Source organism: Dromiciops gliroides, chromosome 6 (genome assembly GCF_019393635.1).
Source record: "Dromiciops gliroides isolate mDroGli1 chromosome 6, mDroGli1.pri, whole genome shotgun sequence".
NCBI lineage: Eukaryota > Metazoa > Chordata > Mammalia > Microbiotheria > Microbiotheriidae > Dromiciops > Dromiciops gliroides.
In genome coordinates, this window is record NC_057866.1 from 766,177 (window position 1) to 991,193 (window position 225,017).

Genomic DNA, 225,017 nt, shown 5'->3' on the forward strand with positions numbered 1-225,017 from the left:
GGCTTTCCCCTCCCCTGCTGCACTCCTTCCTTAGCTCCAGCCCCCAAGAGAGGGGGCCAGATTTTCAACCCTTCTGATGGGTCAGAAGCCACCAGGGCCCAGACCTGCTTGGCAGGGCCTGGACCTCTGCGAACCAAGGGCTTCCGCTCCTTCCTCCTGCTCCTCTGTTGCACATCAGATCGCTGGGGCACTAAGGGGGCCAGGTCCCTCAGTCCTCCGGGAGAGCCCCCCCTCCCCCCCAGGGTTTTGGGGTTTGGGGGAATAGGATCATAAGGGGGGGGTCAGGCCTGGGGGGCAGTTTGGGGCTGGCTCTCAGTATGGGGGCTCCTGGTCATTGAATGGGTAAGCTGGGGGTCTCTCCACTTGGAGGGCCCTGGGTCGGGGAGGAGAATGGGTTTGGGGATGAGCGAGGTCGCATCTCCTCCTTAGACTGTGAGTCCCCGGAGGGCGGGCAATGTCAGTTACAAACCCGACTAAGGAGCTGCTAAGTGCTGGGCCCCGCGCCCATCGAGGAGGACATCCAGAGGCCAGAGCACAAGCGGCCCCCAGGAGCTCAGTCTGCCCCCAACGGCGGGTCCCCGCGGATGATGTCGCGGGGAGGGGGGAAGACCCTGCCCTGGAGGGACCAGGAAAGAGCCCCCCTCCGAGCTCGGATTTTAGCTGGTCTTCAAGGGAGCAGAGGGGAGGCGGGAAAGCCGGCTGCAGGACGTGCCCGGAGGCTGGAGATGGCCGCGCCGGGGGCCGGGGGCGGGAGTGTCGGCGGGGGGGGGGCCTTGGGGCCCGGGGACGGCCTGAGACCGGAGAGGGGGCGGGACTGGCCGGCCGAGCCTCAGGCCCGATTGGGCGGTCGCGCGGGGGGCGTGGCCTCCTCGGCCCGCCCTTCCAGCGCCCGCCCGGCCTGCCTGCCGGGTTCGCGGTGCATTGTGGGCTCGGCTCTAGCGCCGCTCGCACCCGAGCCGCTCTCCGCGTCGCCTGCTCCGCGCTATGTCCTCGAACTCTCCCGTGAAGCGGCCCCGGATGGAGTCGGCGCTCGAGCAGCTGCGTCGCTTCACCACCGTGGTGGCAGACACGGGCGACTTCCGCGGTGAGTGGGGCGGCACTGAGTAGGCGCCTACTGTAGGCCGCCCTCTCCCGGCCCAAGGGCCGGACTTCGGAGCCCCGGGAGGGCGCCCCTGGGCGGGCGGGCAGGCTGGGAGCCTGAGGCCGGCAGCGGGAGCGGCCGGGGCCCAGGGCCGGTCCTGTACACAGGAAGCGCCTAATTCGTGCACTGCTGGAGGAGAGCGGGGGTCCTGGCCGGGACCACGTGCTCCATCCAGTTTGGAGCTTCGACTCTTCCCAGCATGGAGATGGGGACGGGAAAGGGGAGCGCCCAGTGCCCGGAGCCCCTGCCGATGCCCCTGCAGAGCCCGGGGCTGCCCCAGCCGCTCAGGAGCAGCCAGGCAGGGTAGCCCTGGGGCTGCCTGCTGACTCCCAGTGGTGCCATGGGAGGCTGTTGTCCTTCATGCTGCCACTTGCTGAGTGCCATCAAAAAGGCCCCTGGTTGGGGGGGGGTATCAGTCAGCCCCCCACCCTTCCTCATGATCAGCCCTTGGCGCCCCCTTTTCTCTCTCCTGCAGAGGGAGTTAGAGCTTCCCGGGACCTCCCTCTGGTCACAAAATCTCCCCTTCCTCCCACCTCCATTGGACAGAGAAGGACAAGGCTCCTAGAGATGACCTGACTTGCTCAGGCTCAGACGGGTTGTCAGTTGAACCCTGGCAGCTAGGTGGGTCACAGGGCTGGACTTGCAGCCCAGACCCGAGGGAGTCTTCTGTGCTTCTGCTCTGGGCCAGCCTCACTTGCCTCAGTCTTGAAGTAGGAAGGAGATACTATCAGTAAAGCACTTAGCGTAGTGTACATAGTGGGCGCTTAATAAGTGCTCAGTCCTTCTCTTTCTTCCTACTCCCTCACCCCCCACCTTCCTCCTGAGGCCACATCTAGTACCTTAATTCGGTACCTTAATGGGTCCGGGCTCTAACCCAAGAAGTCAATTCATACAGAAATTTGAGGCCTCCAAGCTCATCCCTCCAGCTAGTGAGCAGTACAGGTCCCGTGGTGGTTGGAGCCACCTCCCTCCTGATCCACTCACCACGCCCCCCATGGCCGCCTTCCTTCCTCCTTCCTGTAGGTGGTTGAGTAACTGAAGGTGAGATAGGGTCAAAGGTTGGCTTAGGGAGCCTGCTGTAACACCACCTCCTCCCAGAAGGCATGTGAGAGCCCAGAGAAGTAGCATCTTAATGGCTGGGTTTTGACTGCTCTTTCCCCAGCCATCGATGAATATAAGCCTCAGGATGCCACCACCAATCCCTCCCTGATCCTGGCTGCTGCCCAGATGCCAGCCTACCAGGACCTGGTAGAAGATGCCATTGCATATGGAAAAAAGCTCGGGGGGTGAGTAACCCAGAGGGCGTGGGGCAGTCTGCCCAGCAAGGTGCACCCCTTGCTCATGGTTCCCATGCCAGTCACCTTCTGCTCCTGCCAACGGAGCTTCTGGGCCTGAGAAACTGCAGCTCTCCCCAGAATGGAGATTAAAAAAAAAAAACCCGTTCAGCCAAACCCACCAATGTGTCTGGCCACATGGCTGCCCAGGTGTGCAGTGTGGGATGCCCTGCTGTCCCATCTCCACAGTGAAGAGAGGGCGATGTATGTTCTCACCTGTTTTCTGGGGGTCGAGCTGGGTCGTTATAGTTACATCAGAGGGTAGTACACTAGACTTGGGGTTAGGAGGACTTGAATTGGGCTCTGGGACCCTGGGCACATTGCTGTGCCTTGTCCATCTCCACTCCGCCTGCCTCTCGTGCTGGGCTGGTGTCAGGATCAGAGGAGTTAGCACGTGTGGTGCACTCTGCAAACCTCCCCTAAAGTGCTCTCTGAACAAAGCTCACTCTTAGGAGCCTCATCACCCAGGGCTCCCCTCGGGGGTTTCTTGGTGGTGGCTGACATGTTTGCCCTCACTGTGAATGCACTTTTGCCCATTCAACTCACTTCATTTTGTATCAGTTCATAGGGGTCTTTCCGTAATGGCTTCAACTTTAGTTCATGCAGTCAATCAGTCAGTCAGTCAACACATTTCTCAAGCAGCCTGTGCCCTGTATCCCGATCTCTGCAGAGTGCTAGGGATACAAAGATAGATGGGAGATGGTTCCTGCCATAAAGGGCCTTGCATTGACTCGGGACCCAGCACCCCGAGTGGGGGCTCTCCCCCAGGCACTCGCCCAGTGCGGTGGACAGCTCCTGAGCAGCAGCCACAGGAGAAGGGGCAGGAGGCCCCTTGGCTGGCAAGGTCCTATGGTCTCGTTTATGGCTGGACCATCATTTGTTTGGTTATTTCTTAGCCTTTGGGAGCCTGCTTTATTTCTAGTTCTTTTAACCTGGAAAGTGCTGTTCTGGGTATTTTCATGTCTTTGAGCTCCCTATAGTACCCTCCTAGCTGTGGAATGTGCATTAAAGGGGATGGGCATTGGACTCGCTTGCTGTGCAAAGTTCTCACTTGTTTTACAAAATTGTTGGACCAATTTGCAGCTGCATCAACAGTGTATCAGTGTGCTTGTCACACCAAAGCCTTGCTTTGCTTGTTCTCTTGGGGTGCCGGCGCCCCTTCACTAGCTCTGATTTGTATTTCTTTTACTATCAGTAATTTGGAGCAGTCCTTCAAAGCTCGATTTTTGGTTTTTTGAGAGAGGTAGAACACTGAGTAGATAGCCTGTCTTGAATCCAGGAAGACCTGGGTTCTAGTTCCACCTGTGATACCTCCAGAACTTGTGATGCAGGAGAATTCACTTCAAGTACCCCTGGTAATTCACCCAGACTCCGAGTTACAGAGAAGGTACCAACCTGCCTTGTTAGAGGGAGTCTCCACTCCCGGAGGCTTCCTAGAAGTCAGCAAGTATTTATTAAGCGCTTTTATGAGCCCAGGCACCGTGTGTGCTAAACACAAGAACATAACGGCAAAACCACAGTCCCTGCCCCCAAGGAGCTTATAATCGAATCAGGGAGACAACAAGCAAACAGATACAAAGGAAGGTGTATACAGAAGATAATGAACAAGGAAGGCCTTGGAAAAAGGAGGGGCTGGGGAAGGCTTCCTGTAGAAGGGGAGATTTGAGTTAGGGCTTAAAGGAAGGTCGGAGGTCAGTCATTGAAGAAAGGAGGATGGGTATTCCAGGCATGGGGGACAGCCAGAGAGAATGTCTGCACTGGGGAGGTGGCTGAGGTCTTTTCTTCCCTGTTGGGAGTTTACCTTCTTAGACTAGCTGCATTGGTTTTGTGAGGCAATTGGGGTTAAGTGACTTGCCCAGGGTCACACAGCTAGTAAGTGTTAAGTGTCTGAGGCCACATTTGAACTCAAGACCTCCTAATTCCAAGGCCGGTGCTCTAGCCACTGAGCCGCCCAGCTGCCGCCCCAGGTGTTATTGATTGCCCCTAATTTCCCTGAGGTTGGCTAATGTCCTTTCTTTGGCTTCCTGTTTCCCCTTCTTCCTGGCCTCCCTCTCCCTCTCCTTGAGAGGAAAGCACCCTCCTCTCTGTGTGGTCCAAACACCTGGCTGGGGAGGGGCAGCTGAGACCTAAGGGATCCTCCTAGTTCTAAGGACTTGGCTTATTCAGCCTTCTACCTCCAACTCCTTGTTCTCACGGGCTCTCACTTGGGGGGTGGCACAGTGCCACAGGGGAAGAAGGAGGGGCCCTGGGGCACTACCCTGTGTCTTGGGCAGAGTGGGAGCCTGGGCTCTGCACCTCTCCTGGCTGAAATGATGTGGGGTTTCAGGTCTCAGGAAAAGCAGATCCAGAATGCCAGCGACAAGCTGTTTGTGTTGTTTGGGGCCGAGATTCTGAAGAAGATTCCTGGCCGGGTGTCCACAGAAGTCGATGCCAGGTCAGTGGGTCTGTGCTGCTTGGAGCTCTCCTACTCCTGAGTCCCAAGTTAGAGGAGGCAGGCTTTGGCGGCTTTTTAAAAATTACATTTGTATTGAGTTCAGTTTTCTCTCTCTGAAAATTGGCCAGAAAAGGCAGCTCCTTTTGGGTGAGTCACTCCAGGAACATTATGAGGTCCCTACTGTGTGCTGGGTCTTGCAGAGGAACCTCATTCAGTAAGCTGGCAAGGATGCTGGCTTCGGGGAGGGGGGGGGGAGAGGGGGAGCCACTGCCTCTTGTGGAAGGGTCGAATCACAGTGGGAGGAGCTTCCTGAGCGTCTCCTGTCTCCTACCAGGCTGTCCTTTGACAAGGAAGAAATGGTCCAAAGGGCCCTTCGCCTCATTGACCTCTACAAAGAAGCCGGCATCAGCAAGGAGCGAGTTCTCATCAAGTTGTCCTCCACCTGGGAGGGGATTCAGGCCGGGAAGTAAGGCACCCCTCCCAGCATCTCTGGTCCCAGCACCCAGGGGGATCACAGCCCCTGGAGGCCCAGAGGGCTCTGGGGGCAGCTCCTCCCACCCCTTGTTAATAGAGGAGGAAACTGAGGCACAGATCAGACCTGCTCCTGGCAGAGCTAGTCAGTGCCCTCCCCCAGGTAGTCAGCGGGTGGTAGCCCTATGTGTGTGTGCACGCATGAGAAGAGACCCCTGACGCAGCCCTCGCACTCGGCCGCTGTGAGGCCTTGGCACCTGGGTGGGCCATGGACAGCTTCAGGAGCCCCGTTGTTAAGTCTGGCTCTGCCACTCCTCAGCTGACCGCCCCTGTGGTGACCACCCCTGGAATGGCTGGCACGACTGCAGCTGCTGAGCCACTAGCAGCCACACTTTCTGTTCCCCCCAGGATCCTGGAGGAGCAGCATGGCGTCCACTGCAACATGACCCTGCTGTTCTCCTTTGCTCAGGCCGTGGCCTGTGCCGAGGCTGGCGTGACCCTCATCTCCCCATTTGTCGGGCGCATCTTAGACTGGCACGTGGCAAACACAGACAAGAAGTCCTATGAGCCCCACGAGGACCCAGGTAGGGTCAGCTCCCCGGGGTGAGGTGGGCCCCCTCGATGCTTGCTTGGAGGCATGTGCCGGGGCCGAGCACAGGTCATTGTTCTGGGTGGTGGTCCTTGAAGGCCCTGGGCGCCCAGAGCTGGGGACACAGAGACCACGGCAGGCCTAGGGGACAGTGGGGACCAAGGTCCAGGCAGGGGATGGGCTGGCGGGGGCCTGGATTCCTGGTGCTAGAGGAAACCGTGTCTGCAGGCGTAAAGAGCGTCACCAAAATCTACAACTACTACAAGAAGTTTGGCTACAAAACCATTGTGATGGGAGCGTCCTTCCGCAACGTGGGGGAGATCAAGGCCCTTACCGGCTGTGACTATCTCACCATCTCCCCCAAGCTCCTGGGGGAGCTGCTCAAAGAGAACACCAAGCTCAGTCCAGTGCTCAGCGTCCAAGAAGGTAAGCGGCGCCCCGCGGCGGGGCCTGGGGCAGCCTGGGAGGAGCCATTGGAGCCCCCTGTCCGGGATGGCGGGCAGCCTCGGGGCCGCCCCCTTCTGCCGTGGCCGCCTGGTGGGCTCTGCCAAGGCTGTTGGCTGACCCCCTCCTGGCCAGGGCTCTCATTGCAGGGCAGTAGAGGCCCTGTCTCCAAGCCCAATCCCTCTACCCCCCAGCCCAGGCCAGCAGCCTAGAGAAGGTTCACCTGGACGAGAAGGCCTTCCGCTGGGAGCACAACCAGGACCAGATGGCGGTGGAGAAGCTGTCTGACGGGATCCGCAAGTTTGCTGCGGATGCCGTGAAGCTAGAGAGGATGCTGCAGGTATGTGGGGGGGGGGGGGGGAAGCGGCGGGTGTGGGGGGGGGACTGGCTGGCCCTAGGGGGCAGCAGACTTGTGACACCACCCTTCGGGGCTTCTTTGCAGGAACGGATGTTCGGCTCTGAAAATGGAAACTGAGGGCGAGGGCCTTGTGGCCGGGTGGGCCGGAGCGGGGGCGTCTGGGCTGAGCTGGCCAAGGGGCCGGCGTCCACACGGATGGGCGCAGCTGCCTGCAATGAGGCTTGACTAGAGTTTTCAGAGAGATTTTTATGTCAGACTTTGCCTAACGCATTAAAATGATCACTCACCTGGGTCTCTCAGTCGCTTTCATTGGCTGCCTTCAGGCTGTCTGGGACCCTTAGCCGGCTCTCGCACCTCTGCCTGGTCAGGATTGCCAAGGACTTCCATGTGCCATCTCATTCAGTCCATACTACAACCCCAGGAGCCAGGTGCTACTGTTATCCCCATATTACAGGTGAAGAAACCGAGGCAGGCACTGGCAAAGTGACTTGCCCAGAGACATACAGTTAGTATCTGAGGCAGGATTTGAACTCAGGTCTCCCTGACCCCAGGCTGAGGGGTCTGAGCACTGTGGCGCCCCCTAGCCATGTAGGTAGTCATGCACTTCTCCAAGGGGCACTCACTACAGCCCAGCGATTGCCTTCCTGCTCTTCCTTTCTCCCCAAAGAACACACAGCCTAAGGGAGAAGACCCTTGAAGAGCTTTTGAGTCTTTCACTAGGGGGCGCCACAGTGCACAGGCCCCAGGTCAGAGCAGACCTGAGTTCAAATTCACTAGTATTTGCTTATGGTCAGGAGGATCAAATGAGAGGATGTCTGTGACGGGCTTAACATAGTGCCTGGCACAAAGTAGGTGCCCAATAAATGTTCCCTTAGGGCAGTTAGGTGGCACCAGGGCTAAAGGAAGACCTGAGTTCAAATCCTACCTCAGATGCTTGCTTGCTGTGACCCTGGGCAAGTCTCAGTTCCCTTAGCTGTGAAATGAGCTAGAGAAGGACATGGCCAACCAGTCCCAGATCCCTGCCCTGTTGGGCCCTGGGGGACTGGCTTCTTCCCATGGAAGTTGGCCCTTGCCTACTTCAAGCGCTTGGGAAGGTCCTAAAGCCTCTGTTGCCAAAGCTGGGGGCTCGAGCCAGTAGGCGAGGCCTGAGCGTGGAGCCTGGCAGGAGGCTTGGCGGCCCATGGACTCAGCGCTCTTGCCTGCTAGCAGGAGGCTTGGGGAGTCCCCACTTTGGGCCCCACCGTATCCCTGGCTCTTGGGGGCCTGTGGGAGAAGCCTGGAGCCTCCGTGCTCAGCGAATGCTTATGAGATGGATACTGGCTCCAGACTCTTACAGGGGAGGGGGCACAGGGCTGGACTTGGGCCCGGCATCTCCCCTTGGTGCCAGGTACAGGCCCGGCATCTCCCCTTGGTGCCAGGTACAGGCCCGGCATCTCCCCCTTGGTGCCAGGTATGGGCCTGGCATCTCTTCAGGGGTCAGAATCACAGAGGGACTCTGTGACCACGTGCCCCCATCCCTGTGCATGGGCTCTGCTCTCTGGACTTGGAGGCACCTTGCTGGCTGGGCAGGAGGCTTCCGAGGAAACATTTGTGTGTTTTGACCATGGTGCACCCCTGCCAATCTCCAGGCAAGGCAGCCATGCCTGAGCTGAGTGGGCCTTGGCACTGAGGAAGTTGCCCCCAGCCCAACATCTCAGGGCAAAGGCTTGGGCCTCCCATCCATCCTTGGCTCCTGGCTTGCCCCTGCCCTCACCCTGAGAAGGGGGTCTCTGGGGAGACTGAGGCAGCACAAGTTGGGGGCAGGTGCTGGTACCCCAACTTCCTGGGGCCGAGCAACTGGCCCATCCCTTGCCTCTGTCAGATGGGCTACCTGGGAAGGGGGGACCTTTCCAAGACTCCTGCTCAGGGCTCCTGTAGGGCTGGACTTGGGGTGGGGCGAGGAAGAGCCATGCGCAGCAGCACAGCACCCCCTGGTGGCCACATGTGCTACTCGCTTGGGTTTCTCACAAAGGGAAGGGGCACTCCTTTAGGCTCTTACCCCAAATGCTGCCTTGGACAAAGAGATGCCCCTGGGCACAGCAACAGTGGCCTCCCAGGCTGCCCATACTTCTTTGTGGTGTACTGAAAAGGGGGCTGGCTCCAAGCACAGTGAAAATGAAGATAGTAGCATGCATTTATAGAGTGCTTAAGGTTTGCAATGCACTTTACCTATGGTGTCTTCTTTGGTCCACACCACAACCCTGGGAGGCAAGCAGCAGTGAAGTGACTTGCCCAGGGTCATATAGCTAGCAAATGGCAGAGGCTGTATTGGAACTTAAGTCTCACTGGCTGCCATGCAAGATCTTTAATTTTTTTTTTTCTTGGAAGCTATCAGGGTTAAGTGACTTTCCCAAGGTCACACAGTCTGAGGCCAGATTTGAATGTGACCCCTCCTGACTCCACTATCCACTGTGCCACTTGGCTTCTCTCAAGATCTTAATTAGACATAGATCTTAATTAGTTATTGGTTCTCAGTTGAATTCCAAGTCTCCAAGCCAAGCCAATAAGCATTAAGTACTTCCTGTGTTTCCAGCACTGGGCTAAGCACTAGGGATACAAAAAGGGTGAAAATCTCCTGGCTTCCCTTCTCCCCTTCTTCCTTGGTTGGGCTAAGTGTCTCTGTGCAGAGGACTCCTAGACAAACATCAATAGTGATTTAGAGCATTTTTCATATGGCCACAGATAGCTTTGATTTCTTCATCTGAAAGCTGCCTGTTCATAGTCTTTGACCATTTCTCAATTGGCGAATGCCTCCCCATCTTTCTCTCCCTTCCTCTCTCCCCTTCCCCTTTCCCCCACCCTCTCTGCCTCTTCCCCACTTCCTGTTTCTCCCTTTCCTCTCTCCTCTTCCTTCTTGCCTTCTCCAATTAGAAGGGATGGAGAGGTGCTCAAGAGGATGAGCACCATGAGGGTGAGGGCTGCTGAACCCTTCTCAGGGCTGCTCATTCACCTATGGATCCAGGAAGCTGTGGAGGCCACGCCAGGTCCCAAAGAGATCATAGAAGAGGGAAAAGGACCCACATGTACAAAAAAATATTTTTTTTTCTAGCTGTGTGACCCTGGGCAGGTCACTTAACCCCAATTGCCTTGTTAAAAAAAAATTATAGCAGCTCTCTTTGTGGTGGCAAAAATTGGAAATCAAGGAAATGAAAAAGTTGTATATAATTATAATGGAATACTATTGTGCTGTAAGAAATGGTGAGCAGGCAGCTTCCAGAAAAACCTGGAAAGACTTAAGTGGACAGATGCTGAGTGAAGTGAGCAGAACCAGGAGGACGTTGCTCTTCTCAGCAGTGTAATGATCCAAAACAGTTTCAAAGAACTCATGATAGAAAATGTTCTCCATGTCCAGAAAAAAGAACTCTGGCATCTGAATGCAGATTGAACCATCCTATTTCTACTTCTTGGCTGTTTTTTCTCTTTTATGAGGTTTTTCCCTTGTGTTCTGATTCTTTCACTATATGACTAATGCAGTAATATATTTAATGTGATTGTACATATATAACCTATATCAGATTGCTTTCTGTCTTGGAGGAGGGGGGAGGCAAGGGAGGGTGGGAGAAAAATCTGGAACCAAAAATCCTATGAAAACAAATTTTGAAAACTATCTTTACATGTCACTGGGAAATAATAAAATACTTTTATGATTTAAAAAAAATCTGGGTTGATGGGCTAAACCAGGCATAGAGAACTGAAGGGTCTCAAACCTGCCAGCAGGTCAGGGGCCTGTCTACCCCAAGCATGGCTGAACCCCCCCCCTCCCCCGCCAACAGGTCGATAAGAACAATTTGTTCCAGTGGCCTGGAGGTGGCTGAAGCAGGTACCATGGACCCATTAGAGTTTGGTCAGACACAGAAGATAACAAGGCCGTCCACTCCATCGCCAGTCATCCAGACGTGTCCTGCCGCTGGACTGGGATGACTGGGAGAGAGAGAGAGAGGCCGGGTGCTTTGCCCAATTCTGCCTCACTTCCATCCAATTTGCAAGTGAGTCAGGATGTCACTAGGACACTCATCCCATAATGAGCTGTGGGCAGCTTTGGGGACAGCTGGAGGATGAGCAGCCCCTCTGGGACAGCTCGGAGCTGGAAGGTTTTCCCTGACAATGTTGACCTGACACTGGTGGCCTCACTCCCAATTCCAGCCAGGCTGCCTGAAGCTCTGGGGGCTTCCCAGGGGGGTTCCCGTCTTGGTGGCCCTGGGCCCGGCAAAGGCCCAGAGGACTCCAAGCAGCCAGAGTCTGCTCAGGACCTTGGCCTCACTGGACCCCACAAAGATGCCCCATGGCCTAGTGGGCTGGATGAGAACTTCCTCAATAACCAAAGATGGCACTGACCTCCTTGGGAAGCCCAGCCCTTCTTATCCCGTGTCTCTCCTCCAGGACCCCTCAGACCCTCTGCCCATTTTCCCTGCTGGAAGCTCGTCATTCAAGTGGGCCTTGCAGAAGAATTAACCCCAAAGGGCCTCCAGCTGAGTGCCCTGTGGCATTTAGACCAGGACCACAGGGCCTGAACCTTGGCACAGTGCCTGGCCCCTGGCCTCTGCGGGGGAGGCCAGCTTGGCCTTGTCCTCTGCCGGCCAAAGGTGCTTCAAAGGCTGCCGGCCGCCAGGGAGCGGGGGAGACAGGGGCCCCGATCTCTGGTCTGGCCTGCCCTGACCTCCCCAGAGCCGCAGGGCCCCCCTCTCCCCCCGGCCACTTAGGGCCAAGAAAGGTGTTCTGAAAGGCCTGGGCATCTGGGCTTCACCCTCCCTGTGGGAAAACCAAAGGGGCCATGTACCCACGCTCTGCCCTTCCCAACCTGAGAGGATGGGAAGAAGGGAGAGGCTCTCGGTGGCCCCCTTCGAGACATCCCTGCTGTCTCCTGGGCCTTCCACCCAGACCCCGAGCAGGTGTGGGTGACAGGAGGGAGTAAGGGTTGCTCCCTCACCTGGCTGGGCCAAGGGAGCCTGTCACTGGGACTGGACCCTCACCCCTCCTCTCCTCCTCCTCCTCCCCTCCCCATCTGTCACCCAGACCCCGCAGCTGTTTCTTCATGGGTCTCCTTGGCTCTTGTCTCTTCCCTTTCCAGGGTTAGACTTCCTAAAGCCCAGGTCCGGCTGAGCCCCTCTCCCTCTTCAATCTTCAGTAGCTCCCTCTTGCCTCTAGGGTAGAAGACCAGAGTTTTTCACCCTGTCCCATTCTCCACCCATGGCGACTACTTCTCTTTCTAGTATTGTCCTCTTGGGGCAGTGCTCTCCCCCACAGCTCTCTCTTTATGACGCTCCATCTCCTACCTTTGTGACTTTGCACTCTACAATCCAGGCATGTTTGCTTAACTTGCTATGCCTGATTCCCTCCATCTCCAGACTCCACCTTTGCACTGGCTGAACCTCATGCCAGCCATGCCCTCACTTTGGTCCGGGCACTCCCCGTGAGTTAGAGCCCTCTCCATCCGAAAAGCCAGTATTGACTGGCTTATGGCCATCCCACCCCCAGCCCCTTGCCACTTGAGTGTAAGCTGAGGGCAGGGCTAGGATTCCCCCTTTTTTTGGCTTGGTGTGTAGGCTGGCCCAGTGCCTAGCAAGGTGCCAACTCATAGTAGACTGAGGCTGAGCCCCTCCTGGGAAGGAGTTGGTTCACCCACAGGTCTCGGCACAAGCCTAGTGGCCAGGGCCTCTCTGGGATCTTCCCTGGGCTTGGTCTGTCACATTGTCTTCCCAAAGTCCTGGAGAACCTCCCTCCAGCCCGTCCCCCTGGGCATGGAATTTAGGGTTAGGGTTAGTGGCACTTTCTTATCGTCTGCTCCAGATCCAGAGGAAAGAGCAAGGTCATTGGCACCCCCAGTGACTGCCATGAGGGGCCTGTGTGAATCCGGCTCCTTGGTCACTGCTGGGCCCTAGACTCTCACCAGACCCCCGTAACCCCCCCGGGCACCTTTGGAGCAGCTGCAGCCAGGCCAGGAGAAGGGGGCTGTCGGGGAGCTTTGCCTCGTTCCAAGGAGATCCGGGCTGTTTCCTTGCGGGATGAGTAAGCTGGGGTGCGACCTGCCCAGCTCAGCCCAGCCAGGCTGGGGTTAACGGCTGAGCATCGCTGCCCTCCTCCCCCCATTTCGGGTGTGAGAACAGAGTGGAGGTTCCAACTGGCCCCTGTCCAGGCCCTGGGAGGTTTTCCGCAGGGGCCCCGCTCTGGGAACAACAGGGCTCTGTTCAAAAGCAGATTTTAGTCCATTGAGTGGGGATGGAACAGGTTGTACTCTCTGCCAGGGAAGAAGTGGTGGTGGGAACACAGTGAGGGCTTTTGAAGGGCCCTGGCACCTGCCCACTTTCCGGAGGCCCCCCTGACAGCACAGGCCCTGATCCCTGTCCTGCCTGGCCCCAGTGGGCACTGTGGGTCTACCTACAGCCTGAGGACTCGGGCAGGCAGGGCAGCATGCCCCCTCCCACCCTTCTCTTGCCTCTGTGCAACCAATACCAGTGGACCAAGTACCATCTCCCCTCTCCCCTACTCAGCAAACTCTGGAGTCTCCTCGGGTAGCTGTTACTGCCCCCAGCTTGGCTCTATTCAGCACCCCCTGCTGCGCCAAGCACTGTTCTAAGCAAACCCTGGGGAAACAAGGGCAAAAGAGGGCCTCTGCTCTCCAGGGGCTTGAAGTCTGTGTGTGTGTTTGGGGTGGGGGTGGGGGGCTGCAAACAACCACCACAAATAAACCTCGGACAGGCTAAGCTTGAGGGGCAGGCTGGCTGGAGGGGCCAGCTGCTGAGCCAGAAGGGAGTGTCCCAGGCCTGAGGGACAGAGAGTGTCTGACCAGGAGCGCTGGAGGCTCTAGTTTGTGCGACAGAAGGCACTGGGAGGGGGCAGGGCATGAGGCTTCGAACGTCAAGCAGAGCACGTTGTCTTTGGTCCTGGAAGCGACGGGCGCTCACTGGAGGTCACAACCCTGGAAAAGCTGACACAGACTGATGCAAGGTGACACTAAGCAGTGACGTGCTGTGACTGGCTTGGCGATCCCCAAGGACTCATGAGGCCTCCCGAGAAGGAACTGATACGCTTTGGGTCCAGACCGAAGCAGCCTGTTTTTCACTCACATTCTTTCTTTTTATTTGAGGCGTCTTGTACAAAATGACTGGTGTGAAAATGTCTTCCATGATGGCCGAGGTATAACCTATATGACCGCTTCCATCTCAGGGAGCGGGGAGAGGCACGGGGCTAGGATTTGGAAATCAAGACTTTAAATAAAAATGTTTTAACACATAATTGGGGGAAAATAAAACTATTAAAATGAAGGCTATTTTAAAAACTGATGGGGGGCAGGTGGTGGTGACATGACCTGGAAGAGGAGAAACTGAGGCAGGCAGCAGCTATGGTCATGGTCCGGGGTGATGAGGTGAGACCAAGGGAGGGGGCAGGGGCAGAGAAGGGAGATTAGGAGGGTTCTGCAGAGGTCAATGGCCAGGCCTTGGCGCCATCTTGGATGGGGGGGAGGGAGGAGTCCAGAATGAGCAATGGCAGGATGACAATGACCTTCACAGTCAAAGGGAGCAGCGAGTTCCAATCTGGACAGCTGCTTATGGAATGTCCAGCAGGCAGCTGGATGTGGGGTGGGGGGGGTGTCCAATCTGGCTCTCCCAGGGTCTATCATCTGCCCCCAGCTGTTGAGGATCACACCTTCTGGGGGAAGGGCCTTGCCTCCTCCCCTCTGTGTTCAAATAACCAGGAAGGGAAGCATCCCTTCTGTCACGGCACCTAGCACCCCACTGGGTCTGAAAAGCCAAACCCTGAGCAGTGGGGATGGGCATTGGGCCCCTGCCTGATTCCTAGGTCCTTGGTCACTGGCCAAAGCCCCCTGTGATTTCCCAGAAAACTAACCCAGGGCTCTCTCTTCTAGGAGGGTTTAGATGCCCAGGGCACTCTGCAGGAACAGTGAGCGTACCAACAGCCCTCCACTCCCTGCCAGCCAGCCCAGCAGGCTGGAGCTCTGGAAGTCGGTGACCCCGCCCTCCAAAGGCCTGGGGAGGGCACTAAAAGGGAGGCAGCATTCAGCCAGACACACCTGAGTCCTTGTCCCCAGTGGTCCCTCTGCTGGATTCCTCCCATCCCTAGGGCCCAAGGCAGAGCAGAGTCCTGTGCCCCCTACCTCTTCACCAGCAGGACCTGGGGCCGGGTGTGTGCTCATGTTCCTTTTACTAGTGTGTGTCCGGGCAGCTAGGTGGTGCAGTGGATAAAGCACTGGCCCTGGATTCAGGAGAACCTGAGTTCAAATCTGACCTCAGACACTTGACGCTTACTAGCTGTGTGACCCTGGGCAAGTCACTTAACACTCATTGCCCCCCCCCAAGTGTGTGTGTGTGTGTGCATGGGCCTGGCCCAGCCAAGGCCCCAGGGTCAGCCAGGTCATTCTGAGAAGGCCCGCATGGCCAGGGCACAGAGCAAGGGGCAGGGCCATGTCCAGAGCCCCTGCTGGTTCTCCTGGACTCAAGGGAGGACATGTAGGCAAGGGGAGGTGGGGGTGGGGGTGGGCTCGTAGAGGAGGAAGCCACGTAGATGAAAAGGGAGGCACTGCAGGCCAGGAGGGGCTCAGGGCTTGTCTACAGCTGCTTCTACCAGGTAGGTCCATGGGACACAGGAGTCACTAGGCTCACATCCTGAAGCCACAGCCACAGTCTCTCCTCTCACTTCCTGCTGGAATGATGGAGGTGTGAGCCTCTTCTGTGTCCTCCTCTTCCCCCAGCTGGGCCCCAGGCCCAGGCCAGGACTGCTCAGCCTGGAGGGGGCCAAGTCACCTACCTCAGGCCTCCCTACTGTCCCAACCACCCAGCTAAAGGGACAGTGGCAAGAGAATCCAAACTGGGGAGAATCCTGGGGTGTCTCGGTTCAGGCCAAGCCCTTCCTGTGGCCCTTCCTGTGCTGGAGGCCCCCAGCACTGAGCAGCTTTAGGGAAGTCTAGCCCCCATCCTGGGGCATGATGGTTCAGCCACTAGGCCAGTGCCTGCCCCCCACCCTCCCTCAGCTCACCTGCTGCCGCACAGGAACACCAGGTTCTGCACCGCCAGGACTGTAGAGGAATCGTTCTGGCCCGTGACCAAGTGCCGATCCAGAACCACGTGCACTGCGTCTGGCTGGCTGGCTGCAGGAGAGGGGCCGGGCACGGTCAGGCGGAAAGCCTGCCACCCGGCTCTGATCCTCACCCCTACCAGCAGCCTGTGGCACACCCTCTCCCCTCTCCACTAGGAAAGCTGGGGGCGGGCCAGGCAGGCTTCATGCTCCCTGGCTGGGGGTGGTCACCAGGAGCCCTGGGCCCTCTCCCATGGGACAGTGAGCTGCCTAAAGGCACGCAGGTCCGGCAGGGGGCCCAGGGATACTGCCCTCCCATGCTAGGAGGCCTGGAGACCAAACGGCAGGCAGGCAAGGAGAGGCCAGGTTTCTGGGTGCCTGCTCCTTTCTCAGCGACCTCGGTTTGCTCTTCTGTAAAGTGGGGGCAACAATAGGACAGAGTCCCTCTCCCTGGGCTCCACTGAGCTCACTGTGGCCCTTTAGGGACTTTCTGGGTTTGCGGTCTCCCTCCAGGGTGGGACTACCCCCGCCTTGCTGGAGGGGGGCCAGGGAGGGGGCCCAGAGAGCTCCTGGTGCCCTTGTGGTCGAAGCCGGGCTCCAAGATGAGCGGCAGGCAGAGTCACGGGGGCCCATGGCTGGGAGGAAGCAGGAGCTGGCCAGGCTCTGCTACGCCTTTGCCAAGAATAAAAAGCATAGCTAATGCTTACCTGGCACTCCCGAAGCCCTTTACAAAGAGCGTGTCACTGGGTGCTCATGACAAGCCTATGCTGAGGTAGGTGCTTTCATCACCCCACTTTAGAGGTGAGGAAACTGAGGCAGACCAATGATAAGCAGCTAGTCGGTGCCCGAGGTCTGCTCTTTGCCCTGTGGTGGCCCCTGGACCTTCCCTCCAAAGCATCCCTGGCCAGCTTTGCTCACCACACTCATGACACCAGGGCCCCTTACCGCTGAAGCTGGCCCCTGCATCCTTCACGAAGTCTTCTGTGATGATGGGCAGCCTTCCAAAGCCAGGCTGCCGGATGAGCTCATACACCGAGGGCTGGGAAGACAGGGGGGCAGGGACCCTGTGAGCAGAATCGCGTGGAGTGGGGAGTGGGCTGCACCCGCACCAGGCCCTCTCCTCTCCACCCTCCCCCAACTTGGGCTTCTGGAGTCTGGAGTAAGAGCAGCACCCAGGCCTTAACCAAGGCTCTGAGCCAACCTGGCCCCCCGGCCAAAGTCCCCAACAAACATTGCGGATCTGGGACCTGAACGTGGCCAGGGTTAAAGTCTTAGCTCTAGGGGCAGCTAGGTGGCACAGTGGATAAAGCACTGGCCCTGGATTCAGGAGTACCTGAGTTCAAATCCAGCCTCAGACACTTGACACTTACTAGCTGTGTGACCCTGGGCAAGTCACTTAACCCCCATTGCCCCGCAAAAAAAAAAAAAAAAAAAAAAAAGTCTTAGCTCTAGTCACCTCACCATCCTTGTTGCCAATGAGGGGGAGGGTACCAGAGGGGGGGGGGGACCATCAGAGGGGCTCCTAGGCCCTGTTCCCTCAAAGCCTCTGCTCCCCAGGTCCTGCCCTCTCCCTGGATTCTGTTGGAACTTACCCCAGTCAGGCTGTAATCCTGAAACACCCATGACTTATCCTCCTTAGTGGCACAGCAGAGGGCAGCCACGCCATGCCCCACGGCGCAGATCGGCTCTGGAAAGAGAGATTCTGGCTTTGGAAATGAGGCAGCTTTAGACCAGGGAGCAAACCTTTTGGGACCAAGCCCTGGACATGGAAACTTCCCCCCCAGCGCCTCTTACTTCAGGGGTCAAAGGGCCACTGTTGAAGCCCCTGGTCTACATGCCGGGGCCACATGTCTCTGCCTCAGGCAGGACCCCTCCCCCCAGGGGAGCACCAGGTCACCTGGGAGAGGCACCAAGTGGGGGGGTGGAGCACCAGGTTGGGGGAGGCACCAAGTGGGGGGGGGAGCACCAGTTCACCTGGGGGAGGCACCAAGTAGGGGGGGAGCACCAGGTCACCTGGGGGAGGCACCAAGTGTGTGGGGGGGGGAGCACCAGGTTGGGGGAGGCACCAAGTGGGGGGGGAGCACCAGTTCACCTGGGAGAGGCACCAAGTGTGGGGGGGGAGCACCAGGTCACGGGGTGGGGCACCAAGTTGGGGGGAGGACCAGGTCACCTGGGGGAGGCACCAAGAGGTGGGGGAGCACCAGGTCACCTGGGGGAGGCACCAAGTAGGGGGGGAGCACCAGGTCACCTGGGGGAGGCACCAAGTGGGGGGGAGCACCAGGTCACCTGGGGGAGGCACCAAGTGTGGGGGGGAGCACCAGGTCACCTGGGGGAGGCACCAAGTTGGGGGGGAGCACCAGGTCACCTGGGGGAGGCACCAAGTGGGGGGGGGGGGCACCAGGTCACGGGGTGGGGCACAGCTCTTTGGATGAGCAGCCTTAGCTTCACCACCTGCCTCAAGTTCTTTACCCAGAGCTCTCCTTCTCCTTCCCCAGCAAGTTCAGACATGGGCCCAGCCCAGACTCCCCAGAACTAGGATGTGGTCTCTGCCCAGCACCTTTGGGGAGACCTAGCTTCCACAGCATCAGGGGTCGCTCACCCGCTTGCCAGCCAAGCTCCTCTGGCTTGGTCCTGTAGAGAGGTGCTGGGGAGGGGTGGAGACACAAAGACGAAACCCCAACCCCCCCAGACCCTGCTAGAGCAGGAAGGCACCTCACAGGTGGCCTTGTTTGCAGACGATACTGAGGCTAGCTGGAGATGGGAAGGAATGCTCTGCTCACAGGCCTGAAGGCACAGGAAGCTCATTGCTGGAGGCAGTGAGCCCTGGCACAGTAAGGCCCATTAAGAAGTTCTGACACACGACCTCGATCAGAATCTTGGGCCCGTTCCCCACGGCTCCCCGTCAGTGTGCAGGGGCCCGGCAGAACAAGGCGACACTCGTCATACAGGCTGGCCCCTTGGGCCCAGCTCAAGCATACCCCAGACCAGATGGGCCACCCCTAGTTCCTTCTTCTGGCCGTGACCCTGCGGCTCCCCTCCAGCTCCCCCACGGCTTTCCTAAAGGGAGTGCCCAGGGTTGAGCCCTCACTCCAGGTGGGCTTCGAGGGACTCTCCCCACCTGAGGCCTGCAGCTCGGCTTCTTCCAGGGCGGCCCCACAGAACCCCAGCTCTTCATCTCTCCACAGAGCCCCTGGTCCCCATTCTGGGCTTGGTGAACCAGGGCCAGTCACTTCATTTACCTCTGCTGAATCTGAGCCCAGATGCTCTGGTAAGGAAGAGACTGGGCCAAGGTCACCAGGCCAGCAGGTGCCCACAATGAGATCCTCCTACTCTGTGGCTGAGAATACTCCCCACCTCCATGGCTCCTCCCCCTAAAGCCCTTCCCCCACACCCCTCCCTTTACAGGAGAGGGCCTCCGCCTCCTTAATGCCAGCCTGGCCTCAGCACCCCCCACTTACTCTGCTCAGTGCTGAAGTGCTCCAAGATTCGGGCCAAGTACCCACTGTTGGCAAGGTCAGTCAGTGCCCCAGGGCAGCTGGGGATGAGCAGGGCATGGTACCTGGCACCTGGAGGGGGAGAGAGGTAGATGGCACTAGGTGCAGTGACCCCACCAGGACTTCCCTCCTCTCAGCAGAGGTGGGGGACCACAGGTGTGGAATGGGGCATGCAATGTCTGATGGTTACAGGGAAGTAATGGGCATAAAAACAGAAGACAGCAGGAAATAGTTGTTTAAATAAGTAAACAACCCCTCAGGAGAGCCCCAGAGGGCCCGTCTTCAGTCCAGTCACTCCTTCCAGGGCAACCCCCTGAGCCTTCGTTGCTGGTGATGGTTCCATGAAGCTCCTGGGACCACTATAAGGAAACCTTCCTCCACCCCGAGGGGATGCAAGGGAACTTGGATTGTGCCCCAGTGGGGTCTGGGTTCCAGAGCTGCTGGACATGATGATAGTTGCCCTGTGCTGGGGGATGTGGGGGCGGGGGGGTCACCCCATCAGTCCCTTCCCCTAAAATGCTGTCTGGGACCCTGAAAAGGGCCAGAGCCTCAGAGCAGGGCCAAGACCCTAGGAAAGTGTGGCTCGAGGAAGGGCGTCACTCCACTGCCTAGGCCCTTCTCTCTGAAACCTAAGCTTCCCTCAAAGACCCCGCAAACCTGAGGCAGTCCCTCACCATCAATGGACTCCAGCTTGGCCGGGCTGGCGTAGGCCTTCATGCGGAAGTCCTGGATCCAGCGCATGTTGCTTTCATTCACGCCCACAAAGTCAATGGCCTTCCCCTAACAGAGTGGAGATGTGTGTTGGGCACGGACACAAGTAACGAGTCACCCGTCTGTTCCGGTCCACAGCAGACGGGAGCCCGTGTGTGCCCTCCAGAGTCAGGGCTCCCTTCCCCCTGCTCGGTAGTTGTCAGGCCCCTTCTCAGAAGCCCTCCCTTGGTCCCAGCAGATTGGATCCTGAGGCAGGGACCCTGACACCAGCGGCCACCCCTGGAATGCTGGCCAGCCCTAGGTCCAGCTAGAGTGCTCTCCTCTTCCCGGAGTCCCTCCGTTCTGCTCCCCAGGCAGCACCTTATGCATGCTGGCCAGCCACACAAGATGCCAGCTGCCAGCGGCCTCCGGTCCAAGGGACCCCAGGCCTTTCTTCTGGGTGAGCTGCCAGAGCACAGGGCTGTTTCAATTACTGTCTGTATGACCCCCAGTCAGTGCCTAGCCCAAGGCCTAGCCCAGAACAGGCCCTCAGTCAATGGCAGCCAACCCTGGAGGAGTGAAACTGGTCCCCTTGCTCTGGCAGAGGACCTCCTAGACTGTGTGTGCCCCCAGCCATGAAGACCAGGGGTGCCCATGCCCCCTTTGCCAAATGCAACCTGGGAGATCTCCAAGGTGATTTTCCCACCTAGAAACACACTTCCATGCATACCCGCCAGCCACTGACACACCCATCTCCACACATGCGCGCACATGTGTGCACACGCGCACGCACACATACACACACACACATACCCCTTGGCCAACAGAACCGGTCCATATACCAGTCCACAGACCAAGGGGCTACTTGGACAAATTCCACATTGCAATGAGGCCTGTTCCCAAATCCTGCCAATTTGAACAGTATGTGGAAGTGCTAACCATGGGCTAGTCCCTGATGCCACAAGGACAGAGTCTTCTTGGGCTCCACCTGGAGGAAGTCTGTGTGTCCAGAAAACCCAGGGCCTGGCCTCACCCCAGGGCACAAGGCTGGTGCTTCCCCTCAGGCTGCATGGTCTACCCACAGACACCCCGCCCTGCCTCCGGAGCCACTGCTACTCACCCCTGGAGTAGCCACTTGGAGATTGAAGGCGGCACTACCCATGGTGAAGCAGTGAAGAAACGAGTGGGCTGACACACCTGTGAGACATAAGGGCAGGTCAGGAATCCTTGGGCACATGCCTGCCTTCAAGGCTGAGCCAGGCAGGAGGACCTACTGGGGGTGGGGGGTGGGGCAGGCAGGAGCATCCAAGGCATCTCTGGAGCCCAGGCTGGCCAAGTGGGAGACACCCTTTCCCCAGGCTTTCAGAGGGGTCTTCCTCAAAGCCTGAGAATTGTGGATGCTCTGTGGACACACCTCATAGTTTTCCCTAGAAAATGGAAAAATCAAACAGGAGAAAAGGAGGGGAAAAGTTCATGACCCAACAAGGGACATTGTTGCAGAAGGTGATGTGATTTTGATTACTTCAAGTTAAAAGGTTTTGCACAAATAAAATCAATGCAACAATTAGAAGAGAAACAGGCAAATGGAGGAAAATCTTTGCAGCAGGTTTCTTTCATAAAGGTCTCATTTCTAAGATATATAGGGCAATGATTCAAATTTTTAAGAATAAGAGCCAGTCTCCAAATGCCAAATGGTTAAAAGGACCAGCAGTTTTCAAAGGAAGAACTCCAACTGTAGCCACATTTTAAAAAGGGGCTCACATCCCTAATAATTGGAAAAAGGCAAATGAAAGCGACTCTAAAGTTCCAACTGACACCCACACATCAGAGTGGCAAAACTGACAAAAAAGGGAAGACAACAAATGCTAGAGGGGCTGTGGAAAAAACATGCACACTGATGCATTGTTGGTAGAGCTGTGAAGTGGCTTGGTCATTGTGGAAAACTATTTGGAACCATGACCCCAAAGCTATTAAACTGCCCTTCCTCTTTTACCCAGCGATACTGCTAAGAATAGCTGGTAATACTAGGTCTGCTGTTAAATAATAAAACAGAGCATCAATGTAAACAAGTGATTTATTTAGCAGCGCACGGGTGGCAAGAACCAGAACTTCAGTTTTTGCCCAGTTCATCCACAGTTTGGAAGGAAAGGATGAAGACAAGGGGTTTCTTTTTGGAGGAGGAGAGCTGGAAACAATGAGGTGAGGGAGAGGATTGGCTGGAGGAGATTAGGAGGCACTGAGAAGAGCAGGAAAAGGGATAGTTTTGTGACTGTCTGTAAGTCAGGGGACTGGGGGTGGACAGGTGGGAGTCATCTTGTGACTTCTCCAAACTCAAGTGACTTTGAGACTTTTCACAAAATGGTGGATAAAGGCAAAATGGAGTCACTAATACTACTTCAACATTCACTATACCCCAAAGAGATCAGAGAAAGGGGGAAAGAACCTCCAGGTACACAAACATTTACAGAAACAAACATGGTGACAAACAAATGGAAACTGAGAGGATACCCATGAATTGGGCTGGACAAGTTCTGGGCAGCTAGGGGGCACCATAGTGCACAGAGCACTGGAAGACTTCAGACATTTACTACCTCTGTGACCCGTGGCAAGTCACTTCACTCTGTTTGCTTCAGTTTCTCCATAAGTAAAATGAGCTGGAGAATGACATGGCAAACCACTCCAGTATCCTTGGCAAGAAAACCCCAAAATGGAGCCATGAAAAGCTGGACATGACTGGAAAACGACTAAACTGGATGAGTTCTGGTATATGAACGCGATGGAATATTATGGGGCTGTAAGAAATCATGAAGAGAGGGGGCGGCTAGATAGCACAGCGGATAAAGCACCAGCCCTGGATTCAGGAGTACCTGAGTTCAAATCTGGCCTCGGACACTTGACACTAGCTGTGTGACCCTGGGCAAGTCACTTAACCCCCATTGCCCCACAACCCCCCCCCCAAAAAAAAAAAGAAATCATGAAGAGGAGGGGCAGCTAGGTGGCGCAGTGGATAGAGCACTGGCCCTGGAATCAGGAGGACCTGAGTTCAAATCCAGCCTCAAACACTTAACACTTACTAGCTGTGTGACCCTGGGCAAGTCACTTAACCCTCACTGCCTCACCAAAAAAAAAAAAAGAAAAGAAAAAAGAAAAGAAAAGAAAAAAGAAATCATGAAGAGGATGGGAAGACTTATATGAACTGATGCAGAGGGAAGGGAGCAGAACCAGGAGGATAATTTACACCATAAGAGCAATCCTGTAGAGACAAGAGTGAAAGTCTTCAGAATCGATGCCTGACCATGAGCCCACAGGACCAAAGAAGGAGCAGGCTCCCCATCTCCCACCAGAGAGAGGTGATGGAATCAGAGCTGACCAAGGCATCAACTGGTTTTTTATAACTAAGCATACTCATTACAGGGATTTTTTTTCAACAAGAGAAAGAGATTTTGTGGTTGTTGTTAGCTGAAAAACCCAATACGGTCGAATGCCAGAAAGTCTCTTCACGGCTCCAACTGCCCTGGCAGATGGCTGTGCCCCACTCACGAGCTTGAGCACTCCTACTGTCCAGTCCCACTGGTTCATCAAAAGCTCTAAACTAAACCTCTACCTCTGTTTGGCTGGCAGAGAAGCACCAGCTTCACAAGGACAAAGGGGCTGAGGGAGAGGCCAGGACTAGTTGACAGAATGCAGGAGGATTAATGTATCACCTCCAATGAACCTGGAGCCAAGATTAGGGCTCAAAGACCAGGATGGACCGTTTGTTTCCACAGTGGCCCATATTCCAGTCCTCTGCCTGCAGCTGCCGCCCCACAAGTCCGACCCTGAGCTCCTTTCTTCCCCCAAAGCCTGTCCCTTTCCGAACGTCCCAATGACTTGGGAGGTTCCCAGCCTCCTCCGGGTCCCCAAGCTCCCCACTCAGAGTTGTCCTCCGCTCTTCACTCTCTCTCTGAGATTTGCCAAATATCCCTCTACAAACTCCCAGGGAGCCGCGCCTCACAGCCTTGAGGCTCCCTCCTTCCTCCAGGATCCAATGAAAACTTCCATTTCTAACGGAAACTCTGCCCAACCTGGCCCTTTCCCCCTCTGCAACCTTCCTGGTCTCCCTGAACTCCACGGCCTGCCTCCACGGCTCACTCACCAGTCAGTGCTCAAAGAAAACGATTCAGCCTCCATCTCGGCACCTCCCACGAGCTCTTGGGGGGGATGCTCTCACTCCTTCCCTCCACAAGCCTCGGCTGAACCCCACATTGCTAGGGAGCCCTTCCCTGCCTCCACACGCACTCCCTCTTTCTGAAGGGAATTCTTCCTATTTGTAGATGACTGATGTTTTACTTCCTTGCATGTTTGTCTCTGCCACTAGACAGTGATCTCCTTGAGGGCAGGACCCCTGTTTTTGCTTTTCTTTCCATCCCTATTGCCAATACAGGACCTGCTCGATAGTAATTATACAGTAAAAACAGTCATAACGGCTTGTTGAGCAATCCACTGATTGTTCAAAGTCATTCAAAGAGACCGATGCACACCCAGGATAAATAGGAAAGGAGGGTCCCGTCCTTCAAGGAGGTTCTCCAGGGGCAGGGTGAGCTGAGGGAAACAAAGAGGGTCTCTGGTTTTTGTGGTGGCAAAGAACTGAAAGCCAAGGTGCTGCCCATCTACTGGGGAAAGGCCCGTTGCTGTCTGGTCTAGGTGGGAGATGGGATCCCACACTGTCATGGGCAATGATGCAGGGGACGCTTTCAGAGAACCCTGAGAAGACTTGCCTGAGCTGATACAGAGTGAGGGGAGAACACCAGAGCAAGCCGTGGACCCAGTCACAGCAACATTGTAGCCACAGGCTTATTGACAACGATCAACACAACTTCAAAGGGCTGGGAATGAAACATATTATCTGCCTCCCAGGCTCAGGAGCTGATGGGCTCAGAGGGCAGAGGGAAGCCTGTCTCTCTCTCCCTTTGGGGAGGAGTGGGGGTGGGACACAATCATATCTTTTGGAAATGCGTTTCTTCTTAGTCTTCTCATTAAGCGGGAGATGGGCTGACTAAAGGAAGAGCATTTGGACCTGAAAATTAAATTGGAATAGAAAAATTAAAAATGGAAGACACAGTGGAGGAAAAGAAGGCTCCCCCTGCTCTGTAGTGACCGACCAGGGGACTCAGCCTAAAGGGAGAGTGACCTTTGAATTGGAAAAGAAAGAACAAACATGAGTAATAGGAACTTGATACCCAAGATAAGTAAGAGATAGGAGGGGGTGGGGACAAGGACTAGAGGTCATGTCCCCAGCCCAGGTGAACTTCATCCCCTGCACAGAAAGGCCTGGCAGAGGGGCCAGCTGTGCCATATACGCTGGGAGGAAGCTCAGAGATGGGGGAGGGGGGGGGAAGGACAACACAGGAGAAGGGCCAAGAGAACCAGGAGAGTGGGAAAAGGACAGTCAGGATTGAGGACAGGCCTCAATTCCCGAGGATCCTCAGCCCAGTGCTTAAAGGCATAGGGAAAGTGCATCTAGAGAAGGGATGGGGCGCTCGGGAAGCCTGCTGCAGCCCCATGCCTCTGGAGGTGAGGGAGTGATGGAGCAAGAAGAGCTTCCTGGATGTCACATCCACATGACCTAGCATTCTCAGGTTCAGACACAGTCCAGAAGGGCAAGGGCTATTGTGACCGGCCTGCTTTATAGATAAGGAAACCAGGGCTGGGAGAGCAAGGAGTCTGCCCAGGGTCACCCAGCACATCCCTGCTAGGGATGGGGCCTGGCAGCCCAACCTCCCAAAGCCCCAGGGAAGGGTTTAGTTTGTTTGTTTGTTTTATTTTTTTTTGGTGAGGCAATTGGGGTTAAGTGACTTGCCCAGGGTCACACAGCTAGTAAATGTTAAGTGTCTGAGGCCAGATTTGAATTCAGGTACTCCTGACTCCAGGGCCGGTGCTCTATCCACTGCACCACCCAGCTGCCCCTAGGAAGGGCTTCGGCACCTCAGATTACCAGGTGTGGCCTGGGCTGAGCTCCTGGGCCACTGATGCGCTGGAGTGTCCAGGGAGATGCCAACACTGTCAAGGCCTTGGAGAGCCTGCCGTACTTCAATGGCTTAAAGGCCGGCTGAGGAGAACCAGGGCCTGTTTCATTTAGATCTTTTGTTTGTTTGTTCTTCCAAAGGGAGCCTGAAGTCAGGAAATCTTGGGTTCGAGTTTGAGCCTCAGATACTTCCTAGCAAATCACTTCAACTCAGCCTGCCTCACTTCCCTTATCTGTAAAATGGAAATAATAAGGGTCCCTCCCTCCCAGGCTGACATGAAGATCAAATGAGATGTCGGTAAGTTGATCAGCACAGCACAGGCAGGCAGCAGGCACTTAACAATTGTTTGTTCTCTCCTCTCCTCTCCCTCACCATTCAGCACAGGGCTGATCAATGGACGCCTGGAGAATCCTCCCAGGGCTCTCCACTTTCTGCTGGTCCTAGATCGTCCAGAGACCAAGGAGGCTTGCCTTTCATGATCCATGAGAGGCTGGTGGGTGATCACTGGTGTGGGATGTTTTCAAAGGGCGTCCAGGTCAGAGAGAAAGGGGAAGAAAAGTGGCAAAGATCAGAGGGATGCAACTGGACAAGCCTCTGGGGTGGACTCTGCATGAGGAACATAGGACAGGCTGACCCTCAGGGCCATGAACAGAATAGCTCTGGGTAAGGATCGGAAGGCCAGGATGGACGAGGTGGCCAAAAAGCTGAGTCTGGGGGCAACGAGGAGGTACCAGGGGAGGAGGGGAGCTGAGCTTCGGGCGAGGGCTAAGGCGTGCATGTGTGCAGGTACTGCAGTCCCCTCGAGTCCCAAAGACCCCAGTTCTCTCTCAGAACAGTCCTGTAGCAGACAGGCCCAGGATAGCACCCCCATCTGAAGGAAGAGTTCACTGAGGCTCATTCAAGGGAAAGACCTGGTGGGCACAATGAGCGGCCCACCCCTGGGGCCCAGACCCCACCAGACTAGAAGGTACAAGTGGGGCTGGGGCTGGGGAGGATGGAGATGGGGGGGGGGCTGGGGAATGGGGAGGGAAAGGATGGGGGTGGGGAAAGATGGGGGAGGGGAAGATAGGGGAAGGGAAGTATAGGGGAGGGGATCCGGAGCTCCGGGCCGGGGGGGGGGCATCCCCAGGGGGCGCTTGGGGAGCCTGCGGACGCAAAGGCAGCCCCCGAAGCCCGGCCCCGGGCGGTGACTCACCGCGGGCGGCGGCGCTGGCCACGATGAGGCAGGCGGGCCGGCTGGGGAGCCGCTCGGACGCCATGGCTGGGGCCTGAGGCTCCGCCCCGCCCGCCCCTCCCACGGTACTCCGCCCCGCCCTCGCCGGCGGGGCGCATGCGCCACTCCTGGAGCGTCGGGGTCACATGGACCCCTTCAGCCCCGCCCCCCGCGCGGGGAGTCTCGGAGGCGGGGTTCGGAGCACCTTTCTCCCCGCCACACCCAATCTGCCCCACGTCCCAGGCCTGTAGGTCGTACAGCTCTTTTCACTGAAGGGGAAACTAAGGCAGCCCCAAGGTCACGGAGCGAGCTCCCTTCCCCCTGGCCCGCCCAATCCATGTGCCTTGTGGCCCGTGCCGGGAGAGATCAGGGGTTAAAGTTCACTCGCCCCCTTCCCCCGGCGCTTCCTATGGGAGCTAATTCTTGCCGAGCCAGCAATTCCCAGGGGTGGCCTCGACTGGGGGAGGGGAAGGCAAATGACCTGGGGCGGGGGCCGGTGAGGAAGAGGAGGGCGCGGGGACCAAGGGCGGGCCTGGAGCCGAAGCTGGGTCTTGGATGGGGGGGGGGGGCGGGTCCTGGCCTGGACTGCCCTGCACCCTGCTGGGGGGGGACCGGGGGGGAGGGGCCCGAAGGAGAGAGGGCCAGAGGCGGGCTGGCCTGACCCGGCGCCCCAGGGGTCCTACACACAAGGCTGGCCCTACCTTGAAGGAGCTCACCCTGGAGAGCAGGAAGGGGACAAGGGAGGCTGTGCGAGGTCAGCTGTGCCACCGCTGGGGGGGGGGGGCGGGGCAGCTGCTCGGACCCACCGGGGAGGCTTCCTCCGCTGTTGTGGGGCAGAGGCAGCCCCGGGCCAGGAAGGACCAAAGCTTGCAGCGGGGGATCCCGGTACTTCCCCTGGACATGGACTAAGGATGTCAAAGATGACCAGATAACTGGGCGGGCCTTTGGAGGAATCCAGGGACTATTAAAGTTTAGATTCAGGACAGACACTCCTACGAAATCTGGGAAGATAAAATCCTAGAGCTGGAAAGTCACTTAGGGGTGGCTACTACCTGACCGCCCAGAGCCACCAGAGGTCAGGACCGTCATCCCAGTCTAAAATCCCCATCACTCTCAGGAATATGACAAGCATCCCAACTTTCCATGGTCAGGTGGTCACTCCATCTCTCCTCCCTAAGAGCTTTAGCCTGCCTTCTGTCCCGGGAGGAGGGTATTTATTTTTTCTTTTTTTTTTCCATATAAGGTATTTTATTTTTTCCGTTACATGTAAAGATAGTTCTCAACTTTGGTTTATACAAGCTTTACAATTTCAGATTTTTCTCCCTCCCTCCCCTCGCTCCCCCCTCCCCTAAACAGCAGGTAATCTGATATAGGTTATATCTATATATCTATATACATATACATATATATATATACGCACATACATATATCCATAATAACATTAATCCTATTTCTGCATTAATCCTGTTATAAGAGAAAAAATCAGGGCAGTAATGCAAAACCTCAAAATAGAAAAAAAAACCAACAGCACCCCAAACAATAGAAATAGTATGGTTCAATCAGCATCTATACTCCACAGTTCTTTTTTTTTTTTTCTTGGATTTGGAGATCCTCTTCTATCATGAGTTCCCTGGAATTCTTCTGTACCATTGCATTGGTGAGAAGAATATAGTCCATCACAGTAGATCAACACTCAATGTTGATGATACTGTGTACAATGTTCTTCTGGTTCTGCTCATCTCACTCATCATCAGCTCACATAAGACCCTCCAGGTTTCTCTGAACTCCTCCTGCTCATCATTTCTTACAGCACAATAGTATTCCATTGTATTCATATACCACAACTTGTCCAGACATTCCCCAATTGATGGGCACCCCCTCAACTTCCAATTCCTTGCTACCACGTAAAGAGCAGCTATAAATATTTTTGTACATGTGGGTCCCTTTCCCCCGAGGAGGGTATTTCTAAGACATCTTTGACTTCCCACTCAGTCACTTTAATTCTAATCGCACGGTGTAACAAGAGTGTAATTCTTTATTGAGGAAAACCTAAGAACCCCCACTTTTCCCCTCTGACACACCCCTCCCCTGCAGCATCACCCCTCCCTTCTCTAGGCACAAAGCCCCCAGTTGTGTCAGCTGAGGCCCTCGACCATCCTCTCAGACCCTGATGTTGGGAACGTTTGAAGGCAAAAGGAAAGGGGAAGGCCGAGGATGAGATGAAGAGATGGTGTCAGGGAAGCACCGAGCACCGACTTGGAGAAATAGCGGAGAATGGAAGGGCCTGGCTCCCTCCTCTCTCTAGTTCTTCCCCCACAACAGCTGCCTGATACCCTTAAGGCCAGGTCTGACCAGGTCACTGCCCTCGTCCAAAGGCTCCCATGATGATTTGAAAAGTCGATTGAAGAAAAGGGTGAAGGAGGAAGATTTTCAGTTGACAAACCTATTATTTTGTTGTTTTTGGTTTTTTGGTGAGGCAATTGGGGTTAAGTGACTTGCCCAGGGTCACACAGCTAGTGAATGTCAAGTGTCTGAGGCTGGATTTGAAGTCAGGTCCTCCTGACTCCAGGGCCGGTGCTCTATCCACTGCAGCGGCCCCTAGCGGCCCCTGACAAACCTATTATTTGACCGGCCGATCCGAGGTCGCGGTGGTCCTGGGTGGACGTGGTGGTCGCGGCCGTGGAATGGGCAGAGGAGATGGTTTTTGATTCTCTTAGAGGGGCAGCTAGGTGGCGCAGTGGCTAGAGCACCGGCCCTGAATTCAGGAGGACCTGAGTTCAAATTCGACGTCAGACACTTGATACTTACTAGCTGTGTGACCCTGGGCAAGTCACTTAACCCCAATTTCCACTCTCGTGGAAAGAGAGGATTTTACAGGCAAAGTGGAAGCGATAGATCTGGTCGGAAGCACGAGGACAAGCGGAGGAAGCGGCTCACATAAACTGGGGAACTGTCAAAGATGAGGTGCCAGGGGCCCCCAGTACATTCAGAAACAAATGTCTTAGAATTGCAGTGACTTGGAGCAAACCCCTGTGACGGAGGAGACACCTGAAGGAGAAGAGCACCCAGTGGCTGATACAGAAAATAAAGAAAACGAAGTCAAGGAGGTGAAGGAGGATAGCACGAAAGAAATGGCCTTGGATGAGTGGAAGGACCAGGCAAAAGTAGGATTGAATATCCACAAACCCACTGAGGGTGCCCATGGGCAGTGGAAGAAGGGATACGTGTGGCACAAGTCCGAGAGCCAGGAGGCTCACACGGAAGAATCTGTGATGGATCATCACTTCCGTAAGCCCGCCAATGATATTACATCCCAGTGGGAGATAGTTTGAGAGACCTTGATCCCCCGGGACCTGGCGGCAGAGGAGGGAAAAGCGGACGAGGACGTGGTGGGCGGCCCAACCGAGGAAGCAGAACCGACAAGTCAAGTGGTAGATGACCTAGAGGCTCTCCCAGCTCTGGCCTGAACTTGATGTCTTTTGTGGACCCTCCTCCACCACTGAGGCTTGCATGCTTAACGATCCTAAACGACTAAGAAAAGTTTTTAAAAGACTGTCATTCATACCATTCATGCTAAAGACTGAATTTTATCTGTTTTGAAAATAAACTTCCCTCGCTACACAGAAGCAACAATATGGTAGACAGCATTGTATTTAGAAATGTAATGGCAGCAGGGACGTTTTCATAATTTTTAGAGATTATGCATTCTTCATGGATACTTTTTTGTATTGCTGCTTGAAAATATGCGTTTCCAATTGAGGGGCTGCCCATCCGTTGGGGAATGGCTGAACAAGTTGTGGTATATGAATGTAATGGAATTCTATTGTGCTGTAAGAAACGATGAGCAGGAGGAGTTCAGAGAAACCTGGAGGGACTTGCATGAACTGATGATGAGTGAGATGAGCAGAACCAGAAGAACATTGTACACAGTATCATTGACATTATGTGTTGATCAACTGTGATAGACTAGATTCTTCTCACCAATACAATGGTACAAGAAAGTTCCATGATGGAAAAGACTCTCCAAATCCAGAAAAAAAAAAAAGGAACTGTGGAGTAAGGATGCTGATTGAACCATACTATTTCTTTTGTTTTTGATACTGTTGTTTTTCTTTTTTGAGGTTTTTCCTTTTTGCTCTGATTCTTCTCTTATAACATGACTAATGCAGAAATATGTTTGATGTTATTATGTGTGTGTGTGTGTGTGTGTGTGTGTGTGTGTGTGTGTGTGTGTATAAAACCTGTATCAGATTACCTGCTGTCTAGGGGAGGGGGGAGGGAGGGGAGGGAGGGAGAAAAATTGGAAATTGGAAATCTTATAAAAACAAATGTTGGGGGCAGCTAGGTGGTGCAGTGAATAGAGTACCGGCCCTGAAGTCAGGAGTATCTGAGTTCAAATCCAGCCTCAGACACTTAACACTTACTAGCTGTGTGACCGTGGGCAAGTCACTTAACCCCAATTGCCCCACTAAAAAAAACAAAAACAAAAAACAAATGTTAAAAATTATCTCTGCATGTAACTGGAAAATAATAAAATACTTTTATTTAAAAAAAATTTAACTTTGAAAACTTGAAGAAAAAAAAAGAAAATATGCGTTTCCAGACTTGAAATATAGGTGTGAACAGTGTGTACCAGTTTAAAAAAAGGAAACAGACCTAGTAGCAGTATTTCTGGGTCAAAGGATATAGGTAGTTTAAAAATTCTTTGGGCATAATTGCTCTCCAAAATGGTTGGATCAGGTCACAATTACACCAACGATGAATTAATGTCCCAGTTTTTTTACATTCCCAACATTTATTACTTTCCCCTTCTATCATTTTAGCCCATCTGGTAGATGTAAAATGATATTTTAAGATTGTTTTAATTTGCATTTCACAACTAACAATATTTAGGGCATTTTTTTCATATGACTATAAATTGTTTTGATGTCTTCATTGGAAATCTGCCTGTTTATATCCTTTGACCATTTATTATTGGGGAATGACTCATGTTCCTACAGATTTGACAAAGTTCTTAATATATTTTAGATGGGACCTTTATCTGAGAAACTATAACCCCCTCCCCATTTTCTGTTTTCCTTCCAATTTTGGCTATATTTGTTTGATTTGTGCAAAAACTTTTAAATTTAATCTAATTAAAATTATCCATTTTATAAGTAACTTTGCTCTTTATCTCTTCTTTATTGATAAACTGCCTATCCATAAGTCTGATAAGTAATATGTTCCATGTTCTAATTTTCTTGTAAAATCTCTATCCATTTTGACCTTATCTTGGTAGATGGTGTAAGATATTGGTCTGTGCCCAGTTTCTGCCATACTGCTTTCGGGTTTTCCCAACAATTTTTACCCAATAGTGAATTCTTATCCCCAAATCTTGTCTTTACATTTGTCAAATATAAGGTTATTATGTTGACTTGCTACTGTGAATTGTATCTCTAATCCATTGATCTATCTTTCTGTTTCTTGGCCAGTATCAGTATCTTCATTTTGAAGAGGACCAGTGACATGGGCGATGTCTTGACTTGCATTGGATTGAAGTGAGGCAGAGCTGCACAAAGTATCTGCCTCACTCTCTCTCAGAACCATCAAAGTCCAGGGGCAGGACAACAGTCAGGAGGACTGGTGATGGCCCAGGATGCAGTGGACAAGCCTGGTGTCTTCAATTTCTGACCAAGCTCCAAGGGCTCTAGAGCACCTGCTGCAGCTGCTTTCAAGGCCTTTGGCACCAATTGTTCTTGTCCACCCATTCCCATGCTTGGGGTAGACATTCACCCTCCTGATCCACCTCGGTTACCATCCACCTGGTTTTAGTCCAGCTGCCAAGATGGAAGTGGCCACCCACCTGCCCCTCGCTGGTCTATCCCTCTGCCCGCACCACTGCAATAAGGGCAGGGAGTGCTTGTGTCCAAGAGGGCTAAAGAAACCAGTGGGGGCACCTCTGGGTTGCCTTCCTTTGGTCATAGCCAGGTCCCATCTCAAAGGCGGTGGTCAGAACTGAATATAGTATCCCAACTGTGTTGGGGCATGGCAGGCCAGGCAGCAGGGACCACTCCCTCCCCCTCCCATATTTGCTTGTTCCAGACCCCAGGGTTCAGAGGTGGGAAGGCCCACCTACTGCAGCACCATGTCTGTGGACCACCCCGTTAGCTCCTTAGCATAGGAACCTGGAAAGGACTTTGAAGGGCATTTCACAAGAGCCGCTAGGGGGCGCCACAGTGCAGGGAGCGCCGGGCCTGAAGTCAGGGAGACTCATCTCTGTGAGTTCAAATCCAGCCTCAGACACTTCGTAGCTGGGTGACCCTGGGTAAGTCACTTAATCACTCTCTGCCTCAGTTTCCTCATCTATAAAATGAGCTGGAGAAGGAAATGGTCACCACTTCACTATCTCTGCCAAGAAACCCCCAAATGAGGGCATGAAGAGTTGGACACAAGTGAATAACAACCACCTCATTTTGCAGATGGGATCCTAAGAGCTAGAAACTTCCCCAGGGTCACACAGGTAGTCAGGGATAGGACCTAGAAGAGGAATTGGGCCCTTGGACTCAAATCTGTGTTTTCACGTTGTCTCCTATTTCCTTTGGGCTGGTGGGCAGAGGGGAGCCTGGAAGTGCTGGTGAACCCCAGGCCCAAACTGCCCACCCGTCCCCAAGGTTCTGTCCAGTAGGAGTGGAGAGGGTAGGGCCTGGGCTGGCCAGGCACAATCTCTCTGCCCAGTTATAACAGCGGCCTCATCCTAGAGGCTGGGTGGGAGAAAGGTCTGGGGAATGCCCAGGAAAGGCCTGGCCTCCCAAGGCATGTGAGAGCCAGTTCCACCTTCCCCTCCCTGGGGGAGCCACAGAGACACATAGAGAATGTTCCCCAAGCTCTTTGACCTTCTTCATCTTCCCTTAGTCAGGGGCCCAGAGCAGCCAGGCTAACTGCCCATTCCTGTGTGGAGGGCCCCAGAGAGAGCTCAGGCTGCAGGCGCTGAGAAGCAATATCAGGCCCTTACTGGGCTGCCGGTGGCCAAAGGGCAGGGCCCAGTGTTGCAGCCCTTCAGACAGGGGAGCAGGGGCCTCGCTCCCAGCACACCAGCATATGAGCAGTCTGAGCTGCTTCCCACCCTAGAACTGCCCACTCTGGCCTGATGTGGCTCCCACATCCTTGTGCCTTCCCAACTTGGGGACACTCACCCACCCAACCATCCTTGACGGATTGGTTTTTATTTTGTCTTGAACTTGAGAAACACCAACCAACCTAATGAGTTTGCAGAAAGAAGTAGAGAGAGCAATGGATCTGAACCCAGGAAGGGGGCTGGGGGCTAAAGGACATAACTCATTCTCAGCTAGTACCATCCCTGTCCTGCTTCTCTGGGCCCCTCCTACTTTCTTCTGGGTGTGTTTTCAGTGTTTCTCGATGGTTTTCCTTTTTGGGGCGTATCCCCTGCCCAGGCTCGCTCTCCCAACCCCCACTCTGACTCACAAGTTTGGTTCTCAGAGCAGAAGGACCACTTCTCCTCTCTGGGTGCCATCATTGGGTAACTGAGGTTGGGCTCACCAAGTCTATCATTTGCCAGGTTGTAGCCAGTGTGCTGCTCCAGAAGAAGCAGCTGGGTGGTCCAGTGGATAGAGCAGTAGACCTGGAGTCAGGAGCACCTGACTCAACTATGGTCTTCGACTCTCCTAACTGTGTGGCCCTGGATGAGTCAATTAGTCTCTGTCTCAGTTTCCTCGGCTCTAAAATGGGAATGATTACAGCGCCTCTTTCCCAGGGTTATTGTGAAGGTTAAATGAGGTAATATTTATAAAGCACTTAGTGCGGAACTGGCACTTAATACATACTTATTTCCTTGCAATATAAATGAACAAGCTGATACCAACTAGCTTTTTCAAAAGATTATTTTGTTTAAAATATTTTTTTCCAATTACATGTAAAGATATTTTTTGAGTTCCACATTTTTCTCCCTCTCTTCCTTCCCTCCCCCCTCCCAAGGCCAGCAAGCAGTCTGATATAGGTTATACATTACCATTGTGCTAACCCTATTTCCACATTTCAACTAGCTTTTATGAAGTGATATTCACTGAGAAGGCACAGCAAAGAAAGAAGTACCAAAACAGCCCAAGCCAGTGGCACACTGTCCTATAGAGAGAAAGCCTCCATACTCATCTGCACCTGACCCAAGAGTATGCTCTTCATCCTGCACACATACAAGGTCCATGGAGAAGGTGGGCTCAACCTTGCGTGGAGAGAATGTGAGGGGCTGAAGGGTATCTCATAATGCCTGGCCCTGGAAATCTATTTCTCCCTTCAAGAAGTCCCTGCCAAGGGGGCAGCTAGATGGCACAGTGGATTAAAGCACTGGCCCTGGATTCAGGAGGACCGGAGTTCAAATCCGACCTCAGACACTTGGCACTTACTAGCTGTGTTACCCTGGGCAAGTCACTTAACCCCCATTGCCCTGCCAAAAAAAAAAAAAAGAAGTCCCTGCCAAGAGGGGTGGAGCCAATATGGCGGAAGAAAGGCTATAACTCTCCCAGCTCCAGAAAACTTGTCCACATACCTCCAAAAATAATGCCATAAGCCAACTCTTGGAGCAGCATAACCCACATAAGAACAGGGTGAGACTCTTTTCCAGCCAAAGATGGTTTAATTGGGTGACTGGGATCACCTGCTGTTTGGGCTGAGAGAGGAGCTCAGCACCGAGCAGGACCAGCCTCCAGCAGGTAGTGCCTCCAGAGCCCAGGAATCTTCAGCTGCTTCTTCTGAAGCTTGGATCAAGGACCTGTGAGGGGGTCCAGTGGTTGGGGGAAATAGCTGCGGTCTCTGCTGGAATTGGGGGGGGGTGCCCACATTCTGAACCAGCAAGTAAACTCTAAGGACAGCCACCTAGTGGAGGAGGGGCACAGGCATGCCAAGCTTCTGACCATAGATAATCAGATGTCAATCAGACTTCTGTTTCCAGGTCAAAGAGAAAGAGTTCATGGTTACTCACAGGCCAGGCAGGCTGAGAAGAAGCCCAGTCACCCCCTGGGCCATGCTGTAGCTCGGAACAGTGTGTCCTAGAAGCAATGCTACACTTTAAGAAGGAGTTAAAAGCCAAGAAATAAATAATCAAAATGAATAGGCAAAAAAACCAGCAGACCATCAAAAGCTTCTTTGGGGGAAAGTTAAACCAGAATACAGCCTCAGAAGAAGATAATAACAAAGTTCAAGCTCCTGTATCCAAAGCTTCCCCCAAAAATATGAATTGGTCTCAGGCCATGGAAGCACTCAAAAAGGATTTTGATGAGAAAGTAGGAGAGATAGAAGGAAAATTTAGAGAGATGGAAGAAAGAATGGAGAAAGGGAAGTGAGAGCGATGCAGGAGAGTCATGAGAAAAAAGCAACAGCTTAAAAAGCCAAATGGAAGAGGAGATACAAAAGCTCTCTGAAGAAAATAATTGCCTAAGAACAAATGGAAGCTAGTGACTTTATGAGAAACCAAAACACAGTAAAGCAAATCCAAATGAATAAAAAAATAGAGGGCAATGTGAAATATCTTCTTGGAAAAACTGCTGACCTGGAAAATAGAGCCAGGAGAAATAATTTGAAAATTATTGGTCTACCTGAAAACCATGATCAAGGAAAGAGCTTAGACATCATATTCCAAGAAATTATCAGAGAAAACTGCCCTGATATTCTAGAAGCAGAAGGTAAAATAGAAATTGAAAGACTCCACCAATCACATCCTGAAAGAGATCCCAAAAAGAAAACTTCCAGGAATATTATAGCCAAATTCCAGAGATCCCAGGTCAAGGGGAAAATATTGCAAGCAGCTAGAAAGAAGGAATTCAAATACTGTTGAGCCACAGTCAGGATAACACAAGATCTAGTAGCTTCTACACTAAAGGACTGGAGAGCATTGAATATGATATTCCAGAGGGCAAAGGAACTGGGACTACAAACTAAAATCACATACCCAGCAAAACTGAGTATAATCTTTCAGAGGAAAAAGTGGGACTTTTAAAAAAAGGACTTTCAAGCATTTGTGATGAAAAGACCTGAACTGCATAGAAAATTTGACTTTCAAATACAAGACCCTAGAGAAGCATAAAGAGGTAAACAGGAAAAAGAAATCATGAGGGATATTTAAAGGATAAACTGTTTACATTCTTACAAGAGAAGATAATACTTCCAACTCATGAGAACTTTCTCAGTATAGGGAAACTGAAAGGAATATACTTAGACAGAGGGTACAGGTGTGAAATGAATAGGAAGGGATGATATCTGTAAAGCATTTATCCTTGTTTTTTATAGGGCAGGCAGGGTGAGGTGGCTTATATCTGGGGCTGGATTTGGGCTTGGGGCCTCCTGGGTCCAGGGCTGGTGCTTTGTCTACTGTGTCACCTAGCTGATCCATGATGACATCTTTAAAATAAATTTAAGGGGTAAGAGGAATGCACTGGAAGAAGAGGAAAGGGAGAGGTGGAAGGGCGTAAATTAGCTCATATAAAAGAAACAAGAAAAAAACTTATGGAGTGGAGGGGAAGATAGGGAAGGAGCAGGGGAGTGAGTGAGCCTTACTTTCATTAGAGTTGGCTCAAAGAGGGAATAACAAGAACACTCAAGTGGGTGTAGTAATATATTTTGCCCTGAGGGAAAGTGGGAGGGGCAGGAGAAAAGGGGGGGAGAGGTAAAGGAAGGGAGGGCAAATTGGAGGAGGGGGCAGTAAATAGCAAAACACTTTTGAGGAGGGATAGCAATAGTAACTGTGAAAGAAATGATGAACAGGATGCTATCAGAAGGATGTATGAAAAATGCAAACCATCAACAGAGGAAGAACTAATGGTATTTGAATACAGATTGAAGTATAATTTTATTTGGAAGGAGGAGGAGGAGGAGGAGGAGGAGGAGAAGGAGAAGGAGAAGGAGAAGGAGAAGGAGAAGGAGAAGGAGAAGGAGAAGGAGAAGGAGAAGGAGAAGGAGAAGGAGGAGAAGGAGGAGGAGAAGAAGAAGAAGAAGAAGAAGAAGAAGAAGAAGAAGAAGAAGAAGAAGAAGAAGAAGAAGAAGAAGAAGAAGAAGAAGAAGAAGAAGAAGAAGAAGAAGAAGTCTCTGCCAAGTTTGGGTGCTGGCAATGGCCAAGGCACTCTTGCTCTTTGCAGGATGAGATAGCTCTGCTGATGGGTCAATCTGTTGGCCTGGGACCTCCTCAGCCTCAGCTCTTCCTGCTGCCTGCTCCAGTGGCTGAGGTTCTTTCAGTCTTTGAAGCTCTCAAGGGCAGAAGCTGATAAACTCCACCGCCTCATATCAAAAAAGCCACAGCAAACAGGACCCATGTGCTGGCTGAAGGGGAGATAGAGCAGGCTGCCCTTCTACCACCGGGCAGTCCACAGGATCCTCCCCATCTGAAACCATCACCATGGGGAGGAAACCCATCACCTGAGGGAACCTTTTGTAGCCACACGCAGCTATTGTTCCCCAAGACCTCACTCATTAGCCTGGGAGCAGGCAGAAAACAGCGTTTTTGTCCCTGCTCTCCATAACCCACCAGGAAGGGCCAATCCATGCAGTCAGGGAGGATTGGGCCCTGGCTGGAGTGTCCTTCCTCACATGGCCGCCCCCCTCATCCTGCACCCCCCCCCCATTAAAACTCTCCTTTGCAAGGAAACACGGCCAGATATTGACTGAGTGGGTGCGTGGATTCCTTGTGCTCCTGGAGTCTGTCCTCCCTCTGCGGACCTGGGGCATCCTGCCCGGTCATTGTGCTGAGGACAGTTCTTAATCTTTCAAAGTTGTTTGCCCTTATAATGTGGTTGTGATTGTGTCTGATGTTCTCCTGGCCCAGCTCACAGTTCTGCCAGCTTCTCAGAACCCATCCCTTTCGTTATTCCTTATGACACAATAATATCCCATCCTACTCAACTAAGTGGCAGGAAAAGTACCTACTTCTGTGAGTAAGTGGAGTTTCTTCACCTGGGACTCCCCTATGCCAACAAACTCAAGGTCTGGTCCCTAGCCCCACATTCGAACATCATGTTTATTTGCTTACCCATCCCCCAATTGAGGGTAACTCCTGCTTTTCTGCCTCCACATAATGTGGTGCTACAAATATTTTTGTAGATGGGGTCCCTTCACCCTTTTAATAAGATTTGCCTTGAAATCACTGGCATGGGGTCTACACAGCCTGGTAACATGTGAAGGGTACTTTCAGACTGCCTTCCAGAATGGTGGGACCACCTCACCAGCCCAGTGCGCTCCGTCTCCTCTCCAGAGCCCCTGCAAAAACCAATGTTTTGCTTTTGGGTCCCTACTGTTATGGGGGAAATTGGTGGGGGTTTAGGTAGGGGTAGTGGTTTTTAGGACTTCCTCTTTAAAGAATTACACCCTCTTGCACAAAAATCCAATTAGAATAAAATAATAGTTTATTTAGGTGCTAGAGAAAGGAAACCAAGAGAGGTCCTTGGACTTCTCATGGGGAGAAGGCATGGCACAAAAGCGTGGTTCTCTGAAATACAAGCAGGAGATTGGCAGATCCTTTTATAGAGGACCATGGTGGTCTGATGAGGTGATCATCTGACTGTGGAAAGTTCCCCTATTGGGTGGTGGGTTGGAAGCAGTCTGGCATGGGGCAGTTGTTCTGTCCCCTCAAGCCACTTTGGAAACAGCCAGGGTTATATCCTCAAAGGATGGGGGAAACTGGAATGAAGGGTGATGGTCCTGGAGTTATCTCAGTCCAGATCTGGTGCTGCTTATCTCTTTAGGTGTGTCTGTCCTTTGGTTTAGTTTCTCAAGGAGAAGTTTCCTTGATTTTCCCTAGAAAACTTCTGAGGTGCCCCAGGCCCATAATACTACTGCCCACCAGAAATCCTGGCAGTGCCACCTCCAAGTACTTTTCATTTGGCCAGACCATTTCTGGAGCCATGGGCTCCCAATGGGAGGCCACCTTCACCTGTTAGCCAGACTTCAACTCACTTTTTTTCCTTCCTTCTTCCTTCTTTCCTTCCTCCCTTCTTCCTCCTTCCTTTCCTCCTTCCCTCCCTTTCTTCCTTCCTTCTGTCACAGAGGAAAGAGGTGAGGGTCCTTAGGTATTCCTCTGTAAAGAATGATGCCAACCAATTAGAATTAAAATGGTCTTTTATTTGGAGCTAGAGAGAGTCAAAGACTTCATCCTCCTCCCAGAACACTAACTGACTTTCCTGCTGGAGAATTTTATCTCCCCTGACTTCTTAGGTGTGTCAGTCCTGATATCTAGTTGGTCAATCTAAAATTTAATAGTCCCTTGATTCCTTGAAATGTCGGTCCTGTTATCTGGTCATCTTTGGTTTTGCTTCTCACAGGTGAAACTTCTTTTGACTTATCCTAAGTCCATGTCCCTCCCTCTCTCCCTTCCTTCCTTCCTCCCTTCATTCCTTCCTTCCTCCCTTCCTCCCTTCTCATTCTCCCTCCCTTCCCTCCTTCCTACCTGCCTCCCTCCCTCCCTCTCTCCATCCCTCTGATATGGGTCTGGCCTAACTCAGGTTTTCTCCTTGAGAAGCTAAACTGAAGGATGGACACACCTGAGAAGTATGAGGAGATGATAGCTCCTGAAGTCAGGACCACCACCCCTCGTTCAAGCCTCTTCCACCTCACCTGGAGATAAGCCCATTGGGCATGATTGCTACCTGAGCTGTGGCAGGGGTCAGAGATTCCAACTTTCCCCATCCCCAAAGGGAACTTTGCATTGTCAGGTGGTCACCTCATCTACCTTCTATACAAGCTTTGACCTTTCTTCTGTTGGAGGACAAAGGTGACTTAGAGAATCATGTCTCTAAGCTGCCTCCTCTCTTCTTAAGGAGAAGTCTTTGATTTCCTCTTGGTCACTTTCTGTAAGTGCCCAAATAAAAGAACATTTTACTCCAATCGGATTTTGTGCAAAAGGGTGTAATTCTTTAAAGAGGAATACTGAGGACTCCTACCACCTTTTTCCCCCTTGACACCTCCCTTCCTACCTCCCTCCTTCCTTCCTTTCTCCCTCCTTCCTCCCTGCCTCCCTCCCTCCCTTCCTTCCTTCCTTCCTTCCTTCCTTCCTTCCTTCCTTCCTTCCTTCCTTCCTTCCTTCCTTCCTTCCTTCCTCCCTCCCTCCTCCCTTCCTGTCATATATACATTTTTTTGCCTAGAGAGCTGGTTGTTAAACATTGCTGATCTGGCTGTCAGTGAAGCCCAGAGAGAGAGACAAGGACCACATGTTCCTGCCGTGTTACCTAGTGGTAGAAACATTATCAAGGAATGATTCTTCCTGAGGTCTGCTTTTCAGAGCTCCTTGGGGCTAAGGGTCAGAACTGGGAATCACTGGAGTGTTGAGGACTGACAAGCAGGTGAAGGTGGCTCCAGCAATGGTTTGGCCGTAACTGGAAGTGGCCAAGCTCACCAGCTACCAGAAATAAGGAAGGGAGGGGACTTAGCCTGTTCCCCAAGAGTGACTAAGTAGCTGCTTTGATGTGGCCTTGCTGAGTGTGGCTCAGCTCTGGGCTGTGTCTGGGCCATGGCAGCAGGGTGTGGGATTCTCAGCGAGCTCAGCCCGCTGGCCTCACATCACTCTTGTGGTCCCAGGCATTTCTTCAAGCCTGGAGTCTGCACTCAGACTCCTCCTCCCATTGCTGCTCCAAGGCTCCAGTGAGCTCCTTGGTATACAGTGCTCTGCACACCTTAGCATGCTCTCTGCGAACAGCAGCTGTCCTTCTGTGCCGTGGCTGGGTGTCTGCCCATCTCAGCCTTTTAGAACCAAAAGTCTGAGCACTGGAAGGGAGCTTGGAATATAGGCCAACCCTCTCGTTGTGCAGCTGGGGAAACTGAGGCCTTGAGATGGGGACTAAGCTGCTCGAGGGCAGCCAGCATCAGGACTAGAGCTCTGATGGCCTATCCTAGGGTAGGATGGTCTAGGTTTGGGGCTGGGACTGGATGAGTCAAGGAAAGACCATTGGATTGGACATGCTAAGACCACGGTTCAGATCCCAGCTCTTTGACTTCTCTTGGGGGCCCTTCACAAGCTTCTTAGGGCCTGTGCCCTAAGGGGGAGGAAGTTGGGTTCTCCCAATGAGCTCCTTTAGGGGAGAGGAAGGCCAGATGAGGGAGAGAGGCTGGAGCCGGCTCTGAAGGGCTGACTGACTTGAGGAGGCAGAGGGAAAGGGGACTACAGTGTTAGGGGGAGGGGGAGGCAGGGGAAGCCCGGGGACAGAACTGACTCCGGCAGGCTGGGAGGGAAGCTCCCTAGGAGCAAGGGCTAGGTCACACTGTGGAGGGAAAGTCTGAGTGGGCAGTGGGTGGCAAACCATTATTGGATGCGAACAGTGAGATGGCTCAGTGGAACTGAGGTGTCAGGAAAAGGAATGTGTGCAATTGGGAGAAGAGGCTGGAGGGAGAGAACAGTGAAGAGGAGGCTGTTCACTGTCCAGCTGTGACCTGTGGGGGGCAGAGCCTATAAACGGGGTGGAAAATGGGAGACATCAGAGGCCAACAGTGCAGGACTCAGGGACACAGTGGGGACGGGCAACAGAGGGGAAGGAGGGAAAGACAGGCAGACGTCACAGCATTCAAGTGTCGGGGAGTCAGGAGCTCAGAATTCTGACCACTGTAGGACATGAAGCAGGTCCCTACCCTGCTGGCTGCCTCATTTTCCCTATCTGTAAAACAAGGGCATTGCACTCGGTCCCTGAGACCCCCAGCTTGGCCATTCATTCTGGCCATTCTCTCATTCCAAGGTGCCAAGACCCTAAGCTTTCAAACCTGGGAGTTAGAGACATTCCCAGAGGAAAAGAAAAAGATGGTGTTTGGAGCTTGGGCTTGGTACGTGCTGAGCTGGAGGTGGCAGCAGGAGAGAAGAGAGAGAGAAAAGACTGAGGGCTGAACCTGGGGAGACTCCCCAGGCTGGCCTGGGTTAGCTCCCACAACCCCAAGTGCACCCTCTCAGCCTCTCCTCTGCAGCCTCTGCACAGAGGGGATGGAGAACAGGGAACTTGTTTTCTGGGGAGGCCAAGGGCCTTCTGACTCCTCCTTCTGAGGAGCCAGGCTCCAGGGAGGGGTTAGTCGTTCCCATGGTGTCTCTATGTCCCCCCCAACCCAGTTCTAGCTTAGTGAGGCACCATCCAGTCACCTCCCTCTTACCCAGGGAGGGCCCCAGGGAAGCCTTCTGATTCATGCACAAAGGCCCCATCACACTGGGGGGGGGCGGCCCTCAGGGGCCTTGGGGCCAATGGCTTTGGTTTCTCCTTTCAGCCAGCAGCTGCCCTTGGGGACTTGTATCTTTGGAGTCCTTTTGTGGGATGTTATCTTCTCTAGGGGCTGCTATGGGCCTCAGTGAGGGCTCAGAATCAGGATGGAGACCCAAAAGGAAGGGGGAGGGACATGAGCAGGAGGTGGAGGGAGAGAGGGAGAGGGAGAAGGGGTGAGGGATGGAGGTGGGACAAAGGCACAAGGATGAAGCAGGTAGTAAACCCCTGGATGGGCGGGGCTCTAGGGGAGGGCCAGTGCTTCCGGCTTTTTCTCTTCTCTATAGCAGAAAAAAAAAAATGAGACCTTGAGAGAGCTGAAAACCCTTGTCGGGGCAGCTAGGTGGCGCAGTGGATAGAGCACCGGCCCTGGAGTCAGGAGTACCTGGGTTCAAATCCGGCCTCAGATGTTTAACACTTACTAGCTGTGTGACCCTGGGCAAGTCACTTAACCCCAATTGCCTCACTAAAAAAAAAAAAAATGAAAAAAAAAAATGAAAACCCTTGTCATCCAGCCCTAATAAAAGGTGACATTAATTTTGAGGCTATTGGAGTCAGGTAAAGGTAGTACAATGGGCAGAGCCACAGAGCCCCCCCACTCCATCTCAGCCATCTAGGGAAGAATCTGGTAGGAGGTTTCAGAAGTTAGTGGGGCATTGTGTGCCCTGCATTCCAAGGGAGAATAGCTTCAAGAAGAGATGAGTCAGGGGGCAGCTAGATGGCGCAGTGGATAGAGCACCGGCCCTGGAATCAGGAGGACCTGAGTTCAAATCCGACCTCAGACACTTGATACTAGCTGGGTGACCCTGGGCAAGTCACTTAACCCCCATTGCTCTGCAAAAAAGAAAAAAAAAAGAAAAAACAAGAAGAGTGAGTCAAGAGCTGCTGTGCTGGGAAGAAAGACGTGTCTGGCAATGATGGGGTTCACACCTCCCCTCTGTCTCTCCCCACTTCTGGCCTGAGTGATCCCAGACAAGAATCCCAGAGTCTCAGGGGCCCTGGTGACTCTCTCAGGCTCCAAGGGCCAGAACTTCTGTGCCACGAGAAGGCTGTCTTTGGCCCCGAGAGCCTTAGACATGAAATCATAGGCCCTTCCAAAAAAAGACCTTTCTTGAACTGGGGGTGATGAGTTTCCAGAAAAATCAGGGAGGGTAGAGACATCACAGCAGCTCGTAGGTGGTGGACTGGGGAGCAGGAGGGGGAGATCAGCCACCTTCTGGTGAGTGACCAGTTTCCTTTGAGTGGGAGGGCGGTGGTGAGGGAGCTTAGCAAATTACAGGAGGCTCAGGGCAGGCGCCAGTAAGGTGGAGGAGCTAGAGAGAAGCCTGTGGGCTTTAGAGAGGACTTCAAGTCCTTGCTGACCAATGAGTCATCAAGGATGATGTACCGGCCACAAGAGAGCAGCCTGAAAAGGCAGCTTCCAAGTAGAAGGTGATAGGTCCTCTGGAAAGTGCCTGGCCTGGCCAGCTTCACCTGGCTCTGGGGGCTATATTTCAGAAGAATGTTGGCTCAGTGCATAGTCAGGGAACCACTACCTTGGGCACTTACTGGGCTTAAAAGGCTTTCTGACCTACGAGCTGTGAATCATGTGACCTCTCTCCCAGCCTCAGTAGTCTTGTCTGTAAAATGGTGATAATAGCAAATCAAACGAGATCATCTAGGTAAAGCAGTTTAGAAAGCATCAGAGTAGTATTCCCTATTCTTCTTTTTTTTTTTGCAGGGCAGTGAGGGTTAAGTGACTTGCCCAGAGTCACACAGCTAGTAAGTGTCAAGTGTCTGAGGCTGGATTTGAACTCAGGTCCTCCTGAATCCAGGGCTGGAGCTTTATCCACTGCGCCACCTAGCTGCCCCTATTCCCTGTTATTCTTGTGAGAGTAAGCTGGGCGGCAGCAGAGGATGAGAGACCCTATCCCTGGCATGAGTGGAGGGTCCTTGAAGTGAGCCCTGGAGATCAGAAGGGAGGGGGCAGGGACAGGCAGGATCCCTGGCTTTGCACCCATTCTGTCGGTCTCGGGAGTGATGGAATGGGGGCAAATGGAACCACAAAGAGGCAGATGACTACTGCATTTTCTAAAAGTGGTCTGAGGATGCCCTGGGAGGTAGTGAGCTCCTGATCAATGGGAGGTCTTCAAACAGAAGCAGGAGCCTCACTTGTGGAAACCTTTCCAAATTACCTCTGCTGTTTTACATTCCCTGGTATTTATATTGTGCCAACCTGTTTATGCACCTGTTGTCTCACAGGTTTCCCCCCCACCCAGAGCAGGGCAGGCCAGCTTCTCTTTGTCTGGCACACAGTAGGCCTTAATCGGGGCTTTGGCACTGAGTGGTTGAGGGCTCCATCAGATGGGGGCTTTTCCAATCAGGTAAGACTTGGACTATCTAAGCCCCTAAGGTTCCCTCCTGGTCCAAGAGTCTATGGTTGCATGAAATTCCAGCAGGGTGTAGAGACCACTTCTTCGAGGAGACGGACACGCAGGAAAGGGAGAAGGGCACTCCGTCTCCGAGTCCCCCCCCCTTGGCAAGCCTGCCCTTCACAGCCCCTCTTTCCCCACTGTGTGGGTCCCAGACGCCAGGCAAAGGCCGCCCCCGCCCCGGGAGGGAAGGACAAACAGCTGGACAGATCTGGGGAGCCTCCCCAGTTAGACAATATAGAGTGTTTATTTCAGACAAACTCGCCACAGGCTGCCCGGAGCAGGCCAAATGGGCAGGACCTGGGGAGGTGGGAGAGCACCCGCCCTGAGTCCCCGGAGCCCACCCGCCCAGCATCACAAGGACAAACACACACACACACACACACACACACACCTCACATAAACGGTGGAGTTGAAGCTAATACTAGATTCCGCTGGGGAGGGGGGTGGGCAGCAGGAGGGGTGGGCGGGGCCTGGCCGGGAGGGGGAGGGGCAGGGGAGAAGCAGCTCTAGGCTACCTTAGATTTCAATCTAGTATTTCTAGTCTATCGGCATTATTGCATGTATACGCTTGTATAAAGTCAAAGTAAAGAGGAGACTCCGTGGGGAAGCGGGGCAGGGCCCCCGGGGAGCCGCGGGAGCTGGGGGGTGGGGCTGGGGGAGGTGGAGAGGGCGGAGGAGCCAGAGTTTGGAGGCCTCTCTCCTCCCTCCCGGGCGCTGTCCGAGGTACGCTAGGCCCCGCCCCCTCAGGACAGGGTGTCTCCAGGGCGGGCCTCGTGCTGACCGCCTCCTTGGGGCCAGACCGGCTTTGTACCGCCTGTTCGGTGTGGTGGGAAGGGGTGGGGTAGATCCCCGGCCAGCTGATTGGGGACGGGCTAGGGGTATGGGCTCGCCTCGCCTCCTGCCCCCGTCCCCATCCAGTCCGACCCCAACACCCAATCCCTGCTTTTCACCACGCGGGCCGCCCCGCCCCCCCCAACACAAGCATTTTGTTCCTGGGGGTGGCCGTGGGGGCTCTTTGCAGTCTCTGGGAGCAGGACACCGCAGGAATGGGAGGGAGCAGAGAGGAAGTGAAGCTATGGGACCCCTATGGGAGCTGGCTGGCCAGCCTCCTCCCCTCCCTCTCCCTCTCCTCAGCCCCCCTCTTGCTTCCTCTCCTCATCCTTCACTTCCAGGGTCTCCCTGTCTGTGCTTAGGGAGCTGAGGGCACCCTCTCTCCCTACTCTGCTTGCGCAGTCTCTGTTCTCTCCAGGCCGGCCATGTCCAGGCACCCTGCCCCCCAGTGGTGAATGCCCAGTCACCACCCCCGGCTGACCCTCTTCCCCCACCTTGCCCCTGGTCTCTCACTTAGGCTCCTCCTTGGTCTACTGACCACCCTCCTTTCCCCCAGCTCTGTCCAGCCTCTCTCGCCACTTCTATTGGCCCCTCTCCTTTGGCTCCCAGAATAAAGGTGGGACATGGGGATCTCTGGTAGGGGGCACCCTTTTGGGTGTCAGGAGTCTCTGGTCAGAGGTGTGAAGGGCAAGGGCTTCCAGAACTGGCAACAAATTAGCCCCTGACAGTTGCTTTGTCAGCCAAAGCCCTTTGGGGGGAAGGTCTTGAGAGGGTGGTAGGATGAGGTCAGGGTGGAACCAGGTTAGGGCTCCCCAAGCTCTGGACATTGGCCGAGGATTCCAGGAGCACAGACAAAGGGGCATCTCAAATGCCTGAAGACTCCAGGCCCCAGATATGGTTATTGTGGTGTCTACAGGGAAGGGCAGCGTGCCACGGACACACAGACACAGGGACGTGGACACATGCTCCCACAAACACAGGCACACAGACAGGCACATGGACCCAGAAGCTCGGCTGTACACACACAACACTGGGCAGGCCAGCTGTCACCTCCCTCCAGCCCCAACACCCTTCAGGGACAGAAAGCCTTCTAGCCCTTCCAAACCCCCATGGATGGGGAGTAGCAGAGCTATCTTCCCACCCATGGCACTTCCTGCTGTGGTCCGACTGGACTGTGACCTCTGCCACCACTAACAGGGCCAGCCCCTCTCCTTTCATTACCCCTGCAGGGGTGCAGACCACAGCATGGCTAGTCATGATCTGATGGGGTCCCTGGCAGAGAGGAGCAGCCCTGGGCCTTGTCCTGGAATCAATCAGAATTCCCTCCCTCCTTCCCACGAGGCTAAGGGGCTACCCCACATGGACTTTGAGCAGGGGGTCTGATTCAGTCTTTCTCTTCCCACTTCACAGGTGCTAGGACAAGTAGAGGACAGGTAGGAATTGGAGGCATGAGGAGGGAGAGGTAGGAGATAGCAGAGGAAATGAATATGTGGGGTGGAGAGCAGGCATGTGGGGCATGAAGCTGTGAGGAGGGACACACCCCAAAGAGGGGCTGCAAGGAGCAGTCATCTTCTTCTGCACCCCACCTCAGCAGGGCACCCCTTGAGCTGCCTCTTGGCCTACCTGCCTGCCTAGCCAGCCATTTATCCGTCTGTCTGTCTATAAGTATATATATAGATATATAGAGATATATATAATATGTATATATGTATAGTTACAGTAGAGAATCTCCCCATGCATGCACTGATTTCCAAAGGAGCTGTTCAAGGGGCTGCTCTGTCCCCCACATTCCCCCCTTCCCCGAGGGGCAGGACTATTTTTTCCGAGCCAAGAAAGCCACCCCCAAAATCACTGCCAGGGCACCCACAGCCACCCCGCCCGCCAGGAGCAGCGGTTTCAGGTTCTCAAAGGTGCCGCAGCCTCCAGCCGCTCCAGCCGCTCCCTCTTCCTCAGCACCGTCCGCAGGACCCTTTGGCTCAGAGCCAGCTGGGGCTCCTGGGTTGGGCTTCATGTTGCTATGGCTGTTGAGCAGGCCTGGGTCGGCAGCTGCTTGGGCCTTCCTGGGGGGCGCTGGAGGTGTGGAGGGCTGCTCCCTCTTCTCTGGAGCCTCCTTCTTCTCAGTCTTGGCTGAGGGGGCAGCAGGAGCTGTAGAGGGCTTGGACTCCGACTTGGGGCCACTGGCAGGCCTCCCTTTGGCCTCCATGTTGGGCTGGGCCTCACCGAGGACTGGGGATGGTCTGCAGGGGCAGGCCTGGAGGAGGACAGCTGTGGCTCAGTCAAGAGGGTCCCTGGTCATGGCACAGAACCTGGAGAAGAAGTAGGGAGTCAGTGCTAGACCCTCTGCACTCCCTCGCCATCTATGGATCCTGGCCTGGGGGCCCACAGTCTTCCCTGCCTCAGGGGAAGGTCTCCTCCCTCTAAGTGACTCGTCAGAGAGCAGGTCCCTTACCCTCTGGGCTTCCATTTCCCTGGAAGAAGGCCTTGTCCGAGAATCTGGCCGGCAGGAGAAGGGCAGCTGGGAACCTCCAAGGGAAGGAGCCCACTGGGGACGGCAGCCCCTCCTCATCGGCCTCCGCCCTCACTCTCCTTCTGTCCCAGGCAGATTGTTCCACTGCTCAGGGAGAATCTCGACGTTCTGGTTGGTCCCTCAGGCCCTAAGTACCAAGAGGCTCCCCACACTCCTATCCCTGAGTCAGCCATATTTATGGGAAGACTGAGGCTCTGCCCTCAGAAGCGAACACTCTTCAGTCATGGAACAGAGCAGCACAAGGGCTGCCATCCAGGCTGCAGGAGGGCAGAGGGCACTGTTGGCAAGGGATGGGGGCGGGGAGGAGGCCATGCAGAATGGGGCTGCTGTATGGCAGAAAGCTTCTTTGAGGTAGAAATGTCAGACATGATTGAGGGACTATGAGAAGAGCAGAGGCTGGAAGAGATGGTGTATGTGTGAGTGTACCTGTGCTCGTGTGCCTGTGTGCACATGTGTACCTGCACGTGTCTGTGTGTGTGCGTGCTCGTGTGCCTGTGTGCACGTGTGTGCACGTGTGCACCTGCATGTGTCTGTGTGTGTGCGTGCTCGTGTGCCTGTATGCACACGCGCACCTTCGTGTGTGCAGATGAGTGCATGGGTCGAGGACACAAGGCTTGAGGAGGGGGTGAGGCTTCTTACAACATGAAGGGCTCCTGGAGTTACAAGTTAAGAGGGGGTGTCCTGAGGGTAAGTGCTCCTCTTCAGGATAGCTGCTGAATCTCTGTCTCCCCTGCGTGCTCTCACACAGCACCACCCTATCCAGAGAGATTTACTGACTGAACACTCAGCAGAGCAGGCCCAACAGAGAGCACAATCCCATTTCACAGACGCAGTAGTAGTAGCCACTTTGGGAAGTGCCCTGCTCCGGCCTCAGGTGGCAGGGAGATGTGGACAAATGAGACTTTATAGCCCCACTTTGCACAAAGGGTGGGGGAGAAGTGAAGTTGCTCAATCGGTGCCTCTGCTCTAGTGCCTGTTCTGTGTGCATGGTGTGCTCAGAGTTGGGCACATCTCCTCTTAGGGCTGCCCCTCCTTCCTCCCCTGACCTAGCTTCACCTCTGAGGTCCTCCCTGTGCCTGCCCCCAGGAGAGCTATCACCACCAAGTGAGCAGCACCCCCTCCCCAGCTCCTCCCAGTCTGATGCCATGTAGATCAAGCCCCTGCAGGGAGGGACAGGGGCATGGGGGCAGCCTCAGGGACTGAGTGGTTTGTGAGGGTGGTTACAGGATCTGGAAGGGAATACCGGAGCAGTCATGGGCCCTGCCATCTGGGCCTGACCCGTGCAGCCAGAAAGACAAGAATAGAGGCACAGGGTTTGGGAGGAACCTGGAGCCCAGTACAGGGGCTGAGAGGAGCCAGAATCGAGTTGGCATCCTATGACAAAGCTACCTCAGAGGGTGACCTCAGCAGCCGGAGCTCTCCAATCTGCAGCTGGCTGAAGGGGTACACGCAGAAGCTGCCTGCCAGGCTGTGCCCTGAGCCCAGGCCCTCCCCAGCTCCCCTGCTTCTGTGCTGGGAGTCCCCCGGGGCCCAGTCTCTTCTCCTCAGCTCAGGGGACAGAGTGCACCTGCCTACATGCCATCTACCATAAGCCACGGCTGTGCCCTCCAGAGCCTTCTGAAGGTCACCTTGAAAGTCCAAGCGTAGGCTTAGACAGGGACATATCCCCTTTCCCTCCTCCCCCATTATTTAGAGTAGGGCGCCCTGAGCCTCTCCTCTTCCTCCTCCCCTAGAGGGCCCCTCCCTCTCTCCCCTGCACCCCATCAGCTCTGCATTGCACAGAGCCCAGGAGGGAAAAGCCTCACCAGAACTCCAGGTGAAGGGAAAGAGGAGGAGGAGGAAGGGGAGACCAAGAACCCCCCTCCCCGTCGTCCCCGGGCTATTTTTAACCTCAGAATGACGTCATTAAACACAGAGCACCACGCCCGCCCCTCCCCCAGAGGTCCTGCCCCTCCCCCCTAGCCTGAAGAGCCCTGCCGGGTTTGATTCTCCCGTCCTGTTCTCTCCCTCCACTACTGTGCTATGCAGATACAGCCAGCTTCGGCTGGGGTGGGGGGGTGGCTCATGAGGTCCAGTTGCCCTAGCCTGCTGCCTGAGGAGGAAGGAGGACCCCAGCCTCCAGCATCTCCCCTCTTCTTTTCTCATCCCAATGACCTTCAAGAAGGTGGTGCAGCCACTCAGCCCCCAAGAAGAGAAAACCCTTCTTTCTCTTGACCCATAAATCCTGTAGTTTCCTCCCTCCCCCCCACTCGCTGGATCCTAGGTCCCAGACACCAGTCCCCACTTCCTTCCATCCCCACCAAGCAGGATTGAAAAGTCAGCTAAGGAATAGGGTGCTTACCAGGAATTGTCCTGGGGTCAGACCCAGTCAGCCTGATCCTCTCCAACCTTCCTGGTTGCTACCAGTCTGCAAAGAGACAGGAGGGACGGGAGGAGGAGGAAGAGGATGGGGGCAGGGAAAAAGAATTTGGGAGTTTCCCACAATGCACCACTCCAGGGACCGGAGAGGGTGGATCTGGGCTGGGCCTTTGGTCCAATGGGAGGCTGGAGGTGGGCCTTCTACTTCCCCGCCCCTTAGACAAAGACAGCTCCACCCACCCCAAAAGCCCCTGTGAAGCTAGAACTTCAGGACTCCCTCAGCCCTGGTACCCCAAGCTCCAGCTCCGGCTCCAACACAGGCCCAAGACAAGCTCATTGGAGCCCTAGCCTCATCTGATGAGTTGTATATCTGTGTCTATCTCTATACACACATATATGGAGGAATATATGTGAAGATGTATGTCTGTGTGTCTATTCTAAGTATATGTAAAATGATATGTGTGTGCACAGAACAGACACACGTATGTGGTTACATGTATGGAACATACATGTGCATTGTGGAATGTGTATAAATGTGTTTGTGCACACATACATACAAATAAATCAATAAATGACTCCAGCTCGGGGCAGCTAGATGGCGCAGTGGTTAAAGCGCTGGCCCTGGAGTCAGGAAGACCTGAGTTCAAATCCAGCCTCAGACACTTAACACTTACTAGCTGTGTGACCCTGGGCAAGTCACTTAACCCCCATTGCCCCACAAAAACCAAACCAAAAAAAAAAAATGACTCCAGCTCCATTGTGAGCCAAACTCAATGCTAGGGGCCTCCTCGAAAAAGGTGCAGAGATGAACGAAGGGCAAGTTCTCATCTGAATCTGCTTCTCAGGCCAGAGAAGGAAGGAAGACTTGGGGCCGTGGTGGCAAATAATCAGAGCAGGAAGGGGGCATTGGGAGACACGTGGATATCTTAGAGCACTCAGTAAAGGAACAAAGTCCTGAACAGCCTGGCCCCCATTAGAAGACAGGGAACAGAGGGACCCCAGAGTTCAAAAGAAGGGTAGATTAGACTCCTTTGCCCCCCATGGACTTTGATTCTATGGGAAAATTTTGCCCAGGATTGAGGGATAATTTTTTATTGAAATTAGAAATTTTTTATTGAAAATAGATTTCACAAAGAGCCCCGATTCTAATAAGAAAAAAGGGGACTTGTCTGAAGAGAATAATGGGAGGACCAAGGACCCGACACCCAATGTGGATTTAGAAAGAACTATCAGGAAGATGGAGGAAAGGCCTGATATTGACCTAGGGGAGGAGAGCTGAGCAGAAGGGGTTGGAGCAATGGGCAGCCCATAGCCCCTGGCTCTTAGAGGGGGACTGTGGGAAAGAAGAGGCCCTAAGTGCATTTCAGAGGGACCTGGGGGCACTGATACAAGGTGCGGTGAGCAGAACCAGGGGAACATTGTACACAGTAACAGCAACATTGTGTGATGATCAGCTGTGATAGACTTAGCTCTTCTCAGCAATACAATGGGGGCAGCTAGGTGGCACAGTGGATAGGGCACCGACCCTGGATTCAGGAGGACCTGAGTTCAAACCCAGCCTCAGACACTTAACAATTACTAGCTGTGTGACCCTGGGCAAGTCACTTAACCCCAATAGCCTCACCCCCCCAAAAAAAAGAAAGAAAGAAAGAAAAGCAATGCAATGATCTGAGACAATTCCGAAGGACTCAAGATGGAAAATGTTCTCTGCACCCACAGAAAGAACTATAGAGTCTGAATGCAGATGGAAGGAGACGATTTTCACTGTTTTGTTTCATTTTTTGTTTTTTCTTTCTCATGATTGTCTCTCTGATTCTTCTTTTATAACATGACTAATGTGGAAAAATATTTAACATGATTGTAAAGGATACCTTCGATTGTTTGCTGTGTTGGGGAGGAGAGGGAAGGAGGGAGAAAATTTGGAACTCAAAAATCTTACAAAAATGAATGTTGTAGGGCAGCTAAGTGGCACAGTGGATAGAGCACTGGCCCTGGATTCAGGAGGACCTGAGTTCAAATCTGGTCTCAGACACTTGACACTTACTAGCTGTGTGACCCTGGGCAAGTCACTTAACCCCCATTGCCCCGCAAAAAAAGAAAGAAAGAAAGAAAACTATCATTACATGTAATTAAAAAAAATACTATTAAGTAAAAAAACAAATAGGCCCTAAGAAGATAGGGAGGCCCCTGCTCTGAAAGCAACCACAGAAAGAAAACCAAGTGGGCTAAGTATAAGAACAAAAATGTCCAACTGGGAGCTGACAGCCAAGATAAGTAAGGTGAGAGAAAGTGGGTCTCTGAGCTGCCCTGCATAAACTGGGAGTCATTGGCCCATCTGAACTATATTTTCAGGCCCTGAAAAAATGGACAGAGATGTGTTAGCTGAGCTTTGGTCAGGGATATTTGAAAGAGCATGGGAAATGGGAGATGAACCCCAAAACTAGAAAAGGGGAAATTATATACACATTTTGGAGAGGAAGAGACTGGAGTCTTCAAAATATAGGTCGGTGAGCTTGACTTTGAGTCCTGGGAACATTATTGAATAGATAAGTAAAGGGTTGGTTGGTGAATAACATGGAAGGAAGGGAGAGGGGGAGGGAGGGAGGGAGGAAGCAGACATATAAGTGCCTAGTATATGTCAGGTACTGTCCTAAGCACTTTATAAACCCTAGGAGGTAGGGGCCATTATTCTCACCATTTTACAGTTGAGGAAACTAAGGCAGAGAGAAGTTTAAGTGACCTATTCAGCACAATTTAGCTAGTGTCTGAGACTGAAATTGAACTCAGGTCTTTCTGAGTCCAGGCTCAGCGATTACAGCAATTCCCCAAACCAAGCAGGGTTTCCTGAAGCGCCAGGCATCCTGGACTGATCTCCTTTCCCTTTTTTTTTTTTTTTTTTTGCGGGGCAATGAGGTTAAGTGACTTGCCCAGGGTCACACAGCTAGTATGTGTCAAGTGTCTGAGGCCGGATTTGAACTCAGGTACTCCTGAATCCAGGGCCGGTGCTCTGTCCACTGCACCACCTAGCTGCCCCTCTCATTTCCTTTTTAATGGGGTTCTCAATTTCATAGATCAGGGGAGCTGTGCAGGTATACTCTGCCTTTACCTTAGCAAAGCATTAGATAAAATATCTCACACTATATTTTCATGTGCAAACATGGAGAGATGTGACCGACGACGCACTGATTGCATTAGATAGATTGGGAGCTGGCTGGATATTCAGACCCAAAGAACGGATGGGTCATCCGTGATTTATGCCAACTGCATTAATATAAATACATGAATTTATGGTTTATTTGACCCTAATAAGGGGCAGCTAGGTGGTACAGTGGACAAAGCACCAGCCCTGGATTCAGGAGGACCTGAGTTCAAATCTGGCCTCAGACACTTGACACTTACTAGCTGTGTAACCCTGGGCAAGTCACTTAACCCTCACTGCCCCGCTAAAAATAAAATAAAATAAAATAAAAAACAACCCTAATAAGACCTGCTGGTTATGGCTCCAGGGATCTGTGCTTGCATTTCACCTGCTTTTCCAATGGATTGGATAAAGATGTTGATGGTGCAGGGACACCAGCCTGGGAAGGCTGCTGCTAACACATGAGAATGGAGAGACAGTCTCCAAAGGGAGTTTCTTTTTTTTGTTTGTTTTTTTTTGTTGTTTTTTTAGTGAGGCAATTGGGGTTAAGTGACTTGCCCAGGGTCACACAGCTAGTAAGTGTGTGTTAAGTGTCTGAGGCCGGATTTGAACTCAGGTACTCCTGAATTCAGGGCCAGTGCTCTATCCACTGCGCCACCTAGCTGCCCCACCAAAGGGAGTTTCTTGAGCTGAATCATAGAATAACATGCAACTCCAAAGAAACGTGGCCCACCCCAGCTTTGGGCTCAAGAAATCAACTCCCCAGTGGAAGGGAGGCTCTCTGCTGTTCTGAAAAGCACCAACTCTGGCTCTTGGCGGGTTGAGAAGGTGGCTCTGCTTTCCACTGCCTGGGTCAGGGCAGACCACACTTGGTGTATGTGTTGGCTCCTGGGCACTCTCAGGAGGATGTTGATAAGCTGGAAGCCACACAGGGGAAGGCGGGATGGGAGAGGGGAACCTGGGGGGAGCACCAGTTGAAGGAATCGGAGGTGCTCAGCTTGGAGAAGACCCACAGATAACATGATGGTCAGTTGCTCAGATCTGAAGGGCTATCCTAGGAGGAGGGATCAGCCTGGCCCTGTTCATCCTCAGAGCGCAGAGGAGGGAGGGAGAGGGAGGCCGAGTTGCAGACAAAATGAGGCCAGAGGTTGGTGAAGGCTTCCAAACAATGCAAGGGGCCGCCAGGGGGTGGGGGTTCTCGAGAGCAGCCGGAGGACCCCTTGTCCCATGGGTGGCAGGCAGGATCTTTCACTAGAGGCTGCAGGGATGATTTCCAGCTTGGAGACCCAGGGATTCTCGACCCCTGACTTGCTACCTGACTCTAGGTGCCACATTTTCCTCTCTGGGTTTCAGGCTGTGGGACAGAAGACTCTGCTGACCCCAAGCCCTCCTGGATTTCTTTTTTTTGTTGTTTTTACAGTGCAATGAGGGTTAAGTGACTTCCCAGGAACACACAGCTATTAAGTGTCAAGTGTCTGAGGCCGGATTTTAACTCAGATCCTCCTGAATCCAGGGCCGGAGCTTTATCCACTGCACCACCTAGCTGCTGCCCCCCCCCCCCCACCTCCTGGACTTCTTAGGAGAAGGCAGGCTTCATTCCCTAAGAGTTCACCCTGGTTAGGGAGGTCACTGAATAATCAGGATGAATTATTCAGGGGCACTGACATAGCATCCTGTGACCTGCAAAGAGCTGTCTCCCCAGTGTCTTAGGGCCAGACACTACTAGTTATCAGGGGTGGACAGGGGAGAGGTGCAGGGACTCCTGCCTCCTTGTTCTACCTTCCCCAAAACACATCCTGGGATGTGTTCCACAACCAAAGAACAGGGACATCTGAAAAGGGTTGCGGAAGGAGGCCTCAGATTATTAATCCGTTTTACCGATGGGGGACGCTGAAGCCCAGAATAAACCAGGGGCTTTCCTGAGATCTCGTGACCAGTAAGTGGCAGAGGAAGTCCTGCATCCCCAGACAAGCCTTTACAGCATTGACCATGCCTAAACAGGAAGCTGGGTCCCTCTATCCATTGCCAGCCCCCCCCCTCCCCGAGTTCAATCCAGAGGAGTCGACTTAGAATATTTATTTCTTTATTCTCTTACATGACAAGACACAAAAATTACAACTTTTTAAAACTCTTGTTCAGAAGGAAAAAAAATATACTTCTGTAAGCAGCAGCTTTGGAAAGTACAGGTTTGTCCAGGATTTGATTCTACCACCAATGGGCAAAGAAGGGCAGAGATCTGTCCCAGGCCCAGCTGCTTTCTGGTGCCCTAATTAGCAACAGCTCCCACGGGCAGTCAGCCTCAGGAGTAGGCTCCTAGGCACTGGGGTGGGGGCCCAAATTAGTGTCACTGAGGTTCATCCCCCAAACCCCTCTAATCAGCCAGGGGACAGGCACAGCAGCCTCCTTTTAGGGGACCATCAAACCCCAGCACTTTCTGGTTTGGTGGAGGGGCAGGGCACAGGCTACTTAAGCTAGCTGGATTCATTGGAGTGGGAAGAGAGCTGCCCCAGACCTTCTGAAGCCTACCTACTCAGGGCCCCCAAATGGCCCCCCATTCCCGTGGCTGGGAGAACCAGGTGACCAGCCTCTCCTAGTGGGCACCAATTGGGAAGGGGAGATACGACAAGGTCTTCAGGTGGTCCCAGGCCCTGCTAGGAATCCAGAGGGAGGAAGGAATAAGGGGACAGGGCTCAGGACGGCCCTTCCTTAAGGTCCCCTCACTCAACTCCCTTGGGATACAGAGTCACTGGCCCAAGATTCAGCTCAAGACTGAGGGAGGGGAAGGGAAGCCCCTTCTCTGTGTTCTCAGGACTTGGGGATCCTGTGGCATTCTCCCATTTCCCAACATACACACACAACACGCACACACACACTATAGTCAGACACAAGAACATACCAACACTACACATAACTCCACACAGAAACAACACTTGGGGACACCCCCCCCCAACCATTTTGTGGCCCTGCCCCCTCAGGGCCTCTGGGAAGACAGGGAAGGACTCTGCCCATTCTGGGGCCAGTGAGTTCTAGAATCTCTCCTGTACAATGCCACCAGGGACCTCAGGGGCTGGGGGGTTGGAAGAGGCCACGTCCAGGCAAAATCTCCTCCAGTAGAGGAAGAAAGGAAGGAGGAACAAGATGCTTCAGCAAACAAATCCTGGCTCCTGGTTAGGGGTCCCTGGGGACTAGAAAGCCGGGACCCTCAGAGCAGCAAAATACCTTCGAGACCCTGATTGGTGGGGGAGGGAGAAGCTAAGACATCCCCCCATGCCCCTAGAAGAACAAACAGACCAGAGGCAAGGGGATGGACGGACATACAGACCTGTGGGAGCTGGTAGAGGCAGTGCCAGACCCACCCCTGACCCCACAGTTGATGCCACTCCCCCTCAGGGCTCTGGGCAATAAATAGGTTTGTGCCTGGCCCTCTCCACAGAGCTTGGACTGAGGAGGGGGTCCCATGCCCTGGGACCCTGCCAGGTAGGGCCTGGGGCAGTAACCAGTGATCTCCCCCCTGCCTGAGGCCAGCTCAGAGAGGGGGAGGGGAAGCAGACCCACAAGGTCTCTGGGGGTCAGGGGACTAAGGAATGTAATGGTCTCTATTTTCTTCATAAATAAAAAATTGATCCCAGTCACTGTGGGGGGGAGGGGCTTCCCTGGCTCCCTCCCACCCCTGCCACGCCAAGGCTGCCTGGGGGGGCCTTACTGCCCCCAGCACTGAGTCCTCTCCTTCCAGGCTTCCTCCTATTCCTAGGGTGGGGTCTCCCAGAGGGTGATGGGTGGGGGCTGGGGCCAGGCTGGAAGGGGCTCAGTCATGGCGGTGACCAGGGAGCAGCTCCAGCAGGGCCTCGCCAATGCCCACAAAGTAGACCACCTGGGCGATGCCAAAGAGCGGGGCGATGACCAGGGCCCGGCAGTAGGCGCCCTTGAGGAAGGCTGACGGCCCCTCGTGCCTCAGAATCTTCCTAGGAGAAGGGAGAAAGGAGAAGACTTTGAGTCCTCCTGGCTGGGCGGCTCGCCCCTTCCGCCCACCTCTGCCCCCACTCTGACCTGGCGCAGTCCAGGAAGCCTGAGTAGGTGTCCTCGTTCACTCCACGCTGCAGGGATTGGAGACGAGTCTTGACCACTGTTCAGGGAGAGAACGGAGGTGAGTGGCTGGGAAGCAAAGGGGAGCCGGTGCCCCCCCACCCCGGGACACTGACCATCACAGGGGTTGACGGCCACAGCGGCCGTGCTCCCCGCCACGCAGCCTGCCAGGAAGGACACGTAGAATGGCGACTTCTCCCCGGCCTCCGAATGGCCCAGCTGGTTGAGGTTGGCAAAGAGAGGAAAGTAGACGATGGAGAAAGGGACATCCCTGGGGGGTGGGGGAGAAGAAGGGTGAGCTGGGAGGAGCAAGGGGCTCCTGAGCCCCAGCCCCTCCCCCTCCCCCACCCCACTCCATACCTGAGCAGTGTGGCGCCCAGCCCCTTATAGAGCCCGGCAATGCCCTTGCTCCTCAGCAGCTCTCGGGTCAGCTGGGTGGCTGTAGGGCGGGCACGGGTGGCAGACCCCACCACAGACTGGGCCCCACCCTGGGCTGAGAGGTGGGCCTGGGTTTGCAGCATCTTCTTCTGAGCCTCTGAGGAAGCACAGGGGAGGGCAGTGTGAGGGGGTTCCTTATCTTACCCTCCCCCCACTCAGGCGAGGGTGGGGTTAAGAACAGGGTCTCAGGGCAGCTAGGTGGTGCAGTGGATAGAGCACCGGCCCTGGAGTCAGGAGGACCTGAGTTCAAACCCAGCCTCAGACACTTGACACTTACTAGCTGTGTGACCCTGGACAAGTCACTTAACCCCAACTGCCTCACTAAAAACAAACAAAAAGAACAGGGGCTCCTAGGAGCTTGGCAGAGTGCCAACCAACTAGCCAGCCAACCCCCCTCCCCAAGCCTGGCTCTCCTCAAGATAATTCCCATTCCTGGTCTCCTCTTCCCCACCTGAGCCTAGGTGCCAGTAGCCTGCCCACTGTTACCAAGGCGCCCCGCATCCTGGAGCTGAATCTTGAGCATCTCCATGGGAGTGGTGACGATCACTTGGCATGTGCCAGCCCCACAACCTGCCAGCATCTCCTTCAACAGGGTCAGCTTCTGCCTGGAGAATGGCAGGTCGGTGAGAGCCCCGCCCAGCCCAAGAGCAGGGGGGAGCCCAGGCTGGGCCCCAGGTTACAAGCTCCCTACTATGGGACTTTCTGGACAAGGAGGCTGGCCCATGGTAGCTACTTCTTCTCAGGCCACACATTTCCACCTTGGATGGCGCAGTCCAGAATGGGGGCACACCTGTCCCCCAGGAATCCCTCCCTGTAAGGACGCAGGGTTATGAGGACACTGGGGTCTAGGGACAGTGAGATGGAGAAGAAAAGCAGGATCAGAACGTAGACCCACTGAATCCAGTTCCCTGATGCTTTTCACTGTGCCTCCGAAGGAATGGCTAACCCTTTACCAGGCCCTCCTCCCCAAAGATGAGGCATGAGTGGGCACCGGGGAGAGGAGGCTAGGGGGATGAAGCAGTACCCCTTATCTGGCTGCTTTGTGCTCTTTGTGACAGCCCCCAGCTCCATGCACTTCTAGAGCAGACAAGCGTGGCACATGCCAGCCGCAAGCCTGTGGCGTCCATGAAGCGCTCCCCAGAAAGGGCTCCTGTCCCAGACCCCCAGTCTTGTCTTTCACTCTGGAGGGCTAAAATGCCAGGGCTCCAGCTGCCACAGAAGTGGCATTTCCAGAAGGCATGAAGAGCACGAAGAGATCTGTCTCAATGGTCCCAGAGGGTCCCGGCCCCACCCCCAGACTTGCCAAGCTAGCCCTCATCCCAGCCCCCACTCACCCATCCTTGGAAAGGTGGTGGCGGAAGAAGTCATTGGCTGCCAGCTTGATGGCTTTCTCTGGAGTGACCAGGGTCAGATTGACAGCAGCCCCTGGGGGGAGGGGGGAAGGCTTGCCTTTGGCCCTGCTACATTTCCCTTTCACCCACATTCGAGGGGAGGAGGTGTCAAGCTGCAGAGAGGGCAGGGGCAGGACAGGTGCCAGGCTATCCCTCAGGCCCCAGGCCTTGGCTGGCACAAGACTCATTCATCCCCTACTCCCCAGGGGATCCTGGCCCTTGAATCTTTACATTCCTGAGGGTTCCTTGGAGTGCAGCAGGAGGGGGAGTTAACAGGATTCCCAGGTTGGCACATCAGGAGCCCCATGTGGTCACTGTTCCCTCTAAAGCCCCCTGGGAATGGGCTCTGGGGATGCTATTTATGGAGCTGTCCAATGGTGGGGTCAGTGGAGGCAAAGGACAGTGAGCACACGAGTGCTCCTGGAGCCTTCATGCCTGACACGTGTCACGGGTCCCAGACATGACCCTGGGCATGCCAAGGTGGGCACATCTTTCTGTCTCCAGGAGAGGTGAGCACTCTGCCCCACTACCAGCCCATGCGCTCCTGAGCTGTTCCTGCCTTCCCACCATGGACTGAGGAGAGCCCCCTCACTTCTCCAGATGATGACAGGGCTTAGAACTGTGCCCCCTCCACACCCACGCATGTTCCACAATGCCCAGGATGGGGGCAGAGATGCTTCACATGGACACCAATCAATCCACAGCTCTCCAAGAGCTGGCAGATTGTCACCAATCCTCTTTGTAGCTCATAATCCCCATGAGCTGCCAGCAGCCCCCTCCCCCAGGGCCTGCCAGGCCTCTGCCCTGCCCTGCCCTGCCTATGTCTACAACATCCAAGGGCCCCATACCCGAGGGAGGCAGCTCAGGCCAGGAAGGGTGGGATGATGGGTGATGGGAGATGGAGCTTATCCCTCCTAGGGGGCCAGCTGTACCTACAAAGGCCCTAAATAGCAGATTCCATTTGCCACCCCAGGTGCCAGGAATAGGCTGGTGAGGACAGGTGAGAACAAAGTGTGAGAGTTCTAGGGGTGGGCAGAGAGTGACTTATTAGGAGGAAGGGAGGAGATGTTTCTCCAGTCGGGGCCTTGATAGCAGGGATCTCCGCAATTTGGGGCCGTGGGGGGGCCGTACAGAAGGGGGAGTCTGCTCTCTGCCCCTTCTCTGCCCCGTCCTTCCCCAGATACCCAGGGGCTGCCTAGTGCCAATTTTCAGCCCCTCCTGGGCTCTGAGGGGGGATTGGAAATGAGTTTCCCCCTAGGAGGCCAGCCGTTCATCAAGGAGGCAGGTTTCCATTCACCGCACGATGCCACCCGAGCCAGCCTCTCTGACTCACGGCCAGGGATTGCTCTGCAAGCCCTGCCCTTGATTCCTACACCGGGAGGAGAGACCCATGGCGAGAGGGAAGTTGGGACTATTCAGGCATCTCATCCCCCGCCTCCTTGTCCCTTGGCACCAAGACAGGACCCCAGGAGGGGGTGGGGCTGCCGGCAGGGACAGGCACAGGACTGTCCCCAGAACTCAGGCCTTACCTCTGTACATGCCGAAGTAGCCTTCCGAGCGGATAGTCTTAATGAGACAGTCTGACCTGAGGGAGGGAGGAGGAAGAAGGGTCAGCTCCAGTCAGGCCCATCCCCATCGGCCCGTGATCCTTCTTGTCAGCCAGAGCCTGAGGTTCAGAGGTCAGACCAGGCTGTGGCTAAGGCCTTCTCTCCCACCTGCCATCAGCACCCCATAGACTGGGACAGGGACCAGGAGGGTTTGCACCTCTTTCACCACAGATGGGGATGCCAGGGGCAAAGATACCTTCCACCCCCAATTAATGTAGTCAGACACCTTCCCCCACCGCACCCACTCCAGACTAGCCTCTGCTCCTGTTCCTGAATCACCAAATGGAGGTGGAGAAGGGAAGTCCCCAGCTAAGCCTGGAGCTGACCCTGCTATCCCACAAAGCCCCCCCCCCCCCACACACACACACACTCACATGCTGGTGTAGATGCGCTGGCCATTCTGCTGGTTCTGTAACCTTGTCTTAGCCAAGTCGATGGGGAATACACAGGTGACCCCAATGAGCCCCGCAACGCCTCCATTGATCAGTTTGGCTGGTAAACTGAGGGGGGTGGAAGGCAGGTGCAGGTCAGCAGTGTGGCTCACCATCCTGCTGTTTTTTTACTCCCGCAGTGGGATGGGGAGGAGAAAAGGGGCTGGGCCCCCAGCCCAAAGAAGCCAGCATCCTCAGTGCTGACAGAGGCAAGGAAGGAGATGGGGCAAGGGAAGGGAAAGAAGGAGCAGAAACCTCGAAGGGAGAAAGGGGAAGGTGGCGCAGGTCAGCGACCAGAGAAGGAAGAGGGGGAGGAAGGAGCAGGGAGGGAGGGGCTCCCCTACCTGATCTGTTTATCAGCCATTTAATGCAGCCTCAAGCAGAGATAGAAAGAGGCAGATGGTGTGAACTTTCTGGCAGCTGCTGCCACCTTGAATTCTGTCCTGGGAGAAGGGCACAAAGGAAATGAGCCGGACTTGCTCACAGAGCCAGTCTCAGTGTGTGTGCCCGCCGCCTCCCCTAGGGGACAGCACGCATGCAGGCTCTGGGCTAGCGGAGATGCCTGGCGGAGGCTTCAGGTCCTTGGAGGAGGGGCCCCCAGGTCCCCACCCAATCAGCCCCTCTCCTTCTACACCCACGGGGCTCCCAGCTGCTCTTAAAGGGCCAGGCCAGTATCTCCCGCCAGTGCATCCTCCGCTGCAGCATCTCAGTCTCTAGATTTAAAGGGCCAGTATCAACCTAAGAGGCAGAGCCTGCTTCTCTCCCTGGGACTCCTCTGCACCCCTCATCCCTTGGCCCTTGTGCCACCCTTGTCTACCGGTCCCTAGAGAAAAAGTACTCCAGAAGGACCTGGGAAGCAGGCCGGCTCAATCTCCCATCCAGCAGGAGCTGGGACATTCCCTCCCTGACATGGAGGGCGTTAGGACCAAGATGGCCACTGCAAGTCGGGAGGGTGGGGGAATGTGATGCTGTAGGGGAAAGAACTCTGCATTCGGAGTCTAAGGGCCTGGATTCAAATCCAAGCCGCGCTACTTACAAGCTGTGTGACCTTGGGCTAGTCACTTCACCACTCTGGGCTTCCAACTCCCCACCTGTAAAACGAAGAGGTTTGATCAGATGCTCCCCGGGACCCTCTCCGATTAGAATCCTGCCTACAATGGCTCCATCCCTCCCTCCAGGCTGACTTCAGCCCCTCCCTGGAGGGACTGGAGGCTGTCCAGAAATGAGAGGTGAGAGGCTGGCTAAGAGTCTTCGAGGAGTGGAGGATGTGGGGCGAGCGGACCGCCGATGCTTGGGCCAGAGGCTCTCTTTTCATCTCCAGGATCTTGAGCTGAGCCTCCCTGCCCAGGGCTCCCCTCACTACCTGTGGGCACTGGAGCCTAGGCTCTCCCCTACTGCCCCCTCTAGCCCTGTGACTGGCCCAGGGCCCGGGGTCAGATCAAGCCCCTCCCCCCCAACCCTCGCCCTCCCGGCCCTATGCCCAGATCCACAAATGCATCCTCACATTCCCATCTGCACGCAGCACCTTCTGGGAAATGTCCCAAAGCTCTTTGAAAGTCCCACAATCAGTGTGGGGCCAGTGGGAAAAAAGCCCTGGCCGGAGAGCCAAGACATTTGGCTCTACTCCAAGTTTGTCCACTGGCTTCCTGTGTCACCTTGGGGAAGTCACCTTTCCTCTCTGGTCTCAGTTTCCCCAATGGTAAAATGAGGGAAACTGGACTAAATGATGTGCCCGAGCCTTTGTGGCTCTAGCACTTGGAGGGAAGAAGAAACAGATCAAGCTGCAGATATGGGGAATTGCGAACCAGACCGTTCCCCATCCCGGGCCGGGTCTGCGGCCACCCTGCACTCTCTACTTATCTGCGCTGAGGAGGGATCTTATTCGATCGATCTGCTGAGCTGCCCCTTCCCTCCCAAAGGGAAGGCTCCAATGAGCCTGGCTTCCCCTGGCCACTCGCCGCCAAGCCTGCCTCCTGTCCCTGTGTCGGCGCCTCCCTCCCGCACAGCCCCCCTCTGCAGCCCGAGGGCAGACAGCTGTCCTTTACCTGGCTTTCCGGGGGCAGTTGGCAGCAGGGACTGGAGGTGCACAAAGGTCCCCCCGCCCCATGGATCCTCCCCTTCCCCCACCCCAGCTGTCTGCTCGCCCAGCCGCCCGGGGCCCCACAATATCCCGAGGCTGCTCTGCGCCCGCTCCGTCCAGGCTCGGGCCAGCCCTCCTACCTGCGATCCAGCCCTCTTACCTGCCCTCCGAGCCCTCCGGCTGCAGCTAAGCCTCCAGCTCAGCTAGACCAAGGAGATAAAGGCCGGCGGGCCCGGGGGAGGGGCGGCCCTGGCGGCGCCCATTGGTCACGGAGCCTGGGGGCGGGACGGCCCTGGGGAAAGGGCGGGGCAACACTTTCTCTTTCGTTTCTGCTGGGGGGGGGTAGTGAAGGGGGTCAGGGGCCAAGGATTCGGGTCTTTCACTCCAGCGCCGATCCAGTCCCCCTCCCGCCCCCAGGGGTTACTGCCCCCCCCCCCATCTCCGACTCCGGGCTTCTAAGTCACTGCGGAGCCGGACCCTGACCCCGGCGGGGGTGGTGGTGGGTGGTGGAGCACGACAGGGGCTCTGAAAGGCGGGCAATTGGGCCAAAGGGGAACCAGCAGGGCTGGGCCTTGGTGCGCTCCGCCTCGGGCCGAGACCTCGGTTCAAATCCCACCTAGGACACCAGCTGTGGGACCAAGTCCAAGTCCCCTCCCCTCTCCAGCCAGGAGGGCGAACTCCCAACGCGTTAGCTCTGGAAATACGGTGGAAATAGGGCTTTGGGAGCTCGCTGGCCAAAGGCGGAGAGTTGGGGCTGGGGGCACCTCAATTCCTTAGCTAACATTCGTCGTGCCCAGTGGGCAAGGCAGGGAAGGCTGATCCGGCGCCGCCCGGGGGACACATCTGGCTTTCTCCCATCAGCGGGCTCCTCGTTTTGCGGAAGGAAACCCAGGATGGGGACGGGGAAGGGGCTGGCCCGAGGACAGCCCTGAATCGGTGGGGAACTCCGACGAGCATCTTGGGACCTCGGGCCTTTTCCTCTGCGCTCGCTTCTATTGGTGGGAGCAGCTGCCCGGGCTCCCACCCTTTAATAATAATACTGAGAACAAAGCTACCATCGATAAAGGGGATCCGGGCTGTAAAGGGTGGACAAGATGTTTCAGGGTCTCTCTCCGGCCCAACTCCTAAGTTTAAGGAGGCCGCTGGTGCGCACGAAGAGGACCAGAGGGGGGTCTAGGTCACAGGAGGCTGGATGGAGGAACTAGGGGTGTTGGGCCTGAAGAAGAGAAGACCAGGCCTGAGCAAGTCACAAGGCGAGTCCCCATGTGGAAGGACTGATGGGGGGGGCAGGGTTCAAGGATGGGGGAAGATGCAGGCCCCAGGAGGGCTGTGGCCTAGTGCTTGAATGCCTGGCTGTTTAGGGGTGTGTGTGTGTGTGTACATATGTGTGTGGTATCTCTCTGTGTGCGTGTGTGTGTACATGCGTGTGTATGTGTGGTGTCTCTGTGTGTACATATGTGTGTGGTGTCTCTCTGTGTGCATGTGTGGTGTCTGTGTGTGTACATATGTGGGTGGGTATGGTATCTTGTGTGGTATGTGTATGTGTGGTATCTGTGTCTGTGTGTACATGTGTGGGGGTATGTGTGTCTGTGGTGTCTGTATGAGAGAGAGACAAATAAAGACAGAGAGGCGTATGGATGGGGGTGGCATGTAAGTGGATGGGGGAGGTGAAGGCATGGGCAGGTAATCAGGTGGTCAGCTGGCTGGGCAGATGTGGCCCTGGGGCCTCTGTCTCTACAGGGGTCCTGACCACAACAACACAGCTGCAATTGCTTCTTGGAGAGCCAGGGAGGTTCGAATGTCTGGCAAGGCTGCTGCTGGGAGAGAGGGCCTTTCAAAGGAGCAGTCATGGCTGCCAGGGGCCCAGAGCCGGGAACCAGGCCCACTGGCAGAAGCTACTGCCTGCCCGGGATGGCAATGGGCTTCCTGCTTTTGCTGGCAAGTTTCCCATGAGCTCAGGTACTTTCTGGGGGCAACCAGAGACCAGAGACCCCTGGAACCTTCCTGGGGGAGGGGACACTGGGCTCTCTGGCTGGAATTCTGGTGTCCCTGGTCTCTCTCAATAGTTCTCAGGCCAGCCAGGGATGAGGCTTGTCCAGGCTCTGTCTGGGCTGAAGCTCCATCCTCTATTGGCCTCTCCCTTCTCTCTAAGTCCCATCTGTCCTTTAGGTGTCATGACAATGACATTTCTGCTTGGTGTTTAGGCATAGAAAGTCATTTTTTTTTTGCAACAACCTGACCAAGTAGGGAACAAAAAAAATACCAAATTCTTACCATCTTATGAAAAAGGAAACTGAGGCTGAGAGAGGCCTTGTCTAACTTCACATTCAGGTACCGAGCTGTCTCTTCTCGACCTTGACCCTTGCACAGTGGCTACTCCCTCCCCAGGTTGGGCTGGACAACCATTCAAGGGTTGGAGGGTAGAGGACAGGGGTCACTCACAGTGCTCACTCCACAAGGACACTGGGTCTGCTCCCTGCTGTGGCTCTACCTTGTTTTGCATGGGTATATTTACAACTACCCCCAACCCCCACCGCTGCCCTCTCCCCCCCTGCATTAGACTGGAAACTCCTTCCTTCCCTGAGATTAAGGACTGTCCATTTTCATCCTTGGATACGACAGGGCCAAACACAGCAGGTACAATGTTTGTTGAATTGAATCAATGAGCAAACAGACCCAAAGACCCAAAGTGGCCTCAGATCTAGACAAGGCCAGGGAACTGCATTCCCCCCTTCTCCATACCAGAAAAAGTCCTGGCCCTGGGAGGAGGGTGATTTGAGTTTGGTCAGGTTCCATGAGATGGGGACAAGTATAGTGAGAATACTTTCTTGGCAAGGCAGCTACTGGAATAGGAGATAAGAAGCTGAGCCTAGGGTCAGGAAGACTTGAGTTCAGTTGTGGCCTCAGACACTTACTAGTTGTAGGACCCTGGGCAAGTCCCATAGTCTCTGCCTCAGTTTCCTCCTCTGTAAAATGGGGGTCATAATACTATCTACCTCTCAGGGCTGTTGTGAGCACCCAATGAGACCCTGTTTGGTTCAGTTTGCTTTTTTAGGTGCCTGGTACACAAATGCTCATCCCTTGTCCTGGGTGACCTGTGAGTAGGGGAGGGGAACAGGCTGAACAGCCTCTGAAGTGCCCTCCAGCCCTAGGAATCTCCCTGGCCCTGGCCAGGTAAGTTGAGCCAGTATGTGCCAGTTTTACCCAGAGGAAGCTGAGGCTCAGAAGGAGGGGAAGGGGGGCAGCTAGATGGTGCAGTGGATAGAGTACCAGCCCTGGAGTCAGGAGTACCTGAGTTCAAATCCGGCCTCAGACACTTAACACTTACTAGCTGTGTGACCCTGGGCAAGTCACTTAACCCCAATTGCCTCACCAAAAAAAAAAAGAAAGGAGGGGAAGGGTCTTGCACAGGCTGGCACAAGTTGTAGGTCTCAGGGTGGGATTTGAACCAGAGTTCACAGGTTCACAAACCTTAGACTTGCTGTGCCATCCAAGAAAGGGCTCCCCAGTGGAATAAGGGCAGCAAAGCAGCCTGGGCATACAGACCTCAGCGAGGAAAGGACTCTTTCCTCATCTTGCCAGGCCACTCCCATTAGGAGCAAGATTTTCTCTCCCCGCCCCCCCTTCCTCAAGTCTGAATTAGCCTTGATCCACTTTCCCCCATCACTCCTGGCTCTGCCCTTCGATGAGGAGGGGGCTCATCTCTCTTACATAGAACAGCTCTTTAGACACTTGATTCCGGGTACGGAGATCTGGACTTGGAGTCAAATTTGACCTCAGTCACTTAGAAGCGAGGTAGCACAATGGCTAGAGCACTGGGCTGGGAACCCTCCTAGGTTCCAATCTAGCCTCAGATACTTACTAGCTGTATGACCTTGGGCAAGTCACTTTTCTCTGTTGGCCTCAGTTTGCTCATCTGTAAAATGTAGAATACCATTCCAATATCATTGCCCAAGAAAGAGTTAGGCCTGGGGCAGCTAGGTGGCACAGTGGATAAAGCACTGGTCCTGGAGTCATGAGGACCTGAGTTCAAATCCAGCTTCAGACACTTGACGCTTACTAGCTGTGTGACTCTGGACAAGTCACTTAACCCTCATTGCCCAACAAAACAAAACAAAACAAAACAAAACAAAACAAAACAAAACAAAACAAAGACCAAGAAATTATCTGGGGGCAGCTAGGTGGCACAGTGGATAAAGCACCGGCCCTGGATTCAGGAGGACCTGAGTTCAAATCCAGCCTCAGACACTTGACACTTACTAGCTGTGTGACCCTGGGCAAGTCACTTAACCCTCATTGCCCAGCAAAAAAAAAAAAAAAAAAAGTCAGGCCTGACTGAAACAACTCAACCGCAGGGAAAAAAAAAGCCGTGTGACTCTGGCTGAGTCATCTGATCTCTCTAAGACTCTATTTCTACCTCCAGGGAATAATAGCACCTTCCGCCAGGACCAAGATAAGGATCATCACAGCTAGGCCATCGACTGTTAGGATTGTTACTGAATTTGAACACAGCTCTCTGGCTTGACATTCCCCTTCTCCAGAGCTCTCTCAGGGATGCCTCCTGAGGGCACCACTAGCCTTCCTCCAAGAAGGGACCCACATTCTCCAGCAGGCTGGAGCACTGTGGGACAGCTTCCCAAGTACTGTGAATGGAGCCCGGGCTCACACTTTCACCCAGGTGCACACCACCCCAGGCACAGGAGGTGGAGTGTGTGTGTGTGTGTGTGTGTGTGTGTGTGAGAGAGAGAGAGAGTGTGTGTGAGAGTGTGTGTGTGAGTGTGTGTGTATATTGTGTGCATGTATCTGTGTGTCCCTGTGTTTGTACGTTGAGCATGTGTACATATGCTTGTATATGGGGACTATGGAAGCGTATCTATCTATCTATCTATCTATCTATATATGCATATGTGTTTGGATGTGTATATGTGTGAGAGAAATCCTCAAACCCTGCTCAGGACCTCTAGATCCTCCTGACTGTTCCTTGGACGGGCTCAGAGAGCCTTGCTCTCATTCTCTGAGTTCTCCCTTCCTCCATCCTCATCTCCCGATTTCCCTCTCCCTGATCCAGACATTGGTTAATAGAGAGCTTTTGGTTTTTCCTTGACTGAGGTGGGGTGTATGTATCTGTGGAGAAGAGACAGAGCACACAGCATCAGTAGCCACCCCTGCCCTATCTCTTGCCCTACCTTGGACCCCAGGTGGACTTTGGGAGGGGAAGACATCAAAAGGTTGGGATGTTTGTCTCTTCAGAGTGGTCCAGGGCCTGCACTCTGTGTAATTAAAATGTCAAAATGACGCTGGGTGAGCAGAGGCGGGGCTCTTAGCAAACCTCAAGGGCTCTTTGCTTTTCTTGCCAGCCCTATCTTCCTTCAGAAATCACGATTCCTGAAACTGCTCCTCACCCCCCCCCCCTCCCAGCTCCATCTGCCACAACCAGGGCCTAACCACACACAAGCCCTGCACTGTTGTCATGGAAACCTGCTGTCTGCTCTCATCCCTAGTCTGGAAAATGGGAAAACTCTAAGCACTCTCCCCCAGCGCCTGCCCTGCTCTTTCCCGCATCCTCCTTTCACAAGCCAGTAAACTGAGGCACAGGAAAGGAACTGCCCATAGAGAAGCAGCTAACTGGGGCAGCAGCAGGCTAGTGGCAGAGTTCAGAGCTGTCATTCATTCTCCACCCTCAGCCTGTCCCTTCCCGCTACACAAACACGTTTCTCTCTCTGGAGACAGGATGGAGCAGTGGGGCAGGCGGCAGGAGCCTAGAGTCCCTTAGCTTCGGCCGCAACGACTGATTCACAGAGCAGGACGAGAAGGCGCCCCCTCTCCCTTCTAGCTTTCGGTCTGAAGTGTCTTTCGGGGCCAGGACTGGGCAGGAGGCCCGAGGGTGCGAGTGTGGAGGGGCGTCCCTCCAGTTCGAGCCCTCAGGTCGGGCCCGGTTGGTAGGAACCCAGACGCAGGCCCGTCTGCCTCGTTCTTTCCTCATCGCCTCCCCACTCCCGCCCACGTGTGCTAGCCCGGCGGCGGGCCTGAGGCAGGTCCCCCACGAATCTGCCGATTTAGTGCAGTCCCCCCCTCCCCAACCAGGCCGCCTGGGACACGTGTACGCGGGGCAGGCGCGCAGGGAACAACCCGGCCGGGCACGCGCACACGGCCCCGCGGATTACTGCGGGAGCATCAGGCGGGCGCGCCTCCCCCCTCCCCCCCACCCCCCCCACTCCTTCCTCTGGCCCGGCCCAGGTAGCGGGACTCACCGGGCCGGAGCTCTCTCAGCTCAGGGTGGCGAACGCTCCTGCCCCAGGCACCCCCGCTGCTCTGCCGCTGGGCCGCGTAGTGTCGGGCGGTGCGGTGTGGGGCCCGGCCCTCCCCTCCTGCTCCGCCCCCGGCCCCGCCCCGCTCCCCCGTGGGGACTGAGGGGCTACCCCTGACCACCTCGGAGTGGAGCTGCGGAGCCACCCAGGTTGTCCTACCTCGGGGCAGGTCGGACAAGCCTGGATGGATTTCTGGTGGGGAGTAGTGGGAGTGCGGGGTGTCCGTGGAAATCAACCCGGGGAACGCGTGTGTGTATGGGGGGGCGGAGAGTGGTTGGGCTCTAACCAGCTTTAAAGACCCCACCCCTCCCATCCCACTCCCTGCAGAGTCCCACCTCTGTGGGACTCGAGCTGCGCTAGGCAGGCCAGCGATGGGTCTGGGGACCACCTCAGGGCCAGCAGGGGCTCCAAGGTCCCCCTGGTGTCCACTTGAGCTTAGTGCAGACAGTGGGGAAGGGGCGAGGTTCTAGGCAGGAGCCCAGCCACAGCTAACCGGCGTCAGAGATGACTCTTCCCCACCCACCCACCCTGGAGCAGTACCTCCAAAACTTTTCGGGGTAAGCAGGAGGCATTGTGGCCTGTCATTTCCTGAGACAGCCCCTCAAGCCGGAGCAAGCGGTGGCGGGTGGGGGAGGGAGGGAGAGGTTGGGAAGAGGAATCTTTTGTGGTTCATTCTCTGGTGAACCAGATCCTGACTCAGCCTTCCATTCAAGGCCCTTCATCTCCCCATTAGCTCTCTTGTTCTTGGGGAGGGCCCTTCCCCAAAACCAGCATTTTACTTTCTTTGTGGGAGCCCCTTTGTTCCCACAGTTCTCTCTTGCAGGAGTGCCAGGCCCCCCATCTTTCCCACAACTCCAGTGCTCTGGTGGCATTATCTTTCCACACCCCTTCACCCTCAGCTCTCCATCTGCATCCCTGTTGCACTGAGTCCCTGGCCAAAGGGACTGGGAACTTGCTCAGGCCTAGGCCCATGAGTCTGTCCCGATACAGAGTAGCTGGCCACAGGGGTTGACAGGGATGTGGCTTCCTCTATGACAAGGAAAAGGATCAACTCTCCCCAGTCACCCCTGTCCACATTGGTAACCTTGTTGCTTCCAGTTTGTTACTCTGTTGCTCTGACCCATTCCTTGGTTACAATGTTTCCAGGAGGAAAGGCCGAGTTCCACTGAGGGTGGGGGCCTGGGGCATATTAGGAACTGGGTCTGGCACAGAAGGTCAGGGCCTAGACCCTTTTCCCCATATGGTAAAGGAGCTGGGGGTCCTACTCTGCAGGGAACACAAGCTGAGAGGGAAGAGTTTGCAGAGAACCAGATGGCAATAGACATTTGTTAAGTACTTACTAAGAGTTTGGCACAGGACTAAGCCCTGAGGATACAGAGATAAAGAGCAGTCCCTGCCGGGAGGAACTTCCAGTCTACAGGGGGAGACAAGTAAATAAGTAAGTATAAACAAGATCCAGACAGGATAGGGCAGGACTTCTTAAACTTTCTCTACTTGCGATCCATTTTTGCCCATTTTACATGATCCAAGGCACATAGGTATATAAAATAGGTATACGGAACTCTTTACTGTTGGCCAATTTTTCGTGATCCCCCATATTCAGTTACCTGATCCACAGTTTCAGTAGCTAGGAGATAGAGCACAGATAATTGCAGGAATGGGAAATGCTTCCTGAAAGAAGGTGGGATTTTAGCTGGCTCTTGGAGGAAGCCAGGAAAATCAGGAGGCAGAAATGAAGAGTGAGCAGCCTGGGGGAGAACCAGAGAGAATGCCAGGAGGTGAGAGAGGCCTAGTGTCTTGTTTGAAGAACAGCAAGAAAGCAGCCATGTGGCTGGATTAGAGTGTGGGTAGCACAGTGTAAAAGGACTGGAAAGGGAAGAGGGGGCCAGATTATGAAGGGCTTTGAACACTACAAGGTTTGATAGGGAGCCACTGGAGTTTATTGAATAGGGGTGGGGTGGGGTGCCACGGCTAGACCTGCAACTTAAGGAAGATCATTTTGACAACCGAGTGAAGGATGGATAGATTAGAGTGGAGGGAGACTTAAGGCAGGCAGACACACCAGCGGCTATTATAATAGTCCAGGTGTAAGGAGATGTGGGTCTACTCCAGGATAGGGTCAGTGTCAGAAAAGAGAAGGGGGTATATTGGGGAGATGCTGCAGAGATGAAATGGACAGAGATACTGCAGAGGTGAAATGGACAGAGATGCTACAGAGGTGAAATGGACAGAGATGCAGCAGAGGTGAAATGGACAGAGAGATGCAACAGAGGTGAAATGGACAGAGAGATGCTACAGAGGTGAATTGGACAGAGATGCTGCAGAGGTGAAATGGACAGAGAGATGCTACAGAGGTGAAATGGACAGAGATGCTGCAGAGGTGAAATGGATGAGAGATGCTACGGAAGTGAAATCAACAGGCCTTGGCACCATATTGGATATGGTGTGTGTGTGTGTGTGTGTGTGTGTGTGTGTGTGTGTGTGAGAGGGTAAGCCTAGGTAATTGGAAGGATGGTGACCCCCTCAACTGTAACAGGGAAGTTAAGGAGAGGGGATTTTCTGGAGGGAAGAGAATGAGTTCAGTTTTGGAAAACTCCTACCCCATACCTATTAGACAATCCAGTGACACCATCTCCTTGCTGTTTTTAAACCAAACACTTGTCTTTCAACTCTAGCCCTTTTCATTGGTCGTCCTGCAAGCCTAGAATGCCCTCCCTCCCCTTCTCCAGCTCCTGGTTTCCTTTAAGTCCCACCTTCTACAAAAAGCTTTTCCCTATCCCCCTTAATTCTAGTGTCTTCTTTCCCTTAATTATTTCCAACTTATCCTTCATATAACATGTTTGTACATAATTGTTTGCACATGGTCTTCCTCATTAAGACTGTGAGCTCCTTGAGAACAGGCTTTTGCTTACTTTTTTATTCCCAGAGTTTAGCATAGTGCCTGGCACTATAGTAGGTACTTAATGTTCATTGGCTGACTGAAGATGGTTAGAGGACATCTGGTCTGAGATGTCCAATAGACAGTTGAAATTGTAAGACTGGAAGTAATAGAGAAGTTAGGGCTAGATAAACAGATTTGAGAATGAGAATCATCATAGCAGAGGTGATAATTGAATCCAGAGGAACTGATGAAATCATTAAGTGAAGCAGTACAGACAGAGGTTGGCAAATCACTGCCCACTCAGGCCCACTGGTCACAGCTTGGACACAGTTCCCCTGAGTGAGAGAACAGAAGAGGATCAGGTGAGAACTCTGTGGGACACCCATAGTTAATGGGTGTGACCTGGATGAAAAGCAGGGAAGGGGACTGAAAATAAACTGTCAAATGGGAGGCTGTGGGAGATATGGCCATATTTGTAGACAGGAAGGAAGCAGCCAGTTGACAGAGAGAAGGTGGAATGACAAGACAGGGCATTCTGCTGGAGGAGGCTGGATGGAATGAGATTATTTGTACATGTGGAAGGGCTATCCCTGGGGTGAGGAGGGCAGAAGGTCCAGTCGAGATGATATATCATGAATTTTGCAAGAATTTACAGATGCAAGAAGCTAGCCGCCTTGGGGGTAATATCAGAGGAGCGCTCTCTCTGCAGCTCCCTGCCACCCAAGAACACGAATCAGGAGGACACTCGTTTACTGAGGAGCCATTCTTGGACAAGAACCAAGGAGTGACAGAAGCCACCAATAGGGTCCCTCTGTCCTGCTGTGTCCATTCAGAGATTGAGTCTGGCAGAAGGCAGCCTTGTCCTGGAACAGTAGAGGTATGCATGTGGGGGTAGTCTCTGCCGGAAGATGTCTGTGCAGTGATGGGGACCTCATTCCCTTCTGAAGCAGCTTCTGGGAGCCCTAGGCTGTGGCACTGACAGGATCTTCCTCAGAGGCCAGGCCCACTCGACGGATGGATTCTCGGTACTTACTCCGGCCCAGCTCCAGGATGGCTCGTACCTCTTCCGCCACATCCTGGCGATCACTCTGCTCCAGAGCCTCCAGCAGCTGTTGGATGCTGCCTGGCTGCCCAGCCTGGCGCTCAGCCCAGGAGAATAGCATGTGTCGAACCTGCCCGTCCAGGTCATCCCTGTGGGGGCAGAGACATGGTTCAGACAGTAGAGCTCAAGCCCCCATGGTGCTGGCTGTGTCCCTTCCTGTTTCCCCCTCCCTAGACCCCAAGAGGCAAGGCCAGGAAGCCATACCCAGCAGGGGCCACCTCTTCCTGGGGTGTGTAGGGGAAGAGGTGGTCCCTGCTCTGGGCTCCTGGAGGGGAGGAGGGAGTTTCGCTGCCCCCTGTTCCACCCCCTCACCTGTTTGAATACTGGATTCGTTGCACCTCCGGGTAGGAGAGGCCCAGGTGCAGGGCCACACTTTGCCAGTCTGGACCGAGTCTTCTGGCCACCGTCACAAGGTTGCTCTGGGTCAGGAAGCCGCTTTCCGCATCCCCCAGGTTCAGGGAGGCCAGGGTCAGCCCTTCGAAGGGACCCTGCCCTTCCCCCTGGGGGAGCCTCTGTACAACATACAGGAAAGGGCAGGTATGACTGACCCCCAGCATCCGACTCCCTCCCCCTCCCTCTGTCAGGCCCCTTGGCAGCTAAAGCACTGGACTTGGAGTCAGGATGGCCCAAATTCAAATCTAGCTTGAGACACTTAGTAGCTGTGTGACTCTGCCTCATTTCCCTCACAGTGCCTGCATGCACTAGGCACTTAATAAATGCTTGTTTCCTCCCCCCCCCCACCTCCCGCCATGCTCACAGGCAGCTTGATGGGCAGCGTGGCAAGCCATAGGGCATCTGGGCCCTTCCGCCTCCGGACAGCTTCCTCAGGGACGGTCTCGGGCACTGCCCCTCGGTAGAAGGATACCTGAGGGAGAGAAGGCCCAGCGCCCACGATCCTCATTCTAGCCCAACTGCTTTGGAAAGGCAGCTGAAGGTGGTCACGAGTGGAATGTTCAATGTCAGCCTCCTTTCCCCTCCTCCTGAGGGACCATGGGTGATACCCAAGCCCCTAGTTCTGATCTGTATGGGGGAGGGGGGCTACACAGCCTACCTGCCCCTTCACTGCCTGCATTTTCCTGTCCACAGAAGACGTCACATAGATCTCCTTCATGTTCTTCAGGTGAGAGTAGAAGACAAAGGTGATCCTTCCTGCCACACAGTCTGGCCGATCTAAGGGGATTGACCAGAAGGACCCAACAGTTCATTCCTTGGCTCTTGGGCAGGATAGGAAGACCTCGGCTCAAGCCTGGCTTCTGACCCTTAAACTGTGTGACCCTGGGCAAGGTGCTGGACTGAGGTGAGCCTGCTTTCCTCAGCTGCCAAATAGGGACAACACTACCTGTGATAAGGCCCAAACCAGACACTCTAGCAGGGTCTAGAGCCAGGAAGACCTGGGTTCAGATCCTGCTTCTGGCTGTGTGACCCTGGGTAAGTCACTGAACTACTCAGTGTCCCTGGGCAACTCTCAGTTCTGAGGAGGTGCCGATGTGCACCAGTGAATGAAGTTTCCACACCAGGGACATTCCATGGGCCAGACTGAAACCCACAATCCTGCACATATTGCCTGAGCCCAGCTTCCAGGAAATTCTTAGAAGTTTGTGGAGTGGCTTGGGCTCTTGCTTCTGCCTTGCCAAGATGACATCTGTCCCAGGAGCTGGTGAGCAAAAGAAAGCCAGCTGTGAGTGTGCTTCAAGATGTGAGCCAGGGCAAGGGGAAAGTCACTGTCTGTGGGTCTCAGAGCAGGTACTCCGTGCACTGGCCAGTACCAGCTAAGAGATGTCTGCCCACGACCAGGCTGGAGGGATGCACCCAGTGCTTCCAGAAGGGGACAGAGGAAAAAGAGGAAATGAATCTTGGGGGATGGCGATTCGAAGTGCAGCAACGATCAGGAGACAAGACCTAAAGAGGGGCCCGCAGCATCACCTTGATTCTATATACAAATGGCCCCAAGTCTGGAGACCAGCCAAGTCATTCCACCAGGGGATCCAAGTGACCTCTGGGGGATGGGACTCGTGGCTGGCATCTGGCTCTGGAAGCAGAGACCTTATTCAAAAGAAAGGAGGAGGAAGCAGGCTGGGGGTAGCACGGAGGGGCCATACCTACCAGCTCCGTGGAGTCAAACCAAGGTGCAGGGTGATGGATGAGGGGTCTGCTCCAGACCACTGAGTTAGCAACACTAATAGGTTGGGGCCCTGCCTCCAGGCTCCTTTGTCTTACAAAAGGTGGGGGTGCCAGTGACTCCCCAAAAGGGAAGCCCTGGGGCTGAAGCTTGAGGGGAAAGGACCTCCCCATTATGGACTCTGTGACCAAGGAGAGGGAGTTGGGAATAGTCTAATCTGCCCTAGAATCTTGGAAAGGGCTCATGGGACTGTGGGCTGGTGAAGCCTATAGGCCCTTCTCCTAAAGCAAGTTTCAAGTGTCCCAGAATTCACCTCTGGCTTTACAAGGAGGGACAGAAAGCTCCCAAGAGTTCAAGTCAGACCATGGAGGACAATAAGAACAAATCAACCAGGAGGGTGACAGTAATGACAACAGTGATAGCAACAGGACCCATTCCGAGGCCCTGAAGATGATTTCCAGAGCCCACATCTCATCAGAGCCTCAGGTGGCTCTGGGAAATGTGGCTGGCAGGTATGGCCTGAGAGCTGGGTGCAAGAGGAAAGCCAGGAATGACAAGAGGGAGGATGGGAGAAGGGACAGGCCCCGCAGAGGGATGGACGGAATGGTGACAGTTGCTGTTAGCGAGATGTCAGACGATGGCTCGCTCAGCCGTCCTCAGGTCCTGCTGCATGACCCTTGTGGTCACCGGGGATCTCTAAAGGCCCCAGAGAACAGAAGAGGAGCCACAGGCCCAGAGAAGGACACCCGTTGCCCTGGTTTTCCAAAAAAAGGGAAGAGGACGATCGATGTCTATGAATGACAGACCAGTGACCTTGGCCTCAAGCCCAAACATAATGTGGAGAGCAGTGGGAAGGGGCCATTGGGAAGAACTTAGCAAAGAGGAAGAGGCCCCAGAGAGCCAGCCCACAGCCAGGCTGACCTGCTGGGCAGGCCAGGGAGATGCTACCAAGATTTTCCAAAGATCTGAGCAAAGCACTTGATAAGGCTCTTGAGCTGTCCTGGGGGAGACGGTCTGGGGCCTGCCCTCAGCCCTGCGTTCGCCAACATATTTATCGGTGCTGTGGATGAAGGCAGAGGGCAGAAGACCCCCAGATGTAGGTCCTGTCTCCACCCTATCAGCAGATCCCATCAGAAACCCTGCTTACCCACACCTTGACAAGCTGGCCTGTGTGGGGAAGAGACTGGACATTGTCCTAGGGGACAGGCTGCCAGACTCAGGTGGGCGGGGGGGTGGTCCAGCCTCGCTGTGCTGCAGGAGCAGGGGCCAGGAGAGGCCGACTGTAGCTTGATGTGTCAGCAGCTGCTGAGGGGCTCCCCCTCATGGCAGGCCTCTGATCCAAGTTGAGACATAGGACTAATGGGTGGAGGAGTGAGCTTTTAGAAAAGGAAGCTGCGACTACCCAGAGGTGCCTGTGCAGTGTCACAAAACTGTAGGCCAGGGCGATATTGCAAAGAACAACAAAACATTTTCTAAGCTAATGCCTATTATTCTTTCTTTTCTTTTTTTTTTTTGGTGAGGCAATTGGTGTTAAGCGACTTGCCCAGGGTCACACAGCTAGTCAGTGTCAGGTGTCTGAGGCTGGATTTGAACTCAGGTCCTCCTGAATCCAGGGCCAGTGTTCCATCCACTGTGCCACCTAGCCGCCCCCTAATGCCTATTATTCTTTTGGAAAAGACTGAGGGTTGTGAGCTAGGCCAGAGGTGTCAAAGCCAGGGTCTCCATAAGTGTGGCCCACTTCTGTGTGATTGGGAAACACTGAAGGACATAAAGAAAAATATGAGGGAACGGATGATGTGAACATTGGGTTTTCTAAGTCAACAGACCCACAGGAGTCACTGGGGAAATGGTCTCCAGGAGGTGCCCCGGGTATTCGCGTCTAGCCCAGTGGTGAAATCTGGGCTAATCACCTTAGAGGCGGAGGGGACCTCCTTTTACAGATGGGGAGACTGAGGCCCGGAGAGAGGCAGGGCTTACCCAGGATCACACCAGAGAGAGGTGGTAGAAGTGGGTTTGAACCCATGTCCTTGGATGCCAAATCTCAGTATCACTGGAGTCTGGGACATTGTTGCTTATCTATCATAAGTGGGGTTGGCGGCGCAGAGGCAGAGACAACAGATGGGAGAGAGAGGCAGGGCCTAAGAGTGGGTCTGGCTGTGTGTATATGTGGGGTGTATACGCGTGTATCTGTATATGCATGTGGGTAAGTGCACGCGTCAGTGTGTATGCATGCAAGTACGTGTGTGAATATGTGTGAATATGGCTGTATGCATGTGTGTATGCATGTGCATTTATGTCTGAGTGTGCGATGCATGTTTGTATGTGTATATGTATGTGTATGAATGTGGATGCACATGTATACTACATATAAAAGTATACATGTATATGTGTGAATATGTGTGAATGTGGCTGTATGCATGTGTGTATGCATGTGCATTTGTGTCTGAGTGTGCGATGCATGTTTGTATGTGTATATGTGTGTGTATGAATGTGGATGCACGTGTATACAGCATATAAAAGTATACGTGTATATGTGTATTTATATGTATGTGGATGTGTATGCATGTACCTATATGTGTGTACATATGGATAGGTATGAGTATGCATACGTGTGCCTATGTAAGTGTATGTGTGACTATACACACGCGTTTGTGTTTATGTATGTGTGCATGTGTACATGTGTGTAGGGGCCAGATCCAATGAATACAAAGGGAGAAGCTGAGAGACCGAGGCTCCCTGCTAAGCCAGTGGGCTGACTGAGGTCTGGGCTCTCCTGCCTGGGGTGCTCAGGTAGGGGAGCATGGGTAGCGGGCCAGGGGAAGCTCTGGGAGCTCGTGGTGGGGACCTGGTTCCTGAGCTTCCTCAGTCAAGCACAACTGAGGCTCCGGGCCCTGCTCCCCTCCCCACCTTTTGCTCGTAGGCCCGGGTGCGGGGCTGGCACCCGCCTCGGGGCCCCCCTCCTCAGGGGCCCATACCAGCATCAACGTTGATTCCACGTTCAAAGGCAGCAAAGAAGTGCTCCCCCTCAAACAGCTCCACAGTGTCAGAGGGCTCGGGGCCGCGGTACCGCGGCTGCAGCCTCTTCAAGGTGGGCTCCACCTAGGGGGGACACCTGGGGTCAGGGAGCCCCTGCTGACAGCTGGGCCCCAGCCCCTTCCCCATCCCCCTCCTCACCTTCTTTCCGGGCAGGCACTGCAGCAGCACCTGCTCTGGATCCCGCCGCCTCTGCAGGGCGATGAAGTTCACCCGGTACAGACGCAGGCGATCGTAGACCTTGCGGGCCAGGCCTTCCACACAGCTCTTGGTGGTGTACCAGAGCCAGTACCTGAGGTCAAGGGGCTGGGGTCACAGCTGCTCTGGAGGGGCAGGAGCTGAAATAGCCTTTAAGGGAGGAGGCAAGGCAGAGGGTGGGGGGCGAGAGATGACAGACAGAAGCATGGGCAGAAGATGTAGAGGGTCTGGCACCCAGAGCCCTGGGCATGAGGGAGAAACACAGCAGACAGAGCTATCAGGGGCGGGGGGGGGGGCGGAGAGTGGTGAGGGATGGCACACAGAGGTTTTCCCTAGCAGGAGAGAAGGCTGGAAGACGAGGCCTGGGCTGAATAGGCTCCCCCACCCCCCATCCCAGGCACCACACACTAACCAGGAAAAGTGTGTGACCTGGAAGCGGGCATACAGGTGTGTGAGCTCCAGAGCCACCTGGGCTGTGATGTCATCCCAAGCTGGCAGCTGAGGATCCCCATGCAGAAGGTGCAGATGGGTACGGTCCAGGCTCGGGCCTGAGGGGAGGGCAAACAGGGCATCTGGGCTGACCTGGCCCATGCCCCACAGTTCCCTCCCTCCTCTAGAACCACACCTGGAACTTGGCTCTCGAAGCTGGAAAGTCTGAAGTGGAACGTGGTGGGTCAAGAGCAGAGCCCCCCCCCCCCCGCCAAGGGCCCACGCTCACCTGTGATGCCTCGGGGCAGGGGCAGCTGGACAGTGACGGGCCCCAGGAAGTTGTGGGCACTGTCCTGGGACAGGCAGAGCAGGGGGCTGACAGCAGCCTCAGTATCTCCCCCCAGAGCCCAGTCTGACACCATGACCACCTGCAGAAGAGAGGACCGGAGAGCTGGCGGTGGGGAGCACAGGCTCTCTGCCCTCGCCCGGGGGGCCCGGCCCCTCCTTTCGGTGTACCTGCATGCGGATGTGCCGAGGCTCAGCAGTGACCCCAGCTGGGAAGATGACCTTGACCCTGGGGTCACCTGAGGAGCAGAGAAGCGCCCCTTCCCGAGGCACACGGCAGCTATCCTCCACGGGACGCGAGACCACCAGGAACCAGGAGAAATGAGGCACTCTGCAGCTGGCCCAGAGCCGCTGCAGGGCAGGGAGAGCCGGGGTCAGCTGTCAGCCGCAGCCCGGTGCGCTCTCCCCACCTCCCCCACCGGTGCCCCCTGACCTTGGGCTCTTCTTCTTTCTCCAAGTGCGTGTCCAGGTCCTCCCAGGTTTGGCCACTCCGGGTCCTGACTACAACCTGGCAGCCACGGCGGGCACGAGGGGGCACAAAAGGCAGCCACAAGTGCACTTCCTGTCATAACACAGGGCCCTTCTAGGGTTTCTGCAGGTCTTTTACACACAGGGCCCCTCCTCCTCCCAGGAACACAGGTCTCCCGACCTTTGGCATCACCCCCAGCCCCAAACCTGTTGGAAGGGGGTCCCATGGGGCCGCAGCTCCAGGACAGCACTGAGCAGGGCATCATGGGGGCCCAGCCAGACGAGGCGAGGCTCCGGGGTCAGCTGCTGGTAGTGGACGGTGGTGGGGGTGGGGGTGGCACCCGGGGGAAAGAGCATGCGGACCCCACAGGCCAGGGCCACGGAGCACCCACGGGAGGTCACTGTGAAACTGTGGAGCCAGAGGCAAGAGATGCTGGCCTCAAGGGGAAGGCAGGGCCCCTTCCTCCACCCCACCCCAGCCCACCTCTCCCATCCCACCTGTCTGCGTCGGAGGCCAGCAGCACTCTGGGCACGTCACGGGCAGGGCTCTCCCCTGTGTCGAGTAATGGCACCTGTGAGTGGAGCAGGGCTCCTCCCCCTCCCCTCCTCCCCATTCCTCCTGTCCCCCTCTTGGGATCTGCCCCCACCTGGGGGTGCTGCAGGGGTGGGCTCAGGCACCCCCAAGGGGTTCCCCTGCAGCCGCACGAAGGGGGCCTCCTGGATCTCTCGGGGCACAGCTCGAAGCCTGTTGTCTCTCAGGTCAAGCTGGGTGAGGAGCGGGAGACTGGCGAGGCTGGGAGGGACGGAGTCCAAGAGGTTGCTGTGTAGGAAGAGCAGGCGCAGGGACTGGAGATTGGCTGTGGAGAGGTGGGGAGGCAATCCGTGGGAGGCCAGACTTCTTCGAGGCCCCCTACAATCCTGTCCCAGCCAGGGGCCTCTCTGAACCCCCACTACCCGGGCGGGTCTGGCACGGCCAGCCAGACATCATCACCTGTGTCCCCTCCCCTAATTCTCCTTTCCCATCTGGTGGGATCAGTGAGGGGGCAGCAGAAGAGGCTCACCAGAAGGTGAGGAGGCTGACTCAGGAAGCCCTCCTGGAGGAGGTGGGCTTTAAGCTGTGTCCCAAAGGAGGGGATGGAAGCTGGGGGCAAGGGACAGGATTGCCCCTAAAGGGTTGTTTTCCCTCCCTCTCTTGCCTCTGTCTGGGTGTCCAGGAGGCTGTGCACACAGGCAAGGATGTGGATGGGCTGGGGGCTCCTTTGCTCTCACCCATGGAGTCAGGGAGACTCTGGAGGCGGTTGGAGGCCAAGTTGAGCTCAGTGAGGCTGCTCAGAGCCCCGATCTCTTCCGGCACGGCATCCAGGCAGTTTTCAGACAGGTCCAGCCGCTGCAGGGCAGTCAGCTGGGCCATGCCCGTTGGCAAAGTCTGCAGGCAGTTGTTTGAGACGGAGAGGAAGGTGAGGGCATGAAGGGCCCCCAGGGACTCAGGGAGCCTCTGGAGCAGGTTGTGGCTGAGCAGGAGGGCATCCAGCCCAGTCATCTGGGGGATACAGGCTGGCAGCACCTTTAGGTTGTTGAAGCTGAGATCCAGGTGGACAAGGTGGGCCAGGTCACTCAGGCAGGGGGGCAGCGTGCTCAGGGAGCCGCGGAGGTAAGAGCCCCGATCGTCACGGCGGTGCCCACCTGAGTTGGGTGCAGAGCGTGGGGGGTGGGTCAGGGGGGAGCCCCAGGGGTCCTTTAGGAGTCGGGCCAAGAGCAATGGGGGACAGGACAGAGAGATGCCCACAGGGAGGTGACAGGGAGACAGCCACGGCCCGCCTGCTGGCCCTAGCCTGTGGTCCCGCCTCTGACAGCCTCCCCCATCCTCCTCTGGGGGCTCCCAGCTCACCTTTGAGGACCAGAGAGCAGAGGCTCCGCAGGCGGGGGATGACAGCCAGCGCAGCCCCGACCAGCTCCTCGTTGCAGTTCAGCCGGAGGAACCGAACCTGCTGCAGCTGTGAGCCCTGCTCTCGGAGCAGGCGCAGCAAGAGGCCGCAGCCCCCAGGGTATAGGTCCAGGCTTAGCCTGTCGCTGGCCAGAAGGGAGCTGGGGTCCAGGGCGGCGGCCACTGCGTCTTCAGCATCCTTCTCCACATCTTCTTTCTCCTCCTCCTCCTCCTTCTCCTGGGCCTCCACCTGATGCCTAGTGGTGTGGGCATGTTTCAGCGTGCCTGGAAGGCGGGCAGAGGCAGGGCTTGGGGTCTCCAGGGGGATGGCTGTTTGGAAGAAGGGAATAAGTGAGGACAGAGGGAGGAGACAGAGAAAGGAGAGAGAAGACAGAAAGAGAAGAGAGAAAGCCAACAGAGACTGAGAGAGGCGAGAGATGGAGACACAGAGGCCAGGAGACAGGCAGAGCGGATGTGGATGTTGAGAGAGAAGGCAAAGACAGAAAGAAATGGAGGCAGAGAGATGGTCTCTGTTTCTCTCCTTTCTCTGTCCCTCTTTCTACTTGAGAGACAGAGATGGAAAGAAAGGCAGAGAAAGGGAAAAGGGTCAGAAAGAAGCAGAGGAGAGAGAAGAAACAGAAAGAGGTAGAGAGAGAAAAAGGGGGAGGGAGATGGAGAGAGAGATGGGGGAAGGGAGAGGAGAGGGGGAGAAACGAGGGAAGGGAGAGGAGAAAAAGAACAGGAGAGAAAGGAGGGGAGGGAGAAGGGGGAGGCAGTAAAGGAGACAGAGATGGAGGGACAGAGGAAGTAACAGAGGAGACAGGAAGACAGTAGAAAATAGAGACAGAGAAAGGAGAGACAGAGGCAGACAGCTACAGAGAGACTCAGAAAGGAGACAGGAGAAAGAAGAGAGAGAGCAAGAGAAAAAGAAGTAGAAACAAAGAGAAAGAAGGAAGAGGGAAGATAAGTAGAAGACAGAGAATGGGTAGGTGACAGGCAAGAGACAGATAAGGCAGCAGAAGAGCACAAGCCCCCCCCCCCATCAGCGCCCCGCCCAAGAAGGGAAGGGGAGAATATTGAGGGGGACTGGGGGGGTTCTAGTGCTGGCCTGGAGGCTGGGAAATCCTCCAGAGGTCTAGCCTCCACCCTGGCCTCAGCATCAGCCCCAGAAGGGGGCTTCCTCGGCCTCATAGCACCCCAGCTTGGAGCAGTTTCCTACCTAAGGCTCTCTCTGGACCTCAGCCCCTCTTTGTGCTAGCTCTGAGGCCTCTCTGCAAACCAGGCTAGCCCTAGAAGCTTGGGGGTGGGGGAAGACTGTGTGAGACCGCTAGGTCAGACTGGCCATCCCCCTGCATCCAAGCAGCGGGGGTTCTCTGTCATTGGGAGGAAGGTGTGTGTTCATGCTTGGGAGGACTCCAGCAATGCCCTGAGGGAGGCACTGGAGGAGCTCTGGATAGAGTATTGTTCTAGGGTCAGGAAGACCTGAGTGCAAATCCTGCCTCAAATGCTTACTAGCTGTGTGACCCTGGGTGAGTCCTTTGTCCTGTCTCAGTCTTGGTTTCCTAAAATGGAGCTAATTAAAGGCCCAACCTCACAGGATTAAATGGGATCAGTTACCTATCTAAAGTGAGCTACGAATAGCAGCTCTCGTTATCTCTTGGGCCATGGGATCCTCAGTTTTCTTCTAAGATGAGAACAAGGGGGCTGGCACTTGGCCCCAGGGCCTGGCTTGAGGAGAGACAGGGCAGGCCATGAGTTAGGTCCTGGAGGAGTGGCGGGGCTGGCTGCACTCATCTAGGCAAGGGTGTGGGGAATGTCACTGACTTGCCCAGGGAGGGCAGATGGTGAGTGCTGGTCACTCAGGATGGGCCTCCTCCTTTGGATGGAGCTCAGAGAGGGCATGCTATCAGGGATGAGGGGGCAGGTGATCAGAACCCAGCTCTGTATGGGCATATGGAGGGGGGCCACAACTTGGGAAGGGGACAGGCCACCTATGGGGGGGCTTCTAGGGCAGGGGACTCATGGAGGGTGGGGCTGTGTCCAGGGCAGGGCACTCGGCCGGGCGGAGGGCGGGCAGCCCGAAGGAGGGCCTGCCCTGGCCCCAAGCCGCCAGAGTCCCCAGACCGATGGTGGGTACCTGGGGTCGGGCAGCGGCTCAGGATCTCGCAGGGGCCGGGGAAGGTCGCGCCAGATCAGCTCCCGCGCTTCCTGCCCGTGGCCCCGCCTCCAGGGTTTCCCCGCCCCAAGGGGGAGGAGCCCAGATGCCGCCCCCGCCCCGACCACCCGGAGCCCGCCATGCGGCGCCCATATTACCGCCGCTTTCCCCAGGCCCATTGTGCGCGTGCGCACGGGTATCTGCGTGCGCGGGGCGGGGGAGGGAGGGATTCCTTGGACTTCACGGAGCCTCTAGGGGGCGCTTCTGCCTACGCGGGCCCGCGCCCTTAGTGCGCTTGCGCCCGATGACCTTTCCGGCTGGGCCCGGAGGCACATGTGCGCCCAGAGTGGGCCGATTGGCCTCACGTGCTTCCGGGCCCGGCGCATGCTGGGACGGGAAGTTTACCGCGGCGCCGGGCACGCGCGGAGCGTAGCGCGCCGGGGTTGGTAGGCGCCGATGTGGGGGCGTCCTGGCGAACTGGCCAACCGGGGAGCGTCCGTTTTTTCCGCAGGGCGCCGCCAGGCGGCACGCGGCCTTACGGCCCTCCTGTAAGCCTGAAGCGTCTAAGGGGGCCGCTTCCCGCCCCAGCCGCCGAGCGCCGGCACCCCCCCAGTCCCGCGGACGATGGTCCGAACCCACCTCTCATTGGTCAATCCCCGGGGACGTCAGCGCGCCCGGGCGGAAGAGGCGGGAGCGGCGGGCTTCCTCCCGGAGGCTCATGGGTAGAGGTTTAATCCCCGCCCCTGCCGCCTTCTCTTCCTTTCCGGGCCTTGACGCCACCGTGGTTGGACTCTCCGTGGGCCCTGCCGCTCCCGCAGCTCCCGCAGCGCCAGGCCGCGATCTCCGGACCGGACCCGAGTAGAGCCTAGACCGCCGAGTGAGTAGCGGGGCGGGGACCGGGCCTAGGCCTGGAGAAGGAAGAGCTCGCGGCGCGGCCTGCCTCGTGTTGCGCCCGCGGGGCCTGGCGCCGAGCCCGGTGTCTGGCGCGGCGGGGCTGGGCCTTAGAGCCCGCCAGCGTTCCGCGTGGGGAAGGTGGCCGGGACCGGCCTAGCACCCGGAGCCGGTGGGAGGGATGGGCCGCGGCTCACGGGGCTCCTCTCCCCTCAGCATGCGCTACGTGGCCGCCTACCTCCTGGCCGTCCTCGGCGGCAACGACTCCCCTAACTCCAAGGACCTGAAGAAGATCCTGGACAGCGTGGGCATCGAGACGGACGAGGAGCGCATGAAGAAGGTGGGCGGCGGGGCCGGGGGCCGGGGCCCGGGGTCCGGGCCGCCTTCCCCGGGGCCGCCTTTGACTGCTCCCTTCGTCCCTAGGTCATCGGCGAGCTGAGCGGCAAGAACATCGAAGACGTGATCGCACAGGGTGAGGGGGCCGGCTCCTGGGGGGTCCCATCGGGCTCGGGAAAGCCATCTGGAGGCTCAGGCCCCGCCTCCTCCCGCTGTCCACCCTAATTCCTGCCGGTCCGGCCGTACCTGCCAGGTTTCGCTGGTGGACCAGAGCATCTCAGAAACCCGCTTTGGCAGCTGCGGGGCGCCTGCCGTGGGCTCGCAGCCAGCCGGGGTCTCGAAACACATCAGTGGGGAGAGGGGGCTCGGGGCGGCACCCACCCGGGGCTTCCCAGAAGAGCCTCCCCCGAAGTCGGGGCTGCAGCGGCTCAGCTCGTTATGTTACTTACAAGCAGCCATGTGGCAGCGGGTCACGTGGAGGCCTGTTGCTCCCTGGTGGGGGGGTGTGTGTGTGAGATGCTGAGGCTCCTGAGTGTCGGGGCAGAGCCTTTTACTGGGATTCCAGACCCTCTGAGTAGCGTGAGCCACTAGTCACCTCCTGCCGCTGCCAGCTGTCGTGCTTTCCTGGGCACAGCCTTGGAGAGGGGGTCAAGGTGCGATTTGTTTTGGAAGAGAAAGGCTTTCTGGTGGGCCTGAGCCTGCCATCTTCCAGCGACCAGTCTTGGATGAGATTTATCAAGGTCTAAACCCACTGATGCCTGCCCCCCATCCAAACAAGCACAAAATAAACCTGGGAATCGGGTTCAGAAGGGGGTGCAGGACTCATGTGCCTTGTGGAATCTTCGGGCCTGCAAAGAGAACTGGGGAGGGGGTCTCTGGCCAGGGAGGAGGGAGAGCCTCCCCTGAGCAACAAACAAATTCCTCCTTGAATGCACTGCTGCTGCCACCTTCCTGCAAAGGTCCTGCTCATGACGCCCTTTCCTCTCCTGCAGGGAGCAGTAAGCTGGCCTCCATGCCCTCCGGTGGTGCTGTTGCTGTGGCTGCCAGTGCTGGTTCTGCTGCCCCAGCTGCTGCTGGTGCTGCCCCTGCTGCTGGTGAGTGTGGCCAAAGAGATTGGGGGGGACGGGACGGGATGACTGCACGAGCTCATCCTTCATTGTTGGCTCCTTCTCTTGTTTCTGCAGCAGAGGAGAAGAAGGAAGAAAAGAAGGAGGAGTCAGAAGAGTCTGATGATGACATGGGTTTTGGCCTCTTTGACTGAGTAACCACCCTGATTCTGGAGTGAATAAACCTTTTTATTTAAGAAGGTCTGGCGTGGTTTGGTGTGGGTCCCTCTGGCTGGGGGGCCATGGGCCGCAGTTCTCCTCTCTTGGAGAACTCTGGCTGGGGCACAGGGACCAGGGTCCCAGTTAAATGCAGTTTCTCATGCCATTCTGGGCAGCAGAGACCACCCTGCCTTGCACCAAATCATGGAATGCTCCTCAGAGAGGGGGTTTCCTGCCCTGGCAGATATGGCCCTGAGCCAGCATTGCCACTGACCCCTCATTCTCCCTCACCTCCACTCAGACTGCCTCGTCTCTGACCCGGAGCTTGTGGTGGGGACACAACCGATAACCCCATGTGAGCCCAGGAATGTGAAAACAACAGCATTGGGCAACTGTTAAGACAGGAACAGGGCTTGGGGCTCTGCCCAGGCTGTCCCATTGCCAAGGCAGGGTGGGAGGGGCAGCCCCAGTTGTGTGCCGCCAGGGTGTCCTGTAGGAGAGAAGGCTGGTGGCCTGTTGGGTCTCTGGGATCTGGGGCCTTCCCCTTACCTCCCGCTTGGGCATTGGCTACCCTGGCTCACACTGACTTCTGCCCATATTTACTGATGGATCCTTTTTCAGTTTTTAACTAGATTTTCTCCAGTAAGGGGAAGTCCCAAGTGAGGAAATGCCCCTGCTAAGGCAGGTCTGGATTTTGGTGACTGGGTGGAGCTCAACAGTACTGTGGGGCTTATGGGGACTCTCACCCTTGTTTGAAAAGTTCCTTGTGGGCAGTTACTGGGGGTGCTGAGGTGGGTGGCTGGTAGGGGAAGGAAGCATTTCCAGGGCATCTGTGTGTGCCAGGCACTGGGCTTAAGTACTGTACAAATACTTATGAGGAAGGAAGGTACCTTCTGCCCTTAGGCAAATAGGGAAGACCACCTCAGCATCTCCCAGGGACTCCTGGGAAGTTTTGGGCAGCAGCTGGGCTGGACTGTTCCCAGCCCAAGGGCCCTCGAGGTCTGGACTTTTCCAAGAAGTGGAGCAAGGAGCAGATTGTACCATTTATTCCTGGATGTGGAGGGTGGGGCAGGGGGGAGACTGAACATGCCTTTGTACAAAGGCTGGCCACACTGTGGAAATGAGGCCACAGGCCCTGCATCCCATATTCTCAGGGTCAGCCCGGGACCTGGGGAGAGCAGGGGACCAGGTTTCCCCTTCCCCTAAGTGGGACACAGCCCAATAGCCCTCTTAAAGTGGGGGAGAGGAGCTGGCACCCATATCCCTGGCCAGGCCTGGGGACAGCCATGTCCGCACTTGATGCCTGCCGGGCCCAAGGCTCAATGACCTCTGCCCAGTTAGCCGCACAAAGCCATTACTGGCACCAGTTAGTTGGGTACTTCCCAGTTTGGGGGCAGAGGGTTGCACCTCCAAACTGCTTGCCTGACTGGTACTAGTGGTGGTGGTGATCCTGGACACAGAGTGAGGAACGAACAGCAGTCCGGCCTCAATGGGGAGAGGCTTCCCATGTCTCACCACCACCATCCCAGTTTTCCGTGGCTGCCTGAGAAGCCCACTCACCCCAGGAGAGGAGAGGGCACTGGGGCTGTCTACCCCTGTGTTGGATGGAAGCCATCTCTTGGGGAGGCCCTGGGCCCTTCGGAGGCCAGGTTGTCCACAGGTTGACAACACCCCCTCCTTCCTGAGAGCCCTCGCCCTGCCTGACTCATGGGGAGGGAATCAGTTGGGTGCAAGAAGAGTATGAATGGGCAGAGAAGCCGGCACGAAGCCTCAGGAGGCTACCAGGTGGGCGGCGGGCGAGCCCTCGCCCCCCTCCCCCCCCCTCCATCTCTAGAAGGCCCAGCCACCAGGCCTGCACTACGGGAGTTGGTGGGACTCGGGTCCAGGGGACTCTGAACTCAGACCGAGAAATGCGGAAGAAAAAGAAGGGTGATGTCAGCGGGGGTGCGGCAGAGGTCCAAGGGGAATTGGGGGGGGGGGTGGAGCTGGGGAGTCTGAAGACCTCTGATTGGCCAGAAGTCACTGCCAGGGCCTCTCGGGCCGGACCCAAACAGAACCTGGTGACCCAGGCAACAGACAAAGCGGGTTCAGGCCTAGACGCCGCCTGGCCCCGGGTGTGTTGAATGCTTGGGAGGAGAGGGGAGGCCTCCGGGTCTATCCCTGGTCTATGGTGGGACCTTCGTGTCTCTTGGCCGAGGCAGCCTCGGGGTTCCGTGCGCGTCCCGGGGGCAGGGCTCGGGTGCCCGGTGCCCGGGCCTCGGTAGAGGTCCGCGCACGTGCGGGTGTTTGTGTCCTGGGGCCGGGCGGGCTGCGGGGCTCCCCGGGGGGACTTGGAGGGCGGCGGCCGGTTCCCGGAGCCGCTCCTCCCGAGGGGGCGGTGGGGCCACCGGGTCGGCCATTGGGTCCCCCGGCACTCGGGACTCCGCCCCTGGGCCCGGGCTCGGGGCCGTCCGGGGAGGCGGGGCCGGCGCGGGCCCGCCCCTCGTCCCACTCTTATAACGCCGCCTCCTGGGCGCCGCCGGCACAGCTGTCTCCGCCTCCCCAGGTCCCGGACTTCGCCGCCGCCGAGACAAGACAAGGTCGCCCGCCCCGACGGAGCTGGCCAGGGGCTGATCCGAGCCCGCGCCTGACTTCCCAAGCCGACCTTCGGCAGCCGGCGGCACCCGTGCGCCCGGCCCCGCTGCCCCCCGGCCCCGCCGCGCCCCGGGCCCCCGGGCCCCCCGGCCCCGCCGCCCCCCGGTCCCGCCGCCCCCCGGCCCCCTCGGGCCGGGCGGCCCAGCGATGTTTCCCAAGGAGACGGCGTGGAACATCTCGTTCGCCGGCTGCGGCTTCCTGGGCGTCTACCACATTGGCGTGGCCAGCTGCCTTCGCGAGCACGCCCCCTTCCTGGTGGCCAATGCCCGCCGCATCTACGGCGCGTCCGCCGGGGCGCTGACCGCCACCGCGCTGGTCACCGGCGCCTGCCTGGGTGAGTGGGGCCGGCCTGGGACGGGGAGGGGGGGCACGCGGGCCCAGCGCCCCGACGGGCCGTCCCAAGGGACGGGATGCTCTGTCCCGGAGCTCGAGCGTCCACCAATGGCTAGGGGCCCCCAGGGGGGGCGGGGCCCCGGCTTGTTTTCCTCGGCGGTTGCGGGCGGAGCCTCGCAGGGGCCGGCCTGTTGGGGGTGGGGCTGGGGGCTACGGGAGAAGAGAAGGGCGGGGGTCAGAGGAGCGCTGGTGCCCCCCAGGGACGTGCCCCATTTCTCCCTCCGCCATCAGCCTTCTTGGGGCTCCCCCAATAAAGGCTCCCGAGCCCCACTTTAGAGGCCCTCTTTCTGGGCTATTCGGGGGCTCGCCTTCTGCCTTTCGATGCCCCAGTCTCTGGTAAATACCCCATGGACTCGACCTGGCCTTCAGTCCCTAGAGTCCTGTCCTCTGCCCCACCTTCCAGAGAGGGCTCCTAGAAGATCGTGGGTTTGGGCCCCTGCCTCAGTTTCCCCGTTAAAACAGGCTTCTTCCAAGGCAGGCAGGAGGTCTCTGATCCCAGGCCCCTCTGCTCTGCGATTCCTTCAGGGCTCTGCTGTTGTGGGCCTGGGCGGTCACTCTCTATCCCAGCACCCAGAAAGTCAGTCTCCCTGGTGCTGAGGAGCTGTGTGAGGGGCAGATATTTGGTCCTCAGGCCCACCTGAGAAGTCCTTCGTTTTAGGCAGAACCAGCCAGAGCTGGGTCACAATCACAGGAAGTCTAATGTTGTGGCAGTTCCTTCTAGAATTAGGGAAACTGAGGCAAATCCGGGATGATTCATTCTTGGATTCTCAGGCTGATACCAGGAGATGGAAAAACAGAAACTGCAGGCACCCCTCTCCCCTTTTCTATCCCCTTTCGTTGCCATGTAACCCCTGGGTGCACGTGGGAACTAGTGAGGGACTCAGTGGGCCCCTAGCCCCATTAGGCCCCTGGGGAGCAGGTTGCTGAGGGCTGGGGGCTGAAGAACCCTGGGATGTGCTACATGGGCTCCTTCTGCTGAGGCCTGCCCCTGCTCCTGCCCCTCCCCCCAGCCCAGAAGTGAGTTGAGGGCTCACCTGGTGAGCCTCGGTGGGTGCCTTTTCCCCCCACCCCCATACCTAGAGAGGGGTTCAGGACCTGCCTGACCCCAAGGGTGGGGCCACCTTCCCCACAGGCTCCTGCTGCTCTGGCCACCTCTGTTCTCATTCTGTTGACCTTTGGCTCCCACGACTCAGTTCCTGAGTCTTGGAGGTGGGGAACCTTGGTGAGGCCTGACTTTCTCATCTCCCACAAAGGGAAAGGGCTTCGCCCCAGGTCGGTCAGTTGGGTGGCAGGAGGCTGGCAGAGAGAGGAAGGAAGCCCAGGGTACTGAGGCCCCCTTCCTGGGCCTCAGCTGCCTGATGGGGGTGGGGCTGGTTGTTCAGCCCAATCTCAGCCCTCCGCCCTCAATGAGTGACCTCAGAAATCGGGCTGGGGGGGGGGGATACTCGGACTCCTTCCCCCCCAGTCTGTCTAGTTGGGAGGCCAAGATCAGCAGGCTGAATGGGGTTTGGGGTGAGCCGTGCCCTTCAGACAGTTTCCTCTCTGAGCCCCTTCTGGGTAAGAGGGAACTCACTTTACACAGCACAGGCGGTGCTGCGGGTTTACTTGTTTTGTTTTGTTTTGGAGGCAGTGCGGTAAGGTGACTTGCTCAGGGTCACACAGCTAGTAAGTGTCTGACTCCAGGGCCATGGTCTATCCACCAGGTGTTTCTGAAAACAGGCAGAAGTGATCCGGGCTTCTGTTGGCCAGCCCCCTTTGGTGGGAGGGGTGAGATTCCCAGTTGCCATGCCCCAATTCCTCCTCCCTATTGTTTGTTGGGGGGGGGTGTAAAGTGATGCCACCCCCAATTTCTCCAGTGCTTGGGTGTCTGAAAGCAGTAGACTAGGTCCTGGCTGGTTGCCAGGGCTCCTGTGGGGCATTCTGAGGCTGGTCCTGGATTGCACCCCCAGCCTGTGCTGGGAGGAGAATGTTGTCTGGGGCCCTCCCTTATGCCAGGGTTGGGGTCTACAGCCTCTCTGCTCCTTCCCCTCCTTCCCTTTGGGTCCTGCCCAGGAGAGCCCAGGCTGTGGGGACATGGACCCGGCTGAGGCTGAAAACTGAAACAGCATTTGGAGACATCCTGTGGAGGATCTGAGGGTCACAGTGGGGAAAGGACTGGTCCCAAGGGCTCTGGGGAGAAAAAGACCATTTGGCTGGCCGCTAATCAGAGATCTCACCCTCTCATGGAGGACACTCCCTGAGATTTCATTGATCTAGGGGACTTCCATAGGAGGAAACTTCCTTCACCAGTGCTGATGGGCACTCCCTCTGCCCCTCAGAACTGGCCAGAGCCCTGTAAGTTTTAGTGTTTTACTGGTGCCAACCACCCATGGTGAAGTTAGGGTAAGCCCCAACAGGATGGGTCAGAGGCAGGGTGAGAGCCCGGATCTCCCTGGCTCCAGGGTCAGGTCACTGTGTGAGCCAGGACAAACAAGGCTACTGCCTGCAGAGCCCTTCCTTGTCCTATTTGGGGTGAAGAGGAAGAAACAGAGGGAGGGACACAGAGGCAGAGACAGATAGAGAGGAGGGAGGGATAGGGAGGTAGGATAGAATAGAGGGGAGACAGACAGATGTAAAAAGAGATGGAGGAGAGGAGAGAGACAGACAGGAGAGAGAAGGGAGGAGGGAGCAAGAGAGAGACAGGGACAGAGACAGGAGAGAGAGGTGTGAGTGCCTGTTTTCCCCGCTGCTCCATTTTCAGGGAGAAGTGCCCAAGGTCACCCATCCAGGCTGGGAATAGCAGGGCCCTAGAGGGCATGTAATGCCCACAGCCTGGCTCTGGTCCAAGCATGTGATGGGTGGATGGGACCTTCTGGCCCCAGCTCCAGGGGAAAAGGCTACAAGGGTAGTCTGGCCCTCGGGGCCTGTGGGGCAGAACAGAAGTTAGTTAGGGCTCTTTGCCCCCTCCCCCTGCTGGCAGATATCTGGGATCCTGCAGCAACCAGGGCTGAGGCTTCCTGTCCCTTCTTCCCCCGGTGGTGCCCTCCTCCCCAACCCCCCCCCCCAGGACCTTTCTGTTGCCCTGAGCCCTCATGGGGATGTGCTTGGCAGGGGGCAGGCCTGGGCAGACAGGCTCTCATCCACACTGACCTAGGCGGTCGTGGGGGCCTCTTTTTGGGCCTCCCAGGCCCCCCCACCTGGGACTCTTGAGCCCTCACTAAGACTAGTATGAAGCCCACAAAGAGGAAGTAGTCACTGCTATTGTTACCCTTGAGTCGGAGGTAGTAAGCTGAGGCTGGAGAGGGCCAGGGTGTGTGGAAAGTCAGCCCGGGGTCAAGGCCGAGGGCATCACCCTCTGATCTCCTCATCTCTCCCCAGGCGAGGCTGGTGCCAACATCATCGAGGTGTCCAAGGAGGCAAGGAAGCGATTTCTGGGCCCTCTGCACCCCTCTTTCAACCTGGTGAAGATCATTCGTGGCTGCCTGCTGAAGACCCTGCCAGCTGATGCCCATGAGCATGCCAATGGGCGCCTGGGCATCTCCCTAACCCGTGTGTCAGATGGTGAGAACGTGCTCCTGTCCCATTTCAACTCTAAGGAGGAGCTTATCCAGGTGCGCCCACGAACAGTGGAGAGGGCACTGGGGGGGGAAGCATTCATGTCTGCTGGGGGCCTGCAAACGTGGGGGAAGGAAGGGAAGCATGTGTGTCTGCTGGGGGGGGTGCACATGTGTGGGGAGGTGGGGGGTGCTGGGGGAGGGGGGATGTACTCGGGAGGCCCCCCCACCGGCCGGTCCTCATTCCTGTTGGTCCCCCAGGCCAACGTCTGCAGTACCTTCATCCCGGTGTATTGTGGCCTCATCCCACCGACCCTGCAGGGCGTGGTGAGTGCTGGCCCACCCCGGCTTCTTCCCTGCTTGGCTGGGCAGTGGGAGGGCGTTGGTCAGGGTAGAGGTTGGAGAGGGCTCCCTGGTGTTACACAATGTTGAGGCTTCCTTTGGGCAAGGCGTGAGGCCAGGCCTGTCTGTACATCTGAGCCTGGGGAGGGCAGGCAAAGGGTCTGATCGGCCCAGTGGGTAAAAGGCCAGCTTGGAGCTGGCATCAGGCAGAAGTGGTTAATAATAGCCCAGAGAGCTGAAAGGGGGAGTGGTTACATGAAGTAGGGCCCACGCTGGCACATCCATGAGGCAGCCTCTCCTGGCCTTAGGGGAGGAAAGGGGAAAGGGAGGTGCTGGGGGGCTGGGCTGGGGGCTGGACTGAAGGGGTTGGGCAAGGGAAGGGGGAGGCCCAGTCTGACGCGCCTCTTGCTCACGGCCCACAGCGCTATGTGGATGGCGGCATTTCGGACAACCTGCCCCTCTATGAGCTAAAGAACACCATCACCGTATCCCCGTTCTCTGGGGAGAGTGACATCTGTCCCCAGGACAGCTCCAGCAACATCCATGAGCTGCGGGTCACCAACACCAGCATCCAGTTCAACCTTCGGAACCTGTACCGGCTCTCCAAGGCCCTCTTCCCCCCAGAGCCCCTGGTGAGGGGTCCTAGGGCTGGGCTGGGGGAGGACACCGGGAGGGCTAGATGGGGAAGAAGATGCGGGAGCGGTCCGAAGCATTTGTGAAGTGCCTGCTCTATGCCCGGCTCTGTGCCAAGCTCTTTCCAACGCCAATCTCATCTGACCCTTACAAGCAGCCCAGACGGCAGGTGCTGCCGTTGTTCCCTTTTCAGAGATGAGAGAAGTGATGGGCCGGGAAGTGTCTGCCAGGCCTAGTGGTGGCATTTGGCTTTCGTCGGGAGATTGTATCAGAGCTGACCCTAGCAGGAGGGCCAGGCTCAGGCCGGGAGCTTCAGGTCACCTTGTGGCAGAGCACTTCCACAGGAGCCGAGAGCCTGCAGAGGCGGCCTTGTGGCTCAAGCTGCTGCTGAAATGAGCCGGACACTTCTGTCTTCATGGGACAGGGGGAGATGTGAAGGAGGGGCTGAGCTCAGAGGGGAGGAAGGAAGGCTCTTGGGGGCCTGGCCAGCAGGCTCGGGGCTTTGGCTCAGGAGAGACAGGGATGGCCCTGGGGAGCCCCACTCCCCACTCCGAGAGTTGGGGCCAGCCATGGCTGGAGGGAGATCCAGCCGGAGCCTGGGAGGAGCCAGGGGTGCCAAGGAGGCTGGGGACACACCGCGGGCCGGGGTGCACCAGCAGGGAGCTCTGGAGTGAGATCCAGGCAGAGCTAGAGAGCACATGACAGAGAGCACCCCTGACACCCCAGAGATGGTTGGCCAGCGTAAGGAGCGATGGGAGCCCTGGTCTGCTGGTCCAGCTCAGACTCTCCATCCTAGAGTCCAGAGCCTTCCTCTGCATTCCTGGGGGTCTGAGGGAAACCTTGCAGGGAGGGGAGAGATCTGCTGGGGTGGGGGTGGGGCTAGGTTGCAGAGCCCCCCTCTGCCCCTCCCCAACTCTGTCTGTGCCCTGTCTCAGGTGCTGAGGGAGATGTGCAAACAGGGTTACAGGGACGGTCTTCGCTTTCTGCGGCGGAATGGTGAGTGGGCCTGTCCCAGACCTCTGGGAGGGGGGCTCTGAGCCTCAGGCCGACCCACTAGGATGGAAGTGGCAGCAGGGGCCCTCCAGCCCTTTCTTCTTTGGAAGGGAAAGCAGGGGGTGGGGGAAACTGGCCTGATGCTTGAGGCCTCTACTGCCCCCTGCTGGGCAAATGGAGAGGCACAGCCTCCCTCCCCACCCTAAGCTGATCTGGTCTCATCTGCCCAGGTCTCCTGAACCAACCGAATCCCCTGCTGGCACTGCCCCCTTCTGGGAAGGCCCCAGCCCCAGAGGAGGAAGAAGGCAAGCCAGGGGCGGCTCAGGTGGCAGAGGAGCGAGCCCAAGCCAGGCAGGACCAGCTGGCCCTGGGGAGTAGAGACCCCATGGAAGAACATATTCTGGAACACCTACCAGCAAGGCTCAATGAAGGTAGGCCCCACACCCCCTCTGCCCCCAGGACCGGTGGGAGGGGCAAGGATGCGGGGGCTCTGATACAGAGAGGAAGGCCACACAGCAGAAGCTTCAGGGCAGATGCCAGGCTCCCAAGGGATGACTTTACAGAGGGGCACACATAGGCCCCAGGTGATTCACCTCCAGATAAGGGTTCTAGGTCTCTCCTGACTCCAAGGTCGGCTCTCTGGCCACTGACTGCCGCTGAAGAGGAGTCACTGAAGGCCAGTTGGGCTGGAAACAGTTCCTCCCAGGGGTGATACTTTGGGGGCTTCAGGCAGTCAGAGCACAGTGGGATGTCCTTTGGCACAAGGTTGGGGGCTGAGGCCACAGAGGGGGCTTCCTGTTCTTCCAGTCTGTGGCTTGATGACGTGAGAATGATCTTCAAGCAGTTGTAAGGGTTACACATGAAAGAGGGGCTGGAGCCCACAAAAGGCCAGGGAGTAAGTGCCCCTGTGAGCTGAGATGAAGATAGTGGAACAGCCCGCATTGCGAATAGTAAGGAAAGATTTCTTATAAGCAGCTCACACATAGGTGGCAGAGGCCTGTCCGTGACAGCCGGCAACCGGATCACTCCTGATCCCTGTCTAACAAACTTCCGTGATGGTCAGTGGACACAACCGGATCACTCCTGATCCCTGTCTAACAAACTTCCGTGATGGTCAGTGGACACAACCGGATCACTCCTGATCCCCGTACCATCCAATCCTAAGGGGGCTCCTCCTGTAGGGAGGGACAAATAAGACATGCAGGAGAGAGGCCAGGCGGACACACAAACTTCCCTGGGAAGCTGTTGACAAGAGGAAAGGCTGAGGATGTGGTGGGGTGCCTGGAAGATGCGCATGCACACAAGACACTTCCCCTTATATAACCATGTGAATGGGAGGTCCGGCTTCCTTGTGTGACCTGGCCATACACCGGTTAGTACCCCACAGGAGGTAAAGAGGAATTAGCCTTGTTCTGATGGAGAATGAGGAGAGGAGAGGGGGGAGTAATGAACAAGCATTTATTGTATTTAAAAAACTTTTTTTTTCAATTACATGTAAAAACCAGTTTTTATCATCCATTTAAAGATTTTTTGAATTCCAAACTCTCTCCCTCCCTCGTTGAGAAGGCAAGCAATTTGATATAGATTATACATTTGTATTTTATCCATGTTGTAAAAGAAAATGCAGACCCAAAAAAAAACCCCAAACCCCAAAAAGCTTTTAAAAAGTAGGCTTCCACCTGCATCAGACATATCAGTTCTTTCTTTGGAGGTGAATAGCATTTTTCCTCATGAGTCTTTTGGAATTGTCTTGGATTATTTTTGCTCAGATCAGCTACGTCATCCAGTCGATCATGGATCATGATAAAATATTGCCGTGTTACTGTGTACGATGTTTTCCTGGTTCTGCTCCTTTCACTTTTCGTTTCTCTAAAATTGCCTGCTCACCACCTCTTACAGCACAATAGCACCCCACCACACTCTTAGGCCCAGTTGGAACAACCTTTCATTAAATTTGATCCTCCCTGCAAAGTAGGTGCTACCATTGTGCCCATTTTCTACTTTTTTTTTTTTTTTGGTGAGGCAATTGGGGTTAAGTGACTTGCCTAGGTCACATAGCTAGTAAATGTTAAGTGTCTGAGGCTGGATTTGAACTCAGGTCCTCCTGACTCCAGGGCTGGTGCTCTATCCACTGTGCTACCTAGCTGCCCCCCATTTTCTACTTTTCTAAGGCTGACAGAGGTCTTTTGCCCAGAGGCTCACGGCTGCTGTGTGCGTTTGAATGTGGTTCTTCCTGACCCCAGGCCCGGCCTCTATTCCACACACCATGGGCTTTCAGTGAAAAACCACCATTTTTTCTGTCAAACATGAGGCAAAGATCTCAACTGAAATGGTGGAGGGGAGAAGGTTTGGAAGAGCAGCTGGGACGGGCAGAGAGTGAACTGGTGAGGGAGGTCGAGCAGGACTGCTGGCAGCAGTGAGGACCCCTTGGGTGTTGTGACACCTAGATTTGAGGTGGTCTCCGTAGTTTTCTCCACCTCTGTTCAGCAGTGTGTGTGTGTGTGTGTGTGTGTGTGTGTGTGTGTGTAAGCAAAGTGCCACATGGCGGGAGAGATCCCTGACTGTGGCTTCTCCAGGCAAGATCAGCCATACGCTAAGGGGTCTTGGGACTCCAGAGAAGAAAATGGGGCAGAGTTGAATTGGTTCACTAGTGGGTCAAGATAGCGACAGGAGGGGAGAGTGGCTGGTGTGGGGGAGATGCCCTGGAAGTCATGGTGAGGTTGGAGAACAGGGCTTAGGGTTGTGAGGCCAATGGAGAGATTGTGAGGGGCTGAGATGTCATTTTTCCTGAATGTGGACGTGGTTGCGCTGTGGCTCATGGCGAGAGCAAGTTCTGATCTCTGCGTGTGTCTGGGGTGAGGAGGAGGAGGGGGACAGCCATCGGTCAGGAAGATGGGAACCTGGGGCCCTGGTCCCTCACTGCAGGCACTTGGCTACTGCCTTTGCCTGGCTTAGAGAGCATGCGTGTGCACGTATGTGCTCGGGTGCTCACATGTGCTGTCTTCTCATAGCCCTGCTGGAGGCCTGTGTGGAGCCCAAAGACTTCATGAGCACCCTCTCCAACATGCTCCCTGTCCGACTGGCCACAGCCATGATGGTGCCCTACACCCTGCCGCTGGAAAGCGCTGTGTCCTTTACCATCAGGTGAGGTGACCAGGCCAGCTGGCTGCTCCCCACTTTGGGTCAGCCAGTGCTTGGCTGGTGAGGACAGCCAGGGGAGGCGGGAGCTCCTGCCTGGAAGGCTCCTGCCAGCCCCATCTAGCCCAGGGAGACAACAGGCCCATGCCATCCCAGTCCACATTCCAAGTTACGGGGAGGGAGGACTGATGTTCTGGGAATCTCAGGCTTCTTGGAGGAAGTGGCCTGGAAGGGTCTGGAAGGATGGCACTGGGGAGCAGGGAAGGGAGATCTGTAAGCAAAACGTGTGTGTGTGTGTGTGTGTGTGTGTGTGTGTGTGTGTGTGTGTGTGTGTGTGAAGGAGAGAGAAGACTGGAGAACAGTCTCGAGGGAGGGGAGCGAAGGGGTCAGGGTTGTATTTGAAGGAATGTTAGCTTGGCCTCTGCCTTGGGGATGGCACCCCTAGGGGCAGGGTGGCCAATGACCCCATGGTCCAGGAGAGAGTCTTAGGGGCCCCATGGGATTGGGGACATTATGGAGAGATGTTAGAGGCCTAGAACTGATAGGAAATGACAGCTGACGGGGACAGGGGCCACATGGTGAGGAGTGGGGAAGCTGGGTGGCTGGTAAGACCTGGGATGGGGCAGTGGGGGAGGACTGGGGAGAAGGAAAGTGGAACTTCGTCTCAGGCCCTGGGACTTGGGCCTGAGCAGCAGGAAGGGGGTGGGGAGTCATCTGGGCAGAATATGGGAAAGATGGGAGCCACAGCAGGAGCTGTGATCATGACCAAGGAGGAGAATATCCAAAGAGGGTGGGCCTGAGGACCCTCCTGGCTATCACCCTGGAGCTGGAGGGGGCATCCAGGAGTAGCAGGTGCTCTGGAGCAGGGCTGGGTGGGGAGCCCCAGGGTGTGTGGGGAGAAGGCCTAGGGGGGGCCAGCCGGGGACCTTCCTTCCCACCATCCCCCTTCCCTGCCTCCAGGTTACTGGAGTGGCTCCCTGATGTTCCAGAGGACATTAGGTGGATGAAGGAGCAGACAGGAAGCATCTGTCAGTACCTGGTGATGAGAGCCAAGAGGAAGCTGGGCAGCCACCTTTCTACAAGGTAACTGTGAGAGGCAGAGTGGCAGGGAGTCTCTGGCTTCTGGCTCTGGGCTGACTCAGAGGAGCCAGGGGACAGCTCTTCCACCCTCTCCCCCAGAGCCAGGGGGGGCAGCTCCACACCCTCCCTCAGAGCTAGGGGGCAGCCTCCTTCCTCCTTCTCTTCTTCCAGGGGTGGGGTGGGGGTAGGGGGTGGGGGACGTGACACTTCCTTGACCTTGCCTTCCAGGTTCACTGACCCCCTGGAGCTGCGGCGGGCACAGTCTCTGCCCTCAGTACCCCAGTCTCTTTATGGAGATGCCTTGCCCCGATGGATGCGGAACAACTTGTCACTGGGGGATGCTGTGGCCAAATGGGAGGAGTACCAACGTCAACTTCTGCTGGGTCTCTTTTGTACCAATGTGGCCTTTCCCCCAGATGCCCTTCGGATGAAGACGCCTCCCTCTGGGCCCCCTGCCCTCCCGCCCCACTGAGAGCCCCTGGGGCTCCCCCTGCACCCCTCCCCCCCACTGAGAGCCCCTGGGGCTCCCCCGGCACCCCTCCCCCCCACTGAGAGCCCCTGGGGCTCCCCTGGCACCCCTCCCCCCCACTGAGAGCCCCTGGGGCTCCCCCTGCACCCCTCCCCCACTTGCACTCAGTACCAAGGTTCCCCTTTGCTGAGGGCCTGGGTCTCTCCTAGGGAGGGAGAAGAAATCTCCCTCAGGTAATGCTTGTGTGTTCTGGGCCTAGGCCCCAGGCTCGGTGCTTCTAGAAGGGGAGGGGCCAGCAGGCCCCTAGGGGTAGTAGGTTTGGCTGAAAGCCTGTGGGGATGGGCTGGGCCTATCTGAGGAGGGGAGGACCCTCCCCACCAGTCCTGGCCCTTCCCCCCAGGGCTTCAGCTCTAGCTGGGGAGTCTTCCCTGCCCAAAGTGGGCTGAGTCCAGGTGAGGGCTGCTAGGAGCAGGAATCACTGGGTGGGGGCCGTGCCTTATTTTCCCTGCCTTCACCCCTAGGCCCCCGACAGCTTTGGGGAGCTTTAGACCCTCTGAGTGCCTGGTGTCTGGCCCTGCCTGTGGAGTGGTGGCCGGACCTGGGAAGGAATGCTCAGACTGGTATTGGGGGTTGGGGTGAATATATGGCCACCCCCCCAGGAGCAGTATTACCCCTGCTTGTGCCTCCTCGCATTTTACTGAAGAATGTACGCAGAACTATTTATTTTGGTGAAAATAGATGTCGTAATAAAGGCTGGAGCTCAGATCTGCCGCCTCATTCGTGGGCCCAGGGCCAGCTGGACCTGGCTTCGGATCCTCCCTTGGCCCCTCCTAGTCTCAGGTTGGAAGGCAGGGGAGGCCCGGACCAGAGTTTGCACCTGCCTCAGAATCCCATCCTGGTCCGAATCTGCCCCTACCCACGCCCCCTTCCCCTTGTGCCTAGTTCTGGGGCCAGCGCACTACACAACGTGAAATGTCTCCTGGCTGCCAAAGACAAGTCCAAGGAGGCCTGCCCTGGAGGCCCCTCAGCTCAGGCTGGGGAACCCAACTCGTCCCAGGAAATAGAGCATTTTATAGAGGAAGGATGGGGTGGGGCGGACATTCGGGGTGCCATGTTTGAGTGCCAGTAGTGGCCTCAGGCCGTAGCACCCTGGGTCAGAATGTGTTGGGAAGACTGGCTTCCTAGCTAGGTGTGGCTGGCCAGGAAGAGAGTTAGCCACTGGGGAGCAGAGAAGCCTCGATTTTAGTGGGAGAAGGGAGTGGGGAGGGGGCCGTACACGTGGCCTATCAGCCCAGGGTGGGCAAGGGGGGAATAGGTCGGGAATGGTCTGAGTGGAGAAGAGACGTTGGGAAGGGATGGATGAAAGGGAGGAGGCCACAGGCAGGGAGAGTGTGAGGGCCTTATGGGAGAGAAGAGGATGGTGGCAGCCTGGAGGGTGAGGGAGAGGGAAGCCTCCGGCCCCTCCAAGTTCACCCACCCGCATGACTGGGGACACGTTGAGTTGGAGATGCCACCGGGAAATGCCCAGTGGAAAGCAGGCCATGCGCCTGGAGAGAGGTGAATGCTGGCACCATCTGGCTCAGATGAGGAGGGGCAAAGTGAAAGAGCCAAATGGAGGTGGGGAGCTGAATGGAGCGTCCGGGAGGAAGAGCCTGCTGGGGCCGGGGTGTCAGTGCCAAAGCACTGCCCGGTTTGATGCCCTGTGAAGGGTTTGGGCTCCGGGCTTTGCAGGGGGCTCAGTCCTCCCTGGGGAGGGGACCCCTCACCCTCCTTGAGCTCCATGACAACACCTGCCTCTACCTCTTCAGGTCTGAAGCCCCTTTGCCACCCAGAGGCATGCTGGGGCCCAGGCCCAGTCCTTCAAAGGGCTCCATGTTCCTTGCTGAGGGGTGTACTTCTCTGGGTCTCAGTTTGCTCAACTCTGAGGTGGAGCCAAACTCAGTTTATCCTGTGACTGGTCCTTTCTCCCATCAGAACCAGCTGGGGGAGTTGGGGGGCAGGAATCTCACCTCACACTCCCCAAAGTGGCTTCAATGAGGGCAGGGCTGCCTTATGGGAAGAGCAGAGGTGGGGGAGCTGGAGTTCAGCTCCAGAGCTCAGCCCCAGGGCCTCCCGCAGAGAAGAGGGAGGAGCCCAGGATCTGGGGGGAGAGATCTGAAGGAGCTAGAGCCCCCCCTCCCACTGCGACTCTGGCCCTGGGCCCTTGGAGGGTTTCCTACAATAACGGTGTCAGAGACAGTAGACTAGGAGAGCCTGCTGGGCCAGTTCAGGCCTCCTTGTGTGTGTCCCTGTGGGGCATCGGGCCAAGCCTGGCCACACGGGCCAGTTCTGGTTCAACCTGATTCATTTTGAACCCTCCCCTCCCCCCAGCCATACACGCTCTCCAGACCAGACCTGGGCCAGTCTGGGGAACAGCAGCTAGAGGACAGCTTCTCCACATCGGCCGTGATCCTGGCCTGCAGGTGGGGACACTGAAGCTGGGGGGGGGGCGGGGGCGGGGGGAGGCCTGGGGGGGGGACCTTATGCCTGGAGCACACTCCCTCCTGTGGTCCTGTGGGCTCAGCCTGGCCCAGCTCTCCCACTGTCCAGGAAGACTCACGGGCTGGGGGCAGCGGGGCCAAGGAGCAAAAGTGGGACCCTCAGGCTAGACCCCTTCTGGGCTTCTCTTCTCTCCCTCCAGAGACTTAACATCCTTAGGTGGGCGTCTGGGTTTGGGGTCCTCTAACAGGACTGTCCCCAACTGTCCCCAAACCTCCACTCAACTCCAGGGAGGACTGAACCCCCTGCAAAGCCTGGAGCCCAACCCCTTCACAGAAGCCTCCACCTCACATACAAGGCTCACGAGTATGTCCTCACATAAACATAGCCACCCACTGACAGCAGCCCCCACTCCATCGGATCTCCTTCAGGCTCACACACACATACAGGTCCATGTCGATGGTGCTGGACCTTCCCAGATCTAAGTCCTGATGGGTGGGCACCCAAATCGTTCTCACAGGCATGCCCTTCACTTTTACTACCAGCCTCGGCCCTGCCCTCCGGGGTGCAGGGAGCTGGGTTTGGAGTGCGCTAAGTTTTGGACAAGCACAACTACAATGGCAGGAGCCTTGGGTGGGGGAGGGCCACGGGTTAAGAGAATGCCCCTCTCATGGTGGGGGGGAGGGAGGGGGCAGCCAGAGGACCGGGGTTCAGAGGATGCCCCTCTGACGGTGGCGGGGAGGGGCAGCCAGAGGACCAGGGTTCAGAGGATGCCCCTCTCACTCCGGGAGCGGGGCTTGGCCGCACACTCCCGGAGTCCCTGAGTGTCCCCGGCATGCTGCCTGCCCACCAGTACCGCGCCCCCACCCATCCCAACAGGCGGCACACCTGGGGCCGGGGAGGACAGTGGCCGTGGCTCCCAGGGCCTGAGCGCCAGGCTTTCGATGACTCTGTCTGTCCTAGCCCCCTGTTCATTATATTCGCTCGGTTTCTCAGCGTCCGCCCCGGCTCCAGGCCGGTCCGTTCCCCCGTCCCAGGCCGGGGGCCTGGCGGGAAAGGGGTTATGGGGCTGGGTCCGGCCCCTTTCTGCCCCCTCCCCCTTTCCGGGAGGAGCCGCCGCTGCTGCCCGCCCTTCCCTCCCTTTCTTCCCCTCCCCTCCCGGCCTGGGGCCCCGGGCAGCCCGCCGCAGGTGCGGGCGCGGCTCCCAGGTAAGACCCGAGGCGGCAGCCGGGGCTCCACTGCCAGGGTGGCGGGGTGAGGGGGCACCCCTCAGCCCTTGGGAGCTCCGCCCCTGCCACGGCGCCGAACTTCCCCCCACCCCGCCCAATCTCTGCCGGCCGGTCCCTGGCCTCCGGGCCTGGGCTCCCGGTTCCTGCCGTGCCCCCTTTCCCGCCGGCACTTGAGCTTCAGCCCCGGGAGTGGAGACAGAGCTAAGAGAGGGACCCAGCGACAGGGACCCAGATGCAGGAGCAGGCGGGAGGGCACGGGCGGCAGGCCCGAGAGGGGCACAGTGAGGGCGGCGGGAAGCAAGGAAGAGAAGCGTAGCAGACACTGCCCTCCACCAGAACCTGCACCCTCCCCCACCCCGAGCTAGGGCAGCTCCTTATTCCAGGGAGACTGGCTGGCCCCTGGTGTTGGGTCCCTTTGCCACCCTCCCAGGCTCCCCAGGCCTGTTACTACCCGCCCTTGATAAGCCCGGCTTGGGCAGATGGCGGTGACTTCTGGTGACCCCCAGTCCTACGTCTTCTCTCCCCCATCCTCCTACCCTGCTCCATCTAAACAGGTGGGGAGAGGAGTCGAGCCTGGGCAGGAGCCCAGCAGACAACACCCGAAAACTCATCTCTACCTCAGTTTCCCCCTTTTGAGCTCCTGCCCTTCCCTGGGACCTGGCTGCCTGGCCAGGCCTCTGCCCCTCCCCCTTGTGGAATGCAAGTAAGGGGATCCTTCTCCCTTCCTGTCTTTTCTCCCCTCTTTCCCCTCCCATATGCAGTGACAGGTGCAGAGCGAGGGCTTAGGGTGCGGCAGAAAAGCACCTGTGCTGTCCTGCCTGTAGGGAGGCTCCAGGGAGCCCACACTTGCACTGGGAAAACTTGGAAGATAGAGGGAAATTGAGTCACCAGTTGTGGTTACACCATCAGCCTCGGCAGGCGTGGGGAGGGGAGTCCAACCATCCTGGGCCCCTGAGACCCCCTGGGCCCTTTTTCCAAAGAACAACATCCAGACGCAGCATTGGGGGCCTTGGTGTGGGGAGGCCGAGGCTGGCAGTGCCAGGGTTAGACCCTGAGCTCCCCTCCTGCCTCCTCCTCCCTCAGTGAAAGCTCCCAGGCTTTGGGCTGAGATTGGAGATGGCTGGAGGAGAGTCCCGGAGGCCCCTCCTCGGATACAGGCCTGGGGAGGCAGGAGGGAATGCCTGGATAGAATTCCTGCTCTCCCGCAGGGAGCTGGTCCATCTTTGCCTTGCAAATGGCTCTAGGACTACCAGAATGGGGGAGGGGGAATTGGGGGCTGCTAGAAGTGCTGGGTGGCTGAGCACAGATGCCCACTGGAGGTGGGGGTAGGGGCAAGCACGTGCTTTCCCCCAGGGCAGGGCCCAGTGTTCTCTGTCCTCTGGGAGGTCCTGGTACTAAAGCGATTAGATCACCATGTGAACAGCCCCTCCCTGTCGGCCCAAGGTGCCCTGGCCAGGCTTCTTAACTCTTTCCTCACATTGTTTGTTTAGGGGGAGATGGGGATTCTGCAGCCCTGACTGACGCCCTGTTCACAGCTTGCCAGGTCAGTGGGCCTGGGAGCTGGAACACCTGGGTTCCTCAGGAGACTTGTTGTGGCCTTGAGGGAGGGGCTGAGGGTAGTTTAAGACCCTCCCAGCCAATGGAATGGGAGGCGCTGCTCAAACCCTGCCATAGGGCCTATTGGTCATTCATTCATTCATTCAATCAGTTAGGATTCCTGGAGCACCTGTTGAGTGCCCAGGTCTTGGCTGTGGTGAGAGAGGCCCCAGGGAAGGGCCTCTTGAAAAAGCCAGCGCCCTGGTGGTCTCCTGGGTCTTCATGACGCTGGTCAGTGGAGGGCTCCAGCCTTCCCTCCCTCCCTCCCTCCTTCCCTCCCTCCCTCACTTCTTCCTTCCTCCCTCCCTCCCTTCTAACTCTCTCCCTTCCTCTTCCCTCCCTCCCTCCCTCACTTCTTTCTTCCTCCCTCCCTTCCTCCTCCCTCCTTCCCTCACTTCTTTCTCCCTTCCTTCCTCCCTCCTTCCTTCCCTTCTCCCTCTCTCTCTCCCTCCCTTCCTCCTCCCTCCCTCCTTCCTTCCTCCCTCCCTCCCTCCTTCCTCCTTCCCTTCCTCCACCTTCCCTCCCTTTCTTCCCCCCTCCCTTCCTTCCTCCTCCCTCCCTCCCCCCTCCTTTCCTTCCTTCCTCCTCTGTCCCTCCCTTCCTTCCTCCTTCCTCCCTCCCTCCCTTCCTTCCTCCTCCCTCCCTCCCTCTCTCCTTCCTCCTTCCCTTCCTCCACTTTCCCTCCCTTTCTTCCTCCCTCCTTTCCTTTCTCCTCCTTCCCTCCCTCCTCCCTCCCTCCCTTCCTTCCTCCTCCTTCCCTACCTTCCTTCCTTCCTGCCTGCCTGCCTCTCTCTCCCTCTCTACTTTCTTCTCTTCTCCTCTCCCCTCCTTCCTCCATCACACATTGGCCGATCCCTGCGTGTCCAGGGCCCTAAGCTCTTGCTGTGAGGGAACCACAGACAGAGCAAGCAGATGTTGCTTCCAGGCAGCTGCCACCCCCTGGCCTTCAGAGCTGCCTGTGCTCTGCCTCTGAGCCCCCAGACCTGGCCCTTAGCCTGCATCTCTCTCTTCTCTTGGCTCTCATTCTGGACCATGTCACCAGACTCCCTCTGCTTCCACATCTCCAGGTGGCAGTTTCCCCCGGCTGGCTGTTCTGGATGTCTCTCCTGATGCCTTGAGTCAGTCCCTCCTGCCTCCCTCCCCAGCTTAAATCACAGCCCAGAGCAGGGGTAGGGAGAGGCGGCAGGAGGGGACCTTCCCAGACCAGACAGGGCTCATCCTCCCCCCCCCCCCCGCCCCCGCCTCTGCCCAGGCAGTGGGGTCCTCGAAGCTATCGGGCTCAGATATCTCCCCTGGATGCCTCAGACTCTGCTCTCTCACAATATTCCATCAGTTCATCCTAGTTCAGCATTCTTCACCTCCTTCATGGACAGCTGAAAGCCTTCTAAGAAGCTCCTTGCCGGGGCAGCTAGGTGGCGCGGTGGATAAATCACCAGTCCTGGATTCAGGAGTACCTGAGTTCAAATCTGGCCTCGGACACTTGACACTTACTAGCTGTGTGACCCTGGGCAAGTCACTTAACCCCCACTGCCCCGCAAAAAACAAAAACAAACAAACAAAAAATAGCTTTTAGGGGCAGCTAGATGGCGCAGTGGATAGAGCACTGGCTCTGGAGTCAGGAGTACCTGAGTTCAAATCCGGCCTCAGACACATAACACTTACTAGCTGTGTGACCCTGGGCAAGTCACTTAACCCCAATTGCTTCACTAAAAATAAATAAATAAATAAAAAAGAAGCTCCTTGCCTCCAGCCCCCTCCCCACAACTACCAAGCCCAGCTCTGATCATAGCAGTCCCTAGTTCAAGAACCTTCAAAGGCTCCCTACTAGCAGATGAGATGAAAAACTCCTCAGCTTATCATTCAAGATTCTTCCCTGTCTCATCTTCACTCCTTTGTATCCTAGATCTTCCGTTGCAACTATTTCTCCCTGTGCTCTTCTCAGATTGCTGTCTCCCCTCTGTTTTTCCAATTTTCACTTGCTCCTGTTCAAAACCCCTCCCCAAGCTCACACCTGCAGAAGCCATGCTGGACTGACCCAGCCCAGCTGGTCTCAGCCTCCTCTGGGCTCTGGCACCCGTGCAGGTCTGATGCCTCTAATATGGCCTGTGACCTCAGACTGCTTCCCCAACCCCGGGGATGCAGGAACTCAGAGGAGGGAAATTGGGAATACCCTGAAGGCTGGGAGCAGGGGGGCTGGATTTAGATGAGAAGAAAGGGGAGGGGGAGGAGGACACAAGCAGGGGGAGGCCAGGAACAGCCCAGCCTGTCTCATCAAGGACTTTGCCACGTGTGTGTGTGTGTGTGTGTGTGTGTTTGTGTGTGTATGAAGGTGCATACAAGTTCATGGGGCTGGCGGGGAGCAGGGCTGACTTGTCTCTGATCCAAACAGCAGGGCCAGCTGACTCAGCATGGCCAGCCCTGGGGAGCCCACCAGGGCTGGGCCTTCAGAGGAGGAGGAGGAAGAGGAGGAGGGGGGGAGCCTGTCCAGGGAGGCTCCCAATCCCTCCAGCTCAGCTGGGGACATCGAGGCCCTGACAGATTCAGGGGAGATGCTGGAGAAGGCACGTGAGCTCTTCTTCCTCTGTGATAAGGAGGCCAAGGGTTTCATCACCAAAATGGACCTCCAGGTGAGGGTTAGGACCCCCAGTCTGTCCCCAAGCCCAGCTCCCCAGGCCTGGCAGCCCCTCCTTAGCTAAGCACCCTGGCCTCTCCTCTCCAGAGGCTGCAACATGAGCTTCCCCTGACCCCAGAGCAGCTGGAATCTGTATTTGAGAGTCTAGACCAAGGACATACAGGCTTCCTGACACCCCGAGAATTCAGCATGGGCCTGGGTGAGTGAGCTACATCCACACGAGTGTGCATGTGTGTGTGCACGTACACATACACACACACACACCCTCTGGCATCATCCTTGCCAGAGCAGGGCGAGCCTATCCCTTGTTCAGTCTCTGGGAATGTTGACCATCCCAAACATGACCCAGGCCTGGTGTCTGGGCAGCCCCGCAGCCCTAAGGGAGGGATTCCATGTCTATGTGTTCCTGACCAAGATAGAGACGGGCAAAGAAAGTGTGTCTGCACAGCTCAGGTGGCTGCCCCCCCAATCTCGGGTGTCCCTCTTCACTGATCAGGACTCTTCCTGTAAGCTCAGAACAGAATCGAGGAGGGGACCCGGGTACCCACCCAGTCCCCAGGGTGAAGGGCTTGACTTCCTCCTATTCCCAGCAGTTTAGCTGGGGAATAGAGCAGAAAAACAGGAAATCTGGGGGGGGGGAGCAGGATATGGGGAGTCAGCAGGCAGCAGGGATGGTGGCGTCTGAGCGGGCATCAGGAGCCTGGGAAGGGGTGTTTGCTGGAGAGCAGGAGGCTGAGAGGCCATCCCTTCTCCGCCCCAGTGGGGACCCAGCCCCAGGGTGATGCCTGGGACCTTGTCCTTGCAGGAGCTTTCATGGGAATGGACATGCCCGGCGGTGCCCCCTCCGTGGAGCCTGGGGAGGAAACCTTTGAGACTGGCTGGTCTGATGGTTTGGGGCACAGAGCGTCAGAGGAAGGAGAAGCTGTGACAGAGGAGGACCGTTTCTGGGCCACCATGGAGCAGCTGGGGGCCGCCCATATCCTGGGGGAGTGAGTCTGTGGCTGGGGAGGGACTGGCCCTCTCTGTATCCCAGTGGCCATATGGGCACGTGGGGGGAGCTGAGTGACTGGGCTCAGGGTGTCCACCCTGTGTCCCTGAGGCTGTGCCCATGTGCCCTCCAGAGGCCCAGGTTCCGAGAACTCCCTTCCATTCTGTGTGTGCGTGTGTGTGTGCACGCATGTGTGTGTACGCACGTTAGCACGTCAGCACATGTGTGCTCACTCAACCAATGCCTGTGGTTTGTGTAGAAGTGCCTGGGAATGATTTGGGTCTCTGGACACAAGCGCATGCACACAGAATCCCCAGTGCATAGGCAGCCCTGCTGGGGCTCACAGCACACCAGGCTTAGGCAGTGTGGCTCGAGCCCCTTCCAGGCCCTGCCTGGGATAAGGGAGACCGTCCTGCAGGGAGAAGAAGGCTCCAGCTGGAGAGGAGTGGCCTAGCTGTGGTTGTTCCACAGCTCCCGGATCTGTGTGAGCGCCAGCCTCTAGAAAGAGTCAGTTAGGATGGAGGTCTGCAGGGGAGTGCTCCAGGCCTCTGGGATTGGCCTTGAGCTGCTGCTCAAGGTTTTATCAGTGCCTTGGGTAAAGGCTAGTTGGTGGCCAGGGGCCAGGGACCAGCATCTCAAATGATCTTGGCGAGCCAGAGTGCAGAGCCAAGGGGGAAAAGATGCACTTTCACCAAAAGCTTAGATCTGGCCCTTCCCCCTGTTCCTCAGATCACGTTCACAAATGTGAGATGGGGACTTGATTCCAGAGCCCAGCAGAAGTTGGGGGTGGGTGGGTGGGAAGAAGGTGTGTAGAGTAGAAGTGATCGATCCTAAGTGGACTTGGGGAGGGGAGGGTCCCTCTCTGTTCTGTTGATTGTGCCCACAAAGGGCTGGGTGTAGTATCTTAGGGAGGCCCCAGACAACAGAAGAGGACACAAAATGGGGAGGGGGCTAGAGACCAGGGGAACAGCTGCTCCAGGCAAGGAGAGGGAAATCCATGGGTTTCTGAGCCCCAAACCTTTCATCCGCCCACCCGCCCACCCACCAACACTTCATCTATCTGTGGGACTATCCGGTAGATGGAGGGAGCTGGCCTTCCTGGGCTTCCTGGGGACTGACCAAGGAGATGGAGCTGCCGAGGGGCCCCCTTGGCCAGGGTGGCACAAAGGCCTCCCAGCCAAGGCCAGACCGCCCTGGGGGTGGGGGCTGCTCTGGAGTGCCACCCTTCACTCCTAGCTGGATGCCGGGCAGGTTCCTCAGTCCTGGGGTGTCTGGATGACCTGTAAGCTCAGGGGGAGGGCCTGGGTTGGATGGGAGCCCCATCTGGCACTGCCTGGGTGGAAACAGGCCGCTTCATGGTGGGGAAGTGTCCGGGAGCCCCGGGAGGGCATACTTCATGACTCCTGCCCCCCATCTCTGCAGGCAGGGTGAGGTGCGGGCCCTGTGGGCCAGGCTGCAGCAAGAGTGCCCAGAACTGCTGGGCAGCTTTGAGGAAGTCCTGGTGCAGGTGTCCTCCTGTTTGGGGGAGGCGGCCCAGGAGAGGGAGACTGTGGAGCAGGCACTGTGGAGGTAAGAGGTGGGGCTGGGTGCCAGGGTGTGTGTGTGTGTGTGTGTGTGTGTGTGTGTGTGTGTGTGTGTGTCTGTGAGTGTCTGTGTGTGTGTGTGTGTGGGGCATCCTACATGCCCCAGTTGCCCTCACAGGTGAGCACACCCTGAGGGACTTTGGGCCTGTCCACTGCCTGGGACCAAGGCCAGCAGTTCAGGCTGGGGGCTCTTGGAAGCTGCTGGGGTTAAGTGGCCTCAGGAAGGATTCTCCCTCAGGCGAGAAAGTGACCATGAGAAGGAAGTTCGGTGCTTATATGAGGAAATGGAGCAGCAGATCCGGGCAGAGCGTGAGCGCCTGCAGAACCAGGTGTGGGGATGTTCCACAGGGTTCTGGCACTGATGTCACAGGAGTAGGAGGGGGTACAGAGGCAGACTGGCACCACCAATAGGGACTCCCCTCCCATGTCAGGGACTCTCCTGTGGGGCAGGCCAGGCTGACTGAAGGATGAAGGGAGGCATTAACCCCTTCTTTGAGAAATGGGGCACAAGCCTGTGTTGTGACACCATGTGTCCCCGCCCTGCAGGACCCCTCCCGCCAGGACCGGGTCAGTCACATCCTTCAAGAACTACAAAATAAGGACCAGGAGCTAGATCGGGCCAGCCGGCGGCAGAGAGAGGTGATGGTGGTGCTGGAGCTGGAGACATGGGTGGCTGGGGTGCAGGGGGCACCTATGAGGGCTCATAAGGCTCTCTGTTGTGGTCTTGTACCTGGGGGTAAGGACAGCTCCCTGGGGCTCAGGAGCCCCCTCTCATGGGCTTCTAGCTGGAGCTGGGAGCATCTTCTGGGGTTCAGGAGCCCCCTCCATTGACACGTCCTTTGGAATCTCTTGGTAGGGGCAGATCCCCAATTCCCACCTCATGGAGCCCTGCTGTTCCTTCCTGCCCACTCCCTTCCTATACAGCAACATTAGACAGTGCTCCCTTCCAAAGCTTCCACAGGAAACCGCGTCTGTGCTGAAAGGCTTCTTTCCTCTGGTCTACTGGGGGGAGGTCAGGACAAAGAGGGGGCTAATGTCCTCTTTTTCCTGAGCTCCCCTTAAAGTCTGAGTATCGGTCTGGTCCTGCCACTGCTTCCACTCACCTTCCTTCCTTCTTTCATTCCTGGTCTCCATCTCAACCGGCCAAGATGCCCCACCTTGCACCCCGGTGGGAGGGGAGGGGGGGGCAAAGAGCCTTCACTCAGGACACCTGGGCTAGGCCCTGCTTAGCTCAGGAGGCCTCTCCTACAAGACCATGCTAGGATGGATGAGACCAGCACCCCCTTATTTGGAGCCCTGGAGCTTTTCTAAGAGGCTTCTTCACAGTAGCCCCACTTGACAGAGGAGAAAACAGAGGTTTAGAGAGCTTTCCCAGGGTCACCTACTGCTGCGTACTGAAACCTCGGCTTGATCCCAGGTCTTCTGACTCCAGATGTTCTTTCTTTTTTGTGATCATGAGAGAATGGAGGGGCTGGGGAAGATCCTCTGCATCCCCCATGTCTAGGCAGGGCCCAGCCCGTGACCAGACTGGCCTACCTTAGTCTTTGCCTCAAGGGCTCTGGGACAGTCCCCAAGCAGTGGCTTGGCCTCACAGGGGCAGACAGAGCCAGAGGAACAAAGTATCAAGGAACAAAGCTCAAAGTGAAACAAAGTTATAAGTCTTACACTCTCCACTCTCCAGGGGACCCATGGTCTGTAAGGGGCATGGCTAGGGAGGGGGGAAAAGCTGGGGTGGGATGGGGGGGGCTCTCATTTCAGGGAGGCTTTCTGGAAGAGGTAGCAGCTGAGCTGTGCCTTGAAGGGTGAGGGGAGTCCAGCATATGGAGAGGAGGTCATTGTCTGGGCAAAGATGCAGAGGTGGCAAACCGGGGCAGGGACACTGAGCAGTCCAGTAAGGTGGGGGTACAGACAGTAAGGAGGATGGAAGATCCACTGGGGCTGTTGTGTCTATCCTGAATCTTCTCCAGCTGAATATACCCAATTTCCTTAGCCCATCTTGTTGTGACTCCAACTCTAGACCTTTCCCAAGCCTGGCCGCCTCTTCTGGACACTCTGAAAAGTGAAGCTGTCCCTTGGTCATGAGTAGTCATGGTCTCTATACCCCAGGGAGGAATCCTGGCCTTTCTATCACTCTCCTCTTTCCCTGTGGGCAGCAGGGTTAGGAGCCCTGGCTTCAGGTTGCCCTCAGTCATCCTCCCATAGAGAAGTGCCCAGGAAAGCAGACCCAGCCTCCCAGCTCATTCTGCAGTACTGGAGTGCTAAGTGCTTCCATACTCTTTGTTCTTTCTTATTCCATGTTCTTGTGTCTTATAGATCTGATCCAAACCAAGTATCTTTCCTCCTCTCACCTGTTCATCATATTTAAACCTAATCAGGTGGCAAGTACCCTGTGCATCCATATTGGTGTCTTCTTTTTGCCTTTTTCTTCTTTTTAAAAATATCAGGGGGCAGCTAGGTGGCACAGTGGATAGAGTACCGACCCTGTACTCAGGAGGACCTGAGTTCAAATCTGGCCTCAGACACTTTACACATACTAGCTGTGTGACCTTAGGCAAGTCACTTAACCCCAATTGCCTCACCAAAAAAAAAAATATATCAGTCATTCCTGGATATAGCCTCCCCTCCTTACCCCCACCTCCACTCTGTACCTGAACTGGCCTTATAACAAAGAAAAATCATTAAGCAAAAACCTGACCCACTGTATTGGCCATTATATACAATTCACTCCTCCTCCTGGTCCCCACCTCTTTGTAGAGAGGAGGAGAGAAGGCATCATTATTTCTTCTCAGGAATGGAGACTGGTTATAATGGCTCAGAAGGGCCTGCTTCAAGGACTCTTTTCATCGACATGTTTATAATATGCTTTTGTGTAGCTTGTGTGTCTTCTGAACTTTCTGAGTCCTTCATATTTAGCATTTCTTTCTGCACAGTACCCTAAGGTTGTGTGGTTGCTCTGGTGGGGCTGGGCATCCACTCTATTTCTTAGCTATCACGAAAAGGCTGCTGTGAATAATCCTTCATGTGTTGGGCCTTTCGCCCCTGGTTTAGGCCTCTTTGGAGCACGTGCTCCCTGTTTATTTTCTTTGTGTTGATTCTCTCTCTCTATGTCCTTGTCGCCCCCCAGCCCGTGGAAGCTCCTGCCCATACGGATGGTTTCGTTTCTCTTAGGGACGTCTGCAGTACTTAGCATGGGGCCTGGCCAAGTACAAGACATTAATAAGCCCCCTTGCTGATTGTGAAGGACAAATTATCATTAAGGCAAATCAAGAAATAATTCTTTGCTCTGCTCTTGGCAGAGAGAGGGCTCTGTTGGATGCCCAGATGGCCAAGCCCCTGGTCTAGGCAGGAGGTCCCTTGCCTCTTTCCATCTCAGTGGACCACAAGAAGGTCTACCTGCCATCTCGTGTTAGTTTCTGTCCAAGTGCTTTTCCCTTATTCCTTGACCCCTTCTATCTCTCTCTCCATTCTAGGGGCTTGGCACCCCCTGAAGGCTCAGTGACAGGCACTCAGAGCCGATCAGTGAACTCTGTTAAGTCTCTCCTGGGGGCAGGTACTGGACTAGGATGAGACAGGACTGTTCAAGCCCTCAGGGGTCTATATTCTCCCAGACTTGGGCACAGGCCTCAGGGGAGATGTCTTGCTACCTCAGAGGGAATGGTAAGCCATCTGTTTCTACTGTGCTGCATCTTCTTGAAAGGCATGTGGTAAAGGGGAAAGATGGTGAGGCTCGGCATCAGGAAGATCCATCGGGCAGGCGGGCACTCACTGGTGTGTCAGCTTCAGGCTGCCTGTCATGCAAAGGGGAAGAGAATGGCAGATGATGGCCGGTGCGTGCCAGGCAAGCAGAGGGGCCGTTTCCCTCCTTTTCTCCTCTTCCTGAGGCTGTCTCCCGCCCTCAGGTCCCCTTACCCCCTTCCTGCACATGGGCTCTGGGCTGCTGGAGGAGCACCCGGGCCCATCTCTCTTCCTCACTCCCCCCTCCCGCCTCCCCCCAGTTAGAGCAGCTGCTGCATCAGCAGACGTCAGAGCGCCTGGAGACACAGGCGCAGAACGCCCACCTCTGGCTGGTGAATGAGGAGCTTCGGACCCAGCTGGAGCAGAGCCAGGCCCAGCTGGAGGTAGCTCAGGAGCAGCTGCTGCAACAGCAGGAGGAGGCTCGGGCTGAGAAGGAGCAGAAACACAGGTCCTGAGGCAGGGGCTGCCCACTGTGGCTCGGGGGCTGGGGAGCAAGGGCTGGAGCCCCTCAGGTCTTGGTTCCCACTCCATAGGCACACCTGGCACCTCAGTCTGCCTTTGCCTTTCTCTCCTTGCCCACCCTTCCCCTACCTGGAAAGAAGCCAAATAGGGCCCAGGACCACCTCCCCTACATTTCGACACCCTCCTGGATGGGGACTCCTCCAGGAGATGATCTGATCTCTGGGGACCCACCAGGCCTTCAGGGGCATCATGGGGGAGGTCAGGAATACCGGAGTCATCTCCCTACCCACCCCTGGCCCACAGGGATGTGGTCATTGTGTCCAGGAACATGCAGAAGGAGAAACACAGCCTCCTCCGGCAGCTAGAGCTCCTGAGGTCAGTTGGGGACAGAGGCTGGGCTGGGTTCTTACTCCTCTTCTACACTCAGACCCCCGACTTGCCCAGCCTGAGCTCTGGGCAGCTGTCTCACAGAGTCTGTTTTCCCAACTCCCCAGCTGGTCCCCTTCCTCTTTAGCCTCGATGGCTCCCATTCCCTCTTTTGCCCACATCTGTCTGTAGAACAGCTCCCACAGAGCACTCTTTTATTCCTTTGGCACTGGGCTCACCCTCTGAGGTCACCCTTCCTCCCTTCCGCTGATGCCCGGTTCTCTCTCCTCACCTGATCCTCCCCAGGGACCTGAACAGAAGGCTGCGGGATGAGAGAGATGCGTTCGAGGCCAAGAAGCTGGTTAGTGGGCGTCGGAGGAAGACTCTCTCTCCTGCTCGGCTCCCCCCAGGCACCTGTCACAGCTGCTGTGTTTGTGGTTGTCCCCATCGGGCCCTTGATACTGGCACCTGACTGAGGCAGGCCTCCTCCCTCTCCTGGATATGGGCAGTGGGGTGGGGGCTGGAGACCCCAGCAGGAGCAGCCTCCCTGCCCTTCTCCATCTCATCCCCATTCTCCCTGCGAGGCCGGGTGGCCCATTTAATGGGAATTCTGTCCCCTCCCTTTCCTGCTCCTAGGGGTGTGGAAGGGATCTGGGAGACCCTGGAGGTCCAGAGTAAGTCTGGGAGCTGAGAGCCTTCCACTAGGGAGGCCCCTCTTGGCCCTGGCTGTGGCCAGGGTTGGTCATGTGGCTGAAACCTCTCGTCCGCCCCCTCCCCCTCTAGCTCCTGGCCCAGGAAGCCACAGCTTTCCTGGCCCCAAGCAAGACTTCGGGTCCTGGGCCTCAACCCACAAGATGAAGGATTAAGCCCCAAGGACATCTAGACGGTCCCCTCTGCGTTCCCGTCCCAAGTGTGAACCATCAAAGCACCCCCATCCCCAAATAAACCCACCAATTGCACCAAGTGTCCCTTGTCGTGTTTGGGGCCTATGGGGGGGGGGAGCCATGGGAGCGCTTTGGGGCCTGAGATACAAGACAACACAGGAAGCAGAAGGAACAAAACGGGGTGGCTGGAGGCCAGAGCTCTTGGAGCAGCGCTTGGCGGAGGAGGCTGTCTGGGCACTGGAACGGGCCTGTAGGAGGGGGAAGGCCTCTGTGCTCAGCCCAGGCAGCCCGACCGGCCTGCCTCTCCCACTGACTTTGGCTCATCTCGCCGCCAGGTGGCGCTGTAGGGGGGGGGGCGGGGGATGTACAGTAGCTCTACGTTTGCCCTTCCGATTCAGGGCGGGGTCTTGCGAGCCTCCTTTACACGGGCCCAACGACTCAGTCCCCGCCCCTTTGTCACGGCACCTTCATGCTTACAGGAAGCCACTTTCTATGTGCCAGGAGCTGTGCCAAGTGCATTATAATGATTTCACTGGATCCTCACAACCACCGTGGGGTGCAGGTGGCTGGGATCATTCCCCTTTTACAGGTGACACAACAGGCAAACAGAGGTTAAGTGACCTGAACACTCACACAGCTAGTAAGTGTCTGGGGCAGGATTTGAACTCAGGAAGATGAGTCTAACTAGCTCCAGGCTGGCCCTCTAACTACTTCGACACCTAGCTGCCCCTTTATTAATTTTTGTAAAGGTTTTAAAAGTCCGTTTCCCAGAATAGTTTGCGAGGGAGGAAAACAATGCAGGTGTCACCCCATTTCACAGCTGAAGAAAATGAGGTTCCAGTGGAGAAGTCAGTCTGGGCCCATCAAAAAGCAGTAACTGGGGAAGAGGAACAAGCCTTTATTTCTTGTCTGCTTCCAGTTCTTCACCACCAGCAGCCTCGGGAATCGGAGGGTGAGGGCAGAGCAGTCTGCCTCACCCAGCCCAGCAGTCAGTAAACATGTATTAAGCGCCTACTATATACCAAGGACCCTGCACGTTGGCAGTAGGAGGCAGCTAGAGGTGTGATTTGAACCCAAGTCCTCTGACTCCACATGCACTCTTTTCCTTGCCTTCTTTGACAGTCTTCTCAGAAGTGAAATGACTTAGCCAGGGCGGAGTCAGGAGAGAAACAAGCCCTGAAGGAAGAACCTGGTTCTGGTGACAGAGGCCAGAAGGCCTGCAGGGGACTACCCCTCTGGACGCCCCTAGGCACAGGAACCTTGGGGGGGATCCTTCCATCGAGCTCCCCCATCCGGGGCACAGAGACCGGGGCGGGGGGGATGGGAGGGGAGGCTGGCGGTGCGATGTGATCCGGCCCACCCTCTGCTCTCCTACTTCTCCTCCCCCCACTCTCGCTCAAGCCGGGGTGAAGGCAGCCTGGGCTCCGAGCGCTCTAGCCAGGAGGTGAGACGCCTCCAAAAGGCCGCTCCTTGCCCTTCCTGGGGAGGCCATCTGGGGTATCGGGGCGACCCAGGGGTCCTAGCGCCCCTTTGGGGAGCGGGGGCCCTGCGCCCCAAAGAGCGATCAACAGTGAGCGCGCGTCCGCCTCGGGAGCTCTTCCGCCTGTCCGGGGTGGGCGGGGGCGGCGGCGGGGGCCGGGCCTGGGGCCGTCGGGGCGGGGTCTGGCCGGGGCGGGGTCTGTCTGGGGCCTGGGCCCCAGGCCTCACATTCCGTCCGGTCCCATCCCCGCCCCATCCCTCCACGGGAGCCGCTGCCGCCTCCTCCGCGCTCAGGCCGCACGCAGGTTGGTGTGAGACTGGACCCCCCTCCCCACGCCGGGTGGGGGGCGGGGAGGGGGGTTCTGGGGGGGCGAGGGGCGGGGTCCCGGGGGGGTCTGGTCCTTCCCCGGGCCGGCCGCGCGCCGCTCGCCATCTGTCTCCCTTCCCCCCCCCCCCACCCTGGGGTCCGGAACCTCTTCTTGGCCAGGGCTGGACTGACCGGTAGAAGGGATCGAGAAAAGACTAAGGCCCGGCCCCTGGTCTCCCCAGCTGCCTCGGCCCAAGGGAGGATCCCTGGACCCCGGCCCCCAAGGCACCTCCCCCCACCCGCCCCGGGGCCCCTGGCCCTTCCTGCCTCAGTTTCCCTTCCAGAGTCGTGGCGGCTACGCTGGCCCGGGAGGAAGAGGGTCCCAATGGAGTGGGAGGGGGGGCTCCCCTGGGGAAGCTCTGTTCCCTGGGGAAATGGGGGACCTTATAGTTTGTGTGTGTGCGCGTATGTGGAGGGGGAACCGGAGGGGTAGGATGCCATTGTGGCATCCCTGCCCCCAAGATGAGGGTCGAGTTTTCTCCGTCAGGGACTCCTCCACCAGGAAGCCCTCCCAAACTGCAGGGGCCCTCTAATCGTTCCCACCTTCCCATTGGCTGAGACTTTCTCTAGCTTTAGGGTGGGTAGGGATGTCAATGATGAGATCATGGTTGGGCCAGGGGTGTGTGGGGGTCCCCCTCCCCCCCCCCCAACTTGGCAGCCTGGGTTTGCCCTAGAATATGGGAAGCCTGGAGTGCCTACTGTGTGTGATGTTCATCTTTGGGGACTGATCCAGGCCAGGGATTGGAGGGAAGCGTGTGTGTTGGGGTGGGACATCAGACTGGCCCTTGGGCCGGGTCTAGGCTGGCCCCTGTGACTGGAAGGGCTATTTCTGTCCTGGCGGCAGCAGCAGCAGCGGCCAAGCTTTGGGTCTGGCTCAGTCTCCCTCCTGGGCTTAGGTTCTGGGAAGCTGTGGTAGGAATGAGCATCTTTCTGACCAGCCTCTTCTGCTCTGCCCTCCGCCGGTGGGCGGAGCTGACCCCTGACTGGGCGGAGCTGACCAGCATCTCCCCAGGAGCCCCTCTGCCCTTGGCCTCCCAGGACTCTCTCTCCCAAGGGGCTCGCTGCCGCTGGGCACCTGCCCTGGAGGCAGCACCGTAATCCAGAGCAGGGCATCCGGAGCTGGATGGCTTCTCGGGCCCTGCTCGCTTGTCCCCTCAAACAGCCCTTGACAGTTTTCTCATTCCCCTCCTCCAACCTGGTCAAGCATGACCAGGCCCAGGGCTAGATGAGCTTGGGGCCCATGGGCCCAGATAGCCCCAGGCCTGAGCAGGTGCTCAGGAGCCTCACATCCGGAGGGCCTCAGCCTGCCAGCCTGCTTTCCCTTGGCCTTTAGTTGCCTGAGATCCGGAGCTCTTTCCTAGCAATGCAGGAACCTGCTGAATGTTCAAGGAGCTGAGGCCCTGGGACACTGGGCGACATTAAGGGGATGGGGTAGGGCCGCTGGGCTGGGTGGGGAGAGGATTTCCTGGGGTCCCCTGAGAATCCCCCCTCTGCCCCATGAAGGATTGATCTTTGACCCTCTGTTCCCTCCTCAGAAGCCGGCTCCTCTCCAGAGTATCTCCCCCTTCATCCTCTGGCCCCAGAGAAGCCTCCCCCCCACCAGGCTAGAGGGTTGGTAGCCACAGGCTCAGAGTGACTTCTTCCAGCTCTCGTTGTCCCTTTCTTCAAACCAGGTGTACAGGAAGGGCTTGGGAGGTACTTGACTGATAACCAGGCTCCAGAACTGGGCAGGGCAAGTGGCTGGGCTGGGACCAGGGGTTTAAAGTCCAAGTGAGGCTAGAACTGAGTCTGCTTTGCTGCCCCAGCAGGGAAACTGAGTCAGCTCGGTCAGTCGGCTAACCCCAATTAAGCGCCTAGTGTGTGCCAGGCACAGGGACACAAAGAAAGGTCACAGCCAGCTCCTCCCTCCAGGACCTCCCTGGCTAATGGGAGAGACTCACTCCATGGACCCTCGCTCGAGCCTCTCTCTTGGCCAATCTTCCCCTCCTCTGGTTCCTGCTCCTCAGGCCTGGGAGAAGTTCCTTCAGCCCCTTCCTTTCCCGTGCTTTGTCCAAAAAGCGTTTGCTGGGGTCCAATGTGGGTCCGGTGTCCACTGGGGTGGCCATGTGTGCATGCACACCCAGTGTGAAAGAATCCCGAGAGCCAAAGCATCTGGGGAAGGTGAGGTCAGGGGGAGCATGGGGAAGACCATGGCAAGAGCCCAGGAGGGCACCGGGAGAAGCGAGTGTTGTGGTGCATTGTGGTCCAGTGGTTAGGGCTGGGGCCTTTCATCCTACACCTGGGAAACAGGCCTCGGGGCCCAAGGGCCTTGGTCTGAACTCGCCCCAGTGAGGGGCTGAGCAGAGGTGGGAGCCTGGGGCAGGGAATGTCCACAGGGGGCTCTGGCAGGGTGCAGTCAGCGGGACCAGCCACCGGCTGGCCGAGGGAGGAGCCTGTGTTGTGTGTTCCTTTCCCTGCCCCTCCTTTCTACCCCCTCTCCCTGCTCCCTCCCTCCTTCCTTCCTTCCTTCCTCCTCCCCCAGGACCAGTTGATTCCTGCCTGGCTCTGCTGCCCTTGGCTGGGCCCAGCTCTGACGTGGGGCCTAGGGAATGCAGCGCAGGGGAGGGGCCGAGGGTGGGGCCTGGGCTGTGTGGATGCTGGCCGGCAGGCCATGTAGTCTGTCCTGTGGGGGCACAGTCCCTGGGGCCTGTGTGTGGGAGCATCCTGCCCCGCCTGGAGGCTTCCCCTTCCTCTGGGGCTGGAGAGATTCAGGACGAAGGAGGAGGGGTGGGGAGCTCTGCTCAGGAAGAGACCCTGAGGACCTGGGCTGGGGAGGGGCTGGAATGGGGTTGGGGCAGGTGGATCGGCCCCCTCCCTGGGATGGACCTCCTGGGACTGTGTGCACGGGTGCGGTAGGGGCGGGCTGGGGGGCCCTGGGCCCATTGACAGCAGCCAGCAGGGGGCACTGTCCCTTCTCCTGACCCCAGGTGAATCTGCCCTTGGGCCCTCTGGCTGTGTCTGGGGATGGGGAGGATTCTGGTCTGAACTGGAGGCTTCACTGTGTGGTCTGGGCAGGGCCTGCCTGCTCCCTTAGGTGCCCCCTTTGACGAGGCGGCCTTCTCCCCACCCTGGGCTCTCAAGATGGGCGAGTATAACGAGAAGAAGGAGACATGTGGTACCATCTGCCTGAAATACCTGCTCTTCACCTTCAACTGCTGCTTCTGGGTGAGGGGCTGGCACGAGGGGAGAGGAGGACCCTGGGACAGACCACATAGGCAGAGGAGGGGCTGTGTCCCCCCCTTCTGACGCTCCCCTGCTGCAGCCCAGAGAGGTGGGCTCTGGTCTTCCCAGAGCCCTGCACTTGCTTCCGTAGGGTAATGAGTAGCTATTGGGGGTCGATGAATTTCTCCATGCCTCAGCTTCTTTATCTGTTAAATGGGGATTGGCAGCACCTCACTGGCCAGGCCGTCTTTGCCCATTCGTTCTGGGTTGTGCTGCTGGGCAAGCCTCCCCCTGCTACTTCTGAGTCCTATAATCTTGTGACCCGGCCCAGCCCCTATAGAGAGGCCCCTGCCCTCACTCGACGGATGAGACATTGGAGGCCCAGAGGACAGTGGGAATTCAGGCCCCTATTGAAAAGGGGAGGGCTGGTAGCCAGGCTGCCCCAGTGTAGTGCCCGGAGCAGGCCAAGATGAGGAGGCTTGCCTGGCCTGGGGCCTGCACATGCTGTCATGAGGTGCTTCCGAAGGCCTGCCCACATCAGCCATAGGGGAAGGGGCGCAGGGCACTGCTGACTTGTCTGAGACTGTGGTCACCTGGCTCAGCATGGGCTTCCCACAGTGGGTCCTCATGGTGCTGGCCCAGGGGGGTGGGAGGGATAGCCCTGTGTCCATCACCACCTCCCGTGGTGGGATGGACGAGGGCCAGGAATGGTGAACGTCTGTGTTCCCACAGCTGGCCGGCCTGTCTGTCATGGCCGTGGGCATCTGGACGCTGGCCCTCAAGAGTGACTATATCAGCCTCCTGGCTTCCAACACTTATCTGGCCACGGCCTATATCCTGGTGGTGGCCGGAGCCGTGGTCATGGTAACGGGCATCCTGGGGTGCTGTGCCACCTTCAAGGAGAGGAGGAATCTGCTTCGGCTGGTGAGCTTAAGTCCCTGATCACCAGAGAGCCCCTTGGAGGGGAATACAATCCACGAACACCCAGGGAGCACCCACTGTGGGCCGACTGCTGTCCGACCCGTTGCCTGTTGGCCTCAGGCCGGTGCGCCCCCAGATCTCGGGGGCCAGCCACTTTCTGAAGGCACAGCTGGCAAGCTCATCACACTCCTGAACTCTCGAGGAACTTTGGTGACCAAGAGGTCTGAGGGGGGAGGGGGAGGATTGGGGAAGTCATTCAGGCCTTTGGACTCTTTGTGACCCTCCTGGGGGTTTTCTAGACAGATACCACAGTGGTTTGCCCTCCTAGCTCATTTTACAGATAAGGAAACCGAGGCAAACAGGGTAAAGTGACTTGCCCAGGGTCACACCGCTAGTAAGCGGCTAAGGCTAGATTTGAACTCAGGAAGGCCAGTCTTCCTGACTCTAGGCCTGGAGCTCTGTGCACTGTGGCGCCCCCAGCTGCCCAAGATTAGGGAAGGCATGGGATGGGGCACACTCGGCCCTACCCTGTGGCACTCCCTGTCTGCCTTCTCCTAACACCTCTGGTGGGGGGCTGAGTCCTGGCTTGTCTCAGAAGACTCTTAAGCATGTCTGGAGACTGGAGGCCTTTGTCTCCCCTCCCTGCCTCCCCAAGTTGGGGGGGCGAGGTGCTTAGAACAAAGCCTTTGTCTGCCTCCTCTGGCTCAGGTGAGGATGGATGAGATCACACCTCCTCTAGAGGAACTGTTATTCAGCCCAGGGCGTGTCAGCTTTGCTGTCTGTCCTTGGGGAGTCCCTGGGGGTGTTCCTCCCTCCCCCCTCCCCCTACCAGACTTGGGGGAGGGCAGGGTGCCAGGCCTGCTGACGCACGGCCCGAGGGTCTGGCTGGAAGGGTCCCAGAGATGTGGCCTCACCCTTCTCTACCTTCCCCAGTACTTCATTCTTCTGCTCATCATCTTCCTCCTCGAGGTCATTGCGGGCATCCTGGCTTACATCTACTACCAGCAGGTGCGTGGGGGAAGGCTGCTGGGCCCTGGGGGGCACCCGGGTAGGGCCTGGAGGGATTTCATCTGCATGAGAACTCACCAAGAGGAGCCTTTTCTTCCCCTCATCTGGGGAGCGGCTCTCCCCAGCAGGCCACACTGCCTCTGTGCCCCAGGACCAGAACGAGGGACTTTTTCTGCCTCCCCCAGTCTCCGCTGCCTCTGGGCTGTCCAGGCATTGCCTCGGCAGGAAGCCAGCCTGTGGGCGTGGCAGGGATCCCCAAAGCGGGGCAGAGGCCACAACTCTGGGTTCATGGTGTGAGAAAATAATGGGATTTGGCAGATACTCAAAGGCTCACCTGGAGATGAATCTAAACTGATTGGATTAAGTGAGACTGATTGACTTTGCTGATTAGCCTACTTCAATTTAGATTGTAACCACACCTGGCCAGCCCTTAAGGAGGTATTGTTCCTTTTTTTTTTGCTCGAGGCCATGAGGGTTAAGTGACTTAGCCAGGGTCACACAGCTAGTAGTGTCAAGTGACAGGCTGGATTTGAACTCAGGTCTTCCTGAATTCAGGGCCAGTGCTTTATCCACTGCACCACCTAGCTGCCCCAGGAGGTATTGTTCTCAAAAGCTGAGGACTTTGAACTCAGCATGAGACCACCTTCAAGTCCAGTGAACCAATGGATATGAATGACATCTACCAATCAGCTTGAAGCAGTGTGTAAGGACCGCCTCTGCTCCGGACCTTTTTTTTTTTTTTGGTGGGGCAATGAGGGTTAAGTGATTTGCCCAGGTTTACACAGCTAGTTAAGTGTCAAGTGTCTGATGTCACATTTGAACTCAGGTCCACCTGAATCCAAGGCCACACATTTAGATTTTAAACGTCCTTTTTTTTCCTTTTTTTAGAAATGTGTGGTCTCCTTAAATGAGAAGCTTTAGCACCAGTCTTTGGGCATTAAGCATTTATTAAAGCATACCAGGTTTTAGAAAAAAGAGAACACGTGGAGTTAAGAAAAGGCCTCTCTAGCCTAGAGTTCCAGCCTGGACTTCCTCAAGTCCTCCTCCAGGAGCCTGTTTCAATCACGAACTTCCTCCAACTGACCGTGGAAGCTTTTTATAGGTCGGGAGCAGAGGCGGTCCTTACACGCTGCTTCAAGCTGATTGGTAGATGTCATTCATATCCATTGGTTCACTGGACTTGAAGGTGGTCTCGGGTTGAGTTCAAAGTCTTTAGCTTCAGAGAACAATACCTCCTTAAGGGCTGGCCAGGTGTGGCTACAATCTAGTTAAGTTGAAGTGGGCCAATCAGCAAAGTCAATCAGTCTCACTTAATCCAATCAGTTTAGATTCATCTCCAGGTGAGTCAGATCCCATTATTTTCTCACAATGGCCTGCCCCCTCCCTTCTTTCCAGTTGAGCTTGGAGCTGAAGGATAACCTTAAGGATACCATGGTCCAGAAATACCGCCAGCCCGGCCAGGAAGGGGTGACTGCGGCTGTGGACAAGCTGCAGCAGAAGGTGGGTGGGTGTCTGGCCGACCCTTGGGGCCTCTGGCCTCAGAGGCCTGCCTCTCCCTAGCCTTGTACTGGGCCTCCCCAGCCCGTCTGACCTCACTCTGACCTCCCCCTTACTCCAGCCTCCCTTTTGCTGCCCACTTTAGTTCAAATGCTGTGGGAGCAACAATTCCCGGGACTGGCAGGAGAGCGTGTGGATTCAGTCGGCAGAGGCTGAGCACCGCAAGTTTCCAGACAGCTGCTGTAAGACCGTGGTGGAAGGCTGTGGCCAGCGGGACCACGCGTCCAACATCTATAAAGTGGAGGTAGGAGGGGCCGGGAGTGGGGGGGAGCCATGATTGCCCAGGAGTCCTCCGGACACCACCTGCTCCCTCCTCTTACCAAGGGGCCCCAGCATCCCTTGGGAGGCCTTAAGGGTCCCTCCTCAGAAGTCTTCCCTCCCCCCAGGGCGGCTGCATCACCAAACTGGAGACCTTCATACAGGATCACCTGAAGATCATCGGGGCTGTGGGCCTGGGCATTGCCTGCGTACAGGTGAGGGAAGGGCTGGGCTGAGGCTGAAGGGGAGCAGAGGGTGTTGGCAGCCCCCCCCCCCCCAACTTCCCTCCTGTCTTCTCCCCAGATCTTTGGAATGATTTTCACCTGCTGTCTGTACAAAAGCCTGAAGTTGGAACATTACTAGGCCCTGGCCCCGGGCACAGGTGCCTGGCCTGCTGCCCGAGGGCATCATCCTGCCTCCCACTAAGTTATTCCCACCCACCCTCCTTTCTTTTTATTACCCAAGCTATTCAGGCCAAGTGTGACTACTGCAGAAAGACTACTGCCTGGGGGCCCTGCCTGCCTCCCACCCTGGGGTGGGGGAGGGGGCCAGCATATGGGGTGTCCCCCTACCCTAGTGGGGAAGGGGGGTGGGCAGAGCTGGAAGGAAAGGTCCCCCTGATTAAGGGGGGGCCTCCTTGTCTCCAAAAGTCCCTAGGTTGACCCCTGAACCTCAGCCCTGTGACCCCAGGGGTGGATTCAAGTGCCTTGCCGGTCTCTGGCCCAATTACCCCCTCACTCAAGGCTCTCAATTAGACTGTCTGGGGAACCTCTGGGGCCCACTCCCCCCTGGCCTGGGGGAGGCCAGTGTGTCTGTGTTGTTGGGGGGTGCAGATGGGCTGCAGGCCCTGGGGTCCTGAGGCTCAACCAGGCTCCCCCAAGAGAGATTAGATGTCAGTCTGGGAGTGGGTTTGGACAATTGGGGAGACTCCGGAGGTGCCTTCCAACTCCTTCTGTGATTCTGGGATGTTTAAGTAAAACCCACCCCCCCTTCTGGCTGTCAGTGGGTCCCTTTCTTGGGGGGATGAAGTGGGTGGGATGTAGGGTCAATGGTCCCAGGAATGGCTGGGGGATGGGGGGGTGCAGGGGAGGGAAAGACAACCCCACCCCCATCCCTTTCCTGCCACTGCTATTGGCCAAGTCCAAGACAGACCCTGAAGACATCCTCATGCCCACTGCATGCCCACTGTGTGCCAGACACTAGAAACGCAGAATGCCTGAGGAGCGGGCAAGCCACCATGTGCATATACACAGGAAGGTGAGAGAGATAGCTGCTGGGTCACAGAGGGCTTGGGGTGCCCAGCTGTAAGATGTGAATCTGGTGCCTCAGACACGCCAGGCAAGTTAGGAAGAGAAGAGAAGGGCAGTCGGGTCAGCCAGACCCATATGCCTGCCCAAATCCTGCCTCATCCTGCTTCCAGTGAGGAGCGGCCCCCAGCCCTGCTCCTGGGGACTGCATCTGTTTTAGTGGTGCATGACTAACCGCCTACTGGCTTCCTTTACGCCAGCTCACTTTTACGTGCCCTTCATTCGGACACATCCCTGCCCAGGGCTGCCTTCCGCCTCGTCATAACCATTTAAAAGGGGGAAGCAATTCAGTAAAACCAATCAGCAAAACCAGAGTGTGACTGTGTATGCTGCGTGCTGCACCCGGAGCCCCCCACCTCTTCAGAGGGAGGGAGGGATGATGTCAGGATGACTTCCTATTCTGGGCTCCCCGGGGAACCTCAGGTTTGGGTCGGTCTCGAGGAAGCCAGGCACACAAACAAACCCTGGACTCTTGGGCCCCGTGGGGAGTAGTGTGTCATGGGCCAGAGCAGGGCTGAAGGCCCTCAGGCAGGCCAGAAAGGTGGCAGGGTTTGCCGTCCCAGACCTGGGGAAGCTCAAGGACTGCTGGTCAACTGAGGATGTCCTGGGGCTGCCCAGGAGTCCCCTCCTGGAGGATCTGAGAGGTATCTCAGCCTGGGCACAGGCTTGGATCAGGCCCCTGGCTTAGGATGGAAGGAGGGGCCCTCAGGCCGGGGCACCATCGGCCACCCTGACTCTTGGCTGAAAGGGGAGGTCTTGGTGGGGCTGTGCCAGGCTCTGCCCCCAGTTTGTGTGCGCGCGAGGGGAAGCCCCCAACCGCCACTGACTGACCACTATTCGTGGATCCCGGGCCCTGGCAGATGGCCTGGCTGCCAGAAGAGGTACAGGGCCCCTGCCACAGAGGCGATGAGGGTGCGTCCGCCTCTCCCTGCCCGGAGCCCACACAGAAGGACCGACGCCGTCCGGAGCCAATAGCAGGTTTATTGCCAACTCTGGAGGTCCCCCCGCAGGCGGCTGATGGGGGCCTTCGGGACGGGGGCTCACTTCTCCAGGGGTGCGTAGTTCAGGAGCTTCTCAATGAGGTCCACGTGCGCCAGCAGCATCCTCCGGCAGCAGTAGCGCTTCAGGCCCAGCGCGTCCAGAGCATCTCTGCGAGGGGCCACAGAGATCCCTGAGAGAGGGTCCCTTCCGTTCCGCCCTGGGGGCACAGTCCTAATCCCCTCCCTCCTCACGTACAGGGGTCCACTAGGACCATGGGCACTCGGAACAGTGCTACTCCCTTAAGTGCTTTGGGCCCTCACGGTCACTCTGGCTGGAAGGGGCTGTTGGAACTCCCATTCTACAGATGAGGAAACTGAGGCAGGCCGCTGGGGAGGGTCCCCCTTCCTCTGTTCCTCTGCCCCCACACAGGCCCTGCCGCGGGGTCCGGTTAAGGGGGAGCCCCTCGCCCCCGCCCCCCCCCCGGGTCCCGCGGCCCCCCGCCCTTACCCCTCGGTGTACTCGGCCTGCAGCAGCCCCAGGTAGGCCTCCCACTTGTTGCCCACGATCTTGCCGCACGTGAAGCAGCGCACCGGGATAATCATGGCGATGGCGAAGAGGCGACGGCACCGGCGCCGGGCACACGCTCAGCCGTCTGTCCTAGTCGGCCCCGGCCGCGCGGCCCCGCCCCCTCTCCTCCTCGCTTCCGTTTCCGGCGCCGAAGCCCTCCCTCCCTCATCGGACGCTTCCACTGCCGCGAATGGGGGGGCTGGAAAGTGGCTCGGGCCGGCTCTTCCCCCTGCCCAGGGTCCCGAGAGAGCTCGGTCCGCAGTTCTAGCCCTCTGTCTCCGGGGTCCCGGGTTGCGTGACCTCGAGAGGCCGTAGCGGCTATGCGAGGGTGCAGCCCCAGTTCCCCCTCGGTAGGACTATGGTATCGCCTGCAACTACGGCGGCCCGCGCAGGTCAGAATGCCCCGGCGGGAGCCCAGGCGCGTTTCTCGCGCGGGATTTGAGTGACAGCTGGGCGGCGGCGGCGGCGGCGGCGGCGGCGGCGGCACTTGGAGCCGCAGCCGAGTCCGAGCCGGAGCCGCCGCCACCGCCGCCCGCGAGTACGTAGCGCGCTCGTTCGCTCCGGGGAGTGCGGGGTGGGTTTCGGGAGCCCCCGGGACCGCGCCGGGAGCCCCGGCCCTGGACGGTGCAACTGGTGGAGGCGCCGGCACCCGGAACGCGTGCGGCGGCTGGAACTTGTTGCTGCAGGCTCCCAGCTCGGGCCGTGGGCCAGCTTTTCGCCCCGTAGACGTGGGGAAGACTTTGTGTCCCGGCCGGCTGGGGCTCGGCGGCACGGGGAGGGAAGCGTCCGGGAGCCTGGGAAAGCCCATCCCCAAGCCCGGGGCGGGTTACCCTCCACCCCGGCCATCCTCCTGTCTCCAGCTCTCATCTCTGCTGCGGGAGTAGAAGCTCCCCGCTAAGATGGGGGGAATGGGGGGTGCTCAGCAGCTCCTTCCCCACTCGCGGACAGACAGTCCCGACCCCCAGAGCCGCCCCTCGCCTGGCCTGCGGGTCCCTGCCGTCGAATCAGCTTCGGATGCGGGGGGAAAGGGGGCGGCTCCCGGGCCAGGGGGTCCGGAGGGGGGCCCGGCTGTCCCGGGACAGCCGCAGCAAGCGGCTCTGACGCCAGGCGCTCTTCTCTCCTTTTCAGGCTCGCTCTGACCCCGTCCGGTCCACCGTGTCTCTCGGCCCCTGGGGGGGACCCGCGGGAGGCCGCCTGGGGCGGGGGGCGCCCGATCTTTGGGGCCGAGGTGAGTGGCTGCGAACCCCCCTTGGGGGGCTCAGGGAGGAGGAGCTGTTGCCCCCGCCTGGGGGGGGGGTCGCGGATCTCGGTTCCCCTCCGCCTTGGGCTAGGGGGGTTGCCGGGAGGACATCGTTGGGGGGTGGGATACCCTGGCAAGACTCCGAGATGAAGCCGCTCTGGGGCCCAGGGGGAGGAGTAGAGACCTCCGTCCCGATCCCAGGAGGGAGGGTCCTTGCCCCCCACCCCTCCCCAGCCCGGCCCAGACCGCTCCGGGGCAGCCCTCCCCTTCCTGAGAGCAAGCCCATATCTGCCCGCCCCCTTCCAGTTCTGCTCCCGGGCACATAATCCCTGGCCAGGCTTAGAACTCTTCTTGGGGAGCCCCCTGACGGGGAGAGGACCGGCTATCTGTACAAAGCTGGAGATCCCCTAGAGCTCCGTGCCGGGACAGGAGGCCCTCTTAGGTTGGGAAGTGGAGGGGGGGAGTTCTGGGCTTCGTTGGAGGGGGCAGCTGCCCTGCGCCAGAGCCCGCCTGGAGGAAGCACCCCTGCAGGGGCGGGGGGGGGGGGGCGCCCCTCTGAAAGAGGCAGGAAGGATATGGAGAGGCTCAGAGGGCCTGGCTTAGCTTCTCCCGCCATCTGCTGTTTGATGATGGCACCAGGGACCGGGATCCAGGACGTGGGGGCTGGGACAAGGGGCGGTGCTTTGGGCCTGGCTTGTGTGCGCCCCCTCCCCTTCCCTCAGTGGGATTCTTAGCCTGCCGGTGGGCTCTGATCTGTGGGGACTGAGCCAAAGGAGATGGACCAATGTGGGGCCCTCACAGGATGGAGGTGTCTTGGTGCAGGGTTGGGGGGACCAAGGGGGGCTTGTGTCTGAGGATGTCTCTCCCCCCAAAGAGGGTGTGGAAGGGGGCAGTAGAGGAATCCAAGATTTTAGGGCTAGAAGGGGTCTCAGTTTATCCGCCCAAGCCCCCTCCTTGTACAGAGTGGCCGGCTGAGGCCAGACAGGGTGAAGGGGCTTGTCTACAGCCATCCAAAATGCAGTGGACAGAGCTTGGGTCTCCAGGATCCAGACTCATTCTACTGGGCCCTGGCCCTGAAGAAGGCAGTCAGCCAACATTAAGAGCCTACTTTGTGTTCCTTCTCCCCTCCCCTGTCTTGCCCCTCTCCCTCCCCCCTCTCCCCCTCCCTCCCTCTCCCTTCTCCCCCTCCTTTCTCCCTCTCCCCCCTCCCTTCTCCCTCTCCCTCTCCCCCTCTCCCTCTCCCCCCTCCCTTTCCCCCCTCCCTTCTCCCCCTCCTTTCTCCCTCCCCCTCCCTCCCTTCTCCCCTTCCCTTCTCCCTCTCCCCCTCCCTTCTCACTCTCTCCCCTCTCCCTCCCCCCTCTTTTCTCCCTCCCCCTCCCTCCCTTCTCCCCCTCCCTTCTTCCTCTCCCCCCTCCCCTCTCACTCCCCCCTTCTCCCTCTCCCCCCTTCCCTCTCCCTCCTCCCTCTTTTCTCCCTCTCCCCCTCCCTACTCCCTCTCCCCCCTCCCTTCTCCCTCTCCCCCCTCCCCCTTTTCTCCCTCTCCCCCTCCCTTCTCCCTCCCCCCTCTTTTCTCCCTCTCCCCCTCCCCTCTCCCCCTCTCTTTTCTCCCTCTCCCCCCTCCCTTCTCCCTCTTCCTCCCTCTCCCCCTCCCCTATCCCTCCCCCTTCTTTTCTCCCTCTCCCCCCTCCCTTCTCCCTCTTCCCCCCCACCTCCTCCCTCCCCCTCCCTCCCTTCTCCCCTTCCCTTCTCCCCCTCCCTTCTCCCTCTCCCCCCTCCCCTCTCCCCCCCCCTTTTCTCCCTCTCCCCCCTCCCCTCTTCCCCCCCCCACCTCCTCCCTCCCCCTCCCTCTGCTTCTTTCAGAGAAGCCTCCTTTCCCATCCTCTCTTTCCTAAGAACTCCCGTCTCCTGGGGCTCAGGCTGGGGTGGGGGTGGGGGGCTGATGCAGATTCCCAGCCAGTCATTCATTCGGTTGGCACCGAGGCTGTACCAGCAAACACACGCTAGGAGCCAGCACACAAAGATGGCAAGTGGCAGAGCCCCACCCTCCTGGGACTTCGGTTTGAGTGCAGAGGAAAGCCGCGCCGTGGACACAGATACGCACATACATGATGCTGGATGATTGGGGGTGGGGAGCAAGGAGGGAAAGTCTTCCGGGCCTGGGAGTGGGGGCAGGAGATTTTCTTTGGGGAAGAGCAGGGCAGTGAGTAGAGTACCTGGGGTTGAGATAGCTGGAGCCTCTTGTGAAGGCCTTCGAATGCTAGGTGGAGGGAGGGTCAGGCCTGCCTTGTCAAGGGGCTACCCTGCAGACCTCCCTGGCTCTGCTGCCTACTCTCTAGCTACTAGGCCACACTGTCTGTCTACTAAAGGGAGGTGTCTGCATTTCACTCCTGGGGTGCTGGGGAGCCCCTGAACCTTCTTGATTGGGGAGCAGCATGGTCAGATTTACCCTCTGGGGCCAGGTAGGCAGAAAGCAGGTTGGAGGCAGGGAGATGAACGAGGAGATGACTGAGAAAGTCCAGGTTGGAGAGTGGTCACCAGAGCTTGGGAGATGAGCAGGTGGGCCAGCAGGAAGCACCTACTAAGTGCTTGCTCACTCCTAGGCACTGGGGTGCAGCTAGAGACAGACTAGATGGGACCTGGCTCCTGCTTCCACTTGGAGTGGGGAGAGGGGTCCAGGGTGGCACCAACATCTGGAGTCGGGGGGGGGCAGGGAACAGCCAGTGGTGGCCCATCAACCTGGAACTGTCTGTTCGCCATCTTGGTGAGAGGGGCTTGGAGGCTGGGAGACCACCTACGGGAGCAGACAGCGTGCTGTGGGCAGAGAGGGCCGAGCAGCCAGAGGGAGACCAGGGCCTGCCCTTGGGCCGCTGTCCCCTTGCCCTTTTAGGGCCCATCCCCCAAGCCTGTTCTGCCTTGGCCCCAGATGCTGCCGGGGGTGGGTGGGTGAGTCTGGGAGTAAGGGAGACTCTTCTGTGGTCACTGAGCTGTCTTCCCACCCTGCTCCTCAGCAGTGGCCTTGAGGACTGTCCTCAGTCTTCAGTCAGAAAGTCCTTGCTCGCCCTGACCCATGGCCCCTGCCCTGCTGCTTGAGGCTCCTAGCCCCAAACCCTTCCACCTCAGGGCTTGGCTGCCCCTGAAGAGGCTGTTGGGCCAGGGGTGGGGTGGGGTGGGGTGGGGGGGCTATTTCTGGGCCAGAGGACTTTGGACCCGGTGCAGCTCTAACCATTGGGCTTCTCCACTGTCTGGCTGCATCATTGGCCTACGCTGACACTGGGAGTGGCTCAGGCCTGGGACTGCTTCGTCCCCTGCTTCCTCCCCTCCCATTCTTCCCCTGATACCAGCAGCAGTGGCTTAATCTCCTGCAGGGTCAGGTTCTTAGATGCTGAGGCCCTTGTGGGCAGAGGCTCCAGATGGACATTGATCACAGGCTCTGAGGACAGGAAAGGGCAGTGTCTCAGCAGGCTGAGGCTCCTGGTGGGCCTCACACCCAATGCCAGCCATTGATGCCCACAGCCTCCCTGCTTCGTGCCCGTCCAGCCTGTGGTGGAGAGCAAGGGAGGCTGGGGCCCCGCTCTTCCCCATGCTAGTAGCAGAGGGGGCAGTAGGGGGGCAGAAGGGTGAAGCTGCACTCCAGCTTGGGGAAGGGGGGTGCCGGGCAGGCTTCCCAGAGGAGAGGCCTGTTGTGGCCTCCACTGAGGTGTCCGTGGTGTGCTCCTGGGGGCTAGTAGATGGTGGGAGTTGGGCCTGCTGAGGCTGGGAGGGAGAGGCTGTGTCCTGGGCAGGCATGGCAGCAGAATTCCCAGCGTTCCAGGGGAGCATGGATGGCCAGGCTGGCTGGCTTTGCTGGGAGCCCTGAGCCTGCAGAACCAATGTGAGCTTGGGTAGGAGGCTCAGACCCCCTCGAGTGGGGAGTCGGGGCAGAGCTGGCCACGGAGACCTTGCGTGGCACCGGGCCGTGGTTCTGCCCTTGCCAGAGGCCCAGCAGCATCAGCGGGTCAGGCCCGGTGAGAACTGGCTTCTGGGAAGCAGGAAGGAAGCCTGGGAGGTCGGGGTCCCTCCCCACGCCCATCTCCCGACCCTGACCACCACAGGGTCCTTGGTCTGTGGAGTACCTCTCCTGCTTCCCTGGAAGCCTCCTTTCTCTCTGGGTCAGCAGCAGAGACGGCTCCCGGAGGGGGGGGGGGTGGCTGCCCTTGCTGCTGCCTGGAGGGTCCTCTTTCCTCCCCTCTGCCCTTTCACATCCTGCCTATCCTCTCAGAGCCTCGGTTTTCCCAGCCATGCAATGGGAGGGTGGGGCTGGACGAGCTGATTTGACGGCTCTTGTGTCTCTGATGTCCTGGGACTCCCAGCCTGCCCTGACCAGGATGTGGGCGGTTCTTAGGAAACCCTCTTGCTACCTTCTTGGCACCCTGCCTGGCACTTAGTAGGTGCTTAATAAATGCCCCCCCCCTTCCTGTGGTCTCTTGCCCACAGTACGTGGGTTAGTGGTCTCCAGGAATCTGCCCTTGGATAGTGTCACCCGTGTGTGTGCCCCTGGCGGGGGGAGAGGAAGGAGTGGGGAGCCCCAAGATGGGGCACCAGGGGCAGGGGCTTCTGGCCTATTCGAAGGAAGACCCTGGTACTCAGCTGCCATTTCTCAACTCCCCAAGTGCTTTGCTATGGGCTGCCCATAGACAAGGGGATGAGCTTCCGCTCCCTGGGGGTATCCAAGTTGAGGGGACTGTAAGGGGCTAAAATTCTAGCTATTCTGTCTAAAATATCTAATGAGTGGTCGCCAATAAATTATAAGCTTTAGCAGGAGTTCAGACTTTTAAGCATTTATTAAGGAGAATAATAATTTGGTGAAGAGAGAGAGGCCTAGGTTCCTCTATCAAAGGGAGAGCGCATTCTAGCTCCACGCTCCACCAGAGTCCTCACAAAAGATGGAGAGAGCGCCAGCCTCGCCCCCTCTTCCTCCCACTTCCTGAATGCCAGAGAAAAGCCGCATGGCTTGCCCTCAGACACCTTCTCCTCATGGTGGAGCTTTCCTACAGTAAGTCTCCAGCAGATGGTGTCATTCCAATCGTTACAAAACTTTGCTGAGCTCCCAGCCCCGTCAGGGAATGAGGATGGTGAGGGGCACCTGCATTCAGGCCAGAAGGCTTTTTTGTTTTGTTTGTGGGGCAATGCGGGTTAAGTGACTTGCCCAGGGTCACACAGCTACTAAGTGTCAAGTGTCAGAGGCTGGATTTGAACTTGAGTCTTCCTGAATCCATGGCCGGTGCCCCAGGCCAGAAGGCTTTAGAATGGGCCTGGAGCCCAGATTAGGGACTGGGGGAGCCTGGGCCAATCTCGGGGCATTTGGGGGGTTTCATCCTGTCCTTTGTTCACTGTGTGTGTGCCCTGAGCTGAGGAGGAGGGAGAGCATGGTGGGCCTCTGCCCCAGGCCCTCATTGCTGAGGCTTGCCTGGCTCCAGCCTGGCGTGGGGTTCCAGAGAAGACATTCCCCAGGAGTGGGGAGTGAGGAGATCTCAGGCATTGAGAGGGGCGGGCCCACCGGGGGCTTAGCTCTCTGGGCACAGAGCGGGTCCTGTGGGGATTAGAGCCACACTAGCTGGGGGCGGCGCCAGGCCCAGAGGCCTTGTCTCACCCTCGGTCTGGAATCTGCTGCCCAGGATTTCAGGCAGAGGCTGGTTCCCATTAGGCCAGAGACAAAGGGAAATGGCTGGATTTAACATGGGGAGAGCTCCCGCCCCCTCCCCCACTCAGGCTGGAGCAGCCTCCTCAGAACAGACTGACCCCGGCCCTCCCTGCGTGTTCATGTCCCCTGGTGTTCTGGTTGCTTTCACTTTATTCTGCACATATTCAGAGCCAGCTCTGGGGCCTGGGCATCAGGGCAACATGGGCGGGGCCCCAGGGTGGCACCCCAGGGTGAGAAAGCTGAACCGGAGGGACCAGAGTTCTCCCCTAACATCTGGGCCTCAGTTTCTCCATCTGTAAATCCTGACCTAGAGTCCCTGTGAGCCCTTTGATCTTGTAGGGAGGAAGTCAGAGGTCAGTCTGGCCTGGGGAGCGTTCCCACCCGACTCTGGTTTTGCTCTTTGAAGCTGCTAGTCACCACCTTTAGCCACGCACGGCCTGCCCTTTTGTATCCCCCCTCCCCTGGGCCCTCCTCTGTCCAGTCAAGGCTAGTCTATGTGTAGGAATTGCTGCACTGGCCAGCCTACGACCAGGAGAGAGGCGGGGCTGTGCCCCTTGACACCCCCTGCTGCCCCTGCCCCTCCAGGGATGACTGAGGTCCCTGAGCTGGTCAGCCCGGAGAGGTCTGGGGGAGCCCCTGAGGGAGAGAAGGCTATTTGCCTGGCAAGGACTGGGGGTGAGGGGCTGCAGGGCCCATGGCCTCTGCCCTGGCCTTGGGCACCCCAGGGAGTGGCCTGAGCAGGTCTGCACTGCAGTTTGGGAGGGACATGGGAACCTGCAGGGATCTGAAAGGCCTGGGGACCTTGAGCCCAGAGGAGTGAGGGGTGGTGGGCAGGGAAGAGGGCCCTTCTCTGGGGGACGCGGCTGCCGGAGGCTGTGCCTGGATGGCAGGATGGAGGCTGCTGGGCCGGGAGTGAGGCTCAGAGTGCACTCAGGCCCTCCTCTTTCTCCCACCCAAGCAGACGAGGCTGACCCGAGCCTCTCCCTCCTGGGCCCCTGGAGTACCCGCTGCTTCCAGTGGGCCGGATCCCCTGCGCATGCTGGGACGTCTAGTTCTGCCCTCTGCAGCCACGCAGAGCACCCCAATTCCTCAGCCCCCCTGTCCTTCTGGGGGAACCCCGGCAGGAGGTCCCCCTGACTAGCCTGAGATAGGCTTGCCCGGTGGCACAGAGGGCTGGCAGCATTTCTGTGCTTCTCTTCCCCTTTCTGGGGGCCTGTGGCATTTCCCTGAGCATGGAGTTTGGGGGGCCCGGGAGGCTGGCCCAGGCAGGCAGACTCTTACCACAGGCATGTTTGTCTTTGGTGGGGCAGCAGCTGAGCTCAAAGGCAGTTCAGTGTTCTTTGGGGAGCTGCGGGGAACGGAGGGGGAGAAGCGACCTCCGGCTGCCCCAGCCCTTTAGGCCGCCCGCCTTCCTGGCCCAGAGGCACCTACTGTGGAAGCGCTGCATGGACCAGGGGCTGCACGGACCAGGGGCTGGAAGCCAGGCCTCCCGGACCAGGCAGGGTCTGCTGACCCTTCATCCAAACCTGTGCTGGGCACTCAGCTCTTGGGTGAGTGATTCCTCCTGTACCCATGCCTTGAGTGATCACTCAGGGTACAGGTGGAGCCCTGCCCCTTAATCCCCGCCCCCACTGGGACTGTGCAGGCAGCTGTTTGAAGAAAGCCGAACCCTGCTCTGGGGGCTGCTGGTCTGGACCCACCCAGAGGGCTGGGGAAGGCAGCCCCCTCCCTTCTGTCTGCTGGGGGGCAGGTGTGAGACTCCCCACCCTCAATCTTGTTTGGGAAGTTTGGGTCTCCTGGTTCTGCTCCCTGGGGTTGGGCTTAGGGAGTGTGAGAGGGGGCTGATCTCTGCCTCTCTTGGGGAGAGCCTCCCTGCTCTTTTTTTTTTTTTTTTTTTGGTGAGGCAGTTGGGGTTAAGTGACTTGCCCAAGGTCACACAGCTAGTAAGTGTCAAGTGTCTGAAGCTGGATTTGAACTCAGGTACTCCTGAATCCAGGGCCGGTGCTCTATCCACTGCGCCATCTAGCTGCCCCTCTCCCTGCTCTTCTTGGGAGGACTGAGTTTAAGGGATTCCATTGAACTTTTCTTCCTCTTTGCCATCTGCAAGTGGGGCTGGTGAGCTGTGGACCTCACACAACAGCTGGGGAAGGGAGAGGGTTGGGAGTCTCTGTGACTGTCCTCTCCTCTCCTCTGCCCACAGTGCTCATCTCACCACCCTCCTCTGCCCACATCACTTCCCTGCACTGGCCCTGACTCTATGCCTGTTCCTACTCCTTGGGGCACCCCTGCCCATCTCCCGGCTTCTTTGGTCAGAAACTCTTTGTATTTCCAAGGGCACACAGGGGCCTTTAAACAGTTTATTTGGTTCGACCATAGAATTCCAGTTTGGAGGGGCACTTTCTCTCCCCTGCTTTACCTCCTCTTCCTCTTCTCCTTGTCCTCCCCCTCCCCCACTTCCTTCCTTCTCCATCTCCTTTTTCTTCTTCTTTTCCTCCCCGCCCCCCCTTTTCTCTCTCTCATCCATTGGCTCCCTAGGACTACTTCACAATTACTTCTAATGTCTGGGTCTGGCCAGGTACCTCAGTGGGGGGCCTGCCTGACCGTGTGTGTGTGTGTGTGTGTGTGTGTGTGTGTGTGTGTGTGTGTGTGTGTGTGTGTAGGGGCATCCTGAGTCTTAGGCTCTTTCCGTAAAGGGCTTATGGGGTTGGGGGCTTAAACTCCAACTTGGACCCAGAGTCTTCCAGAAGACAGGCAGCTCTCCCAGTGTGGAGCCCACAGCCCCAAGCAGCTCTCTGGGACTCTGGCCCCCTGCCTTGGCCCCTGGGGCTGCTCTGGGCCTGGCTCCTGCCAGCAGGTTTGAGGCTCGCTTGGTGCCTGGGTCCTAGTCTGAGTTCCTTGCCATCGTTCTGTGACCAGGTTCACTATCAGACTATCAGAGGATACCACTCCCCTGGGCCTGCTGCAGCGCAGCTCCCAGACTGCCCAGAAAGGCAGAAATTGGGCGTTATTTCTGAGCAGGGAAAGGGTGAGTCAGAGATGGTGCAGGGTGGGTGCTGTTGCCTGGGCCGCTAGAAGGGAGTGATCGGCAGAGCTGAAATCCCCCCAGAGGGAAACAAAGGCATGCCAGTGAGTGAGCTGGGCCTCTAGTGGGGACAGAATGGGAGGGGGGGAGGGAAGGGGGCCTGACCTAGGAGCCCAGGGGAGCTGGGGCAGGGACCCGGACATTTTGGGCTCACTGGGCTACTAGGGATATGAGTGACTGTTACAGGGCCTTGGGGGTCCTGTCGTGGGGGCTAAGAGGAAAGAAGGGTCTCTGGGGGTGAGGCTGGGGTAGGGACGGCCTGAAGTGTGGGAGGGGGAGGGCCTAGTGGCAGGAGCTAGTTGGGGCTTCTCAGGAACCCCGAGCCAGCAAGGACCCCAAGGGCTCTGTGTGTGTGTGTGTGTGTGTGTGTGTGTGTGTGTGTGTGTGTGTGTACACACATGTTGGGGGGGGCAGCCTCTGCTCCTGTCCCAGGGCCTGGGCCCCTCCATGCTCCCCTCTTGGCCTCTGGTCCTGGCTCAGAGCTGAGGGGAAGGGGGCCCCAGCTGAGGGTGACCAGCTAGCCGGGAAGTCACAAGTTACACTGAGTTCCCAGAAACATTCCAAGGAATGTGTGTGTGTGTGTGTGTGTGTGTGTGTGTGTGTGTGTGTGTGAGAGAGAGCCACTGGGGCCCTCTCAGCCCTTCCCCCTCCTCCCCGCCTCCTCCCATACTCTCCCCTTCGGTCCAAGCCCGAGCCCCGGATTGTTGGCCTGCAGATGGTCCCGCCTGTTCTTCCTCGGGGCGCCCCAGGAGACCTGCGGCATGCGGATCTGCCGAGTCAGATGCGTGTGTGTCCCCGCCCCCCAGCTGGGAGAGTGCAAGTGGAGCCAGATGTTCTTAGTTAAAAGACACTAAAGGAAGGGGGAGGGGTGCGGCTGTGTGATGCGCGGTGTCCGTGACCTTGATGTGCGTGTGTGCCTGTATGTGTGATGTGTGCGCATGGGTGATGAGTAGTATGCGTGACTGGTGTGTGCGGTGTGTGCACATGAGAGATGTGAGCATCTGTGTGTGTACCTGTATGTGTGATGTGTGAGTCTGGTGTGTGTGCATGCCTATGTGTGTGCATTTGATGTGTGCGTGTGTGAGGAGCGGTGCGCATACGTGAGGTGTGTGTGTGTGTGTGTGTGTGTGTGTGTGTGTGTGCGCGCGCACATGTGAGATGTGTGCGCCTGTCTATGTGTTGATGAAGTGTGTGTAGGTGGTGTGCTGAGTTTTCTTTCCGGACCTAGCCCGAGCCCATCCAGCTTAAACGTGAACTGTCCGGGAGGGAGGGGAGCTACGGGAGCAGAGAGCGGCCGGTGTCTCTGGTGCCTGTGGCCCCGCCTCCTCCCTCTCCCCTCTACTGCCCAGCCCTGAACCGCCCTCTGTCCCGTGGATTTGGCTGAATCATCTCCGCCCCCCCCCCCAACCCAGACGGAGGGGCGGGTGGGACAGTGAAAAGGGAGAGGCTATGGGGATGAAGGGGGCCGCGCTCCAGGTGACCCCCCCCATCCACTCCCCCCCCCCCCCGGCCTTTGTGCTGACCCGCCGTTCTTGGAGCCCAAACTTCCCAGTGCGGGGGGGGGGGGGGGAGTGGCTGGGGCTATTTTTAGCCGGAGGAATGTTGTTTTTGCCAGACTTGGTCTCCCAACTAGGAAGGGAGGGGCTCCCTAGGCTCTGGACTCTCGCCTCCCTTCCTGGAAGGAGGGGCCTCAGGGCGGGAGGGGAAGGGGGAGGGGGCGCAGCCGAGAGCATCTTCGCCAGTTCTCCCACCCCCTCTTAAAGGGGCGGCCTAAGGGTGCCTACTGTTCGTTAGGCTTTTTACAAATATTAGCTCATTTGGAAAATGAGACAAGATGGCCTGGGTCAGCCACCTAGCAAGCATCTGAGGCTGGATTTGAACTCAGATCTTCCCGACTCCAGCTCCCCGGACGCCACCAGCCTGTTAGAGAGAGCCTAGGGCCGAAACCTGGTCAGCGGTGGCCCGGCTGTGTGGGGGATGGGGAGTCAGACCCGGGTGAGGATGAGGGCACAGACCTGAACCCCGTTTCCTCTGTCGCAGAGTAACCGCTCCGACTGCTGGCCACGTCATTCCCCATCTCAGGGTCACATTCATCCCGTCAGCCCCTAGTCTGGGAGTTATCCCGATTCCTGGGAGTGAATCGGGTGGGGAATGGGGAGGACACTTGGGTGAGCTTGTGAGCTGAAGTGGGAGTCCAGGGAGCCTCAGGCTGTGTTCAGGCCACCCTAACCTGCTGGATGGGGTGGGGGAGGCTGAGCGGGGAGCCCCTGGAGGTCTCTCCAAGAGCCCCAACTCCAGGTGACCACACCTAGCTGGGAGGGATGGTCCCAAAGTGGAAGGTGACCTGCACTGGCTAAGAGCTTGGGCCAACCAGATGATTCTGTTGCTTGAATGACAAAAACATCCAATCTGCAAGCCCAGGGTTGGGAAGGCTCGTCCAGAAAAGATGTGGGGAGCGCCAGCTTCATGGGATGGCGCTTTCCAGAGTGGCTCCTGGGAACAAGAGCAGTGGCACTGCCTGGATCCTGGTAGCTTGGCCAGCCGTCCCTGGGGAGTGGTAGAAGTACGTTCCCCCAGGGTGGCAGGGGCACCGTAGAGGATCCCACCCCACCCTGGCCACTTCTTGGGTGACCTTGCACATGTCCCTTCCTAGAACAGGAGGTGAGGGGGCTGGAGCAGAGGAGCTCCGATTCTCTGATGCTGCAGGAAGCATTTGAGCATGGTCGATGGGTGTCTGTTTAGCCACGTCTTATTAAGGCTGCTTAGGTCAAGTCAAATCAAGGCGACTCTGCACCAAGTGCTGGTAACATCGGGGGCCACCAGAAAAGCTGATGTGGATACACGGTGCCTTGTGGGTCGGAACCCACTCAAAGTCACAGCACCGGAGCCCCCATCCATGTGTTGCTTTTATTAGTCAGCCAGAGGAAGTGTTCTCCTGATGATGTCCAGCACCATCAAGCCCCCCGCCAAAGAAGCTGGGGCCCAGAAAGCCCCCCAAGACATGCCCAATACCTTACAGACATAACAGTCGATAAGAATGCCCATGGGGATACACTATGGTGGAGTGTGAGGGTAGACGGGAGGCCTGCTCCTTTAGGCCCCTCCCCATTCTGGTCCTGTCCCTCCTCACTGAGCTGGGAGCACCTGGGGGTCCTCAACACTCTTGCTCCTCTACGGAGCCCCCGTCTCCCTGGTAGACTGAGCCATTTGTCCTCGTTGCTACTTGATGCTGAAGCCCAGAGGGCTGCATGGGCCTACCTGGGGCTGGTGAGGAGGGGGCCTGGGGACAAGGGGGCGAACGGAGGAGCAGGGTTTTGATGGTCCTTGAGACCTGGGTGAGTGGTGCTAAGGAAGACATCAGGGAGCCCTGGTGCAGGGAACTTCAGGCCCATCCTCAGCTCTGCTGCCCCTCCCTGCCTCAGTTTCTCCACCTGCTGCTAACAATAGCTTGCGTTTGGATCCTCACAGCCACACTGTGAGGTAGGTGCTGCTATCAACCCCATTTTACAGACGAGGAAACAGACCGAGTGAGTTGCTCAGCTGGGAAGTGCTGGGGGTGGCATTTGGAGCCCCGTCTTTCTGACTTAGAGACAGGTGCTGTCTCCACTGCTCAATGAGGGGAGATCCTCCTGGGGGTCTCTGCTGCTGCTCACTGATAGGGGTGAATGCTCTGGGGTAGAGCCAGTGGAGCAGGTACCAGCCACACCATTTGTTGCCAGCCTACTTGCTCATTAACAGCTTCAAGTGCAGGCTAATTAGTAATGAAGCCATTGGACATCCCTGGGGAGCTGGAGCCACGGGCTTGGCCTTGTGGCTGCTCTGTCCTGAGCCAGGCACCTCCTGGGTGGTTTCTGGGACGAGCCCCCCCCTCCCCCCTCCCCAATCCCAGGAAGGGACTCGCTGGTGAGCTCTGCTGGGCAGACCTTCGGGGTGGTGCCCCTCTGTGCCAATCAACCGTGGAAGAGCCTGGGGAAGGGGGGTGCTTGGGGCCCTGAATGAGGGCAGTGGAGCCGCATCAGGCCTGGAGGAGAGGATCTCAGACCTTTCCCTCCTATCTGCCCCCTCCCAGCACCCTCTGGACACATCGAGCGCTTATGCTTCTTTCTGTCAAGGCCTCAATGACCCTTCATCTGCCCTGCGCTTGCCGCCCGCTGGAGAGGCCTGCCCTCTTTGCACCCCAAGTCTCTGCCGAATAAGGCAATCGGATGTGCCCTCTGTCTCTAGGCCTTGCTCGGTGTGCCCTACACACCAGGCTCTCCTTGGCTCTTTTTAAAAAGAGGGGGCCCCCAGGGGGAGTTGATGGTGATATGGTACCACCACGCATGCTCATGCGTGTGTTTGTGTGTGTGTGTATGTAGGCACCTGAGGAGCCCCCTCGGGCCCCTCAGCCACCCAGGAGGACGGCCCACTTGCTCCCCAATTCAGAAGGGTCTCCAGGGGATAGGACTCATCTCATCCAGTGCAAGGGGTGGTGTGTGGGGATGAAGGTAGCTCCTTTCTCCCAGGCCCAGTGATGGCTGTCCTGGTAGCAGACATCACCACCTTGCCCCTGTCCCATCAGAAACTCCTGCAGATCGGGCCTAAATTTCTGGGAAGTGTGTGTGTGGGGGTTACAGGCACCCTCCCCCACCACCAAGCACACACGCTGCTCTGCTCTCCCCTTCCCTGGCGCCTGGGGTGGGGAGGGGCAGAGGATCTAGCCAGGTCCCACCTTATCCTTCCCTTGATCTTGTCTGCCCCTCTCAGGCCTAGCTGAGGTGGGGGCGGGGCGGGGCCTGAGGAATATGAAAGGGGAGTGAGAGAAATTGGTACCTGAGATTTCATGGGCAGCTCAACCTGCTTCAGCCATCCATCAGCTCTGTCAGGATATGCTGCGGGCAATAATGAGGGTGGAGGGAGGCAGTGGAGACTCACCCTGCAGGCAGGTGCTTCTGTGTGTGTGCCCACACACATATACACAGGCACAAGAACACACACGCAGGAGTCTGGAAACACCAGCACACATGCGTGCACACTGTCCACCATCACCGAGCTCCTGGCACACAGGAAGGCATGCATGCACACGCACATGCACACACACAATAGTGTTTGCATGCATCCGCTGCCCTCCCTCCCCGGGTCTGTGGCTGAGGTGGAGATGACAAGACCTGGTCTTCCAGTCCCCCATCTCCTCCTGTGCTCTGTGGTCTGAAGGCCGGCCTGGGAGGCTTTGGGATCCGAAGCCAAAAGGGGGCTTAGAGATGATCTATTCTAGCCCTGTCTCTCTACCTCTCTTTCTCTGCCTCCGTCTCTGTCTCTGTTTATGTCTCTGCCTGTCTCTGCCTCTCTGTCTCTGTCTATATCTCTGCCTCTCTGTCTCTGTCTCTGTCTCTGTTTATGTCTCTGCCTGTCTCTGCCTCTCTGTCTCTGTCTATATCTCTGCCTCTGTCTCTGTCTCTGTTTATGTCTCTGCCTGTCTCTGCCTCTCTGTCTCTGTTTATGTCTCTGCCTGTCTCTGCCTGTCTCTGCCTCTGTCTATATCTCTGCCTCTCTGTCTCTGTCTCTGTCTATATCTCTGCCTCTGTCTCTGTTTATGTCTCTGCCTGTCTCTGCCTCTGTCTCTGTCTATATCTCTGCCTCTGTCTCTGTCTCTCTGTCTCTGTCTATATCTCTGCCTCTGTCTCTGTTTATGTCTCTGCCTGTCTCTGCCTCTCTGTCTCTGTCTCCGTCTATATCTCTGCCTCTGTCTCTGCCTCTCTGTCTGTCTATATCTCTGCCTCTGTCTCTGTTTATGTCTCTGCTTGTCTCTGCCTCTGTCTATATCTCTGCCTCTGTCTCTGTCTCTGTTTATGTCTCTGTCTATATCTCTGCCTCTCTGTCTCTGTCTATATCTCTGCCTCTGTCTCTCTGTCTCTGTCTATATCTCTGCCTCTGTCTCTATTTATGTCTCTGCCTCTCTGTTTCTGTCTATATCTCTGCCTCTCTGTCTCTGTCTCTGTCTATATCTCTGCCTCTGTCTCTGTCTCTGTTTATGTCTCTGCCTGTCTCTGCCTCTCTGTCTCTGTTTATGTCTCTGCCTGTCTCTGCCTCTCTGTCTCTGTCTATATCTCTGCCTCTCTGTCTCTGTCTATATCTCTGCCTCTGTCTCTGTTTATGTCTCTGCCTGTCTCTGCCTCTCTGTCTCTGTCTCTGTCTATATCTCTGCCTCTGTCTCTGCCTCTCTGTCTGTCTATATCTCTGCCTCTGTCTCTGTCTATATCTCTGCCTCTGTCTCTGTTTATGTCTCTGCCTGTCTCTGCCTCTGTCTATATCTCTGCCTCTGTCTCTCTGTCTCTGTCTATATCTCTGCCTCTGTCTCTGTCTCTATTTATGTCTCTGCCTCTCTGTTTCTGTCTATATCTCTGCCTCTGTCTCTGTCTCTGTTTATGTCTCTGCCTCTCTGTCTCTGTCTATATCTCTGCCTCTCTGTCTCTGTCTCTGTCTATATCTCTGCCTCTGTCTCTTTGTCTCTGTCTATATCTCTGCCTCTGTCTCTGTCTCTGTTTATGTCTCTGCCTGTCTCTGCCTCTTCCTCTCTGTCTCTGTCTCTGTCTATATCTCTGCCTCTGCCTCTGTCTATGTCTCTGCCTCTGTTTCTGTCTCTGTCTCTATCTCACTGTCTCTCTGCCTCTGTCTCATATATAAATACATAGATACATATATATATATATGCATATCTATATAATACAGTTCTATCTCCATGAGTACATATATGGAAACTGAGAAACTGAGGCCCAGGGGAGGAGTCTCCCCAAGGCCGACACCTAGGCTGTGCTGGGATTTGGGTGGGGTCCTATCTGGGCAGGTGACCTGTGACTGAGGACAGACCTGTGGTCCCCTCTCCTCAGCATCCCTGGCCCAAGACCACCAGGCATCTGCGGAGCCTGGGCTTGTCCCTTCTGCTGCTTGGGCCCTCCCAGCATGGGCCTCCCCTCCAGGCTCTCTATAGCTGCTCTCTGCCTGGGTCTCCACCCCCTGCCTCTGAATGGCTTCTGCCTCAGTTCTTTTATGGGGAGGTGGTGGGATTGAGGTGCACCGGGCTGCACTCCATGCAGGCCAGCTCCAGTATTTATTGAGGCCCTACTGTGTGACAGGCCCAGGGGGTGGCGTGAAGATGGGACTACAACCTAAGCCAGAGGGGGAGGGGGTGAGATGTAGGGTGCCGGTGTGAGAGATGGGCTAAGATGGACAAAGGGAAACGGGGCTGTAGAGATCGCGGGGCTCCCGGCCCCCGGCAGCCAGAGCCTCCTCCCCCGGCCCAGAGTAGGACAGGAAATATGCAGAATGACCCCTGACGGCCAGTTTGGCTCCTTCCTGCAGGACTCTCTGCTTCCTCCTTCGGCACAGGCAGCCGGGCCGTTGGGACCATCCTGAGAAGACCTTCCTTTGGGCCTCAGAACAGGTAGGAGAAAGAGCGGGCATGGCTGGGCCCTCTGTGTTGGGGGCTGGGGGGGGGCAGCCTCTTCCTTGGAGGGCTCAACTCCAGCACATGTACTCACCCTGTGAGTTAGCCTGCAGGGCCAGGCCTCACCCTGCTGTGACTGGGGAGTGTGTCCCTGCCCACAGGGTCCAGTCCGGCCCAGGTCTGTGGTTTCCTGAGCTCCCAGAGAGACCTTGGGGGACAAAATCCAGGTATACCAGGCCCTTCTGGGTGGTGGCGGTGGGGAGGGGTACCCTGGAGCCTCCGCACAATGACTTGGGCCTCTGGTTGACCTTGGACTAGATGATATGGGTCTTCTGCCTCTTGGAGAGAGCTTGTGCTGATCTCATCCCTTCAGGGACTCTCCGTTCCCCTCTCTGAAATGGGCACAGGGTTGTCTGAGGGGAGCCTGCTGTGAGAAAGCAGGCCTGGGTGTGGCCGTGAGTGTGGCTGAGGGGGGGCAGGAACCCCCCCTCTTCTTCTTGTCTTCCCCTTCTGGGGGGGGGGTGCATCGCCCGGCACTCACCTTTACTCTGGACTGATTCTACTTGGCCCAGAGCCCCAGGGAGGGGTGGGCAGGAGGGCCATATGTGAGTGTTTTCTTGCTTGGTACTGGGCCCTTGTGTCTAGCTGTTGTCAGCTGGGCCTGGCTCAGCCTCTGCCTTGTAATGGGTGCCCCAGCCCTTCCCTGGTAAGGCTCTTGGCTGAGGATCTGGCCTGGGGGGAGGGAGGGTTGGGAGAAGGGTACCCTGGGCCGCCCCCCTGCACCCCCCCTTCTCTCGTGGGCTCCAGTCCTGTTGTCCTGGCCACAGTCTGTTTGACATGCAGCTTCCTGTGGGAGCTGCCAGCCTGGAGTGAGCTTGCCTACCGCTCTTGGGGACAGCCCCTCTGCTGTAGGGGCCCTCCGAGATGCCATGCCAGCAGCAGGGCAGGGGTGGGGGGCATTTCCAGAAAAGGTAGGCTGACGATTCCCCACATTGCCTCGCACCGGTGAGCCGGACTCTTGGTGCGCCCTCATTCTGGGGGGCTGCCCAGGCCCTGGGAGGCACCTGCTGTGGGCCAGGCCCCCGCAGGAGACTCTGCTGCACTGGGTCAGAGGCTTTCAGGGCTTTTGGGGGCCACTCTGCAGGCCATGGTAGGGGTGGGGGTGGGGGCAGGGCGGGCTCATGTGGGACCTTTGTGTAGGAGGGGAGACCCTCCTGGATGGCCCCTCAGCTTCATGGGGATGGAAGGCTTCCAAGTCAGCCTGTTTGTCAAAGGACCCCCCGCCCCCGTGGGGAAAGCTGGAAGGGTGCAGCTGCCAACACCGGGAGCCACCGGGGGGAGGACTGGAGGATGAGGAGGGGGAAGCCAGAGGGCCTGGCAGGGTGGGCAAATCAGCTCTAGCGCTACCTTGGTGGCATCGGAGGCGCCACCTTGGATTTGCAGTGCTTTTCAGGAAGTAGGTGCTGCCCTGGGACTGGGCATGTGACTCACTGTGGGACCTCAGGAAAGCCACTTTGGTCTCTCCCGTAGTGTGCTGGGCACGGTGCCAGGGGCCAGGGAACTGTCTCTGCCCCCTAGGAGCCTCCACTCAACTAGAAGGGAACAAATGTGCTCAGAGGAGGCTGAGTCCAAGCTGAGACGGGAGAGCGATGATGGGAAGAGGGACCAGATCCCCCAGAGGCTGCGGCCCAAGGGAGGCCGATGGAGAGAGCAGGGCTAGGTCTGACCCGGCTGGGAAAGACGTGTAGTGGCAGAGCAGAGAGAAGGGGCAGAGGAAGGGGAGGTGGTGGTACAGTGACGAGACTGGCAGCTGACCGATATAGGCGTGAGGGAGAGCAAGAGTCCGGGAGGGCTCTGGGAACCTGGGGCATGGGGTGGACAGCGGGCAGGGCACAGATGACTTGGCCTCAGCCCTGGCGGGGCAGGGAAGGGCCTTCTGGCTTGGTGCCAAGCAGAGCTGCCCAGGAGGTGACAGCCCAGTTCCTGCCCGGCTACAGCAGAGGATGCCCAAGGCTGGTGTTGGGGGCATCCTCTCTACCTTGGCATGCCTTCCTTTCCTCCTCTGCCTCCTGCCTTTCCTGCTCTTCCCCTCCCTGGTGTTGGCTGGCCCTGCTTTAGCACCAGCCATAGCCAACGTGCAGGATCCTCCTCCTGCTTCTCTCTCTCCTCCCTGCAAAGACTTAGGGTTGCCTCTTCCTCTGGCCTGCAAGGGTGGCTTCAGGCCTCCTTTCCAATCTTGCCTGTGGAGACTGCTGCCCGACAGGCGTCTTCTGGTCTCCCAACCAGGCGTTGGCCCTTTGACATGCTGCTCCCTCAGCTGCACACACGGCTCATGCACACATGTACACACATATATCCCAATGCACACCTGTACATACATGCTCACGCACACATGTACATACATGCAGCACACTGCACAATGCTCATGCACACACGTACATGCATACAGCACAGTGCACACACATGCTCACGCACACACGTCCATGAATACAGCACAGTGCACACACATGCTCACGTACACAGTGCTCATGCACATATGTACACACATGTGCACACACAACACAGTGCACACACATGCCTCACATGCTCATGTATACATGTACATACATACAGCACCGTGCACACATGCTCGCACACAGTGCTCATGCACACACACGGTTGTGCACATATGTGCACAGCACAGTGCACACACATGTCTCATGCACCTACACACATCAACATGAACACACATGTGCTCTCATGCATACAGGTGCACACACACATTCAGAGGCACGGAGAAATTTGTACAAAGAGGAGACCCAGTTGGACTCCCTGGGGAAAGGAGCAGGAGAAGTCCCATCTCAGTCCCCTTTGCTTCCCTGCTTGGGCACACGGCTGAGGGCAGCACGTTGAGCGTTTTACTGAGATTGTGACTTGAGCCTTCTCCAGGGAGCCCAAGGGAAGCCCTCGCCTTAGCCCCCACCCCAGCTTCTCTGGCTCCTGCACTGCATTGCCTGAGAGCTGGCCTTTCAGCTTCTGTTTCGGTCACATGTCCCGTGAGACCAATGAGCGTGGGAGGAGGGGGAATGTCACTGTTGGTCCTTCTTCACCCCATGCCTCCATCCTCACCCCAGCCACACTGAGGGCGTAAGAAAGGTGAATGGAGAGACAGAGGCAGAGATGTAGGCATCCTGAGAGAAGCAGAGAAGGGCAGACATGGGGAAAAAAGGAGGCCGAGGGCACCCTGCGGACAGACAACTTCAAGTGTTAGGTTGTCAAAGGAATGTTATAAGGACTGACAAGCCAACTGACTTGACTTGTTTACCCAGAAAAGAATGGAAGCTCCTTGGGCTTGGGACTGCTTCATTCTCTAGGCTTGTATCCCCCAGGGCTGAGCACACAGTAGGTGCTTGGGGCATAGTAGGTGCTTGCTCTCTGCTTGCTGATCCATTGAAATCACAGGGGCCACAGCCCAGTACACCCTGACCGCTGCTGTCTCCCCCATTCTTTTTGCCCCTCGTGGGTCACAATCAGTGTGTTCTTCAGCTCTATGCCTGTCTTTCTCCTCCTGGCTTCTCTGGCCTTTGGCATCCACCTGCGTCCCTGCCTCCTTGGGTCAGATGGGCTCACCTGCCACTCCGCAGGGACGAATAGTGCCACTATAAGCACCTTGGAAGGGACTTCACCCCCCCCCCCAGCTTCAGAGCATGCTCCTAATCATTACATTATTGGGACTGTAAGGGCCAAATTTATTATGGGGAGAGTTCATTGGGTGGCTCACTGTAATATTGGGGGTCAGAAAATGAGAGACCTCTTGGTCCAAAGTTTCCTCCCTTTCAAACTGCCTTTTTAAGTTATTTCTCTCAGGCTAATAAGAAAGGAGATTAACAGCCTCTTTTCCACAAACAAATCAGGTTTTATTAATGTGAATAAAATTGACAATAAAGGTGAAGTTAATAAAGCCAGGGACAAGGGAATAAAGGAAGAAAAAACGAATAAGCTCCCTGGCTTTATCAAAGACTGACTCCAACCCAAACTTGCTTCCTGCTCAGCTGACTCAAAGAGCTGGCCTCAATTCCACTCACCACCTGGGGTCCATAGTTTCAATGGGAGTCAGCTGTGCAGTCCCTCTCTGGTACACTCCTCCACTCATCAGAGGGAAAGAGAGCTCTCCGAGCGAGCGTTCCCTTTTCTACTTTTTCTCTCCCTCCCCCAAAAGGGAGGTTCTTCAAGTTGCTTGGCTGAGAGTGGTCCCCTGTTGATGTCAGTAGTACACTAACAGGTCACTCAGGGCAGGCCAGGTGTGGCCTATAGCTAATCATCCCCAAGTAGGTACTTAGTCGGTTTCTCATTCTCACCCAATTCAAACAATACTAAATCAATTAGGTGGGATCCCTGGGCATCTGCCAAATTCCATTATTTTATCACACGACAAAGAGTCTGATTATTTTCATGATTCTGTAGCCAGGCAGGAAAGGAAATGAATGTATTCTGAAGCCACGCCTCTAGCCCTTGTCTATGTCTGTGTCTGTGTCCATGTCTCTGTCCATGTCCCTGTCCGTGTCCCTGTCCGTGTCTGTGTCCCTGTCTGTGTCCGTATCCCTGTCCATGTCCGTGTCCCTGTCCGTGTCCGTGTCCCTGTCCGTGTCTGTGTCCCTGTCTGTGTCCGTATCCCTGTCCATGTCCATGTCCGTGTCCCTGTCCGTGTCCGTGTCCCTGTCTGTGTCCATGTCTGTGTCCCTGTCTGTGTCCGTATCCCTGTCCATGTCCATGTCCCTGTCCATGTCCGTGTCCCTGTCCGTGTCCGTGTCCCTGTCCGTGTCCGTGTCTATGTCTGTGTCCGTGTCTATGTCCCTGTCTGTGTCCGTGTCTTTGTCCCTGTCTGTGTCTGTGTCCCTGTCTGTGTCCCTGTCCCTGTCTGTGTCCGTGTCCCTGTCCGTGTCCGTGTCTATGTCTGTGTCCGTGTCTATGTCCCTGTCTGTGTCCATGTCCCTGTCTGTGTCCGTGTCCCTGTCTGTGTCCGTGTCCCTGTCTGTGTCCGTGTCCCTGTCCGTGTCCGTGTCTATGTCTGTGTCTGTGTCTATGTCCCTGTCTGTGTCCGTGTCTTTGTCCCTGTCTGTGTCTGTGTCCCTGTCCCTGTCTGTGTCCATGTCCCTGTCTGTGTCCGTGTCCCTGTCCGTGTCCGTATCCCTGTCCATGTCCCTGTCCATGTCCCTGTCCATGTCCGTGTCCCTGTCCGTGTCCGTGTCTATGTCTGTGTCTGTGTCTATGTCCCTGTCTGTGTCTGTGTCCCTGTCTGTGTCCCTGTCCCTGTCTGTGTCCGTGTCTATGTCCCTGTCTGTGTCTGTGTCCCTGTCTGTGTCCGTGTCTTTGTCCCTGTCTGTGTCTGTGTCCCTGTCTGTGTCCCTGTCCCTGTCTGTGTCCCTGTCCCTGTCTGTGTCCGTGTCCCTGTCTGTGTCTGTGTCCCTGTCTGTGTCCGTGTCCCTGTCTGTGTCTGTGTCCCTGTCTGTGTCCGTGTCCCTGTCCGTGTCCCTGTCTGTGTCCCTGTCCGTGTCCATCTTGGCATGTCTCTGTGTGACCACACTGCTGCTAGCTGGCATAGACCTCATCAAGCCCTATGAGAAAGGGGAGATCTGGGAGGGTGGCTGCTCTCCCTGGCACAGAGCTGTGAAAACCAGCAGGACTGAACAAGCACAGACCATGGAACAGCTCATTAAATTTTAGTGGTCTTTGTGTCCTGAGAGCCGGCAGGCTTGCTCCCTTATTTAGGGCACCTCTTCTCATCCTGGCTTCTTGTTGTCCCTGCAGCTCCTCCGCCACCACCTGGTGGTTCCCAAGAACTTGTTCCTCAGGGATCCAGGGTGGGTGGCTGGGCCCCCGAGTAGCCACAGCCACGCTTCCTGCTCGCTTCCCTTTCTGCCTCAGGTTCAAGGTGCTAAATTTGAGACCCCCAAGAATGTGGTGACCACAAAGGGCATCACCAGGTCCCAGGCCTAGGATGTGGTTACCACCCTCTTTAGCCTGGTGGGTGTGAGGTGCGGGGTTTGGCTGGGCCCTTGGGGTCACCTGGATGCAGACCAGGGCTAGAGCTGGGTCTCCATCAGCTGCATCTCCCTGGTTTCCCACCCAGTGTGGGGCTGGGGAGACAAAGAGCAGCATCAAGGTGTGAGTGCCTCCCCTCTCCAGATGATCTGGGAACACACCTCCAAAGCTAGGGGGAAGAAAGTAGAAGGGTTGGAGCAGCAGAGAGACAAGCCAATGTGCACCTGGACAGAGGAGGGGCCTGGAGGAACCCTGACACCACCCCCCACCCCAAGAACAAAAGCATGGGGCTCTCTCTGAGGAAGGAGCAGCTGCTTGTTCCCCGCCCCCACCCACCCAAGGCTAAAGTAGAGAGAACCACAGACTCTGTCTGGAGAGATGACCGATCACCCACTGAGGGTCTGACTCAGGAGGAGCAGAAGGTGATGGTGGTAGCTGATGACCTTCCTGCACAGGGAACTTGAAGCAGGTCTTTGTCAATTGGAGGATGCAAAAGAACATGGCCCACATTCCCAAGAAGAGATGGCGGACTTCCCGGGGCTCTTCAAACAGAGACAAGAACTTGAGTCTGCTGATTGACAAAGACCCAAGTGACCTGGCCAGAGGGAACCTCAGATTCTTGGCAGAGAAAGAGCCTTGAGCCAACTCAAGGTCGGGGTTTGGAGGCAGGGGAGGCTGAGAAGAGGGGCAGTCTGGGGCGTGAGCAGAGGCTGGAGGAGAGACCGGCTGGGAACGGGATTCTGGTGTCTGGACTGTAGCTTCAAGTGCAGGAATGACAGGATACTGGCCTGGAATGGAACGGCCTTGACAGAGGCTGCTAACAACATATTCTCCAGGTGTCTTGCAAGTTGAATCCAAAGGACTTGAAACTGGAAAGGCTCAGGGAGGGAGCCAAGTGCCTTTGTATTCACCAAGCTGGAGATTGGAGGGAAAGAAGTGGCAGCAGGGGCAAGAAGAAAGGGCAGGGGCCCTCCTGAAGTTCCCCAGAGCCAAGAGCCAAGAAAGGGGTGGCCCGGGGTGTCCTGACACAAGTAAATGCCAAAGCTCAAGCGACAAGGAGGAGGAGCTCGGTGGCAGGCTTGACCTCAGAGGGTCACGGAGGATTCTTGGGAACAGAAACTAGCTGGGCTAGAGCTTTGGGGTGGGGAAGGAAGCAGTGTGTCGTGTTCCTCTTTGGAAAGGGAAGATGGTCACACAGGCTGACGTGCTCCCTTAAATGTTGGGAAAGCAGATTCCAAAGGGCTTAGAGAAAGCATAGGTAGAATTCCTTGGGCCAAATTTGAAGGGAGAAGAAAGCCCGAGAGGGACAGGAAATTGGTAAGAGTCAAATTCTGGAAGAGAAGAGAAAGAAATAATTGTGGTGAGGAGGAAAGATGGGATCTCTCTGAAGAGACTGATGTGGATGCACAGGGAGCTCACCTACCATTTCGATTTTTAAAATATATGTACAGAAGATGGAGCCAAAGTTAACAGGGTGACTATAAATGCACACGCAGCCTTTGGAGAAGAGTAGTGTCAAAGCAACTGCAAATGAGCTGAGATCAGCAGGAGAAGTGAAGAACACAAAGGCTCAAAGCTGCCTAAGGATGAGATCCAAAGAAGAGATGGGACTGCCTGGTGGTGGTCCCTGAGGTCAGTGGCAGGGCAGAGCTGCTCAACTTTCTTTTTTCTTTTGCCAGGGAGAATGACTTCGAGACTAGTAGGATAGAAATTATTCATTAAGTGGTTTATACGGTGCCTACCACATGCCAGGCACTGTTCCAAGGGTCATCAAAGGGCATACAGTGTAATGAGGAGACCGCACAGAAAGGGAAGCTGAGAAGGGTGGTGGGGTAGGACAGCCAGTGGAAAAAGACAAGATGGCTGGACTGGGCACCCTCTTCAGATAGAGGCTCTGGGAGGGGCTAGCCTAGGCACCCTCTTCAGGTAGAACCTCTGGGGAGGGCTAGCCTGGGCACCCTCTTAAGATAGAAGCTCTGGGAGGGGCTAGCCTGGGCACCCTCTTCAGATGGAAGCTCTGGGAGGAACTCTCAACTTTGATCTCCAATCAGAGGGAGGGAGGGAGGTGGGGTGGAGAATACGGAGGAGGTGTGAGTCTCAAGGCTAACATTATCTTTGTCCTCAGGGAGCTTACATTCAATCTTGGATCTAGCATGCATGTATGCATTTGTGTACATATGTAGATGTGCATAGGCTCTGGGACATGCTATGTGCTTAATAAATGCCAGATGGCTTATAGAAATGTATAAAATAGAGACACAACATATCCCAGATGTTGGTGGTGGGGAAGAGGCACTAACAGCTGGGGAAGACTCAGGAGAGGCCTCCAGGAAGAGGCAGCAGGGAGTTCAGATGGGAGACTATACCGCACATATGCCCTTGTGGAAGGTGTGGAAGGTGGAGGTGGTAGCTAGGCCCAGGGACTAGCTGACCATCTCTGAAGGGCTGCCTGGTGGAGGAAGGCTGGGTCTGGTTCTGCTTTCCTATGTTTCTCTGGGGGTAGATCCAGGGGAGGTGGGCAGAGGTTACAGAGAGGCCAATTGAGGCCGGATATTAGGGAGCCTTCCTCAGGATGGGAGAGTGGAGGGGCTCAGCTGAGAAGGAGGTGGTCAGTTCTTCCTCCCAGGAGGCTTTTGAGAGGGAGCTGGACCACCAATGGCCGTCAGAACTCAGGCTTGGCTGGCCTGGATGCCTGGGAGGGGGGTGGTGGGCAGAGAGGAGGATCCCATGGCCTCTAAGTTACCACTTCCTTTGTTGAAAGTCCTGGAGATGGGGTGTGGGGGTGGTGAGGGGGGAACCACAGTGGTGCCACCCTTAGGCCAGAAGGTTCTTGAGGGGGCAGTGCTGGGAAAGGCCAGAGGTGGGGGGTACAGGTGGCTGGAGGAGAGAGAGGCAGCCCGGATCTGTGGTGCTGGCTGAGAGAGGTTGGCATCTGTGCCCTGCCTGGGACTCTGCCTCCTTCTTCCCAGCCCTAACCAGCCAGACCCTGACCTCTGCCTGCCTTATTCCCCCTTGAGGGGTCTTGTCTCCTGCTTGGCACCTCTGTGAGCAGGGAAGGGGACCACCTACCCCTTGGCAGTTAAGAGTAGTCATGGCATGTGCCACTCCATCAGGCCCTGTCTAGAGAAGACAGGGAGCTGAGCTTCCTGAGGAAGTAGCCACTCTAGCCATGCCTGAGCTGAAGGAGAGAGGGAGACAAGGGGGATTGGCAGCCCGAGGGACAGATGGATGGAGGATGGACAGATAGGGAGTAGACAGACAGCCAGACCCCAGGGCCAGGCAGCTGGCCAGCATGGTTGCTGGGCTCAGGACCGGAGCCTGCTGCGGTGCCCATGGCCCAGGAGAATCCCTGGGGGTACATTTGATGAAACTGCTGCATTCTTAGCATCCAGTCAGTGGAGTGGAGAGTCTGGGATCTGCATTTCTTGCTATCTGTCAGTCTCAGTTCTGCTGGGCAGAACCCAGGGCACAGGGAATGAGAGGAGGGCCCGGACTAGCCAGTCCTCTTCCTGAGTGCCCAGTGAATAGGTTTGCAGGGGGCACTGGAGAGATCTGAAGCCAATGCCAAGCCAAGCCAAGCCAAGGTAAAACTTCATGTAGCACCTACTATGTTCTGGGCGCTATGTGAAGTGCTTATTTATTTATTTATTTTGGTGAGGCAATTGGGGTTAAGTGACTTGCTCAGGGTCACACAGCTGGTAAGTGTCAAGCATCCAAGGTTGGATTTGAACTCAGGTCCTCCTGATTCCAGGGCCGGTGCTCTACCCACTGTGCCACCTAGCCGCCCCATGTGAAGTGCTTTTTACAAGCATTGTGAGGTAGGTGCTATTAGTATCTCATTCTGCAGATGGAGACGCTGAGGCAGGCAGAGGTGAAGTGACACGTTTCTGAGGATGGATTTGAACTCTGGTCTTCCTGATTCTAAGCCTAGAACTCTACCTACTATGCTACCTCTAGTTACATGACAAAAACGGTATGAAAGACATTGTCCTGGAGATACGGACCTGGAAAAGGAGGCAGGAGGCACAGAGAATACAAGGGATAGTGGGGAGACGTCCAGGTGCAGTGTGGGGGGACATGGGGCTCACTCCCTGCCCAGGAGGATCAGTGGGTGCCCAGGAAATGAGCAAAAGAGGATGAGGTGTGCTGGTGCTGCAATCTGCCCCGTGGGGTGCCCACCTTGGGAAGGTCCCAGATGTCTGGGAGCGGCTTGGGCTTGTGCCCGGGCTTGCATGCCTAGGCGGTTGTGGGTCATGATCATTGATGCCTGGCCGTCCATACTGTGTGGCTCTGGGTTTTAGTCTCTGTGAGCGTTTTCACGAATGTACAGGGAGATTGCCATGGGGGAGCAAGACACCTGCCGCCCTCCAGGGCTGAGGCTGCAGAAGGAGGCCTGGGGCAGCGGCAAATTGTCCCGTGTGTTTCTGTCCCATTTAATTGGATATACCTACATGTAGACACATGCACCTACACAGATACACGCATACATATACCTACACACATATACATGTGCTTACATGTAGACACACACCTATACACATACATGCACACATACACACCCAGCCACATATATACACACATATACACATACATACACCTACATGTAGACACAATGCACCTATACATGTATATACATATACACCTACCTACATACATATGCACATACATACACCTACACACACTTACACCTACATGTAGACAAACATGCACCTACACACATATACACATACATACACCTACATGTAGACAGTGCACCTACACAGATACACATACACACACCTACACACATATACACACATGTGCCTACATGTAGACACATACACACATACGCCTACATACACACATGCAACTATGTGTAGACACACCTATATGCATACATGCACACATACACACCCAGCCACATACATACACACATACATACACCTACATGTAGACACATGCACCTACATACCTATACACATACACACATATCTACACCTACACAATATATATACCTACATCTATATACATACACTCACACACACATACACATGTACACAAATATATACACCTGTCCACAACCACATGCACACACATGCAAATTCTCAGTTGTGCTTACACCTGTGCCCCCAAACTCTGCCTTGCACACACCCGAAGATATCTACCCATGGGAACCTCATACAATCTGGGGCCCCTGCTCCTGGCTGATCTGGGGGAAGGCAGCACCCTTTGCCCTTCTCCAGCCCACCCACCCAATGCAGGCAGCCAGCAACCTTGATGGGGAATGGAATGGGATTTTGTTGTTGTCCAGTTGTATTCAGTTGTGTCCGACTCTCCATGGCTCCATTTGGGGTTTTCTTGGCAGAGATACTGGAGGGGTTTGCCATTCTCTTCTGCAGCTCGTTTTAGAGATGAGGAAACTGAGGCAAACAAGGTGAGGTGACTTGCCCAGGGTCACACGACTAGTGAGTGTCTGAGGTTGGATTTGAACTCGGAAAGAGGAGTCTTCCTGACTCCAGGAATGGAGCGGAGAGCGCCCTTGGAGATCATCTTGACCTTTATCTTACAGAAGAGGCAGGGAAAGTGCCTGCCCAAGATCATGCAGTGATTGGTGGCTGAGATGGGGCTAGAAAGCAGGCCCCTGCCTGGTCTGGGGGTGTTCAGAGATCGCCTCCTGGGTTTGGGGATAGGGCCGAGACTGGTAGTGACCCAGACTTTTGCTCTGTAGACTCTAGTGAGTGTGGCCTGCCTGAGAAGCCCTGTTCACCCTGGTGAGAATTGGGGGGGGGCAGGAAAAGAGCCCCTGCTAGCTGGCTGTGGGGGAAGGCGGTTTGGGTGGAGTTCTCACCGGGGCCGACAGGCGTCAGCAGAGGGTCAGGATCTCTGTGGGCCGCAGTTCTGGTTCCTACCAGCGTCTTAGTGCAGGGAGGGCGAAACAGCAGGGGGTCAGCCTCATTTGCCTGTCTGCCTTCCAACTCCAAGGGCCTAAACCTCCCCCACCACCCAACCCCAGCCTGACCACCATGGGGGTGCAGGGGCTTCCCAGCAGGATTCCTTGTGGGGAGGAGAGAGCCCCCCCTTCCTGGCAGGCTGCTGGGGAGGGGCCGGGGGTCTTTCTGTGTGTGTACATGTGTGTGCATGTGTGCGCATGTTGGGGGTGGCGCAGGGGCTGGGCTTCACCTCCCTCTCTCCTTCCCTCCTTCCCTTCCTTCCTCCCTCCCCTCCTTCCATCCATCCCACCTCCCCTCTCTCCCTTCTTCTCTCCCTCTTTCCCTCCGTCCCTCTCTTCCTCCCTCTCATCTTCCCTCTCTCCCTCCTTCTCTCCCTCCTTCCACCCCTCCCTCTTTTCCTCCTCCCCTCTCTTCCTCCTTCCCTCCCTCTCTTCCTCCCTTTCCCCCCCCCCACCCCATGGCACTCTGGGACTTTTTCAGTTTTCTCTTCTCTGGGTCCTGCCCAATTGGAGGGGGTGCATGTGTGTGTGTGTATGTGTGTAGCGGGGTTTGACCCTATTTCCTTTTTGCTGACCCACTTGTTCCCTGGTGCGAATGTACTCTAGCCTCAGTGGGCTAGGTGGGGAGAAAGGCGTCACCCCTTTTGCCCATTTTTCTCCTTCTAACCTCACAAACACTGCCTCCCTCCCTCCCCCAGTTCCTGGACCTCTTGGGAGTCTGCCGTCAGAGTATGGATGGCAGGGCCCTGGGCCCGGAGGGTGACTGTCCTGAGCTGCTGCTCCCTCTCAGGGTTGAGGCCCAAGCCCTGAAGCACCCCCCCTCATCCTCACAGCCAGTTGAGGGCCTTGAAGAAGGGGGCAGGGTCCCCCCTCTCCTGTTCTTTCCCATTGGACAGTAGAGGAAGCCAAAATCAAAGCCCTGGGGACTGCCCGGGGCTCCTAACTCCCAAGGACGCCCCACTGTCCTCCTCTGGGTGCTGAACTGCCCCATTCAAGAGGTCCAGGATCCTCTTGCTTTATCTGCCAGGGCTCCCTGCCTTCCCCATGCCCATCTCCTGGATGGCAGACCCAAGCCCAGGCGGATCGGCCTCTTTCAAATGCCCCTTTCCCAAACTTCTCGGAAACCTGGTCTCCCAAACTTCACTGTCCTGGGCAGCTGCCTCCCCTCTCACTGCTCCTCCCTGAGTCCCAAGCCCGGACTTGTAGCCTCAGGTTTGCTCCCTCCCTGCTGCCCACCTAGATAAGCAGGGACCCATGGGCCTTCTCCCTTGCCCCTCCCCTGCTCCTGGCTCCCTCCCACGGTGTTGCCCTCGGAGGCCCCTGGGCCTTGGTTCGGTGAGGGGAAGGTGGGAACGGGCTCTCTCCACCCCCTAGTTGGGTTCTGAGGGGGCCTGCTGCTGTGGCCCAACGGATGGGAGGGTCTAGGTGTCCTATTTCCCCAACTCCTCAGGGGCAGAATTCTGGAGACCGAGTCCTTTGTCCCTTGGCCTCTCAACCCCCGCAGGCTGTCGGTAGGTGGGGGAAGGGAGGTGTCTCTGAGGAAGTGTGTTGCGCCTTATCTAGGGCTGTGCAGCGGACCTCAATTCACTTGCACGCCATGCAGCCTCGCTTTGGAGTCTCTAGACCTGGGGGACAGGGGCTCCCCCCCTTCCCGTGGCTCCCCTCATGGTAGGGGCCGTTGGCTACCACCTTCCTCCCTCTCGAACTCACAGCCTCCTGGGAGTGGCCCCTGCCCTGGGGGAAGGTAGATGGACAGACTGACAAGCCAGCGAGAATGGGGCGGGGCAAGGGGCGGAGGCAGAGAGTTTGCCCGCCCAGCCCTGTCCCCCGTCTCGGTCCCACCGAGCTCCCCAAGCGGGGCATCTGAAGCAGGTTTCCTACCTAGCCCGCCCGGAGGCGGGGAGGAGAAAGAGTAGGGGTGTGCGGATTGAGCTCCGCATCCCATGTACCCCGCCCTCCAGCCTGGCCCGTGCAAGCCTCCCGAGCACAGCACGCCCATAGCTGCCGAGGCCGCCGCGAGCTCGGACCCGGGCCAGAGCGGGGCAAGGACTCGGCAGGCTGCTAGGAGCTGGGTCCGGGGCTCCTCTGGCCCGGGCTGGGGTTCCCAAGGCTGGCGGTGAGGGGAGGGGCGGCGGGAGGGGGCGGGGCGTGGGCCGGAGTCCTGATTGGCTGCAGTCGGCGGGCGGGAGCCGGCGAGAGGGAGAGTGCTGAGCCCGCAGTGTGTGCGAGAGGGAGCCTCCGGGAGGGCGGCAGGGAGGAGGCGGCGGCGGCGGCCCGGGGCTCCAGGCGCACGGCCGGCCGCGGGCATGGACAAGGCCACGGCCCCGGAGCGCGGCGGCGCGGGCGCGCTGTGAGAGGGGCGGCCTCTGGCTGCCAGCGAGCCATGAGCCAGGACGGAGGCCGGTCGGGGCGGCGGCGCCGCTAGCTAGCCGAGCGGGGGGTGGCACGCTCGGCCAGGGGCGCTGTCCCACGGGGCCGGGCGGGGCGCGGAGCCCGGAGAGAGGCCGCTACCTGCCGGGAGGGCGAAAGAGGAGAGGAGGAGGAGGAACAGGAGCAGGAGCAGGACGAGGAGGAGGAAGGCGCGGGGCGGGCACCGGCCAAGGTGCCAGCCAGTGCGAGGAGGGGCTTCCCGCCGCTCCCGCCCGCCCCGTCCTGTGTCCTGACCCGCCGGGATGGCGAGCCCCCGCCGCCGTTAAGGAGCAGCGGTGAGGGGAGGCCCGAGCCGCGGGCACCATGCGCCGGTCCAGCACGGACGAGTCTACCTACCACCGGAGCCCGTCCCTGGACAGCAAGGACTTGGGTTTCGCGCCGGGCGCCTTCCGCCGCTACAGCGGCCTCTACGGGGCCGGGGCCGGCCCGGGACCCGGAGCTGGGGGCCAGGACAGCGGCTCCTCCTTCTTCGGCTTCCACAGCAACCCCGGCCCCAAAGCCACCAAGGCCAAGTACACGTCTCCCAAGGGCAACAAGTACGTCGTGTTTTACCTGGACCTCTCCTTTATCTTTCTCCTAGAACTGCGGCGCTGCGGCATGGCGCACACCTGCCTCCAGGGCGTCAAGTACCTCATGTTCGTCTTCAACCTTCTCTTCTGGGTAAGTGCTGCACCTGTCGGGTCGAGCGCTGGAGCCAGCTCTGGTGAGGGTGAGGGTGAGGGTAGGGGGCTCCTGGTGAACGGAGAACCGAGGGCGAGCGCTGGTGAGGGTAGGGGGGGCGCCTGGTGAGCGGAGAACCGAGGGCGAGCCCTCTTGAGGGTAAGGGGGGGGGGCTTGGTGAATGCAGGGGGACTCCCTGGTGAGTGGATGAGGAACCTTAGTGAGTGGAGGGAGAGCCATGCCATGTGTCCTACGGTCAGGAGGCTCAGTGCTGTGCCTGACCTTACTCCCTCACTCTAGGCTCGTGGCTGGCACCTCCGTCCAGCGGCTCTTCGTCTTCTCCCACAGTGCCATCCTGGGAGCTGATGGAGCCCCAGGGAGGATAGGGGATAGTTCCAAAAGCCATGTGCTTCCCCTGCCTGTGAACTCTAGACTGGGCCGGGATTCTCCCTCCCTGGGGCCAGGGACTGGTGTCTAGCCTCTGACCTAATTTGTGGCCCAGGCTCAGGCAGCCCCCAAGGTGCCTTTTTCTTAGCCCACTTCCAAGTAGATTTCCTCCCTTTCCCACTTCCCGGCCCAGGGAACTAGGGTCTCTCACTTCATTTTTACAGATCTCTAAGCCAGGAATTTGGTTGGCTTCCCTCAGCTGTGTAGTGTTGGCCAAGTGTGGTCAGCCTGGGCAGGGGGCAGGGCACCTGCTTTCTTGGGCAGCCCCTGTGCAAGGAGGCAGATTGGAAGTGCTGGGGGGCCACCCCCCTCAGGCAGACTGGCCTACTGCCTGCCTGCCACTCCATCTTGGTAGTAACTTTGCCCAGAGGCTGGCTAACTCTTAGAAATTAGGAACGAGGGTAAGGCAGCCTAGGACAGAGGTGATGTGGCCCCCTGTGCCAGAAGGGAGGGCAGAGAACCCATGGCCAGGACTGACCAGCCACCGTGGGTGCAGCGTATGGAGAGAATCCTAGCCTCAGGGCAGGATTGCCCTAACCTGGTGGCTGAATTTGCCCACCCAGCCTTCACTGTGATGCTTAGACCCCAGCCCTCGCCTGAGACTCTTCTTCATGGACCTGTGGGTACCTCTGACTGGGGCCTGTTGGAATGGCTGAGGCCGAGGTGGTACCCTGTTTAAGAAGCCCTTACTGTAGCCCAGGCAGGAACGGGCTGGACAGCTGTGGGGAGGCAGGGCCACAGAGGCAGACTCTGGAAGCTAGACCCAGGCCCTGTCCAACAGCTCCAGGGCCGTTGCCTTTGGCTGGCCAGTCATGGGAGCCCAGTCCAGGGCTGGGCAGTGCTTGCACCTGGGTTGGGTCACTGGTATGGATGGTCTCTGGTTGGATTTCTCGGATCACTTCCTTCCCTTGAGGATTTGGGGACATTCCTTAAGGTTTTTGGAATTTGGTAATGGCTCCCTCTTCCCTGGGCTGGCTCTGAACAGGGAGAGAGGGAGAGAGACCAATGGGTGACTCAAGAGGTCTCTCCCCTCCTTCCCAATGCATAACAGATGCCCTCATTTCTTTCCTTCTGGGCTGGGGGCCTGTCCCTCCTGGTGTCTGAGAGAGGAATGATCTGGATATCTGATCTCCAGCCCCCCTTTTATTGCCCCTGCATTTGTGGCAACCAGGAGTTCTGACAGGGTCCCCCCCCCCCCAGCTCTAGCAGAGGAGTGAGAGCCAAGAGTCCCTGCACAAAGACCAACTTTCAGCCAAATCATAAAAACCCTTGAGCCCCCAGAAATGGCTGCAGGATGTCAAGACAAGACTTAGACTCTACTCTAGCTTTTATACATATGGGGGAACTGAGGCCCAAGGGGGAAGGGACTTGCTGAAGGCCTCTCCTGGAGTAAGTCAATAGGAGGGCAGAGACCAGGAGCCAGGTCTTCCAAGGACTGCTCTTCCTGCTTCGTGCCAATACCACACACCCAAGCCAGGCTGTTGCTTCTGAATAGCTAAGTTCATGATCTGAAAGCCAAGGACAGTGGGAATGAAGCCTTGGGAAGACTGGACAATCCAATTTTCTCATGATTTGGTTAAAAGTGTCAGCTCCCTCCCCTCTCCCCCAACCCACTCCCACCTTCAGGCTACCACCATTTTCTCTCGATCTGCTAAAGTGAAGGGGAGTTCTCCACCCCCCCCAGCCCCACCATGTGCCTAGCCCTGTGTGTCCTCTGGACTGAGGGGGCATTGGGAGAAGGATGTGAGTCAGCCCTTTCTAGAGCTCACCACGGTGGAGCAGGGAGAGAAGGACCAGGCAGGAGAAGACCAGTACCTGAGAGTATGCTCCCTGTGGATCAGGCAGGATTCAGGGGGAGAAGAGAATTCTACCCAAAGCTTATCATTCCTTGATCCAGCACGGGTTCTTTGCCCAGGCACAGTCTTTTGTAGGCATTCGGTGAAAAGAGGGCTTGGTGTATTGGATAAAGTGCTGGACCTGGAGTCAGGAAGAGCTGGGTTCAAATCCTGCCTCAGATATTTATTTAGCTGTGTGTTTTGGGGCAAGAAACTCTGATCCTGTTTGCTCATCTTTAAAATGAGGGATTTGGGGGGGCAGTGAGGTGGTGCAGTGGGTAGAGCACCAGCCCTGGAGTCAGGAGGACCTGAGTTCAAATTCAGCCTCAGACACTTGACACTTACTAGCTGTGTGACCCTGGACAAGTCACTTAATCCCCATTGCCCTGGGGGTGGGGGGGAGGGATGGGAATGAGGGTTTTGGACTTTACTGATGTAAGGTTTTGACCAGCTCCAAATCTCTGGGCTGGTGATCATGGGCTGGGGTGGTCAGGGCAGGCTCCCTGGAGGAGGTGTAACAAGAGGTTTGGCTGGATGATTACATAATAATTGATAGAAGAAGGAGGGAGGAAGAGCCACATTGGCTTCCTTATTCTTGCCTTTCATGATTCTGGAGAAAGGACAGAAGGGAAAGGCCACAGATGCTGGCCCTTGACCTTCAAGCTCCTCCCCTTATCCTCCTCTAGGCTGCACCTGGCTGTCCCCTTCCTCCAGCCTCCCTCCCCCCTCCCCCAGCTCTGGCCCCAAACCCTCACACCTGGAAAGGGGTGTGTCTGTTGGTCCCGCCCCCCTCCCCAGGGGGAGCTGCAGCTAGGAAGGTCCTGGGGGCAAGGCACCCCCAGACTGGGAGGTCCCGCTGAGCTGGGCTGGTTCTGTGGTGACCCTGCCTTGGCCTTGGCTCTCTGGAGACCTTCGAGGAGCCCTGGGCCCCCAGCTGCTCCTCCCCCTCCCCTTTAGGGACACTCACGAATTCAGATCTTGTGATTGGAAAGGGTTTCGTTTGATGGGTGTGGAAATGGAGGCTTAATGGAGGGAGAGGAGGAGGAGTGACTTGCCCAGGGCCCCCAAGGCCACTGTCAGGCCCTTCTCAGGCCAAGAAAGGTCAGTGCCCCTGGGGAAGGCTTTTTGGCCAAGTTGGGGCTTGGAGGGTGGGGCTACTTCCCAAAGGTGAGGGTGAGGCAGAGATGGATATTCATGAGCTGGTGTGTGTGTGTGTGTGTGTGTGTGTGTGTGTGTGTGTGTGTGTGTGGTCTAGATCTGAGCATCCTTGTGGCTGAGTCACTGAAGATAAGACAGCTCAGGCAGGTTGGGGCTAGAGCAGAAATGTCTGGGCATCACCTCCCTGGCACTAGGGAGCTATTGCCTGTTCTTGATCAGGGCAGTGATGAGAGGCCCTGTAGTAGACCTCATGTGATGTTGAGGGGCACAGAAGTTGTGGCATGTGGCGGGCTGCTCAGGGGACTAGTCTTCGGTCTGGGGAAGGGTTGCTGACCTCTGGTCTTGGAGGGTACACTGTGGTAGGGTGCTGAGGAGACCTGGCCAGGCGGGGCCTCTGGCTCGGATTGACCCCTGACCCTCCTTTCCTTTGTGCAACTGCTGCTCACTTCTGTCCCCAAGCTCCCCCCCTCCACGCCCCTGCAATGTTCCCAAGGCTTTGTCCCTTTCTCATCTTGTGAGATGCTGTTGAGGACCTCTGGGGTGTGCTGCCGGGGCGGAGTCAAGAAGGGGGAGCTGGAAGCCACCTGGGGCTGGTGGAAATGGCTGGCAGTATTCCCACTGGGAATCCTGGCCCCCTGGAGCCCAGCTCATTTCCACCTCGTCGGGCAAAGTGAATGATTGTCATACCTGCAGGTAGGCGGAGGTAGTCTGTCAAAATCCCGCCTCCACTTCTCTAAGCAAATAGGGGAGAAATTAGTGTGTGTGTGTGTGTGTGTGTGTGAGTGTGTATATGTATGAGTGAGTGTGTGGATGTGTGTGTGTATATGTATGAGTGCGTGTGTGGTGTGTGGGTATGTGGTGTGTGTGAGTGTGTATATGTATGAGTGAGTGTGTGGTGTGTGTGGGTGTATGGATGTGTGTGAGTGTGTATATGTATGAGTGAGTGTGTGGTGTGTGTGGGTGTATGGATGTGTGTGAGTGTGTATATGTATGAGTGAGTGTGTGGGTGTGTGAGTGTGTATATGTATGAGTGTGTGGTGTGTGTGGGTGTATGGATGTGTGTGAGTGTGTATATGTATGAGTGAGTGTGTGGTGTGTGTGGGTGTATGGATGTGTGTGAGTGTGTATATGTATGAGTGTGTGGGTGTATGGATGTGTGTGAGTGTGTATATGTATGAGTGTGTAGTGGGTGTGGGTATGAGTGTGCATATGTATGAGTGAGTGTGTATATGTGTGTGTGTATATGTGTGAGTGAGTGTGTGGTGTGTGTGGGTGTATGGATGTGTGTGAGTGTGTATATGTATGAGTGTGTGGGTGTGTGAGTGTGTATATGTGTGAGTGAGTGTGTGGTGTGTGGGTGTGTGGGTGAGTGTGTATGGGGGGGATGTGGAGAGGTAGGTCCTGCTGACCCCAGTGCATTGTTTGGACTTCCTTGGTCAGACCTGCTCTTCTCCATACGGGGAAAGCCTTCTCACATCGAGATTTCTAGCCCTCCCTCAGCAAAATCCTTCCTGAGGTACAGTCTGGCCTCTGTTCCCTCCCCTTTCAGGATTCCAAGCGCTCCCGCATGCCCTGGTCTGCTGGCAGCAAAGGGCGGAGCACTCCGAGGGTGAGGCTATCTTAGGCCTTGGGATTCCCTGGGAGAGCTCACTCGCCAGGGGCTGGGGGAAGGCTGGGCTAGCCTGGCCAGGCACCGTTCACACCTTCCTTCCCAGGGGGAGGTCTTAGCATCTCTTGTCTTGGGTGCGCTGGGACTCAGCTAGCTAACATTTCTGTGCACCAGCCACCGTGCTGATGAGCACTTTTCAATTGTCAACCCTGGGAAGGAGGAGTGATTATTGTCCCCATGTTGCAGCTGCAGAAACCGAGGCAGGGGTTCAGTGGATTGCTCAGCTTCACACAACTATTAAGTGTCTGAGGCTGTATTTGAACTCAGGTCTTCCCAACTCTAGGTCCAGCAGTCTATCCACTGCAACATCTCACTGCCCTACAGTGAGGTATCAGGAACTTGGGGGCCACGGAGACCTATTGTCCTAAATCTCTGTGGTGGGGGTGGTGTGTGTGTGTGTGTGTGTGTGTGTGTGTGTGTGTGTGTGTGTGTCAGTGTGATGAGTACCCGTGGGCAGGTCAATTGGGAGAAGACTGGGCTGCTGGGAGGGTGCTGGCCATGGTGCTTGGCCTGGTCAGTGGGAGGCTGCACTGGGGGAGGGGCAGAAGGAAATGGTTTCGTGCTTGTGACCTCAGCCCTTCTTCCCTTCCCGCCATGATCTGGGAGTAACTGGCAATGATGATGGCAAATGAGCAGGTGTCCCCGTTATGCTGCAGGTGGGAGGCTGTCTTCTGGCTGGCTTGTCTCTCTCCTCCCACCTCGCTGGACAGCAAAGGGGAATGCCATGGCCTGCCCGTGACAGGTAGCTGTTTTCTGATGGGGATCCAGGCTGGGTGCGTGCTTGTGTGGACAGGGCTCTGGGTCTGGGGCTTGGTCTCTGCCTCTGTCTCTATGCACCTCTCTTCCCCTCTGTCTCTTTGTGTCTGACTGTGCGCCTGCCCTTCACAGTGACTCGGCTCAGAGCCCAAAGTGCCAGCAGCAGGTGCCTCCCTGGTAGGTGGTAGGAAGGTGGAAGAAGGAGGGATTGGCGAGCTCTCTTTCTGCAGATTCTTGAGGCATAAGACTGTCGGGGGCGGGGGGTGGAGGGCAAGATGGTGGCCTGAGTCAGTCAGGAAACAAGTGGTGAATGCAGGGGGGAAGGCGTCCACTCTGAGTGCCAGCGTGTCTGGCGGCAGTGTCAGAGGGCAGGATGGCTCCAGAGGGCAGGAGGGCTTAATTCAGCCCTGTAGGCTCATACCTTTTGGATGCACTGAGAGGAGCAGAGAGGACTTTCCCAGTCAGGAGAAGACTTACCCCCTCCCAATCCCCAAACTCTGGCAGATTGAGGGCCTCTGATCTTGAAAAATCATTAAAACAAATGAATCTGTGGGATTAACAGCCTGCCTCATTGCCTCTGGCCTTCCCTCTGCTAACAGGTTTTGACAAGTAATTACACGGGCAGCCGGCCTTGTCTAATGGGGGAGGGGCAGAGGGGCTCGAGCAGCTGGTGCCACCTATCCGTGTGCTGGAAGCCCTGCCCCGGCCTCACCCTCACCCCTCCCCTTCTGGCCTAGGTGCCCCAGCCCCAGAGAAGGGGGCCTGAAGGGCCCCTGGTGGTCCCCCTGATTTCTTGCAGGGGGCCTGGGGATCGCTACACAGTCAGTGCCTCCCCCTCTGGCACTGGCGCCCCGATCACCTCTCCTCCTCTGGTGTTGGCACTCCCGGAGGCAACCTCGTAGTACAGGGCAGGAAGGACCATGTTTGCCCTCAGGCGAATCTGCTTCTGACCCTTTCTAGCTGGCTGAGCCGCCAAGTCCTCATCTGAAAAAGGAGACCTTGCATGCGTCCTCTCACTGGGCTGTGGCGAAGACGTCCAGAGATCCCACTGGCCAAGAGCTCCGTAAAGGGTAGCAGTGCCCGGAGAAGCTGTCCCTATGCCCATGCCTGGGACCTTAGACGGAGTGCTCAGCCTCTGCTCAGAACCGTGCAGTTCTTTTTTTTTTTTTTTTTTTTAGTGAGGCAATTGGGGTTAAGTGACTTGCTCAGGGTCACACAGCTAGTAAATGTTAAGTGTCTGAGGCTGGATTTGAACTCAGGTACTCCTGACTCCAGGACCAGTGCTCTATCCACTGCGCCACCTAGCTGCCCTGCCTGTGCAGTTCTAAGATGAGAAGTCTGTCTCCTCAGTTTCCCAATCTGTGAAACGGGGCCGATGACAGCAGCCCCTGCCTCTCAGAACTGTGGGGAAGCCAAGATGGGACAGTGGCCCATAGGTAATCAGCTGCCACTGCTGTCATCTGTCTCGGGCACAGCCAGGTGTCCCCACACTCTTGATCTCTCCCCTACAGGCTGTGTCCCTGTCCTTGGTCTCTCTCGGAGGGTCCCAATCCCTCTGTGATGTCACTGGGGCTCTCCTTAGCGAGCAGGGCTGGCCACTCTGACTCCATTGACCCCAGGCAGGAGCTGGAAGCTTCCAGCCCAGAGGGCCTCACCTCATCTAAGCCTGTTTGGGGCAGCTACGTTGGGCTGTATGGTCAGGGACAAGCCACTTCACCTGCCTGCCTCAGTTTCCTCAACTGTATAATGGGAATAATGAATGACAGCACCTACATCCCCAGGGCTGTTGGGAGGATCAAATGAGAAGATAATTGGAAAGCCCTTAGCCAGAGCCTGGCACGTAGTAGGTGCTTAATAAATGCTCATTTCCTTCCCTGGAAGTCCTGGGCGCTGAGGCTCTACTTCAAACAAGCACATTGGTCTTGTCCTTCAGTTCAGTTCTCCCAGCACTGGCTGAACACTGGCTGTGTGCAGGGCTCCTAGCAGGGCAGAGGATGCCGCTGTAACACTCCACACCTGCATCTGATCTGAAGAATCTGTTGTGGGCAGGGCCCAAGCTTGTGTCCACTGTGGGTCCAGCCACACTGTGCTCCCCAGGCCTGGTTCTTCAGGTCTCCCTCCTCCTCTCCTGGGATGCCCCTTCCCGTGGCCACCCACCACACATTGGGTGGCAGTTGGGATGCACAAGCTGACCTTGTAAACAACCCTGCCCTGGGGGCCCCGGGCCTCATCCTTGTGGACTGGATGTGCCTTCCCCAGTTCTGAGAGCTGGGGAGTCTTTGGCCATGTGAGACCCAGGGAGAGGCTGGGCTACACTGCCCTGAGCCAGAGGAGTCAGGCCTGGCTGAGGGGGAGGAATGCAGGAGGGACCAGTGTTTGGCAGGGGGGGAAGAAGTCAGGGAGGTTAGGTGGCTTCCACCCACATCCCATGGTCTTTCTCGAGGGCTCAGGAGCGGCCAGGGCTGTCCATCTTGGGGGCCGGTGCCGCCATCATCCCGGCCGGGCTCTGCCGGCTGAGCTGGGGGGTCCTCGACAGCCCTGGGCTCCAGGGCCCCAGACAGAACTGAGAGCTCTGGGCTGACACCAGGCTGCCAAGTCTGACCCTCCCTCCCACTGTGGGACCGAGGACAGTCTCCCCATCTTTAAAATCAGGAGACTGGAATTTGGACTTGGAGTCTGAGGACCCAGCTTTGGGTCCTGGCTCTGCCACTTTGTGATTGGATTTGGGTCCCTTCCCCTCTCTACACCTCAGTTTCCCGATTTGTAAAAGGAGGGGGCTGGATCAGACACCTCTCAGCTCCTTTTGGGTTCTGGTACTTGAGGTCGGTGTGGTTTTCTTAAGGCGGAGGCACAGCCTGTGCCTGGGACGAAGACATCGGTGCTCCAGTGACTGGGCCAGAGAGGATAAGGGCACCCTCCTTGGCTTTCTCAGGCATGACCAGTCCAGGCTGCCCACAGTGTCACGGGACAAGCTCAGCTGCCCTGGCCCTTCTCTCTCCTGATGCCCTCATCGCTCCCGCGTGCCCAGCTGTCATCTCTGGGCAGAGAGCTCCTAGAGATCTATCTCTAACCAGCCCTTCTGAGCCTCATCCTGGGCTAGCCCCTGGCTGTGGCCACAGTGGACTGGGCATCCTCACCCTTCCGTGGCCTCAGGGCTGTCCCTAGCTCCTCCCTCTCACTCACCCCACAGGTAGGTCCAGCCTCTTGCCAGGTCTTCTCAGTCCTCTCCCCACTGCCTTTCCCTCTGTCTCTCTTCGCTCACACAAGCACTGCTGGCTTTGGCCGTCATAGCTTTCTCACCTGGATTATTGCTATGGCTCTGCCTCTTGTCCCTCCCTTTCTCATGTAGCTTCTGCAGCTGCCAAAGTGCCCTTCCCAAAGCAGAGGGCTGGCCACAATGCTCCTCTCTTTGAGAACTTTGGATAACTTCTTTTCTTTTAGGAAAAATACCACCCCCCTCCCCAGCTTACCATTTTTAAACATTTTAAATATCCCTTTGTATTACTATGAATAATGAACCTGACAATCACCAACCGACATGAGTATTTCTCTGTCCAATAGGAACAGAAAAGAGGACTATGGATAAGCCTGTGAGTCTCCTCTCCATACAACAGGATGGGGTTTTTAAAGAACTGTTTCCAATTTGCCATGGCAGTTCCAACGTCTCTGACTTGCATGTGTCCTGTTATCTGAACTGCCTTCTGCTTTCCTCTCAGTACATTTAAATGACTTTGAAAAAGAACATTCTGCTCTTTTCTCCCTTTTAAAAGTATCACTCTCATTGCTCCTTTGTATAAAGGCTCTCTCATCTCAAAGCGGCATGGCCGCCCCAAAACCAAGCTGCCATCAGCCAGGTCTGAGTGTGCCTGTCTCATTCTGCCCCAACAGTTCACCCCCTCTCTGCCAAGGGATTAGTGCACACTGTCCTTGGCCTTCTGGTTACTGAGATGCTCATGCTTCTTAACCCTTTATTTTCCTTTGCCGCCCTCCATCTGCCCTCCCTTCTATCAGCCCCCTCCCTTTTCTTCCCCCCTTCCCCTTCTACTTCCCTATAGGGTAAGAGAAATTTCTTTACCCAAATTAGTGGGTATCTTATTCCCTTTTGGAGCCAAATCTGATGAGAGTAAGGTTGAAACACTGCTCCCCCGTCCCTTTTCTCCCCTCTACTGTAATAGGTCTTTTGTGCCTCTTCATGTGATGTAATTTACTCTGCTTCCCCTTTCCTCTTCTTCCAGTACAATCCTTTTTTCACTCCTTATTTTTCTCATATCATCACATCAAAGTCAACTTACACCCACACCCTCTGTCTATGTATATTCCTTTTATCTGCTCTAATAGAGATACAGTTCTCAAGAGTTACAAGTATTATCTTCCCGTGTAGGGATATAAACAGTTTAACCTTATTGACTAACAGGTTTTTTCCCTCTTTTCCTTTTTATGCTTCTCATGACTCTTGTTTTTGAAGATCAAATTTTCTGTTCAGCTCTGGTCTTTTTATCAAGAATGCCTAAACAAAAAATAAATGCTTTACAGATATCATCCCTTCATATTCAGTTCAGACCTGTGTCCTCTGTATATTCCTTACTGAGAAAGTTCTTATGAGTTGGAAATATTATCTTCTCATGTAAGAATGTAAATAGTTTAACCTTTAATGTCCCTCATGATTTCTTTTTCCTGTTTACCTTTTTATGATTCTCCAGGGTCTTGTATTTGAAAATGTCTTTTCATCACAAATGCCTGAAAGTCTTCTTTTTCATTGAAGTCCCATTTTTTCCTCTGAAAGATTATGCTGTTTTTCTGGATAGGTGATTCTTGATTGTAATCCCAGTTCCTTTGCCCTCTGGAATATCATATTCCAAGCCCTCCAATCCTTTAATGTCAAAGCTGTTAAATCCTGTGTAATCCTGACTGTGGCTCCGTGATATTTAAATTGTTTCTTTCTGATTAGTTGCAGTATTTTCTTCATCATCAGATAATTCTGGAATTTGGCTACAATATTCCTTCAAGTTTTCATTTTGGGATCTCTTTCAGCAGGTGATCAGTGGATTCTTTCAATGACTACTTTACCCTCTGGTTCTAGGGCAGTTTTCCTTGATAATTTCTTGAAAAATGATGTCTGAGCTCTTTTTTGATCATGGCTTTCAGGTAGTCCAATAATTCTTAAATTATCTTTCCTGGATCTATTTTCCAGTAAGGTATTTTACATTTCTTCTATTTTTTATTCTTTTTATTCTGTTTGATTCCTGATGTCTCGTACAGTCATTACTTTTCACCTGTCCAATTTTAATTTTTAGGAAATTATTTTATTGAATCAGCTTTTGTACCTCCTTTTCCATTTGGCCAATTTTTTTTTGGCAGGGCAATGAGGGTTAAGTGACTTGCCCAGGGTCACACAGCTAGTAAGTATCAAGTGTCTGAGGCCAAATTTGAACTCAGGTCCTCCTGAATCCAGGGCCGGTACTTTATCAACTGCATTACCTACCTGCCCCCTCCAATTCTACTTTTTAAAGAGTTGTATTCTTCACTGGATTTTTTTTTTTTTGGTGAGGCAATTGGGGTTAAGTGACTTGCCCAGGGTCACACAATTAGTAAGTGTCAAGTGTCTGAGGCCATTTTTGAACTCAGGTCCTCCTCATTCCAGAGCCAGTGCTCTATCCACTGCACCACCTAGCTGCCCCTGTTCACTGGATTTCTTTCCCCATTTGTCCAGTTTTATTTTTTAAGGAATTGGTTTTTTATCCTGTCAATTTTTGTGCTTCCTTTTCCAAGCTGTTGACTCTTTTTTTTAATTAATAAAGTATTTTATTTTTTGTCCTGTTACATGTAAAGATAGTACTCAACTTTTGTTTATACAAACTTTCCAATTTCAGATTTTTCTCCCTCCCTCCCCTCCCTCCCCTAGACAGCAGGTAATCTGATATAGGTTTTATATATATGTACACACACACACACACACACACACACACACACACACACACACACACATATATATACACCTAGCTGCCCCCGGTAACTTTCTTTTAAAAAAGATTGTGGGCGGGGGAGGGGGAGCAGCTAGATAGCGAAGTAGATAAAGCATCAGCCCTGGAGTCAGGAGTACCTGAGTTCAAATCTGGCCTCAGACACTTAACACTCACTAGCTGTGTGACCCTGGGCAAGTCACTTAACACCAATTGCCTCACTAAAAAAAAAAAAAAGATTGTGGGGGGCAGCTAGGTGGTGCAGTGGATAGAGCACCGGCCCTGGAGGACCTGAGTTCAAATGTGGCCTTAGACACTTGACACTTACTAGCTGTGTGACCCTGGGCAAGTCACTTAACCCTCATTTCCCCGCCCCCCCCAAATTGTAGTTTATTCTATTTTTCCAATTATATGTAAAGATAGTTTATAACATTCATTTTGGTAAGATTTTAAGTTCCAAATTTTCTCCTTCCCTCCCTTTCCTCTCTCCTCCTGAAGCCAGTAATCAATCTTATATAGGTTATATATTACAATCACATTAAACATATTTCCACATTAGTCATGTTGTGAAAGAAGTTTCAGAACAAAAGGAAAAAAACACAAGAAAGAAGAAATGAACAAAAACCCCAACAACAAAAGTGAAAATAGTATGCTTCAATCTGCAGTCAGACTCCATGGTTCTTTTTCTGCATGTGGAGAGCATATTCTATCATGAGTCTTTTGCCATTGTCTTGGATTACTGTATTACTGAGAGTTGCTAAGTCTATCACAGTTGATCATCACAGAATGTTGTTGATACTGTGTACAGTGTTCTCTTGGTTCTGCTCACTTCACTCAGCATCAGTCCATTTAGGTCTTTCCAGGTTTTTCTGAAATCTGCCTGCTCATTTCTTACAGCATGACAGTATTCCATTACATTCATATATCACAACTTGGTCAGCCAATCCCCAAATGATGGGTATCCCATCAATTTCCAATTCTTTGCTACCACAAAAGAGCATCTATCATAGTAACTTTCTATGGTGAGGATTCTTTTGTTTCTTTTCTTTTTGCGGGGCAATGAGGGTTAAGTGACTTGCCCAGGGTCACACAGCTAGTAAGTGTCAAGTGTCTGAGGCTGGATTTGAACTCAGGTCCTCCTGAATTCAGGGCCAGTGCTGTATCCACTGTGCCACCTAGATGCCCCTGATTCTTTTTTTCTTACTCATATTTTAGCCCATTTCATGCCTTTTAAAGTTGAGCTCTGTTCCCAGGGTACAGGGGGCACTGTTCCAAGCTTCTTGTACTGGGGGCATGGGGCCTGATCCAGTGATCAGAGCTTACTGCTCTGAGGCCTCAAGGGCTCTTGGCTTGCTATCTGCACGAGGATGGCCTAGCCTAGTCATGCCTGATGTGTAGGGGATACCCCAGCTTGTAGTTTGCCTTCTGTGTTAGGGGTGGAGGCTTCACAACTGGCCAGCTGTGCCACTAGCCTGCTGCACCAGGACCAAGGAGCCCTAGTTGCTGATCTGTGCTGTGACTAAGAGCCTCCTGCTAGCTTGCCCAGACACCCTCCACATTGTGTTCCCCTTTTACCCAAGTGAGACAGACCTTTCCTGAAGTCCTTCTAAGCTATCTTCAGCTGGAAGATTGTTTCTCTCTGTCTTCCTGAAGGCTCCATAGCCCCAGAACCCATTGAGAGGCTTGATTTAATGTTGTTTATGAGGGAAACTGGGGAGAACTCAGGCAACTCTGTGACTTCTCTCTGCCATCTTGGCTCTGCCAACCCTTTATTTTCCTTTCCAGTGTTGTCATCACCATTGAAATTGTTCTCCTGGTTCTAGTCCTTTCACTCTAAATTGATTCAAACACATCCTCATTTCTTCATTCCTTATGGAGCAATAACTTTCCATTACACTCACTTCCTATAATTTGTTTAGCCATTCCCCAGTTGATGGGCAGTCCTTTGTAGCCAGTTTTTGCTGTCACAAAAAGTGCTGCTGTCAATATTTTTGTACACACAGGTCCCTTCGATCTTTCATCTCTTTGGGTGTAAGCCTAGTAGTGATACGGCTAGGTCACAGGGTCTATATAGTTTAATGACTTTGAAGATAGTTTTCCAAAGGAAGAACTTTGGAACAGAGTGGTTGGACCAATTCACAGTCCCTCCAACACTTGTATTTTCCATTTTTTCTGTTGCCTTAAAATGGCACTAAGACTTTTGGGACACCTCGTATGTAGAGTTTGCATCAATTCTCTCTATATGTTGGATATCAGACCTTTATCAGAGAATTTTGCTGCAAAGATTCTTTTTCCCAGCTTTCCTTACAATTCTAACTGTGGAAATTTTATTTGTGTAAAATCATTACATTTTACATAATCAAAATTGCCTATTCCATTTCCTGTAATCCTCTCTATACTTCCTTTAGTCAAAAACTCTTTCTGTGTCCATGGTTGTGGAGGGTGTCTCCTTTCTTGTTCTTCTAAATTTGGTTATGATACGACCTTTTCCATCCTAGTTGTCCCTAGGAGCAGCTAGGTAGTGCAGTGGATAGAACACTGACCCTAAAGTTGGGAGGACCTGAGTTCAAATATGACCTCTGACACTTCCTAGCTGTGTGACCCTGGTCACTTAACCCCAATTGCCTTAAACATCTGGGCTCATCTCCAGTCATACTAATCTATATCTTGCCACTGGACCCAGATGGCCCTGGAGGAAAGAGTAAGGCTGGTGACTTTGCACAGCCCTGCCTCTCTTCAGTCCAAGTCACTGAAAGTCATGACATCACCCTGATGTCAAGATCCCCTTTGAGAATGAAGGACAAACAACAACAACCTTTTCTATCTACGTAATGTATCCATTTGGTGCTTGTAGTGGCTTATGGCATGAGAAGTTGGTTTAAGCCTAATTTCTTCCAGACCATTAGTTTCAGCAGCTTTCATTGAAGAGGGAGACCTGACTACAGTAAATCAGAGTCCTTGGGTTTATTGTTATTTTACTATGTTTGATCTGTTGCACCAATCCTTTTTTCCTATTTCTTAGGTAGTAAAAGTTTTGATGGTTACTGCCCTATAGTATAGATTTAGATCAGTAACTACTGATTCTCCACCATTTCCTTTCCACTTTTTTCATTATTTTATTTGTGATTCTTTACTTTTTGATCCTTGAGATGAATTTTGTTAATATTTTTTCTAATTCTTTAAAGCCATCATTTAGTAGTTTGATTGGTATGACACTAAGTTTGTGGATTAGTTGAGGTGGTATTTTCCTTTATATTATATTGGCATGGCTTACCCATGAGCAATTATTATTTCTCTAGTTATTCAGGTCCAAATTTTTGTAGAGAGTATTTTTAGTTGTATTCATATCATTTTCTTTATGTATCTTGATTGCTAATCTTTCACAATTTTTATACATTTTGGAGTTCTTTTGAATGGAATTTCTTTTTCTATCTCTTCCTGCTGAGTTTTGTTGGTAATATGCAGAAAAGGTGGTGATTTGTGGGTTTGTTTTCTATCCTGTTATTTTGCTGAAGTTATTGTTTCAATTAACTTTCAGTTGAATCTCTGAGGTTCTTTGAGGAGATCCACCAAAGGGATGATTTTGTTTTCTTCTTGTCTATACTTACTCCTTTGACTCCCTTTTCTTGTCTTATTGTTTAGGGAGCATTCCTAGAACTCTAACAAATAATAAAGGGGCTGCCAGATGTTTTCTCTTTAGCCCCGATCTTACTGGAAAGGCCACATTGTTCCACTTGGACGATGCTAATTCTTTGTTTTAGATGAATATGGTTTAAAAAATTCATTTATGGGGGCTGCTAGGTGGCGCAGTGGATAAAGCACTGGGCTTGGATTCAGGAGGACCTGAGTTCAAATCCGACCTCACACACTTGACACTTACCAGTTGTGTGACCCTGGGCAAGTCACTTAACCCCCATGGCCCTGCCAAAAAAAACCCCAAAAAACAAAAAACAAAAGTTCATTTATAGGGCAGCTGGGTGGTGCAGTGAATTGAGCACCAACCCTGGAGTCAGGAGGACCTGAGTTCAAATCCAGCCTCAGACACTTGACCCTTACTAGCTGTGTGACCCTGGGCAAGTCACTTAACTCCAATTGCTTCACCCACACACAAAAAAGTCACTAAAAAGTCCATTTATATAAAAACAAATGTTGAAAAAATATCTCTATATGTAACTGGAAAATAATAAAATACTTTTATGGAAAAAGTCCATTTATTCCTATACCTTTAAACATTCTTATTTAACACAAATGGATGTTGTATTTTGTCAAAAGCATCTTCTACATTTATTAAAGGTTTTTGTTGTTTTTTTTTTTGGTGAGGCAATTGGGGTTAAGTGACTTGCCCAGGGTCACACAGCTAGTAAGTGTCAAGTGTCTGAGACCAGATTTGAACTCAGGTCCTTCTGACTCCAGGGCTGGTGCTCTATCCACTGTTCCAACCAGCTGCCCCCAAAGAGGATCATTAAAGGTTTTTTTTTTTTTTTTGGTACATTTATTGATATAATGATGTGATGTTTTTCTTCTTGTAATTAATACCGTCTGTTATGTTAGTTGATTCCTAGAATTGAAGCCCCTCTCCATCTATAGCTCTCCTCAGTCTGGCTCCCACCGTCCTTCCTCAGCTCATTGGGTGTTCCTCTCTCCCTTCCAGTGTGCATATGTGTGATCATCAACATCCGTGTCATGGACACACGCCATGGTATTCCTGTATCCTGTGAGACCCTGCGATTTCCCCAGTGCCTAGCTCAGTGACTTGTACCTGGGAGATTAATAAATGCTTGTGGGATTGGGATGGGCCTTGTTCGGGTTGTTGGATGTGTGGGGGTGTGAATGTGTACATCGGGCAGTGCCTGGGTGTGGTGTGAACATGTGTGTCGGTGTGGGCGCGTGGGTGCTTGGGCATATGTGTTTGCCGGTGAGCACACATGCATGTGTGGGAGCCTGTGAGTCGACTGCCATTATCAGGACCCGATAATGAAGGGGGATGCTGGAAATTTTGCCAGATCTTAGCAGACAGCCTGTGGAGCCACCCACCAGCCGCATAGCTATGCTGGGTGCCGTCTCTGACCTGCCTCGCCCTGCACGGGGTCTCCTCTACAGCCGCAGCCGAGCGCTCAGAGGCGCTGCCGCTGGCAGAGCCTCCGCCTCCGCCTCCGGCCTCCGGCCTCCACGTGGCTCTTCACAGCACGGATCCTCTTTGGCCGGGGGAGGCTGAGCGCACAGGGTTGAACAGAGGGGTCACAGAGGCTCAGAGCGGAGAAGGGGCTCCCCCAAGGCCTCCCATGGAGTGCCAGGCGGCAGACAGCGCCCAGGAATTCTGACTTCCACTGCTCATCCCCTGCCCCCTCCATGAGTCTCTAGACGGCCCATTTTAGAACCTGGGACAGCTCTGGCCGGGCCAGGCGCCCCCTCCCCCACTTTCTTTCCCTTCCTCGGTTGGCTGATCTTCCCCATCTCTTGCCGCCCAAAGCTGACTCAGAGCCGTGTGTGCCAGCGAGGCCCATTCCGGGCCTGAAGGAAGTTATTGATCTGCTGTGAGAGTCCTGCCGTGCCCACGCCTTCCTCCCGCTGAAATCAGCTTCTGCCAAATCCCTCACAACTGGCATTTCCTCCAACCGATCTTCAGGCATGAGACACTGGCTTTTCCCTCTGCCCGGCCCTGACACAGATGACTCCCCAGGCGCTGGGAAGTGTGGGGCATGTGGGCGTGGCGTAAGGGCCGTCAGTCCCCTCGCCTGCCCCTAGGGCAGCACCAGAAACCTGAGCCACCCCAGGCCAGGGAGTTGGGCATCCCCTCTCTCCGTGCCCTCATCAGCCTCCATGGGTTGGATCCCCATCTCTGTCCAGCTGCAGCCACTCTCCTGAGCTCCTGTCCTGCCCACAACTGGACATCGGAACTGGCGATCCCATAGACATTTCAAGGGGTGATGCCTTCCCCGTGGTCACGTGGCCAGGATGGGGGCTATGAATGCAGGTCTTCTGACTCCAGGGCGAGGCTTTTACTGAGGCCCCACCGTGAGCTGAGGAGGAGCCCAGAGCTTGTTGGGGACTCAGGGGACTCAGGGACAGGATTAAATTCAGCAGCCCAGGAGTAGGAGGGAAATGCGGTGGGCCCCACCTTGACCCATATCCGTCTCCTCCATTCGGAGTTTCAGGGTAGATTATAAAATGTCTTCTGCCTTCATCTTCCCCACCCCAGCTGCTGGCCCCTTCCTCCCCTTTTCTCGGTCCCCCTGCTGGGTGCCGCAGTGCCAGCCCCCAAACTTGGCAGCTCCAGGGGCCCCACACTCTGCCCCTCCCCCCTTGCCTGTGCCTTCTTTGCCTGGGCTCAGCCCAGTCCCAGGCTGGCTCAGGACCGAGCAGATGCTGCCTTAGCCCCTAGGAAAGGGGACACTTCCTCTTCAGCTGAGCTGGCCGAGGGCAGTGGGGTCTGCAGGGAGGGAGAGGTGACAGGCTCCCTTCCCTAGGGGTCTTGAAACAGAGTCCGGACGGGAGCTTGTCAGACTTGTTTTGGGGGGTGGTGATATTCTTGGTCAGCTTTGGTCCCATGACTGCCTCCTCCTGGGGCTCAGTGACCCCCTCCCTAGAGCCAGATAGAGCTGGAGACCCAGAGATCAGGGCCACGGGATCATTCTAACTGTGGGTTCAAAGGATGCTGTTCTCCCTCCCCCTGTGACACCACATGGTAAATGATTGTGCTCCAGGAAAGCTGGGGCTATTTTTACAGATAAGGAAACTGAGGCCTGCTTTGGAAGAGCTCAGCAAGGCTGAGGCCTGATTCCCTGCTCCAGAGGGAAGGGGGGGGGGCGAGGAGGAGATCCTCGGGGAATGCCTGCTGGCAGCCGAAGCAGAACTGAGTGTGTCTCCTCTGGAAATCAATAGCAAATCTTCGGTCCCATCAAGGAGCTCAGCAGGAGCTGCTGGGACCAAGACCCTTTGATTTTCTCCTTGAACAACGTAGGAAAATTTTCCAATTGCTAGACTGGATCCCAGCCTGGGCCCCGCCATTGACCTGCCCCTGGTTTGGAGGGGAAGAGGGGGAGAGGAGGGAAAGGAGGAGGAGGAGAAAAAAGAACTCTTCGGGCAGCTAGGTGGCACAATGGATAAAGCACCAGGCCTGGAGTCAGGAGGACCCGAGTTCAAATCTAGCCTCAGACATTTCCTAACTGTGTGACCCTGGGCGAGTCACTTCCCCCTGTTTCCCTCGGTTTCCTCATCGGTCAAATGAACTGGAGAAGGACGTGGCCAAGCCCTGCAGGATCATTGCCAAGACAATGCCCAATGGGGTTCCAAAGAGCTGCACACAACTGAGTAACAAGACAATTATTAATGGAGGGGTGGCGTGTGCGGAAGAAGCCTCACATGAGGCTGAGGCTTACTACCCGCCCCAGCCCAGGGCAGCCGCCCTTCAGCCGCTCCCAAGGCTTCGGCTCAGGCCTGAGGCCTCCCGTGGAGCCCATTCTCTTTCTCTGACTTCAGGGGGATTGGGGGGGGGAGGGGGGGAGAGAGCAGAGAGGACATCTCGGGACGGCCTTGGGGAGGCGGCCTCCCTTTTCTTACTGGGCCGAAGTCTCGTCACTGACTCCCACTTCCATCCCCACTATGAAGCTGACCTTTACTGTCCTCTGTGTGGGGCCTCCCAGGTAGAGGAAGGCCTGCCTTGAAGTGCCTGGCCAAGTCCTTTCCTGCCAGTGACACCCGGGTCATTGGGATGTGTGGAGACACATGTCCAGTGCCCTTCTTCCTATCGTCCTTGTCCCCTCAGCCAGAGGCCTGCCCCCCATTTCTCTAGCTTTCCCTGGACTTCTAGTGCTGTGGAAACAGGGGCTCTCAGACCAAATGTGGGATATACAGGCAGAGGTCCTCAGGCTCCTGGAACCCAGGAGGAGTTAAGGATGTCTAGGTAAACCAAGACTCAGAGAGGGGAGATCAGCGTGCCAATACGGGGCAGGGCCAGTGCTGGAGACAAGTGCCCCAGCTCCAGGCCGAGGCCTCCCACCTGTCACCACCGGAGTCCCTGGGGACACTTCTGGGCTTCTTTGTCTGGATTGTGGTCCTGAGCACAAGGCCAGGCTGCTCACCAACCCTGGGAGAGCCCTGCTGTGGTGTCTAGAGAGGAGGGGGTGGGGGAAGAGGGGAGAATGGGGAAGGAAGCTTTCTGACCATGAATTATGGATGAGCTTTGGGTCTGGGGATGGTTGATGCCTTATCCTTGGGGGGAGGTGTGTATGCATTAGCGTGTGTGTGTGTGTGTGTGTGTGTGTGTGTGTGTGTGTGTGTGTGTGAGTGAGTACATCAGCACGTCTGTTTGGCTCTGGGCACACTAAGGGTTTTTGTGTGCTTAAGGGGGTCACATTAATGTGTGTCTGCCCATCTATGTGTGTGGGCGCACAGGGACTGCTCCAGGCTAGGGGTGGGATGACACCTCCCTGGATGAAGGGAGGGGAAAAGACCCTCCTGACCCAGATTCTGCCTTGGAGGTGGGCATCAGAACTCTGGGGCAAGTCCCTGGGTCTGCCCTGGATGCTGACAGGGAGCAAGAAACAGTCTGAGAGCCAGACAGAGGCAAGGATGAAGCTACAAGGGCAGGAGGCTGGGGAGGGGTGCCCAGGTCCAAGGCTTCACAGCAACAGTGTGACAAGACACCCTGGAACTTCCCCTGCCCCCTTAGCCTCGATGGTCCCCGGGCTCTGGAATGGCCTCTGCTTGTCCCTCCTTCCTCTCCACTCTAAGGACATGGCCAGTCTGTCCCACCAGCTGCCACACCATTCCTTGACCTGGGGCTCTCTCCTAGAGACCTCACTGACCCAGGGAGGATGTGGCAGTGAGAGGGTGGTGATGGTGGCCTCCTCGAACAGTCCTGGAGATTCCGTTCCTTTGGCTTTGTGCTGAACTGTAGCAACCCAAACCCCGCCCCACCAGCCCCTATGTCAGACACTACCTGGAAGAGCCACTGAGGCAGCCTGATGGCCTGGAGTCAGAAAGACTTGAGCTGTCCAACCATTCTGGAGAGCAATTTGATGGGGGTTTTTGTTTGTCTGTTTGTTTTTGCAGAGCAATGAGGGTTAAGTGACTTGCCCAGGGTCACACAGCTAGTAAGAGTCAAGTGTCTGAGGCCGGATTTGAACTCAGTTCCTTCTGAATCCAGGGCTGGTGCTTTGTCTGCTGCATCACCTAGCTGCCTCTGGAGAGCAATTTGGAACTATGCCCAAAGGGCTATAGAACTGTGCATATCCTTTGATCCAGCAATACCACTGCTAGGCTTATATGCCAAAGACATCCCCAAAAAGAAAAAAAGACCTATTTGAACAAAAATATTTCTAGCAGCTCTTTTTGTGGTGGCTAAGAATTGGACATCAGAGGGAAGGCCCATCCATTGGGGAATGGCTAAACAAGCTGTGGCATATGATGGTGAGGGAATATTATTATCCTCTAAGAAATGACAAGCAGGACGATTTCAGAAAGGCCTGGGAAGACTTGTATGAACTGATGTGTAGTGAAGTGAGCAGAACCAAGAGAACATTGTACACAGTATCTACATTCAATGCCCTGGCTGCCTCTTCAGTCTCATCTTGCACTGCTTCTGCACACTAAATTCAGCTCTCCTTTTAGCCTCAGTGTAGCCTGGGAATCAGGCCCATGGGAGTAGGATCCCTCTCTGAGCCCCTGGGATCCCCAGGCAGTAGGAATTGCCATTGTGTCTGCCGAGAGTTGGCACAGAGGGCTGGGGGTGTGGGAGGGACCAGTGGGGGAATGCCAGTCACTCTTCTTGCCCTGAGTCTGGTCCTCGTGCAGAGGGGGCTGGTGTGACCTTCACACCCCAGGAACCAGGTGAATCGAAGGATGAGGAGAGGGGTGCAAAGCCCTGGGCTCCTAACGATCCTGGAAACAGTTACTGCAGGGATTCTTTGGACAGAGAAGGAAACTGAGGCTCATGGACAGGAAGTGGCCTGCCCACAGTCAGCTAGGAACAGTGAGAATTTGAACCCAGGTCTAACTTCAAGGACAGAGTTCTACCCACGATACATCCTCCTCCAACCCCTGCTGCCTGTCTCTCTCTCTTATCTTCTCTATCTCTGGCCCTTACCCCACTTCTCTCCTCCCTCCCTCCCTCCCTCCCCTCCTCTGTCCCGGTCTCTCTTTCCCCCCTCCCTTTCTCTCTCCTCTCCCCTCCCCACCTCCATCTCCCCCCTCCCCCTCCCTTTCTCTCTCCTCTCTGCCCTTCTCCTCCCTCCCCCATCTCTGTCTCTCATTCCCCAGCTTGGCAGGTGGCCTGGGAGAGACCCTCTGCGGTCACTGCTCTGATTGCATTTTCTTCATTCCTCTCTGTGGAGTCCTTCATGCCAGACTTCAGAGACATGTGTCCACCACCGCCAAAAGACTCATTTAGGAGAGACTTGGTGTTCCCTCCCCTCTGCCCTCTCCCCTCCCCTCCCGGTCCCCTCCAAGAGGATTCTGGACATGTTTCTGTGGTGGCTGAGAAATGAATCTCCCCTCTTGGTGTCCATGGTATCAGGAGGGGGCCCCCAGAGTGGGATGTAGGCAGAGAGAGAATGAGGCTCTGAGGAGCGAAGAGGGAGGGGCTAAGGGGCCTCAGAGAGGGCTCAGGAACTGTGTGTATACGTGAGTGTGTGTGTGTGTGTGTGTGCGCGCGCGCGCGCGTGTCTGTGCTTGATCATGTGAGCACGGGTGTGCATGAATGTGTGTGTAAGTGTGGGGTGTGTAGTTACATGTGTGAGTGCGTATGTGAACTGTGGTGTGTGTGTTCATTTGTGTGACTGTGTGGTATGTGACTGTTTACACGAATGTGTGCATATATGCACATGTGACTTATTGTGTCTATAAGTGTGTGCATGTGTAAGTGTGTGTGACTGTGTGGTATGGGTAGTGTATGTGCATTGTGTGACTGTGGGGGGGGTGTGCATGAAAGTGTGTGCATGTGTGACCGTGTGCATTGTGTGCATGTATAAGTGTGTGACTGTGTGTGTGCATGTGTGCACCTGCCCTCCCGCCCACATGGCCCTGCTCTGGGCCAGGGAAGGCTGCCTCTGAAAGTCTTTCCAAGAGCCCAGAACAGAGATAGTGGAGGGATCGAATGATCGGCCCATGGTGATGTCCTCCAAGAGCCCAGGATACAAAGGCTGTGCAGTGTACGGGCACCTAGGCAGGATGTGCTCCCCAAAGAGCCGGGATCAGCCTTGTTCCCACGGCAGCATTTCCACCCCGTGGATCCTTCCCACTGAGAGTGGGCCCAGTCTTCCTCAGCTTCCCACAGCCCTTGGCAGACCCCTCCCGAGCATCCAGAGGAGTGTGATGAGGGGGCCTCCCATCTTCCTTCCCAAGCCCCCTGTCCAGGCCACAAGCATTGGGTGAGCCCTCCCTCGTTCCTAAGAATGAGCCCCATTTCTCCTATCTCCCCCCTTCTCCCTGCCCCCCTCACAGCCACTGCCTTCAGCCAGACTCTCATGGCCTCTCACCTGGACCCTGAGCAGTCTCCTCATGGGCCTCCCTGCCTCCAGTCTTTCCTTTCTGGTCCATCCTCCACAGCTACCAAAGCTATGCTCCTAAAAGGCCACTCTAACCTCCTCACTCCCCTCCGCAAGAAACTGCATGGGTTCCCTGTGCCTCTAGAATTAAGCCCAAAGCGTTTGGCATTTAAGGCTCTTTGCACCTGGCTCCGGACTTCTCTAGTCTGTCCTCACCTCTGAACACTCAAGCCCAGCCAGACTGGCCTTCTGACTGCCCCATCCCCCCTCTTCTGCCTCCAGTCTCTGCGTGGGCTTCCCTGTGCCCCTAAAACCACCTTTGGTCCCTCTGGTAGATTCCTCTGCATGTGTCTCTCCCCTGGCTTAATTCTATGGCAGGAGATTTGCCTGCCTGGTCCCTTGTACAAGGCCTAAAACACAGTTGGTGCTTAATTAATGCTGGTGGATTGATGCTGGAAAACCAGCAGTCTGACATGTCCCTTGGATTTGGGAAGAACAGATTTCAGGGGTTCAGGAGGACAGGCAGGACCCCATGGGCTAATGGGGTTTCCTTCTAAAGGGAAGGTAAGTCCAGAAAGGGGCTTCAGCTCTCAAGGATGAGACAGCTCTGATGGGGAGGAGAGGAGCTAGCTGTCTGAAGTGCTCAATGGGACATTATTACTATGAAGTACTTGCATTTCCTTCTATCTTTTAGTTGTTTGCTTCTCTTTGGTCCATTTGAATTTTCAGGGACTTTGTTGCTTGGGCGAAGATTTGTACCTCTGTGGTACCTCTCGTGCCTTTCCAATTCTTTCTTATGTGCTTCCCATTTCTTTTTTTATTTTTTCCTCTCACTTCATTTATAAAAAGCATTTACAATGTGTTTTAAAATGTTATAAATTCTGGCCTCATCTCTTGCATGGATTCTAGTTGAGTTTGTGCCCAAGCCGAACTTTTCTTTGAGGCTTTGCTTGTAGATGTACTATCTTCTCCTGGGTTTGTGTCTTTTATGTCCCTGTCACCACAATAGATTTTTATGGTGGGGTTATTTTGTTTTGTTTTGTTTGTTTGCTCATTATTCCAGCCTTTGGTCTTGGTGTTAGGGCTGGGCTCTGCACCCTTCTAGAGGGAAGGTCTGGGCTGATCCTGCTGCTGCTTTCTTGGAATATTGAATGTTGTGTTGTTCCAGGACCTCAGGGACAGTCTGGGGACCTACCATCTTTCAGTGCTCCCAGAGTGGTCTGAACCAGGAAAAAGTCCAATTGCTGGCCCCTCCTCTGAGCAGCAGTAGATGCTACTCTGCTGCCTTAGTCACAGATCACTAGGCTCCCCTTTGGTCTGGGATTCACATGGGCCCAGCAGCTGGCACTGAGACCCTGCTCTGCCACTGGTCACTTCCAAACTCACTCCTTCCTCAGTACCCAGCCTTGAGCATTCCTTGCCTGAGAACACCAGCTGGGCACAGCTCCATAGTCAGCCTGAATCTGACAGGAACCGGGAATGAGCAACAGTGTTGCCAGGTGGTGCCCATTCCTGCCCCTTGTTCGAGATCTGGGATCTCTTGCCTAGTGCCCACTCTCTTTGCTCTGGGGTGCTCTTCAATGGCCAGACCCAGTCCCCAGTGTCCAGACCTCTCTATCTCTTTGTTCCAACCTGGGCTGGAAGGATGACTCATTGTGGCTTGTTCCTGGATTTCCTGATCAGCATTCAGTCTGGTGCATTTCCTAAATCCTGTTGGAGTTGGGTGTGTGTGTGGATGTGCACACGAGTGTGAGCACACGTTCACATGTCTGGATGGGTGTGATTGTATGTGTGTAGCTCACTGTAGTCCTTCCTTCTCCACCGCCATCTTGGTTCTGCTTTCCTGGTATGTTCCTATGGGAGGAGCCCCCACAATACTGACTAGTAGTTCTCAGGGCAAGGAAAACTGCATTTATCAATGTGATATTGAGGAAAAGAGCAGGATCAAAGACAGGAAGGGGTGATGATGGAGAGAAGGCAGAAGTGCTCAGCTGATTGATTTTTCTTTCTTTCTCTTCCAAGGACAATAACCTTTAGACTAGATTGGGTAGAGCGGCAATGGCCAAGGGGCAGCTGATGGTGGGTGTTGGGGGTCAGTCCTGTGGCCAATCACAGACAGCTTTCTTCTCAAATGAGAAGCTGAAACAAACATGGGAGGGACAGCCAATCCACTGTGGACAGAACTCATCAAGTTCTTGATGAGCTTAGAGGCTTGAGCTGAATCTAATCAGAATATGTATGAGTGGTCAGTATGAAGTCTTGCACTCAGGTTGGCAAAGATCCTGGGGTCTGAGGGGACTTCAGGCTTAGTACAAATCTGCAGTGTAATGGCAGTCTTGGGCTACATTGAGGGGCAGCATCCAGGACAAGGCAGCAAATAGCTCCTGTTTCTTCTGCCCTAGTCATGGTACATGCAGTAGGTTGGGATCAGCTCTGGGCACCACGTTTAAGAAGGGCATTGATAGGCGCATTCAGAGGAGGGCAGCCAGGGTGGAGAGGGGGCTCCAAGTCCTTCACATGAGAATTGGTTGGAGGAACTGGGCTGGTTCAGCCTGAGCAGGAGGAGATGTGGGAAGACACGAGCGCTAGCCTGGGTCTTATGGCAGGAAGGAGCCGGTGGCCAATGTAGACTGAGGTCGGGATGAGCTTTCTGGCCCCAGGAGCGTCCCGGGGTGGGCTGGGCTGAGATGCAGAATGGCCAGTTCTCTCCAAGAGCAGAGGTTCTTCCTTGGGGCCTAAACTCCTTTCACTGTGACTGTTTCTGGTGGCTGGGGAGTGGCAGCTACTGCCTACCCTCCCATGGGCATCCCGTGCAATTCTTGAAGCACTGTTGTGTAGGGTGACCCCCAATCTTCCCTTCTCATACTGGCAGCCCAGTGTTCTCTCCAGTGTCTCCTCGTAGCCTTCTCTCCTCCAGGCACCCACTTTTTCTGCTCTTTCTCACGAGCCTCCAGGCTGTCTTGAGAGTGCCCTGGGGGTCAGGGCAGCTGCTCTGAGAGATGGGGTCATATGACAAGATAGGGCATGGGCCTGGCCACTGGGCTACTAAAGAGCTATCGATCCATGGTTTTCCGTGACCTTGTTTCTCATGGTGTCTCCGCTCAGGGAGTCCGATTTCGACAGTCAGAGGAATCCAGCAGAAGCAGTCCCAGGCTGCGGGCAGGTTTTCTCCAGGCGAGGGAAAGAGCAGCTGCCCTCAGCCCTTTCTCTCCTCAGAGGAGGGAAGCAGACAACTCCTAGCCAGCTCTGGTGGATGCTAAGTGGGGTGGGAGGAGGAGGTACTGATGTATCCATGTGCTGAAGGTCTTGGACAGCTCTGTGGACACTTTTCCTTTGCCCCCAAACCTTTGCAGAGGGGTGTGTGTGTGCATGCGTGTGTGCGTGTTCGTGAGCACACTATTGTGCATGTGAAGATTCTGAGCGGACAAGTTAAGGAGGGGGGCGCCTTGTTCAAGATCTTGCCAGGCTAAGCTTCATCCCTGGATGACTGCCACCATCCTATGCCCTTGCTCCCACACAATTGCCACTTACCCAAGAGGAAGAAAATCACAAAACCTTGCAGGCCGAGTCCACTACAAATGTGTTCCATGATCCCAGCTGGCCCTTTCCCAGGGTGAGCCGATCTTTTGGGGCCTTCAAAGCTGACTCACTACTTATTCATCCCAGCAGATTTTCTAAGACTTTTACTTTTTTTTTTGGTGGGGCAATGAGGGTTAAGTGACTTGCCCAGGGTCACACAGCTAGTAAGTGTTAAGTGGTTAAGGCCGGATTTGAAGTCAGGCCCTCCTGAATCCAGGGCTGGTGCTTAATACACTGTGCCACCTAGCTGCCCCCTTTTCTAGGCCTTTTAATCTCTCTTCAAAGCTCTCTTGGCTCCCCTCTCCCACACCAGAGTCTTGACGGAGAATCTTGCCTCACATTTTATTGAAAACCAATGGCCATTCACTGGCTGCCCCCTCCTCAGCTCACATCTCCCAGAGGCCTGGGGTCGCTCTCTCTTTCACTCCTCTCTCACATCCTCCTTGCCAAGGCCAGCACTGCTTCTGCACCAGCGCTCCCATTCCATCTCATTACTTCCAAGAGGCTGCCCCCTTCCATCCCCACCCCCTCTCTTATCTTCAGTCTCTCCCTGTCCACCAGCTCCTCCTCCAGTGCCTCCCCCATCCTCAAATTCATCCCGGCTACTGTCCTGCCACCCGCTCTCTTTTCTAGCTAAGCTGTCTGTCTGTAATAGGGACCCCACTTCTTTTCTTCTTGCTCCCTTTTAACTCCCCACAGTCTAGCTCACAACCTTATCGTTCACCTGAAACTTCTCTCCTCAAAGCTATCATTGATACTTTAATGGCCAAGCCTCACCCTTCTTGACCTCTGTGGCCTTTGACCTTGTGGTCAAACACTCTCCTCCTGAGTACTGTCTTCTCTCTGGGTTCTCAGGACCCCCCCCCATCTCTGTCTCTGCTTTTCTCCTGCCTCTCTGCCTGCTCCTCCTCTGTCTCCTTGACTGGATCCTCCTCCAGACCATGGCCTCTAAGCACAGCTGTCCCTCAGGCTCTGTCCTGGGCCCTCTGCTCTTCTTCCTCTCTCCTCCTTCATTTGGTGAGTTCATCTCCTTCCGTGGATTTAATGATCATTTCTGTACTGACAGTTCTCAGGGTTATTTGTCCTGACCTCTCTCTTCACTTCCAATCTCATTTCCAAGTGCCTAGTGCATGTCTTGAACATGGAAAACTCGACATGTTTGAGAATGAACTCATTCTATTTCCCCTTAACCCTTCTCTTCATTTATACTTGGAGTGAGGCAGAGGGTCCCATCATTCCTCCAGTTGCCCTGACTCACAATCTAAGTGTCACCCTTGACTCCCTCTCACTTCCCCATGGCTAATCGGTTGCCAAGGTCAATTTTACCTTGGTGACATCTACTGTGCACACACCCTTCTCTCCTCTGACATTGCCCGACCCTGTTGCAGATCCTCATCACCTCAGGCCAGGACTGTTGCAGCTGGGGTGGGGGGTCGCTCTGCCTCCAGTGTCTTCCCCTTCCAATCCATCCTCCATTCAGCTACTGAAGTGATTTTTCCTAAAGCACACCCCTACTCAGTAAACTCCAGTGGCTCCCTATCACCCTCAGGGTCAAGGACAAAATGTTCTGTTTGGCTTTCAAAGCCCTTCTGAATCTACCCCCTCCCTTTCTAGTCTTCTCACTCACCCATGCCCACGCTTTGACCCAATGACCTAGCCTCCTGGCTCTCCCACCAACAACCCCCCATCTCTCATCTCTGGCCTTCTCTGGCTGTCCCCCTTACCTGGGATGGCCTCTCTCCTCCCCTCCGTTCCCTAACTTCCTTCAGATTTCACTTCAAACGCCATCTTCTAAGAAACCTTTCCAAGCCCTCTTAATGTGAGTTCCTTTCCCCTGTTCATTATCTCCGATTTATCCCATCTGGATTTGTCTTCCCCATTAGACTGTGAGCTCCTTGGGGCAGTTCCCCCTTTTTCTTGTGTCCCTCCCTCTTACCACAGGGCCTGCCACAATAGGTGCTTAATAAATGCTTGTTGGCAGGCAACCTAACCCTAACCCTCCCCCCCCAGATCTCTTTTTCAAAGCCAGCAGCATTCCCAGGGATGGTGCAGGCCAGGTGCTAGACTGTCCACATATGGATCCAGAGATTCTTCAATGATGACAGGCCCTTATGGGTCCTCACCCCCTCCCCAGCCCACTCCTTGTTCATGGACACTAAGTGACTTTTCTGAGGGGATGTGGCCCACAGGGACAGGGCCACACTAGTGCCCAGGCACTTGTGTCTGACCTGCTATTGACCAGAGGATCCAAACCTTTGGCCATACCCTGCTCCCTCTGGTCTTCCATTCAGTGGGGGCTGGCATGTGACAATGTTTCACCCAAAGATGAGCGCCCCTTCTACCAGTGGACAGCCTCCCCTCCCCTTCTCCCAGGAAGTTCCGTGAGTGTTGTATTAGCCAACTGTGCTTGACTAGCCTCCTCTCTTGGGGGATCCCATCTTCTCTCTGGTCCTATGCTCACTGTCTGGAGTAGAGAAAGCTAGGGCTTGTGGTCAGCCTTTGTGGGTCTTAGGGGGTCCTGACATCCTGACACTCAGTGCCCTGAAGGCTTCCCACTCTGCATCACCTTGAGGGCCAGGGATCAGAGGCCCCAAGCTGTCTCCATGCCTTGGGGGCTCACCCCTGTGGCCAGGTGGGAGGCATAGAGTCTTAGGTTTGGGAGGGGCTCAGAGGCCTCTCATCTAGGCTGTACCTGACTAAGCATCCCCTTCCCAACAACCCCAGCCAATGGTCCTCCAGTCTTTGCTTTAAGATCTAGTCTAGTGAGGGGCCTCCCTCCCTCCTTCACGCTGGGCATCCCAGGCCATTTTGATGTGGCAGATTCCATCATTAGGATGTCTCTCCTGGTATGAAACTGAGATGTGCTCTCTTTTCTTAAAAACAACAGCAACACCTTTCTTCAAGTTTTACCCTCTAGGGCCAAGCTGAACCATCCTGCTCTCTCTTCCACATGGGAGCCCTTCAGATCCCTCAGCACAGTAGCCATGTCTCCCAAGCCTTTTTTTCTCCAGGCTTCACATCCTCAGCTCCTTCAAATGATGCCCATATGTTCTCTCAGGCCCCTCGTTACCGAGCTCATCTGTGCCCTTCTGAGTATTAGCTTTCAGAACAAGCAGCTGAAGGTGGGAAGGAAGGGTAGATGCCAAGTCCTCCGAGGTTCAAGGGAGGGGGAATCATTGTGCCTTTGCCTTGGCCCTCAAATGTCAGAACTATCTGGCTGTGGACAGTGACACGCTTGCTTCCCACTTGGCATCCAGATCTCAGCACCGCGGACAGCTGCCAGATTCCCTAAGGGGCTTTCTGAAGAGCAGAGAAAGTCTCTGAGTCTCCTCTCCTCCTTTGTCCCACCCACCTGCCCTTCTAGCCAAAGGCTTCAGGGTCTGCTGCCCAGGATTCCCACGGGAACTCAGAGGCGTGTGTGTGTGTGTGTGTGTGTGTGTGTGTGTGTGTGTGTGTGTGTGTGAGAGAGAGAGAGAGAGAGAGAGAGAGAGAGAGAGAGAGAGAGAGAATGAGATGAATGAGTCTGGAGGAGTGTGTGTGAGTTTGTGTATGTATAACTGTGTGTGTGTGTCTATAGGATTGTGTATGTGTTTGTGGGTGTATAACTCTGTGAGAGTCTGGAGGAATGTGTATGTGTTTGTGGGTGTATAACTGTGTGAGAGTCTGGAGGAGTGTGTATGTGAGTTTGTGTGTATAACTATGTGTGCACACGTGAGTTTGTATAACTGTGCATGTGTGTGTGAGAGTGCCCCCCCCCATACTCCCCAGACACCCTCCCTGCTTTGGTGAGGTCAGTGAGGCCCCTGTGCTCCTGCCCTCTTGCAAAGGAGCTGGGGGAGGGTGGGAGGGGAGGGGGGCATGTTTTCCTGGGGTGTCCACATTTGGCTCACAGGAGCTTCCAGATCTGCTACATTTCCTTGACAGACTTTTGTCCTTGTGAGGGCAGCCAAAATGTCACAGCCAAGGTGTTTGGCCTGGAACTCAGCCAGAGGACTCCCAAGGGCAGATGGGGAACTCAGTGGTTTGTCTGAGATGAGGGGAGTCACATGTCCAAGGTCTGGCTCCAGGGTGTCTTCAACTCCCACCCCCATGACCCTGAGGACCTGAAGGTCACTTCCCTTCATGGCTTCAGTGTTTGAGCCTACTTGACAGCCCATCTCCCAAATACATGTCTTTGCACAGGCTGTCCCCCACGCTTAGTCTGCCCTCCCTCCTAATCTCTGCTTTGGAGAATCTCTAGTTTTCTTCAGGACTCAGAGCAGGGACCCTCTGACATGAAGGCAGCTGGTGTCACAGTGGACAGAGAGGTGAACCAGGAGCCAGGAAGACCTGAATTCAAATCCAGCTTCAAGAAGGAGGGAGGAGGGGGAAGAGAGAGACAGACAGAAAGACAGAGTCAGAGGGAAGAGAGAGAGAGGCAGAGCTGGGGGAGAAAAAGGGAGGGAAGAAAGCGAGACAGAGAAAGAAGGGAGAGAGACGGAGATCTTCCCAGGCTCTTGTGCCAGTTGACCTGTGCAGTCTGAGCCCTGCTAGGGGCTGAATTAACACTGGTACGAATATCAATATGGGATGACAAATGAAGGACCTTGCAAAGATCTGCTTCTGAGTGCAGGAAAATGGGAACCGCTGGTGCTCCTTACCTTCTGTCATCCTGACCTCTTGGGACATCTTGGACAAGAGAATGAGGGGCGGCTCCAGAGCCAAACTGAAGAGCCCGAGAGGAACCTTTCTTGTCCCCCCATTGTAGCCATCCAAGCCAGTAGAAACTCTGAGGGCGCCAAAGGTCTCAGGGTTCTGCCCCAGATTAGTCTGAAGTGGGGGGACTGTCAATACACCATTTCAACCAGGTATTTTGTTTCAGTGTTTCTTGGAGAGGGAGAGAGGGAGGATGGGAAGGAAGGAAAGCTAATCCAAGACCTCTGAGGTGGGCTTGGGGAGAGAGGAAAGAAGAATGTCCAGAACCTTCCCCGGAAAGGTGTCTAGGAAGGACCCAGAGCCCAGTCCTCTCCTCTCCTCTCTAGGTTCAATAAGGGCAAATGGAAAGTCGAACCTGGATGGTTTTCTGAGTGTGCGTCTCACTCCAAGCTAGAGTGTGTGTCCCAGTGGGGATGACTGAATGAGGGCACCAGCCCCCCTTCCCTCTGCCCGATGTGGGGTTGGCACCCCCACAGTGGCCGCTTGGAGCCAGGGCCGGTGCTTTACCACTGTGCCATCTAGCTGGCCTCCCCCTGTCCTCCCCATGGGCAAGGCGGAGCCAGCGCTCCTGTGCAGACCAGCCCCCCCCCCCCCCCGCCCCGTGTCTCCATTAAGCCTCCTCCCCTCCTCCCCCCTCCTCTCCTCCCGCCAGGGCTTTCACTACGAGCACTTTCTCCCTCGCCAGCAACGTTCTCCGGTCCCCACCTAAGAAAACCTTCCCTCCCCCAGGTGCCCATTCCCACGGCCCCAGGCATGGTCAGCCCACGGGAGGGTCATTCTGGAGCCGCTCAGTGACCAGGCAGCACGTATCCAATGGCTCCCGCGACGCCGGCAGTGTCTGGACCTTCGTCCGGCCTCTCACCTGCCTCCAGTCCGACATCCCCATTTGCCTATTGGATATCTTGAGCTGGATTCCCCAGACACCACCACCATCACTACCAGCATCATTACAGCCAAGCTTTCCACAACGCCCCCTTGCGCCGGGCACTGAGCTAAGCGCGTTACAGACGTTTTCTCTCATTTGATCCTCACAACCACCCTGGGAAGTAGATGCTCGCGTTATCCCCATTTCACAAACGAGGAAACCAAGGCAAGCAGATCGAGGATCGCACCCCCAGGAAGTGCCTGAGGCTAGATTTGAACTCAGGGCTGCCTGACTCTAGGCCTGGTGCTCTGTCCGCTGTGGCGGCCCCTCTTAAACCCAACATGTGACGGCACTCACCTTTCCCCCAAACCCTCCCGCCGCCTGGGCTCTGCCAGGTTGTTGCCAAGGCCACAGCTTCTCTGGCGCTGTCCCCATTTGCTCACACCTGGGCTCTTACAGTCGCCTGACCGTCCTCCTGCCCCGGCCTCTCCCCACTCCGGGCCATCCCGGAACACAGGTCTGGCCACATCCCTCCCTACGCCAGTGGCTCCCAATGACCTCCAGGGCCAAATGGAAATGCTCTTCAGAACTGAGCCCCCTCCCACGGTGTCGGGTCTTCTCCCAGGATCCGATCCAATCCACATTTCTCAAGTGCCTTCTGTGTCCCTGGCACCGCTAAATGCAGGGGATAGGATTGATAAGAAAGATGGTCCCAGCCTTCAGAAGCTGAGGACCCAGGGAGGGAACCGGCACACAAAAGGAGGCGGTACGAGGCGCGGAGGGGCGGGGGAGGGGGGCGCGTCTGGCTTGTGAAGTGGAACCAGGTGGAGCAGCGGCGGCAGCGCAGCGCTCTCTCTTCAATCTGGGACTTGCAGGGTTCTCCTCTCAGCCGTGAGCTTTCTCTGTCCCCCAGGCCTGGGCTGCCCTCGCTCCTTAGTCCTATCCCCTGGCCTTCTCGGCTCCCTTCCCGTCTCTACCTTTCCCTACCTCCCTCAACTGATGCCTCCCCTCTATTGGTTATCTCCAGTCTCTCCCCCATTGGACTGTAAGCCTCTTGAGGACAGGTACTATTATCTTTCTTTGTATTCCTAGCACTTAGCACGGTTGCCTGGCACGTAGTAGGTACTTAATAAATTTGTGTTGACCACTCTAGGGCACAAACTAGCAGCTTAAGAGTGGAGTGTAAAGCACCGGCCCTGGATTCAGGAGGACCTGAGTTCAAATTCGGCCTCAGACACTTGACACTTACTAGCTGTGTGACCCTGGGCAAGTCACTTAACCCCAATTGCCTCACCCCCCAAAAAAATGTGTGAGTGAACACAGGCTGGTGAACGAAGCTTGCCACTTGGCCGAGGGTGAGGGTTTTCGGCCAGGACCTTCAGCTCCTCTTTCCCTCCCCCCATCACTTTGTAGAGGCTGCAAAGACAATGAATCTATGCTCCGGAAGGACGCTAGTGAGGTCCCGAATTCCCTCTTTCTCATTTTTGTTTTTTCTAATTGACTTTTGTAATAACGAGCAATTAGGAAGCTCAGCGAAGCCTTTCAGTCATTAAGGAAGTCTGGGGGTGGGCTGGGGGAGGGGGAAGAAAGCCTGGGAGACTTAAGAGCTCGGAGAATCATTCTCATGCGAAAGGGTCTTGGCATCTTTCCTTCTGCTGGTCTGGCAAACATGGGCACCGGCTGGGGAGGGGGTGGTAGGTACTGGTGGTGTTGATCTTTCCCCACAGAGGCTTGCTAGGTAGGAGTTGGGCAACCTTGTTGGCAATGGCGCGACTGATGGAGTTCTGAGGCAGCTGCCATGGGGGACCCCCTCAGAGAGATCAGCTTTCGGCGTCTGAAACTCAGCAGCTGAGCCAAGGTTCTCCCCTCCTGGCAGCCCAGGCAGGCAGGCAAGCTCCATGGGAATGCAAACGCTTTAGGTGGGCCCCTTCCCACAGCCGCCCACAGAGCTGTACAGTTCTAACTCACTGTCAGCCCATTCATGCATGTTATCCATGAAATAACCTTAGGTGGTCTTCAGGACAAGGACAGAACAGAGCAGAAATTATTCTCCCCATTTCACAGGTGGAGAAACTGAGTCTTGGAGGGGTCACACAATGAGCCAGTGACATCTACAGAGCGAGTCAGGTCTCCCTCCTCTTCCAGGGGTCTTCTCACCTGTACCTAGCTGCCTCTGGGGGCCTAGCAAGTGTGTGAGGCCCTGGAGAGACCAACATTTATGGTAGCTTTTGGGGAGAGAGGGGGAGGGGGAGGCGATCCTAGGGAAAGATGCTACAGAAGGAATTGACTGTCCTGGGGCAGAAGTGTGGGGGCCAGAGCGGAGAGAGGGCAGGCCCCAGAATCTGGAAAGCCGGGGCTCTGCACCCGCCCGGGGCAGGTCTCCACCCCAAAAGGGCCATCTCCTCACCAGTGAAATGAGGCTGGCAGCTGCAGTTTTCTCCTCCCACACTCCTTTGCCCCAGGGGCTGTGGCTTGGAGGGTGGATCCTGGGCTCGGTGCAGAGGCAGAGGACAGACAGGATTCGGCAGATGCTGCCAGGGTGGAGGGCTGGTGAGGGCTTGGGCATTCTCCGGAAGGAAGTCCCCCAGGGTCCCTGGGAGATGGCTCCAGCGGCCTCCAGACCAGAGGGTGGCCCAGCCCTCCAGTGGGGATGTGGAGAGCAGAGGTGTGGGCAGGGCCACGCTGGACCAGCAGTGGTCAGAACGCTCCCCTTCTGTGTGTGATATGGAAGGAATGGTGCGAGGATGAGGCACTGGGGGAGGAGACCCCCGCCCATCCCTTTCCCCCTTGGAGGAGTAGGGTGGGGTGGGGCTTGGGGCCCCACCCTTGGGAGGAGCCTCTGTGTGAAGCCCAGCAGGTGGGAAGGTGATGGGAGGGAAGGCCTGGGGATCGGGGCAAGAGGCGCCTCGGAGCCCATCCCACACCCCACTGGGGAAAGCTGTTTGTGGGGAGCACCAGGACAGGGCTGTGGGACAGGGTTTGACGCTCTCCTTTTTCTTCTTCCACCCCCAGCTGGGAGGATGCGGGATCCTCGGCGTGGGCATCTGGCTGGCTGTGACGCAGGGCAACTTTGCCACCCTCTCGCCATCCTTCCCTTCACTCTCGGCCGCCAACCTGCTCATCGTCACGGGCTCCTTCGTCATGGTCATAGGCTTCGTGGGCTGCATCGGAGCCATCAAGGAAAACAAATGCCTGCTTCTCAGTGTGAGTGTTGGGCAGGGCAGGGACCAGGGCCGGCCTGGTGCCAGCCCTGGGTGAACTCAGGGCTGGGGCACCTGGGAACTGTGTATGGGGGGCCGGTTGGGACAGGGCACAGGAGGATCATGGATGATGGCCCAGGACAGAGGGACCAGGGGAAGGAGGCAGGACCCGAGGAGGGGCAGAGCTCTGTGTTGTGCCCCGTCCCCCCAGGCCACCGCCCCCCTCTGGTCCTCTCCTCCGACCCCATCTCTGTGCTGCCCATGCCTGGCGGGGCAGAAGGAAAGCAGACAGGGTGTTCCCACCTCCCTCCTCTGCCAGCCACCTGCTTTGGACACTTTTGGGGAAGCGCGTTCCCTGGGTCTAGGGAGGATGAGAGAGAATGTTGGCTTTAACCCCTGGTGCCGGGGCAGGGACTGACAAGAGCCTGGAGCCCTACGGGCCCATCAGCGTGCCTGGGAGCCCTGGGGATGGGCAGGCCTGGCCTGTCCCACGGCCCTGACCTGGCGCCCCCCACAATGTGACTGGCCCCCTTCCTTTGTGGGGTGGGGCTCTGAGGATCTCGGGCCCATCCTGGGAGTCACCTCAGCCCCTTGGCTCTGCATTGATCTGGGCCTGGGCCCTTCCTACATCCCTCTCTTCTCCCCAGACTCTGCAGTGGCTCAGGCAGGGCTCTAAGCCAGGCAGGGGGTCCAAGGCTGGCTCAGGAGTCAGAGGGGCTGTTTGAGCCTCCCCCATGCCCATGGTCCCTCTGGGGCCTGGGTCTCTCCTCAGTGAAATGGAGACGCTGGACTGGGTGGGAGGTTCCTTCCAGCTCTGCTTGGAGGCGTCCATGAGAGCCGGCTTGAGGCTTGACCAGATGCCTCACAGAAGAAGGGCCTGCCTGGCCTGGGGCCCCCTTGTCCCTAAATGAGGATGGAGAGGCCGGACTCTGGGGGTGGGGAGTCGTCAGCCCCCAGGACGGGCTGTCCATTGCTGTTACCCCTTTTCCTGGAGCCTGGGACAGTCTCAGAAAGTTGCCCTTGCCACTTTCTCTCGTGGCGTCCCTGCCCCCAGCCTGGCCGTGGCCACTCAAGCCCAGCCGAGCCAACCTGGGCCAGTTGGCATTTAGAAGACCCTCCCTTGGCCTCCAGGATGCAGGGCCATCTGCTGGCTCCAGGGGAGCAGGTGGTGCCTGGAAAGGCTCTGGCATCTCCATCCCCCTCCCATGTTGGCACTCACCACTCCCAGTCAGAGGCATCACTCTCCCTCTGCCCTTTCTGCCTGCCATGAGGAGCAAGGTGGGCCTTGACTGAAGGGCAGGGCCAGAGGGGCCGGTCTGTGCTTTGAGCCCAGGGCCTGCCTGAGCAGATGGCCCATATCAGGAGCTGCCAGGCTGAGGGCAGATGGCGCTAGCTGACCCTGTGGGGCCTGTGTCCGTCCCAGACGCAGATGCCCCCACTGCCCATCAGGAGCAGCCTCTGGGCCTCGAGGGAGCCTCAGACCCTGTGCTTAGAGCCAGTCACCTCGAACACAGAGCCTCTGAGAAAGGACAGACCGTGGCATTTCCCCCAAGCACCGAGAAAGAATCACATCCAACGTCTCTGCCAGGAAAAAATCCGGCACAAGTCAACAAGTCAGGGCCTACTGTGTGCCAAGCACTGAGCTAAGCACTGGGCATGCGGAGAAGGGCAAGGACGTGCCTGCCCTCCCTCCAGGGGCTCCCAGTCTAACCGGGACAAAGCCTGTGAATGAACAGGAGAGGGCAGGCTCCAGGATCAGGAGGGGCTGGGGAAGGGTCCTGCAGAGAGGGAGGAGGGAGGCCTGCAGGCCCAGGGTGTGGCCAGAGAGAACGCCCAGAGCCCAGCAATGGTGGGACAGCCCAGGAAGAGGACGTGTGGGGAGCCTGGCGTGAGCAGGCCAGAAAAGCAGGCAACCAGGGGCGTTGAATGCAAGCCCAACGTTTTGTATTTGACCCTGGGGCCACAGGCAGCCTCTGGATGTGACGGAGTAGAGGGGACTTGAGCGGCCTGGGCTTGACCGCCAAGGGTAGGATGGTTCTGAGGGGGCACGGTACAAGAGTCATCATGTTTCCCCTATCCCAGCACCCCAGAGCCATGAGAGACCTCAGGGTCTTCTGGTCTAACCTGCAGCACAATGACAAAGAACCCTTCTGACCCTCTCTGAGTGCCAGAGTCTCAGAGCTGGGGCACCCCAACTTCCTGCCACATGCACACATTTCTTCTACAATACAGCTGCCAAAAGATGGTCTGGCTGTGACTTGAATACCATCAATGATGGGAAGCTCATTACCTTCCAAAGTAGCCCATTTCCTAGTTAGAGAGTGCTCACTGTTTGAAAGGGGACAGACAGAGCTTGTCACCTCGTGGTCATGGTCACCAAGGGCTCGACCACTTCCTAAAGAGGGCCATGAAGAGAGAAAAATGTGCAGAGATGGAGAAGTGCATTTTCCCCTTCTCATGAAACATTAATCACAGACAATTAAAAAACTAAGTGATTCTTTGGTAATGTTCTTCTTGCCTATTAATATATCAAGCCGAGAGGCCTTTTGGGAATCACGCACAGGAAACATTTTATGAGCCCTGCTCATCTATTAAATCACGGGGTGCTGTAAAGTGGGGAAAAATTCACAATTGCTTTTTTTTTTCCTAAGAGGGGTGCTGCCAGGCACAGAGCAGGCAGATCTGTGCAGGAAGCAGCCTGGCCCCTAGGCCCTTCCCTTGGGCATCAGAGGATCAGCCATTTAAAGCTGATGGGATATTAAAGGCCATGGAGTCCAACCCTGAGGCAGAACGAGGCAGGATCTGAACCTAGGTCTTTTTGACTCCTTGTTGCTGAAAAGGGAGGAATGAGGTCCAGGGCACATCCTGTCTTAACCTATCAGGATAACTCCCCTTTCCTCTCTGGTGGGCCTCTACTTTCCCCGGAAATGTGCCCATTCCTCTAGACTTAGAGTACTCCCCCAGAGAAGAAAGGGCAGTGTTGCTGACCCTCTGCTGAGCCCCACCCTACTGGGCTATAGCCACACTTCTAGACTCATAACACTCCAAAGACCCTCCCCCCTAGTCCCATAAGAAGAGAAAGACTTGGGGTCACTTTGTCATGGGGAAGATGGGGTAGGGGTTGGGGTCCTTAGGAATTCCTCTTTAAGGAATGACACCCTCTTGCACACAAAAGCAGGTAGAATAAGATGGTAGTTTATTTAGGGGCAAGGGAAGGGAAACCAAGAGAAATCCTTGGACTTCTCATGGGGAGAAAGGCACAGAGCGTGGCTCTAAGGTACCGATCTCCTCGAGCAGGAGGCTGGCAGGTACTTTTATAGAGGACTGATGGGGGTGACCATCTGACTGTGGAAAGTTCCCTTAGTGAGGAAGGACCCTCCCCCACTGGTGGTGGCTGAGGGAGTTGGGAGAGGGGCACTGCAGATCTGGTCAACACAAAGGCAGCAGCCACACCTAATCTTATCTCCCCAGGGTTGAGGGAGACTTGAATGAAGGGTGGAGGTCCTGGAGCTAGCTCAGTCGGATCTGGGTGCCGCTTATCTCTCTAGGCGTGTCAGTCCTCTGGTTTAGTTTCTCAAAGAGAAGATTCTTTGATGTGCCCCAGAGAACTTCTGGGGTGCCCTGGGCCCATGACAGCTTGCCAGTTGGCCCTTCCCAGTCCGCCTACCACACAGTGCCAGTGGAGAGGGAGGTTTGGACCCCTTGCTCTTTCTGGAGCGGGCTCAAGGCTCCCTCCCCCCTCGGACCTCCTCATCTCGGCCAGTTCCCTGCTGAACACTGGCAGCTCAGTCCTGGGCTGGGGACAGCCTCCCTCTGGCTGCCCACCTTGCTCTGTCTCCACCCCTCCATCTTTAGTCCGCTTTGAGGTGAGGGCCAGGGATGGTGCCCAGCTGTGAGTCATCAGTCACAGCTCTCCGGGTCACACAGCAAGCTCATTGCTTGTCAGGGGCTGGAGCAGGTTCATGAGGGAGGCAGTGGAGATGACCCAGGTTCATTCCTGGCCCCTTACCATTCATGACACGAGTGTGTGGTTATTCCCTGCATGCTAATGGGGGAGATTCAGGCACTGAGATTGGGAGGGTTGGTGCCCCCTCCCTCTGCTGCCAGGGTCCTGCCTTCCTGGGCACAGGAGGAAGATTTTTGGAAGCCCGTCTTTCCCTTTCTACTGGCTTCTCTCTTCCCCAGGGCCCCTAAGCTCATGACTCATCATTATTCTGGTGGCCACAGAGGGGATGGCCCAGCTCCCTGTTATTTATGGTTCTGGCCCAGGCAGGATCTGGTGGGCTGCTCAGAGCCCTGGGCCAGAGTGGGGCTGGAGGGAGGCTGCTGGCAGGGCTCGTGGGGGCCTCAGGGGCTTCATGGGGCCTCAGAGAAAGCAGGAGCACTTCAGTGGTGTCTGAAAGTGGACAACATGTTTGGGGTGCCTTGGCTTGTTTGAGGGTGGGAGAAGTGGGAGGGAAGGAGGAGCCCCCAGTCAGTGTACTCAGAGAGCTGAGTCATCGAGTCCAGACCCCTGCCCTTGGGCGCGGCCGTTGGCCGAATCAGCCCAGGCTGGCTAGGCTGCCAATGCTCTGCTTCTAAAGGGTGGGGCCCTTAGAGCAAAACTTCTGAAACGGAATGTGGGGGTCGTGAAAATCCGGAAACAGTAACGGGTTATGTATACCCACTTTACATATCTGTACACCCGGAGTCTCGGGCAAAGAGGGGTCGCCTGGGAAAAAGTTTAAGAAACCTTGGCCTAGAGGCGGCGCTGCTAAGAGCTGGCACCTGAGGCCACGCCCTCCTGATCTCCCTCCCCCTCCCCTTTCCTCCTCCCTCCCTCTCGCTCCTCTCTCCCCAGCCCTGTCCTCACTCTCCCCTCCCCCTCCCTCCTCTCCCCCCATTCCCCTTTTCCCTTCCCTCCCTCTCCTCTCCCCTCCCCCTCCTCCCTTTCTTCCCCACCTTACCATCTCCCCAGTCTCCCTCCTCCCTTTTCTCTCCCCTCCACCCCTCTCCCTTCCCATTCCTCTCCCCAGCCCTGTCCTCACTTCTCTTCTCCGGCCTCCCTCCCCCTCCTCTTCTCCTCCCTCCTCTCCTCCCCTCCCCTCTCCCTCTCTGTCCCCTCTCCCCCTTCCCTCTCCCTCTTCACTCCCTCCTTTCCTTCCTCCCTCTCCCCCTCTCTCTCCTGCTCGGGCAGGTGCACTGAGGTGTGAGGAGAGCAGGATTCTTCAGGGAAATCGTCTTTCCTTCTTCGGCATCTTTGGCCCTGTTCTTTTATCTTGGAAATGTACAGGTTCAAAGGTTCCCCTTCTCATCAGCCGGAGGGGCTGAGGGAGAGGCCCCGCCCTCTTGGTGCTCCTAGAGCTCGGCGTAGCTGCTCCTCAGGACGTGGGAGGGGCATTAATCCGGGAAGACTGCACCTAGGAGGCAGCTTCTGAGCCAGGCTTAAAGAATGGGGAGGATTCCCCATTGGCTTTGGGGGATGAGGAAGGCGGGGAGGCAGGGGGAGGGCTTGGAATTCCCATCCCCCCAATTCCTTTTTTATTTCAAGAATCAAAAAACCCCTCATGAGGACATTAAGGAGCTGGCCCAAAGAGAAGCTTCTTCCCCCTGCGCTGCCCCTCCCCCAGGAGCCACGACCCCTTTTCCTCACTGCCGGACTCGGGCTGGGCGGGAGGCACAGGCTCCAACGTCCATCTCTTTGGGGCTCATTATGTCTTGCACGCATGCACACACCACACACGTGCACACACACCACAGTGCACGCACACACTATGCACAACCACACAGTGCACATATCCACATGTGCAATACACACACGTGAACACACACAGTGCACATACTACACATGTCTACACACACACTGAAGGGGGGAAGGACGTGCACAGTCACACCATGACTTGGTGACTAGGGTGGGAGGAGAGCCTGGGGCTCCCTCTATCTTGCCTGGGGGGCTGCTCTGGAGCTGGTTTCTCTCCACAGGCAGGACTGACCCCCTTGGTGAGGGAGCCTTGGTCATGGGTGGGGGGGTGCTGGCTGGGTCTAGTGGCGGAGCTCCTCCCTTCTCTGAGGGTCCACCTTCCTCTCTCCCTCAGTTCTTCATCATGCTGTTGATTGTGTTCCTGCTGGAGCTCATGGTAGCCATCCTCTTCTTCGTCTACACGGACCAGGTAAGTGGCTGCAGGCATTGGCCTTCTCTGGATCCCCCTCCCTGCCAGCTGGCCCCCCTTCTCAGAATGCCAGCCTCTCTGCATCGGATGTGACTTGTGGGTGGGGGCCACGGGGGCCACAAAGACCCAGAAATTTCCCCTGGCGAGCTAATGCTGGGGCTCCCCATCTGGTGCATTCCTTCTGTGAGCCGGAGGATAGGCCTCAAGTGGTTCAGGCGTCCACAGTATTCCTTTGGGCCCAGCATTTAGACCAGCGCTGAGGGGAGGGGTCACAGCAGGGCTTGGTGATGAGTGAGTGATCACTGGGCAGGGTGTGTGTGAGAGAGTATGTGAGTGTGAGTCAATGTGTGTGAGAGTATGTGAGTGAATGTGAGTGTGATTGAGTGTGAGTGTATGTGAATGTGTGTGTCAGCGTGAATGTGTTTGAGAGAGTTTGTGAGTGTGATCGAGTCTGTGAGTGTGTCAGTGTGTGAGTGTGACAGTGTATGTGAATGTGTATGTCAGTGTGAGTGTGGGTGTGAGAGAGTATGTGAGTGAATGTGTGAGTGTGATTGAGTCTGTGAGTGTGTCAATGTATGTGAGTGTGTGTCAATGTGTGTATGTGTGTGTTTGGTATGTTGCATGTGTGGAGTGTGTGGTATAGATCCTGGAGGGAGTGGATTGGGTAAGGGAGCAGCACAGCCAGACTGGGGTGGGGGGAGAGTCAGGACACTGGCATCTGTGTGCAGGTTGGGCAGCAGGGGAGTAACTGTCAGTGGAGAGAAGGAAATGGGGGGGTTCGTGTGGTGAGAGAGAGAGAGAGAGAGAGGGTGCGGCGGGGAGGGAGGTGAGCCTAGTGCCTGGGAGGACCAAGGTAGCTTTGGCCACCATCAACTGGGACATTTGAAGAGGGGAGGACTTGGGGCAAAGGGACAAGTCCAGTTTGGACAGGTCAGGCTCAAGATGCCTTTTGGACATCCTGAATGAAAAGTCTGAGAGACATGGGAGATTTGACAATGGAGGTCCGGGAATCCTCTGCATCCATGGGAGCAAGCATTCACAAGCATGCAGTGTGCGCCATGCAGTGTGCTAAGCAATTTACAAGTATTATCTCATTTCAAACTCATAACAGCCCTGTGAGGAGTGTTGCTGTTAGCCTCATTTTTCAGTTAAAATAACAGGCTAAGTGACTTGCCCAAGGTCACCCAGCTAGTAAGTGTCTGAAGTTGGATTTGAACTCAGGGTTTCCTGACTCCAGATTAGTGCAGTGGGCATCGTGCCCCGTCCCCGGCTATCTCTAGGGGCTGAGATCACTGAGGGAAGTAGCAGAGACCAGGGCAGAGCCTTGGGGGACATGTGGACCAAGGGCCAGCAAAGGACACCGAGGAATGGTCAAATGGATAAGAGGGGAGGTTGGACTTGAGTGAGTCTGGAAGAGAGAGTGAGGCTGATGTGACGGCTTTAATTCACTCCAATTCACAATGACACCCTGTAATGGTCAAAGGGATGAACAAGTGAGGGGAGACAGCTACCAGCCCCCAGGCTCCCCCCCACCCCGGGCTCCCCACTCTTCCCCAACCCTGGTCCAGGCTGTGGCCGAGGCTGGTGATGTCGCCTCTGCATCATCTTCCCAGTCCACCCCCTCCTCTCCTCTGAGCCCACCCCCCCCACTCCCCTGGGTAGGGCCTCATCTCACCATCACCTGGACGACTGCAGCGGCTGCTGGGGGGTCTGCCTGCCCCACTCCAACCCCCCCCCCGCCCCCGCCAAGGGACTTCCCTAAAGCACAGATTCAATCATATCCTACCCCCCCATCCATAATAAACTCCAGTGTCTTCCTGTCACCTGGAGGATCAAATGCAAAGTTCCCTGGTGTTTAACCCCCTTCCCTGCCAGGCCCCTTCCTATCAGTGCCTCTTCTTACACTGCCCTCCTCTCCATTTGTGCTACAGCCCCTGCCTTTGCTGCCCCCTCCCCTCTGCCCCTTAGAGTTTTCTTCAAGGCTCAGCTTCAATGCCTCCTTCTCTACAACCCTGAATTCTGAGTCCCCTCCCTCAGATGTGAGGACTTGGTTCTCGCAGGACCTTCCCTTGATTCTTCGTGTGTTCTGTGAAGATGCAGAGCTGGGTGGGACTGTAAATCCCACCAGGTCCAAGATCCTCCTTTTACAGATGAGGGAACTGAGAGGGGCAGGGTCAAAGTGACTTACCAGGGTCACACAGCCAATAAGAACCTAAGGCAGGATTCAAATCCGGGTCTTTCTGACTCCACACTCAATGTTCTGTCCCCTCTAGCCCTCTTCCTTTCATATTGTTGTATGTACACCCATTCCTTCTTGTCTATTAGGCCCCCAGTGTTTACTCTGATGTTTTGTGAGTTGTAAGGACTTTATACACTTTTAATTCAGGGGCAGCTAGGTGGCACAGTGGATAAAGCACTGGCCCTGGATTCAGGAGGACCTGAATTCAAATCCAGCCTCAGACACTAGACTGTAACTAGCTGTGTGACCTTGGACAAGTCACTTAACTCTCATTGCCCCGCCTCCAAAATAAGAATAATTCATCCTTGAAGGACTGGAACTCAGGAGAGAAATGTATGGATATGGGAATCGTCTGCACAGAAACCCTCATTAAATGCTGGGAAGTTGGTGAGATCACTTAGGGAGGGGCTAGCGGGCCCCACAGGGAGTTTTGGGGAACTCCCATAGAGAGTGTTTGGTCAGGTGGGAGCAGGACCAGGACAGGTCATCGTTGGAGCCAGCGACCTGGACCTGGGGAGAGGCTGGACAGTGAAGGAGGGCCAAGGGCTAGGCGCTCTTGGGAGCTGTCCATGCTGGGCGGTGCTGATCTGAGCACCAACAAGCACCAGGCAGGGACTAAGGAACTCCTGTCACTGAAGGGGGGGGGGGGGGCACAGAAAGGATGTGGTGAAACTGGGCTCTTTTCTCCAGAATCTGTGTGGGCCCAAGAAAAGCACCCGAGACAATGAGCTGTGCAAATGAGAAGGGAAGCAGTGTGGAAGTAACTCCTATCGCTGCTTCCCTTGTTCTCTGAGGCTCCGTTGGTGTGTGCATGTCATTGGGTTCCCAGACACCTGCTAGACTCTCTTTTCTAGGGGTGGGCTGATTGTTCTGGCTTGGGGTCCCTAGAACCCTGCCTGTGGGTCCCCAGTTTCTGCTTCCCTCAGCACCTGGCTCTTCGCAGCCTGTCCTGGCCAGATGAGATCCCAGGGGCAGGGGAGGCAAAACCCACATCCAGCCTGGTGGAGTGTTAGGGAACAAAGCAGAGGCGGGAAGGGCTGGTACTGGTCAGTACATCGACCTTCAGAAAAATGCCTGTCTAGTGGGTCACCCGGGCTTCTGGGAGCTAGTGGCTGGTGCATTGGGGATGGATGGCTTTTCTTCTGTCTGTGGGCAAGCAGTAGAGCCCCCGCTCCCCTGCAGTGACCCCCACCCTCCTGCTCCCCACACCAGTGGCCCCAAAGCACCTGCCTGACTTTTCTTGGGGAAGAGTTCTCCTCTTTCCTGGCTGTGCCTGGGGCCAAAGGAAACTTTAAGCTCCACAGGCTGAGGAAATCCAGACCCTCCGATCCCTTCACCCATTCACAGAACAGGCTAGCTTCCCTTGCTGTCACCCCAGCAAAAGGGCCTGGTGTATCCCCCCCCCCATTTTACAGGTGAAAAAGCCGAGGCCAGAGAAATGAAGTGACTCGTATGGCCATGCTGTAGGCCTGGGCCACCCTCAGGTCATGGGATCCCAGAATCTCAGACTGGGGGAATGACTGCCCCTTGCTGGGAGCCCCCACCTCAACAAAGCTGAGCTTGCTCCTCCTGGGAGATGATCATTATCATCGCCATTAATCATCACTATGTGCTAGAATTAAGGAGGATCAGAAAGGCAAACACGAGTAAGAAATCACAAGGGACCAGCCAAGGTTGAAGAGTTTGCCTACTTATATGGGGAGATGATACATATAGCCCCTCAGAACTTTGTCATCATGGGTGGTCTTAGAGGAAGTCTAATGAGATGAGGAGCCTGGGGGAGATGCTGTCATGCTAGAATGGAAGGGAGGGGAAGGGGGACCATCACACTGGGGGAGGGGAGGAAGGGAGAGGAAGAGTGGGGGAAATGATCTCACCGAAGTGGAACGTGCAAGGAAGAATTTATAAGAGGAAGGAGGAGTGGGTGGGGGGGGTCAGGAAAGTGAGTCACATGAGCCTCACTCTCATCTAAACTGGCCAGAGAAGGGAAGAACACACACACATGTACACATGCACACACGTGCACACAAGCACATGCACTCACACACGCACACATACAGCTGGGTACAGAAATTCATTTTACCCAATAAGGAATTAGAAAGGGAGGAGGAATAAGAGGGAGGATAGATTAAGGGGAACAGTGTCAGAAACAAATCTACTCAAATAGAGACAAAGAAAAAAGAAAGACAAGTATAAGAGAATAGGATGGAGGAGAATACACAGACAGCTTGTGGCTCAAACCTTACGGTTGGACCATTAGCTTGTGTTAATTATTATAATTAACATAATAATCACTAGCATTTATGATTTGAGCTCATTTGATCCTCACAACAACCCTGGGAAGTCAGTGCTATCATGATTCCCATTTTACAGTTGAGAAGACTGAGGCAGGCCGTGGTGAAGTGACTTGCTCACAGCTATTAAGTGTGTGAGGCTGGATTTGAAGCCAGGGCTTCCTGACTCCAGGCCCAGCGCTTTATCACGATGCCCTGGCTGCCTCTAATGATGGTCTCATGATGAAGTCCTGGGATCCAGAGCTCTCTGCACCACCAGCAGCAGCTTTAGGCTGATCCCTTGCTGGGATGCTTCCTCCCACCCCGCTTTTGCCCAGGGAGGAGGCAGGACGATGAGGCTCTAAGACGACAGTTCCCCTGGGGCCAGGCCTCCCTCAGCTTTAATTTTGCATCTGCAGATGTTGGAGCAGAAGGAAACCGAGGCCTCTCTGGGCCAAGGAGACCTCACCTGAGCCTCTGTAGCCCTAGCCGATCCCCACTTCCAGCTGCCTCACTCTCAGGGCTGGCTCAAGGGAGGCTGCTTGGGCTCAGCCGAGCCCCTGTGGGTGCCCTGGGAGGCCAGTGACTAGTCAGCACACCCACAGCCAGTTACTGTTTTCCCCATGTGCCAGGTCCTGTGCATGTGTGTGCTGTGTGCATGCATGCATGCATGTGTATCTGCTGTTGCACGTGTGGGCATGCATGTGTTTATGTGTGCTGTGTATACATGTTCACTCACGTATGCTCTGTGTTGTGTATATGGTGCACTGTGCACATGCTCCATGTGCTCACACGTGCTCACATGTGCATGCGTTTATTGTGTGTGGATATGTGTGCTGTGTACACATGTGCACTCATGTGTGGTGCACCGTGCATATGCTAACATGTGTGTATAGGCATGCATTGTGTTTAGTGTGTGCATGTGTGTGCTGCATACACCTGTGCACTCACATGTGCTCTGCTGTGTACATGATCCACTGTGCATTGCTCACATATGTGTGCATGAGTACATGTGTGCTCACATGTGCATGTGTATATGTACATGTGCATGTGTGCATGCTTGTGTTCTGGGGGCAGGACTTTGGAGGAGCCAGGGCAGGGACAGGGCTGGGCGGGCAGCACTACCGCAGGGAGCTTCTCAAAGTGAGAGTTCTAGAGGCAGGCCTGCCTGGTTCTCCTGTCCTCCGGAGCGGCTCCTGGAGCCTGGTGGAGGCCAGAGATGGTCCACACAACACCCCACACCCAGCCTGATGCCCCAGGGCTTCATGGTGTGGCTGCCTGTGGGAATGACCCAGGCACTGGCCCAGCTGGAGTCCAGGGAGGGAAGCCCCAAGTCCCAACACAGTCTTGCCCACCCACCAGAATCTCTGGAGCTTCCCCAACGGGCATTTCTTCCTCCACTGAGGAGTCTCTTCTTTCCTTGGTCTCTTGACCTGCTGTGTCCTTTCCCATTGCCCAGCCTTCGCTCACAGTGTGCCCCCACCCTTTCCTTCTTCCCTCCTCTCTGCTTCTCCAACCTCTCCCCAGCCTTCAAAGGCCCCCTCAAACTCTTCCTTTCCTGACTTTCCCACCTGGGAGTGATGCCCCCCTTGGCCCCTCCTTCCCCTCCAAAGCAACCTGGTGTCCACCCCAGGGGTGTCAAACACCTCCTAACGTGGGCAGAACCAGATGAAAATTCACTGGGCCAACAGAACCTCAGGCGGCAGGCCCACGGGGACCCTTGTGTAGACTCTAGGGGTCCCACCATCCCACAGTGCTCTGAGCTCTCCTGACCTGACTGGGAGCCCCCTGAGGGCAGGGCTCTTCATATCCCCTCCCCTTCAACAGAGGTGCTCAGGACTGACCCTGGACGGATGGGCTGCCCTGGCCTTGTCCTTTCTTCTCCCTCCCCTGCCCACTGGGGGGTGCTTGTGTCTGAGCCGGGCTTTCCCCTCAGGGATTCCTGAGCAGCTCATTCACTGTGGGTGTGGGGGGAGACATCCAGCTGGCTCCTTCTGTTTGAGGTAGCGGGTGGTGGCATGGGGGGGCAGGGGGGGAGACATGTGGGCCCCAGATCAGCCACTGTGAGGGCTCAGGGCACAGGCAGAACCGATGGTGGAGGTCTTGGGACTCAGCCCCTGCCCCTTCCTGTGAATGTGAGGGGACCCCAAGGCCTCCTCCCCTCCTGAGCAACCAGAGGGCCCTCAGATTAGCGATCATAAGCGCACACATTGATGCAGTACTTTACAAATGTCATCTCGTTGGAGCCTCCCAAGAAGCCTGGAAAGCAAGTGCTCTTAGCCCAGAGGACCTGAGGTGGATTTTAACTCAGGTCTTTGGGAGGTCTTCCCGGCCCAGCACTCTGACCTGTGTCTCTTGTAGCTGTTTAGCCATGAGTGGCCTGCCCCACCCCTCACTCTTGTGTGGGCCCACCATTAAGGGACATGTCGGGGGCTCTGTGGGAAGAAGGGGTGTCCTGTCAGAGCAAAGTTCTCGGAAGCCAAGAAGATGGAGGAACCTCCAGTGAGCTGACTTCTTTCCCACTGCCCCCAAAGAGAATTTCCTGGCCCTTGGGTGTGACCAGGCCCCACACGTGTCTCTGGGCCAGCCAGTGAGCATCCAGCCTTTGCCTGAAAGATGTTGGGGGGCAGGGGCGGGGAAGGCCACCAACCACTGCCCTGCACCTGCTCCACCCCCTTCCCCTTCCCTGGTCTTGGGTGGAGAAGTGGCTGTCTGAGCTCATTTAGTATGATGGGCTCTGAGGCCCTTTGTCCACCCTCACCCCATTCTACAGAGGAGCAGACTGAGGCCCGTGGACAAGGGATTTTCTGAGGGTCAGCTTTGAACTCGGGCCCTTCTTCTCCTCCTGGGTGGGGTCCGGTGGCCAGGCTCGTCCTGTGCTCTCCCTCCATGGCCTGCTCCCTTACCCAGGGCCCAGTGGGAAGCGCTGAGGCAGCATCAAGTGACCTGGACACGCTGGGACTTCAGTCCTTGTGTCCCCCACCAGTGGCAGGGTGGGCAGAAGCATCCCCGACAGCAGCCCGCCTATAAGGGCCAGGAAGAAGGGGACTCATGGTAACAGCAGCCATCCTGGAAGTGGGTGGGAGGGGCAGGCCAGCCTGTGCCTGATGCCTCCCTGGGCACATCTGCTGCCAGCGTGGTGCTGGGCAGCCCTGCCCGGGCCAGAGCTGGCCAAGGGCCCTGGGCACCTTCCTCGGAGCGGGACCTGGCAGTGCCAGGGGCATGCACCCCCATGCCTGGTGTCAGAGCCTCTGGATCTGTCTTTGCCCTCAAGCAGGACAGACTCTGCTCCCAGCCTGGGCACTCCGCATGCCCGGGGCCATGGGGGCAGAAGGGGTCACACAATCCTGCCTCCTGCCTCCTAGCTGAGTGACCTCAGACAAAGCTCTGACCCCCTGGGAGACTCAGTCTTCTTTTAGCACTTGTTCCTGCCCCCAAAGCCCCTGCCAGGAAAGTGCCTTAAGCAAATGAAGCTGTTGTTGACTAGCAGAGATCACCTTTGGGGGCAGGGGGCAGGAGAGGTCAGAGACCCCCCCCAGGGGGCATTGCTGCCCTCGGCCGAGCGTCCAGCCCAGGCTCCTCTCCCTCCTCTGCATCCACAGGGACAGAGGAGGCCCAAGGAGACCAGAGCCGGGCAGCTTCAGCTACCTGTCCTCCCCACAATGCCCTCAGTCAAATCTATCCCAGCTCAGCCTGGCCAGATGTAGGCTGGAGGCTGCGGGGTCTGTGGGCCTCCTGTGCCTGGTGGTCTCTGTGGGGCCAAGCCCTCAGAATCCTCCTGGTGTCCTGGCTGTTAGACTATCTGAATATGCAATCACACACTCTCAGGGGCTTTACAGATGCAGCCGTCATTAAGAATTCAGTAGCTCACACCTTCCATTAGGGCTGCCCAGAAGACACTCTGGGGGCTGGGCATCAGCAGGGGGAGGGGGTGTGTGTGACCTGCCTCCTAGCTGATGCCAGTCCCCACCCCAGGCTGCAGTCACTCTTCAGACCATGGCTTCTGAGGCACCCCTGCAGGAATCACACGGCTCAGGGCGGTGGGGAGGCCTGGCTAGCATCTTCCCTGGCAGGCCCAAGAAAAGGCATTTGTGCAGGTCTTCCCATCCCAGTGGGCTCATGGGAGCCTCCCAACCCTGGAAGGGAGAATTTGTCTGAGTGGGAAAGGCCCATTTTACAAAAAGAAAGGATTAAGAATACTAAGAATAGCTCACAACAGGCCTGTGAGGTCAGTGCTCGGTTTAGCTCCATCTTAAAGAGGAAAAAACTGAGGCTAAGCTATGTGAGCCTGGGTCACACAGCTAGTAAATATACAAGACAGGATTCGAACCTGGCTCTTCTTGTCGACAGGCTCATCACTTTGATATGACAGGCTCCCCACCTTCTCCCCCCCACACACACATCTTGCTTGGCCTTCAAGGCTGATTCTTCTCATCCTCAGGTGGCTGAAAGGCCCCTCCCACCTCAGAGCCCCCAGTGCCTCTTCTCCCCCAGCCCCATCCCTCCCCATGCTGTCCTTGGGGAATGGCTGCCACACCCCCTCCCCCAAATCCTCAATTTAGGGCTCACTGAAGGTTTGTGGACATAGGCAGCCCTGGTGTGAGGTGAGGGTGAGATGCTGCTGTGTCCCAAGGTTGTCCAGGCCTGACCAGTTTGTCCAGCTGAAAGACTGCTCCTGTACCCTTGGGGTGCTGAGCCTTATAGAGGATGGATATTGACTCCCCTACTTAGAGTGTAAACTCCCTGTGTGCAGGGCCTGTCTTGGTCTATAGCACATTGCTCAAAGTTTGGCAGAAGGTAGTTATGTATATATGTGGTGTGTAATAAATGCTTGTTCCTTCATTTGTCCCATAAGGGGGTGGCACCAGATGGGCTCCTAGGTCCCAACAGCCCCATGAGCCCCCCCCAAGCTGCTTGTGCTGCTGCCCAAGAGGGTGGGGCAGGCGGGGCCCTTCTTGCCTACAGAGCCCCAGGTCAGGGCTGAGACTCCCCAGTAAGGCTCTTCCCTTTGCTTCCTTTGCAGATTGACACATACGCCCAGAGGGACCTGAGGAAGGGGCTGCACTTGTATGGCACCGAGGGCAACATAGGCCTCACCAACGCTTGGAGCATCATTCAGACAGATGTAAGTGGGATCCCCTCCCCCACTCTGCTCCCCTCGCCGTCAGGGGAGTCCTTGGCTCTCAGGAGACTTCCAGTGGGCATGGGGGGACGAGAGGGGCCTGCTGCTCGATGTAACAGGGACTCACACAAACGGGGTGGGGGGGGCACGCCAACCTGCAGTCAGGATGTCCTGAATTCAGATTCTGCCTGAGACGCATAACAGGGTGTGACCCTAGGCTAGTCACTTCTGTCAGCCTGCCTCAGTTTCCTCATGTGTAAAATGGGAGCACCAATGGCTCTTATGAGATGATGTTTGCAAAGCGCGTAGCCCAATACCGCCAAAATATTAGTGACTATTCTGATAATGGAACAAGAGGGAGGAATTCTGACTCTGACTATGTGACCTGTCCTCCCTGGGCCTCAGTTTCTCCCAAGGTCCTTTCTGTCTTCATGATCCCTCAGAATCCTCTAACCTGAATCAGTTGGTCAAGTCAACAAGCATTGAGTAAGCACCTGCTGTATACCAGGCCCTGTGCTAAGTGATAGGGGTGATAGGGGTAGTAGACAAAGGTCCCGGTGGCCAGAGCCCTGCCCTTCATCCCCTGCTAAGCCCCAGCCTTGGTCCCCGCCACCATCTGCCGCCTTTGCTTCTCCTCACAGGCCACAGACGTGACGATTTGTCATCTACACCTCCCTAGTTGCTCCTCCAAACCTCCCCCCCACCCAAGCTCCCCATGGCTGCTCCTCTCCATGCCCTGTCAGCTGAGGCCCTTGCCCCCCACTTCCCTGGAAGGGGAGAGCTCCCTACTCCCCATCCACGTTTCTCAGACGCCTTCCACCTGCGCTCTTCCCTTCCTCTTGTCACAGAATAGGTAGGGGCACTTCTCCCTGCCAAGGCCAGGCCCTCTAGACACCCCGACCTCATTCCATCCGTCTCCCCAGGAGCCGGTCCCCTCTCTCATCACCCCCCCCCATGCTCCCTACAAACACGCCCATCTGCTCTTCTCTGGAAAAGCCCAAACTCCTCTCCGCTCCCCACACAGGCAGTCAGCGATCAAGTCTCTCCTCTTCTTCCTCGCCTGAGCCCTTTTCTGCAGCCCCTGGTCCCCTCTCACCTGGTTATTCTAGCAGCCTCCCCATTGGTCCCCCTTCCTCAGGTCCCTCCCCCTCCAGCCAGTGCTTCCCTTAGATATCTGTCCTTTGATCTCAGGGGAAGCACAGTGTGACCACGTGACCACACGACTGTATACACACACACACACACACACACACACACACACACACACACACACACACATGCAGGCATACACGTGAGTGCACCACACAGTAAACTCCATTGGCTCCAGAGCATCAATACAATGCTCTGATTGGCTCCTAACCAGACTCGTGTCCCCTTCCTCCCCACCCCCCACACCAGGGCCAAGCAACTGAGGCTAGTCACTTCCTTCTCCCTGAGCCTTCTCTTCTCTAACCTAAACACTCATTCTTCCTTCACCCCATCCCCATTAATCTCATCTTCAGGCTCTCCCCCATTGCAATTGCTCTCCTCTGAGTGCTCCTGGTTTGCGAATTGACCCCAAGGTCCAGAGAAGGACTGGCCAGGGCAGGATGACCTCTCTTGACCCAGATGCTGAGCCTAGTGGTCTCACATGGAACCAAAGATCCATATGTTATGGGCCCATAGCACCCCAGAAGTTCTCTGGGGCACATCAAAGAACCTTCTCCTTGAGAAACTAAACCAAAGGACAGACACACCTAAAGAGATAAGTGGAACCAGATCTGACTGAGCTAGCTTTGGGACTTCCACCCTTCATTCTAGTCTCCCACAACCCTGGGGAGATAAGTTTGGGTGTGGCTGCTTCCTTTGTGTCCTGAGGAGAGAGATGTCTTGAGAGATCCACCCCTTAACCAATTCCCCCAGCCACCACTAATGGGGGATGGTCCTCCTTCACTAAGGGAACTTTCCACAGTCGGATGGTCACCCCCATCAGTCCTCTATAAAAGTACCTGCCTGTCTCCTGCTTGAGGAGATCGGTATCTCAGAGCCACTCTCTCTGTGCCATGCCTTTCTCCCCATGAGAAGTCTAAGGATTTCTTTCATGGTTTCCCTTCCCTTCCCCTTCCTCTAAATAAACGACTATCTAACTGCTTTTGTGTGCAAGAAGGTGTAATTTTTTAAAGAGGAATTACTAAGGACTCCAAACCCCTACCCCTTCCCAAATCCCCTACCCCATTTTCCCCATGACACATAAAAGATTCCCCCCACCCATATTGGGTGAGCTGCTCTCTGGCCTAGCTGATCTCATGCTGGGTTTACAAAGTTTGTTTATTGGGGCAGCTAGGTGGCACAGTGGATAGAGCACCAGCCCTGGATTCAGGAGGACCTGAGTTCAAATCCGGTCTCAGACACTTGACACTTACTAGCTGTGTGACCCTGGGCAAGTCACTTAACCCCAATTGCCTCACCAAAAAAACAAAAACCAAAAAACTAACAAAGTGTGTTTAATGAATGAATGAATGGATGGATGGATGAAAAAACCTTTATCAAACACTTCCTCTATACTAGGCCTGTGTTACAGAGACACAATGTCAATCTCCTCTTGCTACGTGCTCCCATCCCCATTTAGAAGCAGAAAAAGAGAGAAGCCAAGAGTCGGGAGGAAGCAATTTCACAAAGGTCCCCGCCTGCGATGCCTGAGCGTCTGCCATCCATCACAGGCGTCCTCCCTCCTGAATGTCAGTGCGGGGAGGTGGGGGCGACTGAAACGACTCATCTTCAGCAGTGCCGTAAACAAGCGGAAGGACGGGGCCCCCTCTATTTGTCTTTGACTCATTCTGTGATGGCGCCGAGCCAGGGACCCGCCGGCAGTCTGGCTGCTGCTGAGTGATGGGGAAGATGGCGGTCACCGGGCCAGCCAGCCGGGTTCTCTCCCCTCCCTCCAGACGCTGGGTAGCGGCGGCAGTGGCGGCGGCAGCACCTCCAGTGTGGACAGCGGCACAGACCCTCCCCGTTTCCCTTTTAGCCTTTGCATCCCTAGGCTGACGGTTCAGATGAATGGGTCCGATCTCCCCGAGGGCATGGGAATGAGCTTCTATGTCCCACGAAGGAGCTAGGCTGGGGAGACACTCTCAGGGGCTAAGGCCAGTGGAGGGAGAAGTTCCTCGGAGTCACAGAGGATGGCTTCTTGTTCTCCCCAGACATCCTCTGGGGGTTGGCTTTTGCTTGGACCTAGACTGACTCAGGGTTCAGAGAGGCCAGGGGACTTGCCTAGGGTCACAGAGCTCTGGTTCTGTCTTGTCCCCTCTCGGAAGTCCTATTCAACTCTGAAGTTCAGAATCTCTGATTCATTTAGTCCTAGTCTCATCGACAAGGCTCCTAGGAAGTAAGGATCCAGCTTCTCCTTCAAGATGTCCAGTGAAGGAACCTGGGACTCGTAATGCCACAGCTCTTGGGGGTGGGAGAAGCTACAGAACACTTTCCTGGGTGGGAAGGACTTGGGGTAGCTAATGGACTACCCTTTTTTGTTTGTTTTTTTGAGGCAATTGAGATTAAGTGACTTGCCCAAGGTCACACAGCTAGTAAGTGTCAAGTGTCTGAAGCTGGATTTGAATTTAGGTCCTCCTGAACCTAGGGCTCATGTTTTATCCACTGTGCCACCTGGCTGCCCCCTCTTTATTTTTAAAAAATAAATTATTTTCAATGAACAAAACCCGACGTCCCTTTCTCCATCAAAAAAGAAAAAAAATCAAAACCTTTGTAACAAATATGCACAGTCAAGCAGAACAGATCCCCACATTGCATTCTGTACCCTGAGCCTCCCACCTCTTGGTTGGGAAGTACTTGTTTCTTCCTCAGACCTCTGGAATTGTGGAAGGTCAATGCATTGATCAGAATTCTGATGTCGTTCAAAGTTGTTTGTCTATAGCATGTTGTTGTCACCCTATAGATTGTTCTGCTCCCTCCCCTATCTCAGTTCACGTAAATCTTCCCAGGTTTCTCTGAAGTCATCCCCTTCATCATTTCTTATGGATCAATAGTACAGCATCACATTCATAGACCGTATGTAACTTGTTCAGCCATTCCCTGGTGGGTGGGCACCCCCTTCACCACCACAAAAAAGTTGCTACAATATTTTTGCACATATTGGTCTTTTTTTCTTCTGTTTAAGAACATTTTCTTTGGGGCTATAGATCTAGGAGCAGTGTCCTTAGCCCAAAGGGTAGGCACCATTTAATAGCTCTCACAGAATGGTTGGATCAGTTCTCAGCTCCACCAACAGGACATTAATGTATCTGTCTCCCCACAGCCCCTCTAGAATTTGTTATTTTCCCCTTTTTGTTAACTTTGCCAAAAGTTGACAAAAAAGTTGATGAATGTGAGATGGAATCTCAGAGTTGTTTTACACTTAGTGATTTGGAGCATTTTTCATATAATGAATTTCATATCATTAATATTTCCTATTCATCACTTGGATTTCTTCCTTAGAACGTTGTTTGTTCATATCATTTGTTTAATCAACTGGGGAATGGCCCTCATTCTTATAAATTTGACTCAGTGCCCTATACATCTTAGAAATGAGACCTTTAGCAGAGAAACTTGCTGCAACCCCCTCCCCCCATTTGCCTCCTGCTCTTCTAGTTTTAGCTGCATTGGTTTTGTTTGTACCAACACATTTGATGTTGGAAAAAATCAAAATTATCCTATGGGTTTTCCTTCCAAGTTCTCTCTTGCCTATGGCTGTATGGGGGTGTGGGGATAGCTCTGGTAGGGGGAGGCTGTCAGGCAGCCCCTATGTGGGCTGCAGTCAGGACTGCCTTGGGGGTGCCTGCATCTGTGGGGTGGAGGCTGTGCCTCTCACCCCATGGCCCTCCCATTCTTTGCTCTTCCAGTTTCGGTGCTGTGGGGTCTCCAACTATACAGACTGGTTCGAGGTGTACAACAGCACCAGGGTGCCTGACTCCTGCTGTCTGGAGTTCAGCGAGAGCTGTGGGCTCCACTCTCCAGGCACCTGGTGGAAAGCGGTGAGTCCAGGACAAGCCCCCACTGCCATCCCCAGGGGTCTCCACAGTGAGCGTGGCACCAGGGGCCCCTTAGCAGTCTCACCCTTTAATGGCAGTCGGCTTTATGGTGGGAGAGGGGCCTGTGGTTACTCTGGGAATGTTTCCTGCCCACAAACTTACAGTCTGAGAGCAGGCGGCTGGCATGGAGAGGTGATGCCTGGAAGATCCCTGGGAGGGAGGGACCCTATGGTTCTCAGGGAAGGGCTCTGGGCTGCCACCTAAGGACACAGGACAGCCAGAGACAGGACACGCCCCACTGAGGGGCATCTGGGAGGCCTGCACTGACTGGAAGTGTGTTTTTTTTCCAGCCCTGTTATGAGACGGTGAAGATGTGGCTCCAGGAAAACCTACTGGCCGTGGGCATCTTTGGGCTGTGCACAGCTCTGGTCCAGGTGAGCTGCCCGGGCCTCTCATCAGGCACCGCCATTCCTTCAGAGGCAGCAGGGTTCGGGGGAGGGTCCCTGAGTGATCTTGGCCGGGTCACCTTTCACCTCCTCTGGGCTGGGGCTAGATAAGGATCTCCTGTGACCCTCTGTGCAGATCCCCTGGAGGGGGGGGTGGTGCTCAAGCTGAGGGAAACCGCCTTAGTGAGGGAGGGTCCTCACAACTGACTCACTCGGCTGCTCTGCACACAGGCCACTTGCACCCATGTTTATGCCCCCTGTGACCCCTTTGGGAGCATGGAACTATGATGGAAGGGCAACAACCCTTCCCTCAAATTAGAAGCCCTGCCTCCCTCCCTCAGTTCCTCTAGTTAGAGCACCATGAGCTCAAGAGCTGGGAGGCCCCTTGGAGATCTGAGACCAACCCTCATACAGGATAGATGGGGAAACTAAGTCTGAGTGAGGGGCCAAGACTTGCCAAGGCCACCAGGGAGTCAGCCCCCAAAGTGGGGACCAGAGCCCAGGGGCTCATCCTGTCTGGTGATCTCTCCACTGTCTCGGCCCTTCTGGGGTCCTGGGCAGCGAGAATGCTCGCTGAATAAGTTCATGAATGGGTGGTGTGAAGGAGAGGAGGGGGGAGCTCCCCAGGAGGTCAACTGTCAATAAACGCGTATTAAGTAGTCAGAACCTGTGCTAAGCCCTGCCCTCAAGAAGCTTACAATCTAACAGAAGACAGTGCTGAAAAGGGGAGGGGGACAAAGGAGGGGAAGAAGGTACCCAGTGTGGGGGCCGGCCAGAGAAGCCAGGGAGGAGGAGGAGGAGGCGGAGCGCTCACCCCCCACCAACCTTTCTCTGTGTCCTGCAGATCCTCGGCCTGACCTTTGCCATGACCATGTATTGCCAAGTGGCGAAAGCAGACACATACTGCGCATAGAGCGGAGCCGTGCCACGGCCCACCCCTGCTTCTCTTCCAAAGGACACGGGACAATCTCCGTCATGTTCATTCACCCCCATTAGTTACCCTTGTAAAAGGCTTCATCCTGGGGCCCCTGGAGCCCGAGGAAGTAGAAAAGGGGAACCCCAAGGTCCCGTGTGTGCCTGGGCTTCCTGGAGCAGTCCCCGCTGCTGCAGACTGACCCCAAGCCCTTGGCAGGGTTCCCTCCTGAAGCACCAGTCTATCATCCTGTCTGTCGGTCTGTCTCTCCTGGAAATGCCATGGGGTCAAGGCTCACTTGCCCCCTCCTTTTGTTTGCCCAAGATGTGGGAGCCCCCAGCTTTAAGAGCCCGACTTCCGGCCCCTCAGAGAAGTGGGGTGGTGTGGGATGAGCTGCACCGGCCCGGCCGGGCCTCTGAAAGGACAGCAGCCCCTCCCCTGTCCATCCATTGTCACCTTGGGGGACAGGGCTGCTTGGCAAGCCCCACTGGGAAGCCTTGGCTGCTCCCATTTAACATTCCAGGCTGGACTCCAGGCTGCAGAGGCCCTCAGGAACATGGTCTCTCCCCCAACAGACCCAGGAAGCCACTTTATGTTTGCAGATGTGTCTTGACTTCAGTAAACCGTTGTGAGTGCACAGCAGCCCTTCTGGTGCGTGTCCGTCTGTCTGTCCATCTGTCGCTGTGTCCCAGAGGCCAGGTGTGGACAAGAAAGGACTCCCCAGCCTTGGGTCTGGTGTCCCTTTGCTTTCTCCCTTACTCTCATTTGGAGAGGGACCATCCGAGAGAAAAAAACTTTAACCTCCCCCAGCAGAGCTCCACCCACACGTCTGCCCAGAGCCCGCTTTGGCCTGGCCTGGACCTCCCTAGCCCAGGAGGTCCCATTGAGTCAGATGCCAAGCCTCCCCCTTCTGTCCTGAGAACAGGCAGTTCAGCCAGGTGTATGGTCACTGGATGGGGAATGACAGTAGCCAAAGTCCCAGGGACCAGCCAGCCAGTGGGGGCTGTGGCCTTCTGGCCAGAGCTGAGAAGGTGCCATCTGGAGCCATGAGGCCTGGGCCCTTCGCTCTCCCCTTCCCTCTTCCTCTTCCTCCTCCACTTCCCCCTCCTCCATTCTCTCCCTCACCCCCACAGCACAGCCCTCAGCACCAGAGCTAGAAGGGACCTTCAGGGCCCACTGAGTTCAACCCCCTTGTTTTCCATACAGAAAACTGAAGTCCAGAGAGGGGAAGATAGTTGTCCAAAGTCACACAGCAGGCTAGTGGCAGAGGCAGGCTGACTTCCCATCCTGGAATCACCCTGTGTGGCCTCCCATGTAGCGGCCTCTGGGCCTGGCTCCCATGGGCTCTGCCAGCCTGGGCTCCTCTGCCCTCTTGGGAGCCTCTGCTATCCTAGAGCTTCTCCTCCACCCTCAATCCCTCCAACAAGCAGCCTCCCCGGTCAGGCAGGGGCTTGAGCTCAGTGATCTCCGAGGTACCCAGGGTCCAAGGCTTTTCCCAGTGACGGAGGCAGCCATGACACTGTGAGGCTGCACAGTGAACTAAGGTGGCTTTTGCTTTTCTGGTCAGCCCTGCCCTCCACCCTAAAAGGAAGGCTCTCCTCCGGTCAGGCTCAGTGAAGAGGAAGCCCTGGCCATTGCCCAGGAGGACCCCCGTCGGTCCCAGCCTCGGGCCATGACAGAGGTCGGCTCTGCCTCCCTGGGCCGGGCTGGGAGGAGGGTCACTGTTTGGCCACTGGGCCCCTCTGGGTACCCAGCCCTAGGGTGGTGGGTTCGCTGCCAAGAGGCTCCCAGGGCTGAGGCTGGCAGCTGGTGCCCTGGGGCTTTCTAACAGCGTCTTTTTGGTAGTGGTCACTCTGGCAGCTAAGTGAGCAAGGTAAGCTCCCGAGGGTCTGCACAGAAAAGACGGAGCCAGCCTGGGCCAAAGCGGGCTTCTGCTGCCCCTTGCCCCTAACCCCTGGAAGATAAAAGGATGTGCTCCACCCCTCCCCTGAAGGGGGATTCTGAACGTAAAGATGGAAGCCCAGGGCCTGTCCCACCAGCACAGGCTTAGCCCCAGTGGCCCTCTGCATTCAAAGGGCCTGTGGTCCCTGGCCAATGCCAGGCCCACCCGGCAGCCCCTTTGACCTTCTCCTTTTCTGAACCTGGACGGACAACCAGGGACAGCTGGGTCGAAGCTCCTTGCTTCCCGTGCCTGCCTGAGGTTTGCTCCCTTCCAAGCTCAGACACTTGTCTTCTGCGGCCTTGCCGTTCCTTTCTCTCCCACCCTGTTCCCTGGCCTGACATCCGTCAGCTTGGCCTCCAGGACCACTCCGGGGATCACTGTAGGACTCCTTCAAGAAACAGCCCCAGCCCCAGGCCAGCACCTTCTGGGAAGCTGAGTGTCCCTGCAGGCTCCTGGGGAAGCCAGGGGTGGGGAGCCAGGGGTGGTCCGAGGCTGGAACTTTTCGCAGTTTCCCTCAGCAGCATTACGGGAATGGGCTCTGTCCACAGTCCAGGCCCCTCTGAGAGACCTCTTATTTTTCAAACAAAGCTATTAAATGGTCTTTATTAAGATGTACACATTGCATCCTTTGTGTCATTTCCAGTCTCTGGGGATCCTTCTTGGGCACCAGGGAGCTCCAGGCCCTGCCAGGAGGGATCTGCCCCGTTGCCTCCCCATTCAAGTCTGTGGGGGGTGCCCACGAGCACCCAAGTTTGCTTTCTCTGCTCTTTTCCCTCTGCCTTCTGTGCTTTCTCAGCTGTCCCTGCAGACCCCTTGCCTCAACTCATTTCCCTGTCCTGGGTGGGCTGCATCTCAGCAGGGCATGCCTTACCCCAGAGGGATGCCTGGGGGCTTCAGTCTGATGTCAGGGGGGCTCCACAGAGCAGGGCCTGGGGGAGTAGGAATAGCATTTCTGTTTGACATCCCTCCCAGGCCTCACTGATGTGGATTTCCCAAGGACAAAAATCACTGCTGCCATGGAGGGAAGAGATTGAAATCCTAGCCCAAGGTCCTGCCAGCAAAGATGAATTCCTGAGTAGAAACAGCAGAGGGAACTTCAAGGTCTGGTCCAGCCAGGATCAAGACCCTCCCCCATCTCTCGCAGGGGTTCAGCACCCAGCCTGGCATGGTGTCAGGCCCTCGGCTAGGACAGCCCTCCCCCAACACCTGACCCCACGCCCAGTCTGGGTGGTGTGCGTGTGGGGGGAGTTAAAGCCCCAAACCAATCCATCAGCAGCCATTGGAAAGTGGTCAAAACCACTGAGAATCAGAGAAATGCAGGAGGCCTCATTGTTGGAGGGGTTATGCGATTGGTTCAGCACCCGAAACTCACCACACACCCATCAAAGATCTGCTAACACATTTGGCAGAGCTCTGAAGGATGAGCATGGGGGTTCCTACTGGTTTGGGGGTCTCCAGTGGACCCCCCACAGCTGGAGCTGTGCCCAACCTGGGGCTTGGAGGAGAGGGGCTGACCCAACTCACAGACCTCTCCTTCTGCCCTAAGGGATGGGGGGCAGCAGCAGCAACATTGAAGTCCAGTGAGAGCAAAGAAGGCTCAAGAGGCTGAGGGAGAGCTGTGGGAATCCCCGGGGATGGGCCAAGGGGCTGCAGCGGTGAGAGCCGTCAGCTGGGGCCGGCCCCACACTGCTTTGTCCAGAGCCACCTGGGGCCGAGACCCGAGCAGTGAGAAAACCGCCCCCCCCCCCTGCTTCTTCTCTGCTTCTGAAATGTTTCCTTTTCTGCTTGTCTTGCATTTTGAGGTGTCATTGTGGCAAATGTATTTAATCGTCGTATCTCCAATCTGTGTGTGTCACTGACTACCAGAGGGGGTAATTGGGTTGGCCCCAAATCCATGTCTGGGAAGAGAGGGAGATAGATTGAAAGATACATTTACTTATCCATTTATTCATCCATCCATCCACTGACCCAACCACCCACCCACCCATCCATCCATCCATCCATCCATCTAGGCCAGGGGCTCAGCCTGGTCCTGCTTGGCCATGGGGGGAGAGGCAAAGAGGCAGGTTGTGGCTCAATGTCAGCTGTCACTGGGACAACAGGAGCCATCCCAGTATGGATGGGGCTTCCTTGGGGATCAGCCGATGCTGGAGATACCAGAGAGGATTCTGGGCCTGAGGCATCTGCCTCAGGGCCCCTTCCATGCTGGGGACTTGGTGCCCCTGACCTGCCTCAGCTATCACAGAGCCTGGAGAAGCACCACCCCCCCAGCAGGCTAAGGCGGGTGTGTGGGAAGGGTGGGGGAGCATTTTCATCAGGGTGCCCACCCTAAGGCCATCACTGAAGCTTGGCTAGAAGGGGGCAGGAAAGGGACTTCCTAGAAGCAATGAGGCACACACAGGCCCAACAGCCCTGGGCCCCGAAAAAGTGCCAACCCTGACCAGTAAGGAGGGGAACAAGAGGTAGCCCTGTGTGACTGCTCCTGGCAACAGGCAGTCAGGCTGTTGGCCCCTGGGCAGCACCTTCAGCATAGCGCCTGGCCCTCAGGCCTCATGGCTCCCAGCCCCATTCCTTTCCTTCCCCCTCATCTTGTGCACCCTCAGTGAACAGGCCTGATTCCTGGCAGCATCTCCCCACAGCCTCCACTAATGGCTCCTGGGCTTGGGTGGGCCAAGGCCTACTTTTAGACACACAGCCTTTGGGGCCGCATCCAGCAGCCGGGACCATCCATCACTGTCAAGGATGGAGAGAGCATTTCCTTAGGGGGCAAAACTAGCAGAGTCACAGAGACACAGGCGGCTGCTCTGTTCTGTTCTCCTTCCCACAAAGAAATGCTGACAAGGAAGGATTCCCAGCAGACCGCCCTGAGGGGGTCAAGAGGCTGCTGGCCCCATCCCTTAAGGGCAGGGCTGGGATGCCACCCCGAGGAGAAGCAGTGACCAAAGCCTCCAGAGTGGCACCTCCTTCCTCATTGGGCAAATGGACCAGCTTCTAGGCTGCCCCACCCTCTCACCTGTCCTAACTCACCCCCCAGGCAGAGCAGCACACAAGCGCATTACCTACACAGACACACGAGCACACACACACTCTCACACACAAGCAGGGTGGTCCTGGCAGCAGGGACCTTTGATGCCATTGGATCCACCCTCCCCCATGAGGCCCAGGACAGGGGCCATCTCAAACGTCACCTCCTGACTCAGTGACTCAGCCAGGTGAAAAGTCCTATTTGAGTGTTCTCTGGTCCCCAGGTGCCATGGACTTCCCATCTCCTCCCCCAGGCCTGGGAGTGAGGCTTGGAATCCAAGGGCTCACTTTGGGTCGGTGGAGCTGCTGTCCAATGTTCAGATCTTCCAGGAACCTGGGTCTGGACCCTCATTAACCCAACCCTTGCCACAGCTTGCCCCAGGGGCACCCACGTCATGTGCTGGGGAAATGCCTGGCTGAGTGTGTGTGTGTGTGTGGGGGGGGCTCAGCATCTGCTTGTGTCTTTGAGGTGAGAGGAGAGGGGTGGAGCCTCCCAAGGGAGGTACCAGAGACCTGGCTGAGGGGAGGCCCATGAGGCAGAGGGCAGGAGAAGACCCTTCCTCAGCCCCCTGGCCGTGGGGGGAGCCAGGTTTCAGAAGGGAAGAGGCAGCAGCCAATCCAGAGCCACGACTTCGAATGGCTTCTGGCTGAAGCAGGAAGTTCAGGTTAATTGAACCAGAGATCCAGGGGCTGGTTTGGCGTCTGACAGAAAACAAAGGGACCGATTAGAGAGCCCTCCTGGGTACCCGGTGCTCATGGTTTTGCTGGGATTCCAGGACTAAG

General features: G+C 56.1%; 11 protein-coding genes, 1 non-coding gene and 1 pseudogene across 31 annotated transcripts; 8 read left to right on the forward strand and 5 right to left on the reverse strand.

The window, feature by feature from the left end:
• The first annotated feature begins 911 nt into the window (after positions 1 to 911).
• TALDO1 (transaldolase 1) lies at positions 912 to 7,063 on the forward strand. The gene is made up of 8 exons (XM_043971054.1): positions 912 to 1,084; positions 2,304 to 2,427; positions 4,802 to 4,909; positions 5,244 to 5,375; positions 5,789 to 5,964; positions 6,198 to 6,395; positions 6,608 to 6,753; positions 6,856 to 7,063. Exons 1-8 carry the CDS (start codon positions 985 to 987, stop codon positions 6,886 to 6,888), a joined length of 1,017 nt encoding a protein of 338 aa, XP_043826989.1. The 5' UTR covers positions 912 to 984; the 3' UTR covers positions 6,889 to 7,063.
• A 6,799-nt stretch (positions 7,064 to 13,862) lies between these two features.
• On the reverse strand, positions 13,863 to 27,314 carry GATD1 (glutamine amidotransferase class 1 domain containing 1). 8 transcript variants are annotated; one of them, XM_043971142.1, is made up of 10 exons: positions 27,225 to 27,305; positions 26,402 to 26,533; positions 21,145 to 21,221; positions 20,009 to 20,114; positions 19,299 to 19,406; positions 18,959 to 19,105; positions 17,433 to 17,527; positions 16,786 to 16,879; positions 15,802 to 15,913; positions 13,863 to 15,465 (listed from the first exon to the last, which is right to left on the reverse strand). In XM_043971142.1, exons 1-10 carry the CDS (start codon positions 27,286 to 27,288, stop codon positions 15,459 to 15,461), a joined length of 942 nt encoding a protein of 313 aa, XP_043827077.1. In that variant the 5' UTR covers positions 27,289 to 27,305; the 3' UTR covers positions 13,863 to 15,458. The 8 variants fall into 8 exon arrangements, with proteins under 8 accessions (XP_043827077.1, XP_043827075.1, XP_043827079.1 ...); XM_043971140.1 differs by having other exon boundaries at positions 13,863 to 15,468; XM_043971144.1 differs by lacking the exon at positions 26,402 to 26,533 and having other exon boundaries at positions 13,863 to 15,468; positions 27,225 to 27,314.
• A 2,319-nt stretch (positions 27,315 to 29,633) lies between these two features.
• On the forward strand, positions 29,634 to 30,709 carry LOC122730935 (annotated as a pseudogene).
• Positions 30,710 to 46,067: 15,358 nt separating this feature from the next.
• On the reverse strand, positions 46,068 to 51,714 carry CEND1 (cell cycle exit and neuronal differentiation 1). Its single transcript, XM_043972027.1, has 2 exons — positions 51,558 to 51,714; positions 46,068 to 48,995 (listed from the first exon to the last, which is right to left on the reverse strand). Exon 2 carries the CDS (start codon positions 48,890 to 48,892, stop codon positions 48,503 to 48,505), a length of 390 nt encoding a protein of 129 aa, XP_043827962.1. The 5' UTR covers positions 48,893 to 48,995; positions 51,558 to 51,714; the 3' UTR covers positions 46,068 to 48,502.
• Positions 51,715 to 56,779: 5,065 nt separating this feature from the next.
• On the reverse strand, positions 56,780 to 71,100 carry SLC25A22 (solute carrier family 25 member 22). 6 transcript variants are annotated; one of them, XM_043970344.1, is made up of 11 exons: positions 70,995 to 71,100; positions 63,700 to 63,754; positions 63,008 to 63,106; positions 62,607 to 62,732; positions 62,155 to 62,210; positions 60,569 to 60,659; positions 59,721 to 59,839; positions 59,157 to 59,331; positions 58,913 to 59,067; positions 58,761 to 58,836; positions 56,780 to 58,675 (listed from the first exon to the last, which is right to left on the reverse strand). In XM_043970344.1, exons 3-11 carry the CDS (start codon positions 63,025 to 63,027, stop codon positions 58,519 to 58,521), a joined length of 975 nt encoding a protein of 324 aa, XP_043826279.1. In that variant the 5' UTR covers positions 63,028 to 63,106; positions 63,700 to 63,754; positions 70,995 to 71,100; the 3' UTR covers positions 56,780 to 58,518. The 6 variants fall into 6 exon arrangements, with proteins under 6 accessions (XP_043826279.1, XP_043826281.1, XP_043826277.1 ...); XM_043970346.1 differs by having other exon boundaries at positions 63,008 to 63,101; positions 70,995 to 71,091; XM_043970342.1 differs by lacking the exon at positions 70,995 to 71,100 and adding an exon at positions 64,904 to 65,005.
• Positions 71,101 to 72,516: 1,416 nt separating this feature from the next.
• PIDD1 (p53-induced death domain protein 1) lies at positions 72,517 to 86,374 on the reverse strand. The gene is made up of 16 exons (XM_043971423.1): positions 86,345 to 86,374; positions 83,515 to 83,880; positions 82,896 to 83,309; positions 82,274 to 82,483; positions 82,125 to 82,179; positions 81,834 to 82,035; positions 81,592 to 81,720; positions 81,330 to 81,509; positions 81,103 to 81,241; positions 80,797 to 80,932; positions 80,328 to 80,478; positions 80,129 to 80,252; positions 76,086 to 76,204; positions 75,792 to 75,899; positions 75,347 to 75,546; positions 72,517 to 75,123 (listed from the first exon to the last, which is right to left on the reverse strand). The coding sequence occupies exons 1-16, from the start codon at positions 86,349 to 86,351 to the stop codon at positions 74,895 to 74,897; spliced, it is 2,769 nt and encodes a 922-aa protein (XP_043827358.1). The 5' UTR covers positions 86,352 to 86,374; the 3' UTR covers positions 72,517 to 74,894.
• A 47-nt stretch (positions 86,375 to 86,421) lies between these two features.
• On the forward strand, positions 86,422 to 88,235 carry RPLP2 (ribosomal protein lateral stalk subunit P2). 2 transcript variants are annotated; one of them, XM_043971424.1, is made up of 5 exons: positions 86,422 to 86,582; positions 86,813 to 86,936; positions 87,020 to 87,068; positions 87,925 to 88,026; positions 88,117 to 88,235. In XM_043971424.1, exons 2-5 carry the CDS (start codon positions 86,814 to 86,816, stop codon positions 88,191 to 88,193), a joined length of 351 nt encoding a protein of 116 aa, XP_043827359.1. In that variant the 5' UTR covers positions 86,422 to 86,582; position 86,813; the 3' UTR covers positions 88,194 to 88,235. The 2 variants fall into 2 exon arrangements, with proteins under 2 accessions (XP_043827359.1, XP_043827360.1); XM_043971425.1 differs by having other exon boundaries at positions 88,120 to 88,235.
• Positions 87,145 to 87,280, forward strand: LOC122733157. The gene has a single exon (XR_006353750.1). It is a non-coding gene; the product is annotated as a small nucleolar RNA SNORA52 (small nucleolar RNA).
• A 2,481-nt stretch (positions 88,236 to 90,716) lies between the features above and the next one.
• PNPLA2 (patatin like phospholipase domain containing 2) lies at positions 90,717 to 102,177 on the forward strand. Its single transcript, XM_043972639.1, has 10 exons — positions 90,717 to 90,867; positions 90,917 to 91,165; positions 94,582 to 94,814; positions 95,019 to 95,084; positions 95,522 to 95,731; positions 96,668 to 96,728; positions 96,956 to 97,156; positions 99,737 to 99,869; positions 100,824 to 100,946; positions 101,172 to 102,177. The coding sequence occupies exons 2-10, from the start codon at positions 90,979 to 90,981 to the stop codon at positions 101,413 to 101,415; spliced, it is 1,458 nt and encodes a 485-aa protein (XP_043828574.1). The 5' UTR covers positions 90,717 to 90,867; positions 90,917 to 90,978; the 3' UTR covers positions 101,416 to 102,177.
• Positions 102,178 to 102,321: 144 nt separating this feature from the next.
• CRACR2B (calcium release activated channel regulator 2B) lies at positions 102,322 to 117,440 on the forward strand. Its single transcript, XM_043972640.1, is given in 13 exon segments — positions 102,322 to 103,874; positions 106,610 to 106,662; positions 109,105 to 109,342; positions 109,435 to 109,546; positions 110,153 to 110,336; positions 111,758 to 111,904; positions 112,157 to 112,247; positions 112,465 to 112,557; positions 115,914 to 116,101; positions 116,419 to 116,490; positions 116,788 to 116,842; positions 117,265 to 117,311; positions 117,313 to 117,440. Coding segments are annotated over 11 exon segments (1,260 nt in total). The 5' UTR covers positions 102,322 to 103,874; positions 106,610 to 106,662; positions 109,105 to 109,123; the 3' UTR covers positions 117,365 to 117,440.
• A 1,240-nt stretch (positions 117,441 to 118,680) lies between these two features.
• CD151 (CD151 molecule (Raph blood group)) lies at positions 118,681 to 127,149 on the forward strand. Of its 4 annotated transcripts, XM_043972436.1 has the most exons (9): positions 119,049 to 119,149; positions 120,747 to 120,906; positions 122,266 to 122,415; positions 123,145 to 123,336; positions 124,267 to 124,341; positions 125,737 to 125,841; positions 125,984 to 126,142; positions 126,285 to 126,371; positions 126,460 to 127,149. In XM_043972436.1, exons 3-9 carry the CDS (start codon positions 122,332 to 122,334, stop codon positions 126,517 to 126,519), a joined length of 762 nt encoding a protein of 253 aa, XP_043828371.1. In that variant the 5' UTR covers positions 119,049 to 119,149; positions 120,747 to 120,906; positions 122,266 to 122,331; the 3' UTR covers positions 126,520 to 127,149. The 4 variants fall into 4 exon arrangements, with proteins under 4 accessions (XP_043828372.1, XP_043828373.1, XP_043828370.1 ...); XM_043972438.1 differs by lacking the exons at positions 119,049 to 119,149; positions 120,747 to 120,906 and adding an exon at positions 118,682 to 118,809; XM_043972435.1 differs by lacking the exon at positions 120,747 to 120,906 and having other exon boundaries at positions 119,026 to 119,149.
• Positions 127,150 to 128,424: 1,275 nt separating this feature from the next.
• POLR2L (RNA polymerase II, I and III subunit L) lies at positions 128,425 to 129,154 on the reverse strand. Its single transcript, XM_043972439.1, has 2 exons — positions 128,952 to 129,154; positions 128,425 to 128,612 (listed from the first exon to the last, which is right to left on the reverse strand). Exons 1-2 carry the CDS (start codon positions 129,044 to 129,046, stop codon positions 128,504 to 128,506), a joined length of 204 nt encoding a protein of 67 aa, XP_043828374.1. The 5' UTR covers positions 129,047 to 129,154; the 3' UTR covers positions 128,425 to 128,503.
• A 376-nt stretch (positions 129,155 to 129,530) lies between these two features.
• Positions 129,531 to 219,907, forward strand: TSPAN4 (tetraspanin 4). Of its 4 annotated transcripts, none has more exons than XM_043972434.1 (9): positions 129,531 to 129,549; positions 146,352 to 146,433; positions 161,397 to 161,476; positions 196,939 to 197,130; positions 203,201 to 203,275; positions 212,811 to 212,912; positions 217,781 to 217,912; positions 218,260 to 218,343; positions 219,200 to 219,907. In XM_043972434.1, the coding sequence occupies exons 3-9, from the start codon at positions 161,414 to 161,416 to the stop codon at positions 219,266 to 219,268; spliced, it is 717 nt and encodes a 238-aa protein (XP_043828369.1). In that variant the 5' UTR covers positions 129,531 to 129,549; positions 146,352 to 146,433; positions 161,397 to 161,413; the 3' UTR covers positions 219,269 to 219,907. The 4 variants fall into 4 exon arrangements, with proteins under 4 accessions (XP_043828369.1, XP_043828368.1, XP_043828367.1 ...); XM_043972433.1 differs by lacking the exon at positions 129,531 to 129,549 and adding an exon at positions 130,201 to 130,239; XM_043972432.1 differs by lacking the exon at positions 129,531 to 129,549 and adding an exon at positions 138,980 to 139,057.
• The last annotated feature ends 5,110 nt before the right edge of the window (positions 219,908 to 225,017 follow it).

Coding starts and splice junctions, on each gene's coding strand:
- TALDO1 (XM_043971054.1), top strand. CDS start 985: ATGTCCTCGAACTCTCCCGTGAAGCGGCCCCGGATGGAGTCGGCGCTC. Junction 1,085..2,303: donor AGACACGGGCGACTTCCGCG/GTGAGTGGGGCG, acceptor CTCTTTCCCCAG/CCATCGATGAATATAAGCCT. Junction 5,376..5,788: donor GAGGGGATTCAGGCCGGGAA/GTAAGGCACCCC, acceptor TGTTCCCCCCAG/GATCCTGGAGGAGCAGCATG.
- GATD1 (XM_043971140.1), bottom strand. CDS start 27,288: ATGGCGTCCGAGCGGCTCCCCAGCCGGCCCGCCTGCCTCATCGTGGCC. Junction 26,534..27,224: donor GGCCAGCGCCGCCGCCCGCG/GTGAGTCACCGC, acceptor ATCCCACACCAG/TGATCACCCACCAGCCTCTC. Junction 19,407..20,008: donor CAAGCTGGAGTCCATTGATG/GTGAGGGACTGC, acceptor CTCCCCCTCCAG/GTGCCAGGTACCATGCCCTG.
- CEND1 (XM_043972027.1), bottom strand. CDS start 48,892: ATGGAGGCCAAAGGGAGGCCTGCCAGTGGCCCCAAGTCGGAGTCCAAG.
- SLC25A22 (XM_043970344.1), bottom strand. CDS start 63,027: ATGGCTGATAAACAGATCAG. Junction 60,660..62,154: donor CTACTTCGGCATGTACAGAG/GTAAGGCCTGAG, acceptor CCCTCCCCCCAG/GGGCTGCTGTCAATCTGACC. Junction 59,840..60,568: donor CACCACCTTTCCAAGGATGG/GTGAGTGGGGGC, acceptor GCCATTCTCCAG/GCAGAAGCTGACCCTGTTGA.
- PIDD1 (XM_043971423.1), bottom strand. Junction 81,721..81,833: donor ATGGGACCCCCTTCCAACAG/GTTTGGGGCTGG, acceptor GTGTTATGACAG/GAAGTGCACTTGTGGCTGCC. Junction 75,547..75,791: donor CGCTGCCCATCAAGCTGCCT/GTGAGCATGGCG, acceptor TATGTTGTACAG/AGGCTCCCCCAGGGGGAAGG.
- RPLP2 (XM_043971424.1), top strand. CDS start 86,814: ATGCGCTACGTGGCCGCCTACCTCCTGGCCGTCCTCGGCGGCAACGAC. Junction 87,069..87,924: donor CGAAGACGTGATCGCACAGG/GTGAGGGGGCCG, acceptor CCTCTCCTGCAG/GGAGCAGTAAGCTGGCCTCC. Junction 88,027..88,116: donor TGGTGCTGCCCCTGCTGCTG/GTGAGTGTGGCC, acceptor TTGTTTCTGCAG/CAGAGGAGAAGAAGGAAGAA.
- PNPLA2 (XM_043972639.1), top strand. CDS start 90,979: ATGTTTCCCAAGGAGACGGCGTGGAACATCTCGTTCGCCGGCTGCGGC. Junction 95,732..96,667: donor TCTTCCCCCCAGAGCCCCTG/GTGAGGGGTCCT, acceptor GCCCTGTCTCAG/GTGCTGAGGGAGATGTGCAA. Junction 96,729..96,955: donor TCGCTTTCTGCGGCGGAATG/GTGAGTGGGCCT, acceptor TCATCTGCCCAG/GTCTCCTGAACCAACCGAAT.
- CD151 (XM_043972438.1), top strand. CDS start 122,332: ATGGGCGAGTATAACGAGAAGAAGGAGACATGTGGTACCATCTGCCTG. Junction 122,416..123,144: donor CCTTCAACTGCTGCTTCTGG/GTGAGGGGCTGG, acceptor GTGTTCCCACAG/CTGGCCGGCCTGTCTGTCAT. Junction 126,143..126,284: donor CCAACATCTATAAAGTGGAG/GTAGGAGGGGCC, acceptor CCCTCCCCCCAG/GGCGGCTGCATCACCAAACT.
- POLR2L (XM_043972439.1), bottom strand. CDS start 129,046: ATGATTATCCCGGTGCGCTGCTTCACGTGCGGCAAGATCGTGGGCAAC. Junction 128,613..128,951: donor CAGGCCGAGTACACCGAGGG/GTAAGGGCGGGG, acceptor GGCCCCTCGCAG/AGATGCTCTGGACGCGCTGG.
- TSPAN4 (XM_043972431.1), top strand. CDS start 161,120: ATGCGCCGGTCCAGCACGGACGAGTCTACCTACCACCGGAGCCCGTCC. Junction 203,276..212,810: donor TCTTCGTCTACACGGACCAG/GTAAGTGGCTGC, acceptor CTTCCTTTGCAG/ATTGACACATACGCCCAGAG. Junction 212,913..217,780: donor GGAGCATCATTCAGACAGAT/GTAAGTGGGATC, acceptor TTGCTCTTCCAG/TTTCGGTGCTGTGGGGTCTC.